This window comes from Leucoraja erinacea, chromosome 8, assembly GCF_028641065.1.
Source record: "Leucoraja erinacea ecotype New England chromosome 8, Leri_hhj_1, whole genome shotgun sequence".
Classification (NCBI taxonomy): Eukaryota; Metazoa; Chordata; class Chondrichthyes; order Rajiformes; family Rajidae; genus Leucoraja; species Leucoraja erinaceus.
In genome coordinates this window covers 57,595,421-57,852,230 of record NC_073384.1, presented here as the reverse complement: position 1 = coordinate 57,852,230, position 256,810 = coordinate 57,595,421, and the positions used below count along the sequence as shown (strand labels likewise).

Genomic DNA, 256,810 nt, shown 5'->3' with positions numbered 1-256,810 from the left:
AAGAAATTGTCATTACATTCATGGAAGCGTGAATCAGAGTATACTGGAAGGAATGATGGAGGAGTGAATCAGAATCCAGAACAGTCTGTTAAGAATCAAAGGTATGGGTGGGGCACGTTTGTTGGTGACATCTTAGTTTATTCGGTTTAGAGATACAGTGTGGAAACGGGCCCTTCAGCCCACTGAGTCTGCACGATCCCCGAACATTTAACACCATCCTAGACACACTATTACTATTTTACCAAGCCAATTAACTTACATACCTGTACGTCTTTGGAGTGTGGGAGGAAACCAGAGATCCCGGAGGAAACCCACGCAGGAAAATGTATAAACTCTGTACAGACAGCACACGTAGTCAGGATCGAACCCAGGTCTTTGCCGCTGTAAGGCAGCAACTCTACCAGTGTACCAACGTGCTGCTCTTGTTGGAGGTATCAAGAATATTGTGCGGTGATCCATTGCAATTTGGAGCTGGTGGGGTGATAGATGAGGACAAAGAGATCTTTATTGGAATTATCCAAGGGAGAAGGGGTGAAGTTAGGAGGTGCAGGAAATGAAGTTGGTACATTTGAGAACCCTGTCAACAACAATGGGTTGGAATTTGTATGAAGGAACTGCAGATGCTGGTTTAAACTGAAGATAGACACAAAATGCTGGAGTAACTCAGCAGGATTGGCAGCTTTTCTGGAGAGAAGGAATGGGTGACATTTCGGATTGAGACCCTTCTTTGGTTTGGAATTTGTGGCCAGGATAATAGAAGGATGCTTTGGAAGCACTAGCATGGAAGGTGATATCATTGGAATAGACGAGATAGGCAACATTAAAGAATGGAATAATCTCACTACATTCAATCTCACTAAATTCACTGCATGAAGATGAGGGATCAGATGAAATTTTTGGTGTAAGATGGTGACATTATAAGTTTCAAACAAGAAGAAAAATAATTAATACAGTAATCAAATTGCCGCTAAAATAGGTTAGGGAGTTCACCCAATTAGGCGCAGAATGTAAACATGTACTAAAAAGTGACTTGGGCAGTTGCACACTACAGATTTGCAGGTTCCCTTCCAAGGGTATACTACCCTGACAAATATCACAATGGCACCACATCCAGGAACCACCAACCCTTTAGAACTGTGGGAGTACTCTACCTTTCCTCTCCCTTTCCTCTCCCTTCCCCCACCCCCCAGTGCCACCTGTTCTTCATTCCCCACCAGCATCTGCAGTTCCTTGTTTCTACATTTTGATCTGATGTTTCTTGTGTCTGAAAATGCGCGGAAAGGCTGGATGGCATCCTGCTGGAGAGTGGAGGGGCAGACGGTCCTGATGAAAACATCACGACTGAGAATCTTTCAAAGTAGTGGAGGGTTTTGACAGAGCGTGGGGAAGGGAAGATAGTCAAAATAGATGTCATTTTTTCCTCTCTCCTCCCCGTTTTCTCTGCATCTTAAAGCCAGCTTTTGTTTCTAAAGTTTTACCAGTTCTAATGAAAGGTTATATGCCTATTAATGTCAATTCCCATTCCACATATGCTGCCTCTCCCCCTGAATATTTTGAATGGTTTCTGCTTATTTTGGATGTCCAACATCTCAGCATTTTCTTTTTCTTTTAATGCTATATCCTTCCTGCCTACCTCCCCATTGTTACCAGGCTCCAGAGTTGTGCAATGTTGCCAGTAGCATTGTAAATATTATTACATTTTTTTCAGGTACTGACACATTTGCCCTTGCAAAATCACTTCCTGAAAAGAAACCACACCCTCAACGTCTGTCTGATTCCAAAAAGTTACTTGCTCACCTCCCTTTCAACTCCAAAGCTCTTGAAAACTATGCATTCCAAATCATTGTCCATGCAATTCCATGTTTGACTATCAACTCACAAGAATACAGGGAAATGGAAGCAGTACTGAGCCACTGAGCTTCTCGCCTCTCAATATGAAAAAGGCTGATTGCCCCTTGGCTCAACTCCTCTTCTGGGCCGAAGTAGACACTAAATGCTAGAGTAATTCAGCAGGGCAGGCAGCATCTCAGGAGAGAAGGAATGGGTGACATTTCGGGTCGAAACCCTTCTTCAGACTGTCAGGGGAAAGGGAAACAAGTGATGTAGAGAGATATAGAACAAATGAATGAAAGATATGCAAAAAAAGTGATGATGATAAAAGAAACAGGCCATTGTTAGCTGTTTGCTAGGTGAGAACGAGAAGCTGATGCGACTTGGGTGGGGGAGGGATGGAGAGAGAGGGAATGCCGGGGTTACGCAGTTAGAGAAATCAATATTCATACCACTGGGTGCCTAAGCGAAATATAAGATCCTGTTCCTCCAATTTGCATTTAGCCTCACTCTGACAATGGAGGAGTCCCAGGATAGAAAGGTCAGTGTGGGGACGGGAAGGGCAGTTAAAGTGTTTGGCAACTGGGAGATCAGATAGGTCCAGGTGGACAGAGTGAAGGTGTTCAGCGAAACGATCGACCAGGCAACGTTTGGTCTTACCGATTTACAAGACTCTTCTGTGCCATCGCACTCCAGGCACAGGATTCTACCGATTTGCAACCCTCTGCAAGAATGACACTACCACCCCACCCTCCTATATTTTGTAACAATGCCCTCCTGCTGCAGTCTCTCCCACTGGTGGAAATATCTCATCTTCTGCTGTGTCAAGCACCCACTAAGGATTTTATGTTTCAATGCCATGTTGTTTTAAAGTCCAAAATATACAGATCCAACTTCTTTATATGATAGAGCAGTCCTCTCAACCCAGAAATGAGTCCAGTAAATCATTTTTGGACCCTCCAATGTCAGTATATTCTTCTTTAAATAAGGGTGACCAAAGCACAATATTCCAGGCATGGCCTCACAAGAGCAACTGTACCAGTTCTCACTATTTCTCAACCCCAGCTCTCTTGAAAGAAAAGCCATTTGCCTTTTACCTGCTGCACCTGTCGGCTAACTTTGTATGATTCATGCACAAGCACACCTAGATCACTCTGTACTTTTGCAATTTCTCTCCATTTAGATAATAGCCTGCTCTTTGATTCCTCTTGCCAAAGTGAGTGCACAACCTCACATTTTTTCCACTTTAAATCACATTTGCCAAGTTTCCACCTACTCCATCTATCTATGTCTTACTGCAGAGCCTAAACATCTTCACTACAACATGCTCACCTATCTATGTTAGTGTCATTAGCTAAGCTGGATACCTTATACTTTGCTCCGTCCACCTGGCCATTAATATAAATTGTAAATAATTGAAGGCCAAGAACTGATCTGTGGGGCACAAGTTACTTCCTTCCAGCCTGAAAAGTGACATTTCTTCTGATATATCTATTGTCACAGCCCACAAGGGACATGACACAACACTGATATGTTGGATGATGCACTGTCACCTGCATCTCCTCCATTTCTAGCACCAACTCTAACCCGCTTCCCCCCAGACAGGTATAGAGCACCCTTTGATCTGATCTTTCTCCCGCCAGCCTCTGCATCAAGAACATCATTGTGGCAGAAATGTAATCCCACCACCAGTCACATCCTCCCCGCCCCAACCCTTTCTGCTTTCGCCAGGAATCAAGGATGGTCTTGCCTCCAGTCCAGTTGTTTTGATATTGGTATGGTATTGGATTATTGTCTTGTGTACTGAGCTACAGTGAAAAGCTTTGTGTGCTGTCCAGTACAATCAAGCCATACACAACTATAATAGCTAGTGCAAAGAGAAAAATATCAGAGTCCAGAATATAGTGCTACAGCATTATAGCATCATAGATACAGAGAAAAAATCCATGGTCTACTGTGAGGTAGCTGGGAAGATCTGTATTACACCCTGGCTTATGGGAGGACCATTCAGGGAGGATTCTGATAACAGCAGGGAAAAAGCTGTTCCAGAATTTGGTGGTATGTGCTTTCAAGCTTTTATATCTTCTGCATGACGGGAGTGGGGAGAAGTAAGAATGACCAAGGTATAAATGGACTTTGATTGTATTATTTTCCTGAAGTATTATGAAGTGTAGATGGAATCGATGATGGGGATGGTCTGGGCTACATCCACAATTCTCTGCAATTCCTTATGGTCTTGGGAAGAGCTGTTGCCAAACTAATCCTTGATTCATTCTGATAGAATGCTCTCTGTGGTGCAGCGATAGAAGTTGATCAGAGTCATTGGAGACATGCTGAACTACTGCATCTTCTGAGGAAGTAGAGGCTTTTTTGGCTATGGTTTTAATGTGGTTGATCCAGGTCAAATTATTGATGATATTTATGCCCAGGGATTTTAAGCTCTCGACCATCTTCACTTCAGCACCGGGGAAGCTGATTGAGGCATAATCGCCATTTCGCTTCCTGAAATCAGTATCATCTTGCTGACATTGTGGAAGAAGTTGTCATGATACCATGTACTAAGTTATCTCCTTCCTGTTCTCCGTCTTGACATAGTTTGTAATTCTGTCCACTACAGTGATGTCATTCGCAAACTTGACCAAACACGTTTGCCATGACCAGCCACTCGAAGTACTTCTTAATTGTGGACTGTGAGATGGAACTAAGGCCAATGTGGATCATGGAAACCTATGTCTGCTGAGACTTTGAAGATTGAGAGGAGACATGTTTGACTTATAAGACCTTGAAGGTCTTATCAGGGTGAACGTGAAGGGATGTTTCCGCTTATGAGCGAATCTTGAACTAGGGAATACTATTTTCAAACAAGGGGTTACTCACTTAAGACAGTGTTGAGGCATAATATTTTCTCTAAGAAGATCATGTGTTTTTGGAACTCTACCTCAAAAGACAATGGACGCATGGTCTCTGAATCTTTTAAGCCACAGTTAGATTAGGTCAGCGCTAATTAAAGAATGGGTAGATAGTGCGCTACTTCTGCTGCTTAAGCAGAGATGACCATCTTGCAGTTGTCAGTATGATCACAAATGCTCCTCCTCCATTTAGAGGGATCATAGGTCAGAGATTCCCATCCAGGGACCTGAACATTTCTTCTTGGTGAAGCAGCAATTTACTGGCACTTTGTTCACAATGTGACCATTTAGTGGAACACTCTGTACTGTCTGCAAGGGTGATCCTGAGCATCCAGGTGCTTGTCACTTTAATGCCGTTCTCTGTCTTTAGCCTCTTATCTTTAGCCTTCTACATTGCTCATGGAACAGCACCTTCTCTTCCATCTATAGTCCAGAGAACACAATAACGATAACAATATCAGGTAACCACTTGTCTTTTTCTCTTCATAAATGTGGATGCACCTTTCTGCTACAAATTAAAATAATTGTTACCTTGACAACATTGGCTGGCCTCTTTTGCAAACATTCCCTTTGTCCTCTCAACCCACCCCTTCTCTGGAATGTAACAAACTTTTTTTCCCCAGTTCGAGTTCTGACAAAAGATCCATGACCCAAAATGTCAAATTTGTTTCTCTTCCCATTGATGCTGCCTCCAGAGCAATATCGAAACAGCACGGAAACAGCCCCTTCAGCCCAAGCCATCTATGCCGACTAATATGCCTTCCTGGGCTAGTCCCATTTGCTTGCATTTGTTCCACATTTCTCCAAACATTTCCTATCCATGTACCTTTAGTTTGGTTTAGTTTAGGGATACAGTGTGGGAACAGGCCCTTCGACCCATTGAGTTCATGCCATCCATTCATTGCGCATTTACATTTTTCTATGTTATCCCACCTTCACATCCCCTCCCTATACATTCAGGGCAATTTACTGAGACCAATTCACCTACAAATCCGTGTGTCTTTAGGATATGGAAGGAAACTGGTGCGCCAAAAGGAAGCCCACGTGATCACAAGGAGAATATGCAACTCCACACAGGTATCAAAGCACCAAAAAGCATTTTGACATTTCCGAACATCATTGTATTCTACCTGCAACATTATTCCACCAACTTCTTGTATAGCTGTAACATGTCTTTCCCTCACATACACACCATCCTGCATGTGAAGATGTTCCCTCTAGCCAATCTTGAATGCCTTTAAATCTTTCCCCCGCAACTGAAACGTATGTCCTGTAGTTTCAGGCTCCCCTTTCCTGGGAAGAGTGGCAATCCATAAAGCCAACCATCAATCATCTTCACTGTAGGGAAACAGTCCTATCCTCTCCAGTCTCTCCTTCTAACTCAAGCCCTCCTCTCCCAGCAACATCCTTGTAAATCCTTTCAGACCCCCCCACCCCTTCTAGGTTAAGCACATCGTTCTGAGAGTATGGCGACCAGATATGCATACCATATTCCACCCACTTCTTGTACAGCTGTAACATGATGTCCCAACTCGTGTACTCAATGCCCAGACTGATAAGGGCAAGCATGCCACCCGTCTTCTTCACCATCTTGTCTATCTGTGTCGCCACATTCAGAAAAACATGTACTATTGCCCCATGCGTCTCTATTTTACAACACTCCACGTTTATCTCTTTATTCCCAATGTTAATGGTGATGCTTTTGAGCCATCCTTGTCTGATGCTCTGTATTCTATCTTTAAACCTCCCTCTCTATTCAACATTTACCTTAAAATCTTTGCCGTAATTTGCAAACTGACTAATCATGCCACCAATATTCTCATCCATATTACTAATAGATATAAAACAAGCAACTGTGATTCCTGTGCCAAACCACTGGGCATCGGCCACCAACCTAAAAAACAACCCTCCGCTAACACCTTTGGTTTCCTTCCACCAAGCCATTTTCAAATCCAATTGGCTAGCTCACACTGGATCCCATTTTATCTAATCATCTTGATTTAGCCTACCATGCAGAATCTTGTCAAAAGCCCTGCTAAAGCCCATATAGACGATACCTACAACCTGATTCTCGTCAATAACCTTGGTCCCGTCATAAAACACTTACAAATTTGAGAGACAGAATCTCCCACACCCAAAGCCAAACTGACTATCTTTAATCAATCCTTGCCTTTCCAACGGCAGACCTGCTGGGAGCTTCCGGCATTTTATGTTTCAGAATCCCATAAATTATTAGGCATGTTTCATATTTTGAGGAGGCTTTGAGAACATCTTTGAATCATTTACTCTGCCCACTCGTTAATCTCTTGCTCCCCCTCTTTGCTCCCTATGTTGATGGTGATGTTTGTTTGATGCTCTGTATTCTATCTTTAAATCTCCCTCTTTATCCAACACTTATCTAATCTGGCCGATCTTTACATTTAGTTTAGTTTATTATTGTCACGTGTACCGAGGTACAGTGAAAAGCTTTTTTTTTGCATAGTATCCAGTTAGTGGACAGACTATACATAATTACAAAGAATGAATAAGTTTATTGGCCAAGTATGGACACATACAAGGAATTTGCCTTGGTGCTCCACTGGCAAGTAACAACACGACATACAGTAAACAATTAAGAATAAAACATAAAACATTAAAACATTAAGAATAAAACATTATAATTTAAACATGTGAATTAAATAAAATACCAGAGCAAAAGGAGGCTACAGATTTTTGGTTATTGAGTGGAACTCAATATGAGTTATTGAGCGTTTTTATGTCTGGCTGTGGCAGCTTTGACAGTCTGGAGTCGCCTTCCAGAGGGAAATGATTCAAAGAGTGAGAGGGGTCAGAGATGATCTTACCCGCTCGCTTCCTTGCCCCTGCAGTGTACAGTTTGTAAATGGGGGGGAAGGTTGCAGCCAATAACCTTCTCAGCTGATCGAACGATTCGCTGCAGCCTCCGGACGTCGTACTTGGTGGCTGAGCCAAACCAGACCATGATGGAGAAGGCAAGGACAGACTCTACAATGTCTGTATAGAATTGGACCATCATTGCCTGTGGCAGATTGTGTTTCCTCAGCTGCTGCAGGAAGTACATCCTCTGTTGGGCCTTTTTGACTGCGGAGTCGATGGTGGCCCCCCATTTAAGGTCTTTGGAGATGATGGTTCCAAGGAACTTAAAAGACAGATGTAACTGTGGTGGTGTTGTTGATGGTGAGTGGGGGGGGGGGAGGCGGAGCTCTCCTTAAGTCTACTATCAATTCTACTGTCTTAAGAGCAAAGAGCTCCAGGTTGTTATAAACAAAGATCCTATAGCAGAGCAAGATAGATCACTCCTGCTAAATGCAATGGGCTGGCATGTATTACGCAACGGAGTGGAACGTGAGCCTTTTTTTCATCCATTTCCGTAACCGGACCGGACCCGACCCGGCTCGCAGTGTAATCAACGTTGCGGGGGAACAGTTTGTGTTAATAAATTTAAATTCTGAAAATAAGGAGAAGATTTTTACCAAATAACTTTTATTTTTACGAGGATGTTTCCGTAACCAGCTTCCGTCTCCGCACTATTATCCTATGGAATCTTTGGTGCGGAGACGGAAGCCGGTTACGGACATGGGGCCTTAAATTACTCATGAATCTGCCCATGACCGTACTACGTCTTTTTCGTCGAGTGGACTATCTTGCTCGCTATAGGATCTTTGGTTACAAAGGCATCAGGACTTCCTGTCTGTAGGCAGATTCCTCCCCCATCCTGGATCGGTCCAATCAGGGTTGTGTCGGCTGATCAGGGTTGTGTCGTTGCTTGGAGTAAATGACCAGTGATTGCTGAGTTTTAGAAATGCCTTTGTGTCAAGGTTCACTATATGCGCCAGTTTCCTGATTAGATAACTGTGACTCTCCAGAAGATTTCCATTGGCTATTACAAGAATGCTGCATTAGTATATAGTATATTATAAGATACCAGCTCAATGGTCTCCAATGCTATCAAAAACTGGGCATTTCAAAATTGGGCATTCAAGCCATCCACAGGGTACGGATACAGTATAAAGGGAATAACATTTAGTGAAAGATAAAGACGAGTAAAGATTGATTAAAGATAGTCCAAGGGTCTCCAATGAGGTAGATGGTAGATCAGGACCGATCTCTAGTTGGTGATAGGATGGTCCGGTTGTATGATCATATTCTTGATATCTCACCATGGCTTGGTTTCTATCTTTATCCAATGTCTTGGGACACCGTTCTGTGTTGAAATATTATATCAGTATTTATGTTGCATAAAAATGACAAACTCAGTGTCTGTTAAAATTAATGTTGCCTCAAGTCTCGAGCTGAAACGTCGCCTATCAATATCCTCCAGAGATGCTGCCTGACTTGTTGAGTTATTCTAGCATTTTGAGTTCTATGCAAGTTACCAACATCTGCCTTCCTTGTGTCCCAGCGATTGATGCCAGACATCCAAATAATCACTATTTCCTATTAAACCCTATTAATTTCCTAAAACTGACCAATCAGAAAATTGTTCTATTATGCTAGAAGGTATCTAAACAGTTTATTAAACATGCAGTAAGGTATAAGCAGAGCATTGGAGAAGATCTCTTGGTGAACATGTGTGGGCTACAGAACAGTCTATTTATGCCTGCAAGATATACAAAGCAGACACCCCAAACATAACAGAACTTCACACAACTAATTTTCTAAATCTATTTATTTCAATTCACTTTGGGTTCAAATCCATTTTGGGTTTTCACATGTTATGTGTAGCCTCCATGTTTAGGAGCTTGTTATTGTGACATTGAGAATAGTATCTTTCAAAATAAACTTTGAGAATGGAGTGATCTTTATACTTACTGATATGAAAGCACACCATGGTTTGCTTCAGTGCTAAAGAATGCTAAACAGGAAAAGGAGAAGTGGTTGCTTGGAGTAAGTGACCAGTGATTGCTGAGTTTTAGAAATGCCTTTGTGTCAAGGTTCACTATATGCGCCAGTTTCCTGATTAGATAACTGTGACTCCAGAAAATTTCCATTGGCTGTTACAAGAATGCTGAATTGGTTTGTAAGATGACAGATAATAGACCAGCTCAATGGTCTCCAAGGCTATCAAAAACTGGGCAATCCTATTATAATTTTAAGCTCCACTATCTGGTCATTAGTGCAGTGATAGTATTGAACCCTCAATGATCAAGTGTCAAATCATTTTATAACATATCTCATCAGAACTAAGAGTCTTCGACCTTAAATATTAACTCGGTTTCTTGTTTCACAGATGTTGCCTGACCTGCTGAGTGTTTCCACATTTTCTCCTTTTAGGGCACATTTGAAGCTTCTGCAGTTTGATTGATTTTCATAGAAATTCATGAAATTTTAATATTTCCAAATTATTTTAAGAAAGGAACAATTTCTATTATCTGCAATACACAGGATTCCAGGACGTCGCTTCACTGCCAGTGAGTTATTTAAGAAGTGTTGTCAGTGTCGACGCATTGGTACTGATTTATTATTGTCAAATTTACCAAGATACAGTGAAATCTTTGTTTTGCATAGATCATACTATATACATGAGTACAGCAGATAGTGCAAAGGAGAAAATAAACAGAGAGCAGACCATAGTGTTGCAATGACAGAAATAAATGCAGATTAAAAAGTGCAAGTGTCGTAACAAGGTAGATTTAAGATCGGGGATACATCCTCAGTTTATGAGATCAGTTCAAGAGTCCGATAATAGCGGGGAAGAAGCTTTCCTTGAATTTGGTGGTGCGTGCATTCAAGCTTTTGTATCTTCCGCCCATTGGGAGAGGAGAGAAGGGCCTGACTGTGGTATGAGTGGTCCTTGATTATATTGGACGCTTTCTCGAGGCAGCTTAAAGTGTAGATGGAGTTGACGGAGGGAGGTGATGGACTGGGCTGCAGTTTCTTGAAGTCTCAAGCTGAACAGTTGCCCAAGCAAGCAATGATGCATAGAGGGAGATGTTGCCTTGATATAATTTTGCGAAGCTCTCTTTTCCCCACTCCATCATGTCATTGTTTGAGATCTGGCCTAACATGGTGCTGCCTTTTGCACACTTATAGATTAAGTTAGAGAATTTGGCTGTGCAGTCTTGATTGGGAAGGGAATATAATAAGAACAAAACATCCTCGGCATAATTGTCAACTATGGTGTTGACAATTGTTGTGGAAGATGTTTCGTCATCTATCCTTGCTGATTGTGGTCTATGAGTCAGAAAGTCAAGGATCCAGTAACGTAGTAGGGCGCTGAGCCATAGGTCCAAGAGTTTGGATATGAAAGTAGATTTGGCAACAATTTATATATAATTAAATCAATAATTAACCTATTAACCAATATATCTTTTGGGATGTTGGAGGAAACCAGAGTTCACAGGAAAAAGCCATGCACTCAAAGAGAGAACACGTCATTAACTTGTGGACCAGACCTATATTTTTTCTTTTCTTAAATACTTATTTTAAATCTAATAGAATTATGTTCACTGACCACAAAGTACCTCCCTACTGACCATCCAGTCACTTGCCCTGCCTCATTTCCTAATAAGGAGGTCCAGTGTTGGCCCCTCTCTGGTAGCCCCAACTACATATTGCATGAGAAAATTCTCCTGAACACATTTAACAAATTCCACCCTATCCAAGCCCTTTACACTATATCACTACCAGTCAATACAAAGTAAATTGAAATGTCCAACGATTTCAATCCTATTATTCTTACTGTGATCTCTCAACATATTTGCTCGTCTAATTCTGGCTGAATATTGGAGGCCTATAGTACAATGCCATCAAAGTGATCACACTCCTTAAGTCTGAGTTCCATGCATTTTGTTTCACCAGACACTCCCCCAGGAATATCCTCTCTAAGTGCTGCCAAGATGTTCCTAATTTTAAAAAAATCACCCTCCTCTCTTACTCTTTCTTCTATCATGCCTGTAGAATCTGTACCCTGGAACTTTGAGCTCCCAGTCCTGCACATCCCTCGGCCATGTTTCAGTAATAGCAATAATATCCTTGTGCCATTTGGTGTATGGAGCATCCTGAAATGCAGTCCATAAGAATTCTGAGAATGAGGTGGGGTAGAGATTGTGGGATTCAATCCCTGAACCCAGGGGTCCAATGTAAGTGAGGAAGATATGTTTGGACTGTTTGGGTGGCACGGTGGCGCAGCGGTAGAGTTGCTTCCTTACAGCACTTGCAGCGCCGGAGACCCGGGTTCGATCCCGACTATGGGTGCTGTCTGTATGGAGTTTGTACGTTTTCCCCCTGGCCACGTGGGTTTTCTCAGGGATTTTCGGTTTCCTCCCGCTCTCCAAAGACGTGCAGGTATGTAGGTTAATTGGCTTGGTGTATATGTAAATTGTCCCTTGTGAATATAGGATAGTGTTAATGTCTGTGGATCGCTGATCTCATTGGGCCGAAGGGCCCGTTTGCGCGCTGTATCTCTAAACTAAACTGTCGCAAAGGAGGTTCAACCTTCTATTTCTGATCTACAAGCAGAACGGTGAAGGCACTTTCTATATTAATTTACCCACCTTTCTTCAGCTGACACATTGTGTGAAGCTTTAGACCTGGTTTTCCAAGATTAAATCTGCAAAACAGCTTACCTAAAATATATAAATAGCCTATGTTTCTTCCTGAATGTGTTGGCTGCCTGTCCTTTTGCCATCTCCACTGAGACTTTGTATGGGTAATTTGGAGACGAGTTGGGATTTGATTTAAAGCAGTTAAAATGTTAACATCTGATCAAAGTTCAGACATCCCATTAAAACCAGGAACCAGAAAGTGCACCAGGATTTTAAATTCAATGCCAAGCTAAGCACAGAGAACAAAATATAACATGGGTTAAGATAGAAATAAAAAGGAGGAACAAAAATAGATTTTCATTTCAAATTCCACACAGTAATTTTAAATGTAAATTTTCAGCAACAAATAGTTTGTTTAGCATTAACATAAATGTAAATTAAATTCATTTATAATCCGAAGGATAGGCCCTGATCTATTTTTTTGCTGTATTTACTGGACATCTCATTTCAACTTACCACCAAGTAATGATCTATCATGTGTCTGAAAACAAACTTGGTGAGATAGTAAAATAGCATGGCTTCCGGAAAAGCAAGGCAGCTTGAACAGCAACATTTCATTTCCACACTTAATTAGACATCTACGGAGAGGGGCACGACTTCCATTTAATTAATATAATTGACTGCAATAGCTTTGTGATTATTTATCCTGCATGCATATGTATGTTGGCTCCTTTTTTAAGATTGGCAGTAATTTGCTTTTATTTTTTTAAATAAAATGTTAAACCCAACACCCCTTCATTTTCCCCTATACTCACCTTGCACAAAAACATGTGGGTATTGTCAGTGTATTCATATTGGATTTCATATTAAAGCAAAACTAATTCTGCTACAACATCCCATCTGTACCTGAAGAAGGGTTTCGACCTGAAACCTTGCCTATTTCCTTCGCTCCATAGATGCTGCCTCTCCCGCTGAGTTTTTCCAGCATTTTTGTCTACCTTCGGTTTTCCAGCATCTGCAGTTCCTTCTTAACAATCTGTACCTTTGCTTGTTTAGGAAACTTCTCAGTTTGTTTAAATATGATTTCCTTTTGTCAATTTATGTTGAAACCCACGCTGATTAACTCTGATCAGTCATGTCCTTTTCTGCATTTATTTCTTAAGTTTCAACAAATAAAATCAGAATTATTGTTTAATATTTTCAGGATGAATCCCGTTCTCGAGTTTTGACACGAGATGCCAGAGTGGCTTGGCTCCTGTCCTTTGACCTAATTGAATTGAATTGAATTGAATGCCTTTATTGTCATTCAGACCTAACGGTCTGAACGAAATTTCGTGCCTGCAGTCATACATACAATCATACAATAATAACCAACAATAAACACAAATTAACACCACCACAGTGAGTCCTCCAAGCACCTCCTCACTGTGGTGGAGGCAAAAACCTTAGGGCTGCAGTCTCTTCCCTCCTCTTCTCCCTCTGCGCTGAGGCGATACCCCACTGGGCGATGGTACAAACAGTCCCGCGGCTCACCGAACCCCGCAAACGGGCCGGCTCAAACACCGCGGCCCGGGGTGGTCGAAGCTGCCGCCCTCCAGTCCAGCGGACGCAGCCGCTGGCCCGCGGCTGAACCCCGGACTCAGGTCACCGCCGCCAGAATGCCGTCCCAGCCACCGGAGCACCGTTCCAGCCCCGAGCCGGATCGCCCTCACGTGAGTGCCGTTCCTCCCTCGAGCTGGGCCGCTCCGACGGGAGCGCCATTCCACCCTCGAGCTGGGCTGCTCCGATGGGAGCGCCATTCCACCCTCGAGCTGGGCCGTTCCGACGAGAGCACCGTTCCAGACCCGAGCCGGGCCGCCCTCACGGGAGCGCCATTCCACCTCGAGCTGGGCCGCCCTCACGGGAGAGTCTCAGTCCCGAGCCGGGCCGCCTTCACGGGAGCGAGCCCAGGGCAAGTCCTGACTGGCTCTGCCTCCGGAGTCTCGAGGCCACCAGCTCCGCCATTAGGCCTCAGCGCAGACAGAGGCAGAGAAGGGGGATACGACAAGAAAAGTCGCATTCCCCCGAAGAGAGAGACAGCAAGCCCCGTTTCAACCCCCCCCCACCCACATAAACCCCCACATAAACACAACCTAAAAACCAAAAACTAACTAGACAAAACGAAAAAAAACAACATAAAAAAGTGAAAACAAACGGACTGCAGGCGAGCCGCAGCCGTTTACCAGCGCCGCCACTTCCGGTGCTTCAGGAACGAGTTGAATTTTGAAAAATCATGGGTAAGTACCTTTCCTGCTTCCTAACACACTGTCACCATTCAAGGGTGGAGCCGGCTTGAATATATCATTTTTAGTGTTAGGTTTTTTTGGCTTTGTTTGTGAATATATTTTTTACTTGACTTTCTAAATTATCATCCAAGACTTTTAAAATTATTTTGTTCTTCAAAATGCCAGCCAGGGCTCAGTGGTGGAGCTCGAGGTTTGAGCCAGAAAGTTGTGAGTCTCAATCCAGGATCCAGAATGCAGGGTTTTGCCAACATTCCAGTGTGATACTGGGAGAGGTCTCCGTTACTGATTGTGTTACCTTTTGGATTACACGATAAACTGAGATTTTAAGGGTTTGTCAAAGACCCCAAGGTGAATAAAATCCAGAGACATTCTCATGCCTTAGGGAATATCCTTTCAGTGACCATCATTGAAACATTGTCTATATGCTTGTTGACTTGCTGTTTACGGTGATTTGCTGAATACAAATCGACAGCCACATTTCCTGCTCTATTACCACTGATTACCTGACAAAATTTACTTAATTGGCTGTAAAGCACCTTGGGACGTCCTGAGGTCATGAAACGCCTATAAATGCAGTGTTTTTTCATTGAATGCAAATTATAGCTGCACCTTTTTTACATACCAGGTTTGCCTATTTTTGAGTGGCCCCATCCTGTGCTAATTTACCTTTCCTTGTATCCAATCCAATCTTCAAATATTTATGATAAACATTTTCAAGCTTAATTTCATGCCTTCTGGTGCTTGGCTGGCTTTGTGTGCCTTTTTGCTTCTGTCTGTAGATATTAAGCAAATAACACTCATTGGCACGGTCTTTTTTATTCAGAGTGGAGGGGTGAGGGCTTCCATTGAAAGTCATTTCCTTGTAGGAACAATGCTAGTCACATGATATTGGTTTGGTCAAAAGGGGAAGTTTTAAACTGAATTTGCACAATAAAGAATTAAAGGAAAGGAAGCCATGAAACAAAAAATACTACTGTAGCTCAGAAATCTTGGCACCATCCTCTTTTTACATAAATAACCCCCCTCCCCCAGCATCTCCCTCTCCCCATCCCCCTTTCCCCCCCACTCTCCCACTACCCCCCCCCCCTCTCCCTCCCCTTTCTCCTCTCTCTTCCACTTCTCTCTCCCTCTCTCTCTCTCACCTTCTCTCCTCACTCTCTCTTCTCTCTCTCTCGCCTCTCCCCCCCTCTCTTTCTCTCTCCCTTTCTCTCCACCCTCTCTACCCCCCTATATCTCTCTCTCTGCCTCTCTCTCACTCTCCCTCCCTCACTCCCATCTCTCTCTCTCTCTCTCTCTCTCTCTCTCTCTCTCTCTCTCTCTCCCTCTCCCCCTCCCCCTCTCCCCCTCTCTCTCTCTCTCTCCCTCTTTCCCCCTCTCTTGCTCTCCCTCTCCCTCTTTCTCTCTCATGGAAGCAACCATTTCCCATTATTCCAATCCAACTGTGACAAAAGGTGTTTTCATAATCCCAGAGGGAGCTTCCCACTGGAAATTCTGTGAGTGCTGCAGGAGGTGCTTATTGAGTCATACCTAGGTGAACCGGTAGTTAATTTAACTTTCTTCCTGCGTTCTTGGTGTGAGCTACTGGGAATCTTCCTCCTTTCATGTATAGAAAGAATAGCAACATTCCTGAAACAGGATGGCAATAATTGACTACATAATCAGAGTTAGGTATACTGATTGAGAGATGAATTATAATCAAAATATTGCCAAATCACCTTCAGTCTGAATAATGCTATGAGATTTTTAGAAACCACCTGAGAGGGCAGATAGTTTAAAATCAAAATAAGGGTTCCAACAGCACAGCGCATCCTAACCACTGTACTCAAATGCCGTGAACAGTTTGTGGTTAAGCTAAAGGATTTCCTGGGAGTTTCCATCGTGGCCTATTCTCATAGAATCACACAGCATGGAAACAGGCCCTTCAGCTGAACTCATCCATGTCGCCCAAGATGTCCCATCTAAAATAACCCTATTTGCCCAAGTTAGGCCCATATCCCTCTAAAGCCTAACCTGTCCACATATCTTATAAAGGTTGGTATTGTACTGGCTTCAACCACGTCCTCTGGTGGCACGGTGGCACGGTGGCATAGTGGTAGAGTAGCTGCCTCCCAGCCCCAGGGGCCCGGGTTCGATCCTGACTATAGATGCTGCCTGTACAGAGTTTGTACGTTCTCCTCATGACATGCGTGGGTTTTCTCCGAGATCTTCGGTTTCCTCCCACACTCCAAAGCCGTGCGAGTTTGTAGGCAATTGGCCTTGGTATTAATGTAAAATTGTCCCCAGTGTGTGTAAGATAGTGTTAGTGTGCGGGAATAGCTGGCCGGTGCGGACTCGGTGGGCCGAAGGGACTGTTTCTGTGCTGTCTCTCTAAAACTAAAGAGAAAACAGTTCACCAATCTCAGGCTCCAATTAAATCTTTCCCTTCTCGCCTTAAACCTATGCTCTCTCTTGATTCCCCGACCCTGGGAAAGAGACTATGTTCATTCACCCTAGCTAACCCCCTTCATGATTCGCCCTATAAGACCACCCCTTAGTTTCCTACATTCCAAGGAATAATGTCACAGCCTGCTCTCTCCCTATAACTCAGGGCCTCGAGTCCTGACAATATCATCATAAATCTTCTTTGTGCTCCTTCCAGTTTAATGGCATCTTTCCCGCAGCAGGATGAGCAATTTCGTCCATGTCGCAAAGCAGACAAAAATCACTCTATATGGTAACCATACCTCCACTTTATTACAGTGGAGGGCATCGAAAGCACATAAGACTGATAAGAAAGAGCAATTCCAAAATGTTCACACAGAGAGTAAGCTAATTTGTAGAACAGTATATCCTTTAGACTTTTGAATCTAAAATATTATGGGAGCTTGTTCGTAAGTGGAAATGTCCAGAAGTTAGTCAGGTGTTCAGAATCCAAGGAAGGCGTGTACTGTATTTTTGAAATCTGCTGTACTATTAACAACCATTTCTCATCAATTTAGATGCCTTCTTTATGAATATCCCCAATATAGTTGCAGATACTAAGCTAATTTTAATTTGTATAAATTCACGTATTTCTGCGGTCTGGAAATGTTGGCATTTCACCAATGCAGAGCTGTTTGCCCTGAGAGAGCTGTTGAACTTGGGTGGATTCATGGATATAGAATGGAATAAGAGTGGAAGCTGCAATGGGAGAGAAATCAAAGCTCAAGCCCGTTGGTGTCAGATTGAGAATTCAGTCCCTGAACCACGTGCCTTGAGAAGACCTGCCCTCTCTTCATGGCTAAAAAGAGAGAGAGGAGGGGAAGAAATAAAAGTGGAACATATGCACCAGGAGGAGGACTATCAGCCCAACATGTCCATGCAAACCAATAATGAGCTAATCCTATTCCCACCTTCTGATATAAGGTTCATGCAGGCGGTCCCCAGATTACAAGAAGGTTTAGTTCCTGAGAATTGTTCTTAAATCAGAAACAAACAAGACAATGTGTGGGAGAAGATCACAGAAATAGCTGGGCGGGAGACCGACCCACTGACCCAGTGAGTGGATGAGCCTGCTCCGTGCTCCCAGCTCTCCTCAGCTCAACACAGCCCCCCCCCCCCCCCCCCCCCCCCCCCCGATGGTTGTGGCCAGAAATAGGTGGGGAGAGAGGGCACTTGGAAATTCTCTGCTCTCACCTGGCAGATGATGACTGCAGCCCCTCGGCAGCTGGCAGATTCATCCACATTCATCCTGCCAGCCTCCCAAATGCTTGCTCGTATGTATGAGGTGGTTGTAAACTGGGCATTTAGAATGCAGGGGGAACCAGTGGCTCAATAAGACATGGCTCTTCCGATACACATTCAGATAGTAATTAAATATCTAAAAGCAAAATATTCAAATGCTCAACAGGTCAGGCTGCATCTGTGGAGAGTAAAAGAAAGTTAATATTTCTTTTTCTTACCCGATTTAGAAAATAGGTCTTTGACTTTCACTCTCTATTTTTATTGCACTGAAGATTTCTGCCTTCTAACTGTTGAGACAATGAGCTCCACTTCCCAACCATTCTTTGAAATTTTCTTCATCGCTCTTCTAATTTCTTAAATCTTAGCCCCTGTCTTTTGAATCGAAGGGAAATAGGCCAGTCCTATTTATACCAGCTAGGCCTTTCATAATTTCATGCACCTCAACTCAATCTTTCTTTAGCCTCCTCTGTTCCAAAGAAAACAAGCAAAGCTTATCCAATATTTACTCATGGCTAGAGTTTGCAAATCCTGGCAACATCCTGTAAATCTTTTGTAACAGCCTTCCACTCACAAAAAACATCTGTCAACTATTACCCTTTGCTTCTTTCCATTGAGCTAAATTTTGATCCAATTTGCTGCTTGCTTTTAGATTCCATGGGCTTTTATTTTTTTGGCCAGCCTGCCATTTGGGACCTTGTCAAAAGACCCCTGCTAGCAAGCATATGATCTAGGAGGAAATGCTAGAGCACGCTTAGGGATTTAGGATCACATTCCTGAGTCAATGTATATCTGTGATAGGGATCAATCTGGGGGAATTGCCTTTGACAACAGCGGCCCTCAGGCCCACCGAGTCTGCGCCGACTAGCGATCCCTGCACACTAACACTATCACACACTGGGGACAATTTACAACTTTACCAAGCAAATGAACTTACAAACCGGTACGTCTTTGTAGTGTGGGAGGAAGCGGAGCACTCGGAGAAACCCCATGGTTGAACGTACAAACTCCGGGTCACGGGTTGAACGTACAAACTCCGTACAGACAGCACCGATAGTCAGGATCGATCCAGGTTCTCTGGCACTGTAAAGCAGCAACTCCACTGCTTTGCCACCGTGCCGCCCAAGTTATTTTGGATTCCCTATTCACCTGAAGAGCGGAGTGCGGAGTGACCTCCTTGGTTACGCTTGTGTTTCTTTAGCCGGTTATTGTTAGGTTAGTGAAAGATAACAACCTAGTTCCAGACTTATTAGACTCCTTGACAACTTTCTTGACAAAGATATTTGGTTTTGAATAGCTATTTTCACTGTGGAATACAATAATCTCCTTATATTTTATAATTCAGCAATAAATAAAAGATTAATATTAAACTAATTCTAACTGTAAATTCAAGGCCATTACTAAAAATACAGTGACCCAGGCAGCTAATCATGCACAAGGAAGTTTAATCCCTTCTTTGTGTTTAAGATATAAAGCTTGGTGCGAGGAGTCAGCTGCTCCAATTCTCAGCTAGTGCAGACCCAGATGGAAAAGCCGCAGAAACTGTAAATGCCCCTGTCCCACTTTGGAAACCTGAACGGAAACTTCTGGAGACTTTGCGCCCCACCCAAGGTTTCCGTGTGGTTCCCGGAGGTTGCAGGTGGTTGCCGGAGATTGCAGGTAGTGGAAGCTGACAGAAACCTCCGGGAACCGCACGGAAACCTTGGGTGGGCGCAAAGTCTCCAGAGGTTTCCGTGCAGGTTTCCTAAGTGGGACAGGGGCATAACTCTCACAAGTGAGGCCCAACCTGCCCACACAAACGGATTTCCTTCTCTCCACAAACTGAAATACTCCATGGGATGTAAATCAAGATGCTAGAAATTTGAACTAAAACCAGGAAATGACGAAACCAATCTGGAGAAGAGAAACAAAATGTAATGTTTCACGTATAAGACCTTTTTCAGAACAGAGAAGCTGGGAACATTTTCATAATGCTTGGATAGGATCATCTTCTGCAGTTCTCCTCCCTATACCTCTTCAAGGTTTCTCCTGTCTTCCCAAGTGTCAATTGCATAGTGAGGTAGACAGACATTTGGCATGCTTCCTTTCATTAGTCTGGGTGCTGAGTCCAGGAGTTCTATAAGACATATAGCCACATTTGGAATATTCTGTACAGTTGGTTGGCATAATCGAGTTGGGCCAAGGAACCGGTTTCCATGTTCAACTCTGCTATCGGAATTATATCATTAAACTGGAATGAATGTAAAAAAAGGTTTATAAAATGTTACCTTTCCTTGGAGTGAAGGAGGCTAAGGGGTAACATTATAGAGGTTTATAAAATCAAGAGGGGTAAGATGAATAGATGCACTTGTTTCCCCCATGACAGGGGACTCTAAAAATGAAGGGCATAGATTTAATGTGTCGGAAGGAACTGCGGATGCTGGCTGGTTTAAACCGAAGATCTCCCTCTCCCCTGACATCAGTCTGAAGAAGGGTCTCGACCTGAAACGTTACCCATACTTCTCTCAAGAGATGCTGCCTGGCCCGCTGAGTTACTCCAGCATTTTGTATCTATCTTGGGCATAGATTTAAGGTGAGAGGGAAAAGATTTAAAAAGGATCTGACTGAGGGCAGTTTTCTCACACAGGGCACGGTGCATATATGGATTGAGCAGCCAGAGGAAGTGGGAGAGGCAGATACAATGATGACATTTTAACAACACTCGGCCAATGGTTAGGTACATAGATAGGAAAGGTTTGGATTGACACGGGCCAGACACAGCAAACAATTGCGGCTAACTATATTAGCATCTTGGTTGGCGTGAACGAGTTGGGCCGAAGAACCTGTTCTATATGAATGTGTTCTAATTGTTCTGTTGTAGATAGTCCTGCTATTTCTAACCCTGTATGACGAAGCTTGCGCTAATCTCTTTCCAGCTGATTAACTCTGAGCTGGCATGATTCATGACAGAGACATTTGCAACGTGTTTATCCACAATTGCCTCACTGTCCACTTATTCCCACATTCTGCAGTCCAAGCATTCTCCATGTGCCATTATTATCTGTGATATTCTTATTCACTGCTACATTGCTCGTCAGAGCAAACAAATGTATTAGTTTCTCCATGACCAACTGGCAGCAATTTGCCAGGGTAATATACATAGCGCAAAGTGGGATTACCGGAGGTACTTACACGTTGTATAATTCATTCAAATTAAGATGTCTGTCAGCAGAAACATAGAAACTAGAAACATAGAAACATAGAAAATAGATATAGGAGTAGGCCATTCGGCCCTTCGAGCCAGCACCGTCCTTCAATATGGTCATGGCTGATCATCCAAAATCAATACCTCGTTCCGTCTTTCTCCCCATATCCCTTGATTCCTTTAGCCCCAAGGGCTAAACAACTCTCTCTTGAAAACATCCATTGAATTGGCCTCCACTGCCTTCTGTGGCAGAGAATTCCACAGATTCACAACTCTCTGGGTGAAAATGTGTTTCCTCATCTCAGTCCTAAATGGCCTATCCCTTATTCTTAAACTGTGACCCCTGCTTCTGGGCTCCCCAACATTGGGAACAATTTTTCTGCATCTAGCCTGTCCAATCCATTAAGAATTTTATGTTTCTATAAGATAGCCTCTCATCCTTCTAAATTCCAGTGAATATATGCACAGTCGACCCATTCTTTCATCATATGTCAGTCCTGCCATCCCGGGAATTAACCTGGCGAACCTACGCTGCACTCCCTCAATAGCAAGAATTAGGAGAACAAAACTGCACACAATACTCCAGGTGTGGTCTCACCAACTACAGTGGGACCTCCTTGCTCCTAAACCTAAATCCTCTCACAATGAAGGCCAACATGCCACTAGCTTTCTTCATTGATTGCTGTACTGGATGCTTCCTTTCAGTGACTGATGTACAATAACTCATTGCACCTCCCCTTTTCCTAATCTAACACCATTCAGATAATAATCTGCCTTCTTGTTCTCAAAAGTCAAAGTATCCTTTATTGTCATTTAGACATTTCGGTCTGAACTGAATTTCTTGCCACCAAAGTGGATAACGTCACATTTATCCACATTATACTGCATCTGCCATGCATCTGCCCACTCACCCAACCTGCCCAAGTCAGCCTGCAGCCTCATGGCATGCTCCTTGCAGCTCACACTGCCACCCCACTTGTGTCAACTACAAACTTGGATATGTTACATTTAATTCACTCATCTAAATCGAGCAAATTAGAGCAGTGAAGATAATTACCTTCTGTGTGGAGCAAAGCCAAGGCTTGTAGCATGATATTGGATTGTTACTTCCCTACCAATCACTCTGAAGCCTTCATTGTAAGCCCGTACACTGAAAAATAATTTTCTGGGTGTCTTATGGCTGTCCTCCAAAGATTTTCCCAAGCCTGCGGCTGAGCTAGAACGTGTAAGTAGGTGTGTTAATGTGCCAAGATAACTACTGAGACCTCATGGCATGTTGAAGTTGTATCTGGATGCCTCAAACATTTTCAAAGTTGTGATTGTACGCTGCACAGCTTTGCTTTATGAAGAAGCCTCATCACGGAAACTGCAAATGAGAAAGAGATCTCCCCAAGGAGAAACAAATGATCAAATGTAACAACAGTTGCCTGATAACGATATAAATGTATCATGGAGCTGAAATGGACATTTGTGTAATCATCAGTACTCATAAATACTTGTTAAACGCTTTAATAGTCCTCGGCCTTTCCTCCATATAAAGGTGCCATCAAGCACAGACACTTTCAAAGTGACTTTGTGCAATAGCAAAAAGCTCCTTTCATGTCAGGTGAAGAAGGGTTTCAGCCCGAAACGTCACCTATTCCCTTTGCTCCATAGATGCTGCTGCACCCGCTGAGTTTCTCCAGCATTTTTGTGTACCTTTGACCAAACTCTTTGTTGTGATAGTGAGGAGATTTCATAATGATATTGAACTGCTGTCATGTTGGACACAGCAATGACAGATGGAGTCTTATTCTGACACGTGCGAGTCGATGCATTTTGGGAGATCTAATAAAGGTTGTACATATACCATGAATGGCGCAGCCTTAGGAAGTACTGAGTAAATGGACCATGGTGTACGCCTTTAGATCTCTAAAGTACAGAAAAACAAGTTCTACAGGATGTTTGTCTTCATTAGCTAGGGAATAGAACATAAGAGCATGGAGGTCATGTGACAAAGTTATAAAACTTTGGTTTTGGCACAGCTGGGGTATTGTGTGAAGATCTGTCACCATATTATAAGAATGATATGAATGCACTGCAGAGGAGATGCCCCAGGGTTTTGCCTGGGATGGTACATTTCATGTATGAGGAGAGACTGGATAGATTGGGTTTATTTTCCTAGGAGTGGAGGAAATAGGGGCAACAAAATGATGAAGGAATGGGTGACGTTTTGGGTCGAGACCCTTCTTCAGACTGATGTCGGGAGGGGGCGGGACAAAGATAGAATGTGGGTGGAGACAGTAAGACTAGTGGGAGAACTGGGAAGGGGAAGGGGATGGAGAGAGAAAGCAATGGCTATCTGAAGTTAGAGAAGTCAATGTTCATACCGCTGGGGTGTAAGCTACCCAAGTGAAATATGAGGTGCTGTTCCTCCAATTTGCACTGGGCCTCACTCTGACAATGGAGGAGGCCCAGGACAGAAAGGTCAGATTGGGAATGGGAGGGGGAGTTGAAGTGTTGAGCCACTGGGAGATCTGGTAGGTTAAGATGGACTGAGCGGAGGTGTTCAGTGAAGCGATCGCCGAGCCTGCGCTTGGTCTCGCCGATGTAGAGACGTTGACATCTGGGGGAACAGTGGATACAGTAGATGAGGTTGGGGGAGGTGCAAGTGAACCTCTGCCTCACCTGGATAGACTGTTTGGGTCCTTGGATGCAGTCGAGGGGGGAGGTAAAGGGACAGGTGTTGCATCTCCTCCAGTTGCAGGGGAAAGTACCTGGGGAGGGGGTGGTTTGGGTGGGAAGGGACGAGTTGACCAGGGAGTTTCAGAGGGAACGGTCTCTGCGAAAAGCAGAAAGGGGTGGAGATGGGAAGATGTGGCCAGTAGTGGGATCCCGTCTCCCATTCCTTCTCTCCAGAGATGCTGCCTCACCCGCTGAGTTACTCCAGCATTTTGTGTCTACCTTCGATTTAAACCAGCATCTGCAGTTCTTTCTTACACAAAATGATGAGGGGTATGGATAATGGGTATTGTGACCATAAGACATAGGAGCAGGCATATCGGCATTAAACCAGGAGCAGCACAGTAGCGCAGCGGTAGAGTTGATGTCTAACAGTGCCAGATACCAACTATGGGTAATATCTGTACGGAGTTTGTACATTCTCCCTGCGACCGTGTGGGTTTTCCCCGGGTGCTCCAGTTTCCTCCCACACTCCAAAGACGTACAGGGTTTGCAGGTTAATTGACTTCAGTTTGAATCAATTGGCTTCCACAACAAAGATGGTTAAAACCAGAGGGCACAGGTTTGTGATGAACAGTAAGAGGTTTGGAGGGAATCTGAGGACAAAATAAATCACCCACAAATGGTTGGAATCTGAAAGGCACTGTCTGAAAAGGTGCTGGAGGCAGCATTTAGGATACAACTGGACGGGCACTGGAATCACCAATGCATGGAAGGCTATGGACCGAGTACTGGTAAATGTGATAAGTATAGCTGAGTACTTGATGGTTGGCATTAATATAGTGAACCAAAGGGTTTGTTTCTGTGTTGTATAACTCAATGACTCTCATGGTAGACACAAAATATTGGAGTAACTCAGCGGGACAGGCAGCATCTGTCCTGAGGTATCATGAGATGTTGCCTGTCCCACTGAGTTATTCCAGCATTTTGTGTCTACCTTCGATTTAAACCAGCATCTGCAGTTCTTTCCTACACTCAATGACTCTCATAATCATGAATGTCCCCATTGAATAACTGATCATTCTTTGCTATTTCCTGGGAAATGAGGCTTAAACTATATATAATGCCGAACCTTCCAAATTTGATATCATTTTCTTATATATTTTTTACACTGTTTTGATATTGCTTCAAAGTAAGTGAACATATATACTGTATATATTTAGAATATATATTAACGATTTAGACGGAGGAATTAAATGTATCATCTCCAAGTTTGTGGATGACACAAAGCTGGGTGGCAGTGTGAGCTGCAAGGAGGATGCTATGAGGCTGCAGGGTGACTTGGACAGGTTGGTGAGTGGGCAGATGCAGTATAATGTGGATAAATGTGAGGTTATCCACTTTGGTGGCAGAAACAAGAAGGCAGATTATTATCTGAATGGTGTCAGATTAGGAAAAGGGGAGGTGCAACTAGAGCTGGGTGTGCTTGTACATCAGTCACTGAAAGTAAGTGTGCAGGTACAGCAGGCAGTGAAGAAAGCAAATGGCATGTTGGCCTACATAGCTAGAGGATTTGAGTATAGGAGCAGGGAGGTCCTAGTGCAGTTGTACAGGGCCTTGGTGAGACCGCACCTGGAGTATTGTGTGCAGTTTTGGTCTCCTAATTTGAGGACGGCCATACTTGCTATTGAGGGAATGAAGCGTAGGTTCACCAGGTTAATTCCCAGGATGGCAGGACTGACATATGATGAAAGAATGGATCGACTGTGCTTATATTCACTGGAATTTAGAAGGATGAGAGGGTATCTTATAGAAACATATAACATTCGTAAGGGGTTGGACAGGCTAGAAGCAGGAAAAATGTTCCCAATGTTGGGGGAGTCCAGAAGCAGTTTAAGAATAAGGGATAGGCCATTTAGGACTGAGATGAGGAAGACATTTTCACATAATGTCACAAAAGTCAGTGAAGGCCAATTCACTGGACGTTTTCAATAGAGAGTTAGATATAGCTCTTAAGGCTAAAGGAATCAAAGGATATGGGGAGAGAGCAGGAACGGGGTACTGATTTTGGATGATTAGCCATGATCATATTGAATGGCAGTGCTGGTTTGAAGGGCCGAATGGCCTACTCCTGCACCTATTTTCTCTGCTTCAATGAACTTTCAATATACCTTGTGTAATCATTTCCTTTGCTTTCCATCCCATCCTTTCAATAATGGATTTTCATGTTTTGTTTTCTTTCATTTTTTGCAAGGTTTTATTACCTGATTTGCTCCTCTTCATAATTTGTGCATTTAAAATCTCCAAAAGCTCATCCCTCCACACCCATTTGACACTTATTTCCAAGGAGTGTGTTGCTTTTGTGGTATCAGTGCAAATTAATTCACGCTGATCACCATTTTGTGCACATTTTTAAACACAGCTTGCTTTAATATGCATTTATGACTGGGTATATACATGCACAGAGTGCTTACTCCCCATGTTTGAAATGTGAATGCATTGCAAGGTATGGATGTTGGAATGCTTTCTGAGCAAAGCCTGGGGATTTAAGGAGCACTCTGGTACTCCAGTGCAACATAGAGGTCACTTTAGGAGTCAGATTTGTTTCAATCAATCCATTCTGCAATTGAAAGATCCTTATTTTTCCTGCACTATGTGATCACAAAGACTTTAGAAAAAAAATATTTGCGGGCTGTATGGCCCCTACTCCAACATTTAATGAAATTGTGGCTGATTCTTTATCTGAAGACTCTATTCATATTGAATACCCCGATATATTGATTTCCTGAATGTCCTAAAATCATGCAAGAAATAGAATCAGTATTCCAAGCCACTAACTCACCTTTTGCTGCTGAACATCTTTCAGAGGAAGTGTTCAAGAAGGAACTGCAGATGCTGTAAAATCGAAGGTACACAAAAATGCTGGAGAAACTCAGCGGGTGCAGCAGCATCTACGGAGCGAAGGAAATAGGTAATGTTTCGGGCCGAAACCCTTCTTCAGACTTTCAGAGGAAGGTTGTGTTGCTTGCCACTATAAAGCAATCTCATATTCTCATATTCTATAGAGGCACTCACATCATTTCATTAACAGCACCTCTCTACGCATCTGTTGGTTGGACAGACTGATGAGAAATGGGCCTTTGATGCGCTGCAGAACAGATTTTCTTTTGTGATGTAGAGTGTTTTGCACTGCTGTGTGCTTTTGATTCCTGCAGCAGATTTATGTAGTGCTTCCCACCCTTTCCCCATTGTAACCCACAATACTTACCCTGAATGGGACCCATTCCAATCAGATCTGATACTGGGATTCACAGTGTAAATTTAATATTTAACTTGGGCCTCAGAATAGGAAATACGACAATTCAAAAATTATATCTTTATAGTGATTTTCAAATTTTATATTTTACAAAGTGCTCAATCTTTAGCCTTTGAGGGATGAGAATTCTGGTATTGTAACAGTGTGTGTGCTCCCATGATTTGTTTTTTTTTAGGGAGAGATTAACTTCAATACCCTGCCAATTAAGAATAAGGGGTAGGCCATTTAGGACTGAGATGAGAAAAATCTTCTTCACTCAGAGAGTTGTGAATCTGTGGAATTTTCTGCCACAGAAGGCAATGGAGGCCAATTCACTGCATGTTTTCAAGAGAGTTAGATATAGCTCTTAGGGCTAAAGGAATCAAGGGATATGGGGAAAATACAGGAATGGGGCATGATTTTAGATGATCAGCCATGATCATATTGAATGGAGGTGCTGGCTCGAAGGTCTTAATAGCCTACTCTTGCACCTATTTTTCTATGTTTCAATCTGGCTTTTCTAGTGATACATTTGGATAACAAAATTACCGCAGAATTGTGTCCAGTCTCTTAGTCTTGTTTAATCAATACCACTAAAAGCAGTCATCATTTACCCCTAAAAATGCAGAATCATTGCTTTGATTCATGTAACTGTGGTTATTCTAACATGAAATAATGGTACAAACAACTGATTTTTTTTTGCTGTGTCAAACAATAATCTATGCACAAGTGCTAATAATGTGTAATACAAAGTGCGATAAATTTATTGTTAAGAGGCATAGAGCCAATGTCCAATAGCTTTATTGACTGAAGGTGCTCAAAATTAAAAACACTTATTGGCCCATTATTCAATTACAACAACTGTTCACAAAGCTCCTTTAATGCAGCTTCATCTACAGCTTCCTCTGGCAGCTCGTTCCATATACCCACCGCTCTCTGTGTGAATAGGTAGCCCACCAACCCCCTTTTAAATCTTTCCCCATTTCCTTAGATTTATGTGCCTCTAGTTTTAGACTTCCCTACATCAGAAAAAGACTGTTACCATCTATCTTATCTTCGGCTCTGATTATATAATATACCTCTTTAAGATCATCCCAAAGCCTCCTGCACTCCAGTGAAAATAAGCCCTAGCCTATCTCGCCTCTCCTTTGAACTCAAGGCTTCTCATATCTAGCTCCTGCCAATTCCATTCTTCAGGTGAAACACAGGAAGAAGCAAAGAGGTCTGCCGTGTGGAAACAAGAACATGCAAATAGATTTCCCATTAAGCCATCAATAGAATTTTAATTATCTGCTCCACCATATCTTTGCTGCTTTGGCCGAAAGAGGTTTCAGCTGTTGCCACTTTTCCATTACATGAATCGGGGACACAACATCACCTCATTTGTACTAAAGTGCTACCAGCACAGACAGCAGCACTTTATGGGCCTTCATTTATCAAGGTTAGCAGTGTGGATCTTGCACCTATTTTATTGAATATCCAACTATTTTTAATATTATTACATTGAATAGAATATTGGGATTGTTTAATTGTTTCCAAGATTTTTACACCTCTATTTCATTTTATGGTTACTCAAAAGATTGGATGCCATTCAGATAAGTCACTTTGGCATAATTTTATTTTCCTCGTCTCACAACTTAGGGTTATATAAAACCCTATAGCTTTAAAAAAAAAAAATACTGCTTTGTTGAAGTTATTAAGTTTTCTTCGGTAATTAAAGTAATGAGAGAAATGCCAGCTCAGCTTTTTTTAGTGTTGTCAGATGGTGGTGCACGTCAAACGCTGTGATGATGATATTTGTTTTTTAACCTTGAGTAATCACTTGGAGGATTATACATGTAGGAAGGAACTGGAGATGCTGGTTTACCCCGAAGATAGATACAAAATGCTGGAGTAAGTTCTGAAGAAGGGTCTCGACCCGAAACGTCACCCATTCCTTCTATCCAGAGAAGCTGCCTGTCCCGCTGAGTTACTCCAGCATTTTGCATCTATCACCAGGTCGACTACATCAGAGGTAAACATCTTCATGATACACTACTGCATTAAACTCATATATTTGGTAGAAGTTAGATCATACTAAAGTGTTGTACATCTCTGAATTTAATTATTTCACAATGGAGGATGTGCCTTCAGCTATGAACATGATAAGCTCTGAAAGTCCCTCTCAGAAGCTCTCTCTCTTTATTTAAAACTGCTTCATGAACCAGATTTTTGGTCATTTGCTCTTTTATTTTCTTGTGCAGCTCAGGTCATTTTTCTGTGTCATAATATTCCAATGAAACACCGCAGGCCGTCTTTCCCACAATAAAGGAGCCATGGAAATGAAAGTTATTTTTAGCTCTCCAAATGGCTGGGAAGACATTAGAGATTATATTTATAAAAGATAAAAATAGAGCAGTTTCATCCTTTTTGGCTGGGAGCTTCAGTATCATTCTGTAATTCACTGTGATGCTAAGTCAGCATCAGATTTGGGCATCACAAAGATGTCTACTGCTCACTCTGCCTTCACCCAAAGGAGGGAATATTCACACGCATTATTCAAAACGTCATGTTATTTCAAATTTACAATATAACGCCCCCTTTACACTGGCAACACGGTGACCCAGCTGGTAGAGCTGCTGCCTCAGCACCAGAGAGAGACCTGAGTTTAATCTTGAGCTCCATGTTTACATTCTCCCTGTGACCACATGGATTTCCACCAAGTGCTCAGGTTTCCTCCCACATCTCAGACAAGTGAGTTTATAGGTTAATTGGCCTCCCTCAATTGCTCCTTGTGTGTAGGGAATGGATCCGAAAGTGGGATAACATAGCCGCAACATCGCCTATTCCCTCTCACCAAAGATGCTGCCTGACCTGCTGAGTTGCTCCAGCTTTTTTGTGTCAGTCTTCAGTTTAAACCAGCATCTGCAGTTCCTACACATAGAACTAATGCGAACGGGTGATTGTGGTTGGCGTGGACTTGATGGGCCAAAGGGCCTATTTCTATGCTGTATCTTTCAATCAGTTAATCGTTCAATTGTGCAACAGAAATTATAGAACACAAAACAAAAACAATGTAAATCTGAATGAAGATATAGATATTTTTGTAATCAAATATAGTGGGGATGAACATCATTCCAACCCACAAAACAAATGGACAGATGTGTAGACAGATTAAGTGAACATTAAATATAACCTCTTAAGAGGATTTGAAAACAGTAATCCAAATATAAAGGTAGATTACATTTAATTGGTGCAATGAGAATTCAAATACATATTTTATTTTCACTTTTATGTGGTATCCAGATTACAACTAATTCTGAGATTATTTGCAGGATTTAAAATGTTCAATTATATTAATTATGAGAAAGGATTAGTAAAATAATGAGTTCGACTCAATTATTTCAACCATCAAAGCATAATCCTTTGGAAGAATGATTGTCAAATGGTGACATGAATTTCTTCATAAGACTTTCTCACCATCTAAGTTTTAAAAAAAAATAATATGAACTCCAAGTTATTGCCATATTAAATTTAGATTTATCAAGCACCTGTGTAAAGGCCTTGAAGTTTTATAAGTGTAAGCTTTTATTGTAAATATGATAATGTTACTTCAAGCTAAGGCTAGATTTACAAGTCTCGCTACCAGTATCTTCATTTTAGATAACATTAATCAGGGTGGAATAGAGGAGCATTTTTAGAAAGGTTAACAGAAAGATGGAAGATAAGCTGAGGTCAAATACTACCATTCACACAAGGATATTCTCCTGGTTAATCAAGAACAAATTACATTTATTATAATACCCACAATGTAGTAAAATGTCTGAGAGCACTTCATGGAATTGGAATCAAATAAACTCTGCCAGAGCCACCTATGGACATATTCTAACATTTTGGTCAAATGTTTTAAGGAGTACCTTATAGAAGGAAAGAGATACAAAGTCAGAGATGTTTTGGGAGGAAATTCCCAAGTTTAGCACCAGGCTGCTGAAGGCGAGACCACCAGTAACCGTGCCATGATGACTGGATAAGCACAAGCAGTTATGAATGTAGAGTTCTAAGAAGTTTATAGGGCTGTGAAGGTTACAGAGATAGAAAGGATTGGAGCCATGGAAGAATTTCAACAGAAGGGTGAGAATTTGAAATTTGAGACATTGAGACATTACTAGTTGGGGTGGTACAGTGGTAGAGTTGCTGCCTTATGCCTCTGTCCCACTTAGGAAACCTGAAACGAAACCTCTGGAGACTTTGCGCCCCACCCAATGTTTCTGTGCGGTTCCCGGAGGTTTTTGTCAGTCTCCCTACCTGCTTCCACTACCTGCAACCACCTGCAACCTCCGGGAACCGCACGGAAACCTTGGGTGGGGCACAAAGTCTCCAGAGGTTTCCATTCAGGTTTCCTAAGTGGGACAGGTGCATAACAGCGCCAAAGACCTGGTTCGATCCTGACTATGGGTGCTGCCTGTACGGAGTTTGTACATTTTCCCTGTGACCACATGGTTTTCTCTGGATGCTCCGGTTTCCTCACACACTCCAAAGATGTACAGGTTTGTAGCCTAATTGGCTTCTGTAAATTGTAAAATTGTCCCTTGTGTGTAGGATAGCGTTAGTGTATGTGGTGATTGCTGGTCGGCGCAGACTTGGTGAGCCGAAGAGCCTGCTTCGGCGCTGCATCTCTAAAGTGTAATGACTGTTCCAAGAGGGTATTCTAGGTTAGCAATTCCAGTGATGACGGATGAATGGAATATAGGTAAATAATAGAATGAGCAACAGAGTTTTGGATGGACTGATTAAGGCTGAGAACAAGATGAGGGACCAGACAGAAAATGGTTGGAATAATTGAGTTAGAAGTTGCTAATGTATTCAATAACAAAAATATTGAGCTAGGAGTGAAGGCAGGTAATGTCAGGGTGGTGGAAGTTGGTGTCTCTGGTGATGCACAAATGATGGGTTTGGAAGCCCAGCTTGAATCCAATAGGATTTTCAGTTTGCAAAGAGTTTAGTTCAGCCTCCATCAAGGAGGGGAATGCATTCAGTAGTGAAGGAATGCATTTTCTGGCAGCAGCGAAATACATTGCTTCAATCTTCATAATGTTTTATTGGAAGAAATGTCAGTACAGGCTGTTGGACAAGTACCATGAAAAGATTAACGGCATTGGTAAAGTCAAAATAGGTCATGGTGAGGTAAAGGCTGATATTATCTTAATAATCTTGGGACCCTAAAAGTACTTCAAGTTCAAGTGAGTTTATTGTCATGTATCCCTGTATAGAACAATGAAATTCTTGCTTTGCTTCAGCACACAGAACATAGTAGGCATTCACTACGAAACAGATAAGTGTGTCCATATACCGTAATATAAATATCTACACATGAATAAATAAGCTGATATAGTGCAAATAACAGAAAATGGTTATTAATAATCAGGGTTTTGTCTGAGCCAGGTTTAATAGCCTGATGGCTGTGGGGAAGTAGCTATTCCTGAACCTGGTTGTTGCAGTCTTCAGGCTCCTGTACCTTCTACCTGAAGGTAGCAGGGAGATGAGTGTGTGGCCAGGATGGTGTGGGTCTTTGATGATACTGCCATCCTTTTTGAGGCAGCGACTGCGATAAATCCCCTCAATGGAAGGAAGGTCAGAGCTGATGATGGACTGGGCAGTGTTTACTACTTTTTGTAGTCTTTTCCTCTCCAGGGCGCTCAAGTTGCCGAACCAAGCCACGATGCATCCAGTCAGCATGCTCTCTACTGTGCACCTGTAGAAGTTAGAGAGAGTCTTCCTTGACAAACCGACTCTCCATAATCTTCTCAGGAAGTAGAGGCACTGATGAGCTTTCCTGATAATTGCATTAGTGTTCTCGGACCAGGAAAGATCTTCAGAGATGTGCACGCCCAGATGATACATAGAAACATAGAAAATAGGTGCAGTAGTAGGCCATTCGGCCCTTCGAGCCTGCATCGCCATTCAATATGATCATGGCTTACAAGATAAGATACAAGATACATTTAATTGTCATTTGGACCCCTTGAGGTCCAAACGAAATGCCATTTCTTATGCCGTGGCTTATCATCCAACTCGGTATCCTGTACCTGCCTTCTCTCCATACCCCCTGATCCCTTTAGCCACAAGGGCCACATCTAACTCCCTCTTAAATATAGCCAATGAACTGGCCTCAACTACCTTCTGTGGCAGAGAATTCCAGAGATTCACCACTCTCTGTGTGAAAAATGTTTTCCTCATCTCGGCCCTAAAAGATTTCCCCCTTATCCTTAAATTGTGACCCCTTGTTCTGGAAGGACCGCCATATTGAAGAGAAACACAAGAGAGTAAAGTTCTTGGAGGAATAAAGAAGTAATGGTTGTTGATCAGAAAGATGTTATTGCTGAATATATTTTTAGTTACGCCTTCCCAGAGAGAATTATATGTAGAGTTTATCAACTTAGATCTTCATTTACTCAAAGAACCTACTTAGCTGATTTTTGTCACATACTCATTGAATGCTCTAACATTAGATCTTAGTGTCAAAACATGTGCTGGGGTCAATAAATCAACCAAAATAGTTGAAAGCAATAAGTTTTATTTGCCCACCCAAAATATTTTCTAGCATTAAAATTGTTGTGACTTTGTGAACCAAGTCACGCAGAGTCTGAAGCTGAATGATGTAAAAGTCTTTATTCGTCGAGGGAAACGGATATTCTCTTGGAGACCCACTCAGTAGAACATCAAGTTTATATATGTTTAAAACGCAAGGACAACAATAAACGATTAACTACAGTTTGCACAACTATAATTATTTATTATTCTTTAACATTTTGAGTACTGACAGGTAATTTTGCATGATTCCATATTTACAATGAAAGTTCATACACCGTACATATGGGTGTTCTAAAAACGTATAAGGACGGAGAAACCAGACAAGTCTGAAGAAGGGTTTGACCCAAACCTCATCTATTCTTTTTCTCCGGAGATGCTGCCTGACCTACTGAGTTACTCCAGCATTTTATTGTCTATCTTCAGTATAAACCAGCATCTGCAGTTCCTTCTTACACCCAAAGTTAGTATTGTGAGTACTGACTTTCTTGAGTATACAATACCTCAATTATTGATAAATAAACAAATATGCCTATGACCAGGCATGATGTGCCAAGTGCCAAATAAGTCTGGTCTGGAAGCTTCCTGCATTTCTTTCACAATAATGTGAAATACCTTAAACTGAAGATTTTGGTGTGATGTAGGCCTGTTAACATAACCTATTGTCTGAAGAAGGGTTTCGACCCTAAACACCACCCCTTCCTTCTATCCAGAGACGCTGTTTGTCCTGCTGAGTTACTCCAGCATTTTATGTCTATCTTCGATGTAAATCAGCATCTGACGTTCCTTCCTACCCATTGTCTTATGTTTGGCTGATGCATATGGCAACGAGTCATGGTCATGTGAGGAGACAGCCTGTCTGTTTGCAAAGTTGCAATTAGAATTTTAAACTGGTTACCTCATTCAATGTACATTAGAACAGATATTCTGGGGACTGGTTCTTGTTTTTAATTCATTGCTGTTGCGTCAGCATAATTTTATAACCTCTGAATAAATCCCCTAATAAAGCAATAGTTAACAACGCTGAAACAACTATTCCGATGGTGGGTGCAAAGCATAGACACAGTCGTGTTTATCATTGTTTCATGGCTTTGAATGTTTGCAGCCATGACTTGTGTTTGTCCAGTGGGACCAAAGGGAGGTAATTCTCCAGCCCACATTAATCTGTTGCAAGGTTGCAAGGTTGCAAGGTGGCCATTTGCTTCTCAACTGTCAGCAAGTTAGAATTTTACCCTAAATTTTCATTCCGATGTAACTAAACAATAAATATAAAACATATTTGCCATAAGTAATATCAATTTGTTCTGATGACATTTGTCACTTATTTTATTCTCAATGGTAATGGAAAGATATGCTGTGCCCAAGGCTATCTTCCAGCCCTGTGAAAACATTTCCTTATAGGCTGGTTGCCGAGGGTATGACCTTCCCTTTATTTATAATCTGCAGTAAATTAACCCTGGTAATCTTTAAACTTAACATCGCACTGCCTATAATTTATGATTATGAATTTTTACCTTTAAGTTGTCCAGGTCTACATCCCTTTGTAAACCGAATACTGCAGGGGCTGGAAAGGGGAAAATATTAAAATTAGCTAAATTAGCTCAGTAGGATTTACTTTGTACTAGATTTTGCTAATCCTTCTGGTATGTGTGTTTCATTTTCTCTTCCCCTTTTCTGCGTCACTCTTCAAGCATAGGTTGATAGAGAAGGCTTTCATTTTTGCACATTTGTTAAACTTACCATCAGTATTATTTCAATATGTTATTGACATTTGTACAGTATCTTACAAGTCAAGTCAAGTTTATTTGTCACATACACATACGGGATGTGCAGTGAAATGAAAGTGGCAATGCTCGCAGACTTTTGTGCAAAAGACAAACAACAAAACAACCAAACAAATTATAAACACAATCATAACACACATATTCTTTTACATAATAAATAATGGAAGGAAAAACGTTCAGTAGAGTTAGTCCCTGGTGAGATAGGCGTTTACAGTCCAAATTGCCTCTGGGAAGAAACTCCTTCTCAACCTCTCCGTTCTCACCGCATGGCAACGGAGGCGTTTGCCTGACCGTAGCAGCTGGAACAGTCCGTTGCAGGAGTGGAAGGGGTCTCCCATGATTTTATTTGCTCTGGAGTTGCACCTCCTGTTAGATAGATAAATAGATAGAATTTTATTTGCCACACAACCAGGGTCGGTGGTAATTGGGTTGCCAGCAGCGGTACAGTAATAAAGAACACACAACCACAATAAACATTTTACACAAACATCCCCCACAGCATTCATCACTGTGGTGGAAGGCACAGAGCTTGGTCAGACCTCCTCCATTTTCCCCCGTGGTCGGGACCTCCACCTCCGCAGCCGTTGCTGCGGGCGTCCAGATGGTAAGGGACAAAGTCAAAGTCAAGGTAAGTCCAGGATCGGCTCTTCCCCACCGGAGACCGCGGCTTCAGGCTGGTGTAGGCCGCAGGCCGGCGGTCGAAGATTTAAGGTTCCCGCCGCGCCGCAGCAAGAAGCACCGCAGACCGCAGGGCCGATGGTCGAAGCTCCCCTCCAGGGGTGATGGTAAGTCCATGCCGGCCCCGCGGTAGAAGTTGGCCGCGGGCCGGCAGTGATGGCTTCTTCTTCCCCCGGGTCCCCCACGAGGGATCCCGGGCTGTAGACGCCGCACCAGCTGGAGTTCTGCAGACCGCGACTTCAGGCTGCCGGCAGCCCCGGGCCAGCGAAACGGAGCGCTGTTGTATAGTTCCTGCAGGGGGGCGAGTGAAGTTCCCATAGTGCGTTCGGCCAAACGCACTACTCTCTGCAGAGCCTTCTTGTCCTTGGCAGAGCAATTCTCAAACCAGATGGTAATGTTCCCGGACAAGATGCTTTCCACCGCCGCTGCGTAGAAGCACTAGAGGATTCTCTGAGACACTCTGAATTTCCTCAATTGCCTGAGGTGGTAAAGGCACTGCCTTGCCTTACTCACGAGTGCTGAGGCGTGTGATGCCCATGTCATATCCTCGGAGATGTGGACTCCCAGATATTTAAAACAGTTCACCCTATCCACAGGATCCCCATTTATCCTCAATGGAGTGTACGTCCTCGGATGATGTGCCCTCCTGAAGTCCATGATCAGCTCCTTCGTTTTTTTGATGTTCAAGAGGAGGCTGTTATCCTGGCACCAGAGTGCTAGATCAGCCACCTCCTCCCGGTTAATGTTAGGCTTTGTTGAATTTAGATATATTTTGCATAGCAACAAATATGGCTTAAAAGATCCCCAAGGCATTCTCATTGTGATTACTCTAAGACATATATGAAACATGTCAGACCAGTTTTTATTTTTGAAAGTCAGATTGCAAACTGGCCACAGTGCTGTGTCTTATACCGTAGGTCATTAAGGGGTCCATTATAGAGACGCAAAAAACTGCAGATACTGGTTTGCACAAAAAACTACAAAGTACTGGAGTAACTCAGCACGTAGGCAGCATCTCTGGATAACATGGATAGGTGGCGTAACGGTTGTGGGGGCCTTGCTCTGATGGATTGTAGTAGTGGGAAAAAAGCTGGAAGAGAGATAGAGGTGGCACAAAGCCAGCCGAGTGATAGGTGGATACAGGTGATGAGGGATTTTGATCGGCAGATGGTTGGACGAAGGCCAGAGATGAAAAGACAAAAAGTGTGAGATAAGGAGATAAGAATGGAAAAGGCGGGTAATGTGTAGCCAGAGAGAGGGATGTGGGTGGACGGGGAGAGGGGGAGTGGCGGGGGTGGAGGGGTATGGTGGGGAGAGTGGGAGGTGAGAGTGGGAGGGAGAGGGGAAGGGAGAAATGGTTGCACATTCAGACTGGGCAGAGGGAAGAGAAAGGGGGGGGGAGGGAAGGGAGGTTCATTATGGATAGTTCATGATTCTAGATTTTGAGTTGGCACAGTGCCAATTCTAACAACCCCAACAGCCACCTTTAGGAACTAGGCATAACTTGGTCATAACCACCACATGACAACACGCACTGTTGTGTCTCGGTTGAACTCGGGTTTATCTACTGCAGTGTAGGAGAGGCTAAGAATGAAGAAAATTACAGTTTGCATGGTATTCTGACAATGTTATACATAACATGTTGCTGCATGAGCTCGTCGTCTTTGTTAAATTGAATGAATTTACTGTCCTTCAGATGAAAGGCTTTCAGGCTGAAAGAAACATCAGATACAGTTGAAACTATTAAATAAATGAAACTTATAGAAAACAGTACTGAGGAATTCTCACTGAGAAATACACATATATTCCCAAACAGAAGTTCAAAGGCACCATTTTTGGAAAAGGGTTTTGCTTGTCTGACTAACTTCTCAGTAGCGTAACAGGGAGTGTTTTGCATACATTTTTACACAACGTTAATTTGATAACAGCACTGTCATTTTCAAATGCCAACCTAATCAGTGCCTTCGTTTTACAATTCTAGTCAGGTTTGTTTCCACACCTCCACATCCACACCCATTGCATACTCAAATGCTGATATTTAAGGAGATTGTGTATTATTCACTGATCATGACTCAGATTACCTTATGAAATAGGAAAGCCCATTTGGCTCCTAGCCTGTGAACCTGCAGGTCTTTATGATGTGGGAGGAAATCAGAGCATTGGGGAAGGTCACAAGGTCACAGGGTGAACATGCAAATTCCACATAGACAGAACCTACATAATCAAACCTGGGTCTGTATAGATATCAGGCAGCAAACCTACCAGTTGCATTGTGCGCTGCCTCTTGTTAGGCATTATTTGTTTTCTTTTCGCTGGTTGCAAATCAGAGAAAGCCTTGCCGAGCAGAACAAGCTGCCTAAAGATGACTTTGTGGTGGAGTGGGGTTATCGATGGAGGCAGACGCGTAGGAGGAGGCCATATCTGGTTTAGGCTTTAGGAACATCGATGAGCACAGATGCTTGATGCATCATTTTCTTCACCAAAGTGCTTAATATTGAAATCTGCCAATTGCCAGAGTTACCAATGTAAGCTCACAGCAAGACAAGATCAGCTCAAACACTTTTTGGTAATGAGATGGTAGGTGTTCATTTTTATGGCATAGATTTTAAGGTCAGCGATTAACTCTCCATTGAACAATGGAAAAATCAATTCGTTTTTAATTTTTAGTTTAAAGATACAGTGTGGATCTTCGGCCCACCGAGTCTGCATCGACCAGCGATCCCCACACATTATCCCACACTAGGGACAATTTACACATACACAAAGCCAATTAACCTACAAACCTGTACGTCTTTGGAGTATGGGAGGAAACTGAAGATCTCGGAGAAAATCTACGTGGTCACGGGGAGAAAGTACAAACTCCGTACAGACAGCACCCGCAGTCGGGATCGAACCCGGGCCTCCGGCGCTGCAAGCGCTGTAAGGCAGCAACTCTACTGCTGTGCCACCGTGCCGCCCTATGTAGTAAGTAATTAGTATGTAGTTAGTTTCTATGCAGTTAGTATGGATCTCACAAGAGCAGTTGACTCCACCTTCATTGCTTGACTCTTAACTTGACTCTTGACAGCAGGACATTCTGTATCTAAATTCTGTCACTTGCAAAAGTAGCTGAGAAAACCCTTGAAAGTTAATCCTCAGCCGAGGCAGCCATCTAATTAGTATGAACGTTATGAATATTTCTGATATTCAAAGATATTTTTAAATGTAATAGTTTTTAAGCCATTTAAAAAAATAAGCATATAAAATACAAATTTAGAAAGCAAAACTCATTAATGACTATATATATAAGCTAATGAAAACAATTAAAAAAATGAAAACTAGCTAAGACCTGTCTTGATCCCTTGCAGACATGCCATTCTGCACATTCACCAGAACTACTATTTCTACCCAATTTCTGAAATGACCAATTTCTACACCATCACATTTAATATTGTTTCAACCATTACTATTTACTTCAATTCAAATTAACTAACTAGTTCTCTGCTGTCCATAAATCTATATAATTAAAAGTCTCATCTTGACCACAGGAAGTGGTCAAGATGAGACTTATGGCTGTGATTTTTAGGCCATCTTACTCAGAGTCCTCCTCCGCTGCGCAGGCCCCAAGGATTTTACCCATCGATGAACAATAAAAGACTTATTAGTGTTTAAAAAATCTTGAGATTCTCTCTCCTGTGAATCACCGCCATGAAGGCACGTCCCGTCGGGTGTGAGGGGGGAGGGACTATAAAACCCAGAAGTGTGGCGTGGCTCAGTCTGTCTGCAAGATGGCGAGGGAAAGGTCACGACTCTCTGTCTGAGCTGGGAAACTACAGAACACTGTGAGTATGCAATGGACTTGAATAAATGATTTGTTAGCCCTTAATGAAAATGAAATGAGTTGTTTGGCCTGCCCTGTGCTTGAAACTGCAATGGCAATGGAAATTAAGTGAAAATGCAATCAGCTATTTGGCTTGATCCTGCCATGTGCTTGAAATTGCAAAGGCAATGGAAATAAAGTGAAAATAGACAATAGACACTAGGTGCAGGAGTAGGCCATTTGGCCCTTCGAGCCAGCACCGCCGTTCAATGTGATCATGGCTGATCATCCACAATCAGTACCCCGTTCCTGCCTTCTCCCCATATCCCCTGACTCCGCTATTTTTAAGAGCCCTATCTAGGTCTCTCTTGAAAGCATCTAGAGAACCTACCTCCATCGCCCTCTGAGGCAGAGAATTCCACAGACTCACCACTCTCTGTGAGAAAAAGTGTTTCCTCATCTCCGTTCTAAATGGCATACTCCTTATTCTTAAACTGTGGCCCCTGGTTCTGGACTCCCCCAACATCGGGAACATGTTTCCTGCCTCTAGCGTGTCCAAGCCTTTAACAATCTTATATGTTTCAATGAGATCCCCTGTCATCCTTCTAAACTCCAGAGTGTACAAGCCTTCATTGGTGGGTCGGCCGTGGAGAGAGTTAGCAGCTTCAAATTGCTGGGGGGTTAACTCCTTACAGGAACTGTTCTGGGGACAGCATACAGTTGTAATCATGAAGAAGGTGTGTCAGCACTTACAATTTCTTAGAAGTTTAAAGAGATTTGGTATTTCATCAAATAATCTAACATACTTCTAGAGATGCACTGTGGGAAGTAACCTGACTGGTTAGTTGCATCATGGTATGGCAATTTTAATGTACAGGAATGCAAGAGGTTACAGAAAATGATAGACTTAGCCTGGTCACAGGAACAGCCATCAAACATGGGGGTCAGTGTGGAAATTTGGAATTGAAAATGGCATGCAGCTAGGAGCTTGGGATGGCCATTGTGGTGAGTATGTAGGTGCTTTGTGGCCTAATATGCATTTGGTCTTGCCGGGTACACATCGGGAGTACTGAAGAGAATAGACGAGATTTGATGTGGGGCACGTGAATCTTTGCCTCGGATGGAAGAGCTGCACAGAAATCTACAGTCTCTTGTGTCTCCATTTTCTAAAACAAAGTCTGTTTGTTTCCTTGACACTACAGGGAAACATAAATCACTGTCTTTATCATAGCATGAAAGAAATTTGGAATATTTTTACAAAATAGAGATAAAAATCCAAGGTAGTGCCCTCATAAATCAGAAAACAGATTTTTATCATCACTGTTTCCGTGATAAGGATTTGTAAATTGTCAAGATAAGACTTTTAAATAAATGAGTAGACAGATAATCAAGGGCAGATGCTTATCTGAATTCTCGATATCACCCCTGATGCTCTGTAATGGATGCATTGAGGAAGAATATTTACTTTAGTTGGCAGCAAAATAATGTACTGGCAAAGATGTTAATGTAACTATTTAAAAAATGTAACATTGTTTCTTTAATCCTTAAGGAAGTAATAAAGAAAATATGTCATTTAGTCAAGAGATGAAATATCAATAAGAAGCCACAATAATACCCACCCTGCTCTCTGCGGTAGTTTTGACCATTCGAATAACAACATTTGGACAAGTGCTGTGATCATGGATTACATGACAATCGTCAGTCTATGATGACCTCTGGTTAAACTGTAGCTGTAAACTCTTTTCCCTCGTCATAAATGAGAAAACTAGACTTAACCTTCCAAGCCATTTGAAGTACTAATTATTCCACACAAAAAAAAACTATCCTAGATTTTATAGGTGCACCAGAACTTCACAAATGTAAAAAATAAAAAATATGCTATTTTGTGTAACAGTTAAAGATGATTAGGGAACTTTCAAGTGAATCATATTAAAGGATGAGAGCACATTTGTTGTGGTTCCAAATGAAATGAGCTTTAAAGGGATTAGGTGCCCGATTACTGATTATCTGACCATGTAACTCAACTAAGAACACATCACGCACTTGGCAAATAGATAGGAATGTTCACCTCTGGCAGACCTTGAAACCATTGCTGTAGATAGTGCACATGTTGGGCAGTGTATTTTCTACTGCCTTTGTTTGGAGAGGTGGTATACATAGATACCAGGGATGATATAGATAAGCAAAATAAGAAAAACATTCTAATAATACTTAGCTGCAAAATAAATAAACTAATCTCTTTCAAACTTAAATGATAGATCACTCTTTATAATGCAGGTAATATTGAATATGAATATTGATAGCCCTAACTTCAAGTAACCCTTGCATTTCCTTTATTTCCGTCCCTCCCACAGCCTAGATGTCATACTGTTATCCAGTTGAGTTTCACTGTAAGTATAACTCGTTAGCACCTACCCTGCAGCCAACAATATAGCATTGTTGGCTCCACCTTTCTTTGATCATCGTTACTTTTTGTATATCTTTCATTCATTTGGCCTATTTACCTTCTATGACTCTCGTTTCCCTTTCCCCTGACTCCCTGTTTGAAGAAGGTTCTTGACCCGAAACGTCACCTATTCCTTTTCTAAAGGGATGCTGCTTGACCCACTGAGTTACTCCAGCATTTTGTGTCTATCATCAGTTTTCACCAGCATCTGCATTTCCTTCCTACACAGATAATAATATACAGTGCCCTCCGTAATGTTTGGGACAATGACCATCATTGATTTATTTGTCTCTGTACTCTACAATTTGAGATTTGTAATAGAAAAAAATCACATGTGGTTAAAGTGCACATTGTCAGATTTTAATAAAGGCCATTTTTATATATTTTGGTTTCATATAGAAATAACAGCAGTGTTTATACATAGTCCCCCATTTCAGGGCACCATAATGTTTGGGACACAGCAATGTCATTTAAATGAAAGTAGTCATGTTTAGTATTTTGTTGCATATCATTTGCATGCAATGACTGCTTGAAGTCTGCGATTCATGGACATTACCAGTTGCTGGGTGACTTCTCTGGCGATGCTCTGCCAGGCCTGTATTGCAGCCATCTATAGCTTATCTTGCTTTGGGGGCTAGTCCCCTTAAATTTTCTCTTCATCATATAAAAGTCAGTCTCAATTGGGTTCAGATCGGGTGATTGACTTAACCACTCAATAATTGACCATTTTTTCGTTTTGAAAAATTCCTATGTTGCTTTAGCAGTATGTTTGGGATCATTGTCTTGCTGTAGAATGAACTGCCGGCCAATGAGTTTTGAGGCATTTGTTTGAACTTCTATGGTCATTTAAGTTCCTGGGAACCATAATCTCCAGGGACCTTAAACGGGAGGCCACCATCGACTCCACAGTCAAAAAGGCCCAACAGAGGATGTACTTCCTGCGGCAGCTGGGAAAACACAACTTGCTACAGGCAATGATGTCCAGTACTGCCATCACAGAGTCTGTCCTCACCTTCACCATCATGGCCTTTTTGACTGCCCTTGTGCTCTGGTATTTTATTTAATTCTTCACAAGTTTAAATTATAATGTTTTATTTGTAATTGTCTACTCTATATTGTGTTGTTACTTGAGAGCAAAGCACCAAGGCAAATTCATTGTATGTATACATATTTGGCTAATAAAATATATTCAATTCAATTCAGTTTAAACCTAAGCCCTCCAGTTTTGCACTCCACTGCCCTGGGAAAAGGGCTATAATCATTCTCATTGTCTATATCCCTCTTGATTTCATAACCTCTATAAGGTAACCCTCTCCCTCCTTCACCTTAGGCAAAATCATCCATGCCTATCCAATCTCTCCTTATAACTCAAGCCCTCAGTCCTGCCACCATCCTTGTGAATCTTTTCTGCAGTCTGCCTAGCTTAATCACACCCTTCCGATAGTATGGTGACCAGAACTACACACAATATTCCAAGTGCAATCTGTGCATGTTGTGCAAAACATTGTGGGACCTTGAGGGTTTTTTCATAACTTGGATCCCTTCATGTCTGTTTTCCCAGTACCTTTCTATTCTGATCTATCCCTCGAAGCATCAAACTTTGAGAACCATTCTTTATTATGAAATACAATTATTGGTACATTTTAGCATGTCCTTCCCAGTTTGCTGACGGGCTGTCTCCATTTTCCCGTACTCTTTCATCAGTAGGCCTGCTTCCAACGGGAGTCATATGAAAAGCAATGGATAGTATTTGTTATTTAAGTTTGCTGTAACAAGTTTGTTTATGTACTGATTCTCATCCCAAGTTCCCTGTGGTCAACAGTGGATCACTATTCTATCAGTCTGAACAAAGTCCGGACCTGTACATCATCTGTCTAATCCCTTCCGCAGATGCTGCCTGACCCACCGAATTCCTCCAGAAGTTTGCTTTTTGCAGTTGATTACTGGTGCTTGGCCTAGTCCCTGATCAAAGCTTGAGCCACATTTACATTTTACCACACAGGTGCTAAACGTCAGGCTTATCACACATTGGCATTCTGGGAGACAGGACAATTACAGTGCATTCAGAAAGTATTCAGACCCCTTCACTTTTTCCACATTTTGTTACATTACAGCCTTATTCTAAAATGGATTACATTATTTTTTATTTATTATCATCAATCTGCACACAATACCCCATAATAAAAAGTGAAAATAGGTGTTTAGAACTTAATTAAAAAGAAATAACTGAAATATCACTTTTACATAAGTATTACTGACCCTTTACTCAGTACTTTGTTGAGGCACCTTTGGCAGCAATTACAGCCTCAAGTCTTCTTGGGTATGACACTACAAGCTTGGCACACCTGTATTTGGGTAATTTCTCCCATTCTTCTTTGCAGATCCTCTCAAGCTCTGTCAGGTTGGATGGGGAGCGTCGATGCACAGCTAGTTTAAGGTCCCTCCAGAGATGTTCGATCGGGTTCAAGTCCAGGCTCTGGCTGGGCCACTCAAGGTCATTGACTTGATTGACTTGGCTGTGGGCTTAGGGTCGTTGTCCTGTTGGAAGGTGAACCTCCGGCCCAGTCTGGCATCCAGAACGCTCTGGAGCAGGTTTTCATCAAGGATCTCTCTGTACTTTGCTCCATTCATCTTTCCCTCGATCCTGACTGGTCTCCCAGTTCTTGCCTCTCAAAAACATCCCCACAGCATGATGCTGCCACCACCATGCTTCACCGTAGGTATAGTATTGTCCAGGTGATGAGCGGTGCCTGGTTTCCTCCAGACGTGACATTTGGCATTCAGGCCAAAACGTTCAATCTTGGTTTCATCAGACCACAGAATCGTGCTTCTCATGGTCTGAGAGTCCTTTAGTTGCCTTTTGGCAAACTCCAAGCAGGCTATCATGTGTCTTTTACTGAGGAGTGGCTTCCGTCTGGCCACTCTACCATTAAGGCCTGATTGGTGGTGTGCTGCAGATATTGTTGTCCTTCTGGAAGTTTCTCCCATCTCCACAGATGAACTCTGGAGCTCTGTCAGAGTGACCATCGGATTCTTGGTCACCTCCCTGACCAAGGCCCTTCTCCCCCGATTGCTCAGTTTGGCCGGGCAGCCAGCATTATGAAGAGAGGAGGAGGTGGATCTTCCGGCGGATGAAATATAATTGGGGTCCGTTGCAGGTATGGGTTAGTGAGACCTGAAGTTCAGGGAGTGTCAAGTTCAGCTCTATGAATAGTCCAAAGTTCTTCCAAGTGTAAGAATGACGGAGGCCACTGTGCTCTTCGGGACCTGCAATGCTGTAGAAATTGTTTTATACCCTTCTCCAGATCTGTGTCTCGACACAATCCTGTCTCGGAGGTCTTCGGACTATTCCTTCATCTTCATGGCTTGGTTTTTGCTCTGACAGGCACTGTCAACTGTGGGACCTTAAATAAACAGGCCTGCGCCTTTCCAAATCAATTCCAATCAATTGAATTTACGACAGGTAGACTCCAATCAAGTTGTAGAAACATCTCAAGGATAATCGATAGTAACAGGATGAACCTAAGCTCAATTGTGAGTGTCATAGCAAAGGATCCAAATACTTATGTAAATGTGATATTTCAGTTATTTTTGCTTCCTCATTCTGGGGTTGATTGTGTAGATTGATGATTTAACAAAAAAAAAAAGAATTTTATCCATTTTAAAATAAGGCTGTAACGTGACAAAATGTAGAAAAAGTGAAGGGGTCTGAATACTTTCTGAATCCACTGTACATTGGAGTAATTACATCAAAAACAAGCTTTCCAAAATAACCCTAAAAATTAAAGTCAGTGGATTGATAATATGCACTTTTTTTTCAGGATTTGGGTTAAACATTTTTGTTAAGAATAGCAATACTTAAAATCACTCCTTAATTGTTCCAAACTACCTCAACGACTTCTAGTGACTGACCAGGCCACCCCTCCCTACTGCAACCGCTCGATCTGTGTTCCACCTTCCAGATGACCAGGGTATCCTTATGACTGCACCGCTCCCTGCTACAGAGAGGTCCTATTTTTAATATAAAATCCTGCTTGCCATAAATAATGCACTGAAGAAGGGTCTCAACCCGAAACGTCACCCATCCCTTCTCCCCAGAGATGATGCCTGTCCCGCTGAGTTACTCCAGCTTTTTGTGTCTATCTTTGGTTTAAACCAACATCTGCAGTTCCTTCCTAAACAATTGTAAATATATCTTTCCCTTTAAACTCCATAACCCCCTTTCCCCCATCCTTCTCCACCTATCCTGGGCAAACCAGAAAGGACACAAAGTGCTGGAGTAACTTAACGGGTCAGGCAGCATTTCTGGGAGCCAAAGCATCTTCTCTCCATGTTCTCCAGAGATGCTGCCTGAACTGCTGAGTTACCCCAGCACTTTGTGTCATTTTCTTTAAATCAGCATCTACAGTTCCTTGTTTCTATGCACTGAGCAAACCGGACCTCAGCTCTCTTCCCCTTTTCCTGTTTCACTATCAATGCCAGCTGTTTGACACCATTTTTTAATGTTACAAAGTTACAATTCTGAATTACTGGTCAAACACAATTTCCAAAGTTACACTCCGAAAATACGTTCAAAATGGGAAATGGAGTCTAGAAATTAAACATTCAGATTCGGGTGGTCAAATACAAAGGTTGAAAACTCTCTAGCACTTATTCTCTGCACATGAAAACTTCCCCAGAAACCCCACATCAGCATGATATGAAATACTTACCAAAAAAGTCCCATATTTTGACATTTTCAAACATTTCTTGCACAAAACCCAATCACAGAGCCCAGAGCATCTTTCTTATGATATCTTTAATATTCACAATACATCTCTGTGGATAGTCATAAACCACATGGGGTCAGACACCCGTCTCTGCTACTCTGTCATAAGGTCATAAGTAATAGGAGCAGAATTAGGCCATTCAGCCCATCAAATCTATTCCGTCATTCAATCATGGCTGATCTATCTCTCCCACCTAAACCCATTCTCCTGCCTTCTCCCCATAACCCCTGACACTCGTACTAATCTTATCTATCTATCTCGGCTTTAAAGATATCTATTGATTTGGTCTCCACAACCTTCTGTGGCAAATAATTCCACAGATTCACCACCCTCTGACTAAAGAAATCCCTTCTCATATTCTTCCTAAAGAAATGTCGCGTAATTCTGATGCTATGACCTCTCGTCCTAGACTCTTCTACTGATGGAAACATCCTCTCCATATCCACTCTATACATAGTACTTTGACGGGCCTTGCTTCTTTCAGGGCATGATAGGATATTACAGAAACGAGGAACTGCAGATGCTGGTTTATTTAAAAAAAAAGACACAAAGTGTCAGAGAAACTCAGCAGGTTAGGCAGCATCTCTTGAGAACATGGATAGATGACGTTTCAGGGTGCAACCCTTCTTCAGACTAATTGTGGTAGTGGGGAAAAGCCTGGCATGTAGTAGGTTGATACAGGTGAAGGAGGTTTGATAGGCATATAGTTGGACAAAGAAGGTGTGAGACAAAAGCATTGAAGAGTTGCGAATTTTGAAGCTAGTGGAAGGAATGAAGCTGGAGGGGGAGGGGTGAAATAGCTGCATGTCCTGGTGGGTCCAGATATTACACTTTTACTCCATTTCTGGCTTGGTGGATTCTGATCTATCTCTTACTGTATAACCACGTACAGGACATTAACTTAAGTACAGTTAAAAACATGCAGATTTTTACCTTTCGCTGTCTTTTCGTCACTTCTGCTAGAGTTGGTAATATAAGTTGGTGTCGTGGTAAGTGAAAATAAACAATGGAAGTAATTATAATCAAAATGCCTTCTGTGAAACGTATGTAGTCAGTTCAGGAAGTGTTTTACTTCCTGCATTGTCTCATCATCTTTGCAGTTTATTTACTTTCATTGTTGACTAAATCAAAATGTTATTTCCCCTCAAAGTTGCTTTATTTCCTGTGGGATTTCATTTATATTGTTAAGATACAACTGCATTTAGTCGAAGGTTGATTTGTTGCACTCAAATCTTCAATTAAGCCATGGCCAAAAACAAATTTGCTTAAAGCATCATAAAGAAGGAAATGATAAAAAAAATTTAGCATATGTGACCATAACTGCAGTAAAGCTAGGTAATGGTTCATCATAACTAGAGCCAGGATTTTGCCATGAATGCCATGTGCCTTTTCATTCTTTTTTTTTGATGATTTCACCAGGATAATGTCTTTTTCATGATCGAGTGCCAAAATCATCCTTTTTTTGCCGTTTTGCTAAAAGGTCGTGCTATTTTCTCTAGTTGTACCGTGATTACAGTGACGTTTTCTATATTAACACGTTAATATTAATGTTATTATTAATGTGTTAACATAATATAACTTACAAGAAAACTTCCACCACCGGGGTGAAACCTTCGAATATACTTAAGAAAGAACTGCAGATGCTGGAAAAATCAAAGGTAAACAAAAATTGCTGGAGAAACACAGCGGGTGAGGCAGCATCTATGGAGAAAAGGAATAGGCGACGTTTTGGGTCGAGACCCTCTTCAAATCTGAGTTTTCGAATGATCTGTGCAAGGCATTCATTGATGCTAGAATTCCACTGTGGAAATTGTAAAACAAATTTCTCAGAGGTTTTTTAGAGAAATACACATAGGAACATATACCAAGCGAGTCGTCATCACGGAAAATTTATGTTGACAGCAACTTCAACATTGTTGTGCAGAAAATTAGAGATGAAGTTGCATGCAACAAAATATGGATTTCAATAGACGAGATAACCGGTGCTGGGGGGCGATGTGTTGCCAATGTGGTCATCGGTACACTGGAGGCAGGTCAACCATCAAAGGAGTATTTGATGACATCGGAAGAATTAGAGAAGTCAAACAGCTCAACTATTGCTCAGTTGTTTACATCTTCACTTGCTGTACTTTGGCCAGAAGGTATAAAACGCAATATCTTCTGTTTGTGACAAAGTTTTATTCCCCAAAATGTTGCATTTGACCATTGAAAATGTTGCAATGGTCTCCTCCATTGCCAGAGTGAGCAACACCGGAAATTGGAGGAACAGCACCTCATATTCCGCCTGGATTGCTTGCGTTCGGATGGCATGAACGTTGAATTCTCCCAGTTTTGCTAGCCCTTGCTGTCTCCTCCCCTTCCTTAACCCTCGAGCTGTCTCCTCCCATCCCCCTGCCCTTGGGCTCCTCCTCCTCCTCCATTTTTCCTTCCTTCCCCCCCCCCCCCACCCCCCATCAGTCTGAAGAAGGGTTTCGGCCTGAAACGTCGCCTATTTCCTTCGCTCCATAGATGCTGCTGCACCCGCTGAGTTTCTCCAGCATTTTTGTGTACCTTGTTGCATTTGACATGCTTGGCTCAAGGATTTCATAGAATTGCCAAGCACATACGTAGTAGCTTGTTTCCAAATGACAATCGCCTAGTTTCCAATGTCAAGAGAATCTTCCTCAAAGCACTTATTATTCCTGCGCAGTTGTTCAAAGAAATGGCCGCCTAGATTCTGCTACCTCCTCAGCCCGTTTTGACGAGGTGGGGTACATGGTTTTCTGCTGTACTCCACAATGCTGCAAATTTTGAAAGATAAAATAAATTGTCAACTGTTTTTAAGAAGAAGAATCTGCTGCAGTCAGGATCGTCAGTGAAATCATGCAGAAAAAGTCCCCCCACCGCAATCTTGTGGCTATTGCTTCCAATTTTGCAAACTTCCCACAAGCTATCATTTTTCTTGAGAAACATGGCAAAACATTAGTGAATAACTTGCAGGTTTTCAACAAAGTAACTGACTATATATACGTAAAGTTCCTGGCAATGTAGGTAAAGACATGCAAGGAAAATGTGAGAGAGTGATTAAATGACAAAGATCTTGAAGAAATACAAAACATAGCTAAATAGAGCCTGTAGCATGTTTCGGGTATGCACCAGTGACCTCAGCTGAGGTGCAAAGACGTTTTTCACAATTGAAGCATATTCTGTCTGATAGACGGCACAGTTTAACACCAGATAATTTGAAAAAAATGCTAGCAATTATGTGCAACCAGGCAACTTTGGTCATTTAATGTAGGACACCTTTATATTATCATTTTAAGGCCCTCAAGGCCTACAATGTGACGGATCGCAAGAACGGAACAAAACAAAGGGCAAGTCGTATATTTTACACATAATCTTGCTTCTTGGGATGGCTTTAATCTAATTTTACGTTGCAAAAATGTTATTTGGGCCCCATACGAACCGGCAGTGTTTTTCCTGCCGATATGGAGTTCAAATTCACCGCAAATGCAACGTTCCAATCGATCACATTCCAGAAAAACCCACTCGCAAGATGATTTAAATGTTTTTTTTGGACAATCATGTCATAAAAGCATCTAAATCGTCTATATTTTATGTTATTGTCTACCCATAGTCAATATTTTTATACTAAATATCAGTTTTAGTCCATGTATTGTGCAAAAAAATTAAAATGTTGATTATATTGAGTGGATGTTTCTAGATTAATTTATGGGAATTAAACATTAAATTCCTTCCATCTGGCATATAAATTCATGACAGTGAGTTGTAAAAATCATGTTATATTGTGAATTCTTGTGCGAATGGGATTAGTTTGTTATTTGGATACTTAGGCTATTTAAAAAATATATCCTTTTCTTAAGAAATGGAATCTACAGGACATTCTTAATGGGAAAGTAGTGGGCAGAAAGGCATGTCATGCGTGGTTTGAAGAGCAAAAACTTGTAGTTTACAATGCCAAAATTGAAAAGTTGAGGAAAAACAAGGTGTACAGAGTTGCTTATTGGTTACAATCTGAGGAGTATGATGATGCTACTGATTATGATATGCCAATGTACCAGCTAGCAACTGATCTTCTCCATAACGACTTGGTCTATTGCTAGAAATTGTAATTTATTTACCTATCTGTTACGGACTTACAGCATATAATACAATAATATTAAAGTTCTGATCTTGAGAATATCACATTTTTTAATTTTCAAGGCAGTCTGGGTGTTTATTACTATTTCCATCACAACAGTCAATTTTGTAATTAACTACAATTTGATATTTAACTAATTATATACTTTAATTTCAGGTCATCCAAGTAAGATGTTTTATATTTGTTTCAGAATGCTTCAATCTATAATAACTGAAATTTTCATTCAGTTCTCTTAATTTTTAAGAAAGTTATGGGCTTTTGACTGTCCTCGATCACAGCTTTTGTGTTAAGTCAATGGAAAAGCAATAGGGAACAAGATGCTAATTACCGAGTATGAAAATGGCCATAACTTTTTTAATACTGAAGATATGAAAGTGAATTAGGTGTCAAATTAAACTTCTTTTTATGCTTTATCTGATGCGATAAATTGCAGACTTGATTTTTTAAATCTCAAAATGTTGTAACTTTGCTACTTGTTGCCTGCCTATTTCAGTGTTTTTTAGCGCCTAAACACCCTGGCTCTAATCATAACATATAAAGGTTGTTTTATGCAGGTCTGACCTCACAGAGATAGAAACAGAAACATGCATTTTCACCAGAGCAAACTACTACTTGCACTGTGGCAATTGAAATAGTCCGAAATGTAATTCTCGATCCAGGCTGACATGGCTGATTTCGACTAGGATGGCAATGGGCACCACAATTAGCTGCAGATCTAAAAGCAGAAAAACAATTTTGCAGGCAAGTGATAACCACATTGACAAAGGACTGGAAAGACTGTATAAGGTACCTTTAGAACAATGTGTGGCTCATTACCTACAGACGAACAAAATAAACTTAAACATTCTTTGAGGCCATTAACTTTTGCTTCACAAATAATTGGATTAAAATGAGTCTGCCTTCTCATACATGTGGTCATGTGGACATTTTGCAGCTAATAGGAAACATTCTTGATTCCTGTTTCTCCAGAATAATTGTACTTTCCATATAATCTACTGAATCCTTTACTATATATACATTTCTCTCATGTGTACACCTAGAAGGTCAAACAGCATTCGTTGGGAGATAAAACATTACAGCTGGGACGCAGAGCTATAGCTTGTATCAGAAACAAAAACTGCAAATGTTGGAAATTTAAAACAGAAATAGAAACTGCTGAAAGCACTCATAATATCAAACAGCACCAAAACGGAATGATCCTTGACCTGAAATTTCAACTCCATTTCAGGTCAAGGATCATTCCGTTCTGTTGCTGTTTGATCCAACGAGTGCTTTCAGCAGTTTCTATTTCTGTTTTAAATTTCCAACATTTGCAGTTTATGTTTCTGATTCCAGCTATCGCTCTGCGGCCCAGCTGCAATGTTTTAGACAGTTACTTCTTTTTATTTTAAAAGTTTTCAGTCAAATGGATTGTGGGAATAGCCAATTGTGATGTTGACTTGTCCGTGAATTGTCACCTTGTCGTGGTGGAGAAGCTTGTGTGGTCCTGAGATCCTGAGAGCGATGCCGTCAGGAGCAATGCTCCTGGTAGGGCCACCCATGGCGGTAAGGTCGAGGGGGAGGAGTCTGACAAATAGCAATCCAACCAAGACCTCAACAGTGGAACAGGCGGAGGACGATTGAATTGAATTGAATCCTTTATTTGTCATTCAGACCTTTCGGTCTGAACGAAATGTTGTTGCCTGCAGCCATACATGTAATAATAAACAACACACAATAAACACAAATTAACATCCACCACAGTGAGTTCACCAAGCACCTCCTCACTGTGATGGAGGCAAAAGTCTTAGGGTTGCTGTCTCTTCCCTCCTCTTCTCCCTCTCCGCTGAGGCGATACCCCACCGGGCGATGGTAAGTCAGTCCCGCGGTTCAAGCTCCGTGGGCCCGGGGGTGGTCGAAGCTGCCGCCCTCCAGTCCAGTGGACGCAGTTGTTGCCACGGGAGCTCCGGAAAACAGGCACTAGCCTGTGACCCGTGAGCTCCCGACGATGTCATCCACTGGCCCGCGGCCGAGCCCCGGATTCAGGTCACCGCCGCCAGAACGCCGCCTCAGCCACCGGAGCACCATCTCCACCCTGCAGCGGCCGCCCACACGGGAGCGCCTTCCAGCCGGGAGCCGGGCCGTCCTCACGGGAGCACCTGCCAGCCGGGAGCCGGGCCGCCCACACGGGAGTGTCTCAGCCCCGCGCCATTCACCCTCACTGGAGCGCCGAGTCGTGCCGCTGACCTTAGTGGAGCATCACAACGGCTGGGAAGTCGGATGAAGGTTGCAACAGAAAAGGGTCTCCGGTCGTCTTGGACTCCATGCCACTGGATCCTGACCCAGATCTGTCAAGGACCGTGTGGTGGCTGTCTGTGCATCAGTCTCCCCATGTTAAACAAAGTCACGCACTGGCGTCCTCCAACCCTGGAGACACCCATGATTAGCAATGACCGAAGGGAGCCTTAGAAGAGATGTTGACTTTCATGGAGCTATCGGAGTTGACAGCACCTCAAGAGATATATATATATACATTTTACATTCCCTACAGAACCCCAGTTCAGTTTCCCTCCCATTAACCCTGAGAAGAGCAGAAAGAGAGAGCTATTGGACTAAATTGACATATTTCCCCATTCTAAATTCATAAATCTATAGGAAGGAACTGCAGATGCTGGTTTACACCAAAGATAGACACAAAATACTGGAGTAGCTCAGACGGCATCTCTGGATAGAAAGAATGGGTGCTGTTTCGGGTCGAGACCCTTCTTCAGACTGAAGGAGACCCGTACACTCACCAATTCCTTCTATCCAGAGATGCCGCATGTCCCGCTGAGTTACTCCAGCATTTTGTGTCAATCTTAATTCATAAATGATTTTTTACCTCAATGCCACGTTTCCATACTTTCCATGATCTCTTGAGTCCCTCTACAATGGAAAATCAGCCATCTCTCTTGATAATATACTCAAATCTTCACAGATGTAGTGGCAGTAGTATTTTATAAAAAGTGAAATTTGGACAGCTGGATAAGTGGAACTTATACTGCTGCAGCTAGTGCATTCCTGTAGAGAATTTAATTCACTGACTAGATGACGGCCATTACTTATTCTCTGCATCTAATTGCTCATGAGAAGGTGGTGTTAAATTGCCTACTAAAGCTCTGCAATCTTTCTTATGACAGTATGCCTACATGGTTGCAGAACGGGGAACTGCTGAATTTTGACCTGCTGATGACTAGTTTTTTTAGAGAAACAACATGTAAACAGGCCCTTCGACCCATCAAATCCACGCTAACCGCCATGCTAATCACCTGTTCACACTAGTCTATATTATCCCATTTTCTCATCCACTCCCTGAACATTGGGGGCATTTTAGAGAGGTCAATCAAGCTACAATCCCACGGCTTTGGGATGTGGGAGGAAACCAGAACATCTAGAGGAAACCCAGAAGTCACAGAGGCAATGTGCAAACTCTACACCGACAGCATCCGTGGTCAAGATTGAACTCTATTGCTGCAAGGGAGTCACTCTACCAATGTACCACTGTGCTGACCCTGATGGAATGATTCCAAGTTAGGATGGTGCATAACTTGGAGGGAAACCTGCAAGAAACTGGTACCTTCCTTCTGTGAGAGGCTGGAGATTCGAGAGGTGCTTTAGAAGAGTGATGCATTTTGTACGTGGCATGCAGTGTGGCCACAATGCACTGGTAGTGGATGGAGTTCACTTTTAGAGTGGTGGCTAGGGGAGAATTAAACAAGTTGCTTTGCCTAGGAGGCCACAAAGATATATTTTGGAAGGCTTTCAATCTCCCCACCCCTACAACCAGTCTGAAGAAGGGTCCTGACCTGAAACATCACCTATCCATGTTTTCCAGGGATGCTGCCGGACTTTCCGAGTTACTCCAACATTTTGTGTCTTGGTACCGTTAATTGGAACTGCTTCTACCCTGGCAAGTGGGAAAGTATTCCACCACGCATCTGGCTGATGCCTTTTGGATGGCATGTTGTCAAAATAAGAGTCACTTACCACATAATATCCAGCATTAAAGTTGCTCATAGCCACAGAATTTCTAAAGCTAATCCAGTTGATATTCTGGTCTGGTGGTTGTCACCAGGATGCTGCTGATGTTGCGTGAGAATCAACAATGCTAAGATGATTGAATGCCAAGTATATATGTTTAGACTCTCCCTAGCTGGAGGGGGTTATTGTTTGGCATGTACTATTTACTATTTATCAATCAATATCTTCATGGTTTTTTAGGTTGTACTGCATTCAAACAAGGACTGATTCATTGTTTGAGAAATTGTGAATGGAATTGAAGATCATAAGTAGGTTCGCTTGCCCAGGCAAACACAATGCATTATCACTTTGGAATAAAAAATCTCTTCTCCGTGGCCTTTGTACACAAAAGCTTTATTTACTTGATTTAAATATTTTTTCGCTGTATTTTTGGCCAGCAGGCAAACATCGACCTGGTGTCACACCCTATATCTATCTCCGCAGTAAAGAAAGCTGGCCTATCACTTTGATCTAGGAATGAATACAAAGCCCATCTCTTCTCCGTGGCATTTTGATAGACAGTGCAAGAGGTCACCGACTGGGATTACTGTCTTATGAAGAAAGACTGGATGATTTAATTTATTTTTTGATCTTATGCTTTAGGCTTGCGTGGTTATTATTTTTACAAGGGGTCATGTTTTATGTCTTTTAATTTGAATCTTGAACTCTTGTAGTTGAGGCCAGTTAATTGGCTTTTGCGCTTTATGTGAGCTGTTATGTTATGTTGTCTGTTTATGATGTCTTGTTTATTCCACTGTACAGCACTTTGTTCAACATTGGTTGTCTTAAAGTGTTTAACAAATAAAGTTGGATTGGATTGGATAATGATGGAAGGAAGGTCACCAATGAAACAACTGCAGGCGACTGGGCTAGGGTGGACCTGAGGAACTGCTGCAGCAATGTCCTGGGACTGGAATAAATTATCTCCCAAAACCACAACCATCTTCTTTTGTGTGAAATATTATCTTCCTGATGCCCATTTATCCAAGATTCCTCAATGCCTAACGTGGTAAATGTATTCTTTGGTTCATGTTAGTATCAAACCTATATGTCCAGACCTGAGTTCTGAACAGGATGCTTGTTGATAATTGATGCTTGATAGCACTGTTGATGATGCCTTCCATCTTGTCGCTGATAATTGAGAGCGGACTGAAGGGGTGGTGCCTGAGTGTATTGAGCGAGTCCTGCTTTTTTTGGATCAGATGTACATGGGCGATTTTCCACATTGATAGGTAGCAGTCTGTGTTGGAGCGGCTGGCCTGACTTGTTCTGGAGTACATCTTCAATTTCTGTGCAATCTTCCAACCGGAAGCCTCCACAGGAATCCAGGAAAAGCAAATTTAATAAGATGCCTCTTGTTTCCACTGTCAAACCCCTTAGTAAAATTCCAATTGTCTTCCTGCCTGTAGTGAAAGCTGTTCTCTTATCTTGCCTGACAAGGGAGTCTTGAGCTGAAAAGCTGGAACAAGAGGCAGCTAATGATAAGATATATTCAAGGACACTTATATGCATACACTCATGCAAAAATGAAACTATTTTAATATGGTATGACCTGAGCAGCTTCAGCAGAGGTAGCAGCAGGCTGTACAAAGCTGTGATGGTAAAATGTCTTTAGTTGTTCTTAGATGATTAACATAGAAACATAGAAAATAGGTGCAGGAGTAGGCCATTCGGCCCTTCGAGCCTGCACCGCCATTCAATATGATCATGGCTGGTTATATATTTTTCTATTGACAGTGTGGTCAGTGCCACTAAGGAATACATATACCTTCAAGTGCAGTGTATAATTCTGCTCACCACATAGTTAGGAAGGGCATGATAGTACTGGAGAAGCTGCGGAATGGATGTTAGAGTTTAGCAGAGCAGGAAAAGTTTAGTTATGAGAAGAGGTTGGTTTGGCTATTGGTCTTTTCTCTGGAACAAATGAGATTGAAAGGAGATGTAAATGCACTGCTAAACACTGTGAAGAGAGAGGGCATAGTTTAGCACAGAGATTGTCAGGGAATTGTCAAAGAGGGGAGGAAAGTTGAGAGCAAAATGATTGCTGCAAGAGTAGTGGAGTTTGGAATCCAAGGGGCAGTGAGGTAACATTTCTTATCGCATCTAAACCATCCAATGATAAGCATGCTGGTCTGTGCCCTACAACTTTCTGTTGATGCCAAGCTGGATGAAGTTGTGGGTTGTGAGGAAGATGCAGATAACTTTCAGGGGGTATATGGGAAGGTTAAATGAATGGGCAAGAACGTGGCAAACGGAATATGATTGGATAAATTAAATAACAGCTTGTCAAATAAAATTCTTCCTTGTCGGCCTCTGAAACGTAACACCCCTCAATGGAGCTTGCAGAGGATTTATGACATTTATCTCGCTCGTGAAATGCGCGTCACTTTATTGGCCCGATCAAAGTCTAAATGTCAGTGTGATTCTGGTGATGGGGCAACCACAGAAGCACTCGGTTCCACCGGAGAGTCACCACCCACCACATCTACCAACTTCTGCTGCATACTTGAAAGTCCTGTGGAAGATAAAAGACATGAATCATTTCTGGCAGTGTGGTAATCTTGCAAGTTGTCAGAATGAAAATGAGCACGTCATCATTGCTGATACTGGCCAACGTGGCTGTCATATGACATGCAGATAGACTTTATGTTACAAGCAATCGGGCAACTGCGAGCTCCCTGCCTTCTATCTCCTCCAGTTTGGTTCAATTTAATGTCCACTAATCTCTAGTGACTTCTCCTCTTTAGTTGGGTAGAAAGGAACTGCAGATGCTGGTTTACAGTTTAGCTGGTTTAGATGTAGAGGCACAAGTGCTGGAGTAACTCAGCGGGTCAGACAGCGTCTCTGGAGAAATGGTGACTTTTCGGGTTGAGATCTATCTTCAGACTGTGAGTCAGGGGAGTCATGTTTCCTGCCCTGTTTTCTATCTCACATCCAGGCCCAGAGAACGGCTGATGGCAACCTCGTCTCGTCGGTGGTCTCCTATCATTGGTTTTGAAGTCCATTCTCCGCTGGCCCCTTACAGTGCACTGCAACACATCCAGAAAGGCATCCTTGAAACAGGAGGTTTCACACTTTCCCAGCCTTGACCACACTCCATCATTTCATGTACTCTTGCAGCTAATTTATTCCCTCCATCGTGCGTGTTAGGCAGTCTGAATAAACTGGAGTTGTTATTGTGGTCTGTGGATCTACACCACACCCACAGGAGGAATATTGAATCTGAAAAGAGAATGATTATATGCTCGATTTTTTTTAAATCCACGCCAGTCACACTTCTCATATTGATGGCTGAATAACAGAACGGCACAGAAACGAGTTCTTGTTCCCCACCTCATCCACGCCCACTGTGATGCCTATCTACTCCCTCTGTATCCCCTGTTCCTATCCCATCCTAGTATCTGTTCAAATACTTTTTAATTGTTGTCATTATATCTCTAAACTGAATTCAAGAGAGAGTCAAGTGTTCTATTGTCAATATCGAAGGTAGACACAATATGCTAGAGTAACTCAGTGGGTCAGGCAGCATCTCTAGAGAGAAAGAATGGGTGATGTTTCAGGTCAAGGCCCTTCTTCAGACTGATGTCAGGAGAGTGGGAGGTACATAATTAAGGAAGTGTATAGATAAGGAAGTGGAAGGCGTGAAGACAGGATAAAGGGAATGGAGATCAAGGACAATGTAGAGTAGATAATTGTTGGGAGAAGTTAACAACAAAGCAAACAGAGATAAAATGTAGTCGGAGACAGTAAGACTGGTCGGAGAACTGGGAAGGGGGAGGGGGGGGGGGATGGAGAGAGAGGGAAAGCAAGGGTTACCTAAAGTTAGAGAAGTTAATGTTCATACCAAAGATAGACATAAAATGCTGGATTAACTCAGCGGGACAGGCAGCATCCCTGGAGAGAAGGAATGGGTCACATGTCGGATCAAGACCCTTCTTCAGAGTCGACCCGAAACGTCACCCTTTCCTTCTCTCCAGAGATGCTGCCTGTCCCATTGAGTTACTCCAGCATTTTGTGTCTATCTTCGATTTAAACCAACATCCGCAGTTCATTCCTACACTCAATGTTCATACCGCTGGTGTGTAAAGTGCCCAAGGTGCTGTTCTTCCTATTTGCATTGGGTCTCATTCTGACAATGGAGGAGGCCCAGGACAGAAAGGTCAGTGTGGGAATGTCAGGGGGTAGTTAAAGTGCTGAACAACCGGGAGATCAGGTAGGTTCAGGTGGACTGAGTGGAGGTATTCAGCGGAACGAACGTCGAGCTTGATCCTGGTCTCGACAATGTACAGGAGTCCGCACCTGGAACAGCGGTACAATAGATGAGGTTGGAGGAGGTGCAAGTGAACCTCTGCCTCACCTGAAACGACTGTTGGGGTTCTTGGACGGAGTCGAGGGGGGAGGTATAGGGACAGGTGTTTATTGTCATATATCCTGAAATGGAACAATGAAAATTTTAATTGCAGCAGCACAACAGATATGCAAACATAGTACTCGGAAGACAACATAAAAAAACAACAAAAAGTGACAACCACAAAAATAATGTTGTACTCACCAAGCTAATCCATTAACAATTCCCCAGCCCAGACCTTTCCTCCTACCAGCCATCTTAAGATTTTTAAACATGGGCCTTACATTTAAACTCGGATCATTAATACAAATCATAAACAGCAAGAGACCTATTCTGAGTGTGGAACTCTGGCACGCCACCATCCACTCATGTAAACTCACATCAATCTTTGCCCATTGCATTCTCCCACAGAGTACATTTTTCCTGCAACCTGGTACTTTATTGACCAAGTTGCCAGGTGAAATGCCTTGCCAAAATCCGTTTAAACAAGGCGCCACCCTCATTACCATTTCCTTCTCATAACCTCAATTAATTAAGTCTAGTTCTTCAAATATGATTTTATTTTTTACAAATCCATGCCTACTGCCCAACGTTTGGCTAACTTGTACCTCCTTAACTGCTGATTTATGCTGTCCCTCAGAATGTTGGCCTATACCTTGCCCATCACTCATGTTAGGTTGACTGGTTCCTGGTTGCTCAGTCTATTGCTTGTTTTTGTAAAGAACATTAGCCATCTTTCCGTTCTCTAGCACCCTGCCAGCGTGAAGAAGGTTCAGGAGCCTGAAAACTGTTAAGTCCAGGTTCAGGAACAGCTTCTTCCCTGCAGCCATGATGCCATTAAACACCACAACCTCAAATGTTCTGATCTACGTAGACTATTATTGTTATTATTGCACTTATTATTGCTTATTTGTCTTTTATGTGTACGCATGTGTGCGCAGGTATTTATCTAAAGATATATATATATATATGATCTGTATATATGTGCGTATGTGTGTGTATATATACACACTGAACTTTCCTCATTTGTTATATTGTTTACAGAGTACTATGTTTACATATTCTATTGTGCTGCTGCAAGTAAGAATTTCATTGTTCTATCTGGGACATGTGACAATCCTCTCTTGACTTGCATGTAGCCAGAGAGGATCGGAAATCCTGAGCAAAGGACACGTGACGTATCATGTCAGGACCCTTCTTCAGACTGTTGTTCTGCCAGCACTATGTTTTTGCTCAAGATTCCCGCATCTGGACTATTTTCTATCTCCATTGTCTACCTTGACCTTGTCTGACATCAAATGTAACTGGCGATCTTCAGGGCTTCATTCCACTTGTGACCATATTGGCTGTAGCCCCCATGCGTTGAATCCACTCACAGCTGCTGTCTTTGCCATTCCCTGATATCTGGCTTCCCTTCTGAATACATGTTCCAGTCAATGCCTGTAACTTGTCACATCTCCAGTGATCATTGTTGCAGCCAGTGTCTTAGGCTCAAGTTCAAGTTCAAGTGAGTTTATTGTCATGTGTCCCTGATAGGACAATGAAATTCTTGCTTTGCTTCAGCACACAGAACATAGTAGGCATTTACTACAAAACAGATCAATGTGTCCATATACTATGATATAAATATATACACACATGCATAAATAAAATGATAAAGTGCAAATAACAGATAATTGGGTATTAATAACCAAAGTTTTGTCCGAGCCAGGTTTAATAGCCTGATGGCTGTGGGGAAGTAGTTATTCCTGAACCTGGTTGTTGCAGTCTTCTGGTTCCTGTACCTTCTACCTGAAGGTAGCAGGGAGATGAGTGTGTGGCCAGGATGTTGTGGGTCTTTGATGATACTGCCAGCCTTTTTGAGGCAGCGACTGCGATAAATCCCCTCGATGGAAGGAAGGTCAGAGCCGATGGTGGACTGGGCAGTGTTTACTACTTTTTGTAGTCTTTTCCTCTCCAGGGCGCTCAAATTGCCGAACCAAGCCACGATGCAACCAGTCAGTATGCTCTCTACTGTGCACCTGTAGAAGTTAGAGAGAGTCCTCCTTGACAAGCCGACTCTCCGTAATCTTCTCAGGAAGCAGAGTCGCTGATGAGCTTTCTTCTCTTCTCATGACTGAATCTTCTCTTCTCATGGCTGTTGAGTCAATAGCCAACAGTCAATAGGTGCAGGAGTAGGCCATTCGGCCCTTCGAGCCAGCACCTCCATTCAATGTGATCATGGCTGATCATCCCTAATCAGTACCCGTTCCTGCCTTCTCCCCATATCCCCTGACTCCGCTATCTTTTTTTTATTTTTTTATTTTATTTTTATTAGCAGTACAGTAAATCACATTAATACATCGCATATATCTTATTACATTCTGTTGTACCACTTCATTTTTTGAGCTTTAAAAAAGATAAAAATAAAAGAAGTACGGAAAGTAAGCAAGAATCGTGAAGGTGCAGGAAAGTGTTGGGAGAAGAGAACCCCTTAGGGAAGGAATTAGAGAAGGAAGTAAAGAAAAGAAATAAGACCCTAGAAAGAAAAGAAAAAAAAAGAAGAAAGGAAAATCAGTCGCTCTATTGTAACACAAAACTCCGCAAAAAAGGATATACCAACCGTGTTTTTATTAAAAATGTATTTTATACCCCCCGTTGCCAGGTCCTGGTAGCCTTTATGTTTTAACTTATTATTGCACCTTATGCTTGTATGACTCCGCTATCTTTAAGAGGCCTATCTTGCTCTCTCTTGAAAGTATCCAGAGAACCGGCCTCCACCGCCCTCTGAGGCAGAGAATTCCACGGACTCAAAATTCTCTATGTGAAGAAGTGTTTCCTCGCCTCCGTTCTAAATGGCTTACCCCATATTCTTAAACTGTGGCCCCTGGTTCTGGACTCCCCTAACATCAGGAACATGTTTCCTGCCTCTAGTGTGTCCAAACCCTTAACAATCTTATATGTTTCAATAAGATTCCCTCTCATCCTTCTAAACTCCAGCCGCTCCATTCTCTCAGCATACATCTCAGCAAATGTCTAGGGTCTAAATCCTTTCCCTTGCAACCTCTCACCCCTTCCCTCCCCAGCTCCACCGACTACAACTGTTGTCCTTGTCGGTAAGTCTATAATTTCACAGTGTTCCCAAGGACTGTTGGTTATCATTTCTCTGTCTGCTGTAAGCACAGAGATCAGGAAAAATGTCCTTCACAGCAGACTCTGTCTTGGATTTAGATTTAACAACTTGTTTTGATAAACACTCCAAGGGCAATCTGATCTATCTGCAGTTCACTTCTAGACAATGGCATCATTGTGCAGTTCTCAAAAAAAAACTCACACAGCATTTAAATTATTGCAACTTCGGAAGAGATTAGGTCAGTAACTTGGGTTTGAAAAGGCTTGGGTTTGAAAAGGCTTGGGTTTGTTACTCAGTAGTTGGCTATTACAAATTCAACGGCATTAGGAATAGGGAATTTAAAGCTGTTCTGCAGCAACAAACTTTTGTTATTGGATGTAGATACCAGCGTACTTCTTGAATCCTGCTGCTCCTGCCAGTCCCTGCAATTTGACTCCCCTGATAATTGTTGCTGCCAATCTATTAAGATTTCAATTGCACTAAAAACCCCCACCCCCACAACTTTGCCCGACCCTGCATGAACTCTGTTCTCAATGACCCCCGACCTCTGCAGCTGCTGTTCCTTCTAATATTGAGGATTTGACTTCCCGGGCAGGCTGACCTGCTGATCCCTGGATATTAATAAGCAGCAGTGTTGGTTTAAAATGTCATTCCGCTATCAGGCGCTTTCTTCACTTCCTTCTTTCTCTTCCATTTCTGGAAATTGTGCCCCACTGAATTATGTTGGCAGCAGAGTCAAGAGTCAGGATAGTTTTATTGTCATATGTACCTACAACGGAACAGTAGAATTCATACTTGCAACTTAACAAGCCCATAAACGCAATATAAACAGATAATTTCTGATATTTTTTTAATTAATTTAGTGGCTAACAGAGGTTAGTGTTGTGTAGTGTTCAAGAGCCTGTTGGTTGCTGGGAAGAAGCTATTCGTCAACCTGGTAGATACGGTTTTAAGGCTCTTGTACGTTCTTCCTGATTGGGGGAGTGGTGTGAGGCCCTGGCCAGAGTGGTCTATCATTGATGATATTGGTGCCTTTTTTAAGGCAGCGAGTCCAATAGATCCCTTTTACGGTGGTGAGGAAAGTACTTTTGATGGACCAGGCAGTGTCAACAGTCTCTGTACTCTCCTTCGCTCCTGGGCGTTTGAGTTACTGAACCAGGCTGTGAGGCAGCCAGTCAGTATTGTCTCTACTGTACACGAGTAGAAGTTCAATAGAGTATTTGTCGACGTACCAAATCTCCGCAATCTGATGAGCTGTCTTTGTGATTGCATTAATGTGCTGTGCCCAAGAGAGATCTTCTGAAATAAACCCACCCAGGAACTTGCAGCCTCTCCACCATTGTCTCATCGATGAAGCCAGGTTTGTGGATCATTGGTTTTCCCATTCTTCGGTCAACAATCATCACCTTGGTCTTGCTGACATTGAGAGCAAGATTGTTGGGCTGTTCAGGCACCATTCAATCCGATTTTAGATCTCCCTCCTATACACTGACTCAACATCACCCGTTATTTGACCAACAACAGCGGCAGAGAAGGCAGATTTAAAGATGGCGTTGGAACTACGTCCGGCTACAAAGTCACGGGTATAAAATACGAGACTGAGCACACGGTCTAGAGGTACTCCTGTGTTGTTAGTTATCGGAAAGGAAATACTGTTCCCAATTTGTTCTCTTGGTGGTCTGTCAATGAGGAAGTCGAGGATTCAGTTACTAAGGGATGAGCAGAGACCCAGTCCTGTGAGTTTGATAATACGTTTGGAGGGGATGATGGTGTTGAATGCTGAGCTATAGTCAATGACAACAGCCTGACATATGTGTTCTTATTGGCCACGTGGTCCAGTGCAGAATGGAGAGCCAGCAAGATTGTATCCCCTGTTGACCTATTGTGGCCGTGGGCAAATTGTAATGGGTCCAGGTTGTTATTACAGTAGGAGTTGACACGCGTCATAACTAACCTTCATCACCGCCGACGTTAGTGCCACGGGTTGGTAGTCATATCACTCGTCTTGAGCAGCGGTATAATTGATGCTCTTTTAAAGCAGGTGAAAAAGACCATAGTAATGAGAGGTTGAACATGTCCGCACAAACTCCAGTCAGTTAGTCTGCAAAGCTTTAAGAACCCGGCCAACTACACCATCAGGACCCAATATTTTCCAAGGTTCCCCCTCATGAAGGATCATCTGATGTCAGCCTCAGTGACTGTAGTTGGTGCTTCAAATTACTAACTGAATCTATATTCCACAACAGCCAGGTAAAGATTTGAATTCTGATCTCTGAGCTGTTAGTCCAAACTTCTGGATTATGAGAAGCAATTTAGCATCTGCCCCCCCCACCCCCTACCATCAGTAACAGTGACATATTTTGGGATGAAAAGAATATAAGAGGCACTATGAAATGCAAGTCATTTACCTCCATGTAAAATGTAATTTGTTTTAAAGTTTCAAGATTTCTGTGCATTAACCCCGTCAAAAGCTTTCTAGAGAACTTTCCTCATATTAGTGCTGTGTATGAAACTCGCTACCTGAAAGAGGGGTGGAGGCAATAACTCGCATCATAATTAATAAGCAGTGGGATGAGGAAGTCCAAACTGTGAATCCCCATCCTCCAGTCCACAATTAATACGTAAGTAGTGGGATGAGGAGCCAAAACCTGCAAGGTCAAAACTTGGGAAGTGGGATTAACCCTAAGTCCATTTTTAGACCACAAAGATCTGGAGAGCCCTCCTTATTTGCTGTAGATATCAATGATTCTAAGATTAAGAGCATAATCTGCTCATGGATAATGCTGTATTGTTTCAGAAACAATTGTGTTAAAGACCAAACTGTGAATACCCATCCTCCAGTCCAGCCTAATAAATTGTATTGATATAACAACATTCAATCATACAAATAATAGCTACAAAATCAACATAATTTAATGCATAATCTATATTTGCTGAAGGGTCTCGACCCGAAACGTCATCCATTCCTTCTCTCCAGAGATGCTGCCTGACCTGCTGAGTTACTCCAGCTTTTTGTGTCAATCTTTGGTTTAAACCAGCATCTGCAATTCCTTACTGCACATCTATATTTGCTGTACAGATATTAAGTATCTCAATATTTTGACTAAATATTTGTGAAGGGAGGTTAAAAGTATAGATCCCTATAGAAAATTGAACAAATTTATTAACAATAAGCACAGAACCCCATGACTTAATCTGAGGGTTAAAACCTTTTCACTTGCGGAAAGACCACATGAGATGTAAGTATTATTTACAAATTACATTGATATTTAATTTTTAGGCTTTTCATGAATTAAATGCCACATTCAAAGTTCCCCAAGATTAGAATTTTTGAGTTATTACAATCTTATTTTAAATTAGGTTGCATGATAACTGTATTTCTTTCCCACTTTTCTCAAGAGTATTACTAAAACAAATCCAAGATTATCTTCAAATGTAAATAGTTTTATAGGGTAATAACCCAGAGTTTATACTTGGATTTCAGCTTGATTAATTTACTATGTGTTAAGGAGCTGTACGTTACATTTTATTATCAAGTTTTAGGGTAAATGAATAACTTGGTATTTAGGTACTACGGAGTGTTGTAACTTTTAGGAGCTGCAACGGTTATATTGAGCTCACTAAGAAAATAGAAGCAGGAGCGGGCCACCTGGCCTCTTTAGCCTGCCTTGCCATTCAAATAATCTTGCTTGATGTGCCAGTAATCCCAACTTTCCATATGACATCCTAAATTATGGGTCTTTTGAAAATTCATCTACCTCCTTTCCCAATACCTCCAGTGATTTAGCCTTCACAATGCTCCAAGGTAGAAAATTCCACAGATTCACCACTCTCTGAGATGAAATTACTATGTATCTCAGTTTTAAATGGCATTTCCCTGTCTTGTTACTATGTCTCCTCATTTGATAATCTCCCAAGACCAGTGACTTTTTAATTTCCATTGTCATGGCTATTTATGATCCTATATGTTTCAATATAATCACCTCCTATTCACTTAAACCCCAAAGAAGATAAGTCTAAAATTTTAATTACAATGGGATAGCCCTCTCAACCCATGTATTAGCCCAGTGAATCTCTTCTGGACTGTCTCCAATCAAATGTATCCTTTCTAAAACAAGGGGACAAAACTCTGGGTCTCTGGCGCTATAAGGCAGCAACTCTACCACTGCGCCACCTGCAATCTTGTCTTCTGCAGTGGAGAAATTGGATCACATAATGCACATTTCTTCAGCCCGTGCAATCTGTTTCAATATTATCCATATGTTACCCATAGTTCACGTTTGGGTAAAATTGTTCCAATTGTGAATGTGGACTAGTTACTTATGATTTCCATCCATGTGGCGCACCTCACCTTTCACCAGCATCAGGTTCACAAGCAACGTACTCGTGAGTCATGCAACACTCATTTCTACCAGCACTGATTAAAGTCTGATTAAAGATAGTGAGAGGATGTTCAATGAGGTCGATAGCAACTCAGGACTGCTTTCTCGTTGTTGATAGGATGGTTCAGTTGCATGATGACAGCTGGGAAGAAACTGTCCCTTAATCTGGAGGTGGGCACTTTCACACTTCTGTACCTCTTGCCTGATGTGAGAGGGGAGAAGAAGGAGAGACCGGGTGTGAGACTGGTCATTTATTGTGCTGGTGGCCTTGCCGAGGCAGTGTGAAGTGTAGATGGAGTCAATGGAAGGGAGGTTCGTTTGTGTGATGGTCTGGGCTGTGTCCACTATTCTCTGCAAATTCTTGCGGCCTTGGATGGAGCAGTTCCCAAACCAAGTTGTGATGCATCCCGATAAAATAAAATCCATAGATTCTGCTCTTTGCTTGAAGTGAAGACATGAAGACATGAAGTGAATTGGAGGAGGGATGTCTCTGCTTTCGAAGAGAAAGGTACATGGATAGGAAAGGTTAAAAGGATATGGGCCAAACATGGGCAAGTGGGACCAGTGTAGATGGGATATCATGGTGAACATGGTCAGGTGGGACAGAACGGCCTGTTTCCATGCTGCATGATTCTAAGATTTAGAAACATAGAAAATAGGTGCAGGAGTAGGCCATTCGGCCCTTCAAGCCTGCACCGCCATTCAATATGATCATGGCTGATCATCCAACTCAGTTTCCTGTACCTGCCTTCTCTCCATACCCCCTGATCCCTTTAGCCACAAGGGCCACATCTAACTCCCTCTTAAAAATAGCCAATGAACTGGCCTCAACTACCTTCTGTGGCAGAGAATTTGTACAGGACTGTTTAGGATTGGCACCTCTGTTCATACAAGTGAGCAGCCTGTTGTTGCGCCCGCTGTACAGCAGCCATGCGTCTATTGAGAGCAGCAATCTGCTCATGAATGGCATCTTACTGCTCAATGAGAACATCAAGCTACTTCCTGATGGCAGTTGCCCTCCATTAGAGCCTCGGGTTGCTCCCTGTGGTAGAACCCTGATCACTAAACTGGTTCACGCTGCAGAGAGGAAGCAAGACATTGTGTGGCTTCTGTCTGAGTTCTTCCACCCAGTTGTCACCCCAACCATTACATGTTATGTGACCGGATTGTTGCCGAACACTTGTCATCACCTCCAGAGTGGGAATTGTGTTCTCCAGGCACTGTACAATCACTTGTGAGGGCATGGAATGGACTCTCGTCTGCTCCTTATCATTTTGTGCATTTGATCAGGCAGGCCGAACAATACATTTACTGTCTCTTTGTACATTCACAGCATTGTTACAAAATATCTCAGTGATGCTGTTCATCTGTGATGGAATTTGGAAAAAGAAATCTTCAGGTCCAGCTAGAACCTGCATCCGAGTGCCTCTGTCTGGTGTCAGACTGCAGGTCCCTCCCTCATCGTTGGTGTAACACCTGAGAAATAGGAGTATTTGGTCCCCAAACTATTCAATAAAATCAAGGCTGACCTCAACGGCTTTTTCCAGTGGCATCCTTCTCTTCTATCCTTTAATCGCTCTGACATCCAGAAATCTTTCAATCGCAGCACTCGATGCAGTCACTGACTGAGTCTCTGCAGACACTAGGAAGAGATTTTCAAAAATTAGCCACCTTTTGAGTGAAAAGGGCTCTAAGTAAGCGAGTTCGGTATTACAACTGCGCATGCCCAGGTCATGGGTCATTGGGGATAAACATTCTCGCCAGCTGAGCTACTGTGTGTGTACGGACCTGCGTATTCATTTTAATGAGATTTATAAATAACTTTATCCAAATATGTCAGCGGTGGGCCACAGCTTACTGCAGGCTGCACACATCCACAATTGTATCTATTTAAATTATTGACTCAATACAGCACCAGCCTTGAAAACGCAAGAATGCCTGGAACGAACTTGTCAATTACCAAACCCCTGGCATTAGCCTGACTCACAGCCATTCAAATGTGATATTGATTTACATGAATTACAAGTTGTGTGGTCAACCAATTTGAGACCGTACTTACATTCCAATCTAAACAACCTTCCTGGATTGAAGGAAACAAGGAGAATGTGCTGCATGGGGGTAGGTTGGAAAGTTCAGATTGGATTTGAACAGGCTGATTAAACTTTCGAGGTGGGTTGGATTAAATAAAGATGCTGTTGCTTTAACCTCTGGGGTTGATCCTACCTGTCAGGGCACACAGTTGGGAGCCGGGTCCGGGTGACCGGGCAGTGATAATTATGAGAATTTGTAGCTACTTGAACCGCAGCCAAACTAGAGGTTTCACTCAGGGGTGGGTCGCAGCTCCCCAGCTGACGGGACCTCGTCTCGCTCTCTTTGAAGGAGGCGCTGCCTGCCCCAGCGAGCGGGCAAATGCGGAGCCAACTCGTAATATGAGTGGGAGCATTTTCTCAGTCGGACTTTGTTGACAGTTGGGGTGGGGGATCTGGGAGAGAGAGAGTTGGCGATGCCGCACAGACAAAATAGTTTAATAACGAGCCATTAAAATCTGCCCTTCGGCCACTCGGCAACCTGGGCTGATCTGATCTGATCTGACAGCCCTCTCACTAACTCACTGCGTGCCTGATCCTAACGCAGAACCTCCACAAAACCTTTGGCCTGCACTCTGCTTGAAATGGTATGAAATTGCATTTAAATTTGGTGGCCTGCACTCTGCTTGAAATGGTATGAAATTGCATTTGCATTTGGTGGCCTGCACTCTGTTTGAAATGGTATGAAATTGCATTTGAATTTGGTGGCCTTGCACCCTGCTTGAAATGGTATGAAATTGCATTTGAATTTGGTGGCCTGCACTCTGTTTGAAATGGTATGAAATTGCATTTGAATTTGGTGGCCTGCACTCTGCTTGAAATGGTATGAAATTGCATTTGGATTTGGTGGCCTGCACTCCTCTTGAAATGGTATTTCAAGGAATAGTGTGAGTGAACTGCCAGCCCAGCAGCCCTGAGTGAATGAGCTGCCACCCTACCAGGCCTGAGTGACTGAGCTGCCACCCTACCAGGCCTGAGTGACTGAGCTGCCAACCCACCAAGCCTGAGTGACTGAGCAGCCAGCCCAAGAATCCATTCGGCCCACATTCCACCTCCATTCGGAGGTGGAATATTGCGTTGGGGGACCAGCCCTCCCGTGTGAACATGGGACCCACGGGTCCCACTTAGTCTAGTCCTCTGCTAAAGTTATGTATAATATTCCAGGTGTGTCTCACAAAGGCCCTAAAAAATGTAGTCGACCGTTTTCACTCTTGTGTTCAAACAATCCTGCAATAAAGGTCAACATACCATTTAGCTTTTTAATTCCCTGCTACACCTGCATGTTAGCTTTCATTGGCTTGTGTACAAGAACACAAAGGTACCTTTGTACAAAAACAATATAATGTTACATCCTTCACTTTGTACTCCAAATGTCATGGTTGTATTCTCTTCAATCAGCTCGTCTAAATCTTCTTCAAGCCTCTTTGTGTCCTGCTCACTACTCACATTCCCACTTAGTTTTGCTTCACCAACCAACTTGAGAATGCGACGTTGCCTTCAGCTAAATCTTGGCATAGGTTGTGAATGCCCGGCTTTGATCCTGAGGTAACCCTTAGGTGACATCCTGCTAACCTAAGAAGAGCTTGTTTAGCTCAGAAAAGTCTGAAAAGGGTCTCTCGAAACGTCACCCTTCCTTCTCTCCAGAGATGCTGCCTGTCCCGCTGAGTTACTCCAACTTTTTGTGTCTATCTTTTGTTTATTCATAGAAACATAGAAAATAGGTGCAGGAGTAGGCCATTCGGCCCTTCAAAGCAGCACCGCCATTCAATATGATCATGGCTGATCGTCCAAAATCAGTACCCTGTTCTGGCTTTTCCCCCATATCCCTTGATTGCCTTAGCCCTAAGAGATAAATCTAACTTCTTATTCAGCTTTCTATTTGTTAATAAACTCTCAATGCACACAAATATATTACATGCGATTTCATGTGCTCTGATCTTGTTCATTAACTTCCTTTGTGGAGCCTTACACAAACCTGCAAGTTTGCACCTTTATGGGGAATGCTGCAGCACAGATAGTAATGAAGGTGTCTGCTGAAGTGAAAATCTAAGCTGTAGTGATTGCAGTGAAGCTTTGTTAATGAACATACTTGGCTGGTTGCTTCTGATAAAGAAGTGTGGGCCTCTGTGGTTCTACTGACTCTTAGGAGGAGGATGGTTATATCCAGCCTGGGGTGGTACTGTGCATGTGCCCCCTCTCCTATTCCTCACTGTCTAAGCCTTTGGAGGCTGATATCTGTGTAGAGGTGGAGAGGATAAAATGTCAAAGACGCTGGTGAAGGAATGAACTGTGTTTACATGGACTGTGGATGGGGTGACAGCTTGTGCATGTGTGAGTTTATATCAGCCTGTGTGTGTATTTGGTAAGTGTGTCTGTGTAAAAGAGCAGCATTTCCACATGAGTGTGGCCCACCCTCACATATCAAAATGTTCTATGCCACTGTTCCACGGTGGAAGGATTGGTGCCCGTGGAGGAGCCACCAGCAGCCAGCTCTGACTAAGCTCTTCTAATGGTGCCCCAAGCAGGTCTGGTGCATCTACCCATTTGTACACTTGTCCTCCATTCCTGCATCAATGCTTTAATGCTGCCTTGAAAAGATCATTTAATTCTCTCCTTCCTCCCCTCTCTGCCTCATCCTCACCCTGCACCAGCCACGTCATGTGTTTTTTGCTCATTGCTGCCCAGGGGGAACACATGCTTTTAAGGGCTGATGCAAAGCAAAGTGTTGTGAATTGTGTTCAGAGGAGCCCACTCCTCCAGCCAACTCACAGGTCAGATTTTTGCACTTCTTCCTGAAGGAAGCCAAGCTGAAACTTTAAAAAAAACAATTTCATTTTTGTCAGGAGTCCTAATATAGAGTCATACAGTGGAAACAGGCCCACCGCCCCTATTTGCCCAAGCTGAACTTGCCCCATCCACATTGGCCCCATCCACAATGGCCCCACCTGCCTACCTTACCAACTCCCTGCACAATTGTAACAAAAGTTCCCTAATTCCAAATGGCAACCCCTTTGCAATACATGCATATATGCCATTTGTCCTCTTCAATACTTGAGGGTGGCACGGTGGTCCAGCGGAAGAGTTGTTGCCTTACAGAGCTTGCAGAGCTTGGAGTCCCAGGTTCGGTCCCGACTATGGGTGCTGTCCGTATGGAATTTGTACGTTCTCCCCGTGAACTGCATGGGTTTTCTCTGAGATCTTCGGTTTCCTCCCACACTCAAAGACGTACAGGTATGGCTTAGTATAAGTGTAAATTGTCCCTAGTGTGTGTAGGATTGTGTTAATGTGCGGGGATCGCTGGTCGGTAGGGATTTGGTGGGCCGAAAGGCCTGTTTCCATGCTGTATCTCTAAACTAAACTAAACTAACCTTGCTGCATCTGCCTGCTGACTTTTTGTGATTCAAAGACAAAGATGAAGCCATCAGTAAATAATCATAAAACATTTACTTTTGGCCAAAATCCAAAAAGTTTGTCCCCCTATTAGTTTTGATTCCATTATCAATTATATTTTACTCTCAATTTGTTGAACCCATAATCAAGACAACAGAAGATAGACTGGTCTGAAGAACGGTCTCAACCCGAAAATTCATCCATTCCTTCTCTCCAGAGATGCTGCCTGACCCGCTGAGTTACTCCAGCTTTTTGTGTCTATCTTCGGTTTAAACTAGCATCTGCAGCTCCTTCTTACACAACTGATCTGTGATAGTAACTACAGAATGGTATAATCTCTCACATATCTAGTGTTATTGGAAGCTAAACTTCTTATCCTTATAACTTAGTCTCTGACCTACTTTAAACCAATAAAAACACTGTAATTGTTGAAATAAGTTATCTCTATTTTTTTAGCCTTCTAATTTCCAGATTTACTGAATCGGCAAGCTTTTAAACATGTGAAAAGAAGTAAATCTGCATCTCTGCAGAGATTATGTTAGCATGGGTTTGTGCCACTATTGGTCTATAAACTGTGTTGCAAGTATGTAACAAATTAGGAAATCCTGGAAATATTGAGAAAGAAAATGAAAAGAAAATGTAACACAGGAGAATAAAATAAACTAAACTGAGGGAACATAAACACAAAACAAGAAAAAAAGCTGATTCAAAATAGCAACAATTAAAATAATGTGAAAACAAGGCAACTTTGAAATAAATGTTACAAGCGAGAAATGTTACACAGAGAGAAAATAGTTTGCAGTATTTTCCAAAAACAACGCAAGATAGTAACCATCAGATGGTAAACGAAAACTATTGATGATCAATTGCACATGGAACAGTCAGCTTGCTCAAAACCAGAAAAATAAAATCTACTGTATCCAATTTTAAATTTTCAGTTTTGACAAATAACATTGATACAGAGATGAAATAGTTTTTATTTTATAATAGATTAAGAAACGTACTTTCTAACTGTTAAGATTGCAGAGCTTCGAGATGCAGAGAGATCTGGGTGCCCTAGAACATGATCTGCAAAACATGTGTACAATACACTACTTGAATGTCTCTTGCTATGTTTTATGTGGGGGCTGCGGGGAGGGGGCGGGATCGGGCACATGGGCGGAAATCCTGGGACCCCATGCTTTGAGAGGTGGGGGACAATCCTCCCCATGTTTTGTAATCTGGACTTAATCAGACGCTTTCTAAGGGCTGAATCGGCCCGTTCGCGGGGCCTTTCAGCGCCTGGCGTGGCTTAAAATCAAACTGCTGCATCGAGGCGATCGAGGCTTCCGGTGTTGAAGCCCCCACCGGCTGAAGTAAGCCCACGCGAACGGGACGATTCAAGTCCCACGATTCGGTGCGGTGAAGCTGCTGTTGCTGGAGTTCGCAATCGGTCACCAACCAGGTCAGCTTCCGATGTTACCGTCCACAGGGCCCATGGCCGAAGCCTCGCGTGTATGCGCATGCGCGTGCTTACGTGTGTGTGCGCATGCGCGTGCGGCCGCCAAGAAATTGTGTCCCCCCCCATGTTTTGATAGCGATTTCCGTGCCTGATCGGGGGAAATCTTTTTCAGTCACTTACCTCGACGGAGATGCGATTTTTCACCATGTCGCATCTCCATCCCCCCCTCCTTTGCAGCCTACAACGTTGAATGGTGCAGCCTTTCCTGGAGCTTCAAGCTTCCCACTTACCATCGCGGAGCCTGGGACCTTTTGCGGAGGATCGCCAGTGTTGGAGCTCTGACCACGGGGCCTGTGGACTTTAACTCCGTGAAGCCCGCGGTCTCCGGTAAGAAACGGCCGACTCGGGAGCTCCATGCTGCGGAGTGTTCCGATCCATCCAGACGCCGGAGTTTCGATCATCCCGACGAGAGGGCTTGAACATCGGGCCGTCGGCAATGGCCCCGTTCAAAGGCCCCGACCACAGGTGAACAAAGGAGGAAGATGACTGAATTTTATTGCCTTCCATCACAGTGAGGAATGTTGATTCCACTGTAGCGGATGTTTATGTTAAACTTTATATTATGTGCTGTGTGTATTTTTGCTTTTTACTTAGTATGTCTGTATGGTAACTCGAATTTCACTGTACCTTAATTGGTACATGTGACAATTCAATTGAATCTTGAATCTTGAATCTAAATAAACAACCATCTGACCATTTGGAAATCTTGATGGTTCAGCAATTGTTCCCCTGGTTGATGTTTGCCACGCTCCCTGGCCACAGCTTCCTGTGTAGAAAGGAACTGCAGGGGCTGGTATACACCGAAGATAGACACAAAGTGCTGGAGCAACTCAGCAGGTCAGGCAGTATCTCTAGATCTCAGGTCGGGAGCCTTCTTCGTGGCCCCAGCCATGGTCGAATGTCCAGTTGATCTCGACCGAGGTGTGGCCAGGCGCCAGCTCTCGGAGGAAAGAGGATCCCTACCCGAAACATCACCCATCCTTTTTCTCCAGAGATGCTGCCTGACCAACTGAGTTACTCCAGCACTTTGTGTCTATCCCAGCTTCCCATGCCCCCCCTCCATTCAATGGGGCTCAGATTCCTGTGCTCCACGTCTAGTGGTCAGGGCCCCATTTTCACACACTCGTGCCTAGGTTCCCATGTTCACTTGTAACTTGAAATGCTGGAAAAACTCAGCAGGTCAGGCAGCATGTGTGGAAAGAGACATAGTTGCTTCAGATTTTGAAACCCTTCTGACCTACTGAGATTTTACAGTGTTTTCTGCTTATATTTTAATTTTGCATTCGTTTTAGGTTTTTTATTTTCTCCCTTGAAACTTATCTCATTCTGTTTGACTTGTCCATCTTCAGCTTCCAATTGCATGTCATTTCGACTACCCTTCCCATTCCCACACCGACCTGTATGTCCTCGGCCTTTTCCACTGCGACAAAGGACAAAGGACATTTATTGACACATACACCAAATGGTGTAGTGAAATTTGTCTAGCCATGCAGAACACAGATAAAGATTAGACATAACATTAAAGAGATTTAACAATAAACATAAAAACATCCCCCCACAATGGTTCCCACTGTGGGGGAAGGCACAATGTCCAGTCCCCATCCCCAGTTCACCCATAGTCGGGCCTATTGAGGCCTCCGCAGTCGCCTCTACGGAGGCCCGATGTTCCAGGCCGTTCTCGCCGGGTGATGGTGCTCCGGCGTCGGGAGAATCCTCACAGCGGCCTGGGACACCTGGAACGGCCACTTCCGTATTGGAGGCCGCGGCTTCCGAAGCCAACAAGGCCGCGCCGGATGGAGCTCCACCTCTGGCGATCTTTTATCAGCACCTTTTATTTCACTTGGATAGCCTACATCCCAATAGTATGAACATTGAGTTTCCAGTTTCCGATAACCCATTCCCCCTGTGTTCCTTGCCCATTCCCACCAGTCCACCTTGTGCCACTCTTCCTTTGTTCACCGTTTCCATCCCTTCTCTCCTCGTTAACCAGATTCATCACTCTCCCAACTTGGTTCCATCTGCCCATCACCCTCCAACCCATCCAGGGTTTCTTTTTTAATGCAACTTTCCTATCCCTGGATACATATTCTACATTGTCTCCATCTCAACACTCCCTCTCCTGGCTCCATTTGCCTATCATTACCCCACCCCGCGCCATCCTCAATCTGGTTCCAGTTATCAGCTATGTCGGAAGGAACTGCAGATGCTGGTTTAAACCGCAGACAGACAGAAAATGCTGGAGTAACTCAGCGGGACAGGCAGCATCTCTGGAGAGAAGGAATGGGTGACTTTGTCCAATTATCAGCTACCAGCCTGTGCCTCCCCCCTCCCCCACACATCCGTGTACTTGCTATCTTCCCTCTACAGTCTACAATCTCAGTCTGGGTGCATTGTGTCAACCCCTATGCCTCAATAGAAACTCTTTGACCTACTAAGCTCTTCTGGCAATATGCTTTTTGCTCCAGATTGCAGCATCTGCAATTTTTGTGTGTCTTCTCTTTTAACTTGTCGGGTTTGCTGGAATATTAAAAGAAGTGAAATAAAAATGTGTTAGAACGTTAATTAAAAAAACATCCAGGAGATGCACCAGTCCAGCACTACAAACACACCAATTTAATTAAGTTGTACTACAACTAGGAAAGCTAATAGAATTCAACCATTTATTGCTCAGAAATTGAGGGTGAAAAGAGGGAAATGGTGCTCCTGTTATGAGAGCATTGACGAGAACACATTTGAAATACTGTGAAATTATTAATATTTTTGTTTAAGGCAGGGTGTGTTGCAAGCTTTTCTGAGAAGATTCACTACACTGATACCTGGAAAAGGTTTGATGACAAATGAAGAAAAGTTGGAGAGGCTACATTTATATCATCTGAAACTTGGAAGAGTGAAAAAGGGAAAATTGAAATATATATATATATACTATATATATATATATATATATATATATATATATATATATATATATATACTATCTCTCTACTCATATATCTATATATATATCTCCACACCTATATATATATATATATATATATATATATCTAAGATCCTGAGAGACATATAAGATCTCCCAAGATGGATGTATTGAGGATGTTTCTCAATAAGATACTTTCTTTCTTTCAGGGAATTTCAAATTCTTGTAAATCTTCAAAGCCAATAAATATTTTTAAGATGGAGATAACTAAATTCCTGATTCATTAGAAGATGAAATGTCATAGTTGACAGACATGAATGAATAACAAAGAACAGTAGAGCACAGGATTAGACCCTTCAGCCCACTAAACTAATCCTCTCTGCCTGCACGTGTTCCATATGCCTCCACTCCCTGCATATCCATGTGTCTTTTACAAAGCCAATTAAAATATTATCTAGTCTGCCTCCAAGAATGCTGAGCTGAGCTTACAACTATAATCTTATTAAAATAAAAGAAAACTGCGACATGAACCGTATACATCATGGCAAAAAAAAACACAATCAGGCCCATTGGTGAAGATGCTACAAGCATATGCTATTCGGAGAGCCCCATTCTTTTGAGACTCCTCTGATGATTTACCCCTCCACTGAAAGAAATTTGCGAGGCTTCATGTTTTTTCCCCCTAAACACGCACAATTCAATATGGAAGACACCCCACCAGCGGACCTGTGCTTTTTGCAGCACAAGATTTTAAGTGTATAAAAAATTGATTCAGTTCACCGTCACCCATTTCAGTCTAGTATAAGAACCCAAACTGCATGAAACTGGAGCTCAGGCTCACATGTCCTGGCAACATCCTCCCAAATCTTCTCTGCAGTCTTTCCATCTTAACAACATCCTTTCATTAGCAGGGTGACCAAAACTGAGCAGAATACTCCAAATGCAATGTATTGTACAACTGTAACATAACAACCCTGACTGATGAAGGCCAATATACCAAAAGCCATCTTGACCATCCTCTCGACCTACCTGTGATGGTACTTTTCAAGGAACTCTGTACCTGCCCTCCTAGACCCCTCTGCTCTACAACACACTCTCCCTCTACAGCCAATACTTAATATTCTGAACATACCTTGCAAACGGGCCTTTAACATGAATGGAGCATGTTGCCATCCATACAACTGCACTTTAACGATGAATCTCTTCCTATACAACTTAAAACCAGACCTGTCACCACAGCCTGCAGCAATAGGAATTCAACTGATCCAATGGTTTCACACACACAATCTGCTATATCTCCATTATTTTTGCAGTATGAATATCTGAAGGAAACTCCAGTACTTCCATTTTTGATCAGATGCAATAATTTCAACCTTGCTCTGTTTTTCTATCATGTTGGTTCCTTCAAGCTGTTGTATTGTGTTCTCCATTGTTTGCATTTTTTTAACAGTCTCCGATCATCGTTTGTTTCACTCTTTAAAATAAAGTGCACATTTCTCTCTCCTTCCTTTTTCTTCGTCTCCTTATTACTTCCTTTCTCACACCTTATACCTTCTCCCTCTTTTTTCTCTCTCCAACCCTCATTGCCCCCCCCTCTCTCCCTCTCATTCCCCTTCCTCTTTTGTTAATTTGCCAGTTTGATTTTGATTCAATTTTAATTAATATCTTGACAACAATACTGGAATCTCTTGAATAAAACATTCTATTTACAAAGATACTGGGAATGATAATCAGAGGTGAAGTCAGAGTGACTGCCCTTGATATTGAGATCACATTTGATCGTACAGCATCAAGGAGCCCCGGTTCAAATGGAGAATGGGAAACAGGGGGAAACCCCTCTGCTGGTTAGAATCATACTGAGCACAAAGGACAATGGATGTGCTAGTTTAGTTTTAGTTTTTAGAGATAAAGCGTGCAAACAGGCCCTTCGGCCCATCTACGCCACACCGACCAGCGATTAACACTACCTGACACACTCAAGCGACAATTTACAATTACACCAGTTAACCTACAAACCCGTACGTCTTAGGAGTGTAGGAGGAAACCGGAGATCCCGGAGAAAAACCCACGTGGGTCACGGGGAGAACGTACAACCTCTGTACAGCAGCACCTGTAGTCAGAATCGAACCCGCGGCAGCAACTCTACCACTGCTCCAGCGGGTAAATGAGCATCAGTCATCCCAGCCACAGGACATCCCTGTAGGAGTTCATCAGATTAGTTTCTTAGGCCCAACCATCTTCAGCTGCCTCATCTTTTAAAAAAAAATCAAGAGTAAAATTAGGAATGTTCGCTGATGATACCACAATATTCAGTATCATATGCAACTTCTCAGATAATGAAACAGTCCACATCCAAATGTAACAAGACCTGGTCTATACCCTGGCGTGTGTTGATAGGTGGCAAGTAACATATGTTCCACACAAATGCCAGAAAATGATGATATCCAACAAGAGAAAATCCAGTTATCACCTACTGACATTCAATGGCACTATCCTTACTGAATTCCCCAGGATCAATAACCTGGGGGTTATCATTGACAAGAAACTGAACTGGAGTAGCCATATATACAACATTGCTACATGAACAGGAGGTCAGAGTGCTATGATGAGTAACTCACCGCTAATTCCCCTAAGCCTGTCAACCCTCTACAGCTTTCAGGAGTCTGGAATTCTCTCCACTTGCCTGATGAGCGCAGCTTCAACACCATTTTAAGAAATTTGACACCATACAGGACAAAGCAGTCCCCTTGATGGGCACATCATCTACAACAGTGGTTCCCAATCTTTTTTAGCTCATGGCCCCCTTGAATCTTTTAATTTTAATTCTGTGGCCCCCCCTGACATTATTAGCGGAAAAAAGTACTTCAATATTATAATACCTTCCATAAAAATATCAGTGTCTATTAATTGCACATATATTCTCTTTTATTCTATTCCACAAACTTCAAAAATATTTCAACTACATAGATTTAAATTTATTAGAACTGAAATTTAGGAGGCAACTGGGTGGTAGCTCTGTGGCCCCCTTCATTGAACCTGTGGCCCCCTAAATCACAATATTCTTTCTGTGGGCCCCCCCTGAAATTTGCCATAAGCCCCAGGTTGGGAATCACTGATCTACAACCATTCATTCACCCTTTTGCTGATGCAACAGCAGTTTGTACTGTCCACAACATGTACAACAACAACAACTCACTAAAACTCCTAAGACAAGCAGCTTCCAAACGTATGACCTCTACCAGCTAGCAGGACAGGGCAGCAACAGCATAGGAATACCACCACCTGCCATTCCGGCTGTAAAATCCATGATAGAAATGTATCAGTCCCGGAAATTCTGGAGAAAGATAGGAATGCTTTTATTTCAATGGGGGAGCCAGGAAGAAAAGAAAGCATCGTCTAAACCTAGCAAGGGAAATTTATCTCAGAAATTAATTCTGCCAGTATTTTTTTTTAAATTAAAGATGAAATCTGAAATAAAAACAGAAGATGCTAGAAATATTCAACAGGCCACACATCATGGTCTGGCCTGCTTTGCACACATTACAGCTCTGTAATTTGCAAATGTATATTCCGTAGTGATCTCGCTCCACCTCCCCTCACAACTTTTAAGTTTCTTGATGTCATTTCTGGCTTAGTGCTCTCATTATCCATCCATAATAGCATAGTCCCCATAGCAATCTAATCTTGTCCTGCCAGAGTTATTCATTTTGTCCTGTTCATCCAAGCAACTTAAAACCAACGTTTTGATTCTTTGCTAGTTTTGATAACCTGAAGCATTAGCTCTGTTTCTGCACAGGTGCTGCACAAAATGCTGACCGTTTCCAGAATTGTCTTGTTTTTAATTTGGCTCCATTTTTATAAGAACAGATAGATAATCCCCCTGCCCATGTGGTTGAATGGATCCGAGTTTAAATGTTCCTGGCCGACTCTCTGCAGCAGGAATCATGTTTCCAATTTAGTTTAATTTGCACTCATTCAAATTTCACTATTAGAGGCAAATAGTCTGGTTGCTAACATGGAGTGACGCACAAAATTATAAACGCATTTTTGCCAGAACATATATTAACATTAATAAACTGATCTCAATGTGGTTGAGGAGAATGTATTTTTGTTTGCTAAGGGGCTTTGATGAATGTGAATGACAAGCAAGTATGCAAGAGACAAAATGTTGGTAATTTTCCTACGCGCTTTTGATGCATCAGCATTTTGCATCTTGCTTCAGGCGTGCTTGACTCTATTGTCTTTGGCTTTAATGTCTCTATTGTTATCAGAGATAGGTTGATTGCAGAGTAGAGCCTGCCAACACAGGCCCAATAAATTGTTGAATGTAGAGCATAGTGACATAGCAAGTTAATTGCTAGCCTATTCCTTTATCACAACAAACTGTTTATGGTTTACCTAACCGCTGGCCATGAATGACTTTCCTCTGATAATAAGGAAGGTCAACAGGCAGAATAATTTTATTGTGCTACATGTGCTGATTTATGTCTGCAAAAATCCAAGCCAAAACATAAACTTCAAATGATAATTGGAAGCAGTTGCTCAAGATAAGGGGTTTGAAATCAAATGCTGTATTTTTATAAATTGCAGTAACTTACACTATTAATGGACTCTGTGCCTCAAATCCATTTGCCCACATTCGTTCCCAGTCTATACACAAATTTCAATTTTGATATTTTAATATAATTTCGCTTTAACAGAATTTTAAGGGGGTCATTCTAGGTTCCCACAACTCTTTTTTTTGAAGAGAAACCCCTTTTAATATTGGCCATGGCCAGTCAACCTGTAATTGTATGGTACACAAAAATGCTGGAGAAACTCAGCGGGTGCAGCAGCATCTATGGAGTGAAGGAAATAGGCAATGTTTCGGGCCGAAAACCCTTCTTCAGATGGGTAATTGTATAGTTGTGGCCTTTTGTTCTGGTCTCTGATCAGAAGCATTAGTTTCTCTCCATTCAGCCTATTAAATTCTTTAATGATCTTGAAACGGTCATCAGATTGGTTTGTGTAGGAAGGAACTGCAGATGCTGGTTTACACCGAAGATAGACACAAAATGTTGGAATAACTCAGCGGGACAGGCAGCATCTCTGCAGAGATGGAATGGGTGACGTTTCGGGTCAAGACCCTTCTTCAGACTGAGAGTCAGGGGAGAGGGAGACTAGAGATATGGAAGGGTAAGGTGTGAAAACGACATATCAAAGCAGACGATGATCAAGGAAATGTAGAATGGTTCATTCTTAGATGTGGGATCAGGAGGACAGTGAAACTCGTCAGAGAACTAAGGTGGGGCAGGGAAGGAGAGAGAGGGAATACAAGGGTTACTTGAAGTTAGAGAAATCAATATTCATACTGCTGGGTTGTAAGCTACCCAAGCGAAATATGAGGTGCTGTTCCTTCAAATTGGTTTATCTTTTATAGACATTTCTATTGCTTTGGGAAATAAAAATGTCACTCGATGCCTTACACATCGAAGATGGAATTAGTGTGCAATAAATTCACTGGAAGCATGCAGATCAGCAGATTAGCTGGATCATATAGCAGTCAGGTCACCTTTCTGATTTTTCTGACATTTGGAAAATCATCTCTCTTAATCGCATCGAATTTTTAACCTAGAGCAAGAACAATACTAAACCCCACCCCATCCTCAATCCCAATTTACAGCATCTATTCCATTTAGAGGGATCATCAATCATGTACTCGCAACTTGCTGTGTGATTCCTCCTGATCCTGTACATGTTTGATGTTTTCCTCTATGTTTTGTCTACAGGGGATTGAATGGCAGGTGCTAGGGATTATTGATGACTTCAGGGTGTCTGCTAAAACTAGTGCCTCCCAGGTATTAATGGGCATTCCCCTCAGAATATAGCACGATCGGCAGATTGAGAAAAGGATACTCAAAATAGGGCAAAATGTGGAAAGAGGACAAGGATCTTAGCTGAAGCCACATCAGCCCTGGGCATTCAGAAAGCAGTTTTCCTTTTTAAATGCTATCAAGGAACATTATGTGAGATATGTGTGTTGGAGTAAGTGACATTTGCAACATCTCACAAAATGTACTCCATAGTTGTATAATGTTTCAGACTGAAATCAGCAAAATATTTCTTCATCAAAATTTGTAGTGGAAATTTGAAACTTAAATGCTAAACGTTTATGAGGCTGGGACACTTTGAAAGTGAAAAGGATTTTCGTTATAGGTATATGGAACAAAGTTGGTTTTGGGCACATATCAGCCAATATCTAATTGACTGGAAGAATAGGGTCAAGAGTCTAGATGATATATTCAAAAATAATTAACAAAATGCCTCTTGTGCCAGGATTCAATGGATAGAGGTGCATAACAGCAGACAGTAGACTTGTCTTGTAAGATGGTATTGTTGACTGCACAACAGCAGCATGTCAAATCCTTGTGCACCATATATCGAGGGGATTTTATTCCTTCAAATTCCACCTTGTGTGCAACCAAATACAAAGAACATTGCAGGTTATGAATCCTGCTGGTACTGTCACGAGATTGACTCCTTCATTTTGTTGCAGCATAATCTGCATTTTCGACATCATGGGAAAAACACTGGGTGGTAACAATATAATGTTCAAATGTGCCTGATGTGCATGCAATAGAAACAATGCTGCCACATGAAATCTTGACATAGTGGGTGCCAAGCTTTGGATTAGTCTAGTGCACGCTGCATTAATCTGGCCACCATGAACAGTCCACAGTTCAAACTTTGTCAGCCTCCTAGATGTTTTACATTGTAGAGCAAGGACAATTCATGTGTTGTTATTTGGCTGTTTATCTGGGTTTTTAAAAGCATTTTTAAACATGCAATCCCAAATCTCTGCTCTTCGCAACTTCTCATGGATTACATATAGCTATTTTTGTTCCAAAGTATAGGTTCTTGTCTTTCCTTAACATTATTATAAATTATAGTTACTACACATGTTGAGTATCTATCTACTCTTGCAATGTTGCTTTGTAACATCTTGCTTTTATCTACAACAAATGAGACAATGAACTCCTGATCAAAGTTCTGAAAAACGACTCTCCAATTCTATATATTTACATATTGTGGAATTCATGGCGCATTTTGGAAATGAGTTGTGCTGTTTATTTTGTTTAGGATTAGTAATTAGACGAATGAAATGAGAATGGCCGATTCAACCAAGAAAAAAATCTTGCCATTGCAGAGACATTTAAAAAAACTGATGTTCCATGGTATCATTTTCAACTCGATTATTTTAATAATTTGAATTCCACATGAATCCTGCTGCAAAAATGTGGGGGGTTTTCAAAGCATTGTTCTTGTGCTTGATTGCACCAAAAATACATTAAATTATGCATTTCTCAAAAATAAAGCGTGAATATTAGTTATTTCGCCATTTGGGTCACGGGATAAAATCGCATTCGACAGGCACATGATCCTAACAACCATTTTAAAAATAAATCCAAAGTAGATGCTCTTGCACACGCTTTATCCCATATTTTGAAAGCAACTACAAAAAAACAACCATAATTCCGCAAACGACTGCAAGGTTTACGAATTGCTGATAATATTGTGCAGAATGCAACATCTAACATTTGTTTTACTTCAGCGGAGGAACAATGATGTTACGTCAGCAGATTAGGTATCTGGTTTACTGGAAGCACCAGCTCAAAGCGGTGTTTCAGTTTCTCACATTAAATTAACATCAAAGGTATAGAATCTAAATCCCTGGCAATCAGGTGGATTTGTGCAACTTCTTTGTTAATATTTTGCATTAAAAATATCTTAATAGAAAATTGCATTTTCTTTCCCCCCCCCGTCAGTCCGATCACTGGCAACTCATAGGACAAACCGGGGGCCAATCATTTCGTTCAGCGGCACATTTGATTGGTCCGCTCGGGCCTCAATGACCCGCCCTCTCCATAACGAGTAGATTGTGCCGCCTTCCTTCTAACTCGGCGGCTGATTCGCCCACGCAGACGTCAGTCATCTATCGCCCCTTTCGGTGGCTATCCGATTGGTTAACAGGCGGCTCCGCTTGTCCCACCCTCCTCTCAGCTAGGCGGCTGATTGGCCCCGTCAGCTGTCAATCATGCAACCGCCCCTTTGGGTTGATTGGCCAATGGGCTGCTCCGCTGAACCCGCCCCGGCGCCTGTTTGGCTAATGGGTTGTTCAGTTAGACCCGCCCTCCTCTCACTCCGGCTGCCGACTGGTCCGCTCGGCCGTCAACCATCCGCCCTCTCCTTGAGCATGGGCGTCTGATTGGCCAATAGGTTGCTCGGCAGGACCAGCCCTCCTCCCGCCTCGCCGCCTGATTGGTCGGGAGTCGCATTGGTCCCCGACGGAGGGTTCGATTGGCCCGGAGCAGCTGCCAATCATCGCCCCACCCCTCCAGCGGCCAACGTCAGCGCTTGATAAACCGCTGCCTCCCGGTCTCCGTCTCATTCACTTAGGAAGCTTCCGCAAGGTTATACCCAGCCGGAGATCGACTGCACACTCTATAATAGAGTTTCATCCAGATAATATACCCACACACACAAGCAGATTTTAATTTTCAAGTTGAGATATAAACCGCTTGTATAAATTTACAAAAGTGGTATATATCTCAGTTAGCTTCGGGAAAAAAAAACCTGTTCAAAAAATGAAACAAAGCGTGACAATGGTGGACGTCGACGGAACAGGATGTCCTGCCTCAACGAAGACATCCGATCTTTGCAGCAAAAGTCTGGCCATCAATGGCATTAATGGCCATGTCGAAGCGATGGAGCGCGAAGAAGGGAAAAACGAGAAAGGTATTCGGTCTCCGGAAGAAAGAGAGGCCATGTTAACCGGCGACGTGAAGCCGCTCCAGAGCCGGGTTTACTGCACCAGGTTCCTGATCCTGATCGTGTTCAGCCTCTACTCCATGGTGAACGCCTTCCAGTGGATCCAGTACAGCATCATCTCCAACATCTTCAGCACTTTCTACCAAGTGTCGTACGAGCAGATCGACTGGCTGTCGGTGGTCTACATGCTCGTCTACGTGCCCCTCATCTTCCCCGCCGCCTGGCTGCTCGACAAGAAGGGCTTGAGGATCGTGGCGCTGCTGGGCTCCGGCCTCAACTGCATCGGAGCTTGGCTCAAAATCGCAAGCGTAAGGCGAGATCTGTTTGGGGTGACCATGTTCGCCCAGACGGTCTGTTCCATCGCTCAGATTTTTATCCTTGGGCTGCCCTCTCGAGTGGCCTCCGTATGGTTCGGGCCCAGAGAGGTTTCCACGGCGTGCGCCTCCGCCGTCCTCGGCAACCAGGTAAGGAAGAGGTGCTGAGCGCTGCCATCTGTCCGTGTGGCGGGAGGAGGGGCGCAGCTTCCCGCCGCCAGTGTCGCGTCGTCCCGCTGCGAGAAAAATGTTGGCGACTGTAAGTCGGAGCGGAGCGTAACTTTACGGAGCGGGTTTATCGGGCGGCGGTGCGATGGTTGGAGAGCAGCTTCCTTCGCCATTCCCCCATCCTCCTCCTCCTCCTCCTCCTCCCTGCGCTGGCAACCATCGCCAGCTGCCTTCGCACACCGACGGACAAGCTCCGTCCTTCGCTTTCCACCATCACGCCCCTCCCCCGGGATTTTCCGGGCCTGCGAATGTTCTAGAAGGCGCCATCCCGCAACGATGTGGTAGCGATGCAGCTTTTTTTAATACAAAAAAAAAATTGACATCAATAAATGTCCCCCATCGTCTGTAATTTGAAAGAGATTATTTTGAGGAGGAGCCACCTTGAATTACTGTCCTCTTAGACCACCCGCACTGGAAAGTCTACGCGTGGCGCGGTTAATGCAGGTCTCCTCCCCACAAACACAATCGCAAGCGTTATTATTCGACGCATTTCCCGCCCCAGCCTTTCCCCGAGGTTGGCTTTATCTTTTGTTCGGTCTCAGTGTCTCCATTTGCACTCTTTATCCAACCTCGACATCCAAGCCACATTTGCTGTTGAGTTGTGGACAAAACGTAATCATAATATGCATGCATTACGGAGTGGATTGCAGTCCATGTTTTGCGGGAGATGTCGCATAGGTGATTGCAAAGAAGACGGATGTTCACAGCAAATTGCTATGGAACTCGGTATCCTGATTATCATTTACTCTACCTACGGTAATTAATATGCTGTGTCCATTGTTGACTACGTGGGCAATGCGATCATTTACGCTATCAATAATGGTGCGAAAACCGAGACTCTTAACTGGGAGTACTATTCACATTCACTAAAGGAAAATGCCATTCAAGATTAAACCAGCAGTTGTGTCCAAGCCCTCCGGCGCCAGGTCATTGTCGTGGGCAGTTTAGATCTGACAAATCACAACCAAATTGTCTGTTTTCCACCGTTAGCCAGTGAAATTCCGAAGGAATCTAGTCTCCGTTCTTGGCTTGTTTTGCGAGATCTCGTTGAACTCGGGACATGATAATCTGGGGGGTTTTCAAAAAACAATCCTGCCCTTTGATCATGTCAGATTTCTTCCTCTTTCCTGTTTTGGAAGGCAAATTTGTGTAGGCAAGGCAATTTTGAGGGGGATTATGAGAGTAAGTTTGCAAAGTCCCTTCCCCCTTTATTTTGAGCCATGGCTGTTTCTGTGCCCCGGGTGTCCTCTTTCTTACTTTCTTGCTGTTAACTAATAAAATAATTCTGAATTATATTATACTGATCTTTTCCTAATTTATATTTTTCACCCTCCTGCTTTTACCTTTTTTGCTTAAGGTGTCTTTGAGGTATTTGGTGTGCACTTTAATCAGACATTTTTGTTACTGTTTGTATGCTTTAACATGTCTTCTATTTTCTCTTAAAATCTGACAAATAAAAATTATTAATAAAAGGAAAATTCCAGAAAATTTCTGTGCTGTGCTTCTGAACTTTAAAAATGGTTTAAAAATATTCAAGGAATGATCGACGAAGAATTCCACCATTCAGTTTCATTCAGAAGGCGATCAGATTTTTCATCCTGATGGATAAAATGGATTCAGACATTTTGATTTTTTAAATTACGTCAAACATAACAGACACATCTTTTTTTTTTTAAAGTGCCATTATGTTTTTAATGTTAAATTATCAATAACAGGTGAGGCAAGCTACTATGATGCAGCAGAGAAATATTTTGCGGAAGATCATAGAATGATCAGCCTGTCTAGAATGAAATCAAGTGAGGCACTAAACATGCATCTTTCAGCTTCAATCAATTAGCAGCAGTGTGCTGAATGTGAATTCATAAATGTGACACTATCCATAATAGTACTGGGCATAGATGGAACATTGGAAACTTCTGACTTGCAAGCTTCAGGCATAGAATACAGAAATGTACTCGCACTCACAACAGCATAGCAAAATGTTCCATGACTAGCAAAATACACAGTTCCACGAAGCAAAATGGAATCTTCAAATGAATCTTACCATAATGACCCTACAAGGAGGATGAAAATCCTGTTAAACCAGAGCTAAACTGCAAATTGTTCAGTAAACAAAATCAATTTACGGAACGATGCTAAGTCATTGCCATTTCCAGAATAAATGTCGGCATGTCAAATCTTTGGAAGAAGATATCCCAAGGAATACAGCCAGAGGACAATAATCTGTCTGTATAAAACCTAATTCAACATGGGTGACAAATGAACCATATCGTCATGTAACCTGCCCAAATCACTGGTGAGCCAACTAGCCACGTTGAGCATCCTTGTGCAAGAAGTGATAGACACTGGAGTAAGTACAGCTTACTCAACAAGAGTGCCTATAACCAACCAATGGTGAAATCATTTGTTCGGTGGCAGGTAATTCTGGTTGAATAATGCATCTCATGGCTAATGACTGAAGTTTGGAGCCAACACTTTTTTTTTGAAACTTGACCTCATGGAAGAATAACATAGAATCGGCTCCCGAATCCAGGTATATATCTGAGAATGTGGACGCTTTGACAATGTAATAATGGAATTTCTTCAGCAGAATTTCAAAACTACCCTGCAATCTTAATTGGCATACTTGGATATCAGTGCTCCATGCAGCCCAAGTGAGGTAAGAAGCCTACTGGGAATGGTAAAAGATTGTGCCTGATTTCACCAAAATCACCCAATCCATTGTGGGAACTAACAAGAAAAGATGTTAGTTGCCGTTGGGATCTGAAGCAACACACTGATTAGCAAATAACAAGTGAAGAAGGCACATGCTCAGCCAAGTTGACTGAAAGGTCTGGTTAGTTGGATACTCCTCTCAGGATACAGTTCCTATTAGATTGTTTGATAGAGTTCCTGGATCTGTTTTTAAATATTTGCTAAAATATAGAACATGAAGTACTAGACAACACAACGCTCTGGAATTTTTCATTTATACATTTGGAGCTTGGTACACATTAGTTGATTACTAATCAGTAAAGTCCAGAGGGCCATTTGACATCCGCAATCAAAGATCAAAACCATTGAGTTGAAGTAGATACATGAGTCATACTGAGCTGTCCATCCTCTGCCTCCTCCACTGCCAGGATGAGGCTAAACACAAACTAGAGGAACAGCACCTTGTATTCCACCTGGGTAGTTCACAAACCAACCATATCTCTATCCTCTTATCTACCCTGGTTCCCTCTCTTATCCCCTTCTCTCCACCTTATCCCCAACTGCATATCATTCTGCTTTTAACCCTTTCCCATCACTCCTCCCACTGGATCCACTTCCCCCAAAGGTTTCTGTCCTCTTCTGTTTCCCTCATTTGCCGCCACACCTCATTGAATTTAACTTGTCACCCTCCTAATCCGATTCCAGAATCTGTAGGCCTTTGTTCACATCATCAGCTCTCAGCCGATCTCCACCCTTCCCTCCCTCCCTCACCTGTCGCCTTACAATCAGACTGTCCTCTCCTGTATCCGCCAATTGCTTGCTAGCTCTTGCCCCGTCCCTTATACTGTCTAGTTTACCATCACTCTTTCAGTCCAGATGCAGGTCTCCACCCAAAACTGACTCTTCAAATCCCATCACAAATGCTGAGTACCTCCTGCTGATCTGTTTTTTTGATGCTGAGTTAAAGTGTGATGCTGTATAGTTTCATGGCAACCACAAAGTGATTCTATTTGCTGCATCACCGACAACCTTCACATTTTCCCTGAGGTCGTTAGATGTCCTGACATATTACTTGACTTAGGAGCAACTCTGTCCTAAATCATCTTTAAGGACAGAGGCAGAGAATTCCAGTGTCAATTTTTGTTCTTGTTTTATTCCTGCCATCCCTTCATCATCCTGACTCTATATCTGGATTGGAGGGGGGAGGAAGAAGAATCTTAACTGATTGGAGTAACATGTGTTATGGTCTAGGCTTTTCTTCATGAGGAAAGTTGGGTAGAGTTTTGCTATGCTGCTTAATTCTGGTAGAATTATCATGTCAGGTGAGGACCAGTCATGACAGTTAAGATTTCCACGTATGTAGGCAATCATTATGGTTTATTGGAGGAAACTGACAAAAATAGTTTAAGGCTACCAATACCCATTTGCACCTGCAGCTTCCACTTTGGTCCAAGTTGACTGATTTGACCCAGATTAGAAATTGTACTTTCATCTTTTGACCAATTGGATACTTCTGCATTTGCATTTTTAGAAGTGTTAAATTCAAACTGTTTTCACTTTTTGAGTTTGAGGTTATTTAATTATCTTCACTTGGACATGAGGCAACATTTGCATGGATGCAACCAATACACCATGAAATATTTTTAAATGGCGTTTTGTTGAATAAATAGGGTGATTTCTACATTCTCTTTTTTTTGTGCCATTCAGATGACATTGCATCATCATCATCAGTTATAATTGTGTCAACAGATATTGGAAGTGCCGCAGTATTTTATCTCTTTACAGATTTGTGTTGTGGGGTTTTAAGATGCAGGATTGATTTAGGTTGGAGAATACCACTTTCCCCTGAACTGCCCGTTCCTGAAAATTGTTCACTGGTTGTTGGCATTTCAGTTACTTATTGAGTTACTTCAGAAATCAGTCGAGTCAACGACATGTTTAGTTTTGCTTTGTCAATTACATCTTGGTATCTCAACAAAATAGCCAATGTTCTCATTGAATGAAGATTTTGGCAAGCTATTAGCCAAGATGTGAAATTTACCCCTGCTAAATAATGGATGAGTGTCTGTTAAAGAAATCACCAATTTCTCCCCTTTCAACTGCTTACTGCTTGCAGTTGGAAAGATTCTTACTGGCTAGCCCTATTGTCTTGTTTAACAATGAGATTAATCTCCAACCAGTTAAAGGAGATTATTTCAAATCTGTGACATCTCTTACTCCAACTTTGCATCTGCTTGAGTTATGCTGCTCTTGCCTCCCAGATGTGGTTATTTGAAATGTTTTCTTAATTCTAATCTTGGTGAATTTAATGTTATGCTAAATTTAGTCCCATTCATTCCTCTTCCTGGCATTAGCTCACTGACGTTCAGTGATTCCAGGTGAAAGACAGTTTGATTTTAAATAGTGATTTTCAAATTTAAATCCCCTCATCTCTTAATTTCTGCCAGCTCTGCTGTCTGACATTATTGCATGTTGATCATCCCAAACTATATTTACTCTTTATTGGTGCCTTCAGTTGCCATGGCCCTGAGTTTTGTGATCTGCTGATCACTTTGCCGCTGGGACTCTTAGTCTGTACAACTGACCTAGCATTGAGTCATCACTCATTCCCATGAAACACTCTGAAATGCCATGGGGCACAGAAGTGTTAAAGGAGCAGCACAATACAAATTAGACAGTATAGTTGAGAGAAGTTGATGGGATTGAAAATGAGGATAATGGGAGTTTAGACATGGTTCTCAAGGAAAGAGTAGTATGCAGAAGTGTAAGAAGTAAAGTAAATGAGTTTGGAACCTCCATCAGACACATGAATGAAAAATGCTTGGTTGACGAAAATGGAAGACCTCTGAATCACGTATAAAAACGGAGCTTGATCATTCTTTGCAACCTTGATTGTGGTAAACTATCCTCCATTTTTATAGACAACTTGACAAATCTGACTTTCTAAACTTCCTCCCACTCTTGTCCTTTATCTAGCTGGATTGTTAGATTCCAGCTGCATTTCATTCTTCGTGTATCTGACATGACTTCTTGTCATTTTAGAGAATAATTTCTTAGTCCCATTCATTTTGACTACATGCCAGTCTTGATTTGAAAAAAAATAATTGCAGGGCTGCAGGGGAGATGACCTAAATGGGGCTAGCTACATTTCATTTGCAGAGTCCTTGCGCAAACTCTGATATCATTCTCTAGTTCTGATTGTGCTTTGGCATAATATATTCCATGTGCTGGTAATGTTTTGCCAACCTCTCGTTGAATACCTTCCTACTCCTCTATTGTAAGGTGCCGTGCTGCTTAGTCTGTACTGAAGGGGCATACATTTCCTACGTAGAATATGGAGAAGACTGGCAAAATTAACTTCTTTCGCTGCCATGGGTTCTGCTCCCTTGATATCACTCGCATCCCAGAAATTTGACACAATGGCTGGGCAACCTTTAAGTTTTGATATTATCGAATTTCAATCCACAGAACTGGCCCATTATTAAAACTCCCTTTCTCACCACCTGATATTGCCCAGATTAACCTCTGGTCGTCTTCTGTACCTGTAGTGCATGCCATTGAATTATGCGAGGAAGATTAGAGATTCATGGTTCGGTGAGATAAGTGGTGGATTTAGTTTTCTCGGTTACTTTTTCTTATTTTAGAGAACTCAAAACTTTTATAATATATTTGAGGGTTGAGTATTTGAGGTTAATTTAAATAACATTTAAAATGTATGTGGATTGCTATGTAAAAGTGACCACACAGCTTTCAGAAAACAGCCTGTTTCTACACGGTCGACATATCTTAACAGAAACGCTTAGCTCCTTTGTTACTTTCTGACAACTATTCAATTGTTGTCCTTGCTAGACTTTTCTATCCTCTATAAACTTGACGCCAACCAAAACTGCTGCCGTCCTAAATTACCCCAAACCTCCGTCATCAACTTTCTTTGTGATAATGAAGCTAGATTTGCTTCTATCCTATAGATACTTTGATCTTCATTCCAATATACAAATCCCACCCTAGCTCCTCAACCTGCTATGTCTCTGATGTTCAAGATCTCCATGCCTTACAGAGATTTTAATGTATGCCAAATACACTTTGTTTTCTCCATTAGGGGTGGAGGATTTATTGGATATATGTAAAGGACTCTAGAAGCTAAGTTACCGTCAGGTTAGAGGTGTACCTGAGTGGAGATGGGAAGTGAAGTCCAGGCTGATGGTCTCCTCCTCCCCCCCCCCCCCCCCCCCCCCCCCCTGCTCTTATCCATGCATTGCAATTTCACGTGTCAGTTATAACTCTGGTTCGTACGTGGATTCTTTATTTAAATAGCCGTGAATGTCATTTTCATAATATTTTGGTTTTTTTCTTTGTTTCACAGCTTGGTGTGGCTTTTGGCTTTCTTTTACCTCCAATTTTGGTGCCTAATACTCCAGATGATCTTGATTTGATGGCAAACAACATAAGTATATTGTTCTATGGAACAGCAGCAATAGCCACATTGTTATTCATCCTGGTTGTCGCAGGTACGCTGCCGGGATTTTATTCAAACACCAAGTGAATGCATCTGGTTACTTTGACTCATGTCTCCACCCCATATATCAATTCCACCACTGAATGTTCTTTATTCAAGGACCTGCAAGTCTTTATATTTCATGTACAATATTTGTAGTTTGTATTTTAATTTGTTAATATTTGGTTAACATGAATGCAGGGGCACACTGATCCTTGATATTCTGATAACTACTGATGTAGGTCTAGTGACCTAGGTGGATCTATTTATTCTTTTTACAAAGTAGATTTAAAAAGCCCTCCATTTTGTAACAGACCTTAAAGTATTAGTGTTATTTGAACTTTCAGATAGACACCTCATGGTTTCAAGACAGGTCCAACATTAAATAATTTCACAGCTGATCTGATCTTTGACTCAACCCCACTTTCCTGCCTTTCCCCCATAATCCTCGACCCACCGATCATAGAGAAACTAAAAAATGTGAGAAACAAACACCAAATTAAGAGAATTATTTGATGAACAAGCATCTAACCAAAGAAAACCAGTAACTCGTTATACATTATATTGGAATAGATGTGTCTTCCGGTTTTTATTTGAGACTAAATTGTAAATAAGAGTCACAGGTAAATAAACAAAGCACAAACAGGTATTGGAGGAACATGCAGATCAGGCAGCAAATGTGTTGTGAAGGGTCCTGATCAAAAACTTAGTCTGTTCATTCCCACCAAAGAAGCTGCCTGATCCTAGTTTCACTAGCAAATTGTTTTTGTTCAAAATCTCAGCCTCTGAGTAGCTTGTGCCTAAATAAACCTCACTCACTGCTTATCCTTCAACAACTAGCACCTTTTTATATTATCTGGATTGCATCCTATTGAGACTTTTAAAACCCCTTTGATATACCTGCTGCTGTAAGAATAAGTTCAAATGATCACCAATGGTGAATCTGCAGGAGATTTAAAATCTGGTAACCTGAACTAACTAAGTTTCACCCATGACTGCTACCACTTCCTGTCAGTGGTATCCTGCGATTATATTTTTTCTTTAAGTAAATGCCATCAAATTGGAGTAGAAATGTAAAAACTCTACATGTATTAATTCCAATGCCATTTCCCCAGTCTTTCCTCTTTTGGCATCCTGCTTGAGGCCCTTCAGCATTATCTAGTTTTTCAGACACTACGAAAACCCAAGAGCCCACTAAGGCCCTTTTCCATTCTTTCAATATTTGACTTAATATCTATTGTTAAACCCTGCAATCTCTCAGTTCCTTAGAGCTTCTCCAATTTTAGTCTTTTGATGTTATGGCTCTGAAATATTAAAATGTTGAATATTACATTAAAAGCATTATGCAAATAGCCCTAATTTTCGAGTGTGTTCCAGACAAATGCAGTTCAGTGAGTATGGAGTTTTTTGTTTGCTAAATGAGTATCAAAAATAACTCCTTTGTTTAGGTTTGTTACACTATTTACTATCTCGTGTCTGCAATTTTTTCTGAATAGATTTTACTTGTGCCTGGAGTACTTTTATCCATTAGGTGTTAACTTTGTTTCTGCTTGACTTACCAATGATAGATACTCTTTATGGTTTTATAAGCTTTCTATGTAGTTACTTTGTGGCTAGAGCAAATGCTAATTAAAGTTGGTAGTATGTCTAGAAATGAAAAGATAAAATTTAAATCTTCATGAAATTGTCTTGGTTATGAGAATTTTATCCTTTTGATACCATTGCATTAAACCTTGCCTGGGCTATACAGTCCATTTTTATATTTGTGTAAGCTGACACTTGACTTGCTTTTCTTTGTTTCTTCTTTTTCCCCACATAGTATTTAAAGACAGGCCTCCACTTCCTCCAAGCCAGTCCCAAGCAGTGCTTTTGGATAATCCTGATGAGTATTCCTACAAACAGTCGATTGTAAATTTGTTTAAGAGTGTACCATTTGTGCTACTGTTACTTAGTTATGGTAAGAATTTTTGTTTTACTTCTGAATTTTAATATCAAACATTCCACGTTTTAACTCTGATTTATTTTGGTTAGTTCTCAATGTGATCTACTGTTTTTTATAACAGTTAAAAGTTTCTAGTATTAGTCTTCCATTTGTAGACTATCACAGATATCAAGATGTAGAAATCACAGCACCAGAATTGCAAGAAGTACCAAAATAATATGGTGTAACCAGCCGCACAGAAAAGTACTTACAATTATCCACAGTTTTCCTTCTGTAGAGGCAAGGTTTGAATTTGGAATACATTCAACATCCAGTTATGATGCAAGCTTCAGTCTTGCAGCTATTTACAAGATTAACCAAAGACTTTGTTAGAAACATAGAAATTAGGTGCAGGAGTAGGCCATTCGGCCCTTTGAGCCTGCACCGCCATTCAATATGATCATGGCTGATCATCCAACTCAGTATCCCGTACCTGCCTTCTCTCCATACCCCCTGATCCCCTTAGCCACAAGGGCCACATCTAACTCCCTCTTAAATATAGCCAATGATCTGGCCTCAACTACCCTCTGTGGCAGAGAGTTCCAGAGATTCACCACTCTGTGTGAAAAAAGTTCTTCTCATCTCGGTTTTAAAGGATTTCCCCCTTATCCTTAAGCTGTGACCCCTTGTCCTGGACTTCCCCAACATCGGGAACAATCTTCCTGCATCTAGCCTGTCCAACCCCTTAAGAATTTTGTAAGTTTCTATAAGATCCCCTCTCAATCTCCTAAATTCTAGAGAGTATAAACCAAGTCTATCCAGTCTTTCTTCATAAGACAGTCCTGACATCCCAGGAATCAGTCTGGTGAACCTTCTCTGCACTCCCTCTATGGCAATAATGTCCTTCCTCAGATTTGGAGACCAAAACTGTACGCAATACTCCAGGTGTGGTCTCACCAAGACCCTGTACAACTGCAGTAGAACCTCCCTGCTCCTATACTCAAATCCTTTTGCAATGAAAGCTAACATACCATTCGCTTTCTTTACTGCCAGCTGCACCTGCATGCCTACCTTCAATGACTGGTGTACCATGACACCCAGGTCTCGTTGCATCTCCCCCTTTCCCAATCGGCCACCATTTAGATAATAGTCTGCTTTCCCGTTTTGGCCACCAAAATGGATAACCTCACATTTATCCACATTATACTGCATCTGCCAAACATTTGCCCACTCACCCAGCCTATCCAAGTCACCTTGCAGTCTCCTAGCATCCTCCTCACAGCTAACACTGCCCCTCAGCTTAGTGTCATCCGCAAACTTGGAGATATTGCCTTCAATTCCCTCATCCAGATCATTAACATATATTGTAAATAGCTGGGGTCCCAGCACTGAGCCTTGCGGTACCCCACTAGTCACTGCCTGCCATTGTGAAAAGGACCTGTTGTTGTTGCAACATGTATTCATTTTTCAGTTTGTGCTTGTCGACTTCACCTGCATATTCCATCTTCCCCTCCATTACTATCCATTTCTCTGCACGGTCACTTCTATTTCTATCTGGATTCATTACCACAAACAATCCAAGGACACGGGCTCTGTTCTTCAACTAATCTAACTAACCTTTTCTATTTTGGAATCAACTGCTTGTTGATACGCTGTCGTGAATGAATTGCGTGTTAGCAATTTTAGGGCACTATGAAATACTGACTTGCACCTACATAGTATCTTTCACAGCCTTGGTGAAATTGCGATTTCTGTTGGATGTTAATTAACAAAATGTATAGTTTTTGGAAATCTGATCTTATTTGACAATAGTAATGCTTGCATTTTTAATATTTTCTAGGTATTTTGACGGGGTCATATTATTCAGTAGGAACACTATTAAATCAAATGATCATTGCTCACTTTGAGGTAAGTAAACCTTTTTTAAATAACATTTTTTAATTGAATTTAGTATCTTAACTCACAAATGGAATGTACAATGTGGGTTGTTATTGAAATGATGCCCATGCTATTGACTTATTAATTGAGTTATTGAGCAATGAATGCATAAAGTGCCAGATGAATAATTAAATAACTTAGTTACCTTTTCATCTTGTACTATTTCTGTCTCCCAATCTTTAGTTAAAGTTAAATTACAGACCCACTTGTGATGAAGTTGCACATTCACACGTACCTTGCTGTTATTTCTTCATCCCTAATTTTACATATGTAGTAAGCTGTGTGCTTTGTATACAAGTGTAATTTCTTCAAAGCGTTACGCACTGTTATATATGTATTGATAAATTGTGGAAGCTGTGGTTAATAACTTAATTACACATTCTTCTGATCTTGAATTACTAAATCAAAGCCATTGGTGCAGCTTGTAGTCATTCATATGTAATTATTATATGTAATATAGAGCATGTAGAAATGTAATCTGCATGAATTTTTTTTTTTTTTACAAGGGCCAAGAATTGAATGCTGGGAGAATTGGACTAACTTTGGTGGTGTCAGGGATGGTAGGTTCCATCCTCTCCGGTTTCTGGGTGGACCGCACAAAGACATACAAGTGAGTTCAGCGTACCCCACTGCAAATAACCCAAATTTGTATAGTTGAAGCTGGATGATAATGTAGATTTTTTTCTTTTGGCATTTTCAAACTTTCTTGAGTCTAATTCCAGACTCTGCAACAAAACCAGTATCTGCAGTTTGTCTAGCTAAGTGTCGCTTTCAGTCTTTGTTAGTTTGCTCTTCCATTTACCCTCTTTGAGATTCTAAGTGTGGCAAAGTTTATTAGTACTGATGAATTCTTTGCTTAGATTTATTTATCTGAATTTCTTTAACTTGATAATTAATGAATTCTATTCCATAGTTCCTCTCATTCTAAGGGAATCCACTGATTAATATATAGGAAAAAATGAGAATGGAATTGGTTATTAAGCAGGAATTTACAGTGTATGAAATATAATTTCCTGGAGTTTTCAGTGTTAATCCCATGCTACTGATATATAAATCCTATTACATTTTCGCTCGTCCATCCAAATTCTTAGCATAAATGTTATTGGCAAGTGTGAATATTTGTGTCCAAATTGTAACTCAAGCTTGCTGCGATTCATTAGATATTTATCAGGTAATTCTATGCAACTATTATTATATTCCACTTAAGACCTTTTAGGGCCCAAATATATCTGGACCTTTCAGAAGCAGTACAATAAAACTCCAATAATCTGCTCTCTGACTGTTTGGAAATACCACTGTTTCAGCATCTAGTTCCCATCAATGTAGTCAATGGCAAACTGTTTTAAATTCTGTTTGTTAGTCAGTACCTGTGCTAGACAGGCATAGACTAATCGGCGTCTTCACAACTGTTACACGTCCAATCTGTTTACCCATTTGTAGTCCATATACCTTTAAAAACATTCTGTTAACAAAATCAATTCATCCATCTTGGAAAATCTGAATAGACAAATCCATTGCAGCTGCAGTTTTTTGTCTACTACGCTGTATGAAACATGAACTTTACTCTTAAAACATTAATGTATAGGATTATTATCTAGTTTTGTGGATTTCCCTTTCATTAATTCCTTTAACATTTTGAAACCTGTTTGACATCAGACTCCTGAAACAGTCTATCCTGAGCCCTCCTGGGAAAGAATTGTCAGGCAGAGAGGAGAAGATTCACTGCTTCGAACTGACATTCAATATGAACATAGTTGATTATCTAAAATCAGTACCCCATTCCTGCTATACCCAATATCTCTTTATTCCTTTTATCCGAAGAGCTAAATATAACTCTTGATTCGCAGAATACTTCTCCTGTGAGGTTTTCTGGAACAGTTACTTATTTTTGCAATTGTTGCAGAATTTCCCCCTCTAAGGTGAAGAAGGAAAATTATTTCATTAGAATTCTAGTATCTTAGGGATAATTCTGGAATTTCCCTATTAACGGACCCACTTTATTGTTTGTTTACGAAAGGCTGATTAATGTTGTATGGAATTTTCACTTTTTATTTTCTCCCTTATTTACAGGCAGACTACCCTTGCAGTGTACATCATTTCATTTATTGCAATGCTCGTTTTCACGTTCACGTTAGATCTCGGCCATATTGAAGTAGTCTTTGTGACGGCGGGCGTCTTGGGGTAAGAGACCATTATGTCTTTCAACAACATGTGTTAGGGAATGCTCTTCAGAGTGTTTGGGATAAACGTTCAGAGAGCCCAACTGGTTGCATATGCTAGAACATTGAAAATATAATAGTTTATTAAATTGGGATTTTAATACTCCTTCAACCCAGTATAAATTTTAATATAGCTACCAGGACGCACAATTTGACAATTTGGAAATTTGCCATTTGAATCTTGCGTGTCTTCTTCAATCCTTGGCAACTTTCATCCCTCTCTAAATTGGGTGTGGACTTTCAAATAGGGTGTAATTGTAAATTAACTTGCATGAAATGTAAATTTGCTGAAGAACTAGGTTTTCTCTAAGGGCCTTGTTTTGAGGCGACTGTTGTGACCTGGCACCCATGTGTGCATGTTCTGCAAGGGTTTCAGGATTGCAAACCGAATTGGGAACTCTGCCCTTTTCATCTTGTCAGTGGATTAAGGATCATTCTGTGCCCATGCATCTGCATTGGCTAACATTTGCTAATTGAATGCAGAATGAGAGCTGTGTGGTCTGTTTATCTATGCTAGGTAAACTTGCTGAGCCATCAGGGGAGTCTGGTGACTGACTTGTCTGTAATGTAACTTGTATTAAGAAGCAAATACTGGTAGTTGTGACTTTTGTAGTTTTGGCCTTTTATTGGCAGTTCCAAGTTGGGGTTTTTTCTTTAGAGCCAAAACGTAATGGAAACGGAATGATTTCCATTGTAGGCAGTATAATTTGGGATTATTATTAGAATCTTTTGAGCCACTTTAACCTGAGCATCTATTAATAATGAACACGTTACTGTTTAGTAATTGCATCCCTCTGACAAAGTTTTCATCTAACTGGCCGCAGTTTTTTGAACTGTCACATTAATGGTTGCTGCTTCTGCTTTAACACTCAAGGATTCCCAAACCTTGTATTCAGATGAAATCTTAGTTTATGTAAAACATAGAGTCCCCTTGTTTTTAATGCAAATAATGCCAGTGATAAATATTCCAAGAATATCATTTACTGTTCTAGTTTAATTACACTAGAATCTAGTTTACATTATTCCAATTAATCATCCAGTCAACAAATTCAAACATATCTTTTTATGGGAATGAGCTTCCCCCTTGAGCCCTTCGCAGAGATGTAATAGAATCATTATCAAGTTTATTTGTGACAATGTATCCGCTTTTTATTGTTCTGTAATACTTGTTAGGGACATAATGTTTTTTAAAATGTTTGTAGGTGGCCCAGTGGTGTACTAACATGTTGCGCCACAGAGTAATGGACATGGGTTCACCGCGCGATTCCTTGTATGGTGAGTTCTTGATCTCAACCAGTTAGTCTAGGGAAGAGATTTCCCCAGAGAAAGGGAGGGAAGTCAACTGCACACCTCCAACAGCTGGTTCAAGAGCACTATTAACAAAGACTTGGGAAAAGGTGGTTACCCCACCTTCAGCAAGAAGCTGAGAAAATAGTTCTCAGAGCTGAGTGGAATAATTTAATTCCCATCCCGGCTTTGACCTGTTACCGGTTTGACCTTCTCATTCAGAGGCGAACAAACCAAATGTAATGAGTTGTGTCCATAGCGCACATTTTAAACTGCCTTCGTTGCTGCAGTTACACTTACAGCTGTCTAAGAATTTATTGATTAATGCATTGGGACCCAACATAAGAAAGAAATGTTCTATGACATTGGTTAATGTTCTTTTAACCTGTTGGAAAAATCGCCCCTTTCCATTTCTGAAATGTGAAATGCAAATTATAATGGTATGTACAGTAGTTGTCTTTGCAACAAGTCTTATTTCACTTAACCAGTAACACTCAGTACTTTTGAAATCTAATATGCTGCTCTAATTGTTATATCTCCATCCCTCCATTCTGGGATGTACCGATTTATTTTATCTTTTCCTGTCACATTTTATTTACTTTATTTATTGAATAGATTTGTTTTACACTTGCTTTTCTGAACTTCAAACATTTCTGATTTAACATGTATGACACATGTACAACTTTGTTTACACTGTTGAATTATGAACTTGACTATCAATTTTCCTTTTTTTTTTCTTCTTGTGATGCTGCATTTGTAGTGGTGAACACATGCTGAATAAGCATGCAGTTTGACCTTATTTGTGGCTATAAAGTGCACAAGTGAACAATGCTTTTCCAGAAACTCACTTCAGTGCTGCCCAGAAATTAGAAGGGTTTGGATTTTTTATTTTTAATACATTTCTATTTTGATTTGTTCATTTACCAACACATACATACTCTGCTGTATTATAAATCAAAATCTCTAGAGACATAAGCATGCTCTATGTATAATAACTGGTATAAAAGCAGCATTTAAAAAGGTGTACTTTCCTGTACACCTTGAAATTATTTTCAATGAAATTGTCAATCTATTGTACTACTTGGACTTCGAAAGCAATTCTGCACGTAGGGCAGTGGTATTTAGTAAAAGTTGGAGTTGTAAACATGATTAACTGGCTTTTGTTGTAACCAAACATTTTTTAATTTTTGCAAATCAAAAATAAAAACAAAAAAAATTGGAAATACTTCGGTCAGGCACATGTTGGAAGAGGAACACAATGTTTCAGGTTGAAGATTTTACCTGAAATGGTAAAAAAAAAATCCCCCAGCAGATGCAGCCTGACCTGAGTATTTCCAGCATTTTCTGCTTTTATATCGTGGAAATTGTTAATGTAGGCATGACTGTTCAGTGATTTAATTACAACAGTGAGCTAGATCCATCCAATGAATTAAGTTTCATCTTATCAAGATATTAAATCTCGGTGCCTCATGCTGGCGTTCTTCAGCTTTTGAAGGACTTTCTGCAGTGCAACAGTAGTGGTCTACAGATTATGATTGAACGGGTGTGGCTCTGTGATTATCAGGCATTTTATCGATATCCTTGTATTAATCCCTGCTAAGGTTTAATATTTGAATGTATTCTGACGTGTAGAATAGGTGTTAAACATAAATGTGGTACCCAGCTTCTCTTCTGTCAATGATAAAATGAGAATATAAACAAGGAAATGTTCATTTTTGTGATAAATATGATAGATAGAACACCCTTGTTGCTTTCCCCATAAATGCTATTTTAATGTCTTGTCTTCCCATGTCTATAAGAAGAAATGTATCTCTAGCTGACGAGGAATACGGATTAAACGCAGTCCACCTTTAAATGGCTTTTTCCTTATATTTGACCCATGAAGGACATAATTTTAGGTGTTTTGCTTTAGATGGCAACACTAAACATATAATTAACATTATAATCCAGAGTAAAACTGAACAGTTGTGGTTCTGGAAGAATAATTAGTGGGTGTTAGTCCCTGCTTTTTGCCAACTCCATACCAGGAATTTGTCGGCTTGTTACACGCCTAGGGGGAGAGACATTTTTAAGCAGTAATAGTCCAGTTTTGAATTTGGAAATTTAATTAGGGAAATAAGATGACCTGTTCATTCTTTATACCAGGCACTGTGGAGGTACAGTAAAATGCAATATAGAGGTATATCGATGCCACATTAGTGTAAAACAAGGCTTAATTAACTGCAGTAAATTCCTACATGTGTGATTCCAGAACATGAAAGTCTGTTTGAACAGAGGAAATTCACTGTGTCTGACCTGTTTTTGTTTGCAGTTTGCAATAATCTAACTAGAAGAAATTACTATTCTGAGAATTGTCAGTTGTCACAATTCAAGTAATTACGTTCATGAGTATTAGGCTGAGGTTATATTAAATCATTAAATTGTTTTATACACGATGCTATATTTGCATGCAGTACTTGGGTGAACTTGAAAATCCTAGGAAAACAACTCAGAACTTCGACACTTGAACCATCTTTATAATTGTATTTTCACAATTTTTCCCCAAGCGAGTAGTCTTAACACCAGCTACAGATTGAGATCCAATTTAATAATTAATGACTGTTAGGTTATTGTAAGTATATATCCCTTTAAGAGTTGCAGTATTTTTGTATGTAAATAAAATGTTCCAGATTTATTCAACTTGTGGCAGCTGATGCTTTAACTGGGCGTACAGAAGTTCAGTCATCAAAGGATACAAATATAGTTTTGACATGCTGCCTTTTCTGTACAAATTGACTAAATATATCTTTACATTTTCAGTTTTTTCATGACCGGTTATCTTCCATTGGGCTTTGAATTTGGTGTAGAAATAACCTATCCAGAATCCGAGGGGACATCATCTGGACTTCTCAATGCTTCTGCACAAGTAAGAGTTTGGATGATCCATTATGAAAATAATGCTAATTTGATATCTTTGCAAAAATAATCTCTGAAATGAAGTCATAGTTACTCTCGCCCATGCTGACCAACATGCCTTCCTGAGAGAGTCCCCTTTGCCTGCTTCTTTTCCCCATACCCCTCCCAAGTCATATCCATGTTTCTGTCCAACATCTTTTAAACATTGTAATTGTACCCATCTCTACCATTTCCTCTGGCATTTCTTTCCATCTATCTACCACCCTTTGTGCGGAAAAGGATGCCTCTTCGGTCCTTTTGCAATCTGAAAGCTCTCACCTTAATTCCATGCCCTTTAGTTACAGACTCCTGTACCCTGAGGAAGAAACTGATAATCCATGTCAATTATCCCTATATATGTCTCTTATGATTTTATAAACTTCTTATAGGGCTGCCTTCAGCTGCCAAAATGGTCACATTGGTCACATTCTTCAGTCTGCACAATAAACCTCCATTCCCACCAAACCAATTTTGTATCTAACTGGGTTGCTCACCTTGATCCCCAGTGATCTCACTTTCAGGACCAGTCTACCATGTGGGATGCTGTCAAAAGCTTGTAGACATTGTGTACCACCCTTTTAAAAACACATTTGTGAGACACAATTTCCCACACAATGCCATGCTGAGTATTCCTCAATAGCCTTTGCCTTTCCAAGAGCAGATGGATCATATCACTCATGATTCCTACCACTAATTTACCCACAGCTTTTCTCACATCTCACTGATCTTGGGCCAGCTTATTTCAATTTAAAAAAATCGTTTAATTCCTATGTTTTTAACATCTGAGTTGCCAATTCAGATGTATGGTAAAACCGAAGGTGTGTCTTTGCCACCTGTCAATGGTTTACACGGCAGTTTGGTGGACACAGCTTATTCAGGTTATACAAGGTGTAGCAAATTAATTTTGAATAATTTTGGTATGTGTTCTTTGTGAAGATATGACCCATGGAAAATTGTCTCAGCAGTACGTTCAGTCAGATAACTAACTACATTCTGTAAAATCTGGGCCAACATCTTAAACCTACAAGTTTGAATATATAGTTTTGTTGAACTGGCCATGTGCTGAATATTCCAAAGGCACTCCGCCATTTTGAGGCACCAACTACCCATTATTAGATAGTGCTCTTGTGGTACTATAAGTAAGGTGAATGTGCCTTGCATCGGATGTATAGGTGCTACTGATTTTGTCCAGAAAATTGGCACAATATATGTTCATTTTCTAAAATTGTAGATTCCTTCATTGGAAGGCACCGGATTACTGTTGTCAATTATGTTAACAGTCAGTTGGAAAGGCTCATGGCTCTGGCCCCATTCATATTACATTATCTAGTAAATAACAATTCTGTTTAAGTAAATGTTCATTTTTGTCAATTCAAAGCATAAACCATGTATATGAGTAATTTTTAAATAGTTAATTGATTTATTTTTTAGTTTAATAATTTGTATTATGATTTGTCACAGCACATTTAAGACCAACTGATGTGACTTTTATCTTTGAGGTACAGTGAAAATTGGCCCTTAAGCCTACTGAGTCCGCGCTGACCAGCGATCACCCCGTACTACCCTACACACGAGACAATTTACAATTTTTTTTTTACCAATGCCAATTAACCTGCAAACATGTACATCTTTGGAGTGTTGGAGTAAACTGGAGCACCCAGAGAACACCCACATGGTCACAGGGGGAACATACACACTCCATAAAGAAAGGACCCGTGGTCAGGAGTAAACCCATCTCTCTGGGGCTGTAAGGCGGCAACTCTACTGCTACACCACTGTACAGCTCCACTGGTTGAAGTTGTAAATTTAGAATTGTGTATTGGCTCTGGCTCTTGCTTTTAATCCTTGTCTTCATGGAATTGGCAGTTTCCAGGAATTGCATATGCACAGATTGTGGAGGAAAGCACCAGCCAATAACTCCAAGAGAAGGTGATGGTGTATTATTAATCTTGGACAGTTATTTCAATATTGTTTTTCTTTGATTCCAGCTATTTGGAATTGTGTTCACTCTGGCCCAAGGAAAGTTGAAAGCTGATTATAATACATTTACAGGAAATATCTTTCTTTGTTCGTGGATCTTTGTGGGAATCATCCTTACAGGTAATTGGCTGTTTTTACCATTTAATCTTAATGTGTAACGCGTTGCTGTTTGAGAAAAGCAGCACCTCCATCCACTAAATATATAAAAGATAATGTGGAACAGTGAAAAGCCATTTGGCCATTTAAGGCCATTCTCTCCACAGATCTTTTACATTATTCCCTATTCAGGACTCCATCCTAGTCAGGTTTGCGCAGGAGCCAACCAACGACTGAAAAAACTCCCAAGAAGATAAAGTTCTGAATTTTTTTCCCCCCCAAGTTCACTCCTGTTCCCTTGCTCTTATCCACACCTGAAGAACAATGAATGAAAATCTTTGGATTAATCTGACCATTCAGTATGTGCTACCTATGGTTCCCACAAAGTAGCAACCATTATGTTCTGCGATGAATAAAACCAACTGTTTCTTTTTAAAGCTCGGAACCTCTACAATGGTCCTTCAAACATTTATCCGGCTCATTTTGTTTTACGCAATTTATGGAGTTAATTGCCATTGCATTAACTACTTTCGCCTGGAATCTACATTTTGAAAGGGGGGGAGAGACATTTTCTTTAATTCTTTATTGGCTTACGACGTTGCTGATTTCCTTCTGTTTTATAAATCAGTCCAAACCCCTGCCTCCCGTTTATCTTTGCTGCTCTTCATGTTCTCGTGCCTCAAAGGGTTTGAAGGTTAAGATTTTCTGATATCAAGATCGGACCACTAATATATTAAGTGAAAATAATTTATTTTGGTTTAATTATTTAAGATACTTTCTGACATTCTAACTCTAGTAACATTGCAACGGTTGGATCTTTGCAGAAAAGTGTTAATCTTCAAGCAAGTTATCTTCCATAAATCATTGTTTGCATCCATTCTATATAGTCAGCTACTTCCCACCCACATTTGTTAATCTACTGGAAGTTATCCAGTTGGTTTCAATCTTGTGAAATGACTATTACTTTGGTGTTCAAACAATTAAACTATTTGAAGGTTCCTTCTTTCATCGTGTTTCCTCATTAGTCACCTAGCCCCTATTCTTCAGCCTAAGTGCATTCATTTAGTTAGTCTTCTGTGGAACTTTGTCCATTTTTTTTTTTTCCTGATGACCGAGTTCAAGAGTGTTTATTTGTCATGAACTTGAACAATGAAATTCTTGTTGCAGCTTTACAAGCACATTTGATGCAACAGCATCAATATATTATCAATTATTCTAAGTAGACTGGACAATTTATAATGGCTTGGACATTGTTCTTTCTTTGTTGCTTTATTGCAACCTTGAACGATTTCATCATGTTTATGTGGCATAAGTTGTTGCTCTGAAACAATGTTGATTACTTATACCTTAAAGTGTACGCTGTACTCCCCGGCCACCATGTTAACTCCATGTTAACATGAGAAGTAATTAAGTTAGTATTTTCTCCCTGTTGCCACTTGATTATTTTTTTACTGTGCACAATTAATTCCTTCTGTTTATCAGCCTCTTCACTTTGAAAATAATGGCTACGTATGGAATATGTCCATAGTTTTGATAATGAAGATTGATATTAGCACAATTTCTTTCTCCATTCTTGTCCTTTAAGCAGCAACCAAATGGGTTATTTTACTGAGACATTATGTCTTACTGCTCTCCTTTTAATTATAGGTTCCACTCCACTGGTTTCTTGCTACTTTAAGGTAGCCTTCTTTCACATTTGGATCTTTCCAGATTTCATTGACTATTCCAAAATATCAGGAGTGCTGGTGATATTTTTCACAAGCATTCATTTAAAATAAATTGGACTCTGCCCTGGCTGCTTTAATGTGCTATGCATGCATCAGTTGCTTGACCAAAGGTTCAAATAGAATTTTAAATCTATTTGTTCTTTTGTTTGCTTAACAAGTGTACCACCTGTTTCTGAATTAAGGAATCTGTTCTGTTCCAGAAAGCTAATCTATTATGGACCTATTGTAGTTCTGCACTACAATGATTTACTACTTGTATATATTGTTCACCCATCCTTTCAATTAGCCCTACTTTAACAGTTTTCTACAAGTGTTCTGGTTCTACGTCAGTGGCACTTTGTTTTGAAATACTGCCATTTATTCCACCATAACACTTTTGCAGCTTTAATAGGCATTTTCCCCCTCAAGAATTTGGTTATTCTGTAAGGTGCCAATAACAGCCATTTTCTTCAGCTTTCAATAACTTCCAGTTCCTCCTCCAAATGGACCTTCTATTTCCGTGTCTAATTCAGCCACTACCATTTAACCTTGTCGCAAAAGTCTTTCTTCATAAAGCAGTTCCAAGCATAGTATTTCTCTTATATTTTCTTTGTCCAATATAATAATGTATACATTGAGAATCTACTAGACTTTGTCCACTTTTGATTCTCTGGCATTCTTGAGATTCTATGCCCATCCTTTTTTCGGATTATTTAAATTCCGAAACTATCTTTTAGCAACTTATTTTGAAAGTCTTGCTGCACTCATTGGGCGTTTACCCCACTGGAAAGAAGGCTGTATCAACCATGCCAACTCAAGGCTTAAATTCTATTTACCCTCACCATTTGTTGATATAAAATTTCAACTGACTGTAACTGTAAACATTGTGCACACTCTCCACCCAAAGTATTGTATATATTCTTAACCAATTTACCCAGTTTTTTTCCTAATAAATCGCAGAGCTCCTTTTACCAGCTGCTCCTCTCTCCAGCACAGGAAGTATATAGCCAGTTCAACAAACTACAGGTACTAAGTTTTGATTGTATGTTGAGTACTGTAAATACATATAGTAAATTATTGTAGGTTTCACGACTTTTAATGCAATTCAATTAGCAAAAACTGTATTGGGTGAATTAGTTAATTAGAAGCTCATTTGGAAGATTGATAGTACATATAGATAGAATTCAGAAACCTGGGAGGGGGGAGGGGGGTGGGGGTCAACCAGTAGTGAACAAAATGCGAATATAGAGGGGTGATAGTTTTTCTTGAGCAATGAAAGTCAAAAGTTTATTTAACTTCACTGAAGTCCTGATGGACAATTACTGAAGAATTTTGACTAAAAGTTTGAAAAGACCTACTATCATGTCGCATTGCAGATCACATGATCCCCAACATGCTCTTCTGGTCATCCAGGTGCAGCTCTTGGTGGATACATCCACATCTCTATCCTTTAGGCTTAGACAAGATACGGAGCAAGAAATTCTTGAGGTTCCATAAGAGTGAGTTGTTCTCCAGTGGTAGGCTTCTGCTAATGGTTAGTCCTAGGAGAGGTTGTGCACAAATTCTTGACAACTTACACTGACGTACACAGCCTTCTGAATATATTGCAGCTTTTTAACATATTTCAAGTATCTTCTCTGTACAATGTGTGAATGTTAAAACGCTAATCACTATTCTGTCACTTGAAAAGGCATATGGCAAAACTTGGTGGCTATGCAAGTGATGGTAAGAAGAAGCAGTGGTAAGGGATCATGTTCACTAAATAATTGTGAATGAAAAGTTCACTGAAAGGAAGACACTATGTAAACTGTAAAGGTAGCTGAAACAATTTTCATGGATCTGACTCCTTCAGAGACATTATGATCATAAACTATTAAGCTTTCATTCTTGCAGTTTTACATCCTGTGAAGTCTTGAGCATCTGCAGCTTTGTGACGCACACAGCTCTTGTTTGGTTTGCTGGCATGTTTTTATTAACAAGTCAATTGTGAAGCTAGTCTCTTTAGGTTTTTAGGAAAGAAATATAACCAGTCTACATGAACGAACCAGGATTGAGACAGTCCATGGACAATCGTGTACAGGGTAAGGTGGCGTCATGCTGCTGCTGCAAGTAAAAGAAACCAGAAACAAATTTTTGATAGGAATTTGATTGTACTATGGATGGAATACTGTCACCTCACCTCTGGGAGTTCTGTCGAAATGAGGCTGTATGTAGGATATGAAAGGCTCCTTTAGAGTAGTTTTAAATGCATGATTTGCATCTAATAATCTACTTTATTCACACCAGGGGCAGCTAGTGGTTTGACACCAGTTAGAAACCTGACTTTGAGAGGCTGGAAACTAAAAGTAGCTGAGGAAAATGTCACGCTAATGTTTGAAGGTTACGGTTCAGACATTTTTGTTGGGGCAGATTAAAGGGAGTTCTACTCTGCATCTGACTGATCTATGACCGTAACAGGTGGGCATAAAGCTGGCCAGGGCTGGCAAAAAATGCCGTTCTGACTTAACAAAATAATTATGCATCTGACAAGCTATAAATATTATTCTACATGCATCAAAACAAGTTAGTGTCAGTTTGTTTTTTGTTTCTTCAGCAGAAAGTACATACTCTAGTCTGTCCACCCTCTGATGTGGAAATGTGACATTTTTTCCTCCAGCCACTAGACGTGGTATGCAGTTGATTGTTGTTAAAGGTAATTAATTTATAGGGTGTGGCTTAATGAAATGCCAGTTTAAAAAAAGTAAATACTTCCCATGTTATATATAACATTCAAACTAGTTGAATTTTTCATTAGTTACTCAGGTCAATGTGGAAAAATCATGTTACTCAAGAGCCTCGGGTACTTCTGTTATAAACACAATGAATAACGTTTACTGCATGCATAAGTAATATGTTAATAAATTTAGTTGTTTTCAAATATAAACTGGAAAATGGAGCATCTGCACAACTGTTGTACTTAAATCTACACACACTACCCATGAGAATGCAGCTTTAACATGTGAATTAGCATCTGTTTTACATTGGACATAGCTTTAATGTGCCGCACCAAAAAAAGGAGAAAGAATAGTTGGGAGTGATTATGAGGCAGTAATCCAATTTTGGACTTTTGGAGGACATAAATTACAAAATGAAGTTCATCGATTTGTGGTGCGGCGGCATCTGATTGTGTTTCTGTGCCAGCATTGTTTGCCATGTTTTCTACCACTCGGGCAGCTGTCAAAGTCACTGGAGTTGACTGTCCCTGCCAGTAATTGAACATTGCAGGTGTCCTAAAAGATAGGTGTGGCGCCAGTGATCATATTTGTGCTGCAGTCATGCTTAAATGGTAATCCTATGTGGAATCTCTACAGGAAGTATTCCAAGCCGGGCTTTCTGCACAGCTGCTAGCTACAAGCCCATGTCATGGGCTGTTAGGAGAAATGGGTCTGGCCTACTTGGTATTGTTAACTATAAAATTGTAAAATATTTTAAGACTAATTTAAACACGTACATTGAGGACCTATATTTAATACAAACTAAGCCAACAATAAGAATTAAATTGCACGTTTCCAAGGTGCATATTTTTGTAGCAGCTATTGGACAATTTTGTTTTGGTAAATTATTGTTCCTGCATCCATGTCCTCCATTTTTAATGCCTTGGAATCACCCCCTTCTATTGATAACTTCTAATATGTGCTGGATGATTTTATTAGTCTTGCTATTTTCAGCCAGTGTTCTGTCTGGAAGCAGTGTGAGGTAAGAACTCTGCAAAAAAACAAAATTGTAATGTCAATACTTTGTTTTGTGTATGGTGCAGCTATGCATTTGAATTAAAATATTACTTTTTGGTGACTTTCTTAAAAGGTTAACAGAAGTCAATTACAAATTATTTGTTCCTTACTGTTTGCTTGATAAATTGTATAACATCTACAGAAAGATATGGTGTGTGTAACTGGTAAATGTTCTGTTATTATTTAGGACAACCTTTTGCTTAAATAATGTGAATGAAGTCTTTTTCAGTAATTCTAATTTTATTTATTAGAAATGCATTTGTAATATCCTTATACAATGATGGAAACTCTCAGTCTCAATTTTGAGATATGCAATTTTGAAAGCTTCATATTTTTGGCTTTTAAAAGGTGCTGTACAGACTTTGATCTAGCAGAATTGCATTGAGATTTAGTTGACTGCATAGGTAAACTAACATTTTTAAATGTATGTACTCGCTTTCTTAAGTTCCTGTTTTCATAAAATGTACACGTAAAATAAATAGTTTGTTTCATAATTTTTGTTTTCTTTACAGTTTTCATAAAAACAGACTTAAAAAGACAACAAGCAAACCTAGCTGCAAATGCCCAGGTAAATTAATTAAACTTTGTTTTTTTGAATGCATAGAAAGCTTACGATCAATTATTTTAAATGTCACTGATTCTTTGTGTGAATTTCTTGCACATATATGAATTGCCATAAGAAGGTGGTGGGTAGGGGAGTGCATTTTGGGTTAGTTAAGCCTGGCAATGCCATCCCTTTTCAAATTTGTTTTCATTTGCTGAATTTGAACCATGCCCTTATTCTGCTATCTACTGAATTTCAGTATTTGTGGAACGTTTTAATTTATTGTCACCTGAGTTTTCCCATTTAATCGAACAATTAATATCTATTTAGAGGGTATTTCTCTCTATTGAAGATTCCATATCTTTTATCCAATGCTATTGGACCAATCTTAGTTTTTGTGCCAAATTTCTTTATTTGCAGTTCAGTAAAACTGATGTTATCTGGCCATTTAGAATCAGAATGGTTCGTCATCTGATTCACCAGGTGATTTTCCACTCATCAGGCCCCAATTTCTTTGCTCCTGGACCACTTGCCATGGGTTCATTGAAATGTTACTGTAATATTAAAAAAAATAATGTAATAAAATCCAATAGTCCAGAAAATCTGCCAGTGGCACCACAAAAACCCTGAACGTGCCAAATTAAATGTTTCACTGTATTATAGAAGAAGCTGTTAAAGTTTAAATATTGGGTGTATTTTTCTCAGCAAAGTGTACTGCTGCCTCTTTCCATCAAAACAAGGAAGGTTGTTTGCACAATACAGCAGAATATTTATTGACATAACTATTTTACAGAGAAGTCTGTATAATTGATGCCATTTGCAAAGACTGTTTAAATGGAGTCCACACATTGCACCACATAGCACCACAAAGTCTCCAGATAAAGCTGTCCAAAATAAAGAGCAAAAAGTATTCTTGCAACTATAGAAGTTGGGAGGTCATGATGCAGTTGTATAAGACGTTGGTGAGACCGTATTTAGAATATTGTGTTCAGTTCTGGGCACCATGTTATAGGAAAGATATTATCAAGGTTGAAAGGGTTCAGAAAAGTTTCATGAGGAAGTTGCCAGGACTAGAGGGTGTGAGCTGTAGGGAAAGGTTGAGTAGCTGGGTCTCTCTTCCATGGAGCACAGGAGGATGAAGGGGATCTTACAGAGGTGTACAAAATTGTTGGCCGGTGTGGGCAAGTTGGGCCGAAGGGCCTGTTTCCACACTCGCTCTATGACGCTAAGTAAATGTGCAGAATATTAATTCCGCTAGCTTGTGCTGCAATAACACAGAATTGTCAGCTCATTGTGGCATGAAAAAGTAATATATAGCGAAATGACATATGGATTTCTGGAAGTCATTTGACACCTATAATCTGTAGTTGAGGCTCGTGGAGTGCAAGGCAAATTTTTGACCTGCTTAAAATAAAAGGTTTGGTGACAAAAAAAGAATAATTGGTATGGGTCATTATTTATAAATAGAATGGATGTTGGTTTTTTATTTTAAACCAAGCTTGCTGGTCGAAAACCAATGAGATTGTTTGCAATAAATTACAGAACTGATACAGATTTGATGTAAACAGTGATTTAAAATTTGTATTTTCTAATGGATAAATACCTAGAAGTGGTAGAAGTCTTATGTGTGTAATGTGCAAACTGTGGGAGGTCATGTTGCAGCTGTATAAACCATTTTCCCAAGTTGGGAGGAATGGGGTATATGCTTACTAGATTGATAAGCAAATTCCCAGAATTAAATTATTTTCTAGAAGTAACATTTCCTTTGGGTGACTTGATTGAAGTTATAGATTTGAAGATGGATTTGTGGTACTTTTGTCTAGAAACCATGTTTTAAAAATTAGAGCCAGGAATATTGAGGAAACTCCTCGTCACACAAATATTTTGGATCTATTCTGCAAATAGCAATTGATATTGGGTCAGTTATTGAATCTGACAATCTTGAAGTTAATTGCATTTAGCCACAGCTCTTGAGGGACATGACAATGTGAATATCATCAAATTAGCCATGAACTAATTTTTTTTTAAACCTATGAACTAAATGGTCTTTCTTTTCCAAGTGTTCCTGTGAATAATGGTGTTGTGACTATTATGAGGAAATAAGAATAATTGATTTATTTTTCTCCCCTCAGCTTGCTGAACGTGAGTCACTAGAAAGAGTTTCCACTTCACAAAGTGAACTTCATGCACCAGAAGAAACTACAATCTAATAAATATGGGAGAACAGATGGCAGTGGTACAGCGCACAACTAGTAAATGGCACTGAAATAAATATGAAGAGCTGCTAATGGTGCAATGGTTAGAAAAATGTGATAATTTATTAACAGTGACCAATATTTATTAGTAGTTCGAATCATGGAATCATTTCACTGGTTTCAAGAGCATTAGGTTGTTCCAGTCAGATAGATATTTTTGCAAAGAAAAATTGGAAGTTTGACTGGTTTGAACAAATAATTTCTACAGAAGACTTAAACTGGACCAGAATTCAATTTTTATATGTAAAAATGTATCGGAGCCAACTAACTTGAACATCTATGTCAGTCTTACATATGGAGTTTGTTTTAAGTATTATTTTGAAATGCTACTATACCAATGCCTCTGGTAATTTTCCAAATGTAAGCACACTGAGTTTTTGACATTCTCATTGTTTTAGAAACAAAATTGCTTTGAGATTTTGTTATTGCTCTTGGGCATGTTGGATGAGTTCTGAGAACGGGTCAGTGTTCTGAAAGGTAAGGGAGAATTCAGCCTCTCAAAAATGTAAACTCTAGCCTTCTTAATGTTCAAAGAAAGAAATAGTTTTTTAAGTTAAATTGTGTATAAATAGCTCGTGCACAATTTGTAACATCCATAAAAGCAATTTCCATGGAAATGCACTTGATACTTGTTAAGTAGTCAAAACTGTAATGTGTTTAGCTATAGCTTGCACAGATTTGATATGTTTGTAATATATAGTTGTATATATCAGCAGCGAGTTGCAATTTTCTGTTTTGGTGCATAGTTATGCTATGGATGTCCAATAGTACATATGTAAAAATATTAGTGGACAGAAGTTATTCATACTACACAGTTTGCACTTAAATCTATTCAATTCACAGGAATGAATACAGTAGGTTTAAGTTTCACAGATGATATTCTATCTTTGACTTCATAAGAAGCTAGAGAGTAAAATTGTAAAGTTTGTTGTCCAATGCAGTCTATGTACTGTAAACCCCCAGATGTTGGGGGGGGGGAGCAAATATCTGTTCATCACAATAGTTGTGCCTTTAATATCGATATGAAAAGATGCAACAGATTTTAACTATTTAGGTGCATTAAATTCTAAGAACTGTATTAAGACCTAAATGATCAACCTCGTGTAAGATCATTAGTCCGCTGGATGGTACTGTATATATTGGCAATGTAGAACCAAAGTTATTAATTATGTCCCTATCCTCTCATTGTTAATCTTAGAGCATCTGTACAGTTGAAGTCAATTCTGGTTATTCACTTGCAAATACCCATAGTTCTGTCACTTTACCAGATGATAACCATCAAATGATGAACCTGTCACTGTGGAGTAAACATAGTTGTAGTTACTTTGGTTCATGTTCCACATATCTGTATATAATTGTATCATTTTCTTCATCATGTGATTTTAATACACAATGAAATTTTTATTTTGTATAAAGTGGTTTGTGTGGTTTTTTTTTCTCGCTCTCTCCCTCCAGATAGCTTGGCTGGAATCAGGAAATAATTCTGTAGGAAATTGTCAGTATTTTTGTAATGTTTGAAAGAATGTGGGTGGGTGGGACTGAACTTAGCACTTCAAAAAAAAAAAGTCTTGATACGATGGAATTTGAATGAAATATGAACAACAATTTAAGACTTGGTATAAACCATACTGTTTTAAAGCCATTGCATATGAAACATGGTAAATGATGCCTTTGTTTTAAAGAATTGTCTTATTTAAAATTTCAATGTGAAGTGCGTTGAGCCTTTTGCATAAACTCGGTGTAATCTTGCCTGACCTGATGGAATGAACATCTCATTCTCTCTGGAAGTTGTAAAGATCCCCTGTGAAATAAACATCTCAACACAGGATTTAATCAGGCCCACAAGGCATGTTTCTACATATTGTCATTAAGTAATTTTAATCTACTAGTTTCAAATGCAAGAAGTGATGAAATTGGCTGGAAATTGAATTAACATTACAGGTGAAAAAGTGAAACTTATCTTTCACCACAGAAGAGACTGCTGCAGACTTTAGGTGCTCCAGAAAGCTCTGTTTTGTCACTGGGTGGGGAGTGTGTCCCTGATATCGGTGGTTAGCGATAAGACCATATTGCAGTACTGATAACATTTGCTTTGTGTTAATGAGCATCAGAAATATTGACTAAACCCATGGCAGATAATTGGAATATATTAATACTGCATCTGTCTTTTGAAGATTTCCTGGGTTTTCTAGGAAGTGCATAAGTATTAAAACATCTTTGTCACATTTATATAGTGATTTTAGTGCCATTTCTGTAGGTCCTGATTAGTCTACTGAAAGATTTGCCATAGCTTGAAAAATATCACAAAGATTTTTTCCTTTCTTGTTTTAGCCTAGTTTTCTAATAGTATATATCGGTAAGCTTTTCTTAATTTGATTATTTTTGGAAGACCAACTGTCTTCCAGGTTTGACATTGGTCATGTGAACCCATATGCTTGAGTTGGTGGATTATTTTACTTGATGCTTGCTTCCTGTGTTCTCAGCAGGTGCATGTTTTCTGAACTCAGGATAGTAATTATGTTCCGCCATACTTTTGCCTTTTAACCATTGCTCTGCACGAGACTGACCTTAGTAGGCTGAATGTCAGTCTCGTGCAGACTAGTAGTTAAATCCAGTCTATTTTTACTCTGGCTACTTATCTACTCACTTTGCCACCAAGAATAACATTTTTTTTAATCATAGGGAGCATTGCAGTTGAATCACATAACAGCGATTCCAATTAATATATGAATGAACAGGGTACTGGAGCTCTGTTTTTCTTTACCTGATCCGCTTGTAGCTGCGATTTCCTACCTTAAATCTAGATAATGTTTAAAACATTTTCATCCAGCCTTTATTTGATGAGTGCAATGGATGGAAATGGGTCTGATTGAGTTCCACTAGGATAGTGTACAAAAATTGTCATATTTTCACCATTCTAATCACGACTATTTTTAAACATATCACTGTTTATTTCATGGGATGAACAATTAATCTTTGTAAATATTCCTAATCGTTGTAACAAGTTGGATAGATATCTAATAATCACAATCACAAGCATCTATAATGCTTGTTCAATGAGGCAGAAGGCACGAGACCTCCATTTTATGAATGAGCAACCCTAACAGCAAATTCTGGAGCCTAAAATCTGCCCTGTGTATAAACCTAACTATTGCTGGCTACTCCTTGGATCTTTAATCTTAAAGCACTATGTGCGAAGTGATGGTATTTCCAGAGAAGCATAAATTGAGTTGCTGCTATAATTTTAAAGACATTCTGTCATGCCAGGGTATTGGGTAATGTGTAAGCTTATAACTTTAGCATCCAAATTTGAATAGTGATTAACCTGTGGAAACTTTCAATCGTTAAAGCATGATTTTAGAATTGTGGTGGAATGTCTTTCAGATTGCAACTTGAGCAATATAATGTTTTCCCATTGGATATTTAGCACAAAGTTTGGAGAAAAGTATCTAAATTTTATGCACAAATTAAATTCCGATGAGGTGCCCCATCTCAGCTGATAAGTTCAATAATCACTTAATTTTTGCCTTCCCTTCTGCAGGGATAACTGACCCAACCCACCAGTTAAAACTGCATTCAACCATTAACCCTGTCGATTACAGCTTTCCCCAGGTTTTTATCTCCACAACCCTATCAGGTAGTGTTATGGAACTTCCACTGTTATAATTAACATTTTTCCTCTAATCTCTTCCTTCTATCAAATTATTGATACCTCCCCATTTTCTATCTACTTCTTCCAATTTGACACATGGATCCCAAAGTGCAGTTTCCTGATCAATCTGCTGGGACATTTGGAACTCTACACCTCATTGCCTCTCCATCACAAGCCTTCCTTGTTATCTTCTCAAAAAGATCTATTTAGACACATCTATTTAAAATCCATCAAGTTGTTTCTCAATGCTGATTTATGCCATGGCCCTACATTAAGTCCAACACTTTGGCTGTGTGTTCGACTGACTACCCTGTAGCTGATTGGTCTATCCCTTACTACCTTTTTGTAGCAGTACCTCAGTCCAAGGGACACAATGTCTGCAGCCAGAAGGCTGAAAAATGTTAGAGCCTGCTATTTACTCCCAATTGAGAGTCTGGAATACATTTCATCTGAGCCTGAAGATTCGTCCACTTTTTAATACGCTAGACCTTCACTCTGGTTTGGGCCCAGATAGATCAGATATTTTCTCTTCAACTTCAAAGCCTGTATAATCTTCTTTGAATAATTTACTTCACTCTTGAGAAAGTGAGGCATTTTTCAGTTGTTATCATATTGTGGTTGTTTCAAGACACTTTGAGAATTTGTAATGGGGAATTTTATTCATAATTGTTACAACAGTGTACAGGAGCAGCAAGGTAGACGGACACAGGAGCAGCTGTTGAGAATTATTGCATGGGAGGATTGAAAGGTGTATATATATATACTGAATGCAGGGCAATGCTTGTTAAATTTATGTTCTGTCTAATGGAATGTTTCAATTTATTTTCCGAGCTAAGAGCACTGGTCTGGTGAATAAGCACTGAGGTGATTAATTTTTCTTTTTGCATAGGTAGATTAGAATTGGCTGCTGAATCTATAAAGTTGAGATTTGAGAATGGCTCTTTTCCTATTAAAATAGTTTTCACCAAGATTGATAAATTTTAACCTAATTATCACATTCTCAATTCCTAATCATTAAGAATATTACATATTTTCATTTTGTTGTATAAGTTGTCTTCTCGTTTACATCTCACACAATCTCACTGAACAGGAGTGTCTATTTGTCCCCCTGTGCCTGTGTCACTTCTAAATGAGCTGTTCATTTATTTCCTGACCCTGACATCTTATCCATAACTACAACCATGTTTAAACAAAAATACAAACACCACATTTTATAAACAGTAATGAAACTGGTTCCACCTTTTAGAGAAGATATTGTAGATCATAACATTTTAACTGCTTGTTCTTGCATTAGTCAATGTGCATTTGTGCCCCCCCTGGTTATTTGCCCACACACCAGTAGAACCTGCATCAGATAGTTTATTTTAAACATTGTTGGGTTCTCCCTTTACCTTAAGGAAAATCCTGGCTGGAAAAATAGCTTCGGGTGATTTTTTTTTTTTGATTTTTTAATTAAAAAAAAAAATTAGCTAGATGCTGCCACTTGTTATTGCCTACAATGCTCGGGTCTCGTGTTTGAATTGTGCAGTTTTGTGTGTGGAGTGCTCTCTTCAGTATGTATCATTGAAATTATTATAAAATGGTAGTGACCAGAATAATGCAACAGGAAACAAAATTATATGCTGGTTACCTTTTTAAAGGAGAAATATAATTAGTGGCTTCAGTTTCCTTGTGCCTATACACAAATGCACCCACGTTTCCTGATCTCAGCTGTGCTATTGGAGAACCGATTGGAACTTGGTACTATTCACTTTTCTCCCTGTTCTCCATCCCAAGGAAGCATGAACATGGCATCGCTTCCCTTAAAACTCTTCCTTCAATACTCCAGCTTGACCAAAAATCCTACATTCAAAGAAATGGTGTTTGTCCACTACGTTGTTTTGTAGAAAGGTAAAACGTACTGAAAGGATGATTTGCATTTGATTTATTACCCTCAATTCAGTTATCTCTTCAAAAAATAATTTGTAAACCTTGATTAAAGGGTGCCACTTTCATAGAACTATAGAAGAATGCTTGAATAATTTTAAATTGAGCTATTTGCTTCTTTTTTTTTTCCCCTTGTCACTTTGGCAAACTTGTGTGTGTAAACTTGAGTTGTGGAGACCTTTTATTGGGGCTCTGCATTTTAAGATTTTGACATTGTACAATTGTAATGCATTTATTGTAGTATGTATGTGTTTATTGCATATTATAGTTGTTATACATTAGCATCAAATGAGTTGGTGATTTTCATCAATATGGTAGAAATGATCAGCTTAAAATGCCCAGATAACTACCATAACACATAATTTTGCGACAACACATTCCAAAAATAACAACATTTTGTTATTCGGCATATAATGAGCATTTTATTGACATTTAATCTAAAGTAACAGAACCGTAAGCAGAATAAGTTAATCAAGCAAACACCATTTGGCTATGAATACATTCCCTTTTAATTGAGCGTTATCGACTATCAAGGTGCCTTGTTTGATCATAACACTATTCAAAAGTTAATAGTGCAGGATTGTTGAATCATCGTTATCCATTAAAAGTATTTTGTGTCATAATTCTAATTAATTCAGTGATTGAAGTGTTAAAAGTTAATACACATGGACTTTTCATATATTTAATTTAAACATATGCCAGCACTATCTGTCCTTGTCAGTATTCCCAATGGCATTATTCTATTGTGTTGCCCCTGTTAGAGGAAATATTGGGTTTTTCCCTATGCAAAAGCTGTACCTTTATGGCTTAAGATTTGCTAATATGAATATTGAGATTGTATTACACAAATGTTCAACTAGTAAGTTAAAGTTGATGTTGCTGACATACTATAAAAAACATAACGACAAAAATGTAAGAACTACCGTAAGTTGAAAAAACATTTATAATCTGTATGATAAAATTCTATTTTTTTTTAGATTTGTATAACTAAGTGTTAGTATAGATTACGAAGCCCTACAGACATGTAATTTGTCATACGTTGAATCTGTCTTTTCGTTAGCCCAGTTGTATTCTTGAAGTATGTATGTTGTCTGTGTATTTAAAATGAATCAAATATCTCTGGTTCCATATCTAAAGTAGTGAGTGCCACCTGTATTTGCATCTGATATCCATATATGTTTGATTGTGCTGATCAATGTTTCTGTGCTCTGGATTTTTGTAATGGGTTATACAGTGTAGCAAAGGTATCAAAAAAAAGGTTAAAGATCAAAATAATTGGTGCAGTTTTGTGGTTAAAAACTATTGTGGCTTTGGCAGAAAAATCCTACTGAACATTGCAGAAGATTTAAGGTTTCCTTCCCAGTGGTTACCCATTGTGCATTTAGTACTTTGATATCCAGTGGGAAAGCTATTCATTTATTGAATGTATCATTGAAGTGAATAGCATTTTATTTTCCTGATGAAGATGTGTATACTTCATAGCAACTTGGAGACTGGAGCTGCTGGGCTCACAGCCAACAGATTCTAATCTATACGCAGGGGACAGTTTAGAGAAGCTAATTAACCTAAAAACTTGTTTATCATTGGACTGTGGGAGGAAACCGGAGCACCCGGAGAAAACCTACGAACTCCATACAGACAGCACCCGAGGTCAGGATTACACCCGGGTCTCTAGTCATTAGAAGGCAGCGGCTTTACCAGTGTGCCACCTGATTGATACCCTCAGTTGAAGCCTTGCATTGATACCTGACATCATGAGAGCAATTTATCTATGTAGGACACATTTAATTTGGCAGTTGTCCATTTGCTCAGTTTTTTAAACCAATATTGTTTTTACCTCACATTTTTGGTTTGTACAGCTATTCTTACAGCGAGCTATTTAAATGAAGGAAAATTAATACACAACGAATAGTCATTGTTAGAATTGGGCGGAAATGATCTCCCAAAAAGCATTTGGTGTCTTCCCTGAATTTAAGGAGTTCATAGTAAATTTTGTTTAAATGATGAAGCTAACCATAAAATGGAATATCCTTTTAAAATACAGGGGCCTGTTTTTAAAAATAACTAATTTTAAATTGTTGTACTTTGAAATATTTTATTTACCCCTGGATGATCATGAGAAGTGGAGAAATTAGATGACCTTTCTCTTTGAAATTGCCACATGTTTGTCGGAGCTTTTCTGCCAAAGTTGCAAGAACTTGATTGGGATTACAACACATGGCTTCCATTTTATTGCAATAATTTATGTAAATAGCTTAAAGAGGGTCGTAATCGTAAATCTCAATTGCATTCGAGCTAAATAGATTTCAACAGACAAATAATCTGGAAGGCTTCTCTTGTTGTGCTTCTTTGGAAGAAACTAAAATCATTTTGGGAGAATTATTTAATTGTCAGCAAAGTTATAAATGTGTTAGAATGTAATGGGCACGGAACAGAGATTATATAATGCTTTAAAATGTTTTCCAGGATTCTGCAAGTGTTTTTTGAAGGTGTGAGGGTTGGCTGTAGCAATGGATCCATTTTTCTGTATCCATTATTTGTATCTCTTAAACTACCATCTGTTTCTGATGCAGGATGGAGAGAGAATTTAGTTAATATTTGCATTACATTTAGATCAATTATCTGATCTAGCACTGTGAATGAATGTGTATAACATGTGAATATCTAATTAAAATGTGCTTCTTGGAAGCTGTGTGTAATTATGCCCAGTTGTACACTTGCCTCTTGTTTTCCCAAAATATTTTAAAATAAAATGTCAAGATTAAAAATAGAAAGGGTTTGGTGTATTTTGTTGGAGAACATAATTTTATTTTGATGGGGTGGTTTTAAATGGTTTGGAAGTGGACTTTTAGTTTAGAGATGCAACACAGAAACAGGCCCTTCTGCCCACTGAATCCACGCTGACCAGCGATCCTCGCACACTAACACTATCCCACACGCAACAGGGGCAATTTACAGTTATAGTCAAGTTAAGTCAAGAGTTTTATTCTCACGTGTCCCAGATAGGACAATGCAATTCTTCCTTGCTGCAGCACAACAGAATATGTAAACCTAATACAAAACTGAAGATAAAAGTTCAGTATAGACCATGAACCATGAAATAATAGACTTATTGTTCAGAGCTTATTTGGTCGGGTTTAATAGCCTGATGGCTGTGGGGAAGAAGCTGTTCCTCAACCTGGATGTTACAGATCATAGGCTCCTGTACCTTCTTCCCGATGGCAACAGAGAGACGAGTGTGTGGCCAGGATGGTACAAGGGTTTGAAGTTGGCAGCTTTTTTGACGCAGCGACTGCGATAGATCCCTTCGATGGTGGGGAGGTCAGAGCCGGCAATGGACTGGGCAGTGGTCACAACTTTCTGCAGTCTTTTCCGCTCCTGGACGTTCCAAGTTGCCGAACCAGGCCACGATGCAGCCAGCCAGTATGCTCTCTACTGTGCACCTGTAGAAGTTTGAGAGAATCCAACTGGACATACCAATCTCAGGAAGTAGAGGTGCTGATGTGCCTTCTTTATAATTGCATCAGTGTGCTGGGACCAGGAAAGATCTTCGGAAATATGCACACCCAGGAATTTGAAGTTTTTGACCCTCTCCACCATCGTCCCATTGATATAAACGGGATTGCGGGTCCCTATCCTGACCCTTCCAAAGACCACAATCAGTTCCTTGCTTTTACTGGTGTTTGAGAGCCAGGTTGTTGTGCTGGCACCATTTGGTCAATCGGTCGATCTCACTTCTATACTCTGACTCATCACCATCAGCGATTCGTCCCACAACAGTGGTGTTGTCGGCAAAGTTGATGATGGAGTTCGCGCTATGTCCGGCTACACAGTCATGAGTATTGAGTGAGTACAGCAGGGGGCTGAGCACGCAGCCTTGAGGTGCTCCCATGCTGATTGTTATCGAGGATGATATATTTTCACCAATACCGACTGACTGGTCAGTGGATGAGGAAGTCGAGGATCCAATTGCAGAGGGATGTGCATAGACCCAGATCCGTGAACTTGGTAACCAGCTTCTTTTTTTTTAATCAAAAAATTTATTCAATTATTAAAAAATAATATTTACACTACAATAAAACAAGCCAGAACCCACCACCATAAATACAATATAAACATATATCCATAATAAACTATTATACAATTATCATACAATCCTTATTGAGGATACATTCAACACCCTGCGGAGCCCAGCGGTCCCGGAACTCCCTCAGGGTGCCCATAGACAGGGCGTATTCCCTTTCTAACCTCATCCAGGCATGGTAACCAGCTTAGAAGGGATGATGGTATTAAACGGCGAGCTGCAGTCTATTATAAACAGCCTGATGTAAGTGTTTTTTGTTGTCCAAGTGGTCCAGAGCGAAGTGGAGAGCCAGCGAGATTGCATCCACCGTTGACCTGTTATGGCGGTAAGCGAACTGCAGTGGGTCGAAGTTCTTGGCGAAGTAGGAGTTGATATGCGCCATAATCAACCTCTCAAAGCACTTCATCACCACAGACGTTAGTGCCACTGGTCGATAGTCATTGAGGCACGTCACCTTGCTCTTAGGCACCGGTATTATTGATGCCCTTTTAAAGCGGGTGGGAACCTCGGACATCAGAAGTGAGTGCGAGGTTCTGAAAAGGTTTCAGAAGTGAAAATGTCCGTAAAAACTCCAGCCAGTTGGACTGCACAGGTTTTGAGAACACGACCGGGTATACCATCGGGTCCAGGCGCTTTTCGAGGGTTCGCCCTTCTGAATGATTTTCTGACGAATAAACCAAGCCAATTAGCCTGCAAACCCATATGTCTTTGGAGTGTAAAAGGATAAAACCCACATGGTCACAGGGAGAACATACAAACTCCATTCAGGCATGCACCCATAAACAGGATCACTGACACTGAGGCAGCAGTCCTACCCCTGTGCCAGTGTACCGGCATCAGAGAAATCTATCTTTGATGCAAAGGGTTGTATTTTTGCTTTCCCTTTAACGTACTGGTATAACAGATTATACAGTTGTTAAAAGGCCTGCTATATGTTTTGGAATTGCTGACAAATGAAATATAGGTGGATCTGCTATTACACTCTGATGTAACGCAACTGCTAAAAGTAGGGAAACCCATTGGTTTTACATGAAACAAATTATAACACAATTTGGATCGGGAACCAGAGAATCACTTAAGTTACTATGGAAATTGATAAGCAGAAAAATAAGCTCTTTTGGTAAAATAAGTCTAGACAAAAAATACTGTTTCCATTCTCTGCATAATACAGCAGCTACTTCAACCATGGGTGGTCAATGAAACTGCAAGCAATCACCTCATTGATGCTTGTGCAACATACTCTGAAACAACTTTTGGTAGTTTTAGCTTGCTGTAATAAGTATAGCTATTAAAAATAATATCTTGCAGGAACAGTAACTTTCCTGTTAAGAGTGAAATTTTAGGCCCAATCTTTTCCCCATTGATACATTAATGAATCTCACGCTATAAAACAATGGTAAGTTGTTTTATCTCAGAACCACATGTCTTTTGTAGTGGAAAGATCAATTTTTGTCAATGTAATATGCTGTTCACAAAGAACTGAGTAATTGGGCTATAACACTTAAATAGGTTTGGATATAGGATAGGATAGCAAATATCCATGTGCTGTATGTATAGAATCTTAGATATTGCAGTCTGTCACTTTAGGTGGGGTCTGTATAGAATCTTAGATATTCCAGTCTGTCACGGTCCAACTAGCACAATACAAGTTTTTATGCTGGGGCTGAAAGCTGTGCCTCAATATGCAGTAAACTCAATCCCAATATTATTCCATTTCAAATCCAAATCGTCCTCTGGAAGCTAAAGGGGCTGCAGTTTATCTAATTGTAAAGTAGCCAAGTCTGACACACTGTAACTTTACTGAGTATTTAATAAAGGCACATGTGAAGCACGTCCCAGTACTGACTGCATCTAGTCTTCAGGCATACTGGAACCAAGGGAGGAGCAAGGGGAGGATATCACAGTTATACTGAGATGACTAAGGCGTGGTTAATGGTATTGAGGTAGCTACATTATAGGTTGCATGCATAAACCATCTACATCCTTTCCCTTAGAAATCTAAAATTGAAGTTAGAACAGTGGCAGTGTGATTATACAACACATGCAAATTCAGGCGAAATCACCATAGCGGACAGGAGGTTTGACAACCCAACCCGAGCGTGTGTGTATAGCACCATCACCCTCCCCACCAGATAGAAGAGGAGGCGGAGCAGCAGCAGCCGGGAAGGAGAAAGCAGGTGGAAACCCAACCGGGAATGCAGGAGGCGACCCAGCCGGCACGGGTGATCCAGGAGGAGGAGAAGGAGAACGAGCAGGGGAGGAAATCATCTGCCCGAAACCAGGAGGCACAGAAGGAGGAGAATGTGGCAAGCGAACTGACCAGGGCATGCAGGGAGCTGTGGGGTAATTAGTAATGACAGGCTGGAAGCGCAACGGAGGAGCGCAAGGATCCGCAGGAGGAGGCTGCGGCTCGTTAACGGCCAACAGGTGCTGGCGGCTCCGACGGAAGACAGATCCATCAAAGTCCACCAGGTAAGATCTCGGGGTCGTCCACACCAACAACGGTTGCGAGTCGGGAGAATCCGGTGGCGGTCTGCATGCGGACGACCTTGCCAGGCAGTAGTGGTGAGAGCGGGCGGCGGGACTTGTCGTGAGAGCGGCGCTGTACCTCATGCTTGTGGGCAATCCGTTGCTGGACGGCGGCAGGCTGGAGGACCTTGGGCACCAGGGATTGTTGGGCGATCGGCATCGGTGGGCGAAACACGCAGGACATCAGACGCTGGGCAGGGGATCGCATGGTAGGGTCCCGTGAGATGTTGCGAAGGTTGAGGAGACCCAGGTAGAAGTCACCATTGGAGAGACGAGACTGCTCGAGCAAATTCTTGGCACTGCAGACAGCTCGCTCGGCCAGGCCGTTGCTCTGCGGGTATTCGGGGCTGCTGGTATAGTGAGTGAAGTTCCACTTCACAGCGAAAGCCTGGAATTCTGCGCTGGTGAACTGACGGCCGTTGTCGGTCTGTAAGTGGACCGGGGACCTAAAGGTAGCAAAGTGTCTGCGCAGCTTACTGATAACCATTTCAGAGGTGATAGCAGGGAGAAGGTCCACCTCGAACCAGTTGTAGTATGAATCAACCAACACCAGGTAGTGCTTGCCTCACCATTCGAATATGTCAGCAGCCAGCGAGGCCCAGGGCATGGCAGGCGCAGGCTGCTGCAGAAGTGGCTGGCGCTGCTGATGTGGGGCAAGAGTGTTGCAATCAGGACAGGAGGCTACTCGGGCTTTAATGTACTTGGCCATGCCGGGCCAATAATATTGTTCTTGGGCATGTGAGACAGTGGCATCGGCTCTGGGATGCCCCATGTGGGCAGCGTTGTAGTACAAGTCGTATAGGGAGGCAGGGACGACCACCTTGTGACCCTTGATGATGATACCGTCCCGGAGCACAAGCTCGTCGCGGACCAGAAAGAAAGGCTGGGCACCCGCAGGCAGTGAGGTGCGTCTGCTGGGCCACCCCCGCTGGATGACAGCTGCGAGCTGTTGCTGGTCGGGGTCGTTGGCGGTGTGCTGAGCCAGGCACTGCAGCTGCTTAGAGGGAACAAAGTTGACATTAAGTACCTGCAGATTCTCCTGCTCGTAGGGGTGCCTGTCACAGGAGGAGCGGGGGGCCCGGGACAGCGCGTCGGCCACATGTATCTCGGTGCCCCTCTTGTACACGATCAGAAAGTCAAACCGCTGGAGCTGTAGCATCATGCGCTGGAGCCTGGCTGGAGCGATGTGGATAGGCTTATTGAGGATGGTCACCAAGGGTTGATGATCCGTCTCGACGGTGAATCTGGTACCGAAAAGGAAGTCCTTGAACTTGGAGCAGGCGAATACAACCGCAAGAAGCTCCTTCTCGATTTGTGCATATCGCTGCTCAGTGTCTGTCATGGTACGCGAGGCATAAGAAATGGGCTATAGCGAGCCGTCATCATGGAGTTGCAGGCAGGCAGCACCGAGTCCGAAGCGGGAAGCATCACACGTAACTACAATTGGACGTTGCAGATCGAAAAACTTGAGAGTCGGTGTGCTGATCAGCTTTTATTTTGAGAAGGTCGAAAGCCTGCTGGTGTTGGGGAAACCAGGACCAGGCAATGTTTTTTTTTCGTCAGTTGCCTCAGGGGTGCGCTCAACTCGCTGAGGTCGGGGATGAACTTTCCCAAGTAGTTGACCATGCCCAGGAATCGCTGCAGGCTGGTCACGTCGGTCGGGGCAGGCAGCTCGGAGATAGCGTTGGTTTTCTGCGGATCAGGTTTCAGCCCATGGGCGGCGAAGATGTGGCCAACATCGGGCACTTCAGCTACATGGAACTTGCACTTTGACGGGTTAAGCTTTAAGTTGATCTGGCGAGCACGGTCTAGAATCCGTCGGAGGTTGTGGTCGTGCTCAGCAGCATCTTTCCCGTAAACCAGGTTGTCATCCACGATAATGGCACACGGCGGGCCAGCAAACAGTTGCTCCATGGATCGTTGAAACATTTCGCTGGCAGAGTTGATGCCAAACGGCATCCGCAAAAATTTGAATCTTCCGCAGGGGGTGCCAAAAGTGGTTAAGTCTGAAGAGTGTTTGTCTAGAGGTATTTGCCAGAATGAGCTCCTGGCATCAAGGACAGAGAACACCGTGGCCTGGCCGACCTGGGCAGCAACATCTTCTACAGTCCTCGTGGGATAATGAGGACGTCTTATTGCTAGATTTAAGTCTTTGGGGTTGATGCACACCCGTATCTCGTTCTTACCCTTCTTCATGGTGGCAACCATGGTGGAGACCCAGTCGGTGGGTTCGCTGACAGCATCAAGCACTCCCATGTCAACCATGTTCTTCAGCATGGCTTCGACCTTGCCCTTCATGGCAAACGACACCCTGTGCAGAGCACGGACCACTGGCACAACCGACGGGTCAGTTGCGATCTTGTACACAAGGGGCAGCTTACCCAGTTCATCATCGAATAGGTCAGGGTATTCAGAAAGTGGATTCAGCATCACCCGCACTTCGTGGACAGTACAGTCAAAGGACACCAGCCCGAGATCCTGACACACCTGATTGCTCAACAGAGTCACACAGTCACAGTCAAGAATGAAGAACGACAGGTCTCTCGAAGATTTCTTCAGCACACAGTGGAAGGTGGCCCTCCCCACAGGTTTTAGCTCCTCTCCCCCATAAGCACGCAATGTGGAGCGATCAGCAGTTAACAGCTCATTATTTCTAATCTTCCTGAACAGGGATGTTGACATAACATTCACCTTCGCCCCCGTGTCAAGCTTAGCAGTGAAGGATTTGTTGTTGACAGTGACAAGCACAGAAGGATCGGGGAGGCGAGATTGACTATGAAGGAGAGAATAAACACTGGCATCGCCCATGGAAATGCTGGGCTCAGAGTCGAGGGCAGTGTCGACAGAAAACTGGGAACCAAATTTGTTATCAACTTGTTGTACGTTGTTTAAAACTTGTCTGGGTGCTGGTGGAACGTTCCCACGGGAGCGACAGGCAGCTGAGAAATGGTTCATCTTCTTACAGAAATTGCAAGCTTTACCAAAGGCTGGACACTGCGACTGCATAGAGTGGACATAATTACAGTTGGGGCACTTTTTAACAAGTGGGACCCGAGCGGAATAAGTCAGCCGCGGTGCAGGGCGAACGTTGTCTTGCTTGTGACGGGGCATAGCAACACCAGTCGGATTAATAGCCCGATTGTTAGATCCCCTCTGCCCATGTAGCGGGGCAACCACCTCAGTTAGTCTGCATGCATGCATAGCTTCAGTCAGGGTGAGATCCGGTTTTTGCAGCAGCTCGGCTTGTAACTTCTGATCTAGCATGCCGGTGACTAAAATATCTCTAGTGAGCTGATCACACATGTTCTCGAAACGGCACCGCTGAGCAAGGTAGCGCAGGTCAGCGATAAAACATTCAACAGGCTCATCAGCTGCTGTTTCCTTGTAAAGAATCTAGCCCGCTCCAATATACGGTTGGAGGGCAAGTCACAAATCTCCGCAAACTTGCGTAAGAGACATACCGGGTCGTTGGCAGACTCCGCTGGCTCGACGACCTTGTCGTTGTCATCCAGGACCGCTGGATTGTAGATGAAAGTCTGAGCTCGTTTCATGGCATCGGGACTGGCAAGGTTCAGCAGTAGTGAGGCTTTGACGGCATCAGGGTCATTTCGGTGCACGATGTTGATGAAGTGGTTGTAGTCCATCACGAAGGTAGCCCATTGCTCCGCAATATCAGCGTCAAAGACAAGGGGAGAGAGCTTGCGGCACGAGAATGCCATGGTAAAGAGGGAATTAAACAATAGTAAAACAGAGGCAAATAAAACCCGATAAACAGGAGGCGCACGTTAAACTTGCTGACACCATGTAAAGAAGCCAAGTCTGACACACTGTAACTTTACTGAGTATTTAATAAAGGCACATGTGAAGCACGTCCCAGTACTGACTGCATCTAGTCTTCAGGCGTACTGGAATCAAGGGAGGAGCAAGGGGAGGATATCACAGTTATACTGAGATGACTAAGGCGTGGTTAGTGGTATTGAGGTAGCTACATTATAGGTTGCATGCATAAACCATTTACACTAATGTTAGTGCCTTGTCAGAAGTTGAATAAAGGTACTCTAAACTTTCTCTACATACATGTCCTTTAGAATAGCAGAATGTGGATGTCATTCCAGAAACATTCTGTAGTTTAAAAACGATGTTAGAAAATTTGCATGAAAGAAAAATTTATTTTTAAAAATTGCCTGTAGTTCTTTATCAATTTGAAATCAGCCTTTTGATTAAGATTAATGGTCAAGTAAACAGGAGATAATGTCATAAGCTTGCACCTCCAACAAACATTTATAAAGCCAAATTCCAGACACTAATGTGCTCTATCTTTAGTTGTTCCCTCTGGTTAATGGGAACAACTGCAAGGTGTCACCTTGGCTCAAATGACAGATCATAGAGCCTAGAGAGTTAAGTATCCCCCTGTCTCAATACCAGGACGATTATAGTTTAGGCCAACAATCCAGTGCACTACTTAGTAATGATTTCTTTGCCAATTAAACCCACACCAAGTGTTTTTCAACACCATTTTTTGTGCAAATAAAAGCTGTCTCCTTAAGTAAGCCAGGTTTTCTTTATCAGAATAAAACAGTATGCACTGAACGCTAATCTTTGCAAATATCAATCAAATGCTCACTGGTAGTGACAATATATATACTTGTAAATAAAACACATTTGGAGCAGTCCAGTGGGTCAACTAGCATCTGTGGAGGCAAAAGGATAGTTGATGTTTGGGTCATGATCCTGATTCAACACTGGAGAGGGAAGATAGTATAACGAGATAAGCAGGAGGGAGGAAGAGGTGATAAGTGGAAACAAGTCTTTTGGGCGTGGTAGGGTGATGGAGCTGGGAATTGAGACAGGCTATGAGATATGTGGGAATTGATGAGGGAAAATGCAGATGCTGGGTGGTTGCAGTGGAATTAGATTGGGAGGGATTATGACATATAGACCAAGAGGGAAATAACTGGTGGAAGATGGTAACACATTTAGGTGGTTGGGTGGGGGAGGGGAGGATAAAGATGAACAAAGGGGGGGAGAGAGAGCCTATATGGACCAACGGGAGTGAGAAAGGAACACTAGGGGTGCATTCAATTAAATAAGAAAACTCAATGTTTGCACCATTGGTTTGTTGACTACCCAACCGGGATATGAGTTGGTGGTGTTGTAGTGTGCATTTGATCTCTCACGACAATGAAGAAGGCCAAGGACACAGACTGGTGTGGAACTCATAGAAACATAGAAAATAGGTGCAGGAGTAGGCCATTCGGCCCTTCGAGCTTGCACCGCCATTCGATATGATCATGGCTGATCATCCAACTCAGTATCCTGTACCTGCCTTCTCTCCATACTCCCTGATCCCTTTAGCCACAAAGGCCACATCTAACTCCCTCTTAAATATAGCCAATGAACTGGCTATATTTGGAGACATTCACACATTTCAAAAGTTATAAACCACCTGGATTCATTTATGAACAGCAGCATTATACAGCTTGCAGATGACAAGTGATTTGACAGATCTTGATGAGTTAGTTGTAGATTTCCGGATGACACGTGGTGGAATGAGGAGGTTCAAGGCATTGGGAATTGGGGGAATAAATGCTACACCTTTAAACGGTAGCACATTAGGTGTCACCTTTCAAAGGTAGCACTGATACAGGTGTCAACTTCTCTACATCAGTGAGAACAAGTGCAGGCTTGGTGATTGCTTCGCCCAACACCTCCGCTCAGTTCGCAATAACCAACCTGATCTCCCGGTACCTTACCTGCCAACTCGGGAGAGGAGTGGAAGTGACTGGCTACTGGTAGTGCAAGATGGTCGTAACGGACTGAGTTCAGATGCTTGGCAAAGAGTTATATAATTTACTTTGGCTCCGAATGCAATAAGTTGGAGGCAAAACACATGAATCTCTCCTCACCTGGCAGTGAGGCAGGTGGTGCAGTGTTGTACCTCCTACAGTTTCTGAGGACCGGATGGAATGAATGGACTGGACAGTCACAGGGATCGAAACACTCCTTGCAGCCAAGGCATCTTCAATAAATGGGTTAAGCACGAGGAAAGGTTGCACAAAATGGGATTGTATTCCTTTGAGTAAACAAGCTTAAGGAGTGAACTAATTTCAGTGTCTAAGATGATTAAAGGATTTAATAGAATATCTGTCCCTGGTGCAGATCCAGAACAAGACTTCAAAGTTAAAAAAAGGGAAAACACTGAAGATATTGCACATTTAGAAATTTAGATCCCAATTCTAAATGATTATTATGATTTGTTCACAAATCATATTAACACTTAATTAATGAACAACATTGATCCTACTGCACAGGACTTCGCTTTCTACATACTATCTTTCAGAAAGGCTATCCTTTATCTTAAAATTAACTATTCCAAAATAAGAGGACAGCTATTTCAATGTTTATGAAAGAGGTATCAAAATAAGCAGAGAAATTGATTGATAAATGCAGCAGAATCTAACCGTCTTCATTAAAATGGCTTTCAAGATAATGTTCAAAAATGTAAACATTTAAACTAAATTAAAAATTGAAACCTTCAAACTAGAAATCTGAAATAAAAATGGAAATGTCAAGGATTTCAAAGGTCTTGTATTGTCACGTACCAATTAAGGTACAGTGATATGCGAATGACCATACAGCCATATGAAAACAAAAGCAACAAGACACACAACTACATAAAATTTAACATAAAGATCTGAAGACCGAGAGATGAACAGGCATTTTAATACGGTTGGTGAAATGAAAAGGGAAAGAGCCAATTTCCAGCAGATTTACCACGTGCGTTGAGGAGTTCATGTACTGAATGACCTTCAATAGGCTTAAAAGGAAACATGCTGTCAGTGAGTTAATGCAGACTATGTTGGGAGGCGTGGATGAAAATGAACTTGAGGAAAATTACAACAATCAATTCTGCAAGAAAAGTAACACAGAATGCAAACTAAAAATCTACAGTAAATTTAAACTTGAAAATGGGCCTAACTCAACGAAACACCAGTGAAGGGAGATGATATACTTGCATTTTCTTGATCAGTTTTTTTTAATGAGCATATTAAAACGTAGGTCGCTGTTTATTGCATATGGGGTTAGTTATTGTCCTTGGCATAAGTTGGTATATCCAGTTTAGATGGTGATTTGTCTATGGGCTTGGTTTTCTTAGTTGAGCGCTTATCCTAGTGTTATAGAGCAAGTACTTTTAATTGTTTTAATTGTAATTTGCAATAGAATATGTTTGTCTTTCACAGAACCACAATAAATAAGAACCTGTGTCGAAGTACAATAAACTGCGGATGCAGTTTCATTTTATCATTAGTTTGAGGCAGTTCATGGAATTATGAAAGAAATTGTGGTTAAACATTAACTGACGGCGACACAAATACCTTAACCCTATGTCCTCTAGTTCCCGATTCCCAGACATTCTGTGCATCTACCCAATCTATTCCCCTCATGATTATATACATCTCTATACATTCTCCTGTGCTCAAAGAAATAGAGTCCTAGCCTGCGCAACCTCTCCCTAAAGGTCCGGCCCTTGAGTCCAGGCAACATACTCGTAAATCTTATCTGCGCCCTTTCCAGCTTGACAACATCTTTCCTATAACATGAGCCCAAATCTGAACAGAATACTCTAAATGCGGCCTCACCAACATTTTATACAACCGCAACATGACCTCCCAATTTCTCTACTCTGATTGATGAAGGCCAATGTGCCAAAAGTCTTTTTGACCACTCTGTCTACCACTGATGCCACTTTCAATGATCTATGTACCTGTACTCCTAGATCTTTCTGCTCTACAACATTTCCCAGAGCCCTACTGTTCACTGTGTACATCCTGCACTATCAACCATTCCTCAGACACCTGCCCAACCGGTCAAGATCCAGCTGCAATTCTTGACAACCATCTTCACTCTCTACAATGCCACCCACCTTAGTGTCATCTGCAAACTTGCTAATCATGCTGTACCTTCTCATCCAAATCAATGATATAGGTGACAAACAGCAATGTGTCCAGCACCAAACCGAGGCACACCACTAGTCACAGGCCTCCAGTCCAAAAAGCAACTTCCACCATTACTTCCTCCTTCCTTCCATGAAGCCAATTTTCTATCCATTCAGCTCCCTCCTTGGATCCCATGGGATCTACGATACGATACAATATGATGTGATAGAATAGAACTTTATTTATCCCAGGAGGGAAATTGATCTGCCATAAAACAGTCATAAAACACAAAATACATGAGACATGAAATGAAAGTGATGAATGGAAAGCCTTGGGGGATGTGCAAAGATTGGGGGCGTGGGGTGGGGGGTCAGTCTCGGTCTACCCCACGACAGAAGGGGAAGGAGTTGTGAGGTTTAATAGACACAGGGAAGATCTCCTGTGGCGTTCTGTGCTGCATCTTGCTGCATCAACCAGTCTGTTGCTGAAAGTACTCCTCAGGTTGGCCAGTGTGTCATGGAGAGGATGAGCTGTATTGTCCAGGATGCTCCGCAGTTTGAGGAGCATCCTCCCCTCCAAGACCACCTCCCATGAATCCCTCCGCCCCCAGGAGAGAGCCTGCGTTCCTGATGAGCTTGTTGATCCTATTGGCATCCGCAGCCTTCGCCCTACTGCCCCAGCACACGGCAGCAAAAATGTTGGCACTGGCTACCACCGATTGGTAGAACATCTGCGGCTTCTCACTGCAGACTTTAAAGGAGCGGAGCCTTCTCAACAAGTACAGCTTTCCAGAACAGCCGAGCATGTCGAAAGCCTTACTCAATGACTTGTCCATGTCGTGTCCCCTGAATTTCTCCAACAGTTTAACCCATGTACTTAGGATTTCAGTCAATTCTACCATGTTATTTAAAATTATCCCATCTATTAGCAAGGCCTTCTAGGGTGAAGACTGATCCAAAATATGTATTTAACATATCTGTCCTTTCTTTGTTTGTTGTTATTAATTCACCAGCTTTGTTCTCTAGAGGCCCCACAATGACCTGAGCTGGCATCTTCCTATTTATATATCCATAGAGACCTTAACTGTATGTTTTTGTGCTGCATGTAAGTTCTAATTGTTTCCAGTTTCTTAGTCTTCTGTTGCTAGATCAGAGAAACAGCTCAATCCTCTGGTCCACCACTTGACTTTTCCACTGTCGAGAGGCTAGTTTTCAATTTAACATTATCCTTTATCACGGATTGTGCCTTTTTCTCATGGATCTCTTTTTTCTTTTGATTGGGATCAACTCTTGCAGAGGATTATAGACCAGCTGTGGAATATCGGCCCCTGTTCCTCTACTAACTTGTCTCTTAACCTGTTTATCCAATCCACCTTCAACAAATCCTTCCTCATTCCATTATGATTTTCTTCATTCAAACTGAAATGACTGCTTATGGTCTTCACAATAATCACAATAATACTTTATTATCCAAGTATGTTTTGCAACATACGAGGAATTTCATTTGCCAAGTCAGTCATACAAATAAAAATCAATGGACACACAAAAGACATTTTAACATAAACATCCATCACAGTGATTACTCCACATTCCTCGCTGTGATGAAAGGTGAAAAAGGGTTTAATCTCTTCTCTTTGATCTCCTGCGGTCGGGGGACTCGAGCTCTCCGTTGACGGGACGACGTTCACACCCGTAGCTGGCAGCGGGCCCTCCGCGTCGAGGCGATCAACTCCTGCATTGGGAACCGTCCGCAAAATTGGAGCTCCCGACATCGACGGTCTCTCCTGAGACTGCGAGCTCCCGATGTAAAGACCGCAGGCCGCAGTTGGAGCGATCCCAGGCAAGTGATCGACTCCGATGTTCTCCATGCCACACAGTGGGGCCCAAGGTCAGTCCGAGGAGGCCTCCAGCTTCATCGATGGTAGTCTGCAGAGCAACCGGAGTATGCGATCCGAAAATTAATCGCATCTCCAGCAAGGTAAGAAACTGAAAAAAAAAGTTTCCCCGACCACTCCCCCTTCCCCCACATAAAACAAACCAGAGAACATTTACACAAACTTTTAACACACAATAAAAATTAAAACAGACAAAAAAAGACTGTTGGCGGGGCTGCCAATCGTACCACGCCCCTGGTGGTCCCAGGGCCACCACCGTATATAATATACAATTTGAGTATTCGCACTCAAATTGTATATTATAGTCACTACCCCCGAGGAGATCTATGAACACAAGATCCCTTATTAATGCTTCTGGATTGCATTAGACCAAATCTAAAATAGTGTGTGCAGTACTGTTCTAAAAGATAATCCCTTAAGTGTTCCATAAAGAGGAAGAAGATTGGACTTTCTTGCCTTCCATCACAGTGAGGAATGTGGCCAATGTTTATGTTAACTTTAATGTAGTTGTGCGTCTCGTTGCATTTTTTTCGTATGGCTGTATTGTAATTCGCATATCACTGCACCTTAATTGGTACATGTGACAATAAAAGACCTTTGAAACCTTTGAAATTCTTCTTGTGCAATAGCCTTTCCAGTTTGGTTTATCCAATCAACATGTAGATTTAAATCTCCAATGATTATTGCAGTTCCCTTCAAACATTCCCGCAATTCTTCCCCATTTATGCTCTGATGTATTGAGGTCCTATTTTGGGGGCCTAGAGACCATTACAACCCAGTCTTCCTTCCCACGCTGTTCATGATTTTAACCCAAACTGATCCCACATCATCACTATGCACTACCTTGACATCATAGCTTAGCACTGCTCTGCTCCCTTACTTCATTCACACCACCTTTCCCATTCGGTCTGTTCTTTTGGAGCAACGTATAACCAGGAATATTGAACACCCAGTCCTGGTCACCCTGCTGTAGGGTGGGGACCTCTGGAGACTTTGCGCCCCACCCAAGGTTTCCGTGCGGATACCGGAGGTTCCCGGAGGTTTTTTGTCAGTCTCCCTACCTGCTTCCACTACCTGCAACCTCTGGTAACCACCTGCAACCCTCGGGAACCGCGCGGAAACCTTGGGCAAAGTCTCCAGTGGATTCCGTTCAGGTTTCCTAGTTGGGACAGGGGCATTACTGGGATGGAAGAGACACTTACAATGAAATGACATGTTGGTGGCATATGGTGCGGTTCAGGCTGTAGTGAGGAAAAGGTTTGTAGAAAATTAGTCAGACATATGTAATGTTGCCTGTTGTGGTATAAGAAACTTGCCATGTAAAAAATGTTATTCCAGAAACAAGAGTGCAGAAAGCAGAGTTGTTAAAGTAACGTGTTCAACATTGTGTGCTTTGATACAAATATAAAAAGAGAACAATTGTTTCCAGAAGGCTTTGTGAATAGATTCAATGTATCTAGTTACTTCACTGCACAAGTTGGGGGAAATATGTTGTAACAGTGTGCCTTGGAATGGTTTGGCTCTATGAAAGTTGGAAAAAGATCCAATAATGACTGTTGAAAGAAACAGATGAGTGCTGAAGGCAGACAATAGCTGCTGCCAATTGGAATAGAGGAGGGGTAGGTCAACTAATTACATTGCTCTTTCAAGCACCAAATTAAAAGCATGAAAGACTGGATAATTGTCTGTGGTAAATCATTCTATGATGATGCTTGCTGACATTTCGGAAATCATAATCTTATTAAGTAATGAATGAATGAATGAATGAATGAATGAATGAATGAATGAATGAATGAATGAATGAAAACTTTATTGTCATTCAGATATACACCTAGACACAGTGCACCTTGAACGAAATTTTGTTGCATTTTACTCTCCAAAATCAGTTAAAAGTTAAAAGTTCCAGGTGCGTCCATAAAAATGCATCATGCGCATCGTTCTGTAAAATAAATATGTATTAAAAAGTTTTTAAAATTGACGATATTTAAAAAGTTCTAGCCTAGGTTGCCTTCAATGTAGCAATAATGTAGCAATGCCTTCAATGTAGCAATAATATCCACAGGAACTTCTAAATAGGCGGGAGCATTATCACACAAAAAAACCATGCGGACCTACTGTACATTAACAAAGATGACCAAAAGCTTGGGAAAAAATATAGGTGGATTTAATCAGCAGCTTGTAGGCAGAGATTTTTATGGAGGGAATTCCTGAACCTGGGGTCTTTCCAAATGAAAAATAGAAATGAGGATGATGCTAGGACTTGAGGGCCTGAGAGATAGGGAGAGGCTCGTTTTGTCGGCAATTTGGAATATTATAAGGGAGATGAGTAGTTTGTAATGTGTTTAACCCAAGAGTTTACAGACTGAGGAAGTACGATGGGAAAATGGCCAACATAGGGACCTTAAGGAATTTAGTGAGGCAATAAATAGATTCATCACGGTGTTTAGGTTCCCTGGCATAGCTAGTTAAAATAAACATTGAGGGTTGTAAACTAAGCTGAGGGTAATAAAACTGATCAGAGGTACTGACATTTACAGCACCTATTTGTTATACAGATGGGAAGAGGAGGTTTCTAAGTAACAAAGAACATAATGTTAAATATAACTCTGGGGAAAGACAAAGGAGAAGATTGCAGACATTGATCAATGATGACATTTCAAAAATTGACAATCCACAACTAACCATTTTCATACAAAGGGTGGTGGGACTGTAATATGATGAAAGAATGGAGCAACTGGGCTTGTATTCACTGGATTTTAAAAGGATGAGGGGGAGATCTTATAGAAACATGTAAAATTATTAAGGGATTTGACACGCTAAATGCAGGAAACATATTCCCGATGTTGGGGGAGTCCAGAACCAGGGGCCACAGTTTAAGAATACGGGGTAGGCCTTTTAGAACTGAGATGAGGAAAAACTTTTTCACCCAGAGAGTTGTGAATTTGTGTAATTCTCTGCCTCAAAAGGCAGTGGAGGCCGATTCACTGGATGCATTCAAAAGAGATTTAGATAGAGCTCTTAGGGCAAGTGGAATCAAGGTGTATGGGGAGAAGGCAGGGACGGGGTACTGATTGTGGATGATCAGCCATGATCACATTGAATGGCAGTGCTGGCTCGAGGGGCCGAATGGCCTACTCCTGCACTTTTTGTCTATGTATCTATGTCTATGTATATGGAACAAGCTGCCAAAGGAGGTAGTTGAGGCAGGAAAGGTTTAGTGGGATATGGGCCAAATGCAGGCAGGTGGGTCGAGTGTAGATGGATCATTTTGGTCGGCATGTTGAGCCGAAGGGCCTGTTTCCATGCTGTATGGCTCTCTACAACTCTCTACAAAAGTGAAGCAATTGCATTGAGGGATGTGCAAGAGATCAGAAATAATGGAGCACAGAAAACTTAGAAACGAGTAAGGGTGTAGGAAATTAGATAGGGTGGGCAGAAAGGGAATTGAAAGCAAGGATAAGAAATTTAAGTTTGCTGAAATGGGCACCAGTTTGAATTAGCAAGCCCAGAGCTGATGGATGAGGGGACATGGTGTGAATTATGCTGTGGGAAGTGGAGGTCTGAATCACTTACTGAAAATAATACAAAAGAGGCTCTCCAGGAGTGAATGGAAAAATGATGTTTCGCGATCACAAAGGCTTGAATGTGGCTTTCGCTGAGGGAAGGCTGGTGTCAGATAATGTAAATGTGCAAATGAGTGGTCGGGACAATGAGGAAAGGACGTGGTTACATGTTCTGAAAGACAACTCAGTATCACATGTGACGACAAGTTTGCAAACAGTCCGGATCTTCAGACTGCTGGCTAGGGGATCGGAATTGGTCCGAAGAGTGAAGCCAATGGCTTTAGTCTTCCCAATATTAAAGTGGTGGATGTTGTTACTAATCTGGTACTGACTGCCAGATATTTAGTGAAGAATGTAATACAAGTTCACAAATCAATTCTCACAGCTCAAACCTACTCTCCAAACTTACGTCCTCTGTAAATAATTACATTCCTTTCCCAATCCCATGCCTGCCTCTCAGCCACTTCCTAATCCCTGAATGGACAGGTTTATTTGTGTAAGGAAACAACCTGACCCATTGAGTTACTCCAGCAATTTGTGTCCTTTTGTGTATTAACCAGCATCTGCAGCTTCTTGTTTCTACAACTTTACTTATCAATTTGTTATGGATTGGAAAGTCATTCTTTAATTCTCACAAACCAGGGTAGATGCGACAGCAAAATTGAGCTCCTAGACTGCAGAAGATGTCTGCAGCCCCCTCGGCAGCTGGTGAATCCATCCAGTCAGTCTTCCAAATGCTCGCTTGCTTATAAGGGCTGCACCCGAGATGCGTTCATAACCTGTGCAGGATTTGCATGAGGAAACCTTTCACTATAATGGAGGTATCAAAAACGATTGCACGTTGGTTTAAGATAAGGGGTCACAGTTTAAGGATAAAGGGAAGTCTTTTAGGACTGAGATGAGGAAAACCTTTTTCACACAGAGAGTGGTGAATCTCTGGAATTCTCTCCCACAGAAGGTAATTGAAGCCAGTTCATTGGCTATATTTAAGAGGGAGTTAGATGTGGCCCTTGTGGCTAAAGGGATCAGGGGGTATGGAGAGAAGGCAGGTACAGGATACTGAGTTGGATGATCAGCCATGATCATATTGAATGGCGGTGCAGGCTCGAAGGGCCGAATGGCCTACTCCTGCACCTATTTTCTATGTTTCTATGATAAGGGAGAAGTGGTTTAGTGATTTGAGGAAGACTTTTTCAAGGGAGAGTGGTTGCAATCTGGAAATGATAATAAAGCTTGAAACAGATGATAATTTATTTTATTTATTCAGGTGGCACACTGACGCAACTGGTAGAGCTGCCGTCTCACAATGGCAGAGGCCCGGGTTTGAACCTGTCTTTGGGTGCTGTCTGTGGGGAGTTTTCACGTTCCCTCTGTGACTGCAGAGGTTTCCTCTTCCCACATTCAAAGACACGCGGGTTTGTAGGTTATGCGTAGGAAGGAACTGCAGATGTTGGTTCCAACCGAAGATAGACACAAAAAACTGGAGCAACTCAGTGGGTCAGACAGCGTCTGTGGTGTAAAGGAATATTGAATGTTTCGGGTCGAGACCCTTCTTCAGTCTGAAGGTCGGGCAGCATTCCTGGAGAACATGCATATGGGACGTTTCAGATCAGCACCCTTCTTCAGACTGCTCGCCAGACTTTGTCCTTCCCCTCCTCTCTTCAAGCTTTCTCCCCCACCTCCCACACCACAATCAGTCCGAAGAAAGGTCCTGCCCTGATCCATGTTCTCCAGAATTGCAGATTGTGTCTTATTTAGACACAAAATTAGAAACACAGAAAATAGGTCCTTTGAGTTAACATGATCATGACTGATCATCAAGAATCAGTACCCTGTTCCTGCTTTCTCCCCATATCTCTTGAATCCATTAGCCCTAAGGGCTATATCTAACTCTATCTGTGTTTTGTATTGAATTCTGTATTTACTTTGTGTACTAGCCTCTACTATTGTCTCTATAGTATGTATCTACTATTTATTTCATTCCCCTTCCATGTTTTTCCTCTACATGCTCAATTTTTGTAAGGTGTCCTTGAGACTCTTGAAAGGCGCCCATAAATAAAATTTATTATTATTATTATCTTGAAAACATCCAGTGAATTATCCTCCACTGCCTTCTGTGGCAGAGAATACCACAGATTCACAATTCTCTGGGTGAAAAGGTTTTCCTCATCTCAGTTCTAAATGGCCTACCCCTTATTCTTAAACTGTGACATCTGGTTCTGGACTCCCCCAACATCGGGACCATTTTTCCTGCATGTAGCCTGTCCAATATCTTAAATATTTTATATGTTTCTATGACATCCTCTCATCCTTCTAAATTCCAGTGAATACAAGCCCAGTCGCTCCATTTTTTCATCATATGTCAGTCCCGCCGTCCCGAGAATTAACCTTCTCTCCCACAGAGGGTAGTTGAGGCCAGTTCATTGGCTATATTTAAGAGGGAGTTAGATGTGGCCCTTGTGGCTAAAGGGATCAGGGGGTATGGAGACAAGGCAGGTACAGGATACTGAGTTGGATGATCAGCCATGATCATATTATAGAAACATAGAAACATAGAAATTAGGTGCAGGAGTAGGCCATTCGGCCCTTCGAGCATGCACCGCCATTCAATATGATCATGGCTGATCATCCAACTCAGTATCCCGTACCTGCCTTCTCTCCATACCCTCTGATCCCTTTAGCCACAAGGGCCACATCTAACTCCCTCTTAAATATAGCCAATGAACTGGCCTCAACTACCCTCTGTGGCAGAGAGTTCCAGAGATTCACCACTCTCTGTATGAAAAAGGTTCTTCTCATCTCGGTTTTAAAGGATTTCCCCCTTATCCTTAAGCTGTGACCGCTTGTCCTGGACTTCCCTAACATCGGGAACAATCTTCCTGCATCTAGCCTGTCCAACCCCTTAAGAATTTTATAAGTTTCTATAAGATCCCCTCTCAATCTCCTAAATCCTAGAGAGTATAAACCAAGTCTATCCAGTCTTTCTTCATAGACAGCTCTGACACCCCAGGAATCAGTCTGGTGAACCGTCTCTGCACTCCCTCTATGGCAATAATGTCCTTCCTCAGATTTGGAGACCAAAATTGCACGCAATACTCCAGGTGTGGTCTCACCAAGACCCTGTACAACTGCAGTAGAACCTCCCTGCTCCTATACTCAAATCTTTTTGCAATGAAAGCTAACATACCATTCGCTTTCTTTACTGCCTGCTGCACCTGCATGCCTACCTTCAATGACTGGTGCACCATGACACCCAGGTCTCGCTGCATCTCCCCCTTTCCCAATCGGCCACCATTTAGATAATAGTCTGCTTTCCCGTTTTTGCCACCAAAATGGATAACCTCACATTTATCCACATTATACTGCATCTGCCAAACATTTGCCCACTCACCCAGCCTATCCAAGTCACCTTGCAGTCTCCTAGCATCCTCCTTACAGCTAACACTGCCCCCCCCCCCAGCTTAGTGTCATCCACAAACTTGGAGATATTGCCTTCAATTCCCTCATCCAGATCATTAATATATATTGTAAATAGCTGGGGTCCCAGCACTGAGCCTTGCGGTACCCCACTAGTCACTGCCTGCCATTGTGAAAAGGACCCGTTTACTGCTACTCTTTGCTTCCTGTTTGCCAGCCAGTTCTCTATCCACATCAATACTGAACCCCCAATGCCGTGTGCTTTAAGTTTGTATACTAATCTCTTATGTGGGACCTTGTCGAAAGCCTTCTGGAAGTCCAGATACACCACATCCACTGGTTCTCCCCTATCCACGCTACTAGTTACATCCTCGAAAAACTCTATAAGATTCGTCAGACATGATTTACCTTTTGTAAATCCATGCTGACTTTGTCCAATGATTTCACCACTTTCCAAATGTGCTGCTATCCCATCTTTAATAACTGACTCTAGCAGTTTCCCCACTACCAATGTTAGACTAACTGGTCTGTAATTCCCCATTTTCTCTCTCCCTCCCTTCTTAAAAAGTGGGGTTACGTTTGCTACCCGCCAATCTTCAGGAACTACTCCAGAATCTAAAGAGTTTTGAAAGATTATTACTAATGCATCCACTATTTCTGGAGCTACTTCCTTAAGTACTCAGGGATGCAGCCTATCTGGCCCTGGGGATTTATCGGCCTTTAATCCATTCAATTTACCCAACACCACTTCCCGGCTAACCTGGATTTCACTCAATTACTCCAACTCCTTTGACCCGCCCGCGGTCCCCTGCTATTTCCGGCAAATTATTTATGTCTTCCTTAGTGAAGACCGAACTAAAGTAGTTATTCAATTGGTCCGCCATATCCTTGTTTCCCATGATCAACTCACCTGTTTCTGACTGCAAGGGACCTACATTTGTTTTAACTAATCTCTTCCTTTTCACATATCTATAAAAACTTTTGCAGTCAGTTTTTATGTTCCCTGCCAGTTTTCTTTCATAATCTATTTTTCCCTTTCCTAATTAAGCCCTTTGTCCTCCTCTGCTGGTCTTTGAATTTCTCCCAGTCCTCTGGTATGCTGCTTTTTCTGGCTAATTTGTACGCATCATCCTTCGCTTTGATACTATCCCTGATTTCCCTTGTTATCCACGGATGTACTACCTTCCCTGATTTATTCTTTTGCCAAACTGGGATGAACAATTTTTGTAGTTCATCCATGCAGTCTTTAAATGTCTTCCATTGCATATCCACCGTCAACACTTTTAGAATTAATTGCCAGTCAATCTTGGCCAATTCACGTCTCATACCCTCAAAGTTACCTTTCTTTAAGTTCAGAACCATTGTTTCTGAATTAACAATGTCACTCTCCATCCTAATGAAGAACTCAACCATATTATGGTCACTCTTGCCCAAGGGGGCACGTACAACAAGATTGCTAACTAACCCTTCCTCATTACTCAATACCCAGTCTAAAATAGCCTGCTCTCTCGTTGGTTCCTCTACATGTTGATTTAGATAACTATCCCGCATACATTCCAAGAAATCCTCTTCCTCAGCACCCCTGCCAATTTGATTCACCCAATCTACATGTAGATTGAAGTCACCCATTATAACTGTTTTGCCTTTGTTGCACGCATTTCTAATTTCCTGTTTGATACCATCTCCAACTTCACTACTACTGTTAGGTGGCCTGTACACAACACCCACCAGCGTTTTCTGCCCCTTAGTGTTTCGCAGCTCTACCCATACCGATTCCACATCCTCCAAACTAATGTCTTTCCTTTCCATTGCATTAATCCCCTCTCTAATCAGTAACGCTACCCCACCTCCTTTTCCTTTCTCTCTATCCCTCCTGAATATTGAATATCCCTGGATGTTCAGCTCCCAGCCTTGGTCACCCTGGAGCCATGTCTCCGTGATCCCAACTATATCATAGTCATTAATAGCTATCTGCACATTCAACTCATCCACCTTATTACGAATGCTCCTTGCATTGAGACACAAAGCCTTCAGGCTTGTTTTTACAACACTCTTACCCCTTATACAATTATGTTGAAAAGTGGCCCTTTTTGATTTTTGCCCTGGTTTTGTCTGCCTGCCACTTTTACTTTTCACCTTGCTACCTATTTCTTCTACCCTCATTTTACACCCCTCGGTCTCTACGCTCACACATTTAAGAAACCCTTTCCCTTTAACTCCATCCTCCACTATCCCATTCGACACCCCACCCCCCTTATTCAGTTTAAAGCCACCCGTGTAGCAGTGGCAAACCTGCCTGCCAGAATACTGGTCCCACACCTGTTAAGATGCAATCCATCCCTTTTGTACAGTTCCCCCTTACCCCAAAACAGATCCCAGTGATCTAAGAATCTAAATCCCTGCCCCGTGCACCAGTTCCTCAGCCACACGTTCAGGTCCCGTATCTCCCTGTTCCTGCTCTCGCCAGCACGGGGAACTGGAAGCAAACCGGAGATAACAACCCTGGAGGTCCTGCTTTTCAACATTTTTCCGAGCTCTCTAAAGTCACGCTGCAGAATATTCATCCCCTTTTTTCCGACATTGTTTGTGCCGACATGTACTACCACTTCCGGATGTTCACCTTTGCCCGTGAGGATTTTCTGCACTCTGTCCGTGACATCCTGGATCCTGGCACCGGGAAGGCAGCACACCATCCTCGCATCCCGTCTGTTGCCGCAGAAACCCCTGTCCGTACCTCTCACGATGGAGTCTCCCACTACAATGGCCTTGCCTGCCTTAGGCCTTTTTGGTTTTGGCTCAACAGCCCTATTCGCATCGCAAGCCAGTCCGCCGCTCACGTCTTCTGTCCCAACAGCTTCTAAGCGGATGAACCTGTTTACAAGAGGTACACCACCCGGGGACATTGGCATTCCATGCTTCCCACCCTTTCTCACTGTCTCCCGCCTTCTCTCTTCCAGTACCTTAGGTGTAACAATCGTACTGTAGGATGGCGGTGCAGGCTCGAAGGGCCGAATGGCCTACTCCTGCACCTATTTTCTATGTTTCTCTGTCTATGTTTCTATGAACCTACGTTGCATTCCCTCAATAGCAAGAATGTCCTTAAAATTAGGAGACCAAAACTGCACACAATACTCCAGGTGCGGACTCACCAGGACCCTGTACATTTGCAGAAGGACCTCCTTCCTTTATAAGTGGTGGGCTGAAAGGTCTGTCTCTGTGCTACATGATGACACTATTTTGTTAAGTGGTCATAATCATCTAGCACGTTCCCTAAACCCCCCCCCCCCCCCCCCTCTAACCCTTTAATTCTAACATCCCCTTGCAAAACAATAATCAGGCTAGCATCTTCCAATGCCAATGTGCAGAAACGTCGTTGTTCATTCAGGTTAAATCATCGCCTTACAAAATGCAACATTATCCCTCTCTGAAGGGATTTGCAGCAAGATTTCTACGACGTTGTTTAGACGTATATGTGAGGCTGCAGGGAATCAGCTGCCTGACTGAGGAGGATGGATGCCAGGCGGTGGCAGCAGCCGATGCAAGGAAAGCAGGCGGACCCTGCAAGGAGAGGCGAGGATGCCTCCCACCCACTCACTCACCGACAGACCGTGCGCCGCGACATCAGATGAGGGGCTGGAAGCAGATGCTAATTTACGGTGATTTATGCACGGTTAGCCCCGCCCTGTAACGAGGCGGTGGCCAATAGGACGGCGTCTGAGGACAAGCCCCGCCCTCCATTCAGGGCAGGAGCCAATGGGAGGGCGCGGGTGAGCGACGGCCCCGCCCACCGCCGGCGCGGACCGGCCAATGGGAGCGAGGACAAGGTCGAGCCAAGCTTGCCGGGTACCGGAGTAACAAAATAGACAGGCAGTGCAGAGAGCGGCAGCACAGCGGGCAATGATGGCAACTCGCCCCTTCTCAGCCCCCTGCAACCTGCCAACAACCACTTACAATCACCTCGCTGCAATCAATGCACTGTAGGTGAGCTCAGTATTAAAGCAAGGGGGTGGGGGGCAGGGGGCAGGGATAGGGGAATCAGAGGGACTCTCGACATGACAGGCGCCAATGGCCATAGCGTCGGTGGTAAAATTGGCAAGCCAAGCAGATCTAAAGCTGCAAAGACTGCAGGTGGTGTACAGCCGGCAACAGCACCCAGCAATAATGTCGCCAAATGTCCCGGCGAGGAAGACGAAAAAGATGGAGGGGTGCTTTTCTATGTGAATAAAAGTGGCTTCCCGATTGATGAACGAACTTGGCAAAGAATGTGGACGCATGTGGCTAAAATACACCCTGGCGGGAAGGAGATGGCGGAGAGTATACGGAAAGCTGCATTTATACCCCGTGTAAGTCAGAGAGGTTGGACAGGCAATCTCATTGTATTTATGAGGGCTGTTATAGTAAACGATTTGAATATTTTGTAATGTGGGAAAATATGCATGTGATTTGGTAAACAAATGTAATACATCAGTGGTGGACCCTAATTTGTTATAAATTATAAATTACAATGAGAAATTGAAAACCAATGCATTTATTTGTGGTTATCTCTGGAGCACGGGCAATCTCTATATGGATGCTGCTGATGCCATTGATATTTCTGGTTTCTTTGTTTTTCTTGTTCATTCTCCATCATTTTCTTTCAGTTGGAATATCCATACTAGCCACTTGTGAAGTTAGAACACAGTATGGCAATTTTGAGAGGAGATCAAAATATTGTCCATGAACTTTCACCAGAGTGGCTGTTCCAAGAGTTTATTAACATTTGGTGTTATTTCACATTCCACATTTATCCTGGCAGAGCATGCATTGTACTTGGTACAAGAAAATATGGTGAACGAGGTATATGCAGTTACTAAGAGGTGAAACCTGTCAAACTGATAAATTGACAATGCTGGGTTGACAAATCATACTGATTAGGTTGCCCCTTGCATAATCTGAACATATAAATTTGTGGTGATATTCATCTGATACAAATTTAACTGGGGTTAACAAATCTATCTTGCCTACTCTGCTGAGTAAGCACAAATGCTCTCCGTGGTTAATAAACATATATGTGTTATTAAATTCTATTGTTATCAATTGAGAATCGATGTTCTCAAATGTTCTAACTAGAATTGACAGATTTTAATGAAAATGAATGTGATGAGTGAAGCTTTGCATTGCAGATGTTATATTGTCCATTTGTTTTGCATTATGTTCTGTGCAGGTTGTTATTGACTATATTTGAAATGAACCATAAATATAGGAACAGCAGAGACTCAAAGCTCCCCAGAAATGAAATTCCATTAGGGCAATTTAGTACTGCATAGCATTTGCTGAGCTTGGACCAGCTGTGTCCAGAGGAGTGGGTGGAAATTATTTCCCTCCTTGCTTTGCCACAGTAATCATCCCACTCATTCCTGTCTCTCACCCCACTAGCCCTTTCATTTTCAAAGCACTTCCCCCAAACCTTCTGCTTCCTTGCTCATCTCCTTTTGTCATTAGTGTCCTTTTGGTGGGAATGCCTTTAGCTTTGTAGTTCTGAAGTGCTAAGTTCTGAAATTCCCTTTCCTAAAGCCCCTGTCCCACTTTCACGACCTCTGCCGAGTTTGCCCTTGACTCATACTCGTAGCATGGTCGCCACGAGGTTGTAGGAGGTCGTAGGAGGTCTTCGTAACTCCTCCTCATGCTCGTGAGTGGTCTCCGCGTACTCGTGGCCTCAAGTAGGTTGCAACGTTTTATCCAGCCTGACAAAAAATGTCCACAAGTAAAAAAAAAGGTCAGCATGGAAAAAAATGATACTTTTTACTCGTAGAAGGTCGTGATGGTAGTCGTAGGTAGTCGTAGGTCGGTAACTGGCCCGAGAAAAAAAATGCAAACATGACATCATTTTATCATGTGATCATTTTCCACTAGTAGCTAGTCGTAGTTGGTCTTAGGTGTAGAAGACTGAGGTCAAGGGGGGTCATAGGAGGTCGTAGACATAGTCGTAGGAGGTCATAGGAGGTCTTTTACTTTGGCGAGTCAACACGACCGTGACATTTTTATCAATTCGTCTAGGGTCCTCTAAACTCGTGGATTAGGTTGTCCAAGTGGGACAGGCCCTTAACTCTGTCTTCTTCAAGCCAATCCTCAAAATCGCTGGTCGGGGGGGGGGAGGGGGGGGGGGGGGGAACGGCAGAGGAACAACTCCAGGACTGTTTGGAGTCTGTAGACTTGACAATGTTCAGGGACTCGGCAACGGACCTGAACGAATATGCCACAGTCGTTACAGACTTCATAAAGAAATGTGTGGAGGACTACATCCCTACTAAAACCTTCCGAGTGTTTCCCAATCAGAAACCTTGGATGAACTTTGAGATCCACACTCTTCTGAAGACCAGACACCGGGCATTCATGTCTGATGATACAGTGGTCTACAAGAAGTCCAGATACGACCTTGGTAAGGCCATCAAAAAGGCCAAAAGGGACTTCTGCTTCAAGCTGGAGGATGAGACAGATGTTCGGCAGCTGTGGCGGGACCTGAATGCAGTCGCCTCCTACAAGGCGAGATCAGGAGGTAGCTCAAATGTCGGTGTAGCATCACTCCCTGACGAGTTCAATGCATTTTACGCACGCTTTGATAGGGAGAACACTGATGTGCCTTCTCGAGCCCCCATTCGCTGTGATGGTATTTCAGTCACAGTCACAGAGGCCGACGTCAGAAAATCCTTCAGAGGGGTGAACCCCCGAAAAGCGCCTGGACCTGATGGAATACCCGGTCATGTTCTAAAAACCTGTGTGGACCAACTGGCTGGAGTTTTTACGGACATTTTCAACCTCTCACTTCTGAGGTCTGAGGTCCCCACCTGCTTTAAAAGGGCATCAATTATACCAGTGCCCAACAAGAGCAAGGTGATGTACCTCAATGACTATCGACCAGTGGCACTAACGTCGGTGGTGATGAAATGCTTTGAGAGGTTGTTCATGGCGCAAATCAACTCCGACCTCGACAAAAACCTGGACCCACTGCAGTTCGCCTACCGCCACAACGGATCAATGGTGGATGCGATCCCGCTGGCTCTCCACTCCGCTCTGAACCACTTGGACAACAAAAACTCATATGTCAGGCTGTTATTTATTGATTACAGCTCGCCATTTAATACAATCATCCCCTCCAAGCTGGTTACCAAACTCGCAGAACTAGGTCTCTGCGCATCCCTCTGCAATTTGATCCTCGACTTCCTCATTCACAGACTGTTCGTATTGGTGGAAATGTGTCGGCCTCAATCACAATGCGTGCTCAGCCCCCTGCTGTACTCATGAGTGGGTAGCTGGTCATAGTGCAAACTCCATCATCAAGTTCGCTGACGACACCGCTGTTGTGGGACATATCACTGTTGGGGACGAGTCAGAGTATAGAAGAGAGATCTACTGACTGACCAAATGGTGCCAGCACAATAACCTGGCTCTCAACACCAGCAAAACCAAGGAACTGATTGTGGACTTTGGAAGGGGTAGGATGGGGACCCATTGTCCCGTTTATATCAACGGGTCAATATGGTGGAAAGGGTCAAGAGCTTCAAATTCCTGGGCGTGCACATCTCTGAAGATCTCTCCTGGTCCGAGAACACCGATGCAATTATAAAGAATAAAGCATAGTGACCGGTTGCATCGTGACTTGGTTCAGCAACTTGAGCTCCCAGGTGCGGAAAAGATTACAAAAAGTAGTAAACACTGCCCAGTCCATCATTGGCTCTGACCTCCCTACCATCGAGGGATGGATCTATCGCAGTTGCTGTCTCAAAAAGGCTGGCAGCATCATCAAGGACCCACACCATCCATGGCCACACACTCATCTACCCGCTTCCTTCAGGTAGAAGGTACAGGAGCCTGAAGACTGCAACGTCCAGGTTCAGAAATAGCTACTTCCCCACAGCCATCAGGCTATTAAACTCAACTCAAACAAAACTCTGAACATTAATAGCCCATTATCTGTTTATTTGTATTTTATCTTTTTATTTATCCATTTGTGTGTATATATTTATATAATGGTATATGGACACACTGATCTGTTCTGTATTCATGCCTACTATATTCTGTTGTGCTGAAGCAAAGCAAGAATTTCATTGTCCTATCTGGGACACATGACAATAAACTCTCTTGAATCTTGAACCAAGCTCTTAGATATTTGGCCATTAAACAAGTCTGTGGCTCAGTGTCAAATATTCTTAGCTAAAAATGCATTGTAGTAAAATCAGCAAAATACTGGAACTACTTAACTGGCCAGGCTGTATTTGTGGGCGGATAAGTTAAGGTAATGTTTCAGGTTGAAGACCTGAAGTTCTGTAAATATTTTCTTGATTTTTCACTTCACTGTAGTTACTTGGGATGTTTTTATATGAAAAAGGTTGCGAATCAATGCAAGTCTCTCTTTGGTGTACTAATTGTTACTCTTCCATGGCTATCCCTTGGCAAAATCATCTTTAAGCAAAATGTTAGCTTCCACATAACCTGATAACACTTAACGACCAACTTGATCTCTGGACTGTTGTCAGGCTTCATGTCCTACAACCGGTCACAAGATGAACATTTGTCCAGTTGAGTATTTGGGAAGCCTGTACATCTAGATTGTGCACCACAAGCTTGTTCCGTAACTCCACATTGCAAAGATTTTCCAGAAGGCATCTGACAAAATCTTTCAAAATTGCCAACCAATATGTAGTTAATTGAAAAATAAAATCCGTATGAAAAGCTTTCCCTCCATGGCTACTAAGGATAATGGTAGAGTAAAAGAAGAAACCTGTAGTGCTACCCAGATGAATGGCAAGGCTGAAGGTTACCTGAAACTCTCCTACATCCAGTAACAAGATGAACATTCCTCCAGTTGAATATTGGGGAAGCCCGTAGCTTTAGATTTTGTACCACACTACAAACTTGTTCTTTGAACTGTGGAACAAGTGTGTAGTGTGGTGCAAAAACTAGAGTTACAGGCATCCCAAAGATTCAACTGGAGGAATGTTCATCTTGTGACTGGATGTCGGGCAGGTTCAGGAAGGAGATCAGCAAGAAGATCGACATCTGAGTAAATTAGAAAGAAATACGGAAAATCAAAATCTGGAAAGGAAGGGACTAGCAAAAATAAATGGGGGTCACAAACCTGGTGAAATTTAACTGGGAAATAATGATACAAAGTGCTGGAGTAAAGTTAGCGGGCCAGGAAACGTCTCTGAAGAACATGGATAGGTGACATTTCGGGTCGGGAGCCTAACTGGCTGAAGCATTGACCAGAGTTTTCTATCCATTGTCACGGCAGAAGATTGCATTGATTCTTGTAAAAATGGTCTGGAACTAAGGAATTCACACTCAATGTTGTTATTAATGAGAAATTGCTGGAGAAATTAAGGGAACCAAAAAATGGAACAAATCCTGTGGAACTGTTCACTTTCACCCCAGAGTTTTAAAAGGTTTAGAGATAATCTCCCAAATTTCCCGAGGTTCTGAAACTGATTGGAAGATAGCAAATGTAAATTAGAGTAATAAAGGAGAGAAACAGATGGGTGTGACAACAAATAATGTCTTGTCAGGAACACGCAGGAATACATAATGTGAGAACGTAAAACAAGGAACAGTAGGAGGCCCATTAGTCCTTCAAGACTGCTCCATCGTTCATCAGAATCCGGGCTAATTTTCTACCTCTGCACTATTTTCCTGCACTATCACCTTTCCTCAATTTCCTTCATATCCAGAAATCTACTGATCTCTGTTTTCAATAAACTCGTTGATGAAATTTTTCTTGATCCAGTTTTAAAAGGCTCAACCCTTGTTCTGAGACTGTAACCCCCTGATCCTTGATACTTCCTCTTGGCTTCCAGTCTGTCAAGCCCTGTAGGGATCATTTAACCTTCAATGAGGGTTCCTCTCATTCTTGCAAACTCTGGAAAATTCAGTATGTGTAGGAAGGAATTGCAGATGCTGGTTTACACTGAAGATAGACTCAAAAAGTTGCAGTAACTCAACGGGTCAGGCAGCATCTCTGGAGAATAGGAATAGGTGAAGTTTCGGGTCGAGCCCCTTCTTCAGATTCTGAAGACCCGAAACTTCACCTATGCTGCCTGACCCATTGAGTTACTCCAGCTTTTTGTGTCTATCTAGAAAGTTCAGGCCTGGCCTACTCAATCTTTCCTCATGGAGCAAACCAGTGAAGTCAATTATGTAGCAAGTACAGGTACATCTTTTTTATTTAGGCAAGGAGTCCAAAGCTATACATAATGTTCTGTGTGCACACTCACCAGCCCTTGTATAATTTTAATTACTGTATTTAAATCCTCTTGAAGTGATTGTCAAATTGTCGTTTGCCATCCTAATTGCTTGCTGCATTGAGATGTTGGCTTTGTCCCTGTGCCCCATCCGGCTGTACAGCCATTTCTCCCACTATCCCACCCCCCTTCCCCCTTCCTCTACCCTGTGCTCTTCCACTTGTGTGTCTTTCTCTGGCTTAATTTCTCTCCTTATCTTGCACCCATTAGTCTTTCCATCTCTGGCTCTTGCCCACCCATTTACCAATCAAACTCCCTCCTCTACCTATCTCCACCTATCACTTCCCCACCCCCAACTGTTTCAGCTTTCTCCTCCCCCCCCCCCACTGTAGTCAATGTGAAGAAGGGTCCCAACCAAATCATTGCCTATCCATGTCCTCCAGTGATGCTGCCTGACCCGCTGAGTTGCTCCAGTACTTTGTTTCCCCCCCCCCCACAAAAATACCTGACTCAATAGACAATAGACAATAGGTGCAGGAGTAGGCCATTTGGCCCTTCGAACCAGCACCGCCATTCAATGTGATCATGGCTGATCATCCCCAATCAGTACCCCGTTCCTGCCTTCTCCACGTATCCCCTAACTCCCTTTGAACATCAACCTGATTTATTATCACTTTAAATGTAACTCTGTTTAAGAAGGAACTGCAGATGCTGGAAAATCGAAGGTACACAAAAAATGGCCTATTTCCTTCGCTCCATAGATGCTGCTGCACCCGCTGAGTTTCTCCAGTATTTTTGTGCACCTTAAATATAACTCTGTCTGTTTTGTGTGTGTAAATGGGGATAACGTTACAATGTTTCCACATGATAATTACATCCACCACCTTCTTGTCCATTCTCTGAGCTTGACAATATTCCCTTGAACAAAAATAGAAAATGCTGGAACTAGTTAACAGGCCAGGGTTCATTTGTGGGAGGATAATTTGAGGTAATGGTTCAGGTTGAAGACCTGAAGTTTTTTGTAAATATTTGCTTCATTTTTCGCTTCATTGTGGTTACTTAGGATGCTTTTATTAAGAAAAAGGTTGCGAATTGTTGCAGATCACTGTTTTGTGTACTGATTGTTACTCTTCCATAGCTATCCCTTGGCAAAATCACCTTAAAGCTAAATGTTAGCTTCCACATGACTTGCTGAAAAACTCAGCTGTTCATGCAGCACCAGTAAAAAGAGACGCATTCAAGAGTCCAGGTCTGTGACTGTCAGAATTGGGAAGGAGCAAGATGCAAGTACTTTATCAGTAGGAGGGAAGGTGCAGGAGGGATGTGTAAAACAACGGAAGTGCTTGTGATAGAATGCATCGAAATGTTTTAATGGTAATAGTTATTAATGACTTGGCCTTCTTCAATGTGTAGGAAGGAACTGTAGAAGCTGGTTTAAACAGAAGATAGATACAAAATGCTGGAGTAACTCAGTGGGGCAGGCAGCATGTCTGGAGAGAAGGAATGGGTGACGGTTCAGATCGAGACTGTTCTTCAGACTTTGATCAGACTGAAGAAAGGTCTCGACCCGAAACATCCCGGGTCTCTGGCGCTGTAAGGCAGTAGCTCTACCGCTGTGCCACCATGCTGCCCAGATAGATGACAACATCTTGAGGGAGCACCTGGTGAAGATGCTTTGAGTGAAGGGGAGGGCTGTGCCTGTGATGGAACGGACATGGTCCACTACTGTCTACTGCCTCTGACATTCCTGTGTGATGGAATTGTCCCGGTGGAAGTTGGGATAGTGGGAGAAGGGTGCACTTGAAGTGGATCCAGGTCACTTCTGAGGTAACGCATTAGCATGGATCGCAGAGAGGTTAAAAGACAGGTTAAAAGAAAACGGTAGAAAGAAATGGTGTAATATTCAAATTGATGGGCCTTTTTACCACAGGGGCCGATTATGATGCTTCAGTTATTCTCAATTTATATGACCTGGATAAAAAGGCAGACCATAATACATCCAACTGTGTGTATGAAACAAATCCAGAAATCAAATGAACTTCAGAAGAAGGCGGAGGATGTGTACAGGGGGAAAAGGAGACGGGCAGATTCAGGAAGTGGACTGGAAGGTGGCAGATAAAGGATCATGTGGGAAAATGCATGGCAATGAACTCATTAGTATAAATAGAACTCTTGTAAATGGCGAGGAATCAATAAATACCGTGGCACAAAGAGATAATTCAGGAGATGAAGAAAGTAAATGGAGGTGCAGCAAGCAGTCGAGAAGACAAATTGCCAGATGGCTTTTGTAGCATGTGGGGGTGAAGTACAAAAATATGTAAGCCGTGATGAAATAGTACAGACCACACATTGAGTGGTCTGTGAAGTTTTGGTCTCTGCACCTAAACAAGGATTTATTTATATTGGAGCCTGCAAGGTACAGATTGATCTGTGGAATGAGAGGGTTCCCTTATGTCGAGAGTTTGAGTAAGATTCGTGGGAGTTTGGACGAATGAAAGGCCACTGAGTGTCCTTGCAACAGCAGCTTGGCATTAGAATTTCTGGTGGGTGTTCCAGTGAAAGGATCTACCTTTGCTCCAGGCATTCTACGGGTACTCTAAAGGGCCTGTCCCATGCGATTCCATGCGGCAAGCGCTAACTAAAGGGCCGGTCCCACCAGCATGCGCCTGCATGCGGCAAGCACGACCTAACCAGAAGCGGGGGCCGCGCGGAGGTCAAGTGAGTGATATGAAGTGCGAGCGAAGTCCGCGGGAAGTTCACGCGTGACGTACGGCCTCAATGCGGCTGCGGGCCGGCGGGCCATTGCTGCGCAGAATATTTGAATGCGTTCAGTTTTTTGGAGCCCCGCGCGATGTCGGGACCAGCTCCGCACAACTCCATACGGCGCCGGCAATCGGAGTGGCACCGGCCCTGCAAGGCCGTACGGCTCAAGCGACCACATCAGGTCACGCTTGCCGCATGGAGTCGCATGCCCGTGGGACGGGCCCTTACGTCTCCATTGCTGCACATCTGTGGACTCTGTGATCTTGTGCACTATTTGCCAAAATAATGTTTCTAGTTTGCATTATGCATTTGTTCTCCCAAACACAGGACAGGTATTTCCAGCTGCTCATGTTGTCACCTTACAACACGCTTACAACAACAAAATGACTTTGGCTGTATTCTCCCTGTTCTGCCTTTATCTTGCCTTTATGTTGGTCACCCAATATTTTGTGTATGGCAGACGCAAAATGCTGGAGTGACTCAGCGGGCCAGGCAGCATCTCTGGAGATGTATGGCTTTGGATAGCTCTTGTTAACTCTGTTCCAACCACTCCTTGAGCAGGGCTCCCAAATTGTACACATCTACTCTCTGATGAATGAGTCGTCCAATTATATGCCAACAGCCTTGTTAAGGTAAGAAGGTATAGGCGATTGAAAACTGTAAATGCCCATAGATAGACACAATATGCTGGAGTAACAGCGGGTCAGGCAACATCTCTGGGGAAAAGGAGTGGTAACATTTTGGGGTTAATACCCTTCTTCAGTGTTACCCATTCCTTCTCTCCAGAGATGCTGCCTGTCCCGCTGAGTTACTCAGCATTTTGTGTCTATCTTCGGTTTAAACCAGCATCTGCAGTTCCTTCCTACACAACTGCAATGTCCAGGTTCAGGGTCCATTTCGGGACGTAGGACAATGAAATACTCTTGATCTTATGAATGTATCAAATGATTCTCCCTGCTTCTGAGTGAATAAAACTATTGATAAGAGTCAACTGTTTTGTTTCTCGATTGGTTGCGATGGTTCTAATACTTCTAATACAGGGTTGCATCTGAGAGGTTTATGGTTTGGTAAGATTCTTTCCCCTTGTGACTAATGGGACACAATAACATTTTGTTTCTATCCTGGAGGGTGGCTGGTCATGTGGTACAGTTTCTCAAGTTCTCAGTATTATATAATACTAGACCAAGCGCAGACCCGTTAGGTCTGTTCCCCCAACGTGCGGTTGTGTGTGGGGGGGGGGGAAGGCGGCATGCAGCGTCACACACACTAACTATCTCCCCCCCACCCCCGCACTAATGCTAATTACCCCCCTTGATATTATATCAAGGAGGGGGGAGGGTGGAGGGAAGAGGGTAGGGGGTGTGGAGGGGAGGGGATTTAGGGGAGGGAGGGTGGGGGAGAGGATGGAGGAGGGGAGAGAGAGGGGGATGGAGAGGAGAGAGGGGGAAGGAAGGAGGGGGGGAGAGGTAGGGAGCGCGGGGGTGGAGGGAAGAGGGTAGGGGGTGTGGAGGGTAGGGGGTTTACGGAAAGGAGAGAGAGAGAAGGGGGAGGGGGTGAGGAGAGAGGGGGAGAGAGGGGGAGGGTGAGGGGGGGAGAGAGAGAGGAGGGAGAGAGAGAGAGAGAGAGAGGGGGGAGAGAAGATGGAGAGGAGAGGGGGGGAGAGGGAGAGAGAAAGAGAGAGGGATAGGGAGAGAGAGAGTGGAGAGAGAGAGAGAGAGAGTGCCTTTTTACTTCAACCCAAACCCCCCAAACAACCATTTGCAGGCAGTGCTTTTTTATTTCAAACTAACCATATTTTCATTTTCAAACCACCTTAAGGGTACTTGCTCACAGGTGTGAGGAAATTTGTTCAGTGTCATTCAGAGCTCAGAGTGACAGAGACTAATTGACAGAGCTCCATCTTGATGAGAGACTGATTGAGGCACACCACTTCAGATTCAGATTCAGATTCAATTTTAATTGTCACTAGACCAAGTGCAGACCCGTTGGGTCTGTTTTCCCCCAACAGCGTTTGCGGGGGGGGGGGGGGGGGGGGGGGGGGTGGGGGGGGAGGGGCTGCGGCATCACACTCAAATTAACCACCCCCAAACTCACAGGTGGGGGGAGGGGGGGGGGGGGGGTGGGTGAGGAAGAGGGGAGGGAGGGGAGAGGAGGAGGGAGGAAACATGACAGATGCCTCACAATTGCAGATCCAGGTTCAATCTTAATCTTGGCTGCTATCTGTATAGAGTTTGCAAATTGTCCATGTGGGTTTCCTCTGGATGCTAGGGTTTCATCCCACACGCCAAAGATGTATGGGTTTGTAGGTTAATATTGCTCTGGAAATTGCCCTTAAAGTGTCAAGAAGGGATGTGAAAGTGGAATAACATAGAACTAGTGTGAATGTGTGATTAACGGTCAGCATGGGCTCAGTGGGCCATGGTGTATCTCTAAACTAAAACAAAACTTATTTGTATCAGGACATGTGCAACTTTCCTCCTGCACTGCACATTCCTTTCCTGCCCTGAGGACATGTCCTTGTTTAAGACAATGAGCAACTAACAATGTAAAGCAGTGGCATGAGGGTGCTGCGGTAGAGTTGCTGCGTTACAGCGCCAGAGACCTGGGTTCCATCCTGACTTTGGTTGCTGTCTGTATGGAGTTTGCACATTCTCCCCATGACCTGCGTAGGTTTTCTCCAGGTGCTCTGGTTTCCCCCATACTCGAAAGACGTGCAGGTTTGGAAGTTAATTGGCTTTAGTAAAATTGTGGGTGGGGGAGCTAACATAATTTTATGGACAATGAGCATGGTTTATCTTGAACTATTTACAAGTAAAGGAATAAATTTATTCATGTTCAGATTTAATGCTGACAAAGATAAACCTTGGATGAACAGGGAGACTCTCTTATAAAGACCAGATCAGGGGTTTCATGAAGGGTGGCCCCCATACCATACAAGAAGGACATGTATGCTCCCTCTGAGGCCATCAAATATGTCAAGAGAGATTTTTAGAACAAGCTAGAGGGCCGATTCAATCAAACAAAAACTGGTGCAATCTCTCGCAACAATGCATCATTATTGAAAGAGTTCAATGCATTCTACGACCATTTGTAACAAGCAAACAAAGTTCCATCAAGGCATTCTGCCCATCCCGTACTGGCTATGTCCCATCCATCTCGTTGGTAGGTTAGGGTAACTCTCCAGCCCTGATGGAGTCTCTGGATGTGTCCTGAAAATGTGTTTGCCAAACAGCAAGACAAAATAATTGGGGATTGACATAAGGAAGGGCATGTGTGAACACAACCCTGTCCTCATTTTGGAGTTGCTCTAAATATAACCATATAACCATATAACAATTACAGCACGGAAACAGGCCATCTCGGCCCTACAAGTCCGTGCCGAACAACTTTTTCCCCTTAGTCCAACCCGCCTGCACTCATACCATAACCCTCCATTCCCTTCTCATCCATATGCCTATCCAATTTATTTTTAAATGATACCAACGAACCTGCCTCCACCACTTCCACTGGAAGCTCATTCCACACCGCTACCACTCTCTGAGTAAAGAAGTTCCCCCTCATATTACCCCTAAACTTCTGTCCCTTAATTCTGAAGTCATGTCTCTCTTGTTTGAATCTTCCCTATTCTCAAAGGGAAAAGCTGATCCACATCAACTCTGTCTATCCCTCTCATCATTTTAAAGACCTCTATCAAGTTCCCCCTTAACCTTCTGCGCTCCAGGAGGGAAAGGAGAGCGGGGTAGGGGGTGAGAGAGGGGGATGGGGAGAGAGATGTGGGGGAGGGGAGGAGGGAGAGACGGGAAAGAGTGGGAAGGGAGAGGGAGGAGGAGGGGTAGGGGGAAGGGGGCGGATGGAGAGAGGGAAGGGGGTGGGGTAGAGAGGGAAGGGGGTGAGGGAGAGGGAGAGGGGTGAGGAGAGGGAGAGGGGTGAGGAGAGGGAAACATAGAAATTAAGTGCAGTAGTAGGCCATTCGGCCCTTCGAGCCTGCACCACCATTCAATATGATCAAGGATGATCATCCAACTCAGTATCCTGTACCTGCCTTCTCTCCATACCCCCTGTTCCCTTTAGCCACAAGGGCCACATCTAACTCCCTCTTAAATATAGCCAATGAACTTGCCTCAACTACCCTCTGTGGCAGAGAGTTCCAGAGATTCACCACTCTCTGTGTGAGAAATGTTTTTTCTCATCTCGGTCATAAAGGATTTCCCCCTTATCCTTAAACTGTGACCCCCTGTTCTGGACTTCCCCAACATCTGGAACAATCTTCCTGCATCTAGCCTGTCCAACCCCTTAAGAATTTTGTAAGTTTCTATAAGATCCCCCCTCAATCTTCTAAACTCTAGCGAGTACAAGCCAAGTCTATCCAGTCTTTCTTCATTTGAAAGTCCTGACATCCCAGGAATCAGTCTGTTGAACCTTCTCTGTACTCCCTCTATGGTCTGTTTCCCCAACGGCGTTTGCGGGGGGGGTGAGAAGAGGGGAGGAGGAGGAAACGGGATAGATTTGGGAGGGAAAGGAGAGCGGGGTAGGGGGTGAGGGATGGGGAGAGAGCTTTGGGGGAAGGGGGATGGGGAGAGGGGTGGGGGGAAGGAGGGGAAAGAGTGGGGAGGGAGGAGGAGAGGGGTAGCGGGAGTGATGGAAGAGGGACAGAGGGATAGGGGAAGGGTATGGGGGGAGAGAAGGTAGGGGGTGGGGTAGAGAGGGAAGGGGGTGGGAGAGAGAGGGATGGGAGAGGGATGAGGAGTGGGGGAGGAGAGAGTGGGAGAGAAGTGGAAGAGTGGGGAGGGAGGGAGGGGTAGAGGGGTAGCGGGAGTGGTAGAAGAGGGACAGAGGGGTAGGGGGAAGGGGGTGGTGGTAGAGAGGGTGGGGGTGGTGGTAGAGAGGGAAGGGGGGTGGGGGAGAGAGATGTGTGGCAGAGGGAGAGGGGTGAGGAGAGGGACACATAGAAACATAGAAATCAAGTGCAGTAGTAGGCCATTCGGCCCTTCGAGCCTGCACCATTCTCCATTCAATATGATCACGGCTGATAGAAACATAGAAACATAGAATTTAGGTGCAGGAGTAGGCCATTCGGCCCTTCGAGCCTGCACCGCCATTCAATATGATCATGGCTGATCATCCAACTCAGTATCCCGTACCTGCCTTCTCTCCATACCCCCTGATCCCCTTAGCCACAAGGGCCACATCTAACTCCCTCTTAAATATAGCCAATGAACTGGCCTCAACTACCCTCTGTGGCAGAGAGTGCCAGAGATTCACCACTCTCTGTGTGAAAAAAGTTCTTCTCATCTCGGTTTTAAAGGATTTCCCCCTTATCCTTAAGCTGTGACCCCTTGTCCTGGACTTCCCCAACATCGGGAACAATCTTCCTGCATCTAGCCTGTCCAACCCCTTAAGAATTTTGTAAGTTTCTATAAGATCCCCTCTCAGTCTCCTAAATTCTAGAGAGTATAAACCAAGTCTATCCAGTCTTTCTTCATAAGACAGTCCTGACATCCCAGGAATCAGTCTGGTGAACCGTCTCTGCACTCCCTCTATGGCAATAATGTCCTTCCTCAGATTTGGAGACCAAAACTGTACGCAATACTCCAGGTGTGGTCTCACCAAGACCCTGTACAACTGCAGTAGAACCTCCCTGCTCCTATACTCAAATCCTTTTGCAATGAAAGCCAACATACCATTCGCTTTCTTTACTGCCTGCTGCACCTGCATGCCTACCTTCAATGACTGGTGTACCATGACACCCAGGTCTCGCTGCATCTCCCCCTTTCCCAATCGGCCACCATTTAGATAATAGTCTGCTTTCCCGTTTTTGCCACCAAAATGGATAACCTCACATTTATCCACATTATACTGCATCTGCCAAACATTTGCTCACTCACCCAACCTATCCAAGTCACCTTGCAGTCTCCTAGCATCCCCCTCACAGCTCCCCCGCTCTCCATACCCGCTGATCCCTTTAGCCACAAGGGCCACATCTAACTCCCTCTTAAATATAGCCAATGAACCGGCCTCCACTACCTTCTGTGGCAGAGAGTTCCAGAGACTCACCACTATCTGTGTGAAAAAAGTTTCCCTCATCTCAGTACTAAAGGATTTCCCCTTTATCCTTAAACTGTGTCCCGCGTGTCCTGGACTTCCCCAACATCTGGAACAATCTTCCTGCATCAGACAAATGCAATTCAGGACTTTTCACTTCACAAGCAAAATTAGAAATGACAGTTAGTGAAGAATTTGAATAATCGCTGAGCGTTCTCTATGGCAACAATGTATTTGAGCATTGGGCATTGTGACATCACACGATGGAATGTTCACCATGGGCTGGGCTCCTGCAAAGGCATATGTAAATGAATCCATTCCGATTGGCCATCTGTGAGCATCGGGCATTGTGACATCACACGATGGAACGTTCACAGGGAGCTGCTTGTGTGGGTTAGAATCCAGTTTTTTTTTTTTTGAAATATTGAGGTGGGGGGGGGGGGGGGGGGGGGGGTGTAGGATTTGATTAAAAAAGCGTACTTAAACACGACGAAATGTAACGAGGAGCGGATACTTAGAAAGAAAAGCGAAATCTCTACCGAAATGGAAAAGACGTCGGCGATCCTGCGTCCGGTTTCGGAGTTGCGGAGCGTCAAAGGAAGAAACGCGGCGGACGCCGTACGGCGGCAGGCGGACTGATTTGAGTTTTATATATATAAGATTGTCAGTGTACAGTACAGAGACAACGAAAAACGTCCTGGTTTTATAGTCCCTCCCCCTCCCTCCCTCCAGCAAGGGCAGCAGAGAGAATGGGGAATTTTGTAAAAACATTAATATCTCCGTAATTTTTCATTGACGGGAAAAATCCTCGGCACGCGTGCGGCGGAGGGGGGCTCTGAGCAAGGTGGCCAAAAATGACGGCCGTAGGTGGCGGCGTTCTCTCGGAAGTCGCAGCACAGAAGGCCATAAGCGGTCAAGAACAGAGATTTAGTAATATAAGATTATTGTGTAAGCCACCAATAAAAGAAAAAATATTGAAAACATTCAGCAAGTCAGGCATCAACTGTGGAAGTAGCACAAGAGTTAATGTTTCTGACTGAAAGCTCTTCATTGGAATTGGGAAAAGTGAGAAAGCAAGTTAGTATTGAGTGGGGGAGGGATGGATAGGACAGAAGCCAAGGTTGCCATGGCTGATGATGAGGGAAGTTAGAGAGATTGAGAGAAAAACAGAGGCATGTAAAAAAACACCTGGGTTAAGCAAACCTCATGGTGACATGGGAGTCCTGAAGCTTATCAGCTTTTGACCCTGAGAAATGCTCTTGGTTCATTTCTGAACAGCAGGCGATTCCCAACAAAATGTGGGCCAATTATTTTCTTTTGCATTTTTAGCGACGATTTATCACGTTTTCTAGTCTTGTTTGATTTTTTTTTTAAAGCATTCCTATTGTTAGTACGAGCACCTGGCTTTTTACAGCCCTTCTCTTAACTCATGCAGATACATGTCCGTGGTATTTATCCTAATGATCACCTGTATGCAGGGTTTCCATTATGAATTCACTCTTTTATTAACCAGCTTTTCTTTTCCAACTTATTTGGACTGTCTGCTGAATCTAGGTAATCTTGATGAAGTTACTGTTGTCAGCAACAGAGGAAAAGGCAACTGAAGATGAAGGTTTTTATTCCCCCCCTGCAACCAAGAATGGAAGTTGAGTTATGCAAATTAGTTGCACAAGAATATATCTGAAGCTTGGACATTTTGTGAGCTTTTTATCAAATGAGAATTTATGTTTGGTGTGTCAACAGGGAGGAATGATACTGAACAAACACTGCCTGCATGTGCAGCAATACGAGTCAGAAGAGATTAGCAGGATGTGTAGGAAGAAACTGCCGATGCTGGTTTAAACCAAAGATAGACACAAAAAGCTGGAGTAACTCAGCGGGACAGGCAGCATCTCTGGAGAGAAGGAATGGGTGAAGTTTCGAGTCGAGACCCTTCTTCAAACCAAAGATCCTATAGCAAGCAAGATAGTCCTCTCGACGAAAAAGACGTAGTACAGTCATGGGCAGATTCATGGGTAATTTTCGGCCCCATTTCCGTAACCGGCTTCCGTCTCCGCACCAAAGATCCCATAGGATAATAGTGCGGAGACGGAAGCCGGTTACGGAAACATCCTCGTAAAAATAAAAGTTATTTGGTAAAAATCTTCTCCTCATTTTCAGAATTTTAATTTATTAACACAAACTGTTCCCCCGCAACGTTGATTACACTGCGAGCCGGGTCGGGTCGGGTCCGGTTACGGAAATGGATGCAAAAAAGACCCACGTTCCGCTCCGTTGCGTAGTACACGTCAGCCCATTGCATGTAGCAGCAGTGGTCTATCTTGATCTATAGAATCTTTGCTTCAGACTGGTTAGGGATAAGGGAAACGAGAGATATAGATGGTGATGTGGAGAGATATAGAACAATGGATGAAAGATATGCAAAAATGTAATGATGATAAAGGAAACGGGCCATTGTTAGCTGTTTATAGGGTGCAAATGAGAAGCTAGTGCGACGGGTGGGGGAGGGATAGAGAGAGAGGGAATGCCGGGGCTACCTGAAGTGAGAGAATTCAATATTCATACCACTGGGCTGTAAACTGCCCAAGCGAAATATGAGATGCTGTTCCTCCAATTTGCGTTTAGCCTCACTCCGACAATGGAGGAGACCTAGGACAGGAAGGTCTGTGTAGGAATGGGAAGGAGAATTAAAGTGTCCAGCAACCGGGAGATCAGGTTGGTTCACACGGGCGGAGCGAAGGTGTTCCGTGAAACGATCGCCCAGTCTGCGTTTGGTGTCGCCGATGTATAAGACTCCACATCTTGAACAATGGATACAGTAGATGAGGTTGGAGGAGGTGCAAGTGAACCTCTGCCTAACCTGAAGGTCCTTGGATAGTCAAAGGAGGAGGTACAGCGACAGGTGTTGCATCTTCTGCGGTTGCAGGGGAAGGTACCTGGGGAGGGGGTAGTTTGGGCAGGAAGGGATGAGTTAACCAGGGAGTTGCGGAGGGAACGGTCTCTGGAAGGCAGAAAGTAGTGTAGATGGGAAAAAGTGGTAAGTGGTGGGATCCCGTTGGAGGTTGCAGAAATTTCAGAGGATTATGTGTTGTATGCGATGGCTGATGGGTTGGAAGGTAAGGACTAGGGGACTCTGTCTCTGTTGTGACTAGGGGGAGGCAGAGCAAGGGATGTGTAGGAAGGAACTGCAGATGCTGGTTTAAACCGAAGATAGACACAAAAAGCTGGAGTAACTCAGCGGGACAGGCAGCATCTCTGGAGAGAAATAATGGGTGACGTTTCGGGTCGAGACCCTAAAGAAGAGTCTCGACCCAGTATCTGCAGTATTTTAGATGATGGATTTATTCATTCACATTACATTGAACATTAATTTGGGCTTTTGTATTGGAGGACAAAGAAGCAAATGCGTTGATATCTGGATAAATGTTTAGCTATTACAGATCAATAAAAGCCTGTGAAGTAACCTGTGATTGAACTCCATGAGAAATTGAAGTAATGTAGTGTAGACTGGTCAATCCTACTTTAGATGCCAAAATCATAATATCAGGTTTGGCAGGATGCGAACGGAGAAACATCTGTTTTTTCTGACTATTCCTTTTAATTGTGCAACATTCTCAGCGTTCATCCTGTTTGTGCATCTATATAATTATGTGAGCACTTTTAACTAAGTGAACACTTCGCTAAATGATGCAGCGTGTTGGAATGTAATTTGTTTTCCTTTAGCACTCTCTTGTTTTACCTTCAGGGGAATTGAGTTCAATCCTTTCTTGTCTTTCCCACCCCTCCTCTTTCCCAAACAGGTGTAGTTCAACCCGAAACATTCACTCTTTTTCTCTTTCCACATATACTGCCTGACCTGCTGAATGTTTCCAATGTTTTCTATTTTTATTTGTGGCTTATGTTATTTTGGTTCGTACCACTTTTAAAAACTGTACGGCGTGAGGAAGCGCTGTCGAGAATAAAAGAAAGATGTTGCACTGTTCTATTGATCACTAAGGGGAGAGACGTTTACAGCACCAATCCTAGAGGAAGTATCAGTACCACCGCGAGCAAATTGCAATCTACCTAGAAATGAAACAGTTGACTCTAATGGATTATTTGTAATCGCTCAGAAGCTGGAAAAATCAATTGATATATTCTTAAGTTATAAAGTCATAGAGAGTCATAGAATCACAATGGCGCAGTGGTAGAGTTGCTGCCTTAGAACGACTGCAGCGCCGGAGACCCGGGTTCGATCCCGACTACGGGTGCTGTCTGTACGGAGTTTGTACGTTCTCCCTGTGACCTGCGAGGGTTTTCTCCAAGATCTTCTGTTTCCTCCCACACTCCAAAGATGTACAGGTTTGTGGGTTAATTGGCTTGGTAAATGTAAAAATTGTCCCTAGTGGGTGTAGGATGGTGTTAATATGCGGGGATTGCTGGTCGGTGCGGACCCGGTGGGCCGAAGGGCCTGTTTCCATGCTGTATCTCTAAATTAAAGCCCAACTTGCCCATGCTGATGAATATGCCCCATCTACACTGCCCGCATTTGGCCCGCAACGCTCCCAACTTAACCTATCCATGTATCTACCTCCTCCAGCAGTTCGTCCATATACCCACCACTCTTTGCATTAAAAAAAAGTTGCCCCTCAGGTTCCTATTAAATCTTTCCCCGCTCACTTTAAACCTATGTCCTCTGGTCCTTCCACTCTACTACTCTGGGTGCATTCACCATATATATTCCCTTCATGATTTCATACACCTCTGTAAGATCAAGTCAAGAGTGTTTTATTGTCATATGTCCCAGCTAGAACAATGAAATTATTACTTGCTGCAGCACAACAGAATATGTAAACATAGCACATTGTAAACAATATGATAAATGAGCGAGAGAAAAAAAAGTTCAATATATATATATATATATATATATATATATACGATATATATATATATATATATATATATATATATATACACACACATATATATACATATATACACACACACATATACACATATATATATATGATATATATACACACATGATATATATATGACATATACACACACATATATATTGTACACACATATACATATATATGACACAGTATATATATACACACACATATACATATATATATATATATATATATATATATATATATATATATATACACATACTATAAAACAAACACTACACACAAAAACACACCACATCCTCCTGTACTCCCTAGGAATAACTCCCCAGCCTGCTCAACATCTCCTTATAGCTCAGGCCCTCAATCCTGACAATCTGTCAAGGCTGTAGGTAAGCCTGTAATTGGGGGTTCACAAATTTGAAGGATCTGTTCATCAGAGGTCAGATTTATTCAGTCTGGTAGCAGCCACTTTGCAAACTGTGCATACGGCAGGAAATTGTCAGGAACTGAACGGAGGGCCTTCTTCTAAAAGCCCATACGTCTTGACACCTTACACTGCAGGCAAACATCCCTTCAAGGCAAGAATGCAAAAATATGCATTTATTAAAAAAGGAAGATATTCCACTCGGCAGATGTCATTTAAAAAACCCCATGTAATGTAGAGTGAGCAGAACAGTGTGGCATACATCTGCAGAGACATCCAGTAAGGGTTCAGAGAATGTGGAGGTGCAGCATTGAAGGCGTTTGTGGTTTCCAAAGGTCACGGATGCATAGATGTTGCTCAGAAAGTGCTGATAAAGGGCACCCCTCTGCCAATTGGTTTAGTTCATTTATTTCTCCTGTCTGTTAATCAACTCTTGACCTGTTGAATTGATGAACCACTTCTCTTTTTGCATAGTATCTTCCGAAATGTCTGACCAATTAATCTTTGAGAGGAAATGTGTTGAAATTGCCTGGTAGTGAAGTGAGTGTTTTACCAGTTGGGGCCGCGATGTTTAAAGTGTGTTTGGTGGTGAGCTGAATTATACTCTGCCAGAGCCTGCAAGAGCCATTTGTGTATACATCTGCATAACTTTTAACTTGAACCTTCATTGTTATGTAAGAGTTGTTTCCTTTGTGAGTGAACAGCGCCTGTGGTGGTTCAGAGCAGCGTAGATAAAAGTGCCAGAAGCAAAAAATAGATGCCAAATAAACATCAAAGGTAACAAAGGTATTTTATTGGTCACATTCACATACACTACGAGGTGTAGTGAAGTGAATTGCTTTTTGCCATTTTGCAGTACACAAAAGAATACTGACATAACACCAATGAGAGTCTTAAACACAAAGAACATCCCCCCACAATGGCTCCCACCATGAGGGAAGGCACAAAGTCCAGTCCCCAACCCCAGTTCACCCATAGTCGGGCCTATTGAGGCCTCCACAGTTGCCTCTATGGAGGCCCGATGTTCCTGGCCGTTCTCGCCGGGTGGTGGTGCTCCGGCGTCGGGAGAGTCCTCTCAGCGATCTGGGAACCCTGGAACGGCCGCCTCCGTACTGGAGGCCGCGGCTTCCGAAGCCGACAAGGCCGCGCCGGTTGGAGCTCCACAACTGGCGATCTCATCTAGAGATCCTAGGCTCCCGGTGTAATGTTCGGCGCCGCCGCCCGCAGCTGGTCGCTCCACAGTCCCGCAGCTCCGAGATGTTGTTCCCGGCGGTCTCAGCTCACCGGAGCTCCAGCGCGGCGACCCGGGCAAGGCATCGCCCACTCCACAATAGCGCTCCAGCGCTGTGCCGTCGCCGAAGCCGAGGTTCTGGGCGGGCCCCGACAGGAAACGCCGCTCCAGGCCCGCTGGTAGGCCGCGAGGACGGGTCGAAGCTGCAGCCTTGTTATGCACTGAATTATTGCACCAAACATGCCCATTACCTATTAATGACTGGTATTAACTCACTTAGAATTTGTGCAAAACTAGTTAACGTGACCTTTGAGTCTGTGGTTTGCTGAACTTTGGATGTTCCACAGATCAATTGTTAGGTCAATGTGTTTTCATTTTACAAGTTAAGCCTTCAACAGCATTCAGCAGCACAACTTCAAAGAGGCTCTCTGGGATCTTGCTTTGTATTCCTCACTTCCTCATCTCCGAGAAAGAAGGAACCACAATTTCATTCTCTCAAAATCCATGCATGGTGATTCTCTTTGTTCGCCTCCCATGGGATGAGATTGGTATTCTGTGCAGTTGTTTTGAGTTTGATTGTGATTCTGAGTGGTCACTTGATCTGTAGATTAACAGGAAGTATCTCTTCATGATAAAGCCCATACATCTTGACACCTTACATTGCAGGCAAACATCCCTTCAAGGTAAGAATGCAAAAATATGCATTTATTCAAAAAGGAAGGCATTCCACTCGGCAGATGTCATTAAAAAAACCCCATGTAATGTAGAGTGAGCAGAACAGTGTGGCATATTTCTGCAGAGACATGTGCAACATATTCCTCCCAACAATCTAACAATTTAAAAGAGAACACATGAATTCATGTTGTTTAAAGAACTGGCATATCTAATAATATATTCTAACTGTTACCATTCCAGTAATACAATAATTAGTGTTTAAGAAGGAACTGCAGATGCTGGAAAATCGAAGGTACACAAAAAAGTTGGAGAAACTCAGCGGGTACAGCAGCATCTATGGAGCGAAGGAAATAGGCAACGTTTCGGCCCGAAACGTTGCCTATTTCCTTCGCTCCATAGATGCTGCTGCACCCGCTGAGTTTCTCCAGCTTTTTTGTGCACATACAATAATTAGTGTAGTTTAGTGATACAGCGAGGAAACGGGCCCTTTCCGTCTTCCAAGTCCACGCCGACCAGTGATCACCCCTACGCTGGTTCTATCCTACCCGCTAGGAACACTTTACAGAAGCCAATTCACCTACAAACCTGCACGTCTTTGAAATGTGGGAGTAGACTGGAGCACCGGGAGAAAACCCTCGTGGTAACGGGGAGAATGTACAAACTGCGTGCCATCAGCACTTGTAGTCAGGATCAACCCCAGTGGCTCTAAGAGCAACGATACCACTGCATCAATGTACCGCCCATTAGAATTGGTGCCCTATGTGAGGTACAACACTGCAATCTCAGAGACAATGGATTGCCTTGCTATTGAACACAAAATCTCCCTTCCTTTGTATTTGGGGTAATGAAGTATGGAAACCTGAACGCTGCATATCAATCATTCAATACAGGTACTCATTTTATGGATCATATTCAATTCTGATATTGTTATTTGTGATGCCCAATTTCTTCACAATTTTACCTTTTTTGTTTCATAAGAGTTCTAGGTAAGAACAAATCAGTGCAAAGGGATGGAAATATTTGCTGGCCAGAAGTTTGCGCTGGGACCTGCACCGGGTGATGTAGATATCTCATGACCTAAATCTCCTCTAACACCTGTCCTTTGTGTTATTCAGCCTCCAGTGCCGTTACTGCCAAAGTACAAGCAGTCCATGTCAGTGCCAGAGTGGCTGCGCACAATACAAAGTTACATGAAGCTTCTGCAGTATCCTTTCTACATTAAACGTCAAGCAACATCTTAGTTCTTTATTATTTTTGTTTTTTTTTGTTTTTTTTTTTTGTTTATTTTATTAGAAGTTAATACAGCACAAAACAGTACAGTGGAACCTAATTTTAGGTGCCAACTATGTAATACCGTAATCCATTCTATGTACAACCTCTAGTTTTATGTTATAAGAAGGAAGCAACATCTTAGTTCTGATACTCATTTGTACCGGGAGCTAATCCATGGGATAAAATGGAAAGCTATTTTATGTGTTAGATTTGATGTGCAGTCCATCTTGTTGAAGTTTCAAATTTAATCAACAACCATTTTTTAATTCTGCTCATTTTTATTGATCATTTATCTCTGTTTCTTTTAAGCACAAAATTAATAACATTGGGTGCTTGAGTGGTCTTTAATGTATTTGAAAATATTGAAATTATCAGCTTAGAAATGTTCCACAAGGCCATGTAACTTTGAAAATCAGTTGCGACTACCAATTATTTGTTCAATTATTTGCCAATTACCCTTCCCTTCACAAAGTGATGTATTAATGTATTCATTACTATGGACCTTCTTCTTTAGAATGTGTTTGACTTCTTTTCGGTCCAACCATGGACTCCTTGAACATAACAAGAACATTTATTTTTTTTAAAGCCTAAATTATAGGAAATGTTAATTTAATATACTAATTTGTTATTATATAGCCATAAAATGTTTGAGACACTCCATCTTTTCAATGTAGATGGAGTGTCTCACATCTTGTAAATTAACAGATGGTTCAAGGTTTGAGTGTAAAGATTCATTTTTTAAGCTTTCCTCTCATGAATGATTGTTGCAAATGGGCACAGGCCGTGTACCCCCTATGGTTTAAGTCTTCACTGGTTATTATGATATTTAAAGCACCAGTCATATCTATAACCAACAGCTGACAAAATACATTTGTCTTTTCTGAAGACTAAATGAAACATGTGATTTAGTTTCTGAAAGCCAGTAGTTGTACTTGCATTATTTTTTTAGATATCTTTCCAAACTAATAAACTAGCATTTGATTAAGATGTTTATAATGTTTGTTGCTTGTTAAGGGAAGGAGAAAAAGATGTTGGCATTTGTCAGCTAGTGCATTTTAAAATTCATTACTATTTTCATTCAATTTTAATAAAAAAGCAAAGTTATATTTTAATTTTCTGATTAACTGGACTATCCTTTCTTTCTCGCCTGCATCATTTCCATCTAAAGCATCTCTGCACAGCATCCTTCAGCCAACTATGTATGGAGAATGACTGAGGTTTAGCAGAGGGCCAGTTTTGGTCAGTTCATAAGTTATAGGAGCAGAATTAGCAACGGCCCATCAAGTCTACTATTATTTATTATTATCGTTGAAAACATTAGCGACGTAGTAGTGCTGGTTTCCGACAGGAACGGTGACTGACACACCACACATCTCTGTCCTCCATTCCTGCGGACTTTCACCATTGGAAGTATAGGATTTTGGTGTGTGTGCTTTATCATAATTCCTTACAATGCTATGTACGACAGTGATTGCAACTTCTACTGAAGTGTGGATGGCCGTTGGCTCATTAGAAGCTCATCCTCCCTTTGACAGGTCTTGTTTTTGGTCCTGCTGGGGGTCCACAGCCCCCTCCTCACCTGGCAAAACCAGGTGGGGGAGACGATTTAGTCGCTGACTATCCGACCATGGAACAGGTAGCACGGGATTACATGGTACCCGTGCAAGGGGAACTTCCCCCGACCTCACCTGAATTCTACTCCATCATTCAATCATGGCTGATCTATCTTTCACTCTCAATCCCATTCTCCTGTCTTCTCCCCATAACCCCTGACGCTCGTACTAAACAATGTTGGCAGATCAACTGTGACATTTTAAGCTGTCATAGAGTTGTCCAGCAGTGGATGTCCGCAGGATCTGGAGGTGCGTCTGTCACCGTTCCTGATGGAAACCAGCACCACTGCGTCGCTAATGTTTTCAATGATGATGAATGAATGGATAGAGTTGTAGAGAGGATAGCATGGAAACAAGCCTTTTGGCCCATCGAGTCTGTGCCTACCATCAACAACTCTCTTACACAGATACTACATGTAGCAATGTTACAAAATTTTGAGATTTAAAAAATCACGTCTGCAATTTATCCCATCAGATAAAGCATAAAAAGAAGTTTAATTTGACACCTAATTCACTTTCATATCTCAAGTATTTAAAATGTTATGGCCATTTTCATACTCGGAAATTAGCATCTTGTTCCCTATTGATTTTCTATGGACATAACAAAAAAGCTGTGATCGTGGACAGTCAAAAGCCCATAACTTTCTTAAAAATTAAGAGAACCTAATGAAATTTCAGTTATCATAGATTGAAGCATTCTGAAACAAATATAAAACAATCTTACTTGGATAACCTGAAATTAAAGCATATAATTAGTTAGTTACCCAATTGTAGCTAATTTCAAACTTCAATTACTAAATCTAAACATCTATCCATTTCTTAATAAATGATTAACATTTTTAAATAGCCTAAGTGTCCAAATAATATTCACAAATAATTCACAATAAAACATGATTTTTAAATCTCATTGACATTAATTTATAGGCCAAATGGAAGGAATTTAGTGTTCAATTGCTGTAAATTAAAGTCAATTTAAATCAGCTTTCTAGTGGGATCCTGTGAACGCGCTGGTTTAGAACGTTCACATTGCGGTGGATTTGTGCCCTCAAATGCCCAGAAAAATACTGCGGGATATAATGGGCCCAAAATGAGCTACTCGCAACATTAAACTTTGTATAAAGGGATCTTAAGAAGCCCTTTTTAATGTAAAAATAAACAGCTTACCTTCTGTTGTCCCCTGTATGAGATCCTGCCGGTTGCCGGTGGTCACGGGTTTAGAGGCTAATTTTTAAACTACTGTAACTAGATAAAGCCTTTAAAAGTAATAATAGCTAAAGTGACGGAATCTTCCAGCGATTTTTCGTTAATAATTAACTAGGCTGAACATCCTCGATTTGAACAGCCTAGGGAAAATAGCGTTTTAAACCTGCCCCCCTCTAAACGGCGCCAAAATCGCGCACACGGGCTGGGACAGATTTTCAGCGACGTTCAGGTAGGCTTTGCAACATACCTACTACATGCTCATTAATTCACACCCCTCTCTACTCCAGAATCTACCAGTCACTGATGCACCAGGGAAAATGTACAGTGGCCATTTAATCTACCAACCCACACATGTTTGGAATGTGTGATGAAACCGGTATATCCAAAGGAAATCTAATTGTTCGCAGGGCAAACGTACAAACTATGTTTAAACAGCACCCGAGATTGATTGAACCCAGATCTCTAGTGCAGCTAGGCAGTAGCTCTACTAGCTGCACCATTGTTCCAGCTGCATGAACATTTCCTTCTTGCCATCTTAAAGTCTATTGCCAAGGGATCCTGCTTAGTTTTTAATAATCAACACTGTTTATCTGTATGTGTGCTGGGAGACTTCAGTGTCAGGCTGATCTCAGTTAAAATTATGTAGAGAAGAAAGCTCCAACGCATGGCTGTATAACAATGCACAGTTTGCAAATATGTAATTATTTTTGACAGTTATTTCTTACTACAAAGGATTCGGTGCTGCACAGATCACAATAAATTTCCATGAGGTTTCAGTTTTTAAAAAAAATACCATGCAAATCTGCTGCAGAACAGCTGTTGTACTTATGTTTCATTTTTGATTTTTATTTGTCTTGCAACAGATCAGTGTAGAATCTTAAAATTCTCAAAATCATTTATAGCTTGAAGAATAGGTTTGGTGAGACATAACTGTAAAAGAAGCTTAAATAATATTTGATGTTTCACATCTGTCTCTGAGAAGACCCAGAACGTGCCATTTCCTTAGCTTAATAAATGACAGATACAATCACACTGGAACTCAGTTCTTTGAAATTAAGAAAATCAGACCTTTGAGTTGGTAAGTGCCTGCCTGGTTTTGCTGCCAAGAAGCAGAATTCAATACAATTTGAGGCTTAACAAGAGTTTGATGATTTAGTGCAATGTGACAATTTATTTTTAACTGCGCAAGTAAACTATGTTTGAATTGGAATTGTTAACGCAAGCCATTTAAATACTGTATTTCCTTGTGGTATATGCATCAACTGTATGAAAAATATATTGCAAAGGGTAATTGGGGTTGCAGTCTGTAGCTGAGAACTCCATTTGGGTTGATCTGCTGTAAGTTATTTACTCGATGGCGATCCATGCACTTGGAACTTCAAATGAACCGCCCATGCATTCCCTCCTTGTCTCATTTGAATTGTACACACTGTACCTAGCCAGGTTCCCACTGCTGCTCCCTCCCCACCTCAACTAGCGATCACGGGCACTTCTATCTCCACTCCCAACTACCAGAACTATAAGAACAATTGATCCGTGTACTGAGCCTTCTTTCATGCCCCCTTAAGCTTTCTCTCTGTAAAGCAGCCTTCAACTCCCTTCCTCATTCTCATGACTCCTCTCCCTGTCATCTTCAGCTGCTTAGGGTCCCTTCCCGGACCCCAGCCATTCCCCTGGTCTTACCTGGATCCTATTGTGTGCTATGCACTGTGATAGCCCTCCAAGGAAAGATATTGCCTTGTGTGAGACTAATTCATAATGCCAGAGTACTTGCCAATTTCTGTGTATCAAGCCCATGATCTAAACAGTTACAGCTCAGCATTGTACAAGCTCTAACTGTGCCCCTGCAGTAAACAAGTAAATTCCAGCTTCCTTTCACTTGTTCCACGCCAGCAGATCCTTAATAAATAGATTTAAATATAAAATATTAATTCGCTTTTTGAACTTTGGTTGCCTACAGAAGGACTTATAACATTTTTGTTACAGCAATTGATTTCTGAATGCAGAGTTAGCAAAACCAGAGACATGGTTGAGTGCAAGCTTAGCTGCAGAAATTACGACGAACAATGGCTTTGTTAATTTCAACATGTTCTGGCATGTTTTTGTCACAAGAGTTCTGTTGTTATCACAGCTACAATTCTTTCCACTTGAATGCTACGCCAAATGGAAATAAATCTAATAGAACCATGCAAAATGTAATCCAGGTTAAAAATTGCTTTGGCTAACCATACCTTCTTGTGTTTTGATTTCCAATATGGGTATTAATGATTTTGAAAATTGCAAAGCTGAAAGAGAGGCCCTTATGTTTTTAAATGGCAGTTGTGGGTGATTAATTATTGTGTGGTATTGGTTGAGTTTCTTTGTCCATGCATGCAGAGATTCGGGAGTGAGTGCTGTGTGCATATGAAGCACATTAGATCATAAGTCATAAGCGATTAGATTCAGATTCGGATTCAATTTTAATTGTCATTGTCAGTGTACAGTACAGAGACAACGAAATGCATTAAAGACAACGAAATAGATTAGAGCTGAGAAATATAATTTTGTCCCATCTTAATGTTATACATACTATTAAATTTTAATATCTGCAGCTACTTGGAAGTAACATTATTAAAAGTAGAGGGTTTTTTTTCAACAATAGAATTGCAGAAATGGCGCAACACAAAAGGGGGCCATCATGGTCGTACTGGTTGAGAGAACTTCCCAGCTTAATCCAACATCCCAGCACTTCATAGTTTGTCAGGTGCACATCCAAGTGCTTTATGTTCTTGTTCATGGTTCTTGGTCCTCCAAAATATTCCAAATTGAATTTAACCTGGAGGTGGCGGAGGGTGGACTTAAGCAAAAATAGATTCTTGGAGAAGAAGAGCTACCTTGAATTCAGTTGCATCTGGTTGAGTAACTATGGCAGGGTGAAGACTATTCCATGCTTTAGTTGTGTGCGGGAAGGAAGAATGAATTGCTGTACACATCTGTCTTGGTAATTTTTCACTGTGATGAGAATTTCTACGAGCACCAACGTTTTAGACGGTGTTCCACTGTGCCATACAATATGATAGAACTTTATTTATCCCAGGAGGGAAATTGGTCGGCCAACAGTCATAATATACAACAAGATACATGAAACATGAAATTAAAGTGCCGAGTGGAAAGTCTAGGTTTGGGGATGTGCAAAGATTGGGGAGAAGGGGGCAGTCAGTCTACCCCACGGCAGAAGGGGGAGGAGTTGTACAGTTTGATCGCCACAGGGAAAAAGGATCTCCGGTGCCATTCTGTGCTGCATCTTGGTGGAACCAGTCTATTGCTGAAGGTGCTCCTCAGGTTGACCATTGTGTCATGGAAGGGGTGACCTCTATTGTCCAAGATGTTCCGCAGTTTGAGGAGCATCCTTCCCTCCAAGATCTTCTCCAGTGAATCCAACTCCACCTCCAGAACGGAGCCAGCCTTCCTGATGAGCTTATTAATTCTGTTAGCGTCCGCAGCCTTCGCCCTGCTACCCCGGCACACGACAGCAAAGAAGATGGCACTGGCCATCAATGATTGGTAGAACATCTGCAGCATCTTACTGCAGACGTTGATTTTAATAGGATTTTAATGTAATCGTGCTGGGGCTCTTGCTCAGATCAAAATCATTCCTTATATAATGGCTGGAAGAACAAATGCCTAGTTAATTTTCAATCTGGTTCACGAGTCAGATTAATTCATAAATGCATGCATTGCAATAACTATAATTGTTTTATTCAGCCATCAGATAGATAATGTACTTTCACAGGCGTTTTGCGTCACATCGGCCTTTAATCGTTGAGAACAGTGGAAATGTAACATTTTATTGCCTGATAAACAACCCCATATAACTTTGAAGAGAAATTCTGATTCATCACAGACCCATCCTGAGTCCCTGACCTTTTGTGAGTGTGTGTGTGAGAAAATATGAAGTTGTAACACGTTGTGTATAGAACAAAAAATGCTTTCTTGTTCTGTCATATTAAATAATCATCCCATCCAACTAATATTGTTATCAATGATATATTCTGCAGTTTTATGACATTTCTACATTTAGTACAAATTTGCAGAGAAGCAGAGATAGTTTGAGCTGCCTGCTGAATTACATCATTGCTATTTTTAAAATAGACGAAATATGTTTATTAACTAGGATTGTTAATGATTAGCCAATGTTACATTTTCTGTGTTTTAATTGAACACATTTTGTGCTTTAGCTCCACGGTGAAAATGTAATCAAACCATTTCTCCTAATAGGGAAGCTGAAAAACAGATTTAACAAAGCATGCAAGTGTTCAAAGGAATGGTGGAAGAATGTGTGTTGTAAATCCTTGATACAGATAACCTAATCCTAGTGACCAAGTACAATATGTCATTATCTGCTTCCACAACAGATCTCTGACCTGCCCGGTGTATTACTACTCTAACTCTGGGAGAAGGTACCAGATACACCTTCCTGAAGCCTCCAGAAGTTTTAGTTTAAGATGGAACCTCTGTAAACCAAATAAAATCATCGAAATGAACCAGGCAGAACTTTTCTGATTAAGGGCTTCAAATAATGTGGGAACAGCATTGGCAACCAGTTGCCTTTTTATCTTTGGCTTTTATCCACTCATTTTCCAATCAACTGTTTTGCAGATCTATCTCTCCCTACTAATCACATTCTCTTGCCTTCTCCCCATAACCTCTGAAACCCTTGCATGCCTTTGGCCTCACCATTATCTGTTATACATTAGGGGTCATGATTTATTTTTTCAGTTCACTTTTATCACTTTTATGTAGTAAGATATTTCATTCTGACAAGGCCACCACCTCCTGCAGCAGGGCAGAAGTTGGGAAAAGTTGCTCTGGAGAGTGGGTGTGGATGAACCCTCGGCCCTGCAAGCTTATACAACATCCGTTCCAGCATTTGATGACTCTTCTGTTCTTGGTCCAATGCTGATAATGATAAAAAGGACACGTGATGCTGGAGTAACTCAGTAGATCAGGCAGCATTTTTTGGAGGAGACTCTGAATGACTTTGAGTAAATTTTCCCAGTTTATTTTGTGACGCATGTTCCTGAAAATGAAAACAGGGAGACCAGGATACAAGGGTATCTGAGCAACTTTATATTTCAGTTTAGTTTCGAGATACAGAGCGGAAACAGGCCCTTCGGCCCACCGAGTCCGCACCACTAGCACTACATTAACACTACATTACAGCACTACCCTGCAAACACTAGGGACAATTTATATTTATACCAAGCGAATTAACCTACAAACCTGTACGTCTTTGGAGCGTGGGAGGAAACCGAAGATCTTGGGGAAAAAGCCCCACGCATGGGGAGAAGGTACAGCCAGCACCTGTAGTCAGGGTCAAACCCGGGTCTCCGGTGCTGTAAAGCAGTAGCTCTACTGCTATTCAGGGTGGATGGATCGTGAAATTAATGACACAACAACTGAGAGTGAAGAACATGTAGCGAATCAGATTGCAATAACAAGATCAGGTAGAAAAGGCAAACCAGATTGAGAAAGAAAGAGGGGTTCAAGAGAGATAGCAAATCTGTGTCAAGATTTTACAGTTTTCTCATCTTCATTAAGAATTACCTGAAGTAAAGGGACACCTCACATAAAATATCAGTGCCAGGGAGGTTGACTGGCAGTGACCTTTCAAGGGCCCCGACCCGAAACGTCACCCATTCCTTTTCTAAAGAGATGCTGCCTGGCCCGCTGAGTTCAGCTATTTGTGTTTATCTTCGGTTTAAACCAGCATCTGCAGTTCCTTCTTGCACAGTGACTTTTCACTATTCAATTGTTATCTATTTCTTACAACACAACGCCATTCAGTTCATCAAGTTGATGCTGGCTTCCAACAGAGCAAGCCTGCCAGTCTCCTTGCATTTTATTCTTTCTCACATGTACATTAATGCTCCTGTTTGGTTATTTTCCAAATTAGCTGTACCGATGGGTGACTTTTGTAGTTGATTCACCTGCCAGCACATCTTTAGGATGCCTGAGGAAACCACAGCAATGAAAGGAAACTCACAGGGTCATAGGAAGAATGTATAAGTTACACGGACACAATATCGGAAAATTGGGATTGAACCGTGATCACTGGAAACCACAGGGCTTCCATCATCTGCAGACTCTTGCGTCAGTATTTTCCTTTCTCTATTTAGAGCAGGGGTCAGCAACCTATGGCCCCCGGGCCGAATGTGGCCCATACCCTGAAATCACCCGGCCCGCAGGCGTATTTTTTACCACATAATTATCTGGCCCACAGACTTCCATCATCTCCGGAACCTCCCAGGCCGTGGCGCCCAGGCGCGGTGACGCAAGGATGCAATTAGGTAGGCCTGCAATGCAACGCCGAGCTCTGGCTGTACCGCATCCTGCGCAAAGCCGCCGGCACGGTCGCGCACCTTCTGTGTCTGGGCTTCACTGTCGGGATCAAAGATCCACTCGATGATCTTTGGTCGGGATCGGGGTTGTCAATAGGCCGGGAACGAGTGAGTATGAGTGGCATCCTCGAAGGGGCGGGATCCATGTGTACATGTGATAGATGTGGCCCGCCATCCGTTCACAGATGTGGCCTGGCCCTTATGCAGAACAAGGATGCCGACCCCTGATTTAGAGCATGCAATTGCCCTCATTAAATGTTTCTGTCCCATTATAAACCATAACATAATAGCGTATCATAAGATCATGTGATAAGAGCCGAATTAGGCCAATCAGCCCATCAAGTCTACTCCACCATTCAATCATGGTTGATCTATCTCTCCCTACTAATCACATTCTCTTGCCTTCTTCCCATAACCTCTGAAACCCTTGTATGCCTTTGGCCTCACCATTATCTGTTATACATTAGGGGTCATGATTTATTTTTTCAGTTCACGTTTATCACTTTTATGTAGTAAGGTATTTCATTCTGACAAGGCCACCACCTCCTGCAGCAGGGCAGAAGTTGGGAAAAGTTGCTCTGGAGAGTGGGTGTGGATTAACCCTCGGCCCTGCAAGCTTATACAACATCCGTTCCAGCATTTGATGACTCTTCTGTTCTTGGTCCAATGCCGATAATGATAAAAAAAGACACATGGTGCTGGAGTAACTCAGTAGATCAGGCAGCATTTTTTGGAGGAGACTCTGAAGAAGGTCCCAACCTGCAACATCACCTAGCCATGACTTCCAAAGACGCTGTCTGACCTGCTGAGTTACTCCAGCACTCTATTGCTTTTTTTTGTAAACGAGCATCCACAGTTCTTTGTGTCGGGAAATGATAATTTTGGCCGATAGTATAAAATGCACAATTTTGATTTGACCTTGTGATAAAGTCAAAATTAACCTTGTGTCTTTAAATACTACACTCTGACAAAATTGTGCACATGTGAATAAAGATCAGAATTTATTCAAAACATAGCAGATCTCCTATGGTGCTCATAGAGTCATAGTGTGATGCAGTGTGGAAACAGGCCCTTTGGCCCAACTTACCCACGTTGGCCAACATGTCCCAGCTACACTAGCCCCACCTGCCCATGTTTGGTCCATATCCCTCCAAACTAGTCCTATCCATGTACCCGTCTAACTGTTTCTTAAATGCTGGGATAGCCCCTGCCTCAACTACCTCCTCTGGCAGCTTGTTCCATACACCCACCACCCTTTGTGTGGAAAAAGTCACTGCTCAGATTCCTATTAAATTTTATCCCCTTCACCTTGAACCTTTGTTCTCTGGTCCTCGATTCACCTATCCTGGGCAAGAAACTGTGCATCTACCCGATCTATTCCTCTCATGATTTTATACACCTGAATAAGATCGCCCTCCATCCTCCTGCGCTCAAAGGAATACAGTCCCAGCCTACTCAACCGTTCCCTGTAGCTCAATCCCTTTAGCCTTGTAAATCTTCTCTATAACCTTTCCAGCTTGACAGCATCTTTTCTATAACATGGTGCACAGAACTGAACACAATATTCTAAAAGCGGCCGCACTAACGTCTCATACAACTGCAACATGACCTCCCAGCGTCTATACTGTTATTGTAGTAATTTGGTTGATTGGCTATTGTATAAGAACAGGTTTTTCAGGACATTTTGTATTATATTTACATTATACAAGCCCAGGAGTGTAAATCTAGTTGATATGTAAATAAAGATTCAAGTCTTATTTAATAGCATTTAAGCTATGAAGTAATGTACCATGGGGGTGGGGTGATTAAAAGTCTTTAGTTGTGCCAATTTAAAGATTTAAAAGTAATTATAGATGCTGGACATTTGGGAAAAAAAACCCCAGAACATGTTGGAAACCCTCAGCTTCTCATTGAAAAGATAAACAGAATTAATATTTAATGTTGTTAACTGGTGACCTGTTTCTATTTTATAACCTGTTGCGGCAACAATGAGATCTGTGTAGGATATCCAATGCCTGCAGGTCAAACATAAACCATGTTTGCGTCTGATCAGGAATAAAAATCAACCGAGCAAACATGCATTGACTATCAACCAAAGAACACGTTGTTACCGCTGACACTGTTCCGATAAACAAATCCGAGGTCACATTGATGTTCAGTTTAACAATGATTCTTGGTGCACTGCCTCATAGAAATCAATGGGATGGGTCAAATGTGACCAGTGTTTCCATAAGAAATGGCTGGTGTTCAGTTGCTTCCCACTCCCCAGCACTGTGGTGCAGCGGTAGAGTTGCTGCCTTACAACGCCCGAGGCACTGGAGACCCGGCTTCGGTCCCAACTACGGGTGCTGCATGTACGGAGTTTGCACGTTCTCCCCGTGACCGCGCGGGTTTTCTCCGAGATCTTCGGTTTCCTCCCACACGCCAAAGATGTACAGGTTTGTAGGTTAAATGGCTTGGTATAAGTGTAAATTATCCCTAGTGTGTGTAGGATAGTGTTAATATGCAGGAATCGCAGGTCGGTGCGGACTGTATCGCTGAAACTACAACTAAAACCTAAAATGCACCTGGGGCACGCTGAATGACAGTGGTTTTCATGTGGAGTCTAACAGGACAGCCAGACCATGCTGCCATCCCCAGCATTAGGTGGGGGAATTCTGCCATTCATGTACGATTGGAGAGCCCATTCATTTGAATGAAAATTCCTGGTCTAGAAAGTACGGGGTGAAAGGTAAATTACTTATTTTAATTTTCTCATTCTTAACATTTCAATGTCTGTGATCTTATTTTTATTTTAAAATGAAAGTTTATTAAAATTATGTACAGCCATTATGCTCTTCCATATTCTGTATTAGAGCTGCAACTGGTTTTTAAACCTTACTGTTTAGCGGTTTTTTTTCCCAGCATTCCTCTTGGCTGCCTCCATTTTATGACAAGATGGTGCCTTGTGTACTTATACTTACATTGGCGAGGGTGTAATGGATGGCAGAGAGAGACAATGGCACTGAAGACAATGGCAGCACAATTGTGCAAAAGCACTGGTTATTGCATCAAATTTCTGCAAGTCATTCTTTGCCCTGCACAATGTGTACATCGCTTGCAAGGCCAGCATTTACTGTCCACCCTTAGTAGCTTTCTGGGCCATTTCAAAGAGCTGTTACAAATGTGGTGCTGTTGAAGGATCTCGACCAAAAAATGTTAACTGTTTCCCTTTCAGCAGCTGCTAACTGACCTACTGAGTGTTTCCAGCATTTTCTCTTTTTATTTTTGGATATCTAACACCTGCAGTTTCTTGATCTCGGCCGGGTTTGCGGTTTGGAATCGCACCAGGCATGGGCGAGAGCAGTTAGATTTCCTTCTTTATACACTATTAGTTGTCCGGATGGGTTTTAATGGCAATCTGGTTCATAAAAGCTATCACTAGTTTTGGCGTTGTCTTCCAGATTTATTTAAATTTACTTCCACAACTTCTTGGGATCAGTTGTCCAGATCTCTGGATATTAGTCCAGCAATGTAACCATTGGTGTACCCATGTGTGTTAGAAGGACAAGTATGTGCATTGAATCAGTGGAAATTTCTATTCAGTCAGGACCCTGAAACTGTACTGGAATGTGAATCTTGTAACGTTGTCATCCCACTGGAATGTTTTCGTCTCTGTACAGTGTGGGTTGGGACCGTACAGCAGCTTCAGCACATTCTTGCCTTCTCATCCTTCTCAAACAGTTTGTTTGTCAGCTCGGGGAGCTGTCAAAGAAGATTAGCACAGCCTCGCCCAGCAAAATTAAAATTCATCGCGTTATTTTGCAGCGAGAATAATTCAGTATTCACTGAGTTTGCTGTCAGAACACTCCGTTTCCTTGATCTCACTGAAGATGGGTGCAAATCAGCTCTGGTGGTTGGGGAGGGCTAACTGGGAGATTTCTGCATTAAACGGAAATAAATGCTGCTACTTTTGCCACCAATCCAGGCAATTTTATAACCACAAATTCCAGGCAATTTTATTATTCGATACTGAGATTTTGTCACCATTGGATGGCGAGGAGAGTAAAAATCCCACAGAAGGAGCTAAAGATTTGATGTCACATGAGGAACACCATCGTTACACTCATTAAAGAGTGACTGCTGTGCATTTTTAGCTTCCTTTGTATAAAAATGCACTGTCACAGATCCAGTTCGATATGCAAGGATCTCTAAACTCCACCAGTGCATTGTCTGAGGCATGCATCTCAATGTTGTTGGTGGCCTCCTCTGTTGTCTCAACTTAGTCAGAAGTTTCCAAGTGTGTGTATTCCAGCAGTTACAAGTGATATTGACCCTGACACAAAATGCTGGAGTAACTCAGCGGGTGAGGCAGTATCTCTGGAGAAAAGGTATCGGCGACGTTTCGGTTCGAGACCCTGCCTCACCCGCTGAGTTACTCGAGCATTTTGTGTCTACCTTCGATTTAAACCAGCATCAGCAGTTCTTTCTTAGACATTTTGATCCTGGAAGTGCTTGGTCTTGTATGAAGTTGCATTAAAGATATGATAGTGGTCTAGTGGTGTAGAATACCAAATGTACTAACAATAGGCCTTTGCATCTTTACAGCTTGCTGTGCCTCTAACTTGGTATATCTGCAGATTTGCCTGATTAATCAGGAGCTGTCAGCCGAGACCAATATGCATAGCGAAAAGCTAAGATCCAGAAATACACTCCTAATAAATGTTGCTTGTCACTTTCTATGAACAAGTACATTCGCTACACTTTGTCTTCGACCTCTCGACTACTGTCAAACCATATTCCCTGGATATTCATTTGCATTACAGATGAGATTTAATAGGATGTTGACACAAGGAACTGTAGATGCACAAATGTTGAGTAAAACACAATGAGCTGGAGTAACTCAGCAGGACAGGCAGCATCTGTGGAGGGAATGGACAGGCAGCATTTTGGGTCAGGTCCAGTTTGAAGAAGTGGTCTGAATAGTCACCCCCCCCCCCCATTCCCTCCACTGCCTGACCTGCAGTGTTACTCCAGCACTCTGTTAGGATGTTGCCTGGGATAGAGAGGTCCAGATAAGCTGGATTTGCTCTCTTTTGAGATGAGGAGTTTAAATGGTGATCTGAATGAAAGAGAGATACAAAATTGTGACAAAGTAGATGATAGGATATCTTTCCCCAAAGCAGAATTGTCTAATACTAGAGGGCATAGTTTTCAGTCTAAGGGCTAAGGGGTTTAGAGGGGATTGAGGAAGATTTTTTTTCACCCAAGGATATTGATGTTTGAACTGCATTTTCCAAGGTTGCAGGAGGGAGGTACTCTCATGGCATTTAACTGTCTAGATGAGCACGTGAATTGCCATGGCCTAGAGGTTTATGGATCTAGTACTGGTAAATGGGATAAGTATACGGGTGTATTTAATGGTCGACGTGGACATGATGGGTTGAAGGGCTTCTTTTTTCTGTGCAGTATGACTCCATGATTCTAAATAAGTAAATTTCATTTGATATTTCTAAAGCAAGTTGGCGGATTGGGTTTTTTTATACAAGAACAAGTTGTTCCGAACATATTGGACTCAGTTGCTGCCACAATTCTTCGAGGGTCATAAAGTCTGATTATTTAGTAAACACAGCCAGGAACAGTATTTGCCAGCATTATAACAAAATGCCAGGAAGCCTCAGTGCATTTAAAAAACGTCACCTTTTCAGATGAATGATCTTGCATCGAAATTGGAAGAGGTGAATTAGTCAAGTTGAATCATGGTTAGGAAATTTTGTGAATTGGAATGAATTTACGCGAGATTCGGTTCACACGCATGTGACATCATCAATGAACTGTGAACCATTAAAAAAATTGTTCCCTGAATGCGGCTGGGAATTATTTTTTTACTCATCTAAAATTGTTTGTAGCTGAGTGCTGCTTTGATGTACTGTGGATCATTTGGTTGCAATATTATCAGGTATGGAATCTCATAATATCCACCTTGCTATGGTGAAAGGATGGCAGACAATTCACTTTAATTCCCTGTTTGATTGGGAAGGGACATTGAAATAATGTAGAATAAAAACGATGGGGGAAAAATACTTTGCCCAAGGGGGGTACGTGTGTGAGTGTGAGAGGGTGTGAGCATATACAGTGCATCTGATGTGGCCCAACCACATTGTTGCGACAGCTAAGAAGGCATACCTCCATCTCTACTTTCTTAAGAGGCTGAGGACATTTGCGTGCGTATCCAACAACTGTTACAAACTTCTACAGATGCACCATAAAAAACTTCTTGTCAGCTTGCATCGCAGCTTTGGTTTGGGAACAGCTCTGCCCATGACCGCAAGAAACTGCAGAGAGTTGTAAATGTCGTCCAATCCATCACTTGGTGCAGACTCCCCATCACTGACTCCATCTACACTTCACGCTACCTCAGAAAAGCAGCCGATGTAATCAAAGACTTCCCACCCTGATCATTCTTTCTTCTCTCTGCTCCCATTGGGCAAAAGATTGAAAGCACACACCATCAGACTCGGAAACAGCATCTTCCCCTCTTTTATCAGGCTTCAGAATGGTCCATCCATAAGGTAGGGTGCTGTCCAATTCACCTCTACCCCATTGCGGACATAGAACTTTGTCTATGGAACTATTGCGCTACAATGCTGAGAACTATATTCTGCACTCTGTTCCACCTCTCTGCTCTATTGTACCTGAGTTGGTGTGATTGTATTTATGTCTAGTATCAGATCTGATTGGGTAGCATGCAAAACAAACCTTGGTACATGTGACAATAATAAATCTAACCTCATAAAGGAAAGATTGTTTACCAATCACACTCCAGATTAAGAATTAATTAAGGCGGAGGAGTTACCGCTAGACTTGTACAGTCTGGATAATATGGAGGTGGAACTGGCTCGTTCACAGGCAGCATATGTTGTCTGTTATGCCGTAGGTGCCGCCATCGACACTGACCAGATATGAGCGTGGTTCAGAAGCAATTCCAGAAATTACACCAATACAGTCATGGCCTTTGTCAGTCTGCAAACGAACCACCTGTCCCTTGGTCAATGGTGGCAGTGGCCTACTTGTCTTGTTATACCATTGTTTTTGAATGTTACGCTTTTGTTGTAACCTGGACTGAACCTCCTCAGGTGGAATCACCTGAGGGATCAATGTCTGATCTGCCACAGGCACCGTGGCACGGGTCTGCCTCGACAATAAATGTTGAGCGGGCGACTGTGGATATTCAGGGCTGCTGGTAATGTGAGAAAATTCCAGCGTGCAGCAAACTCCCTAAAGTGTTGGCTGGTGAATTGACTGCCGTTGTCAGTTAGCAGTCTGCCCGGAGATCCATGGACTGAAAAATGGTGAGATGACTTTGAACTCACTCCGCTGGAAGTGGGGGCTGCTAATAAAATCAATGTCAAACCATCCTGAATACGAACCGACGAGTACCAGGTACTGCTTGCCATGCCAATCAAATATGTCAGCTGCCACTATAGACCATGGGAGTGCAGGAACCGGATGTGAAAGAAGTGGTTGCTTTTGTTGGTGAGGTGCCAAGCTGTTGCACACTGCACAGGATGCCACATTCTCGGTGATGTAATCGGCCATGCCAGGCCAGTAAAACATGCTTCTTGCCCGCAGGACAGTAACTTCAGCGCCTGGGTGCCCTGCATGGACAGCGTTAAAATACTGGTTGTGCAGTGAAGCAGGAACCACAGCCTTGTGTCCCTTTAAAACAATGTCATCCTGCAGTATTAGCTCATCACAGACGGCAAAGAAAGGCTGAACTAGCAGCAGAACATTGTAGTGTTTGTCTGGCCAGCCGCGCTTAATGACGGAGGTGAGTGACCGTAGAGTACTGTCAGCAGCAGTGTGGACAACCAAGTCCTCCATACAGGACGATGGGATAAAAAACACAGCCATTACAATAAAGTCATCATCCAGCGAGGGCAGATTCTCGCAGGTCTTCCCGGGGTGCACGAGAGAGAGTGTCAGCCAGGTGCATATCCTTACCGCGCTTGTGGATCAGCACAATGTCATATTTTTGAAGTTGCAGCAACATCCGCTGGTCTCCGATTGGAGGCATGGGTTTGAATCTCACTTCTGACACCATGTTGCTATTCTGCTGTTCAAATAACTGAAGTCTTTGGATAAAGGTCCAAAGACGTTATTAACGTTACAGCATTGGTAACTTCATACTAGCACATTTCTCTAAAAGTGTGGGAACAAGCCAGGGAGGCTTACTGTAAAGCTAGTGGGCGTAGCTACAAAGTATGACTCATAACATGAGTGACACTGATCTACACTAACCATTTTAACTCCCAACTCACACTGACCTTTCTGTCCACACACAAACTGGAGGAACAGCACCTCAAATTCTGCTTGGGTGGCTTACAACCCAATGGTATGAACAAGATACAAGATACAAGATACATTTAATTGTCATTTGGACCCCTTGAGGTCCAAACGAAATGCCGTTTCTGCAGCCATACATTACAAACAAATAGACCCAAGACACAACATAATTTACATAAACATCCATCACATTGCTGTGATGGAAGGCCAAATAAACTTATCTCTCCACTGCACTCTCCCCCCATTGAACATTGAACACTCTCATTAGTCATCTCTCACTAACCATCCCTGTGGCCTCCATACCCCACTCCATCTTTTTCCCTCCCTCCCCTGTGCCTCATCTGGACTCCCGCCTGTTTATCCCCTCCACCCCCGCCCCCCACCACCACTACATTTTCCCATCTGGCTTCCAAATCCACAACTCTTCAAACCAGTCTGACGTCTTCCTTTCTTATCTCTGAACTTTGTTCCAACCATCTGTCTATCAACCCCCTCCTTGCCTATGTCGACCTATTACCTGCCACACTTTGTCCTGCCTCGCCCCTTTTACCAGCTTTCTTCTTCCACCCCTCTCCCACCCTATAATGTGTTGAAAGTAGGGTCTCGTCCTGAAACATCACCTATCCATGTTCTCCAGATCTGATCTGCTGAGTTACTACAGCACTTTTGCGTATTAACCAGCATCTGCAGTTCTTTGTTTCTACTAACAAGTTGTTGACGTGTCCCAAATGAAACTGTGGCCCAATCTCTGCCTTCAGAACAGAAAGTGTTGAGGAAAGTTCAAGGAAGATAAATTACAGCAGGAAAAAAGAAAATAATGTTTAATGTGCAGGAAGGAACTGCATCTGCTGGTTTAAACTGAAGATAGACATAAAAAGCTGGAGTAAGTCAGCAGAGAGAAGGAATTAGGTTGGGTTGAGACCCTTCTTCAGACTTGTTAGGGATAAGGGAAACGAGAGAAATAGACGATGATGTAAGAGATAAAGAACAATGAATGAAAGATATGCAAAAAAGTAAAGATGATAAAGGAAAAAGGCCATTGCTAGCTGTTTGTTGGGTGAAAATGAGAAGCTGGTGTGACTTGGGTGAGGGAGGGATAGGAATTTTCAATGGTGTGGCTGGGAATGTAGTTGGGACAACACCTCTGTACTGAGAGCGGTTTGAGATCATTGGATGCCTGCTGCCCAAACATAATTTACTCCTACTGCTGATCAGGAATGCAATTTTACTACATGAGCAACTATTATCCGTCACAAGGACCGATTTGGTAAAATAACACATTCTTTCAAGGGATTATGTTGCATTATGAACCCCTTTGCATTTCATCAATGTCATCCAACCATCCATTCTCATATTTATCAACATAGTACCACATGATAAAAGGCCAATACACTGAACTAACGTTCCCCCTGTGAAAATCATATTTCTCTTCAGCATTGAGACATGCAGCCTGAAATGTGCAAGAAATCTGTTGTATTTTGCGGAGCAGCAGAAGGGTCTTGTGGACTTTCATTAGACATGGAAGATAACTATTTATTTGAACTCCCAACAATATCTGTGCTGCTCACTGATAGAGAACATAGATCAGTATAGCACAACATAGGTCATTTGGCCCACCATATCGGCGCCTATCATGATACCCCATTAAAATATTCCCCTTTGCCTGCACATGGTTCATAGCCCTCTAACCCCTCCCTGCATGTTCATATGTCTGTTGAATCGGCTCTTAAATGTTGCTGTGTAGGAAGCCTTTGGTAGAAAGGAACTGCAGATGCAGGTTTACACCAAAGATAGATACAGAATGCTAGAGTAACTCAGCAGGTCAGGCAACATCTCTGGAGAAAAGGAATAGGTGACGTTTTGGGTCGAGTCCCTTTTTCAGACTTGTTGCTGTTGTAGTTGCTTCTGCCACTTTCCCTGCCAGTATGTTCCAGGCACCTAACAGTGTAAAAAAAAAAAAACTTGCTTTGCAAATCTTTAAACGTTTCCCTTCTCACCTTATATGTATGCCTTCTAGAATTAGATATTTCCACCCTGGGTACTCAAATCTACCTTGCCTGTGCATCTCATAATTGTATAAACCACTATGAGGTTGCTTCGCTGTCTCCAATGCTCCAGAGAAAATTGTCCAATTTGGTTCAACCTGTCCAGTAGCTAATACATTTCAATCCATGCAACGCCCTGGTGAACCTCTTCCGCAACCTCTTTGCAGCCTCCACATCCTTCCTGCAATACGGTGCCAGAACTGCACTTAACACTCCGAATGTGGCCGAACCAATGAAGCTGCAACATGGCTTCCCTACCCTTATATTCAATGCACCTAATGATTTTGCATTCTTGAATAATGCAGGATAATTTTGCCATTTTTATCTCCATTGAATTATATACGAGCCGGCATGGTTAACAATCCATATATGGTATTAGAATACAGTGTCAGAGAAAATAAACGATCAACTGAGAAATCAGATGCAACAACTGCAAAAGGTTTCATTGCATTGTTTAGAAAATTGCTCAACCTAGGCTATGCAAGGGATATTTATTTAACCTTTCCTCAAAGCTTAACCATTAAAGCTGAGCAAGGACACAAAGTGCTGGAGTAACTCAGCAAGTCAGGCAGCATCTCTAGAGAACACGGATAGGTGATGTTTCGGGGAATTGAAACAGCAACTGCCCATGTTCTCCAGATAGGCTGCCTGATAATGAGCTACTCCAGCACTTTGTGCCCTTTTGTATAAACCATCATCTGCAGTTTCTTGTTTGTATACTAAAGCCCGGGGTTATTTTGGTGAATCAGTGATGTTCCCCACCTCCAATCCTCTAATCCACAACTTGATTAATTAAATACAATGCTTGATCAGCTGAAGCACTACATCCTCCTTTTGTAGTCCCCCCCCCCCCCCTCTCTTAAAATAATGGCCAACATTCCATTAGACTTTCGATTACATTTTGATTCTGTGCATTAATGATTTATGTACCAAGGCTGTCAGATTTATTTTATAATATTAATTTGTGCTTGGGAATTTGGTTACAGCTTGATGGGATACTGAGCTATCATTCTTTATTTGTGTGCTGAGAGGTAATTGCACTGCAGTGCAGATGTGTGCTCTCTCTCTCTCTCTCTCTCTGTGATATTGCAGTACTGAGCGGTGCGTCACTATGTAGTCACCTGGAAATGCAGCACATGTGATTAATGACCATTTCCCCTTGAGTCCGCTGTTTGATTGCTTGTCATCCTTTGTCGCCTATTTCTTAGTACTCATCTATTTTTAACCATTTTTCTATACTTTTTAAAATTATCTGTGAGGACTCTGTGGTACAGGCCCATTGCATGTCCTAGATTAGTCCACCAGGATTGACAAATGGTTTTACAAGCGCAGCAGCAGAAATGTTCCCTTGTCTTCAGCTACACTTTAATCTTAACGTTGGCTCATCTCCAGTTGGTCCAAAATGCTGCCAACTTGCCTTTTAACCGGAACTCGAAAGAGGGAGCACATTACGCCAATTTTGGCCTCCCTTCACTGGCTCCCTGTGCACTTTCGAGTTCATTTTAAAATTCTTTTATTTGTTTTTAAATCATTGAATGGCCTTGCCCCGCCTTACCTCTCTGAGCTGCTCCACCTATATGCTCCTGCCCGGTGCCACAGGTCAGCGGATCAGCTGCCTTTTCTGTTGCTGCCCCGGCACCTTGGAACACCTTGCTGCTGCAGATCAGACAGGCCCCTTCACTGTCCATCTTTAAATCCTCCCTAAAAACTCACTTTTATTCACTGGCTTTCGACACTGGCTGAGACTTTGTTCCTGTTTTAGTGCTTTTAATGTCTTTTAATTTTTACTGTTTTTATAGTCCTGTCGTCTTAATGGTTTTAGTAGTTTGTAATAACTTTTTGTTGACTTCCCATGTACAGCACTTTGTGGTAACTGATGTTGTCTAAAAGCGCTTTATAAATAAAGTTATTATTATATATTATTATTATTATTAACGGGGACATTTTGATCTTAATAGACTGTAGTTTTAAAAACACTGTCCTACAGGTTTTCCGGAAAAGAACTGAAAGTCTGCATGCCACTCACTCTATGTGGGGATGCAAATCGTGACTACTGCAGTGTGATAATCAAATGAAATTCTGTTAAAATTTGTATTGGTTTTGTGAACAGTTTTTGCTACATTTTACAAATACCCCTGTAAATGTATGTTGAGGGGAGTTCACTGGCCACCATGTACAACCAAAGGAATTGTGCATTTAAAATGCAAAATCAATTCTTCTCAGTCAGTAGCAGCAGGATACATATTTTATGTGGTGGAGCTCAAGGTCTAGTTCTAGGGACTGGCTGGTTGCCAACTAAGATAAAGGTCGCTATTTCAAAGAAAGAAAAACTAATATAATTTATATGATCTCTTTCATATCCTTTTCAGGATGTCTTGTGGCACTTTTCTTTTGAAGCATTCCGCTGTTTTAATGCCAATTTTCCTTCTGCAAACTTCCACAATTGTCAGTTGAGGAGAATAACTAGGATCCCACTCCTTTTCTTTAAATATAATGTCTTGAGGTTTTGTCAGCATCTGAGAGGGTTTAGATTAGCTTCTCATTCAACATGTTATATAAACATGGCTACGAGTGCAACATCCCCTCTCTCCAAGACCCTCCCCACACCAGTCGTACATGTTTCATTGTCGTCTTGTTGAGTTTCTCTGTCCGTATACTCGTCGTCACCTATCCCACGGCCAACAATGGCCTATTGTGTGCCCCGCATCTCTGTGATGACATTGCTTCTTGCATATCCTCCATTCATTTCTCCTAAGTACTGTCTGTATCTCTCGTTCCCCTTTCTCCTGACTCCCAGTCTGAAGAAGGATCTCGACCCGAAACGTCAACTATTCCTTCTCTCCAGAGATGCCGCCTGGCCTGCTGAATTAATCCGGCCGTTTGTGTCTGTCTTTGGTTTAAACCAGCATCTGTAGTTCCTCCCTTCACATACAGGCCAGTGTAATAGATGGGTCATTGGAACCAAGGCTAAATGTCATCATCATCGGCGGTCACTCGAAACGAGTATGACTGTCCTCTCATGGAGGACGCCTTGCATGACTTTGTTTAACGTGGGGAGACTGGTGCACAGACAGCCACCACACGGTCCTTGACAGAATCCAGTGGCATGGAGTCCAAGACGACCGGAGACCACGATGACAGGCTAAATGTGCATGTTATACATTTACATCTCCCTAGTCAAGAAAGCTCAGCAACGCCTCCACTTCCTTCGACGGATGAGGAGAGCCGACCTCCCCCCTTCTGCCCTCACCACTTTTTACAGGGGTGCCATTGAGAGCATTCTTACCAGCAGTCTCTCAGTCTGGTATGGCAGTTGCTCTGCTGCTGACCAGAAGGCACTACAGAGAGTGGCGAGGACAGCGGAGAAGATCACCAGATCACCCCAACCTGCAATCCAGGACTTATACCCATCTCGCTGTCGCAAGAGAGCAACCAATATCATCAAAGACACCATCACCCAGCACACAAACTGTTCACTCTCCTACCATCTGGCAAGCGCTACCACAGCATGCGGAGCAAAACCACCAGATTCAAAAACAGCTTTTCCCTCAGGCCATCAGATTACTCAACACACTCAAGAAAATTCCATGAACATTTAACTTTAACTCGATGTCTGCAGTAGGCTATTTGCACTTTTCTATATTGCACCTTTATTATTGCACTTTAATAACATACCTCAAAATTTTACTACAGTCTGGCACACTGTGAATATTTTAAATAATGTATATTGTCTATCTTATTGGTATATTGTCTGTCTGTGTTATAAATATTACTTGCACATTTGGAGTATGGGGAAATGCAATTTCAATCCAATTTATTTGAATTGACAATAAAGTTTACTTTGAACTTTGAACTTTGATAAGACCTGATTACTATTCACTTTACATGTGAATACAAACCTTCATAATTGGAATTTTAAACGTAGAATATAATTTATTTGATTGAAGGATTTAGGAACCTTTGGGGCTGTAGTAGTCTTAGTTTCAGGCACAGTGGGCAGTAGTCCTTGCGAAGATTTTATTGATTTTATACTGACATGAGTTTTCATCAGAGATATGTTGATCTTGTGTACTGATTGTGACTGATTTCAAACAAAGTAAACAAAAATATTTTTGTTGTACCAAAAGATAAAACGTGCAGTGCCCCACATGGTGCTCCCATGTTGTTTCACCCCCAAAGGATGAACATTTGGGGGGTCGGGTCTATAAAGATGTCAGAATTGTTAATGGCTGATTCTGAACTAGTGGAAAAGCACGTCTGCTCATGTCAACAAAAGAGTCTTAAGCAATGTTTACAAAAAATCTATTAGCCAGGCATTTATTTCCATGCCCCATCAGAGAGACGTTTTGTTGCTGTGTGTAAATTAGCTGTCACATTGAATGAATGGCAACATTTCAAAAGTAATTAATTGGTTGTAAAGAATTGCAGAACATTTTGCTGATGTGAATGATCTTGTATAAATGCAAATTCTTCTTATTTGTTTTATTGAAACAGAACAGATATTGTAGTGGTTGCTTTTCATTACCAATTTCCCTTTGAACAGAACTGCGTGCCATTTATCATCTCAGCGTAGAATTTTGTGCAGGCAGCTGTTTTTAGTCACTTTCAGACAAAGAAGAAATGCTGCAGACTGATACCCAGTTTTCTCTTTGCTACACAGTGATAGATTTTGTTCGTTATATTGCTTACTGATATTAATTGTTTTCTTTTTCTTGTCTTCCTTAGGTTGATGGACACAGCGAGAGAAATGACTCGTGAATCATTGCCAATTAAATGCCTTGAAGCTGTGATTCTTGGAATGTATCCTTAGTTTATGGATTTATGTGGCTTTAATGAGTCATTTTATGGGCTAACTGCTCATTAGATGCAATAATCCATGAGTTTGGTCTGTGAAAATTAATAATAAACCAGAAGGAAAAGCATGTCACGCTGTCCAGTTGCTAGGAGACTGAAGGAGAATTCCAAAGCTGGGATGCCAGGAAAATATGATTTTTTATTTAATGCCAGACTTCATTTCAATCCACAAATTATCATAATTTAAAATGGGTCAACTGCCAGCTACAAAATCTGGTAGACTAAAATTTAACCCTTGGAATACAAAGTATTTTAATTGAACATAATGAGATTATTCACCAAAAATATATGCAGAATATATATTTGTATTCTACTACAGTATTTAACTGTTGCCTTGAAATGAATTTAATATTTTCCTAGCGCAGTTAGGAATTGATCTGTGAGGAAGATTTATAATGATCTGCTGGCATAGTTAACTACTTTGGTTGGAAGTTAGTGTTTTACTGCAAAAATGGGGATATAACCTATATAATCTACTGGTGACCTAATAATTGAAATTAACCATTTAAAAGCCCATCTTCTTCCCTATTTAAATGTATGCAATCCCCGAAAGTTCCTCTTATTTAACTCCTCAATTTCAAGGTTGTAGAGGTTGAGAGATGGAGTATTGTAGCTGTGTTTCTGCTCAGGGGACTGATGCATATTGAGAGCTTCTGAATGACCACATACTTCACTCATTGAAATTTCATTATTCAAATATACCTTGATATTTAAAAAAAAAAAAATCTTTTAAATGCTGCGGTTTTGTAAATCAAGGTCAATATATTTTCTGAAGACAATGGTCTGAAGAAGGGTCTCGACCCGAAACGTCACCCATTCCTTCTATCCAGAGATGCTGCCAATTAATGTGGCCTTCTGCAGGCCCTGAAGCCCTTTAGGAATTATTAAGGGGGCTTCGCTGGAAAGCAAAATCCCATGAGAGCCTGTGATCTTTAGTTTAGGGGTGGCACGGTGGCGCAGCAGTAGAGTTGCTGCCTTACAGCACTTACCGTGTCAGCAACCCGGGTTCGATCCCGACTATGGGTGCTGTCTGTACAGAGTTAGTACGTTCTCCCCGTGATCGCCTGGGGTTTCTCTGAGATCCTGAGATCCTGGGATGTCAGGACTTTCATATGAAGAAAGATTGATTAGACTCGGCTTGTACTCGCTAGAATTTAGAAGATTGAGGGGGGATCTTATAGAAACTTACAAAATTCTTAAGGGGCTGGACAGGCTAGATGCAGGAAGATTGTTCCCGATGTTGGGGAAGTCCAGAACAAGGGGGTCACAGTTTAAGGATAAGGTGGAAATCTTTTAGGACTGAGATGAGAAAAACATTTTTTACACAGAGAGTGGTGAATCTCTGGAATTCTCTGCCACAGAATATAGTTGAGGTCAGTTCATTGGCTATATTTAAGAGGGAGTTAGATGTGGCTCTTGTGGCTAAAGGGATCAGGGGGTATGGAGAGAAGGCAGGTACGGGATACTGAGTTGGATGATCAGCCATGATCATATTGGGACCGAATGGCCTACTCCTGCACCTATTTTCTATGTTTTCTATGTTTCTATGTATCTTTGGTTTCCTCCCACACTCCAAAGACGTACAGGTTTGTAGGTTAATTGGCTGTGTATAAATGTAAAAAATGACCCTAGTGTAGGATAGAGTTAGTGTGCAGGGATCGCTGGTCGGTGTGGACTCAGTAGGTCAAAGTGCCTGTTTCCACGTTGTATCTCTAATCTAAAATAAACTAAATTAAACTAAAGCCAGTGACCTCTGATGGAATAGCTGATATGCACTCCCAATATGTGAGGCTCAGTATTGGATTTTTTAAAGTCACAACACTTACTCTAGATCAATGATTGATGTCTTGCTGAGAAGAACATTTAGATATAGACAATAAAAGGGAATCTTTGTCCTTCCACTTTTGAAAGATGGCTTAGGTCCTGCATATACTGATGGGATAAAGGTTCAGTTGTGGAGTTCCTTTCAAGAAACTCCAGTCTGTGCATTAGAATTTGCATTGATTGCGTGACACCAGAACAAATTACCAATCATAATGATTCTGTTATCGGTGAACTTATTACTTGACAGGATGCCTTCTACAAAAACATTTGTGACCATATTGAATTGGACAAGAGGGTGGCACGGTGGCGCAGCGGTAGAGTTGCAGCTTTACAGCGCTTACAGTGCCAGAGACCCGGGTTCAATCCTGACTACAGGTGCTTGTCTGTACGGAGTTCTTAAGTTCTCCCCGTGATTGTGTGGGTTTTCTTTGAGATCTTCAGTTTGCTCCCACACTCCAAAGACGCGCAGGTTTGTAGGCTAATTGGCTTGGTATAAATGTAAAATTGTCCTTTAGTGTGTGAGGATCGCTGGTCGGTGCGGATTCGGTGGGCCGAAGAGCCTGTTTCCGCGCTGTATCTCTAAACTAAACTAAAAAATCCAAAAAGTTAGCAGATGTTGAAATCTGAACCAAAATACTAACTGCTGGATGTAAGCAGCAGTGATGGCCAAGGGGGGGATTATGTTTTGGATTGAGACCCTGCAACAGAACTTCAAAACTTCTCAGGTTTGTATTGAAGCAAGGTGATCGATAGAACAAGGTAGCTGTGATGAGACCTGAGTATCCTTCTACACCAAACATTGATGTAGAAGGAGATTGAGAGGGGATCTTATAGAAACTTACAAAATTCTTAAGGGGTTGGACAGGCTAGATGCAGGAAGATTGTTCCCGATGTTAGGGAAGCCCAGGACAAGGGGTCACAGCTTAAGGATAAGGGGGAAATCCTTTAAAACCGAGATGAGAAGAACTTTTTTCACACAGAGAGTGGTGAATCTCTGGAACTCTTTGCCACAGAGGGTAGTTGAGGCCAGTTCATTGGCTATATTTAAGAGGGAGTTAGATGTGGCCCTTATGGCTAAGGGGATTAGGGGGTATGGAGAGAAGGCAGGTACGGGATACTGAGTTGGATGATCAGCCATGATCATATTGAATGGCGGTGCAGGCTCGAAGGGCCGAATGGCCTACTCCTGCACCTAATTTCTATGTTTCTATGTTTCTATTTAGATGCCGTAAGTAGTCAGAAGGGCAAAGGGTCAGTAGCCTTCAATGCAGGAAGGCTTCAGTACAGGAGCAAGGGTGTGAAGAGCCTTGTCAGGTGAAACCCTGTCAGAAGTTTTTTGTGCCATTTTGGTCTCCTTTTACCAAGGAAGGGATATTCTTGCGGTGGAAGGTGTCCCACTAACATTTTGTAGACTTGAAGTGACAGGGCTGGCCTATGAGAGGAGTGATTAGGTCACTGGAGCGTCAATGAATGAAGGTGGGGCTAATGTTAAATATTAACAGGGCAAGACCGACTATCAGGAGAGTATTTCTCTTGTCAATGGAGATGGGTCATGCCATTTAGAACCAAACATTCTTCACAGGGAAGTGAAGGCCATTGATCATGTTTTATTCAAGAAAAAGGTGCATTTTGATAAAGGCAAGGAATAGGGGGAGTTGCGAACTGGCCTCTGAAAGAGATAATGAGCCATGATTGTGTTTAATGGTGAACAAGCCCGAAACGGCTGAATGGTCCACACATGCCATTATTTTAGACTTTTCTGTAACAGACCACATTGAATGATGTATTAAGGAACATCCACATTGGTTATTTTAACACCTTGGGTTTTAAATGTTTAAAATCTAACATTTTGCTGGATGCAATGATCATAGAAGCTTTTCAAGATTTTTGTCACTTCTCCCATCTCCTGGTGCCCAACACCTCCGCCCCCATAACCCAAGGGAATGTGGAAACCAAGAAACCAATTTCTTTGTAATTATTTCACAGCCTTTATATTGAAGTGCTTTTCCTGGAAATGTGCAGGAAGAACAGCACCAATGCATGTTAAGCCTTTTGGTATTTTCCAAACAGCTATATTTCATTGTGTTGTAGCCCTTCACCAATAACATGGATAATACCACTGCAACGTCAAGGATTTGGCATGGGAATGAGAAAACGTGAATCTAGTGAATTGTTCTGTTTGCAACATAGGATGCTATAGTGTGATGAAGGTCTAATGTCACATGTTTATAGTGAACATAGAACAGCCCAGGTACAGACCCGTTGGCCCATAATGTCCATGCCGAACATGATGCTGTTAAACTAATCTCCTCTGCCTACACGTAATCTATATTCCCCCCCCCCCCCATTCCCTGCATATGAAGTGCCCATCTAACAGCCTCTTAAATGCCACTTTCATATCTGCCTCCACTGCTAGCCCTGGCAAAGCGTTCCAGGCGCCCAACAATAGTGTAAAACAAATGGCCCCGCATAAATAGTAAATGTGGAGGGATTGATTTACTACAATCCATGAGAGAACTGCACATTGCCTCCATTGGGTCTATCTGACACAAGCCAATTTGCAAACCACCAAATTCACTTCCTGCATCGTTCCAAATGGAAACCTGACATAAAGCAGAATACTCAGCAGGTCTGTCATCATCTGAGAAATGGAGTCACATCAAGATTGGAAGAAATTCCAATGAAAGGCCATTAAATTGAGACTTTATCACTGTTTCACGCACCACTTCTGATGAAAGGCCGTGGTTCGAACCCTAACCACTGGGGGCCAAGTTTCGCAATGCAGGGAGACATTGGATTCAGCAGAAAAGAAGGTGTGACAGGAAATTTAATGATGCTATCTCACCATCTTAGTGATAAAGCTCAGCTGCAGGAACATTGGAGCAGGAGGAGATAATTCATCGAGCTTTATATCATGGCTGCCTGCCAGGCCTCCTTCTGAAAGCCTTTGACTCAAAGCTGACATCATTTTTGAAGTGACTTGGCCTCTAATGCTTTTTTTCAAAAAGTTCCTTATTTTCACTACCCTTTTTGGCGCCGCTGGATTTTGAAATGTTCAAAATCTTTTGACAACCCTGATATGACGACGGCAGTCGCAGAAAAAATCGCCGTGGGAGAGGCCCTTAAGGCAATTTTACCGCCCCATCCCACATTCTCTACATGCCCACACAAGGACATTTTTTATGCTATCTTACAAATCTCCTTCAACACCCCAACTAAATCATGGGGTCATAGGTCGAGTTTGCACAACCTTTTTTTATAACCACTAGCAATGGTATGGTTCTGGTGAATCTGCACAGCACCCACTCAAAGTCAGTGTATCCTTGTGACATGCAGACTAGAGATAAACACAACAGTTTGATTAGTCCAGGGTGTTGTTGCTGTCAGAGACAAAGATTTATCAACTGAATTATCAATGAGTCTCACATTCTTGTTTGCTACCTCTGTTAACAACATTAGAGCAAAGACATTCCGATCTTTGCCCAGGTTAGTGTCCCTGCCATCTGACTGGTTTGTATTTGTAATCCGAGCAATTTTCAAACATAATGCAAATTTAATTTTGAAATGTAATTGTTTCAGGAATGTAGGGAATGCATGTTGTGTAATTATACAGCAGTACAGCTGTTCATAGAGTCTTTGGTGTTTGGAGGCAGAATCACCATGAAATTCCAGTGAGAGGAGGCAACTCTGCAGATTATATATCAAGATTAGGTGTGACACAGGGGCACAACAGTAGAGTTGCTGCCTAAAGGGCCTGTCCCACGAGCATGCGACCTGCATGCGGCAAGTGCGACCAAACCAGAAGCAAGGGCCGCGCGGAGGTCGTGAAATCCCCGTACAGGGCCGGTCCCACCAGCATGCGCCTGCATGCGGCGAGCGCAACCAAACCGGAAGCGGGGGGCGCGTAGAGGTCAAGTGAGTGACGTGAAGTTCGAGCGAAGTCCGCGGGACGGTCAGTTTTTCGGAGCCCCGCTCGATGTCGGGACCAGCTCCGCACAACTCCATACGGCTCCGGCGATCGAAGTGGGATCGACCCCGTGAGGCCGTTTGGCTCAAGCGACCACGTTAGGTCGCGCTTTCCGCATGGAGTCGCCTGCTCGTGGGACAGGCCCTTTACCGTGCCAGAGACCCGGGTTCGATCCTGACAATGGGTGCTTGTCTGTACGGAGTTTGTACGTTCTCCCCGTGACCTCGTGGGTTTTCTCCGGGTGCTCCGGTTTCCTCCCACATTCCAAAGCCGTGCAGGTTTGTAGGTTAGTTGGATTCGGTAAAATTGTAAATTGTCCCCAGTGTCTAGGATAGTGCCAATGTATGGGGTGATTGTTAGTTAGCATGGACTCAGTGGGCTGAAGGGCTTGTTTCGGCGATGGATCTCTAAAGTCTAATGGCCGTATTCTACTAAATGCAAAGTTAGACTTTCCTTAAACTCGCCTTAAACCTGCCGCTCGGTCTAACTAAACCCGATGCTCGGTTTAAGAAAATGTTGGTATTCTGGTAGCGAGGTTTAGTTAGACTAAAGTCTAAGGCGAGTCTAATTCATTGTTGTTCAACTTCTGTCAAGGAGAAGCTATACTTCACCCTCGTTAGACCTCATTTGGACTACGCAGTTGCAGCATGGGACCCATACACATATAAAAATATTTCTTCCATTGAACGTGTCCAAAGACAGGCAGCTCGATTTGTTACTAACACCTATGAGAGAGAAGCGAGTGTCACCAAACTTCTGAATTCTCTGGGGTGGAACCCTCTCCAAGACAGACATGAAGCTCACCGTTTGACCTGTTTTTACAAAATGTTAAATGGTCAGCTCGACATAGATTACAAGACCTACACCAACCCCAAACCAATTAGGAGCAGACGAGGGCATTAGATCCAATTTGTGATCCCAGCTACAAAGACAGACGTGTACAGCAATTCGTTCTTCCCCCGCACAATTAAAGCATGGAATAATCTCCACCCAACTATAGTTACCCAACCAGATGCAACTAAATTTAAAGTAGCTCTTTCTTCCCAATAACCCTTTCTGGCTTAAGTCCTCCCTCCACCACCTCCAGTTTAAATTCCATTTGGAATATTTTGGAGGACCAAGAAACCAAGAACCAAGAACTTTAGACTGGTTTTAGCTGAGTCTAAAGTTAGACCGCGTTTTTAGTTGCCATGGTTACGATGTCTGCTTGTACTGCACAGGTGCAATGCAATAGCAGAAGCACGAGGAGGCGACAACTTCAACATGGCTGACAAAAAGAAACAGCGGAAAGGAAACTGGGACGCCAGCGAGAAAGAATTTCTCCTGACGTTACTAGCTGATAAAATGACAATTATCGAGAAAAAAAGGTGCAATTTCCAGGAAACAATTGAAACGAACAAGGCATGGGATGCGATTTATTTGCAATTCCAGTCACGGTTTGGCAGCCACAGAGATCTTTGTGACCTTCGTGAGCAATGGAAGAGAATGAAGTTGCAAGCGAAGGTAGAGTGGTCTCCGCAGTGCTTCCGGCTCGTCGGCCATTTTTTTTCTCCATAATCCTTCCTTACCTGCTCCCTGCCGAGTCTAAATTTTTTTTTTTTAAATATTTTTATTAGAAGCAATGTACAGTCGTATAAGCAGTGACATATACCATAATACATTTTATGTACAACTTCTTGTTTTAAATTTAACCATAGACAAATAATAAAAGCAAGAAAAAAAGTGAAAAGAAAAGATTAAGAAAAGTAGGGGTGTGTAGGCCCCAGAAATTAACAATTAGTAGTTTGTGGATCGATAAAGAAAAAGAGCCCATAAAGATGTAGAAAAAAAGAGAAAGCCAGAAAGGAAAAAAAACAACAGAAAGAAAAAACAAAAAAAAAGAATTAGAAAAAACAGAAAAGAAAAGGAATATACCTACTTTGTATCTTTCCACACCCCTCACCCAGTCCTGACACAGATAATTTCCCGAGTTGTGTTGCACCATATTATACTTGTAATAAATGGTGCAACATTTATTTTGCGTCAAAATTTTGCGGCAGGTTAGACTAGTCAAAGGTTTGGCAATTAGTAGAAAGACAACTTATACTTTAGTCTAAATATCAGGGATTTAAACCCACCATCGAGTCTAAATTGCAGAGTTAAAACTGCTGTTGGGTTTAAAAACATGAGTAGAATACGGGCCTAAAGGTCTAAAGAGATAAAGGAACTCACTGCCAAATCGAGGCTGCAATTTTCCCAATTTTCAGGCAAAATTCGGCTGAAATAAAACTGAACAATATCTCTAGACTAAACTCAAATTAGGTGAAACTGCCTAAGTTTGGTTTGCATGTGCATACATGTGCGAGCATATCTGTGTGCGTATGCATTTATAAGAATTGCTCAATGCAAGTCATTTAGTTTTTCTTATTACTGGGAACTTATATCTGGGAACTTATTTTTATGCGCATCTGGGAACATGGAGAATATTTTTGATGAAAGACTGTTTGTGTTCTGTACTTTAATTTAAACACGGCCTTATATTAAAATATTAAATGGCAGTGCTGTTCTGCTAAATAACCAGTTGATTTCACAGGCAGCTGAACAGTTAATTTATAATTAGCCGCCTATAAACCAGCCATGCTATCTATACATTCCTGGGCCTTTGCTTGCTAAAATCAGATAGTACCTCTTTTGCCCCCTTCCCACAACATTGTGGCAAAATGTCACATTCCAAAATATTGGAGTTGACCACTAATCCAAAGAAAACAAATTTGAATGATTTTAAGATAATATAAGCATTATTGAAAGAACATTTTAAAAACGGTGCATTTCCATTTCAATGGAATCGTTGTATCTGACTGCTTTGCTGCTCCTCAGAATTTTGTGGCATTTATTTTAGAACATACCACAACACAGCACAACAACAGGCCCTTCAGCCCACAAGGTCTGTGCCAAACAAGGTGCCACGTGAAACAAATCGCTCTGCCAGCATGTGATCTACATCCCTCTATTCCCTGTATTTCCATATGCCTATCTACAAGCCTCTTAAACACCACTATCATACTGCATCCACCACCACCTTGGCAGCACATTCCAGTTACACACGTGTGCGTGAGTGTGTGTATAGAAACAACTTGCGCCGCAGGTTGGGCCAAATGTAAATGGAATTAGATTTACTAGAATGTTGCCTGGGTTTCAACAACTAAGTTACAGAGATAGGTTGAATAAGTTAGGTCTTTATTCTCTGGAGCGCAGAAGGTTAAGGGGGACCTGATAGAGGTCTTTAAAATGATGAGAGGGATAGACTCCAGAGTTGATGTGGACAAGCTTTTTTCCCTTTGAGAATAGGGAAGATTCAAACAAGAGGACATGACTTCAGAATTAAGGGACAGAAGTTTAGGGGTAATATGAGGGGGAACTTCTTTACTCAGAGAGTGGTAGCGGTGTGGAATGAGCTTCCAGTGGACCTGGTGGAGGCAGGTTCATTGGTATCACCCTGAAAAATTGGATAGGCATATGGATGAGAACTGAATGGAGGGTTATGGTATGAGTGCAGGCAGGTGGGACTAAGGGAAAAAACATTTGTTCTATCGGACTTGTAGGGCCGAGATGGCCTGTTTCCGTGCTGTAATTGTTATATGGATTAGTTAGCAAGCTTGCAGACAACATCAACATTTGTAAAGTTGTGAACACTGAGAAAGGCTGTCATGGGATATTGATCATTTACAGTACAAATATGGAAAAAATGACAGATGGAGTTTAATCCAAGCAAGTGTGAGATGATGCTCTTTCTCCCTCTCACCTTAAAGCTCTGACCTCTAGTGTTTACTTTCCACCCTGAGAAAAAGGTTTTAACTGTACCCTATCTATGCCTCATAATTTTATATATTTCTATCAAGTTTCCCCTCAACCTCTGATGCTCCAGAGAAAACAATCCAAGTTTATTCAAACTCTCCTTATAACTAATATCCTCCCATTCCGGTAAACTACTTCTGCACTCTCTCCAAGCCTCGACATCCTTCCTGTAATGGGACAACCAGAACTATACTGCACACAATACTCCAAATGCAGGGTAACAAAGATTTTATAAACTGCAACATGATTTCTGGACTCTTATACTCAATGCCCTAACCGATGAAATGCTGTTAAGGGACTTGTCATTAACTGTATACATTCCCCTTGCATATGACCTCCCAAAGGGCAGCACCTCACACTTGCTTGGATTAAACTACATCTGCCATTTCTCTGCCCATATTTGTAAATGATCAATATTCCACTGTATACTTTGACAGCTTTTCTAACTGTTCATAACGTTGACCAATTTTGGTGGTGTCTGCAAACTTGCTAACAAATCCATTTACATTTATGTCCAAATATATGTCACACATTACTGAGGTCCCAGTATAGACCTTCAGACAGAATAACAACAGAAGGGGTCACAGCTTAAGGATAAGGGGGAAATCCTTTAAAACCGAGATGAGGAGAACTTTTTTCACACAGAGAGTGGTGAATCTCTGGAACTCTCTGCCACAGAGGGTAGTTGAGGCCAGTTCATTGGCTATATTTAAGAGGGAGTTAGATGTGGCCCTTGTGGCCAAGGGGATCAGAGGGTATGGAGAGAAGAGGTACGGGATACTGAGGTTGGATGATCAGCCATGATCATATTACAATGGCGGTGCCCTTCAAAGGGCCGAACCACTGCACTCTATGTTTCCACCACTCTTCTGCCACAGAGGGTCTAACCCAGTCCACCACTAGATCCATCGATAGGCCAGTTCAGAATGCAAATAACCAAGTCATCATGGATCCCATGTATCTTAATCTTCTGGATCAGGCTACTGTAAGGGATTATATCAATTATCTTACTAAAATAGATGTGACACACATCGACTGCCTTACTCACTTTTGTCACTCCTCAGAAAACTCAAATCAAGTTAATAAAACATGATCTATTGCAATGACTATCCCAAATAATCCCGTTCACTTCCAAATGTGAGTAAATCATATCTTGAAGCATCCGCTTCAGTAGCTTCCCTACCACTGATATGAGCATCACCAGATTATCTGGAGTTGCTCTATTTCCTTTCTTAAACAAAGGAAAAGCATTGGATATCCTCCAGGCCCACTGGATCTTACCTGTAGTTAGAAAAGGATACAACGATCTTCACCAAGGCCCCAACAATCTTCTCTCTGCCTCTCTCAATAACATAGGATGGATCTCATCTAGCCCTGAGGACATATTCACCTTGATACTCTTCAAGAATACCAACGCCACTTTCTTCATGATCTCAAAATGCATATTAATATACCCCACATTGATCTCACTATCCTCCATGTCCTTGATGAATACAGATGCAACATACTCGTTCAGTAACTCGCCTACATCCTCTGGCTCCAAGCATAAATTATTTCCTTTATCCCTGAGTGGTCCTACCTTCTTCTTAGTTAGCCTCTCATTTTTTAATGGAGAAACAAGGAACTCTAGATAGAAACATAGAAACATAGAAAATAGGTGCAGGAGTAGGCCATTCGGCCCTTCGAGCCTGCACCGCCATTCAATATGATCATGGCTGATCATCCAACTCAGTATCCCGTACCTGCTTTCTCTCCATACAAGGATCCCCTTACATCTAATCCTCCTCTCTGGCCTCTCTCAATAACATAGGATGGATCTCATCTCGGGACCCTGGCCATTCAATATGATCAAAGTTGAGCCACAAGGGCCACATCTAAACTCCCTCAGATGAACTGGCCTCAACTACCCTCTGTGGCAGAGAGTTTTCCAGAGATTCACCACTCTCTGTGTGAAAAAAGTTCTCATCTCGGTTTTAAAGGATTTCCCCCTTATCCTTAAGCTGTGACCCCTTGTCCTGGACTTCCCTAACATCAACAATCTTCCTGCATCTAGCCAATCCAACCCCTTAAGAATTTTGTAAGTTTCTATAAGATCCCCTCTCAATCTCCTAAATTCTAGAGAGTATAAACCAAGTCTATCCAGTCTTTCTTCATAAGACAGTTGACATCCCAGGAATCAGTCTGGGGAACCGTCTCTGCACTCCCTCTATGGATGTCCTTCCTCAGATTTGGAGACCCAACACTGTACGCAATACTCCAGGTGTGGTCTAACCAAGACCCTGTACCCCTGCAGTAGAACCTCCCTGCTCCTATCCTCAAATCCTTTTGCCATGAAAGCTAACATACCATTCGCTTTCTTCACTGCCTGCTGCACCTGCATGCCTACTTTCAATGACTGGTGTACCATGACACCCAGGTCTCGCTGCATTTCCCCCCTTTCCCAATCGGCCACCATTTAGATAATAGTCTGCTTCCCGTTTTTTGCCGATAATAGTCTGCTTTTCCCCCCGTTTTTTGCCGATAATAGTCTGCTTTCCCGTTTTTGCCATTTTCAGAATAAAGACACAAAGCAGGTCAAGCAGCATCTCTGTAGAACACAGATAGGTGATGTGTCAGGTCTGAAGAATGGTCTCCACCCAAAACATCATCAATTTCTTCTCTCCAGAGATTCTGCCTGTCCCGCTGAGTTACACCAGCATTTTGTGTCTATGTTTGGTGCCTGACCAACTGAGTTACTCCAGCACTTTGTGCCTTCTGTTGTTTTTATTCTATGTATAAAAGGCCTCAGGATTTTCTTTGCTCATTTCATGTCTCTTCAAATTGCTTACATGAGTTATTTCCTGCTTGCTCCAAGGCCCTTTCTGATCTGATCTTCCTAAATCTTATATATACTTCACTTTGGACCAAATTTGCAGCCTCTCTAGTCATCCTAACTGGAACATGTCAGTCCTGAACTCAGATCAGATAGCCTTTAAATGATTCCCACATGTCAGATGTGGCTTATCCAATAAAAGCTGCTCATAATTTAAGTTCAAGTTCAAGTGAGTTTATTGTCATGTGTCCCTGATAGGACAATGAAATTCTTGTCAGCACACAGAACATAGTAGGCATTTACTACAAAACAGATCAGTGGGTCCATATACCATAATATAAATATATACACACATGAATAAATAAGCTGATAAAGTGCAAATAACAGATAATGGGTTATTAACAATCAGAGTTTTGTCCGAGCCAGGTTTAATAGCCTGATGGTTGTGGGGAAGTAGCTGTTCCTGAATCTGGTTGTTGCAGTCTTCAGGCTCCTGTACCTTCTACCTGAAGGTAGCAGGGAGATGAGTGTGTGGCCAGGATGTTGTGGGTCTTTGATGATACTGCTAGCCTTTTTGAGGCAGAGACTGCGATAAATCCCCTCGATGGAAGGAAGGTCAGAGCTGATGATGGACTGGGCAGTGTTTACTACGTTTTGTAGTCTTTTCCTCTCCAGATCCAGACATCCCTCATCATAATTATTTTAAGGCTAATGGAGTTGTGATCACTGTTACCAAACTGCTCTTCCGCTAAATTACCAGTCCCCTGGCCACGCTTGTTTTCCAATACAATGTCCTGCACAGTCCCTCCCCCCGTTGGTCTATCCGCATACTGTTTCAGGAAACCCTCTTGGAAACACCTAACAAATCCTGCCCCATCTCAGTCTTTTGCACTAAGGGAGTCCCATTGAATAATGGGCAAATAGTTCACCCACTATGACAACCCTGTTGCTTATACATGTTTTTGTAATTTCATTATTTCAAGATTCAAGAGATTCCAAGAGTCAAGAGAGTTTATTGTCATGTGTCCCAGATAGGAAAATGACATTCTTACTTTGCTTCAGCACAACAGAATATAGTAGGCATGAATACAGAACAGATCAGTGTGTCCATATACCATTATATAAATATATACACACATGAATAAATAAAACAGATAAAGTGCAAAGATAATGGGCTATTAATGTTCAGAGTTTTGTTTGAGTTGAGTTCAATAGCCTGATGGCTGTGGGGAAGAAGCTGTTTCTGAACCTGGACGTTGCAGTCTTCAGGCTCCTGTACCTTCTACCTGAAGGTAGCAGGGAGATGGTGTGTGGCCAGGATGGTGTGTGTCCTTGATGATGCCGCCAGCCTTTTTAAGGCAGCGACTGTGATAGATCCATCCCCTCGATGGTAGGGAGGTCAGAGCCGATGATGGACTTATTGTCACATGTTTCGAGGTACAGTGAATTTTTTTTTTGTGTACAGTTGAGCAGTGTATTACTGTACATAAGCACAATCCTAGATTGTACAAAGTGTATAGAAATAGCCCACTGAGATAATATACGAGTCGCCAGGTTTTAATGCCATTTGCAAAGTCCAAGTTGCTCTAAGTTCAGCTGACCATAAAGGCCCCTTGTTCTGACAGCATTGCAGGGTTGGCCTGGCTGATCAAAATTGTAGACATCCTCCATCGCTGCTATACACGGTCTTTTTCAAACTTAACAAAGCCTTTGACTTCATCTCGAAGGGACTAAGGACACAGCCTGTTAAAATGCAGCTTTATACGGCGTGGAAACGTCCCACCGAATCCGCGCCGACCAGCGATCACCCCATACACTGGCACTTTAATACACAATAGGGACAATTGACCATTTACAGAGGCCAATTACCTGTATGTCTTGGAGTGTGGGAGGAAACCGGAGAACCCGGAGAAAATCCGCGTGGTCACAGGAGAACGTACAATCTCCGTACGTACCCATAGTCAGGATCGAACCCAGGTCTCTGACGCTGTAAGGCAGCAACTCTACTGCTGTGCCACTGTGCCGCCTCTGTGCCCACAGAAGTTCACCTCCACCTTATGTTTGCTTCATGGAATTACATACGACTTACAACTCACAAGTAGGCCATTTGGCGTAGAACATAGGTTAAACATCATTGCAACATGGATCTGGAATCTGGAGTAAACAGGTGAGGTGTGAACTGTATCCTTGACGTCAAGGCAGCAATAAAAATAAACAGTTCTATGAAGTGATCATAAGCCAAACACATCTGTGCCGTTAATTGTACCTGGCATTGCTGATGGCTAATCATCTCGCCACCAGAGATTCCGCTGGGCAGTACCTTGGGCCAAGGCCTTTTCAATTGCTTTATTCATAACAGTCCGTGTGCATCAGAAGGTGAGAGCGGCCGAATGTACAGCTTTCTGTTCCACTCGCAGTTTCTCGGGAAATGAAGCAATCTGTGTCTGCCTTCAGTACGTACTAAACAACATCCAAATTTGGATGATGTGTGGCAAATATCATTCATGCCACACAAGTACCAGGCAATAACCCCCTCCAGAAAAAGTAAGATTAACCATTTCACCTTGAGATTCAGTGGATTTACAATGGCTAGAATCTCAAATGGCCAATCCACATATACCCCTTGACAACACAAGCCAATGAAAGCTGTAACTCTGATGTGAGTCTCATAGCTCCTGAAAGCCAGATAAAAACATAGAAACATAGAAATTAGGTGCAGGAGTAGGCCATTCGGCCTTTCGAGCCTGCACCGCCATTCAATATGATCATGGCTGATCATCCAACTCAGTAACCCGTACCTGCCTTCTCTCCATACCCTCTGATCCCCTTGGCCACAAGGGCCACATCTAACTCCCTCTTAAATATAGCCAATGAACTGGCCTCAACTACCCTCTGTGGCAGAGAGTTCCAGAGATTCACCACTCTCTGTGTGAAAAAAGTTCTCCTCATCTCGGTTTTAAAGGATTTCCCCCTTATCCTTAAGTTGTGACCCCTTGTCCTGGACTTCCCCAACATCGGGAACAATCTACCTGCATCTAGCCTGTCCAACTCCTTAAGAATTTTGTAAGTTTCTATAAGATCCCCTCTCAATCTCCTAAATTCTAGAGAGTATAAACCAAGTCTATCCAGTCTTTCTTCATAAGACAGTCCTGACATCCCAGGAATCAGTCTGGTGAACCTTCTCTGCACTCCCTCTATGGCAATAATGTCCTTCCTCAGATTTGGAGACCAAAACTGTACGCAATACTCCAGGTGTGGTCTCACCAAGACCCTGTACAACTGCAGTAGAACCTCCCTGCTCCTATACTCAAATCCCTTTGCTATGAAAGCCAACATACCATTTGCTTTCTTCACTGCCTGCTGCACCTGCATGCCTACCTTCAATGACTGGTGTACCATGACACCCAGGTCTCGCTGCATCTCCCCCTTTCCCAATCGGCCACTATTTAGATAATAGTCTGCTTTCCCGTTTTTGCCACCAAAATGGATAACCTCACATTTACCCACATTATACTGCATCTGCCAAACATTTGTCCACTCACCCAGCCTATCCAAGTCACCTTGCAGTCTCCTAGCATCCTCCTCACAGCTAACACTGCCCCCCAGCTTAGTGTCATCTGCAAACTTGGAGATATTGCCTTCAATTCCCTCATCCAGATCATTAATATATATTGTAAATAGCTGGGGTCCCAGCACTGAGCCTTGCGGTACCCCACTAGTCACTGCCTGCAATTGTGAAAAGGACCCGTTTACTCCTACTCTTTGCCAGATCAGGCACATGGTTTTTAAACTGCCAGCTTCTCTGGTGAGATGACAAGTGTCAAAGACACATACAGCACGGAAACAGGCCTTTCGGCCCAACTCATTCATGCCAACTGGAAGCCCCACCAAACTCGTCCCATTTACTCCTGTTTGGCCCATATCAGTCTAAACCTTTCCTATCCATGTACCTGCCCAAATACCTTTTAACATGTGGCTTCTAACCTGTGGCTCAAAGCCTTAGCACCATCCAGGACACAGAAGCCCAGTTAGTATAGAGATAGTATGGAAACAGGCCCTTTGGCCCACCTTGTCAGTGCTGACCATTGATCATCTGTTCACAAGTTATCCCACTTATCCCCACTATATATAAAAGGAGCAACTTACAGAAGCTAATTAACCTACAAATCTGCTTGTCTCTGGGATGAGGGTGGAAACTGGAGCACCTGGAGAAAACTTATGTGGTCACAGGGTGAATGTGCAAACTCCACACAGACAGCACCCGAGCTCAGGATCAGACTGTGAGGTGGCAGCTCTACCAGCTGTGCCAGATTGCTGCACCGCTGGCACTCGATCTAGTTTTTCAATACTGTGCTCCATCTCTACCTTTACTTCACAAGTCAAGAGTGTTTTATTGTTGTATGTCCCAGACAGAACAATGCTGCAGCACAACAGAATATGTCAAAATAGTACTCTGTAAACAATATAATAAACAGACAAAATAGTTCAATGTGTGTGTGTATATATATGTATACATATATATACAAATAAACAATAATAGTGCAAAAAAACAAAACCAGCACCCTCACTCACGTCTCTGTAGTTCAGAGCTTATTTGGAGGTTGCAGCATTTAATAGCCTGAAGGCTGCAGGGAAGAAGAATCTGTCCCTGAAGCTGGACAATGAGCATGTGCAATGAGGAAGGAGGAAATCATTGAGATTTTATCTGCGACACCAACAAGCAGAGAGTTAGTTTGCAAATTTGAGATCAGGGAGAGTGCAAGTGGAGATGCATTGTTGCAATACTACTCCACAATGTGAGGTGAAATCTTTGTTCAGCACATCCGGAGAGAAAGGGATTAAGCAACGTGCTGAGGTGCTTTGGCAAGAAACATCAGCCTGAATTCTCAGATGTAATCAGACGTTTGATAGCAGCTCATGTGGCTTAGCAGATCTCCCTTTGTTCTTCCCAGCAGCATGTTTCTGCCAGCTTCACAGGAATATTCTTTACACCAACGTGACATTTCAGATTTGCGGAGCAGCCAGATTGCCCTGGCCCTCCCAATGAAGATGTTTGCGGTGATTGGTGGGTGGGTTGCTCAGTGACCTTCACGAGGCAGTGCGGTATTTGACTTGATTCTCTGACAGGAAAATAGAAAATGAGTATCATTAACCCAATGGCCTTCAGAGACTGGCTAATGAACGTCGCTGGCACAGGCTGAGAGTTGTGTCCTTTACCCAGTAAGTGTGGGTGGCGCCACAATGTGGCTGGTAGTGCTGCTGCCCTGCAGCCCCAAAGACCTATGTTCAATCCTGACCTCACCTGCAGTGTAGTTCTGAAGAAGGGTCTCGACCCGAGACGTCGCCTATTTTTCTCCAGAGTTGTTGTCTGATCCACTGAACTAATCCAGCTTTTTCTTTTTAATGTAGTTTGTACCTTCTCCCCGTGACCTAGATTTCCCCTAGGAGCCCCCGTTTCCCCCCAGATGTATGTGCTGTTTAGTAGGTTAATTGGTTACTATAAACTGCCTGTGGTATAGATGGGAATCGGGGAGTTCATGGATTACGACAGAGAGAATAGGTTACAGGAAAAGAAAAGGAATGAGGGTATTAATGGGGTTGAGCATAGACCTGTGAGCAGCATAGCCTCCTTCTATGCCATTAGGACCATACGTTAGAAAATAGCATATCTTGCCAGGATAATGAGGATGGAGAGGAGACTAAAAATGGAATATGATTAGATTACAGAAGCCTTGGGGCAGTGTTTGCCAAAGACAGAAAACTGGCAGTAATGTATTGGCTGTCCATTCGACTCCCTGGACATTGAAATTAAAGAGAAGGATGTTTATGCAGGTTTTATTATGAGCCACTGACTCACCATTGACATTGAAAATCACCCTCATCGTACTCACTTAAGAGAACTCGATTGCCTTTAAATGGTTGTCAGCCCACCTGCCTAAAATGGGGAGGCTGTTGAATATACGTAAATTGAAGTACATTGGGAGTCTAATTCCAGAGGCAAATGTTATGCATGGTTATTCCAGTTGCTTCAGGATTTTGGTGTTTGCATGTTCTCCTTGTGATTGCCCCTGAGCCAAGCTAGTTGGAAGCCAGCTGATCACCAAGTTGGGTTATTGGTCTGTCTTCAAATTATGCTCACGGGGCTGGAAGTGGAATGTTCTCGGGGGGGGGGGGGCAGGAAGTGGCAAGACATTCTTGCCATAGAGGGAGTACAGAGAAGGTTCACCAGACTGATTCCTGGGATGGCAGGACTTTCATATGAATAAAGACTCCGCTTGTACTCGCTAGAATTTAGAAGATTGAGGTGGAATCTTATAGAAACTTACAAAATTCTTAAGGGGTTGGACAGGCTAGATGCAGGAAGATTGTTCCCGATGTTGGGGAAGTCCAGAACAAGGGGGTCACAGTTTAAGGATAAGGGGGAAATCTTTTAGGAACAAGATGAGAAAATCATTTTTCACACAGAGAGTGGTGAATCTCTGGAATTCTCTGCCACAGAAGGTAGTTGAGGCCAGTTAATTGGCTATATTTAAGAGGGAATTAGATGTGGCCCTTGTGGCTAAAGGAATCAGGGGGTATGGAGAGAAGGCAGGTACAGGATACTGAGTTGGATGATCAGCCATGAGCATATTGAATGGTGGTGCAAGCTCGAAGGGCCGAATGGCCTACTCCTGCACCTATTTTCAATGTTTCTGTGTTTCTATTTATTTATGGAATATGTATGGCTGGCAATACCATTGTTAATTGTCTAGAGAGCACAGATTGGATAAGGGTGGCAACGTTCTTGGTGTGAGGGACATTGGGATTTAGATGGGTCTCTGTGATAATCTATGGTTATTGAGGAAAGCACATTAAAACATTTTTTTTTAAAGATTTACTTCATTGCTTAAATTTCAATTCTCCCTCTCCTGGTGTAATTCAAATACATTGGATCAACGATCCTGGCCTCTGGTTACTTGCACTTGTAATCACCGCATTACAATGGGCACTGATGCACAAGAACCCTGTGGTGTGTGACTGGCCTTTATCACGAGTGAATCAGTGTTTCCTTCGACCCACTTCAGAAGCAACCCCCTGAATCGGGCTCAATGTGATGTGTGGAAACAGGTCAACTTGCCTCTGTTTAGAACTGTCGAGGAATGTTGTTTGCTGCTTGCAGTTCTTCATTAATGAGGCCAGAAATGCGGGGACACATGTTTACAGCCTTGGGCAAGTGCCACAGGTGCAGAGCAGATCTATTCCAAAGTTAAAAATTCCCTCCCTTCCACCCCTGTGAAATATTGCAGTAATCCCAAGAGAGCTATTCTCAAATGCTGCCAGCTGGTATCACATATCTGAATGTGTGTGTATGTGCATGTGTATGTCTGTGTGTGTGCATTGTCTGTGTGTGTGTATGTGCATGTCTCTGTGTGTATGTGCCTGTGCGTCTGTGCGTGCATGTGTGTGTGTCTGTGTGTGTATGTACATGTCTGTGTCTGTGCATCTGTCTGTCTGTGTCAGTCAGTGAATGAATGACCTGGTTTCTGCACTCTGCCACAGTCTCTTTGGGCTCACTACAACATCTTCAATTAGCCTGACATAAATACAACTCCTTTCAACCCTTCAAAGTTAAGTTTTAATCCCACTCTTTGTAGAACAACATGTATTTATAACGTAAATCACAGCTTCCGTTTTAAGAAGTCTCCAACGAAGGCTCCTGTGTGTTCATAAATCACTACTTTGCGTTGATTTCATAGTGATGTTTCATTTGTTGCATTTGACCAAATACGGGTCACTTCACATCCTGAAATATTCTTGAAAAACATCACAATGATGTTTGAAGCAAGGTTTTCAAAGCAATAAAGATGGAAATATAGAATGCACAATATTGTGCAAGAAGTGGGAGGTAAGATTAAGATGTGGTAGATTGGAAGGAATTGCTTTATTTCTCATAGTCCATGATCCACATGGGTGACAATTCAATGAATTCTCTAGTTCTATTTGACCAGCTTTCCAAATAGCTCTTCATTTGATCCACCACATCAGCTGTGTGTCAGTGGTAGCAACTTTGTCTCTGAGCAGTCGCTCGTAGAATCGATTATCACTGTAAAAGCTTGTGAAGAAACTTTACAGAAGTACTGAAGGAGTGCTGCTCTTTTATTTCACCCAGTCAACATGTTTCTGAAACAAACATTCTGTCTGCCCTCTCAATGTAAGTTAAAGACACTATGGAATGGTCTCAAAGACGACAGATGGCACAAGGGACGACAGATGGCACAATGGGCTAAGTGTTCGGCTGGCGACCGGAAGGTAGCCGGTTCGAATCCCGCTTGGAGTGTATACTGTCGTTGTGTCCTTTGGGCAAGACACTTCACCCACCTTTGCCTGTGTGTAATGTAATGTAATTATGTGAAGCACTTTGGGGTCAATGCAAGTTGACTGAAAATGTGCTATATAAATAAGATTATTATTATTATTATTATAAGAAGAGGCTCCCCTGGAGTCTTAGCTCCAATACCCCCCCCCCCCCCCCCCCCCCCCCCCCCCCCCCCCCTAATAATAATAAAGGAGCCTCAGAAGAGGCTCCCCTGGTGTCTTAGCTCCAATACCACCCCCCCTCCCCCCCCAACCCCCCCCCCCCCCCTGTATTTGGTCAAATACAACACTGAAACATCACTATGATGTGGCTTTGCTAACAAATTGGACAAATTGATTGTCACAAGAGTGCTCTGTTAGCTGTATAGCATTTAGGGCCTTTAATGCCATAACCTAACTCAAATGTAAGACCATTTGGAAGTATTCAGCAGGTCAGCAGGTCAGGCAGCATCTATACCAAGAGTCTTTAGAGCTAATATTTCAGATTGAAGATGCCTCAACAGTGCTGTCCCATCAGAATTCTGATGACACATACTTCATCTACAGATGCAACCTGGCTCACGACTGTTTTCTGTTTTCTTTTTTGGATTTCCAGCATGTGTCATTTATTTGTGTAGGATGGAACTGCAGATGCTGGTTTAAACCGAAGACAGACACAAAAAGTTGGAGCAACTCAACAGGAAAGGCAACATCTCTGTAGAGAAGGAATGGGTGACGTTTTGGGTCGAGACCTTCAGCCGGTCATTCCCTTCCGCTTAATGTCCATCAATAGCACGGACCCCATCCCTTGCATTTCTCGACCTTCTCAACCCACTCCCACAATGGGATAAAGGCGAGTCAGTGCAAGTTTAAACTTCATGCAGCCATATTTGGATGAAGGCTAAATTGTGAACTGCTACATATTCCTGAGACGGTTCCTCTTTGTTAAGGTATGATTTTAACACCACGTACTTGCTCTTACAATGAGTAACTTTCTCCTCCAAATCGGCGCTTTGTAGTTATTTTCTTGAGCCAAGCGTTATTTAGGTGACCGCAGTAGAGGAAGGAAAAGGCTAATTTCAATAGAAACAAAGTCATTGAATTTACTGAACTGGATTGTTCATTCAGTGAGCACCAATTAGCATTTGAATGAAAACAAGCTGATGCATAGTAATTGTACAAACGTGAACATCCGCAGTTGCATTGCACCACTCCACAATCTCAGCAATGCCAGTGACGGATCAAGGGATGTGATCTTTTTTTGACAAAAGGGTCTTACTAAAAACATCCGCTGAAATGACAAAACTTCTGCGTGCTGTGGACGGCTTGATTGTATTCATGTGCAGTCTTTTCTCTGATTGCATAAAATGCAAACTAAAGCTTTTCACTGTACCTTGGTACCCGTGACAATAATAAACTCAAATAAACAACACAATCTTTAGTTTAAAGATACAGCGTGAAAACAGAGACTTTGGTGCAATCCGACCAGTGATCACCTGCACACTAATTGTTGCTCAGGACAATTACAGAAGCCAATTAACCTACAAATCTGCACGTTTTTGGACCGTGAGAGGAAACTGAAGCAACCAGAGAAAACCTACGTGGCCACAGAGTTTATTATTGTTGTGGGAAGGAACTGCAGATGCTACTTTAAACTGCAGATAGACACAACAAGCGGGACAGGCAGCATCTCTGGATAGAAGGAATGAGAGACATTGGTCTGAAGAAGGATCTTGACCCGAAACGTCACCCATTCCTTCTATCCAGGCTGGCTGCCTGTCTCGCTGAGTTACTCCAGCATTTTAAGTTTGTTTGTTGTCACGTGTACCAAGGTGCAGACAGTACCCATAGTCACGACCGAACCCGGGTCTCTGGTGCTATAAGACAGCAACTCTACCGCTGCGCCACTGTGCCGCCCCTAATCTAAATCTAAATAAACTACTTGCCGAACTCCACTGATAGACTTGTGTTTACTCAGTGTCGTGAATGGAATTTCCCCACCGTGCAAGAGTCGCAGGTGACTGAATGCTCAACGGTTAGTGTTAGGTCAGGGTGGATGTTGGGAGGAGTATGGTTCTAATAAGTTGATTTAAGCAAAGTAAATTAAAAGCCATTGAATAGAAACTAATGATGAAATATTTCGATATACGCACTGGATTGAAGCTGTAGGAAAGTAAAAAATGTTCTGTACTGTTACCTCATACATTTAATGACGAGCCAAAAACCTGGGTCTCTGTTTGAACATTTTGTGTGCCTATACGGGCAGAAAGGATGCGGTTTTCTGGCAGCAGTCGTTTAAACCCCAAGGGTGCTTGGGAATTGTGTCAAGTTTGTGCATGATGAAGGTGCTCAACACTAGAATTGGTCCCCAGTATCTGCTACTGAAGGACAAACGTCTACTTTAGTCCCCATAGAGAAACTAGGCTCTCAAGAATGAAGCAATATCTTTTTGAGTAATCGATGCACTTTGGAAAGTGGAGGAGAAGGAATCATTATTTTACTTTGTGATAAAGATGACCTAAATGAAAATTCCACATGCCATCAATTATTAATTAATTTGTAACGTGACCTTCCATTAGTGTAGATTTCCGAGCAATATGGTGTATCAGTAGGGATCAGTTTAAGCTATTTGTTATCAATTGATTTAAATAAATAATAACCCATGTAAGAAGGGATTTGGAGGACCAAGAAACCAAGAACCTGGCCAACAAGACCCAAGAACGGACAGAGTTTATTTTCATCCATCCTCTGAGAGTGCAGAAGCTTTGTGGAAAGTCCAAACTGGAGTTATGTGTCACAAACACTGGCTCCTATCAGTCTAACCAGGTCCCCCTGCATCAGAGAGTTGGTCACACCCCAGGCACAGGTTATTTCACACTGGTGGATTACTGGCTGGAGAAGAGGTATTTAGCCTGCTGCCCAGAAAACCTGGGTCCATCAGGAAGTTTGGGAACTACACTGATTTTTAAATAAGAGATTGTTCCTACTATTTGTTGGTACTTTCATCATGGGCAACATTGATTATGGGGACCAAAGGTCCAGAATTTATTTACTTTTGTACAGCAATTTTTCTGATCCCTCTGCAAATGGTGGGCACCCAAGGAGTTTCTAGTGTGATACAAGAATTTTCCAGTTAAAAATGGAACCATTGATTCATAAAGGAGACAAAGATCTGGGATGATACCGAATAACCGCTTTTACAGGACTTCAGCCTCCAAATTACGCACCTCCACTTCACGTGGAACACTCTCCTGCCCCTTCCGTGCTGAATAGGTGGATCCTATCTTGATCTCATCACTTCAAAATCCACAGGACTAGAGCGGGGGAAGCACATCATCCTTAATCCAGAGGGACAGCCAAGGAAGAAGAAGCCTTTTGTCACCACTTCCCTCATTGGCCACATGACGTCTGGTGGCATCAGTACTGGCGGTTCATGCCTGGAATGTCCTTGCATTTTTGAAAGGATAATGGATCAAATGGTTTTCAAATTGGCTCTTTCAATTTAATTTGCTGAGAACCATTGTAAGTTGAAAATGTTGCATGTGGTAAAGGGACTATGTGGGAGACCTTGCCTCACGAATTTGAGTTTTTTGAAAACGTAATTGAGAAGATGAATGAGGGCAGGGTTCGAGATGGACTTTCCTGGTCCGAGAACACTGATGCAATTATCAAGAAAGCACATCAGCGCCTCTACTTCCTGAGAAGATTACGGAGAGTCGGTTTGTCAAGGAGGACTCTCTCTAACTTCTACAGGTGCACAGTAGAGAGCATGCTGACCGGTTGCATCGTGGCTTGGTTCGGCAACTTGAGCGCCCTGGAGAGGAAAAGAGTACAAAAAGTAGTAAACACTGCCCAGTCCATCATCGGCTCTGACCTCCCTTCCATCGAGGGGATCTATCGCTGTCGCTGCCTCAAAAAGGCTGGCAGCTTCATCAAGGATCCACACCATCCTGGCCACACACTCATCTCCCTGCTACCTTCAGGTAGAAGGTACAGGAGCCTGAAGACTGCAATGACCAGGTTCAGGAATAGCTACTTCCCCACAGCCATCAGGTTATTAAACCTGGCTCGGACAAAACTCTGAACATTAATAGCCCATTATCTGTTATTTGCACTCTATCAGTTTATTTATTCATGTGTGTGTATATTTATATAAGGGTATATGGACACACTGATCTGTTTTGTAGTTATGTCTACTATGTCCTGTTGTGCTGAAGCAAAGCAAAAATTTCATTGTCCTATCAGGGACACGTGACTATAAACTCTCTTGAATCTTGACTTCATCAAGGACTGACTTTGATAAGGTTCAGCATAGCAGGCTGCTCTGGAAGGTTAGATCGCATGGGATCCATGGGGAGCTAGCTCACCAGATACAGAATTGTAGAAAGGTGGAAGTGCAGATGCTGGTTAAAGCACAGAAGGACACAAAGTGTTGGAGCAACTCAGCAGGCCAGGCAGTTTTTTTTAAGAACCGATAGGCGATGTTCCCCAGAGATGGCTTAGATAGAGGTAGAGCCACTGCCTTGCGGGGCCACAGACCCAGGTTCAATCCTGACCACATGTGCTTGTCTGTACGGAGTTTGTATGTTCTCCATGTGACCTGTGTGGGTTTTCTCATAGATTTCGGTTTCCTCCCACACACCAAAGACGTACAGGCTTGTAGGCTAATTGGCTTGGTATACATGTAAATTGTCCTTGGTGTGTGTAGGGTAGTTTTAATGTGCGGGGATCCCTGGTTGGTGCGGACCTGGTGGGTCGAAGGGCCTGTTTCCGCGCTGTATCTCTAAAATAAAATAAATTTAAGATGCTGCCTGACCTGCTGAGTTACTCCAGCACTTTGTGTTCTTCTGTGTGCAGAATTGGTTTGTAAGAAGTTGAGTGTGGTGGTGAAAGGATGTTTTCCCTGACGAATTGTCTGTGACTAGTGGTGTGCCTTAAGGATCTGCGCTGCGTTTGCAGATTACACTAAAATAGATGGTGTCATAGACCGTGAAAAGGATTATCAAGAATTACAGCATAATCCTGAACAGATGGGCAAGTGGGCTGAGGGATAGCTAAAGGATTTTAATTCATATGCGTGAGGTACTGCATTTTGGGAAATCAAACCACAGCAGGGCCTTAACGGTGAACGGTAGGGCCTTGTGGAGTGTTGTAGAGCAGAGATTTTGAGGAATTCAAGTTCACAGTTCACTGAAACTGGTGTTACTGGTAGAAAGGCTTTTGGCATGCTGATCTTTATCAGTCGGAATTTATTATAGGCATTGGAACTTTGTGGTTCAGTTTGTGAGGCCACACTTGGAGTATTCAGTTTTGGTCACCCTTCTATAGAAAGGTGCCATTAAACTGGAGTGAGTGCAGAGAAGTTTTGATTGGATGCTGCCAGGGCTTGATGGCCTGAGCTTTAGGGAGAGATTGGGCAGGCAAAGACTTTACTCCTTGGAGCGCAGGACACCGAGGGGTGATCTTATGGATGTGTATAAAATTATGAGGGGCACAGATAGGTTGAATGCACAGAGCCTTTTTCCCATGGAAGGGGAATGAGGAACTAGAGGGTAGAGATTTAAGGCGAGAGGGGAATGATTTTATATAAACCTGAGAGGCACTTTTTTCACACAGAAGGTGATGGGTTTATTAAATGAACTGCCAGAGGATGTAGTTGAGGCAGTACAATAAAAACAGGTACATGGAGAGGAATATAGGCAAATGGGACTAGCTTAGATTGGGGCATCTTGGTTGGCCAGTTGGGCCGAAGGACATATCCCGTGCTGTAGACTCTCACAAAGATAGACATTGGAGTTATGGTGACAAATCCAAAATGTATTTGAGCACAATGGAACCGTGTAAAATACTGAAGATATTCTTTAATGAACAGAGAAAATAAAATCCAGAAGCAGGCTGGGGGAAAGGGGACAATTACTGGAAGTTAAACAACTGCTGTTGTGTAGAATTTGGAGGGCCAGCTGAAGAATGTGGGACGTGGAAATAAACTGAAAGCTTAGTCCGTCAGTCTGTTGTACCAGAACCCGAGCCCAGATATGATGGTGCACAAAGCAAAGGTGGGATGGCGATACTTGGCAGGCATTTGTCTGACCTCAAAGGCATGTGGTTGCACAATGGGGCAACTTCAGTCAGCAGAAGGGAAGCTTTGAGGCCATAATGGAAATGTTTACTGATTCTCAGTCAGCTTGCGGAGGCCAAGTTATAGACGCTGTGAATGGGCCTGGCTCCTGTGTTTCTAAATCATTCTTCTGTGCTGTGTCTGGAAGAACCTGTGCGTGAGAGCTTGTGGGAAGGCATCTTGGCAAATCATTTGTTCCTATTATCAACTGCCCTCTTATTGAGTGAGCATCATGGTTTTGCATGTTGATGTTGAATAACACTAAGGCTGCATAATAAAATGCTTACAAAAGATGGCCAAGCAGCTAACTGATCTCCCATTGGCACTGTTTGTATTTTCATGAATGGATGGATTCCCATGTAATCCACACTCACCTTCTGTCAAATTCAATCTTACTATCAATCCTATCGACATTCTTTGAATTATAATTGCTGGAAATCAATTTGCTCCAACTTTGTTCAAAAGACAAACTTTGAAAGTCTCTCAAAGATCCAGCCCAGATGCTGGTGCGGCAGTGCCAAAGGACACACTGACAATCAAATCGTTTTACGTGTTTGTTTAGTTTAGTTTAGAGATACAGTGTGGAAAAAGGCTCTTCGGCCCACCGATCCCATGCTGACCAGCGATCACCCTGTACACTTGTTCTATCCTACACACTAGGGACAATTTACAATCTTTTTACCAAATCCAATTAACTTACAAACCTGTACATCTTTGGAGTGTGGAAGGAAACCGAAGCACCCGGGGTAAACCCACACGGTCACAAGGAGAACGTACAAACTCCGTACACACAGCACCCATAATCAGGATTGAACCCGGGTCTGTGGCGCTGTAAGGCAGCAACTCTGCCGCTGTGCCACTGTGCCACCTTGAGTGGTTAATAATGATCACATTGAAGATGTGGATGGACTGGATTTGTTCTGTATCTTGAACTGAAATGTTGGCTTTACTATTAGCATCTATAGGGTGTCAAATTGAATTTGAGGTGTTGGTCAAGAAATGGTTATTTAAAAGAATATTAATGGTGACATTTTTTTTGGTAAAACAATTTAATTTAGAAATTAGAAACATAGAAACTAGGTGCAGGAGCAGGCCATTCGGACTTTCGAGCCAGCACCGCCATTCAATATGATCATGGCTGATCATCAGTACCCCATTCCTGCTTTCTCCCCATGTCCCTTGATTCCGTTTAATCAGAAGTGCCATCAGTTTCTGACCTTGGGTGACTATTTTAGCAACTCACTAGAGCGAAAATGCATCAAATGTAACCAGCATTTTTCTGCTGTAGAAACATTTTTTAGTATTAATCACTTGCAAATGTTTTGCCTTACCCTTTGTTGCTTTCCACCGCTTCCACCCCTTCACCAAATGGATTTAGAAACTTGTATTTCCCACAGTGTCATTCTACATGTGTGATCTTTGACAGTGAACTCTGGGAGACAATTTATGAAGGAGCATGCCTGGGAAACTGTTGCTGACTCCAACATTTTCAAATCCATCAGTAGTATCGGTTTCAGTTCAGTTCATCCAAATTTTCCATCACAATTGATCCCTTCACATGAGTTTAGAAGAATGAGGGGGGACCTCATTGAAACATAGAGAATAGTGAAAGGCTTGGATAGAGTAGATGTGGAGAGGATGCTTCCACCAGTGGGAGAGTCTAGGACTAGCGGTCATACCCTCAGAGTTAAATGACGTTTTAGGAAGCAGATGAGGAGAAATTTATCTGTGGAATTCTTTGCCATGGAAGGCTGTAGAGGCCAAGTCAGTGGGTATTTTTAAGGCAGAGACTGATGCTTAATTAGAACAGGTGTCAGAGGTTATGGGGAGAAGGCAGTAGAATGAGGTTAGGAGACGGATAGATCAGTCATGATTGAATGGCGGAGTAGACTTGATGGACCGAATGGCCTAATTCTACTCCTATCACTTATGACCTTATGACAATTGCCCAAACAACACTAGACAAAATGTAAAGTATACTATTGGCTTATTTTTGTGATTGTATTGTTGTTTTCTAATATAAGCAATGGATTTGAACCCTGTGTTACATGTTTTATGTATTTAATTTGATCCTTAACATAATGATTAGATACCTTACGAATGGACTGGGAATCGTGGAACGTTTTCCAATCAGCTTTAAAACCCAATTCTCAGGGAATTACTTTCACCACGTGGTGCTTGGTGTCTATCATAACGGACGTTATGGCACATTGGGTATGAGCAGGAGGGAGGACCTGATGGACAAGCCCCTGGCTTTTCGAACACTCAGTGACCTGATTTTTGAATTTGAAGAGTCCTACCGGAAGTATCTACACACTGTGAAGAAGGTGAAGATCGGCTTGTTTGTCCCACATGACCCGCACAGTTTCCAGCAGATTGAGTGGAAGCATTTGGTTCTAAGCACAGGCAAGATGAGCAGAGAGGAAGTGAGGAGAGAGATGGAGAAGCACGCTCGAGATATGAGAATGAAGGTAAATTCACCACACACACAATTCACCCCTTGGTTAATAGAAGATCATTTGGGGCCATCTCATTCCCTATGCCTCTCTATTTAAATATTTATTTCTCTTTTTTTTCCTTTTTCTTTCTTTCATTCTAAAGATCCAAAGTCCGGAGATTTTTATCTGTGGGTCATGACGTTGTTCTTTCCAAATAGTGAATATCATCAAGTTGTTAGTAAGCTCAATGCCAGGTCTCCAGATACAGAGATTTCAGCAACAAATATAACCATATAACAATTACATCACGGAAAACAGGCCATCTCGGCCCTTCAAGTCCGTGCCGAACACTTATTTTCCCCTAGTCCCATCGACCTGCACTCAGACTATAACCCTCCATTCCTTTCCCATCCATATACCTATCCAATTTATTTTTAATTGATAAAATCGAACCTGCCTCCACCACTTCCACTGGAAGCTCATTCCACACCGCTACCACTCTCTGAGTAAAGAAGTTCCCCCTCATGTTACCCCTAAACCTCTGTTCCTTAATTCTCAAGTCATGTCCTCTTGTTTGAATCTTCCCTACTCTCAATGGGAAAAGCTTATCCACGTCAACGTTATGTAATGGCAGTTTTTTTATACCTTCCCTTAATGGCTCCCACGGATTGTTTTGTTTTGAGAATTTGTTATCTGGCAATCATTGAGCAACCTGGCGATGTTGAGCAATTGAACTGCCACAACCAGACGACTGTTAACCCAATCCCTGCTCACGAGGACATTTTTTTTCTTATTGCAAACAAAAACTGGAATATAAACAATGAACACAAAGTTTAATAGGCATAGATTATGTTATATTTTTGACTTTTCATATGACCTCGCCAAATAGGAGTGAGATGGTTCGGTGCAGTGTGCATGTTTATGTTTGTTAAAACATTTCATTGTGACAGTGGACATAAAATCATGTTAAGTGTGCAGAAGGCCTAGGAAGAATAGCACATTACAAAGACTTAAGATGTTAGCATGATGTTGCAGTTCTCTTGCCAATCATGAAAGGCCAAAATACCAAAGGGTTTGTTGCTGGCGAGAAGCCAATCATTATTAAATCAGAACGAGGACTGTTATACTGAGAAATGCCAAATGATTGAAGGGAGAAAATAGGTTAACTCTAAGCATCACATTTTGTCTCTGCTATTCCAACTGTTTTCGAGCATAATTGCTTGTGGAGAACAGAACCCAGTTTGATGTTATGTTGAACTGACAACTTTTGTAATACATCAATCATTTCTTCAAAAGGTTAAACTGACAAAGTCTTCATAGAGTCTGTAGTTGAAATGTTATTCTTGCTGATTTATTTCTTATTTGGACTTAGATGATAAAAATCTCAGGTTCCCAGTCTCCGGTTAAGGAACGACAGCGGGGGAAATCTCTGTCGCCTCGTCGCCGCCAAATAAGCCCTCAGAGACGACTTAACCGAAGGGATAAATCGTAAGTCTTTTGTTTTTAAGTAATAGGTTTTTGCTGAGGCTAACAAGAGCGAATAGTGCTTTCACATTAGTCATTGAGTAAAACTACATGGAAACAGGTCCTTCAGCCCACCATGTCCATTAAGATCATCAAATCCCTATCTATACCAGGCCCATATTTCAGCCCCTGGCCTGTAGTCCTCCATGCCTTAGTGATCCAAGTGCTCATCTACATATGTTGTCAATATTGTGGCAGTCTCTGCTTCCCTCAGGCAGTCCCTGTTTGCATAACAACATAATGATGGTTCGATGGGAACATTTTTTTCTTCAAATTATGTTGTAAAGCAGAATGCTGAGCCCATTTTTGTGGTTTCTTTTTCTCTCCTTTGTTTTCCAAAATGTTAAAGCTAATAAGGCCCAGAGGTCGTTTGTGAAGGTCATGCAAACTTGCAAACGGTGGCACGGTGGTTCAGCGGTAGAGTTGCTGCCCCACAGTGCCAGAGACCCGGGTTCGATCCTGACCACGGGCGCTGTTTTTACGGAGTTTGTACGTTCTCCCCGTGACCTGTGTGGGTTTTCTCCGAGATCTTCCGTTTTCTCCCACACTCCAAAGATGTGCGGGTTTTTAGGTTAATTGGCTTGGTGTAAATGTAAATTATCCCTAGTGTGTGTAGGATAGTGTTAGTGTGCGGGGATCGTTGGTCGGCATGGACTCGGTGGGCCGAAGGGCCTGTTTCCACGCTGTAACTCTAAACTAAACTAAACATGAAGTGTACATATATCAGAGGAGCTCCCATACTTTTACCCTTAATATATTTGTTATATTTGAGGTCATAAATTATGTCATAAAGTCTGGCAGGTTCAGTCTTTCTACTCGGTAAACAGAACTTCACTAACTTAGCGACAATGTACAGCGTTTGTTGCTGGATAGGCCAAATCTTAACCAGTTTATTTTCTAAATAATGTAATTGTCTGAAATTGTATTGATTTTATAACCAAAGGGTGTTGTAAAACAGATTGAATTGAAAACATTTATCCTTTAGGTTGAAAAAGTGCCCATTAAGATTTAAGTTAAATATCTGCTAGAATGGGTTGGGCAAGCATGGACCTTGATATATGATGCTGATATACTGCTACTGAAGGTTATGATGGATTATAAAACACACAAACAATACCTGACAATTAGATAAGAGCTGGCTGCATTTGTTTCTTTCAGTTGCTTTCAATAACCTTCCTGTAATTCCTATTTATACAATGGATTATTTATCTCCTTTAGAACTCGGGTCAATCTTCCTTAAGTGCCAGATCTATTTTGATAGTGATTATGGGGTAGAGTGGTGAATAAGGAAAGGAATTTGCAGCTGCAGCAGTACACAGAATCACACAAAGTTAAAGTGATGAGTTTATTTTCGTGTGATTGTTCACCAACCACAAAGAGTAAAAGGGGTAAATTCAATCTTGGACAGAGGTGGGAAGCAGGCAATGTTAGATCCGAGTTTGATACGCCATCAATTGCCATTGATCGCCTGATCCATGAAAGTGGATCCATAGGTAGATACAAAATGCTGGAGTAACAGGCAGCATCTCTGGAGAAAAGGAATGGATCCGTAAATCACCAGAATTATGCATGTGGTGTAAATATAGGATAACTGATCTAGTGCTGATCTCCACGGATTGAAGATTAGTTTTTGCAAAGAACACAGAGTCGACATAAGTAGCTCTTTACAGGCTGAAAGGATACGACTAGTAGGTGCCTCAAGGATCAGTTTCATTATGACCTTGTTATGTATGATTTATATTAATGACCCAGAGGAGGTATCCAGATTTGGTGATCATAATCATAATCATATTTTATTAGCCAAGTACGTTTTGCAACATACGAGGAATTTCATTTGGCATAGTCATACCATTAAAAAGCAACAGAACACACAAAATCCATTTTAACATAACCATCCACCACAGTGACAAAAGTTCACTCTCTTCCCTTCTTTGTTCTCCCGGGGTCGGGGGCCTTGAGCCTTCTGTTGATGGGGCGATCTTGACTCCCGTAGCCGGTGGCGTTCGGGCCCTCTGCATTCGGGTCGATCAAGCTCCTGGGGGGGGGGGGGGGGGGGGGGGGGGGGGGGGGGGGGGGGGATCTCACCTCCCCCGCGCCGGGTGATCTGTCCCCAGGTTGGGGCTGATCGAACCTTCTGCGTCGTTTGGAGCTTCCCAACATCATTCTCTACCCGAGACTGCGAGCTCCTCGATGTTGAAATCTGCAGGCCGCGGTTGGAGCGTTGATCCCAGGCAAGAGATCGGCTCTGATGGTATGACACAAAAATAGGCGGGTGAGGTATGATTCTGTAACTGAATATAAATGGTGGGGCATCAGAGATGACCATGGGTCGACTATGACTATACTGACACGCTCCTTGTAGGGTGAGCTCGTGTGATATGGTTTATTTATAGTGAAGGAAGGGAATGACAAGAAGGTCCACGCCGTGCTCTCCACTCCTCTCCACTCCTCTCCACTCCTCTCCTCGCCCCCTATCGGACCCTCCCTTGGTAAACCAATACCAGCTGATTGGATGTAGTTGTTGCTCGTCTGTCTGGCTGTGGACTCAGCTCAGTCCAGAGCACTGTCCAGGGTTCCGGAATTTTCCGGCAGCCAGGCGTAGGCTGTGGCGCTGGTCATTGGCTTCTCCTAGCCTGTCTGCCGGTGACGGGATTGGAGTGGCCCTTGTCGGAGCACATCGTCACAAAGGATTGAACGAGTGGAGGAAAACCTGCCAAGTGGAGTTTAACGTGGAGTTTAATGTGGGGAGGCATGAGGTCACACACTTCAATAAGAGTGTGAAATACTCACACCATTTAGAGTATTGTGTTCAGTTCTGGGCACCATGTTATAGGAAAGATGTTGTCAAGCTGGAAAGGGTACAGAGAAGATTTACGAGGATGTTGCCAGGTCTAGTGTCAGAGCGATAGGGAGAGGTCGAGCAGGCTGGGACTCTATTCCTTGGAGTGCTGGAGGATGAGGGGTGATCTTATAGAGGTGGGTAAGATCATGAGAGGAATAGATCGAGAAGATGCACAGAGTCTCTTGCCCAGGGTAGGGGAATCGAGGACCAGAGGACATAGGTTTAAGGGGAAAAGATATAATAGGAATCCGAGGGGTAACTTTTTCACACAAAGGTGGTGGGTGTATGGAACACAAGTTGCCAGAGGAGGTTGTTGAGGCTGGGACTATCCCAGTTAGACATGGATAGGGCAGGTTTGGAGGGCTATGGACCAAAGGCTGGCAGGTTGGTCTAGTGTAGCTGGGACATGTTGGCCGGTGTGGGCAAGTTGGGCCGACAAGCCTGTTTTCACACTGTATCACTATATGACTCTGACTCTAAGAGGAACCTTGTCAGACTGTTATCTAAATGGAGGTAGATTGCAGATGTGAAGTGAAGAGGGATCTCAGTGTCCTAATCCTTGAATCACAAAATATTAGCAAGCATGTGCAGCAAATGGTTAGGAGAGCAAATGGCATTATGGCCTTTATTGGAAGAAAGTTGGAGTTGAGAATTAGGGAAGCATTGTCACAATTGTACACAGTCCTGGTGAGCCAACACATGAGTACTCTGCACAGTTTTGGTCTCTTATTCTTTAAAAAAATAAATACCGCGTTTGGAGTCCAGAAGGGATTCACTCCACTAATTCTTGGGATGAGTTGTCTTATCATGAGTAGCTAAAGAAATTGAATCTATATTCTTTGAAGTTTGGAAGAATGGATGGTGAACTTATTGAAACGTAAATGCTGAGGAGGACATAAATGGGTAACTCTTTTTCACAAAGGGTTGAGGCCTGGGTGAAACAAAAGTTTGCATTGCATGGTGAAGTAGTTGAGGCTGGGGACTATCCAGCTAGACAAGTACATGGATACAGGATACATTTAATTGTCATATGGACCCCTTGAGGTTGGTCAAATGTAGCTGTGCCATTCTGCAGCCATACATTACAAATTGGGCCCACGAGCCATAATTTACATACACTCCATCACATCTATGACTGAAAGACCAAATAAAACCTTCTCTCCACTGCACTTATCTAAATGGAGGTAGATTGCAGAGTCAAAGTGAAGCTGGGATCTCGATTGTCCCTAATCCTTGAAGCCACGCCGGGTATTGCGAGCATGTGCAGCGGGTGGTTGGGTTAAAGCAAATGGCGTGCGCTCGCAGAGTTCCGCGGCCATTGGAAGAGCCGTGTTGGAGTTGAGAATTCAGACCCCGCAACTCGGGGCGGGAGAAGTCGCCGTTGGCTCCAGCATTGTCACAATTGTACACAGTCCTGGTGAGCCAACACATGAGTACTCTGCACAGTTTTGGTCTCTTATTCTTTAAAAAAATAAATACCGTGTTTGGAGTCCAGAAGGGATTCACTCCACTAATTCTTGGGATGAGTTATCTTATCATGAGTAGCTAAAGAAATTAAATCTATATTCTTTGAAGTTTGGAAGAATGGATGGTGAACTTATTGAAACGTAAATGCTGAGGAGGACATAAATGACGGATGATCGGACCTTTTCCACATGTTGAGGCCTGGGTGAATCAGACATGTTTGCATTGCATGGTGAAGTCGGCTTGAGGCACTGGGTGATCTAATCCTGCTCCTGTCTCCTTTTGTTGTTTTGTTTCAACGAGAAGAAATTTGAGGCAATATCCCATAGTGTGATCACCACTAACTTTTAAAATCTGCCTTTTCAAAATAATTTTAAGATGAGCTTTTCTGGAGCCGGAGAGGTAGAGACCTATAATGTAAAGTAAGCCAAGAAGAAGCAATCCATTTACTTCCTGAATCATTCTCAGCTCCACCCGATATGTCTTTGTCCATTGTTTTATCTCCTTCCACTTATCTGTTCATCTATCCTCTTCAAGTGTCTGAAATATCGGGCCTCACAATTTTATATACCGCAATTAAGCCTCATTCAAACTCCATTATTAATGAAAATAACCCCAGATCGGCCATTGTCTCCTCAGAGCTAAAAGATCTCAGTTGGGCAACATTCTTTTAAATCTCCTCTCAGCCTTTTCTGTGCCATAAACATCCCATCTATTTACTGAGCAGAGCTGCACATGACTCTAACTGCACCCTAACTGGTGTTTGATGCAATCCAGCACAATCTTCCATTGACCTTTGACAAATGAATCTAAAAATATTCTTGTCTCCGTCATCTTTTAGTCAATTAATTCCACTCGCTTCAGTTAGCACAGTTGCTGCGAAAATTGCCTTGCATTGTGCTTTGCCATCAATTCTTTGACCTTGTCTTGCACAAGCTATCAATCAGGTGACTGTTTGAAGGGAGCTAGGTAGAGGCTGGCTGATTCCTGTAGGATTGCATTGACAGTGGGAGGCAAGGCAACTTCAATATTAAACAATCACACAAAGAACCCCTGCAATTAAATGCATTTTGTCTCTGCGAATCTTTAATTGTGTGCATTTTCTCAGACTATTTGTGTACATTCCTGCAGAGTTCTAACCTGAGAGGAATTACCAGGATAACATCTTCAAGAAATTTGCACTCTTGGAGTGGGATAACATCAAAGCAGTTTCTTTTAATATATAATAGAATATTAGGCCTTTATCTACTATTGTCAGTTTGAAAGTAAACAAATCGACCATTTTTTGCAGGAGGTTTGAGGTTTAGGGAAATATTGTCACAATTGTACAGCATCTTGGTGAAGCTATTTTTCATAACATCAACATAGAGTCTGACAGGAAAGTCATATCATTCAAAGTCAAACTAAATAATGTGACCCTCATGTTTTCATCATTCGGCAATGTAAAGGGCCTGTCCCACTTACGTTATTTTTCCGTCAACTTGCCGGCGCACGTCATGGTCGCAGCAGGTCTCCGAAACTTTTCAACATGTTGAAATTCCAGCGGCGACCAGAAAAAAGGTACAACTCTTTGGGCGACTACTCACGACCATACAGGCGTCACCCCGCGACATGTCGCCGAAAAATTTGCATAAGCAGGACAGGCCCTTTAAGATTTCATCCTGCGACACTGATTCATACGTAGCCCTTACCGTGAACCTGAGTGGGATCCTGCACAAGGTTGAATTGCATTCATTCTTGTTATGTGAACCGTTAAAATAAAAATGAAAAAAACTACTCTGCAGGTCAGACCCCATCTATGGGAAGAGAAAAGGAGCTAACGTTTCAGGTCTTCAACCAGAAACATTAACTCTGTTTGGCTTCTCGAAGTTGCAGTTTGGCGTTGAGTATTTCCAGCATTTCTGTTTGTTTTAATCTTCCTGGCATTATTTGCCCCCCTTTAGATGCCATTGAGAAGGTGTTGGTTTTCTTGAGCTGATGCGGTCAGTGTGGAATGTGCCCCCTTAGAAATAAGTAACCAATTCTAACGTTTCAGCGCAACAGAAAGAGTAGTGGGATAAGCTCTAGTGAGGATGATATATGACTTCAAGTGACATTGCTTTGCTGCCTTGGTTTCTCCAAGTGACGGGGGAGGGGGGGGACCACACACAATTTGAGTACTCACACGTTTCTTCAGTGTATCCTGTGCAAGGTGAATACTGCATCCTAGATGTACGTTGTATATATGTTTGTTTCAATGGGCGATGGGTTGGATATAACAGTAATGTATTACACTGGGGTTTACTGGCCTCCACCAAGCACATTACTAACATCTCATATTTCGCTTGGGCAGCTTACAACCCAGTGATTTCTCTAACTTCAAGTAACCCCGGCATTCCCTCTCTCACCATCCTTCCCCCACCCAAGTTGCACCAGCTTCTCCTTCTCACCTAGCAAACAGCTAACAATGGCCTGTTTCTTTTATTATTGTAACTTTTTTGCATATCTTTAATTCATTTGTTCTATATCTCGCTACATACATACTATATCTCTCATTTCCCTTTCCCCTGACTCTAGTCTGAAGAAGGGTCTTGACCCGAAATGACACCCATTCCTTCTCTCCAGAGATGCTGCCTGTCCCGCTGAGTTACTCCAGCGTTTTATGTCTCTCTTTGGTTTAGACAATACACAATAGGTGCAGGAGTAGGCCATTCGGCCCTTCGAGCCAGCACCGCCATTCAATGTGATCATGGCTGATCTTCCCCAATCAGTACCACATTCCTGCCTTCTCCCCATATCCTCTGACTCCACTATTTTTAAGAGCCCTATCTAGCTCTCTCTAGAAAGCAGCATATGCAGTTCCTACCAACATATTTCTAATTTGTTGTGTTGGATATGGTCCATTTATCACCTAATACCAATCAGTTTGCTGTGGCTACATTGAGACATTTGCTCCTCACCAGCAAACATTTTAGCCCTAATGTCCAGGTTTGGATTATGGCTATAAAATAGTCTGGCACTGGAGATGTCGTGATGGAACTGAAAACCATTGTAATGACAGATGATATCTCTGCAAAAATGCTGTCTCCTTGCTGAATATTTCTAATGTTTGCTATTTTAGATGTCGAGCATCTGCAGTATTTTGCATTTGGATCAATTAATATGTTTTGGGGAGGATGTGCACTTGATAGTGTTGTTGACGACTCTTTCCTTCACTTGTGTTAATAATTGGCAAAAGAATGATAGGCTTATAGTTGCTGCATTGGATTTATCATGTTTTTTGTGTCAGGGCATGCCTGGACAGTTTTGCATTTTGGGCAGATTCCAGTTTGGGGATGCAGCAAATATCTCACTCCACAGCAACGGCTGCACATCCAGGGTACTGTCAGGGCTGAGAAGATTTACAGTGCCTAATCCATTCGGCCATTTCCTGGTGATACATTGGAGCTAATTGGGTGCAACGAGCAATGGCAATTGTGAGGATGGGGTCTTGAGAGGAGGCCGACTGCACCACTCATTCATCCATTCTACATGAAGGTCTTTGCAAATTCTATAACCTTATGCTTAAGGATATTTGCATGATAAGCACAGCGAACACTGAGTATGGGTCAGGTGTAGAGAATCCAGTTCTTCTGGCTGTTTATTCATATTTGCATTTGGCAGGTTTAGAGGAGCTTTGATCTACAGGATATTGCTTCTGGTACTCACATGTTTTTAGCCCAGTGTTATTGATTCACCAGGATAGCAGCTATTTACAGACCAGCCTGGTATCAAAGATCCTATAGCAAGCTAGATAGACCACTCCTTCTAAATGCAATGGGCTGACGTGTAGTACGCAACGGAGCGCATTCATTCCGAAAGGTCTGAATGACAAATACATTCAATTCAATTCAATTCAATTCAGGGAAGAGGACCCATACACTAGTTCTATCCTGCACACTAGGGAGAATTCACAGAAGCTGATTAATCTCCGATCCTGCAGATCTTTGGACTGTGGGAGGAAACCGGAGCACCCGGAGAAAACCCACACGGCCACATAGAAAATGTCCAAACTCTGTAAAGACGGCACCTGTAAACAGGATCAAACCCTGGTCTCTGGCGCTGTAAGGCAGCAACTCTACCGCTGCGTCACTGTGCTGCCCAGCGGTGTGGAAGAATGTTTCACCAGAACTAGCTGTGCCTGCCGCCCTGCTGTTCCAATACAGTTACAGCACTGGCATCTATCCAGTAATGTACAAAATTGCTCAGGTGCGCTACTGTTCATTTAAGAGAATGACAAATCTCATTTGACTAATTACCACCCAGTCATTAGTAAAGGGATGAAATATGTCACAATTATTGCTGCCTAGCACTAATTACTCGCCAGTAACCTAATCACCAATGCCCTATTTTGGTTCCACCAGGACCACTCAGCCTCAGTCCTCATCCACACCCTGGTTCAAGTGTGGATCAAGGGGAATTCCAGAGCTGATGTGAGGCGCAGAGCATCAAGGGATTTGGTAGACTTAATTCAAAGGACATCACGGGGAAGGAATGGGGAAGGCATGCTGGCAATTAGTGATACTTTGCAAAATGGAAAGTGGTTAGAATAGAATTACCTTTATTGTCATTCAGACCTGATGGTCTGAACGAAATTTTGTGCCTGCAGTCATACATACAATAATACAATAATAAACAACAATAAACACAAATTAACATCCACCACAGTGAGTCCTCCAAGCACCTCCTCACTGTGGTGGAGGCAAAAATCTTAGGGCTGCAGTCTCTTCCCTCCTCTTCTCCCTCTGCGCTGAGGCGATACCCCACCGGGCGATGGTACAAACAGTCCCGCGGCTCACCGAACCCCGCAAACGGGCCGGCTCAAACACCGCGGCCCGGGGTGGTCGAAGCTGCCGCCCTCCAGTCCAACGGACGCAGCCGCTGGCCCGCGGCTGAACCCCGGACTCAGGTCATAGCCGCCAGAACGCCGTCCCAGCCACCGGAGCACCGTTCCAGCCCCGAGCCGGATCGCCCTCACGTGAGTGCCGTTCCACCCTCGAGCTGGGCCGCTCTGACGGGAGCGCCGTTCTACCCTCGGGCTGGGCCACCCCGACGGCAGCGCCATTCCCCCTCACGGGAGCGTCACAGCCCCTCATGGGAGCGCCACAGCCCCTCACGGGAGAGTCTCAGCCCCGAGCCGGGCCGCCCTCACGGGAGCGAGCCCAGGGCAAGTCCTGACTGGCTCTGCCTCCGGAGTCTCGAGGTCGCCAGCTCCGCCATTAGGCCTCAGCGCAGACGGAGGCAGAGAAGAGGGATACGACAAGAAAGTCGTATTCCCCCGAAGGGAGAGACAGCAAGCCCCGTTTCAACCCCCCACCCCACTTAAACACAACCTAAAAACCAAAAACTTAACTAGACAAAACGAAAAAAAAACTACACAAAAAAGTGAAAACAAACGGACTGCAGGCGAGCCGCTGCTGCCAGGGCAGCACCGCCACTTCAGGTTGCTGATGGATAATCATCCCAACCCCAGTTCATCACTGCAGGAGTTCATCACTATGGTGTTCTGGATCCAACCATCTGCATGGGGAGAAGGCAGGAGAATGGGGTTAGGAGGGAGAGATAGGTCAGCCATGATTGAATGGCAGAGTAGACTTGATGGGCTGAATGGCCTAATTCTGCTCCTATCACATATGACCTTATCACTTTGGACATTTTTTTTCACTGTGATAGTACTTTGCACACATGACAATAAAAGCACCATGAAACCATTGATCTCCCCCCAAGTTGCACAATATCCCTACTTGATATATCACTGATTCATCATCACTGGCCCAAAATCATGGAGCACTATATTCAATAACAACATGGCAGTTTCTTCACAGAAAGTGTGCAGCAATTCAAGATGGCCGCTCACTGCAACCACTTCCCAATGGCAGTAGGGTATTGGCAACAGGTAATAGCTTTCCAGTGTTACCCTGACCCTAAAAAGTGGGAAAATGTGTAACCTTTTGGCCAAGCATATCTCGTACTTAACTATTAATTCAAACCAATGTAATCAACCGTAGTTAAATGGACAGCGTCCAGTAAACATAAAGATGAAATGTCAACCTGGTGAAGTGCAGCACAGGATGACTTGCAGGCCCGACAAGGAAAACAGTATGCAATGAATAAATAATCCTCCCACTAGAAACATATCAGATCAAAGCTTTGTAGCCCCACTGCATGTAGTTGTGAATGGTGGTGGATAGTTAAACGGCTATGAGGTTCCTAGAGCCTCCACCATCTCAGTGATGGCAAGACTCACTACATCAGTGCTAAAAATGAACCATATTCAGCCAAAGTGCCAGGAGAATACCATTCCCAGCTTTCCTCTGAGATCCCGACCATCGCAGAGGCCAGTGGGCTGCCAGTTCGATCCACTCCACCTGATATCAAGAAACAACTGAGAGAATAGAGTATAACAGACACTGTGCGACAGGAAACACCCAGCTCCAGTCCTGACGACTTAACGCCCAGATTGGCTGTGCCTGCAGTTGAGTTGTTTTAACAACACTGGCTCTTTTCACAAAAACCAGGAAGGGGCTCACCTGGCTAATTATGCCCAATCTATCTCCTCTATCATCAATGTTAGATGTTTACATTTCTCTATTGCATACCAACAGCATGCTGGGATCTGCCTTCTCACGTGATCTGTGAGTTCCAAAGTGATAAGGTCATATGTGATAGGAGCAGAATTAGGCCATTCAGCCCATCGTCTACTCTGCCATTCAATCATGGCTAACCTATCTCTCGCTCCTAACCCCATTCTCCTGCCTTCTCCCCATAACCCCTGACACCCGTACTAATCAAGAATGTATCTATCTCTGCTTTAAAAAATATCCATTGACTTGGCCTCCACAGCCTTCTGTGGCAGAGAATTCCATAGATTCACCACTAGATAACCGTATAGTTTAAACTAAAGCAACAAAATAATTCTGCATGATAATGGTTCCAAAGAATAGCGAGAGCTAGGAATTATTTGGCGCATGTTCAATTATGAGTTGACTACCTTAAATTTTCATGATGGAAAATGCTAATTGCGTTTGACTGCTGCATCTTTAATTTGTGTTTCTCAATTATTCATCCCGTTTTGTTTTGGTTTCCTGGCAGCTAATCAAATTGAGTTCCAAGAATTATTAGTATGTCTAAATCTGAACAAAAGAAGTGGTTGAGAGATATTACTTGCATGTGGATAGGATTAAAACTGAACTGCTCTTCCAGTTTGACAAACTAAATATCGCAGTCTTTCTATCAGTAGAGCTACTTGTATGGTCTGAAGAAGGGTCTCGACCCGAAATGTCACCCATTCCTTCTCTCCAGAGATACTGTCTGTCCCGCTGAGTTACTCCAGCATTTTGTGTCTATCTTCGGTTTAGACCAGCATCTGCAGTTCCTTCTTACATACTTGTAGTTAGCGGTGAACAGTCTTTCAGCAAGACACTTTTGTCCCAAGTTATCTAGTATTAGAGAAAAATAAATCCTTTCTCTGAACAAATGTTTAGGCAAAAACTGCATAAGAATTTTTGTTGAAAGCTCATGAATGTAACAGTGTATTTTTATGTATAGTAGTATCGTTGTAGGAAAATGTTGGATTTTTCCTGCAACTATAGTTTAGAGATACAGCAGTTTAGAGATACAGCAGGGAACAAGCCCTTCCGCTCACCGTGTCTGCACCGCCAGTGATTTCTGCACATTAACACTATCCTACACACACTAGGGGCTATTTACACATACACCAAGCCAATTTACCTACATACCTGTAGGTCTTTGGAGTGTGGGAGGAATCCGAAGATCTTGGAGAAAACCCACGCAGTCATGGGGAGAACGTGCAAACCATACAAACAGCACTCGTAGTTGGGATTGAACCTGGGTCTCTGGAGCTGCTAGTGCTGTAAGGCAGTAACTCTACCGCTGTGCCACCGTGGTTGCCCTAATGTAGTAGAATGTAATGTGTGTGTCACATATGTTGAAAGAGCAAACCTATATACAAAACAAACGCATGGCATCCAGCTGCATTGTGACCAGACCTGAATGATAAACAGACCAGCAGCACCTTGATTGGGTGGACCTTTTCTTCAATAAACTCCCTGAGCCTACAGTTTTTCTGTTGACCATTCGACAACTTGCAACAGTCCTCCTGACTGCTAAGTATGTCTTAGTTTCAGGTCGAGACCCGTTTTCAGGTCGAGACCCTTCTTCAGACCATACAAGTAGCTCTACTGATAGAAAGACTGCGATATTTAGTTTGTCAAACTGGAAGAGCAGTTTAGTTTTAATCCTATCCACATGCAAGCAATATCTCTCAACCACTTATTTTGTTCAGATTTAGACATACTAAGGGTATGTCTAAACATAGAGGGTTTCTTTGGGATCGGGGTGACTTTGAGGTGAACTCGGCAAAGATGAATTATGAAACAAAGCTACACAAAATTGCTGGAGAAACTCAGTGGGTGCAGCAGCATCTATGGAGCGAAGGAAATAGGCGACGTTTCGGGCAGAAATCCTCTTGGCCTAATTTGCCTTGCCTAATTAAAGTTGCCTTGCCTAATTAAAGTTGCCTTGCCTAATTAAAGATGCCTTGCCTTCTATATAATTAAAATTCTAATCTTGACCACTTCCTGTTTGCGCTTTGTATTGATTTTAGACAAAATGCTACCACGTAGGGCTGTGATCTTTGGCCATCTTACTCAGAGTCCCCCTCCGCTGAGCAGGTGCCAAGGATTTTTCCCATTGATGAAAAATAAAAGAGTTATTAGTGTTTAAAAAATGTTGAGATTCTCTCTCCTGTCAATCACGCCATGAAGGCCACGCCCCTTCTGGTGGGAGGGACAATAAAACCCAGAAGTGTGGGTGTGGCTCAGTCTCTGCAAGATGGAGGAGGGAGAGGTCATGAATCACTGTCTTTAGTGGCCTTGCACCCTGCTTGAAATGGTATGAAACTGCACTTGAATTTGGTGGCCTTGCACCCTGCTTGAAGTGGAATTTCAAGGAATAGCCATGAGTCAACTACCAGCCAACCAGCCGTGAGTGAGTGAGCTGCCAGCACAACAGGCTTGAGTGACTGAGCCGCTCTTGGTTTGGCCAGTTTGCTCATCGCCTCCATTCAGTTCATAACAATGACCCTGAGCTTCCAATTGTCACTTTAACTTTCCCTCCCATTCCAACTCAGGCCTTTATTCTGTCTGGTATGCTGTTCGAATGAAGACCAACAGCAATGCATATTCCATCTTTAGACTTTAGAGATACAGTGTGGAAACAGGATCTTCGGGCCACCAAGTCCATGCCGACTAGTGATCACCCCATACACTAGCACTGTCCTACACACTAGGGACAACGTACAATGTTATCCAAGCCAAGGAACCTGCAAACGTGGAAGCCTTTGAAGTGTTGAACCTAGAGCACCCAGAAAAAAACCCGTGGTCACAGGGAGAAGGTACAAACTGTGTGCAGACAGCACCCATAGTAAGGATGGAGTTTGGGTCTCTGGCGCTGTAAGGCAGCAGCTCTACCACTGCACCACTGTGCCCCCCCCCCCATCTAGGCCATGGGACTCAATGTTGAATACAGTAATTTCAGACACTATTTCCTGTTATTAGAAGTGACTCTTAGGCGATTTTCACACCCACACACACACACACACACACACACACACACACACACCCACACCCACACCCACACACACACCCACACCCACACACCCACACCCCACACACACCCACACACCACACACACACAACACACACCCACACAAGGCGGGGGCCACACAAAGCGAGGGAGCGCTGTCTGAAATTCACACACACACACCCAAAGCCAACACCCATACAGACACACACACAAACACATTGAAAAGGCGGGGGCCTGGGAAAGCGAGGGAGCGCTGTCTGAAATTCACATGGTGTAATGCCAAGGTGATACAGACACACACCGCGATGAACAGGAAGGTTAAGACAGCTAGCATAGTGTACGGTAAGTCCTTCAAAAGGGGGGGGGGGGGGAGAAGGGGGGGAGACACTTTTAAGAAGCCAGACAATTTTTAATAAACCTATGAAAGTGACTGGTCAGCAAAGTCGATTAACTAAAACTACCTACAACTAGCTTGACTACCTATAACTACATGGTGACCCCGCTACAACTGCACCTACGACTACAAAAGTATCGATTTTCTCCATGGCGACCAATTTATCAACATGTTGAAAAATTTGCGGCCACCATACTGAGGCAGCGACTAGTTCCCAGAATGTGGGAATCCTCATGACCATGAAGGAGACTCCCCAGAGACCACCAGCGAACATGTGGCGACCATGTGGTGACCATGTGGAGAGCGCAGAGTCTCCTGCTCTCGCCTAAAAAGTCGCCTAAGTGGGACAGGCCCTTTACTCTAATGTTAGGTCATCCACCTACAATATTAATTCGGTATAACGGGCAGTCGGCTGCACTTACAGGATAGCACTGAGCCCACCCCAAGACTAGCCATGACTTAAAGCTGCTGTTGAAAGTAGATTTTCATGAATGCCTTTTGATATTCACGGTCATTAAATCAGGATTTATTGTCACTCAGTGTTTTAAACAAAACGTTTGTTTACATTTAGTAAAAAATAAAATCCACTTTCACATAAGAAATATAGTGAAATGCATTTAAATCGCAAAATAAATGCTGATTCTCTTTTTAGTGGCAATGTCGTACAGTACTACAGGGCTACAGTACTAATGCCAGATTAAAGCTGGTGCAGGCTCACTGGTTATGTTCCCCAGTCTGAGAGCAGGAATGGCTGTGAAGGTTAGCTCTGCCCTATCTGTCTGTACGGAGTTTGTACATTCTCCCTGCGACCTCGTGGGCTTTCTCCAGGTGCTCTGGTTTCCTCCCACACTCCAAAGACGTATAGGTTTGTATGTTAATAGGCGTCTGTAAATTGTAAATTGTCACCAGTGTGTTGAATAGTGCCAGTGTAGGGGGCGATTGCTTTTCGGTGTGGACCTGGTTGAAAATATTCAACAGTACAAAGCTGGAGCAGTCGGAACAAACCTGGGTAAATCCCACTTTGTGAAATACAGTCACAAGATCCGTGTTGTTATTTCTGTTGCAATGCAATTAATACAAATGTCTACAAGGGCGACAATGTTTTCCTTTGGCAGCTTCATCCTGAAATTAGGGCAGCGATTCTCGGGGGAATGACTTGGTTCTGCAGAGGATCCTAATAGAACATTTGAAAACAATTGCCTTACACAGGCACATTTTATAATCTGCCCTTGGCAAACATGAATTTTGTTTGAGAAGGTTGCAGAATAAATTCATATCTCCTGATCCAATTAGTCTCCAATCAGTTCCAAAATTCAGAAAATGTGAAATCATTCATCTAAAAATGTTTGAAATCCAAGACTGCACAATAGGACTTCTAATAAACATGCGTTTTTTAGTCCTTAATTGCAGCATGCTATGTTTGCCTAAAAGCGGATTTTATTTTTGTGTTCAAAGCCTTCAAACAGATGTGAACATCTAAATGTGTTTTTCTGGTGTCGTTCAAAATTTAAATTATGCCGAACAATGTTGCCCTCTCTTTTTGTTCAATAGTGTCATTAGCCAAGCTGTTAATAGATGGAGCAGAAAATTAATACATGCAAGGTAACTGCATAGTCTTTTACCCAGAGTAGGGGAATCAAGAACCAGAGGACATAGTTTAAATGTGAAGGGGAAACATTTAATTGGAACCCGAGGGGCAAACTTTTTACTTAAAGGGTGGTAGGTATATGGAACGAGCTGCCAGATGCGTTAGTTAAGGTAGGTACAATAACAACATTTAAAAAAAAACATTTTGGACAGATACATGGATAAGATGTTTAGTGGGGAATGGGCCAAACGCAGGCTGGTGGAACTAATGTAGAAGGAGCATGTTGGTCAACGTGGACAAGTTGGGCTGAAGGGCCCGTTTCCACCCTGTATGAGTCGATGATTCCATAAGCTGCTGATGTAAGAGAATGACTTGCTACATGAAGCATTCAGTCTGAGGTATTTTTGGCGGACCTGACCTTAGCAAATAACCCTGACGGCTGTGTGCAGTCATCTGCATTGTCTGCTGTTGCCCTCTGGCAACCGAGTGTTGTCCTTATTAGGGAATCCACAAGAAGAGAGACAAATGGGGTTTATTTTGCTGGCTCTCAGCCTTTTCCTCCAGAGCCCACCAATCTTATACTCACTGCAGAATAACAAACTGAGAATTTTGATTCCAAATATTTCACCAATCTTGAATCATCACGGCAGGGTCAAAGCGCTTCATTTTTATGCTCGCTACAGTGCGCCATCTACATGCACGCTGCAACAATTCTCGATGGAGGCTTTTCCACAACCTCAGAAGAGCCATAAGTGTTGACCTTGCCAGCAATGGATTCAATCCACAAAATTATTCAAAGAAATTTAAGAATTAAAATGTGGTCTACAAAGAAAAGCAAATAATTACCAAGAAATTGTTGTCAGAGCCTGGTCTGCTGAAATGACTGGTGCAGATTCTAACACTTCAGCAAAGTCACTATTTGAATCCCATAATACGGGGGTGGAGTACTCTATATATAACAGGCTCTCTAGGGAGCTTCTGCTGATTATTATTTTGCTTCCATCCACACATTCTTAAAAATACTTATGCTCAAAAGATTCTTTTGACTGGCAGTTTCTTTTCTTGCATAGACTTTTACTTATGTTATCACAGATTTAACTTGTTTACAGCCCTCAACATCTCGTTTAAATTTTAGAGGACCACAAGGCTAAAACGCAAATACCTTTCTTTGCCAATTTAGACCCCTGGTATCTGGCAATGTATTAATCTGGAAGGCCAGTGTGCATGATTGCTTACCACACTGTTCTTTGGCTGCTTGCCTCTGTAGTGCACTCATATTCAAATGCTTAGTCTAGCTCGCAATAATTAAAACCAGTCTCCACCACTTAAAGGCAAACTATATTGTGGCTGCGAGGCCTGAGGAGAGTTTTTATTTCCATATTTCCTCACGACACCGAAGGAGATCATTCCAGCCATCAAATAAATGCCAACCCACACCACGATTCCATTCCCCTACTGCTTTGTCCTAAGCACTAGATTTTCAAATGCTGACCTTGTGATCTCGCTGGACTGTCTTTGTGCCATATGCACCAAAGAATCAGGAACAGACGCCGAGGGTCAGACTTTGAATATCTAAATCAGTGACCTTGCAAGTTTACAGCTTTGCATATAGAATGAAGGGCAGTGAATGCATCTTCAATTCCCATACTCATCCACAAACAGTCTCTGATAATATACACATGTTACAACCAATATTCCGTGTCCACTGCCAACCATGTAGTTTATTGTCGTGCACATCAGGTGCAGCGACACACTCTCCAACACACCGACATATTCCAGTGTTTTGTGTCTATCTTCGCTTCCTACACGCTGATATATTCCACATCTTTTGTAGAACAAAGTGGTAAACAACCAAACGACAATGACTAACTGGCATAGGGAGAGCACGGGCTCTGTAGCACATCCGTATGGAGGAGATGGACTTCATCCTGATTGGAATGGCTCTATCCTGCGGCTGAATTGAAATGATGGAGGTGACAGAATCTTTTACCCAGAATTCTTCTCATTCCATTATCTCTTTTAATTTACCAGCACAGTTAGTGTGAGCAGGCACTTCTTGCATTCATCCCCCTTGCCTTGTGTCTTTATTCTGCCAGATATGTAAGAATCTGACAGTGGGAGATGAAGGAATGCCCGTGGCCCATTATTGTCACATATAATGTTCAGTGAAATATTTGCTCTGCACTTAAAATCAGCATATGTTGCACAGTTGGTGGTGAGTTCCCGGATAGCACTGCTGGGTGTGGTGGTTGAAGTAGATACGTTAGTGGCATTTAAAAAACTTTTGGATAGGCATATGGATATGCAGGGAATGGAGGGATACAGGTTATGTGCAGCGAGGTTACTGATAGTCTTGACATCGTGTTCGGCAACGATATTGTGGGCCAATTTGCCTGTTTTTGTGCTGTACTGTTCTATGTTCTATGTACATGCATATAATTGCACAGTTGACTGTGTTGTTGAATGTAAATTTATTAAAAGGAATAACATTTCAGTTCCAGTTGAAATCCAGGAAATATATATATGCATTCCAAAGAATGCTTCTTCATACATTTGAGCTTTGTGACTTTGTAATTATGAGGGTACAGAGTTTCCATTACAATCAACTGTGCTGAGAACCTCTCATAATCTGGTCAGATTGTATCCTTTCCCAGTACCTTTTTGGAGAAGACTGACTGTAGCTTTCAAATGCAAATAATATTTTGTCGAACCAAGTTTTTCACTGATGTTTGTGATGCTGATATTTAGGCGGGCTGGGTTTCGGCTCGTCTTTGAGGAGAATGGGAATTAGTTCTTTAGTACTCCATGATCCGTGAAGGACAGCCAGACTTCATATTCTTAAAGTTTCCCAATTCAGTGGGGCTGGGCTGGGAAATGGGGATTTGCTGACAGGCGGCAGAGACCTGGCTGTTAGCGAGAGGGGCTGTGTAGGAAGGAACTGCAGACAGGGCCGGCCTTAAGCCGATTGGACCGATTGTGACCAATTGGGCCCCGTTCCTAAGGGGGGCCCGTGCTAATTTTCCGTATTTCGTACGGAAGTACGAATTTGCGTTGTCAAATACAGATTTAAAAAAAAACATTTGCCTTGTTAAATGCGGATTTTTGTTAAAAACGAACATAAATAAAAAATGCTGTAACGGCCATCGGACAAAAACTATTTGTTAACTACCACTGTTAGCACTTGTTAACAGCCAGTAGTTAACACGTAGTTATCCAATGTGTCATCAATGCATCGATCCACATTCCTCAGTAAATGTAGTTGTGTGTTGACCAAGTATTAATGACACCGTGTTCCTTTGAATAAAACCCGCAGGACTCTCGTGAATTTTATTCAAAGGAACGCGGTGTCATTAATACTTGGTCAAAACACAATTACATTTACTGAGGAATGTAGGTCAATGTATTGATGACACATTGAGAATTTCTTAAAGCTCACTGTCATGATTGAGAGCTCCGGACTGCGAGCATGAGCTTCTTCTTGGTGTGCAGGTAAAGTCATTCACCGACTGACCTACGTTGTGTCTCTCAGTCTTTCGCTCTCTCCCTCACTCCCTCCCTCCCTCCCTCCCTCCCTCTCTCTCTCGCGCGCTCTCTCTCCCGCTCCCCATATCGTCTCTCTCTTGCTCTCTCACTCCCTCTCTCTCACCCTGTCACCTTGGCATTCCTGGAATCATTTGACGTTTTGCGGTGACGGCTGCATCTGTGGTTCCTTTCTGTTGGGGGGGGGAAGAGTCCTGGCCCGTGGCGGCTCCTTGTCCATTCCCCCTGCGGTTGCTGCCTTGAGTCCGCCAGCACTCTGTGTTTTTATTTTGGGGCTCTGGAGTTGAAGGTGGACACAGGGGGGCCGTGGTGGCTCAGTGGGACGGGCAGCGGCTCTGGGGATATGGTTGCGTTTCTGGTCGAGACCCTTCTTCAGACAATCACAAGTACTCTCACCGACGAGAGTTCAGTTCAGTCTGAAGAAGGGTCTTCTCTCCAGAGTTGCTGCGCTGCCTGTCCTGCTGAGTTACTCCAGCAGTCTATCTTCAATTTCAGAGTTAAATAAAATTTCTTACGGTGGGCCGAAGGTTAGGTTGTTAGCCAAGAAAGATAGATCAGGAACGATGTTGCTACCTCAATTGGTCCCTTGTTCACGCTGACACAGGAGTAAGCTCCACTGCATGCTGACCTGTTGTCCATCAACCGATGATCCACTCTGCTCAATGATCTTTGTTCTTGAGCTGGTCCCCTCACTGTTCAGATGGAGAGCACTGCCAGAGGTGAGCGGGCTGGCAGAAGGCGCTGAGGTCCCGGCGGCCGCTCGTAGCCACGCGAGCTGCTACCCTCTCCGGCTACAATGAGGTGGCTCTGCGCGCGGAGCTCCGCTGCAGCGATGAGTGAGTGGGTTACTGGGATGACATGCGCGGTTTAAGATTTTTTTAAAGCCGACTGACTGCCTACCCTGAGTAATTACTCACAGCACGTGCCTGAATATGACTAATTTATAATTATATATTTATATTCTATGAAAATTGTTCCCAATTGCGCCCCACACCTCCTAAGGCTGGCCCTGACTACAGATGATGGTTTAAACCAAACTCAGCGAAACAGGCAGCATCTCTGGCGAGAAGGGATGGGTAGTAAGGAACGGCAGATTCTGGTGAAGAAGGGTCTTGACCCAAAACGTTACCCATTCCTTCTCTCCAGAGATGCTGCCTGTCCTGCTGAGTTATTCCAGCATTTTGTGTCTATCTTCTGTCACTGAGAGGGGATCTAGATGTGATTGTCATAAAAGTGGGGGGAGGAGAAACTCAGGCCAAGGGAAAACCAAGACTCTTAAGGTGACAAAAATAAATGTCAAAGTTATCTGTTTGGCCTCTTCTAGTTCATGATCCGTCTCCTTACTGGATGATCTGATGCAGATGTCAATACTTTTACTCTTGGTCCAACTAAATCTACAGATTGATTTTCTACGATAACGGTGTAGACCGATTTGTGTTTTTAAGGAAGATTATTTACTCTTTCTGCTAGTATTTGTCTCCCATGGAACTACAAGCAAGCAGTGGGTTACTGGTAGGCTTGGAGTGGCTGAACACTCGGTATCATTTTAATCATTACTCTTGCCATTTTCCAACACACAAAGAGTTAAAATCAAGGCTAATGTCTTTCAATAACCTTTTTCGTAATGGTCCAATGCAAATCATATGGGAATGGAGTTGAAAATTGAATTTTCATGGTTATTCTGCCATCTGTGATGGTTGTATAGTTTATTATTTGTCAATTTATTTAAAAGAAAACGGAGGTGAAAGCTCCGTGTAAGAGTGTAAGAAACCAGACGTCTGCTGTCAAGACATCTGATCATTTATAAATCAACCTTTAACCTCTCAACATACAAAGACATTCAGTAATTATTTATTTGAACGAGCCTTTACTTGTTGTCTTCATTAAATGGAAAGCTGCATTATTAAAAAACAGATAATAGATAAGTCACTTGTCAGATGTCATCCATGCAAATTCTAAAGGCATCAAGTGCTGGAGAAATGACTTGTACTGCTTCAGTGATGCGTGGCAGTGGAGAATCATGTGCTTGATGTGTTTACTTCTTGCGATGAAAGAACCATAGGAAGGTTTGCTACATTCTCGGGATGAACTCACATCTGTTAATAAAACTAGGTTCAATATTCACCACAGGTATAACATACCTACGTTTTAAAATCTATTCCCAGTACTAATTTAAAAAATATTAATTTCTTCAAATTAGTCTGTCTTATGACTGAGTTACATTTAATTAACTAAAACAATACAACTGTCAGGCAATCATGATAAAAATGAATGCCTAATAAATTGATGCCTAATTTCTGAAAATCTGTCAATTTATTTATACCCTTTAAGCTTAATAGTGTGAAATTGAATAGAGAAAAATGCAGCTTATTATGTGTTTATATGCAACTTATTAAGTGCAGCTATCTGTTTGTTTGAATGGTTTGAGAACTGGCTATGATGGCTGTGAGCCTGAATGCACAGGTTTCCATAGTTCCTAATCATGTGGTTTTTTGTTTTGCTTTTGTGCGAGGTTCTGCTTCAAGTGCATTCAGTATTTTGAGCATTGCTGCCAAATAAAACTGCATTGAAAATCATCCATTGTGTTGAAGGAATAAATCTGCAACAAATCAGCCATAGTTTGGCACCCACAACATTGCTCCACACTGGGCACTGCAGGGCTGTATTATGATGTTTTTGAGCACGTTGGGCGTTTTTATGTACATGCTGATTTTTAATCTATCCTTGGGCGCTAGATTATTGCTTGTGTGAACTTTAGCGATGGCTGTGCCTGAGTCCATACACATGGCTGGCTACACCAACAAAAATAGAGCCTTGGAATCTCAGCAGGTCAAACAGCATCTGTGGAGACAAAAGGTGTAAGTTGATGTTGATGTGGAGTTCTCCAGCATTCTCTTTTTTATCTAGATTCCCACATTTGCAGACTTTTCTATGTTGTTACATTAATCTGTTCAACTGAAAATAATAAACCGGTCTCTGTCCTAAATAATTAGAACTGCTACCCAAACCTATCTCTGAATGGTGCTAGTATTTAGGTGTGCTGGTTCTGCATCATAGTGCCTGCAGAGCAATGCCACATCAGTACCACCCTTGTGCAGCTTAACCAAGTGGTAAGTTGGGTCACAATGATTACTACCTATTACAAATCTCAGTGATCAATGAATAGTGTGGAACTGTGGATGATCGATATGAGTATTAACTGTGTGTTCATGGATTCTACAATCAAATCCAATTCTTAGCCTTTGATTTATGTTGTTCTTTCAGGCCTGCCATAACAGATTGGAAGCCAGCAGAACTCAACACACTGAATGATGTTGGATATCAAATCCGCATCTAAAGAAGCCATGGAGTGAAAGCTGTTACATTTCACTATCTTCAATGGGTGCTCTTCCATGCATTTTTGTTTCCAGTCCTTGTTTTAATGGATGAATGCTACTTTTCATGATTGGCGTACTCTTTTCTTTGGACAGTGTTGAAACCCGAAAGGTCAAACAAATGGTGCACTAATCTATGTATCTTGTGTATTTTGCTAAAAAAAAACAACACAATATGAATCTGTTCCCCAGTTGCAGCACTGTGATTAATGTTCATGTTACTGCTATGTGGCTGTTGAAGGGCATTATTGTGTGAATCCCACAGCTGAAACTTGACTGGAAGTCAGACAGTGGTGCTTCCTCAATGCTAAGTAGTGGCTGATATTTGGGGGTCTGTAAATAGATAGTAACGTCAAGTGAAATAAAGCAATAGAGAGCTGCTATGGGGGAAAAAAAGGTTTACTTTCCAGTACCAGTAATAGCCAATGAAAATGAATAACCAAGCAATGGAGCCAATGCTCATGATCATTTTAAGTGTTTTGAGAAGAATATGTTTTAATATAACGATGAATGGAAAAACCTCCCCAATATTTTGGGGCATTTTCAGTGGGTAAATATAGCATTTCTAACCAGCAACGTTTTTGACCTCTGGTCTTTAGTAGGTTTCCTGATCTCGGCGAGGCACAATTGTCCTCACTCACATTGGGTTATAGAGGTTAATAATGAACAGTCATGTTTACCTTCATCATTTAATCAATTGGAAGTTGGAAAAAATGCAGCCCTGGGTAGATAACGCTTAGCTATGATGTACTGGAGTTGATCTATCCTTTATCTAACAATGTCCTTATCTAGGGTGGCCACGGTGGCACAGTGGTAGAGCTGCTGCCTTACAGCGCTTGCAGCGCCGGAGACCCCGGTTCTATCCTGACTGCCGGTGCTTGTCTGTATGGAGTTTGTACGTTCTCCCCGCGACCGCTTGGGTTTTCTCCGAGATCCTCCCACACTCCAAGGACGTACAGGCATGTAGGTTAATTGGATTGGTGTATGTGTAAATAGTACCTAGTGTGTGTAGGATAGTGAAAGTATGCGGGGATCGCTGGTCGGCGTGGACTCGATGGGCCGAAGGGCCTGTTTCCACACTTTATCTCTAAACTAAACTAAACTAAACTGATCACTCTGTTCATAATGGGAAGATAACTATTTAATATATCCATTCCACACCATCACACCAGGAGGCAATTACATAGACTTTGGCTCCATTTATATCTTAAGAAATCTTGCATATAACCAGTGAGAACATTTTGTGATTAACTTCCCCCCCCCAGTATGCGACAGTGGTGAGAGGCCTTGTTTTGGAGATGGGGAAAGATAGAGCCAAGGGAGAACAGAAATTCTCACATTTGCAGTTTCAAGCCCAGCATTACCCTTGCATGTTCATTGAGAATGGGACCTTCTCAATTAATATTTTGGACTTTTCACACTTACAAATCTCCTGACAAATCAGTTGCTAAAAATGATGAGATGCTCCATCCATAACTCTCAGTTGTGCTTTTTTTGTTGCAATTGGAATTGCTTTTTTTTGATTTTGCATTTTTTAAATTTTAATTTGGAAATCTGGGATAAATCTGATTACAATTGCAGGAACCACTCTTGGGTATGACCAATCAATGCAGTAAAACATCCCATAATGTTTAGGGCTGAAATTCTGTGAATAACAATCACACAGATTGGCAGGATTGTAGCTTGCTGACCTCTGCCAGAGTTTGTCGTCAACAAAGAGCTAATGTTCAGAACGGACTTCTTTGATGTTGGAACACAGGTAAAGGTGTAAATTCCTCAATTGTACTGATTGGACCCCCTGCTATGTGAGTTAGAGGCAGTTGGCAAGTGGGAGAGAGAGTCATTGAGTGATACAGTGTGGAAACAGACCCTTCGGCTCAACTTGCCCACACCGGCCAAACAACGTGTCCCACCTGCCTGTGCTTGGGCCATATCCCTCCAAATTTGTCCTATCCATGTACCTGTTTAACTCTTTATTAAACATTGGGATAGTCCCCGCCTCGACTACCTCATCTGGCAGCTTGTTCCATACCCCCACCACCCTTTGTGTGGAAAAAGTTACCCCTCAGATTCCTATTAAATCTTTTCTCCTTCACCTTGAACCTATGTCCTCTGGTCCTCAATTCCCCCACTCTGGACAAGAGATTCTGTGCATTTAAATGCGGCTGTGCATATAATGAGTAGGAAGGAACTGCAGATGCTGGTTTACACTGAAGATAAACACAAAAGGCTGGAGTAATTCAGTGGGACAGGCAGCATCTCTGGTGAGAAGGAATAGGTGTTGTTTCGGGTCAAGACCCTTCTCCAGATAGCAGAGTCTGAAGAATGGTCTCGACTCAAAACATCACCTATTCCTTTTCACCAGAGATACTGCCTGACCCGTTGAGTTACTCCAGCATTTTGTGTCTAAATTGGATATGATAGTAGTCTTCTGGTGTATAACTGCAACCTTGTTGACCAACATGTTAATATATGCTTTATATATTTTTCTGAACTTTCCAACCAGTTATATCCCTGCCCATTGTCTAAACCAGTGCTTCTTAAACTTCGCCCAAGGGCGAATGAAATTATTTTGCGGTGAATGAAACTAGAGGGGTGAATAAAGGGTGAATGTCTTAATTTATTCAGATACTTATATATTTGTTTCTATACTTAAAAAAGTCATTGCCATTAAATTGGTTAGTAAGCTCTTATTGGTTTTAATGGCCGTGGATCTGGAAATTTGATGTTTTTTTCACTCTACCTATGGTTTTCTAATTTCAAAGTAGCAGGATATTTCCTAAATTTACTGTAATATTTAGGCAAGACCAGACGAGCTAGTGGGATCATACATTTATTAATGGAGAATCGCCGTAGGACAATTGTTGAACTAATTTTACTTTATGTTGCCAATTTAGCTACTTTTCTGGTAGAATTAGAATTCTTTATATATATTTACTGTACTTCAATGTATCAGCACGTATTTGTATCAAGCAACATGAATTCTAGTTATATTAAGGAGATTTGAGCCCCGTTTTGAGCAACAACGTTCCTGTCTGAACAAGGATTTTCGACCTTGGTAGAACTGAAATCCAAAAAAACGGAATTCACTTCAGTATGTTGATTGGATAATGCAGGTTGCTATAATGCCCCAGTCCCACTTAGGAACCTGAACGGAAACCTCTGGAGACTTTGCACCCCACCCAAGGTTTCCGTGCGGTTCCCGGAGGTTTTTGTCAGTCTCCCTACCTGCTTCCACTACCTGCAACCTCCGGGAACAGGCAGGATATTGAACCTCGGTTTGAAAAGCTTGTCACAAGAGTCCAGGAACATCCTAGTCATTGATGATAAAATACATACATGTAAGTGTAGAAGTATACTGCTTGTCATTGATTTGTGCTAAACATACACCATAAGAAAACATTGTTTCTAAGAATCTAATTCTAAGTTCTGAGACAGTTGTTTACTAGCTTTACTTTATGTAAACTAGAACATTCCAATAATTTTTCTGTTCTTAATTTTTTTTGTCACTCCTAGATGGGAGGGCGGCAGATATTCAGAACTGAGCAACTGACAATGTTGTGATGATGTTTTGAGCATGCATGTGACATATACATGTCAGCACACATGCACAACATTTAAAATATTCCTGGATTTGGTAGAGCCAGCTTCTGGAGGGAAGTATACCAAATATGGCAAGTTGATATTAGGTGGTATTGTGAGCTTTCATCGGGGAAAGTTATAGAAAGTTATATTAGTTGGATACTAATATATTAAATCACATACTCCATGGTTTTTTGAGCTAGTTTTCCAAGAAAAAACCGGCAGTAATCAAAACCTGAAAGGGTAGGATGGGGCTGAAGCCCAGTGTTTAGACGTGGTAATGGGTTTTGTTTTTTTAATCATTCTAATAGAATGATTTTCCAACTCAAATGGTAATTAAACTTTTTTTAATTCATTCCTGATTTTCTTTACAATTTTTGGATGTTCAAAAAGTTGAATAAAATAAACACTTAAGAAATTAGTTAATGTATGTGTTTTGCTCATGTGACAAATATATAAAATTAGACACAAGAGAGAATAAGATGAAAATTACTAAAGAAAAACATAAGAAAATGTAGTCGAGGGTGAATTAAATTTTTTGATAATGACTCAAGGGTGAATAACTGAAATAGTTTAAGAAGCACTGGTCTACACAATAACTGCATTCCTGTTGTTATTTCAATTCAATAGATGGAGCAGCCATGTTTGCTGCCTTATCAAATGACTTAATTGAACAAAAAACCTTTCAACCCATTCCGCTATTGAAAACAAAGAACTGAAACAAAGAACTGATGGTCGAAACTATCCACTTCATAATTCTGAATGATAGATTTAATGAAGAGTTTCTTCCAATGCACTAGTCAAATTGCTGTATTAACAGAATGTTTCCCGTGTCTCTTATTGCAGCCATAAATTTATCGTGGCTGTATTCTGATGCTTGGTGCATTTGCCCAACGTGATTCCAAGATCTCTATTGAATCAAACGATTAGTTATCCATCGTGCCATTAGATTGTAAAATTCAAAGGAAATCCTGCTGAGGGTGGTCACTTATGGGCACATAGCAGTCCAAGTGGGAGGGGCGAAGGTGAACTGATTTTACTAAACGTCAATGAAGATTTGGGGGGCACTTGGTCTACTCCCACTTACGTCATTGCATACGGTATTATGTTCATTCAGTTTTAAATATCACACTGTGTAAGGTACATTTTGCAGACTTTCTTTCACTTGCTGTTTATGGTAAAGGAAGGGATAAATGCTGAGTAATAATGAAGAGGAAGGTGTGGTGGGAGAGAGAATGTCGAAGATTATTTTCCATTTTTCTAAAATGTCCCTTGACTTTCCCGGTTGAAGAGTCCTGAGGTCGTTTTGTCCAGCAGTTTCTACTTCCAAAATTGTGAATCCTGTGAATAATCTTGTGGTAAAGGATACAAAGAGCCTTCTGTGTTATGCTGCCTTAAGGAGTTGTCTGTTCCCACAAGTAGCATGGAAAAGAGGGTGTGTGTTTATTTTTCAGTTATGAAAGAACATTCTGTAAAGCAAGATGTGCCACGATTGGCCCAAATGTCTGAAAGTGAGTGGACACTGTACATTATGCTCAATAACCCACTCTACGTTATCCAACATTTGGAATCTGTTCGGTTAATCGGGATCCCTGTGTTCAACATTTTCTGCATGTGCCAATAACTGGAGTCTAACTTGAAACTGCAGCCGTTTTGTTCATTGCATGCCTTTCCCTCAAAGGTGTCCTTTAAATACGAAGTATAAGTAAACCCCTCATTACATTTATAAGGCTGCCAAGAAGAAATGAAACTTCATGTGTGTATTCCTAGATGTGATAGTTACATTAGTGGATTAGTTGTTTAGCAAATGTGGTGACGCCGACCACTGCAGTTTGAATACTTGAATTTAACTTTATTTCAGAGATCTGAAATTCAAAAACTGACATTGGCTTAAATAAAATGTAATAACAAAGCCTTCTGATAGTTGTAAAACCTAAGATAGACACAAAATGCTGGAGTATCTCTGAGGGACAGGCAACATCTCTGGAGAGAAGGAATGGGTGACGTTTCGGGTCAAGACCCTTCAGATGTTTGCTGATATCTAATGAAGGAAACCTGTTGTCCGTGTTCAGTCTGAACCATCTGTAACTCTGGTCTACACCCAATGTACATGGCCCTGAATTGCCACCTGAAGTGAGCCACTCAGTTAATCAAAACAGACTCTGGAGCCATTGGAGAAGAAATCACAATGTCATCTGCAAAGCATTAATAACAATCGCCAAGCTTGCTCTCAACACTCACATACTGAGAATGGATTAAGAAAAATGTACTTGCAGCATTTGGGTTAGAAAACTTTTATAATTGTCAAGGGCAGAAAAATGTAATTGATTTTTAACTTTTGAATTAATGTTTTGCGGTTTACTGATTTTTTACAATATCAGTATTGATGTTTTTTTAAAGAAAATAAATGCTGCTCTACATCGATCAAAAACGGCATTGCAACAGCCAGGGAGCATGATCTGTCAGAGTTAGAATCGGTAGTCTGAAGCTGAGGTGAAAAATATAATAACAAATATTATTTAAAGCCCAACTGAAATAGAACTTTTGAGTGAGATTTTATTTGTTATATATTATGAAATACCTTGTGAATCAAGTGGAATTTTACCAAAACGATTCTTAGCCAGACTTGGATGAAACATTTCTATTTATGATATTGTGAACTTTGTTTTTAACGAATAAAATGATAGATGTGGTTTAAAACTGTTAGTTTGCATGTTCTGTTGAATGGAGAAAGTGCATATTTTACACGATGCGTGCCATGTTTTAATAAAGTCGAAAACCTTTCCAAATCTAAGTGATATTTGGAATTTATATGATGGCAAATGTATTTAAAGGGGGAAGACATTCCTCAATAATGCCACTCTGGGGGTCAAAGTCAATGTTATGTTGCTTGGGTTTTTGCCAGTGATGTCACCTGATCTCCAGCGCTGCCTTCTAGGGTCTGGAATCCAGTTCCTTGTGTAATTCAAATAGTTCATCTGATCACAGTGCAGCTTAAATGTGATAACACTGGAACTTTGTTGTAATGTGACATCATTGACTCTGGGGCCTTGCCCCTCAACCCCCATCCCCTTCATACCAACCCCCCATTCATAAATCCAATCACATTTTCTTAATTTTCATATTAATGTGACAGGAAGTAGTGGCATTGAAGTAACCTATTGAATGGCCATAGACAGATAATTAGATATTTGTGTGAACTGCTTGCTCTTTGTTGTAAGTCTTTTATTCCACTGCTCCCCTGTGGCGATACAACCAACTTTGTACGGAAGATGTGAAGATGGAATACAGGAAGACGGAGGGGTGAAGATCAGGACCAGGTGGAAATTGATAGCAAGAGGAATTTTTGGTCCATATGAAAGCAGAAACCAACACCAAAACAGTTATGAATTTACTGGAAATAAAGTCAAAGTTTCACTTATTCCAGAAATAGACAGGTGTAGCCAAGGAACATGCGAGCTCCCATAGCTGCTATTATGACCATTCCTCCTCACTGAGCACTTCCCCATTTAATCACTGAAGATGCAGCACCTACATTTTGGTTCCATCAACCTGGGCCCCGACAGTCCTTCCCGGTGAAGCATCAATTCACTTGCATCTCTTCCACAAACTCATGCATTGTTCACAGTGCCCACTATCTTGTCCCCTCTACGTTGGAGGAAACAAACACAGATAGACTGCTTTGAAGAGCATTTTCATTCAGTCAGTCGATGATTCACTTCTCCTCTAGCAGAATTAGCCTGTTGTGGTATACGTTTATCCATCAATAACATTAAGTCCTATTCTCTCTCCCTCTGCAGACACTGCCTGATCATTTGGGTATTTCCAACATGAACTGTGATACTCTCAACAGCCCTGACTAATATTTCAGTTTTTACATGTCCTGTTGTCTTCTCTCTTTTTAATTGCCCACAATTATCTATGCTACATAAGCGGCCACTGCAATAATTTCGGAGCCCCTCGCGATGTCGGGACCAGCCCCGCAGTCTCTTCTAAGTGGGACCGGCCCCGCGCGGCCATACAGAGCCCGTACGCCTCAAAGGACCAGAAGGTTGTGTAATTTGCAAGCCAAGGTCGCGTAAGAGGGACAGGTCCTT

The 256,810-nt window shown here is 42.3% G+C and overlaps 2 protein-coding genes across 4 annotated transcripts; both read left to right on the top strand.

Moving 5' to 3' along the window:
- The first annotated feature begins 85,745 nt into the window (after positions 1-85,745).
- On the top strand, positions 85,746-115,928 carry flvcr1 (FLVCR heme transporter 1). Of its 3 annotated transcripts, XR_008723923.1 has the most exons (11): positions 85,746-86,596; positions 93,732-93,876; positions 95,683-95,820; positions 97,625-97,692; positions 98,229-98,332; positions 99,793-99,903; positions 104,028-104,133; positions 106,151-106,262; positions 108,905-108,970; positions 112,227-112,282; positions 114,391-114,466. XR_008723923.1 is itself a non-coding variant. In XM_055639765.1 (10 exons), the coding sequence occupies exons 1-10, from the start codon at positions 85,949-85,951 to the stop codon at positions 114,466-114,468; spliced, it is 1,566 nt and encodes a 521-aa protein (XP_055495740.1). In that variant the 5' UTR covers positions 85,746-85,948; the 3' UTR covers positions 114,469-115,928. The 3 variants fall into 3 exon arrangements, 1 of the variants encoding a protein (XP_055495740.1); XM_055639765.1 differs by lacking the exon at positions 108,905-108,970 and having other exon boundaries at positions 114,391-115,928; XR_008723924.1 differs by lacking the exons at positions 108,905-108,970; positions 112,227-112,282; positions 114,391-114,466 and adding an exon at positions 101,144-101,216 and having other exon boundaries at positions 106,151-106,181.
- Positions 115,929-147,370: 31,442 nt separating this feature from the next.
- Positions 147,371-255,502, top strand: vash2 (vasohibin 2). Its single transcript, XM_055639764.1, has 7 exons — positions 147,371-147,858; positions 170,878-170,966; positions 174,872-174,928; positions 195,326-195,400; positions 224,433-224,814; positions 226,154-226,269; positions 249,022-255,502. Exons 1-7 carry the CDS (start codon positions 147,568-147,570, stop codon positions 249,092-249,094), a joined length of 1,083 nt encoding a protein of 360 aa, XP_055495739.1. The 5' UTR covers positions 147,371-147,567; the 3' UTR covers positions 249,095-255,502.
- The last annotated feature ends 1,308 nt before the right edge of the window (positions 255,503-256,810 follow it).

Excerpts from the sequence above, each read along its gene's own strand:
- flvcr1 (XM_055639765.1), top strand. The coding sequence starts at position 85,949 with ATGAAACAAAGCGTGACAATGGTGGACGTCGACGGAACAGGATGTCCT. Across the intron at positions 106,263-112,226 it reads TGTGGGAATCATCCTTACAG|TTTTCATAAAAACAGACTTA; the intron begins GTAATTGGCTGT and ends TTTTCTTTACAG. Across the intron at positions 112,283-114,390 it reads ACCTAGCTGCAAATGCCCAG|CTTGCTGAACGTGAGTCACT; the intron begins GTAAATTAATTA and ends TTCTCCCCTCAG.
- vash2 (XM_055639764.1), top strand. The coding sequence starts at position 147,568 with ATGACAGGCGCCAATGGCCATAGCGTCGGTGGTAAAATTGGCAAGCCA. Across the intron at positions 147,859-170,877 it reads AAGCTGCATTTATACCCCGT|CCTCCAGTGCCGTTACTGCC; the intron begins GTAAGTCAGAGA and ends TGTGTTATTCAG. Across the intron at positions 226,270-249,021 it reads CTTAACCGAAGGGATAAATC|GCCTGCCATAACAGATTGGA; the intron begins GTAAGTCTTTTG and ends TTGTTCTTTCAG.